Source organism: Scyliorhinus torazame, chromosome 2 (genome assembly GCF_047496885.1).
Source record: "Scyliorhinus torazame isolate Kashiwa2021f chromosome 2, sScyTor2.1, whole genome shotgun sequence".
In the NCBI taxonomy this organism is placed as follows: Eukaryota; Metazoa; Chordata; class Chondrichthyes; order Carcharhiniformes; family Scyliorhinidae; genus Scyliorhinus; species Scyliorhinus torazame.
In genome coordinates, this window is record NC_092708.1 from 338,188,147 (window position 1) to 338,476,504 (window position 288,358).

General features: G+C 52.2%; 1 long non-coding RNA gene across 1 annotated transcript; it reads left to right on the forward strand.

Moving 5' to 3' along the window:
* Window positions 1-5,193: 5,193 nt before the first annotated feature.
* LOC140407908 (uncharacterized) lies at window positions 5,194-225,842 on the forward strand. Its single transcript, XR_011939882.1, has 3 exons — window positions 5,194-5,305; window positions 189,002-189,091; window positions 225,209-225,842. It is a non-coding gene; the product is annotated as an uncharacterized lncRNA (long non-coding RNA).
* The last annotated feature ends 62,516 nt before the right edge of the window (window positions 225,843-288,358 follow it).

Below are 288,358 nucleotides of genomic sequence, written 5' to 3' on the forward strand. Positions count from 1 at the left end.
ATGGCCTCCTTCTGCACTGTATGTCCTATGTTCTATGGGACATACAGTGCAGAAGGTAGATACCGCAAACTGCCGGCTCAAAGTGGAGAGGATCTCCAAGAAGATTATGCATATAGACACTGACATTAAGTTTCTACAAAGATGCAAGAAAGCAGACAAGATCCCGAAAGGACTACACATCACAAACCCACTCAATTCAACCTACAACACAGACTACGCTGAGAGACTCTGCCTTCGCACCTCTCTCACACTCCTCAACCATCTCGTACACCAGCTCTACAGCAGACGCCGCAACCTGGAAACCAAGATAGAGTCCATATTCTCAACTTGCGCTCAGAACACAGCAGACCAGCTGCGGGACACCAACAAGCAGACAAGACAACAGTACTATGCCACCTATGTGCACACCAAGAACAGGAAGCCTGAGGAACTCCGCATCACCACCAGCAGCAACCAAGCCTCCCCGGTACCACAGTAGAAAATAATACCGGGAAATCCATTGCCAACTTGTCAGACTACACCCTTCAACAAGACGAAATACAAGTCCTTTCTAAGGGAAGCAAGAGATGAAATTGCAGAGCCGTTGGCAATGATCTTTTCGTCCTTACTGTCAACAGGGGTGGTACCAGGGGATTGGAGAGTGGCGAATGTCGTGCCCCTGTTCAAAAAAGGGACTAGGGATAACCCTGGGAATTACAGGCCATTTAGTCTTACTTCGGTGGTAGGCAAAGTAATGGAAAGGGTACTGAAGGATAGGATTTCTGAGCATCTGGAAAGACACTGCTTGATTAGGGATAGTCAGCACGGATTTGTGAGGGGTAGGTCTTGCCTTACAAGTCTTATTGAATTCTTTGAGGAGGTGACCAAGCATGTGGATGAAGGTAATGCAGTGGATGTAGTGTACATGGATTTTAGTAAGGCATTTGATAAGGTTCCCCATGGTAGGCTTATGCAGAAAGTAAGGAGGCATGGGATAGTGGGAAATTTGGCCAGTTGGATAACGAACTGGCTAACCGATAGAAGTCAGAGAGTGGTGGTGGATGGCAAATATTCAGCCTGGATCCCAGTTACCAGTGGCGTACCGCAGGGATCAGTTCTGGGTCCTCTGCTGTTTATGATTTTCATTAATGACTTGGATGAGGGCGTTGAAGGGTGGGTCAGTAAATTTGCAGACGATACGAAGATTGGTGGAGTTGTGGATAGCAAGGAGGGCTGTTGTCGGCTGCAAAGAGACATAGATAGGATGCAGAGCTGGGCTGAGAAGTGGCAGATGGAGTTTAACCCTGAAAAGTGTGAGGTTGTCCATTTTGGAAGGACAAATATGAATGCGGAATACAGGGTTAACGGTAGAGTTCTTGGCAATGTGGAGGAGCAGAGAGATCTTGGGGTCTATGTTCATACATCTTTGAAAGTTGCCACTCAAGTGGATAGAGCTGTGAAGAAGGCCTATGGTGTGCTCGCATTCATTAACAGAGGGATTGAATTTAAGAGCCGTGAGGTGATGATGCAGCTGTACAAAACTTTGGTAAGGCCACATTTGGAGTACTGTGTACAGTTCTGGTCGTCTCATTTTAGGAAGGATGTGGAAGCTTTGGAAAAGGTGCAAAGAAGATTTACCAGGATGTTGCCTGGAATGGAGAGTAGGTCTTACGAGGAAAGGTTGAGGGTGCTAGGCCTTTTCTCATTAGAACGGAGAAGGATGAGGGGCAACTTGATCGAGGTTTATAAGATGATCAGGGGAATAGATAGAGTAGACAGTCAGAGACTTTTTCCCCGGGTGGAACAAACCATTACAAGGGGACATAAATTTAAGGTGAATGGTGGAAGATATAGGGGGGATGTCAGAGGTAGGTTCTTTACCCAGAGAGTAGTGGGGGCATGGAATGCACTGCCTGTGGAAGTAGTTGAGTCGGAAACATTAGGGACTTTCAAGCAGCTATTGGATAGGTACATGGATTACGGTAAAATGATATAGTGTAGATTTATTTGTTCTTAAGGGCAGCACGGTAGCATTGTGGATAGCACAATTGCTTCACAGCTCCAGGGTCTCAGGTTCGATTCCGGCTTGGGTCACTGTCTGTGCGGAGTCTGCGCGTCCTCCCCGTGTCTGCGTGGGTTTCCTCCGGGTGCTCCGGTTTCCTCCCACAGTCCAAAGATGTGCAGGTTAGGTGAATTGGCCAATGATAAATTGCCCTTAATGTCCAAAATTACCCTTGGTGTTGGGTGGAGGTGTTGAGTTTGGGTAGGGTGCTCTTTCCAAGAGCCGGTGCAGACTCAAAGGGCCGAATGGCCTCCTTCTGCACTGTAAATTCAATGATAATCTACAATTAATCTAAGACAAAGGTTCGGCACAACATCGTGGGCCGAAGGGCTGTTCTGTGCTGTATTTTCTATGTTCTATGTTCCTCAGCAGAGGGCACAGTTTCTGCACCACCACCAAAATGGACCCCATCAGTCTCGCGGCAGACACAGAGGAATTCATCAGGCAAATAAGGCTCAGGGAGTTCTTCCACAGACCGCAAGAGGCTGAAGGCGAACCAATGAGACAACCAATGAACCGGAACAGCAGACCGAGAGACCTGCAGTGCAGCAACCAAAGAGGAAAGAGTCAAATTTGACCCCTCCAGAAGGCCGCTACCCTAGATTCGACATGTATGCTCAAGCCATCAGGAGTCGCGTCAATGCCAGATTCAAGTCGTATTCACAAGACAGCCCCGAACGTCACCCAAGCACAACGCAACACAATCCACGCTCTCAAGACCAACTGCAACATTGTCATCAAACCAGCAGACAAAGGAGGGGCCACCGTCATACTGAACAGAACGGACTACTGCAAAGAGGTACACCGACAACTCAACAACCAGGAACACTACAGACAGTTACCCGGGTCTGACCACCGAACATACCCGCCAGACTGATCAAGACCTTGGATCCAGACCTTCCGAGCACCCTCCGTGCTCTCATCCCATGTGCTCCCCACGTTGGAGATCTCTACTGCCTCCCAAAAATACACAAGGCCAACACTTTAAGTCGTCCTATCATATCAGGCAATGGGGATCCTGTGTGAGAACCTCTCGGGCTACATCGAGGGGATCTTGAAACCCATTGTCCAAGGAACCCCCAGCTTCTGTCACAACACTACGGACCTCTTACAGAAACGCATTACCCATGGGCCAGTTGAACCAGGAACATACCTCGTCACAATGGACGTCTCGGCACTCTACACTAGCAGCCCCCATGACGACGGCATTGCTGTAACATTTCAGTACTCAACACCGACAACTGCCGATCTCCAGTCGCAATTCTGCAACTCATCCGCTTCATCCTGAATCACAACATCTTCACCTTCGACAACAAGTTGTTCATTCACACACACGGAACAGCCTTGGGGACCAAATGTGCACCTCAATACGCCAACATCTTCATGCACATGTTCAGACAAGTACTCTTCACTGCACAGGACCTTCAACCGACGCGATACACCAGATACATCATGACATTTTTTTCCTTTGGACCTACGGCAAAGAATGACTGAAACAACTGCACAATAACATCAATAAGTTCCACCCCACCATCAGACTCACCATGGACTACTCGCCAGAATCGGTTGCATTCGTGGACACGCGCATCTCCATCAAGGATGGTCACCTCAGCACTTCGCTTTACCGCAAGTCCACGGATAACCTCACGATGCTCCACTTCTCCAGCTTCCACCCTAAACACATTAAAGAAGCCATACCCTATAGACAAGCCCTCTGTATACACAGGATCTGCCCTGACGAGGAGGAACATAACCGACATCTGCAGACTCTGAAAGACGCCCTCATATGAACGGGATATGGCGCTCGACTCATCAATCGACAGTTCCAAAGCGCTACAGCAAAAATTACACCAAGCTCTTCAGAAGACAAACATGGTATACAATCGGCAGAGTACCCTTCTTCGTCCAGTACTTCCCCGGAGCAGAGAAACTATGACATCTTCTTTGGAGCCTTCAACACGTCATCGATGCAGGTGAACACCTTGCCGAGGCCATCCCCACACCCCCACTACTTGCCTTAAAACAACCGCGCAACCTCAAACAGACCATTGCAGCAAACTACCCAGTCTTCAGAACAGTGACCATGGCACCACACAACCCTGCCATGCAACCTCTGCAAGATGTGCCATATCATCCACATGGATACCACCATTACACATGAGAACATCACCCATCAGGTATGCGGTACATACTTGTGCGACTCGGCCAACGCTGTCTACCTCATACGCTGCAGGAAAGGATGTCCCGAGGCATGGTCCATTTGCGCGACCAAGCAGACGCTGTGACAATGGATGAACGGACATCGTGCGACAATCACTAGGCAGCAATGTTCCTTCCAGTTGGGGAACACTTAAGCAGTCAAGGGCATTCAGCCTCTGATCTTCGGGTAAGCGTTCTCCAAGGTGGCCTTCAGGATGCATGACAACGCAGGATTGCTGAGCAGGAACTGATAGCCAAGTTCTGCGTTGGCCGAGTCGCACAAGTATGTAAACCTACCTCTTCACTCACCCAATGAAGGAGCTACACTCTGAAAGCTAGTGATTACAAACAAACCTGTTGGACTTTAACCTGGTGTTGTAAGACTTCTTTCTGTGCCCACCCCAGTCCAACGGCATCTCCACATCATGGCGAACACAACAAGACACAGGATGAGTGCAGCACTAACACAAGACAACAGTGAATGAGTGCAGCACTAACAACACTAAAGAAATTCAACACCATCAAAGAAATAGGAGCCTGTGTGATTGGCACCCCATTCCCCACTTTCAACATTCACTCCCGCCACCATAGGTTCACCAGTGTGTACAAGAGGGCATTGTAGCAACTCATTCAATGTTTCTTTGCGAGTACGTTCCAGACCTGCAACCTCTACCACCAAGGCTAACAGGGGCAGCAGGCACCTGTTAATAGCACTGCCTCCACATCACACACCATCCTGACTTGGAGATATATCACCATCCCTTCAATGGTTGAGGACTCAGCCCACGGCCGCCTTGGTGGGGGGCGGGGGATCAAGTACCAGGGGGGGGGGCTTATGGGCGGCCGGGGCGGTGATCAGGCAGGTTAAATGGAGCGGCGCGGGGCTGATCATTGGGACCTTCTTTGCTGTTCCAGGTCCGCTGGCTGAGTCCGCCATTGTGTTCGGCTCGGCTGATGGAGGCCGTCGCCGGGCTCATGCACGGACTCAGCACCGGAAAGTGCGGGGGCCCGTATCCGCAGCTAAAGCTGCGAGAAGCACTCCGGGGCCCTGCCAGCCCCCTGCAGGTAGGTGAACCAGTCGTAATTTTTTTAAGGAAAGTCTAGCGTGGGGACATAGCCCCATTTTTGGAGAATCCAGCCCCAGGCTTCCCAGTGACCCCCACAACTTGTAAATGAATAAAAACAATCCACACGCAGCAATGGAATTTCAGTTTCTACCTAATAGGCACTAAACTGGAGAAAAAGGAGGGCAGAAATGTACTCAGCCATTATTCAGTCTGGAAAGACTATGGCTTACTGAAATGGATGGCAAACATAAGGGAACTAAATTTGGATATCCTGTGCGAAAGATCGATGAACTTTTGGGACTTAATAGGAGCCCACAAATATCCTGAGTGAATGCACATACAGAGATACAGGACTCCCCACTGCTCACTGCACAGACACGGCAGGCTTTGCTAGGCAAGCCCAAACTGCACCCGACAGAATACCATATTCATTATGTAAATTATATCTATTGCACCCACAGGACCGCCTTCAAAATAACATGTCAAAATGAGGCCGCTTGTCATTTTAGCTGGAGATCAATAGGATGGACAGTTTACTCCATCTGGTTAGTGATGTTGGTGGAAGTTGAATTGGGTTGCATGGATGGACCTCATTAACATTCAATGGGGTAGCTGCTGACACTAATCACACCTCTGATTGACGGTCAACTGAATGGGAGGGTGGAAAATCGAGAATGCCCGACAATCAAGATGGGCCTACCACCACACTTAAAGTGAAAGGTCAGGGCAGCACGGTGATGCAGTGGGTTAGCTCTACTGCCTCACGGTGCCGAGGTCCCACGTTCGATCCCGGCTCTGGGTCACTGTCCGTGTGGAGTTTGCACATTCTCCACGTGTTTGCGTGGGTTTCGCCCCCACAACCCAAAGATGTGCTGTCTAGGTGGATTGGCCACGCTAAATTGCCCTTTAACTGGAAAAAAATGAATTGGGTATTCTAAATTTATATTTTTTTAAAGTGAAAGGTCGAGAAATGGAGTCGCAATTTTGGGAATCAGGGAAATTTATACAGCATTCCCAACAGCAAGAAATTGAAATATCGGAAGCTTTAAATACTCAAAACACAAGCGGTTGCAGAATTTATTTGTGACTGCTTGTAGCAAAGGATCGTTTTAATTGTAAAAGCAAATCAGTGCAGATGCTGGAATCTGAAACACAAACAGAAACTACTGGATAATCTCTGCAGGTCTGACAGCATCTGCGGAGAGAGAAGGGAGCCCCTTGTCTCTGTCTCTCCACAGATACTGTTCGACCTGCTGAGATTGTCTAGCTATTATCGCTTTAATTATTACTGGTGTTGTAGCTGCCCAAGCTGTACTAGACAAGGATTCTGGAGGTGCAAATGTAGTTACAGATAAAATGGAGCTGGGTTCCTGACAAGGTGATCTGATCCATCTCCATTTGAGGTCTAACAAAAAAATTGATTATGTAGATCTTCAGCGGAAAATCGACCATACTTCACTTCATGTTTTTGATCCTACCATCAACCTCCTTATATCTAAAAATGGGACAATAGTGAGGTGTAAATTGCCATCAATATTTCCAAATGACTGAGGAGCAAGGACACATTGGACTGACAAACCCTTCTGGCAAATACAATATGTAGTTACAAAGCAAATAAAATTCTTACCATGATTCTTACCACAATTAATTGTGCCAACTATACAGAGTATAATCACTTTGAACTTCTCTTTTCCTGAAAACTGCAGAAAGTTACAGCTTTATCTTGTCAATAGCTGTTGACAATGGCACTGAGACCATCGGGGGTCTGGCAGGGGATAGTGCAGGGGGTGGGCAGGTGGAGCAGAGGGTCTTGCTATACGCCGGTGATTTACTGCTATATATTTCAGACCCGCTGGGGGAGAATTGGAGAGATAATGGGGATATTAGAGGAATTTGGCCGTTTTTCGGAATATGGGCAAGAGTGAGGTCTTTGCAATTCAGGCGAGGGGACAGGAGAAGAAATTGGGGGAGATGTCGTTCAAGGTGGTGGGAGGCAGCTTTCGGTATTTGGGTATCCAGGTGGCATGGGTGTGGGAGCAGCTGCACAAACTGAATCTGGGTCGGATGGTAGAACAGATGACGGGGGACTTTCAGAGGTGGGATGCGCTCCCGCTGTCATTGGCAGGGCAGGTACAGGCATTTTATAAATTATTATTGGGCGGCAAATATAGCGATGGCCAGGAAGTGGGTAGTGGGGGAGCGGTCGGTTTGGGAGCAGGTGGAGGCGGCCTCATGTAAGAACATGAGTTTGGGGGCACTGTTAACGGCACCTCTACAATTCTCGCTGGCTCGGTACTCCACAAGGCTGGTAGTAGTGGCAGCCCTGAGTGTGTGGGGCAGTGGCGGCAGCATATGGGGCTGGAAGGGGTGTCGGTGTGGGCGCAGATATGTGGGAATCATGGTTCGCTCCAGATGGGCTGGATGGGGGATTCCGGAGGTGGCAGCCGGTTGGGATTGAGAGATTTGGAGATCTTTCTACCGATGAGGGCTTCCCGGGCTTGAAGGAGGAGTTTGAGTTGCCAGGTGGAAATGGGTTCCGGTATCTGCAAGTGAGGGACTTTGTGCGGAGGAAAGTTTTGACCTTCCCGCATCTGCCACCCCAGGGTCGACAGGATAGGGTGGTGTAGTGTCATGTGAGAGTACCTTTAAGAAATGGGTGTATATTACTGCAGTGATGTCAGAGAGGGGGTGGAGCTGGGCTGTCTGTCAGCTTCTCACTTTCGTTTTAGGCTGTTTGCTGCAGGGTGTGATTTTGTTTCGTTTTCAGAGCTGGATAGCTGCAGTCACAGCCAGAGGTCTATTAGAGTCTTTCTCCGTAATCTAAAGACTGTAAATCGATCCTGGTGATTTAAAACTAATAACAGTAGTGACTTTAACTTGATGTGCTCCTGGTAAAAGGTGTTTTAAGTTTTATGGATATTAAAAGGAAAGCTTAAAGGATTAATTAGTGTTGTATTCTTTGGGGGTTGTATTTGAATTAATGGTTGCTAAGATGTTCACTGTATGTTTTAAAAAGGTTAACTTGAGTTCATAGAATAAACATTGTTATGCTTTAAAAAATATGTTTCCATTTCTGCTGTACCACACCTGTAGAGTGGGCCGTGTGCTCCCCATACCACAATCTATTAAAAGTTGTGGGTCAGGTGAACTCCATGATACACTTTGGGGTTCTCTAAACCCTGGCCCATAACAAATTGGGGGCTCGAGGGCGATAAAAGCCTATCTATTGGATTGGTTTAGTGAACTTAAAGACACTGAGGTGTGGTTGCTTTTCAGGTGTGGTATTCTAGTTTAAGTAGGGAGTGTGTTGTGGATAATGGCTCTTTCAGAGGCTCTGAAGTTTTCGGGGGTGGCGACGGTCACACACAGTACCTTAAGGACAGAGACTGAAAGCAGACTGTTAGATTTGGCAAAAACATTGCAGTTAACATTACCTGACAAAATGCAAAAAGATGAGGTAATTATGGCGGTGGCTAAGCATTTAAACTTGCCTGAGATAGAGTCTGACTCATTGGAAATGGCAAAGATCCAGTTACAAATTAAATAAATGGAACATGAGAAAAAATTAAAGCAGCTTGAATACGAAAGAGAGAGGGGAAAAAGAAAAAGAAAGAGGGAAAGAGGAAAAAGAGAGAGAAGAAAGGAAAACAGAAACAATAGTCCTAGCAAAACAAAAAGAAAGGGAAAGGGAGATACAGATCAGGGAAAAAGATAAAGAGAGTTTGAACTTCAGAAAATGGCCATGAAACATGACCGTCAGTTAAAATTGGCAGACGTAAAGGGAAACGTACAGTTGGATGATAGTGATGAGGATAGTGAGAAAGAGCGTCATAGTTGAAGGCTTGGTGGGGATCTATTTAAGTATGTCCAAGCATTGCCAAGGTTTGACGAGAACGAGGTAGTAGTCTTTTCATTTCATTTGGGAACGTGGCTAAACAAATGAAATGGCCACAGGACATGTGGGTATTACTGATTCAAACAAAGCTGATAGGTAGGGGTAGTGAAGTGTTTGCATCACTACCGGAGGAGGTATCTAGGACGTATGAGAAGGTGAAAATATCCATCTTAGGTGCATACGAACTAGTGCCTGAAGCCTACAGACAAAGGTTTAGAAATTTAAGGAAAGAAGTTGGTCAAACATACACGGGGTTTGAAAGGATCAAACAGAGTAATTTTGGTAGGTGGATAAGGGCTTTGAAAATAGACCAAACGTATGAAGCTCTCAGAGAAATTATACTTTTGGAGGAGTTTAAAAATTCAATACCTGATGTAGTGCATGTGGAAGAACAGAGGGTTAAAACTGTGATGTTGGCAGCAGAAATGGCAGATGATTATGAATTTGTTCATAAATCAAAGCTTGGTTTCCGACATCAGTTTCAGGCTGTGAGGGATAGAAACTGGGGACATGAGAAATACTCACGTGGTAAAGGTAAAGGTGATCTGATGGGAGATAATAAGGAGAGTGTACTTCAGATTTAAAAAGAAATCCAGGAGGGTGGAAAAGAAATGAAAAGTTTCAAATGTTTTCACTATAATAAACTAGGCCATGTAAAGTCACAGTGTTGGTGGTTGAAGAAAAGCACTGGGAAGGCTGATGTGGTAAAATGGGATAAGACAGTGGGGTTTGTTAAAGTGGTAAAGGAAAGCCCAAGTGAACCGGAGGAGGCGCAAAAGATTGTACAGCCTGATCAAGAGGTGATTGATAAGAAGGTGTCAGATCTCTTTAAAGAATTTACTTGTGAGGGTAAAGTTTACTCATGTGTATCAGGAGGAGCAGGTAAAGAAGTCACAATTTTAAGAGATACGGGAGCTAGTCAATCTTTAATGGTAAGAGATGAGGAGTTATGTAGTTTGGGAAGAATTTGCCAGAAAAGGTGGTAATATGTGGAATTCAGGGTGAGAGGAGTAGTGTTACATTATATAAGGTAAGGTTGGAAAGTCCAGTGAAGAGTGGTGAAGTGGTAGTAGGCGTAATAGAGAAACTATCTTGTCCAGGAATACAGTTAATCTTGGGTAATGATATAGCTGGATCTCAGGTGGGAGTGATGCCTACTGTGGTTGATAAGCCAGTGGAAAATCAGACAACTGAAGTGTTGAAGGACGAATATCCTGGGATTTTTCCGGATTGTGTAGTAACAAGGTCGCAAAGTCACAGGTTAAGACAAGAGGAGAAATCAAAGAGTGAAGATGACGTTGAAGTGCAATTATCAGAAACAATTTTTGATCAGATGATTGAAAAAGAACAAGAACAGGTGGAGGATGAGGCGGATATTTTTAGTTCAGGAAAATTGGCGGAGTTACAACAAAAAAATATAGAAATAAAACGGATGTACTAGAAAGCATACACAGAAAAGGAATCTGAGTGTATACCAGAGTGTTATTACAGTAAAAGTGATGTCTTGATGAAAAAATTGAGACCTTTACATATGCAGGCAGATGAAAACTGGGCAGAAGTTCATTAAGTAGTATTGCCGGTAGGGTACAGAAAGGAGGTGTAGCGAGTTGCCATGAGGTTCCAGTGGGAGGTCATTTGGGAATAAGGAAAACTCAAGCTAAAATTCAAAAACATTTTTAATGGTCTGGACTACATAAAAGATGTAGTTAAATTTTGTCAATCATGTCACACATGTCAAGTGATAGGGAAACCTCAAGCAGTGATAAAACCAGTGCCCTTAATACCCATTCCAACATTTTTTTACAAGGGTCCTAATTGATTGCGTAGGGCCGCTTCCTAAAACAAAAAGTGGGAATCAATATCTTTTGACTATAATGGATGTGTCTACTAGGTTTCCAGAGGCCATTCCAGTACGTAATATTACAGCTAAAAAGATTGTGGAGGAGTTACTTAAATTCTTTACTAGATATGGACTACCCACAGAAATACAATCGGATCAAGGATCAAATTTTACCTCAAGGTTATTCAAAGAAGTTATGGATAGTTTAGGAATAAAACAATTTAAATCAACTGCGTACCACCCAGAATCGCAGGGAGCGTGAGAAAGGTGGCATCAGACATTAAAGACAATGTTGAGGGCTTATTGTCAAGATTATCCAGAGGATTGGGATAAAGGAATTCCATTCGTACTGTTTGCAATTAGGGATGCACCTAATGAGTTAACCAAATTTAGTCCTTTTGACCTAATTTTTGGTCATGAGGTAAGAGGACCACTTAAATTGATTAAAGAAAAATTGGTGAGTGAGAAATCAGAAATTAGATTATTGAATTATGTGTCAAATTTTAGGGAAAGATTAAATAGAGCAGGTGAATTGGCTAGACAACATTTAAAAGTTGCACGAAATGTGATGAAACGGGTAGCGGACAAGAAATCCAAACTTCATAGTTTTGCCTGTGGAGATAAAGTTTTAGTGTTGTTACCAGTGGTAGGTGAACCTTTAAAAATTAGGTTTTGTGGACCTTATCGGATTGAAAGGAAATTAAGTGAGATGAATTATGTGGTAAAAACACCAGATAGAAGGAAGACTCACTGAGTGTGTCATGTGAATATGCTTAAAAGATACTTTGAAAGGGAAGGAGAGAAAAAGGAGGTTTTAATGATTCTAACTCAAAGTGACGAACCAAATCCAGATTACTGTGAATTTGACATACCTCAAATTAAATTGGAAACGAGGATGTTCTTAAAAATTGGGATAAATTGTTGAGTTACCTTCCAGAGGAAAAACGGACTGACCTGAAAGAGATATTGATATCACATGGGCATATTTGTGGAGATAAATTGGGAAGTACTAAAATGGCTAGACATGATGTAGATGTGGGAAATGCTGTTCCAATCAAACAACATCCATACAGACTTAACCCTTTAAAATTGGCTCATGTTAATAAAGAGATTGAGAGTATGCTTAAAAATGGCATAATTGAAGTGGGTTGCAGCCAATGGAGCTCACCCATAGTGATGGTACCAAAACCAGATGGTACCCAACGGTTGTGTGTGGACTATAGAAAGATTAATGCAGTTACAAGAACGGACTCTTATCCTATCCCACGTTTGGAGGATTGCATTGAGAAAGTGGAACAATCAGCTTTTATTTCCAAACTGGATTTACTGAAAGGTTACTGGCAGATACGGTTATACGAAAGGGTGAAGGAGATTTCAGTTTTTGTGACTCCAGATGGTATATACCAATTCAAAGTTATGCCATTTGGCATGAAAAACGCACCAGCCACATTTCAACGGTTAACTAACGAAGTTGTTTCAGGATTACCCATATTGTGCGGTATACATCGGCAATCTGGTAATTTTCAGCCAGACATGGACAGAACATTTGAAATATTTGATGGAGTTATTCGATTGACTTCAGGAGGCGGGTTTGGTGATAAACCGAGCCAAACGTGAATTTGGAAAAGCCCAAGTCACTTTCCTTGAGGAGTTTCCGATACCCTCAAGACGAAGGGAAATAATGCGATTTCTTGGCATGAGTGGATTTGATCGAACATTTGTGCAAAGGTTTTGCAGTGTGATTGCCCCACTGATGGACTTGCTGAAGAAACATCGAAAATTTCAGTGGACAGCAGACTTTCAACAGGCATTTGACCAGCTGAAGGCTGTGATAACCAATGCTCCTGTGTTGGAGAATCACAAGGGACTCTGTGATCAGATTGAACTAAAGTATCTTACTTTAAAGAGACATGCCGAGGCGTAGAGAAATGGATGGATCGTGCCGAGACCTTTCTGTTCAAAGAGACTGTCAACCGAGAAGAGTTTCAGTTGGAGGCAGAAAGAAAAATGGACTATATTATTATACCTGTTTGCGTGTGTTGATTTTTGAAACGATAAAGTATATTTACTGTATGCATTTCTTAAAGGATGGTGATAAGGTGAAAAATGAAACCATCGTGAAGTTGATGGTTTATTTTTTTTCTTGGAGGGGGGGCAAGTGTCATCTGAGAGTACCTTTAAGAAATAGGTGTTTATAAATGGGTGTGTATTTAAATATCTGTAGTGAGAGCACCTTTAAGAAATGGGTGTTTATTACTGCAGTGATGTCAGAGAGGGGGTAGAGCTGGGCTGTCTGTCAGCTTTTTACTTTTGTTTTAGGCTATTTGCTGCAGCGTGTGTTTTAGTTTCGTTTTCAGAGCTGGATAGCTGCAGTCACAGCCAGAAGGACTATTAGAGTCTCTCTCTGTAATCTAAAGACTGTAAATCGATCATGGTGATTTAAAACTAATAACAGTAGTGACTTTAACTTGATGTGCTTCTGGTAAAAGGTGTTTTAAGTCTTATGGATGTTAAAAGGAAAGCTTAAAGGATTACTTAGTGTTGTATTCTTTGGGGGTTGTATTTGAATTAATGGTTGCTAAGATGTTCACTGTATGTTTTAAAAAGGTTAACTTGAGTTCATAGAATAAACATTGTTTTGCTTTAAAATATACTTTTCCATTTCTGCTGTACCACACCTGTAGAGTGGGTCGTGTGCTCCCCGTACCACAATCTATTAAAAGTTGTGGGTCAGGTGAACTCCATGATACACTTTGGGGTTCTCTAAACCCTGGCCCATAACAGTAAGGAGTGGAGCAGGGGAAGATTTCAGAGATCTACAAGGAACTGATGGAGTGGGAGGGAGCCCCAATTGGGGAGGTGAAGAGAAAGTGGGAAGAAGAACTGGATGGGGAATTTGGGGTCAGATTATGGGAGGAAGCCCTGTGGCATGTTAATGCATCGTGTGCCAGGCTCAGCCTGATACAATTCAAGGTGGGCCACAGGGCGCACATGATGGTGGCCCGGATGAGCAGGTTCTTTGAGGGTGTGGAGGATAGGTGTGGGTGCTGTGCGGGGGATCCTGCGAACCATGTCCATATGTTTTGGGCATGTACGAGGCTGAGGGGTTTGTGGCAGGGGTTTGCTGACGTCATGTCAAAAGTATTAAAAGTGAGGGTGGTCCCGAATCCAGAGGTGGCGATCTTTGATGTGTCGGAAGACCCGGGAGCCCAGGGGGTGTGAGAGGCTGATGTCCTGGCCTTTGCCTCCCTGGTAGCCCAGAGACGGATCCTACTAGGATGGAGGGACTCGGAACCCCCGAAGTCGGGGACATGGGTTAGTGACATGGCGGGCTTTCTCAGACTTGAGAAAATCAAATCCACCTTGAGGGCATCGCTGCAGGGGTTGGTCCGGAGGTGGCAGCCGTTCATCGATTTCTTCGAGAAAAATTAAGTTGTCAGCAGGGGGGGGGGGGGGGGGGGGAGGCATGGGGGGTTGAGTAAGGTCAGGAAAACCAGTAAAGGGGGGTTGGGGAAGGAGGTCCTATTTGTGTAAGCCATTGGGGTTTGTTACTGGGCGGGGTGGGGGGGGGGGGCAGTGTTGGTTATATTGTTTTGTTCTTGTCGATGCCTGATGGTTAAAATTGTTAAAATTATAAATACCTCAATAAAATATTTTCTAAAAGAAAAACTATATCTTGTCAAATTTAGAATAGCTGATTGGAAGGAATATTTGTCATTCCGGACATGACTGTAAACTATGAGTTATTCCGAATATTTTGACAAATTAAATTCTTAAATTTCAAAGTTTGACAGTTACAAATGAAGCAGCTTCCATGGGTCGAATGGCTGTCAGGGGCACAGTTCAGGCATGTGTTGGTATTATACCATTTGACATTCACTGCTATAATTGGCACTGCAGGGCAGCACGGTGGCGCAGTGGATAGCCCTGCTGCCTCACGGCGCTGAGGTTCCAGGTTCGATCCCGGCTCTGGGTTACTGTCTGTGTGGAGTTTGCACATTCTCCCCATGTTTGCGTGGGTTTCGCCCTCACAACCCAAAGATTTGCAGGGTAGGTGGATTGGCCACGCTAAATTGCCCCTTAGTTGGAAAAAATGAATTGGGCACTCTAAATTTTTTATTTTTTTTAATTTAAAAAAAAAATAATTGGTACTGCTGCCTCACAGTGCCAGGGGCCCGGGTTCAATACTGACCTTGGGTCACTGTGTGGAGTCTGCACATTCGACAGATTCTCCTCGTGCCTGCGTGGGTTTCCTCTGGGTGCTACGGTTTCCTCCCAAAGTCCAAAGAGTTGCAGGTAAGGTGGATTGGTCATGCTAAGTTGCCTTAGGGTCCAAAGATGTGTAGGGTATAGGGCAGGGAAGTGGGCCTAGGTAGGGTGCTCTTTCAGAGGGTCGATGCAGACCCGATGGGTCAAATGACCTCTTTCTGCACTGTAGGAATTCTATGATCCTATGGAAAAGGTAGAATTTACAAGACTGATTAATTACAAATGTTATGATTTGCTATGAGATTTCAATAATATTGCATAAATGCTGCTCTTCATATTCCTCAGGAGTTGAGCCAAGAATGATCGGTAATATCGAACAATGCCCCCGAACCACAGACTTGGCACTTTAAGCATTTCTCTCCTGAAAGCCATGCCTGCAAAAGCAAACTTCAGTTCAGTTACTGAACACAGTGCACCACAGAAGTATTTATTTCCCCAAGCAAAATAACAGCAGTGTGGTGAGTCATTAACAACATTTTAATTGGCTTTACTAAGTCAGTGCCAATTTAGCACCAGAGCGTTAGTGCAAACAAATACAGTTTTGACAGTGCATGAGGCAGGAAATGGCAGTAGCAAACACCGGTACTGATTTCTCCCCAGCTTTCTTCCCCTTCCAACAACAATCTCCAACTGCGAGCAATTGGATCTACACACCAAGTAACAAGTCAATGAAAAGCAGGTTGGCTGCACATTGCTGTGAACATGGCAGCATAATTTTGGAGTCAAAGCTCAGTCTGCACTAAATTAAAGCAGTGTGATAACCCCCAGGAGTGCCAGTTCACATTATTTGACACCTTGCGCAATATAATTCCATCTAAAATTAAAACTTAAAAGCGTTCAGAATGTTTGGCTGTTTTATGGACTTGCTACAAAGTTTTCTCCAATATTTGGAAATTTGGGCAAATTGGATCCAGAATTGTCTGAGTGGCAGGAAGCAGAGGGTGATGGTCGAGGGGCGTTTTTCTGGCTGGAAGCCTGTGTCCAGTGGGGTCCTGCAGGGATCAGTGTTGGGGCCTTTGCTGTTTGTGGTTTATATAAATGACTTAGATATGAATGTAGATGGGTTGATCAGTAAGTTTGCAGATGATACAAAAATTGGTGAGTTGGCAAATAATGAGGAGGATAGCCTTAGATTACAGGAGGATATCGATGGGCTGGCGAGATGAGTTGATCAGTGGCAAATGGAATTCAATCCGGATAAGCATGAGGTGATGCACTTGGACAGGACAAACAAGGCAAGGGAATATATGATAATAGGCAGGAGCCTGGGAAGCACCGAGGATCAGGGGGACCTTAAGGTAGAAGAGCAGGTAAATGAAGTGGTTAAGAAGAGTATTTTCCTTTAATAGGCAAGGCATAGTGTTTAAGAGCAGGGAGGTTATGCTGGAACTGTATAAAACGTTAGTTAGGCCACAGCTAGAATAGGGGGCGAGATTTTCCGACCTCCCGCCGGGTCAGAAAATCGCCAGGGGCTGGCGTGAAGCCCGCCCCCGCCGGTTGCCGAATTCTCCGGCACTGGATATTTGGCGGGGGCGGGAATCGCGGCGCGTCGGTTGGCGCGATTCTCCGGCCCGGATGGGCCGAAGCCCCGCTGCTAAAATGCCTGTCCCGCCGGCGTACATTAAACCACCTACCTTACCTTAGGCGGGCTCCGGGGTCCTGGGGGGGCGCGGGGCGATCTGGCCCCAGGGGGTGCCCCCACGGTGGCCTGGCCCGCGATCGGGGCCCACCGATCCGCGGGCGGGCCTGTGCCGTGGGGGCACTCTTTCCCTTCCGCCTTCGCCATGGTCTCCACCATGGCGGAGGCAGAAGAGACTCCCTCCACTGCGCATGCGCGGGAATGCTGTCAGCGGCCGCTAACGCTCCCGCGCATGCACCGCCCGGAGATGTCATTTCCGCGCCAGCTGGCGGGGCACCAAAGGCCTTTTCCGCCATCTGGCGGGGCAGAAATTCGTCCGGCGCCGACCTAGCCCCTTAAGGTTGGGGCTAGGCCCCCAAAGATGCAGAGCATTCCGCACCTTCGGGGCGGCGCGATGCCCGACTGATTTGCGCCCTTTTGGGCGCCAGTCGGCGGACATCGCGCCGATACCGGAGAATTTCGCCCATTGTGTGCAGTTCTGGGATCCACAGTACAGGAGTGATGTGATAGCACTGAAAAGGCTGCAGAGGAGATTTACCAGAATGTTGCCTGGGCTGGAGAGTTTTAGTTGTGAAGAGAGATTGGATTGACTGGGGTTGTTTTCCTTAGAGAAGAGGAGACTGATGGGGGACATGATTGAGATGTACAAAAATATGAGGGGCATAGATAGAGTAGATGGAAAGAAGCATTTCCGCTTGGTGGAGGCATCAATGACCAGCGGGCAAAGATTTAAGGTAAGGGGCAGGAGGTTTTGAGGGGATGTGAGGAAAAACATTTTCATCCAGAGGGTGATGGAAGTTTGGAACTCACTGCCTGAGAGGCTGGGGGAGGCAGAGACCCTCAGAACATTTAAGCAGTATTTAGATGTGCACTTGCGATACCAAGGGATACAAAGCTATGGGGCCAGTGCTGGAAAATGGGATTAGAATAGTTAGGTGGTTGTTTTTGACTGAAACAGGCGCAATGGGCCAAATGGCCTGTACTGTGCTGTAGACCTCCAGCACTCTGTGACTATTTGAGGAAGGTATGCATTTGTCATGTCCATGCAAATGAAGCATGTAAAACCTAACCAGCAATGTTTTACACAACTTGTACTGTGTATCATATTCTGCAGCTAACAAAGAACAATCACAGAACAAAGGGAAATGCATACAAAATTAACAAGACTGGAAATTAAAATACACTTGTTAAAAAAAAGGCATCAATTCTATATTTACCATTTTTTAAGAATACAGTTTATGATTATAAATTTTGCAGACAGTCACAGGTCAGAAATGTCCTCATACCACTACTCCAGCACTGTAACATCATAAAAACTGTAGCAAAAAAAAACATATTGCATCCACAAAAATGGATTCATCTCACTTCTGATAAAGTTATGCTGTGAACAGGGGCAACTTTGAGGAAATCAGCAGAAACAACACCAACATGTATATGGATAACATTTTTAATACAATAACACATTCCAAAATTCTCCACAGGAGTTTCATAAACAAGAAGCAAGACAACTAAGGCAACTCACCATCACCTTCTGAAGGACAACTAGGGAAGGGCAATACATGCTGGCCTAATCAGCGACACCCACGCCCCTTTTTAAATGAATATAAAAAAGGAGAGACTTAGGGAGTTAACTCTGAAGCTAAGGCCTTGTAAACACGCCCACCAATGGTGGAGCATTTAAAATCAGGGTTGCTTATAAGAGGCCAGAATGAGATGATTGCAGATATTCCAGAGGTTTAGCAGAAATTACAGAGTTCTGGGTTGTTGGTGAGGCCAAAGAGGGATTTGAAAGCATGGATGGGAATTTTTCAATCGAGCAGTTGCTTAACTGGGGCCAGTGTGGAGCACAGGGGTGGTAAGTGAATGGGAGTCGGTAGAAGAAAGGACACAGGCAGCAGAGTTTTGGATTCCCTCAAATGAACAAAGATAAGATTGTAGGAGGCTAGTCGCGTGTGTATTGGGTGGTAACAAAGGCATGAATGAGGCTTTCGGCAACAGATCAGCTGATGGAGTCAGATGATGTTACTGAGGAGCAAATAGGAGAAGAAAAAGGTGCAGCCAAAAAATAAAATAACTCTGACTATAGGGGACCTTCCTCGAACTTAGCAAGGACAGAATTAACCTTACCACCCACACCCTCCACTCCCCCACCCACCTCCCCCCCTCCCCCAGCTCTCCTCATCCTCCCCCCAAGGATAAAATCAGGATAAAGAAACTGTGCACACATCCTGAAATCAAAATTCAGCTTAACACAATAAAACCTTATTAAATCCGGAAAAACATGGTGCAGGGCATTGTAATGATCTGTAGACATGTAACCAATAGGTAATCAGAACCAGACACAACCAATGGGTAATCAAAACACCCAGCGGTGGCATCACCACAAGAGGGCATCACACGACCACTATAAAAGACAAGACACACAGGTCCTCACCCCCTTCCACTGGCAGAAACCTAGAGAGCAAGACGTGTGTAGCAAGTATCACTGTCATACCACCACATGTGGTTTAGAGTAAGTTCATATAGCTAGTCGAGTTAACTGTGTTAATAGAGTCAGAGCAGTAGAGTATAGAACTCATTTAGAAGCTTTGTTAATTGCTCAATAAATACGTTCAACTTACCTCGAAGTCTGGAGTGTTCTTCAACAGAGCCTACAGCAAGTAGCGGCTTATGTTACTCAAAGTAACATAACAACACAGACAACATGCCCAAAATAGTTACCACCCGCAAACAGAAACATTGACAACATAAACAGACAATAACATGATTATCAGGGAGTAAAGTCCAGAATAACAACTGAGGCACGAGGCAGTCATCAGGATAAAGACCACTACACTGGTGCACGAAGAAAGTAGACATCAAGGATAAAGCAGGATCTGAAATGGGAAGCACTCTCCGGGATCTTGCAAGGATTCCAATGACTGGAACATGAACCGCATTACTTCCAACATATCGAGTCGACCAAGCCCAAGTGGTCAACTACCCAGGCCCCAGCAGGGGGGATGACCAGGATTGCTCAGGCAACCTGAACCCATCTCGATCAACAACAGGAACAGGACCACACAAAACCAGAGGTTGAAAGGCCAATCCAACCCGAAGCCTCAGAGATGGGATTAAATGTTCTCCATCGAATTTAAGTGCCCATCCGCCAGATCAAGATTTCCGAAACATGGCAGCCTGTTCGCAAACTCGGCTGGGAACTTCTCCACCACCTCACCGGAGATACCAGACACAACGGGGCTCTTCACCGGTTCCCCTTCATCCTAACCCTAACCCCCCACGATGGATGACTGGCCATGTAACAGGAACTCAACCGTGCAGAGGTGGGTTTCCACCAAAGACAGTGCTCTCCCTGCAACAAAAACCTTCTTGTGCGCCACCACAGATGTTTCGCAACTCTTGAAATTGTTTTTTAACATTCTGCAACGCAGAGCCAAGACCATCAGACCGTTCACCTTCAATGCAAGCAACAATCATCCGTCAGTGCGCACCATACTGTCTGGGCAGGATACTTCCCAAATGCAGCTGTGCTACCAAAGACATGGCCCCATTTTAAGTCACTCCAACCACCGGGAATCAATGAGGATTAAAACATATTGCCTTGACTCAAAAGTGCTGAAACATCGACCAACAATTCTTGGTGCATGATATATGCCATGTAATCCAAAAAAAGACAGAAAAGAGGAATGCACAAAGATAAAAACAAAGATTGAAAGATTAGCAGGGCCCGAGCTCGTGAAAATGCAGCCACTCCCACGCTCACATCATGTGATATCCCCCCCACAATTTTCTTCTATTTAATTTATCTGTATGTTTGCTAACAGCAGTAAGCAATTCAGTTTGGGAACAGGCAGAGGCAGTGTTGGTCTCGATGTGGACTGCAATTTATTGAGTATACTAACTAAAGTAAATTAAAGTTAGATGAGTTGACATTTAAGCAGAGAAAATACAAACTTTATTGTTCACTGTGTGGAATTTGTGAGGGAAAACAAAGCTGGAAGAGTTGCCTAGTTTGAAGCCAGAGGAAGGAATCTACAGTGAACCTCACTGAGCCTTGTGGCAGAAAACATCCAGCTTGAATAATTAGCTTGGAAAGAGCTGTAAAGAAGCTGTGAGAGCAGACGGCGGAAAATCAATCTTTGTATGTCCAAAGCCTGGACAAGGAACTGAAGAGTACCTTACAGTTGTGAGGGCTTTAAAGAAAATTGGAGGGTAGCTTAGTTAAAAGCTGATGGGAAAACCCCAAAAACCTTGTATTTTGGAAACATCTGGAATGCTGAGGAGAATTAAATTAAATTCTGGAGATGAGCCTACCTTTGGGTTGGTCCAGGAAAGTGAATGAATGTTCAAGATTTGCATAATGTATAAAGGAACTCTTGGGGAAGAGTGAAAAGTAGAATTGAGTTCAGAGCATAAATAGTTCCAAATAATGGTGTTTTTAATAGTGCTTGCTTTGTTTAATTTTTCTGTACAATAAAGTTTGTTTTTCTTTCAGAAAATGTGAAATCTTCTAGTGTAGTTCTGTCGGATAGTTGCTGGGTGTTAGGATTTCTTTATTAAATGTTAATGCTTCCTAACGAACCTGCGAATAGTGGGCTTGCCTGAAGGAGTGGAAGGTGTGAGTGCCATCTCAAAGATGCTGGCAGGGCTGGTGGCGGAAGGGGAGCTAGATAAAGTCCCTGAAGTGGACCGATCACACAGGTCCCTGAGGCAGAAGCCTAGAGCTGGGGAGCCGCTGTGGGCGGTGATCGCGAGACTCCACAGATTTGTGGAGAAAGAGAAGATTTTGTGTTGGGCCAGGGAGAAGCGTGCCTGCGAGTGGGAAGGGAACAAGATCTGAATTTATCAGGACATCAGAGTCTAGTTGGCGAAGCAGCGGACAGGGTTCAACAAGGCCAAGGCGGTGCTGTCCCGGCGGTAGATCGGGGTTTGAGTACTCTACCCGGCGAAATTCTGGGTGACGTTCGGAGGCCGGGAGTATTATTTTGAGACCGCAGAATTGGCCGAAGACTTCATGAAGGATCATAAACTGGAACTGAGGGAGAACTGAGTGGACAATGCTTGGGAACCGGGGTGCTAGCACTTCGTAATCGTTGGGAACATGTTCAAAGTGGGGGTAGGGATTAGGGGATTTTCATCCACTCCGGTTCGGAGGTGGTCCTTTTCTTGGTTTGGTGTATACCGTTGGGATTGTAAGGGACAGGTAGGGGTGAAAAGTGTATCTGGGGATGGATATTCCCATCCCTCCTTCCTGTTTTATGGGACTTTTTGTATTTAGCATTTGTTTGTTTGCTTTTGAGGGAGGCTGCCTGGGATTCAGAAGAAGTCTTTGTTTGGGTGCGGGAAGGTAAAGTCAGCAGGGAGCCTTCTTCCTTGAGTTAAGGAGTTGGGGAGGGGAAGTCATTGGGAGGTGCCTTTGGGCAGGGGCTGTCACGCTAGCAGGCAATGCTGAAGAACGGAAGTGAGGTGGTCAGGGAGAAGGCCGAGAGGGATGGCCAGGGGAGAAGGGGGGGTGATGGGGGGGAGAGGGAAGGGGAGGGGGGGAGGTTGTTGCTACGTGACGGGGGGGTGAGAGATGACTGGTCAGGGGCAGAGAAGGGGGCTCTCTGGGATGGGCTAGGTATAGGGTGGAATTAAAGTGGTGGGAGTTAAGTGGGGAAGGTGATGGACAGTAGAGGGGATTGGAGGCATAAGCCTCCAGTGAGGTTGGTAATGTGGAAAGTCCAGGGACTGAATGGGCCGGTTAAAAGGTCGCGGGTGTTCGCGCACCTCAGGAGCTTGAAAGCGGGGTGGTCTTTCTGCAGGAGACGCACCTCCGTGTGAAGGTTAAGGAAAGGGTGGGTCGGGCAAGTTTTCCACTTGGGATTTGATTTGAAATCGAGGGGAGTGGCAATTTTAATGAGCAAAAAAAATGGATTTGTGAGTGCAAAGGAGGTGAGGGATCCGGGTGGGAGATGTATGATTGTGAGTGGGTGAGTGGGGTATTGGAAGGGGCTGGTGGTGTTGGTAAATGTGTACGCCCCAAATTGGGATGATGTGGGTTTTATGAGGGGGTTGCTGGCAGCGATCCCGGATTTGGCCACGCACCAGTTGATCATGGGAGGAGATTTTAATTGTGTCCTAGAGCTGAGGGTGGATAGATCGAGCCCCAGGTCGATGTGTAGGGTACGAATGGCAAGGGAGCTGGGAGGGTTTATGGAGAGGATGGGTATGGTGGATCCATGGCACTTTCAGAACCCACGGGGAAGGGAGTATTCCTTCTTTTCACAGGTCTATAAGGTGTATTCGCGGATTGATTACTTTGTAGTGAGTGGGGAGATTTTGGTTGGGGTGGAGGGGGCAGAGTATGCGGGGATAGCTATCTCGGACCATGTGTCCCACTGGCTGGAGATTTAGTTTAGATTGGGACGAGAGCAGAGGCCGGGCTGGAGGTTTGACTCGGGGTTGTTGGCAGATGAAGGTTTTTGTGATATGGTGCGGGCGGCGATTAAGGAGTATGTGGAGTTGAATCAAAAGGGGGAGATGTCGGCGGCCATTTTCTGGGAAGCACTGAAGGCAGTTGTCCGGGGGGGACATTATTTTGTTTAAGGCTCATGCGGATAGGGAAAGGAGGGAGGAACATGATTGTCTAGTGAGCGAGATAGTGGAGGTGGATAGGGAATATTCGAATGTGGAGAGATTGGCGAGGAGGAAAAAGTTGCAGGGGCAGTTTAAGAGGTTGACAACGGGAAGGGCGGTAGGGCAACTGCTAAGGGCAAGAGGAGTTCAATATGAGAATGGGGAGAAGGTGAGCCGCATGCTGGCGCACTAGCTGTGGAGGCAGGCCGCGTCCAGGGAAATATTGAAGATATGGACGGGGCTGGGGATGTGGTGTCAGAGCCGGGGAAGATAAACAAGGCGTTTAGGGAGTATACCAGGGACTTTATGAGGCAGACCAGGGGGGAGAAGAGAGGGACATGGGGCGGTTTCTGGATGAGCTGGAATTTCCCCAGGTGGAGGAAGCAAAGAGGCAGGCGTTGGAGGAGCCCCTGGGGCTGAGGGAGGTGCTGGATAGTATAAGGGGTATGAAGTCAGGGTAGGCCCCAGGGCCGGATGGGTACCCGGTGGAATTTTATAAGGAATTTGTGACAGACCTGGCACCACACTGTTGGGGGCATTTAATGAAGCACTGGAGAAGGGGGAGCTGTCAGAGATGATGATGCAGGCAGTACATAAGAACATAAGAACTAGGAGCAGGAGTAGGCCATCTGGCCCCTCGAGCCTGCTCCACCATTCAATGAGATCATGGCTGATCTTTTGTGGACTCAGCTCCACTTTCTGGCCCGAACACCATAACCCTTAATCCCTTTATTCTTCAAAAAACTATCTATCTTTATCTTAAAAACATTTAATGAAGGAGCCTCTACTGCTTCACTGGGCAAGGAATTCCATAGATTCATAACCCTTTGGGTGAAGAAGTTCCTCCTAAACTCAGTCCTAAATCTACTTCCCCTTATTTTGACGCTATGCCCCCTAGTTCTGCTTTCACCCGCCAGTGGAAACAACCTGCCCGCATCTATCCTATCTATTCCCTTCATAATCTTATATGTTTCTATAAGATCCCCCCTCATCCTTCTAAATTCCAACGAGTACAGTCCCAGTCTACTCAACCTCTCCTCGTAATCCAACCCCTTCAGGTCTGGGATTAACCTAGTGAATCTCCTCTGCACACCCTCCAGTGCCAGTACGTCCTTTCTCAAGTAAGGAGACCAAAACTGAACACAATACTCCAGGTGTGGCCTCACTAGTAAGGCTCCATAAGTAATCACGCTAATTCCAAAAAAGGGGAAGGACCCGATGGAATGTGGGTCATATAGGCCCTTATCACTATTGAACACGCATGCAAAAGTATTGGTTAAGTTGTTGGCGGGGATTGTGGAGGATTGTGTCCCGGGGGTGGTTGCAAAAGATCAAACAGACTTTGTGAAGGGTAGGCAGCTTGCGAGTAATATATGACGGGTATTGAATGTAGTGATGAATTCGTCGGGGGCTCTGGTACCGGAGGTGGTGGTGTCCATGGATGCGGAGAAGGCATTTGATCAGGTGGAAAGGCGGTACTTGTTTGAGGTTTTGGGAAGGTTTGTCTTTGGGCCGAGATTTGTGGGGCATGGGTACAGTTGCTGTTTGTCGCACCAAGGGCGAGGTTGAGGATGAATGATATGAGTTCGCGAAGCTTTGACTTACACAGGGGTACGAGGCAGGGGTGCCCGCTGTTGCCATTGCTGTTTGCGCTGGCCATAGAGCCATTGGCGATGGCTCTCAGGGAGTCGGTGGAGGTCGGCGGAGTGGCAGGGGATTATGAGAGGACAGAGGGAGTATCAGGTGTCACTCTATGCCGATGACCTGTTGCTATATGTTTTGGATCCGCTGGAGAGTATGGGAAGGATTATGGGCCTGCTGGGGAGGTTTGGAGGGTTCTCGGGGTATAAACTGAATGTAGGGAAAAGCGAGGTTTTCTCGGTGAATGAGCTGGGACGGCGGGCTAATTTAGGGGGGATGCCATTTACGGTAGCGAGGGATAGGTTTAGTTATTTGGGGATTCAGGTAGCGAGGGAATAAACGGGGCTCCATAAGTGGAACTTAACAAAGCTGGTGGAGGAAGCTAGGGAAGATCTTAAGAGGTGGGATACACTTCAGTTGACGTTGGTAGGGAGGGTCCAAGTGGTGAAAATGAATATTCTGCCGAGGTTCTTGTTTATTTTTCAGCCTCTCCTGATCTTTATACCAAAGGCCTTTTTTCGGAAATTGGTGGATGGATAGTGTATACAGGAGGTGGAGCAAAGTGGGGCTGGTCAAGGTGAGGGATCTGTATTTGGAGGAAGGGTTTGCCAGTCTGGAGAAGCTAAGGGGGAGGGTAGAGCTGCCGAGATGGAGTGAGTTCAGGTATCTGCAGGTTAGGGACTGCGCAAAATGTCTGGAGGGGGATCCCTAGGTTGCCGGGATACACCCTGCTGGAGCGACTGCTGCTTCCGGATGTGGAAAGGAAGGGAAGAATTGGGGATATATCCAAGTGGATGGGGGAGCAGGGAGGCGAGCGGGTGGTAAAGATCAAAGAGAGGATGGGAAGGGGAGTTGGGAGGGGAGATCAATTGGGGAGTTTGGAGTAAGGCACTGCAAACGGGAGCTCCTCCTGTGCAAGGGTGAGCCTGATACTGTTTAAGGTGGTGCACAGGGTGCATATGACTCAGGCGAGAATGAGTGGGTTCTTTCAGGGGGTAAAAGATGAGTGTGAGAGGTGTGGGCAGGGTCCAGCGCATAACGTGCACATGTTTTGGGGTTGCAAAATATTGGGAAGATTCTGGGCGGGAGTGTTTGCAGTCTTAGCCAGGATAGTGGAGGAGGAGGTGGACCCGGACCCTTTGGTGGTGAAATTTCGGGTTTCAGAGAAGCCGGAGCTCATGGGGAGGAGGAAAGCCGATGTTGTCTTCTTCGCCTCTCTGATTGCACGGCGGTGAATTTTACTGGCGTGGCGGTCAGCATCGCCACCGGGGGTAGCGGTTTGGTTGGGTAACCTGAGTGACGTCCTGTGGTTGGAGAAGATAAAATATGAGTTAAGGGGCTGTGGTGGTATGTATTAGGGGTCATGTGGGACTGTGAAGCCGTGATGCTATTGGCTGACAGATCCCGGGTCCTGGTTGGCTGTTGACTCCTGGCTCCGCCCTGAAGGCGGAGTATAAGAACCCGAGCTTCTCCCCGCCGCTTCATTCTGTTGCTGAACTGCTGGGGACAAGTCTCGCTTAATAAAGCCTCATCGACTTCATCTCTACTCGTCTCTCTCGTAAGTCATTGTGCGCTACAATTTATTAAGCGAGCTTAAAGGACTATGGAGCTCCGGATCGCCCCGGAATGCCTGCGGATCAGCCCCCACGCAGCGAACTCGGCAGCAGTATTTAAACACTGGCAAGCATGTTTTGAAGGCTACCTCCGAACAGCCCCCGGCCGGATCACAGAAGACCAGAAAATGCAGGTCCTGCATTCGAGGGTAAGCCCGGAAATTTACCCTCTCATAGAAGACGCAGAGGATTTCCCGACGGTGCTCGCATCACTGAAGAGCATCTACGTTCGCCCCGTGAACCAGGTCTACGCGCGCTACCAACTCGCAACGAGACGGCAAAGTCCCGGAGAATCGCTAGACGAATTCTACGCCGCGCTGCTAATTTTGGGACGGGGTTGCAGCTGCCCGCCGGTGAACACGATCGAACACACGGACATGCTAATTCGCGATGCGTTTGTGGCAGGTATGAACTCTCCCCAAATCCGCCAAAGACTTTTAGAAAGAGAGTCACTAGGACTCTCAGAGGCACGGGCCATTGCAGCTTCCCTAGATGTGGCCTCGCAAAACGCCCGCGCCTACGGCCCCGACCGCGCGGCTCCGTGGACCCCCGTCGCGACAAACCACCCCCCCCTCCCTCACAGGCTTGCGCGGTTAAAGTGCCCGACTATCCCGGGGGGGCCCACTGCTATTTCTGTGGGCAAGCGAAAAACCCCCGGCAGCTCTGCCCGGCCCGCGCAGCTATTTGCAAAAGCTGCGGCAAGAAGGGCCATTACGCGGCGGTGTGCCGGTCCCGGGGGGTCGCCGCAATCCCCGGAGAAGAACGAGCCCAGCGCATCCCAAACGCTCCCCAACCCCCCCCAGCGCCCCATGTGTGACCCGCGGGCGCTGCCATTTTGGGTCCCGGGCACCACGAGGGGAGGATGGGCGCCGCCATCTTGTGACCCCCCAGCCACGTGCGACTCATGGGGGCGGCCATTTTGTCCACCCCCGACCACGTGAGATCCATGGGGGCGGCCATTTTGTCCACCCCCGGCCGCGTGCGATTCATGGACGCCGCCATCTTGGATGACAACAAAGGACCCCAGCATCGATGGCTCCACGGGGTCCGAAGAAGACGCCGAGACACTACGCCCACGACTGGCTTCGGTGACTCTGGATTAATCACGGCCCCGGACGCTCCAGACGACAACAACAACGGTGCTAATCAACGGACACGAGACATCATGCTTGATCGACTCCGGGAGCACCGAAAGTTTCATTCACCCAGACACGGTAAGACGCTGTTTTCTGACCATCCATCCAAGTACGCAAAAGATTTCCCTAGCTGCAGGATCCCACTCCGTAGAGATCAAAGGGTTCTGCATCGCGAACCTAACGGTGCAAGGGAGGGAGTTTAAAAACTACAGGCTCTACGTCCTTCCCCAACTCTGCGCGCCCACATTACTGGGATTAGATTTCCAGTGTAACCTGCAGAGCCTAACGTTTCAATTCGGCGGCCCAATACCCCCACTCACTATCTGCGGCCTCGCAACTCTCAAGGTTGAACCGCCGTCCTTGTTTGCAAACCTCACCCCGGATTGCAACCCCGTCGCCACTAGGAGCAGACGGTACAGCGCCCAGGACCGGATATTTATTCGGTCTGAAGTCCAGCGGTTGCTGAAGGAAGGCATAATCCAGGCCAGCAATAGTCCCTGGAGAGCCCAGGTGGTAGTAATAAAGACCGGGGAGAAGCAAAGGATGGTCATAGACTATAGCCAGACCATCAATAGGTACACACAGCTAGATGCGTACCCTCTCCCCCGCATATCCGACATTGTAAATCGGATTGCCCAGTATAAGGTTTTCTCCACCGTGGACCTCAAGTCCGCCTACCACCAGCTCCCCATCCGCCCAGGTGACCGCAAGTACACAGCCTTCGAGGCAGACGGGCGTCTATACCACTTCCTAAGGGTCCCATTTGGTGTCACGAACGGGGTCTCGGTCTTCCAACGGGAGATGGACCAAATGGTTGACCAGCACGGGTTGCAGGCCACGTTCCCGTATCTCGACAACGTAACCATCTGCGGCCATGATCAGCAGGACCACGACGCCAACCTCCAAAAATTCCTCCAGACCGCTAACGCCTTGAACCTCACATACAACGAGGAAAAGTGCGTTTTTAGCACAAACCGGTTGGCCATCCTGGGATACGTAGTGCGCAATGGGATAATAGGCCCCGACCCCGAACGCATGCGCCCCCTTATGGAATTTCCCCTCCCCCACTGCTCCAAAGCCCTGAAACGTTGCCTGGGGTTCTTTTCATATTACGCCCAGTGGGTCCCCCAGTATGCAGACAAGGCCCGCCCGCTAATACAGTCCACTACCTTCCCCCTGTCGACAGAGGCTCGCCAGGCCTTCAGCCGCATCAAAGCGGATATCGCAAAGGCCACGATGCGCGCCATCGACGAGTCCCTCCCCTTCCAGGTCGAGAGCGACGCATCCGACGTATCTCTGGCGGTCACCCTTAACCAAGCGGGCAGACCCGTGGCCTTTTTCTCCCGAACCCTCCACGCCTCAGAAATCCGCCACTCCTCAGTGGAAAAGGAAGCCCAAGCCATAGTGGAAGCTGTGCGACATTGGAGGCATTACCTGGCCGGCAGGAGATTCACTCTCCTCACCGACCAACGGTCGGTAGCCTTCATGTTCGATAATGCACAGCGGGGCAAAATTTAAAATGACAAGATCTTAAGGTGGAGGATCAAGCTCTCCACCTTCAACTACGAGATCTTGTACCGTCCCGGAAAGCTGAACGAGCCGTCCGATGCCCTGTCTCCAAGCCCTCCATGAGGACCTCTGCCACCCGGGGGTCACTTGGTTCTACCATTTCATAAAGTCCCGCAACCTCCCCTACTCTGTGGAGGAGGTCCGTACAGTCACCAGGAACTGCCACATCTGCGCGGAGTGCAAACCGCACTTTTTCAGGCCGGATAGAGCGCGCCTGATCAAGGCTTCCCGCCCCTTTGAACGCCTCAGTCTGGATTTCAAAGGGCCCCTCCCCTCCACCGACCGCAACGCATACTTCCTGAACCTGGTGGACGAGTACTCCCGTTTCCCCTTCGCCATCCCCTGCCCCGAAATGACAGCGGCCACAGTCATTAAAGCCCTTGGCACCATATTCACACTGTTCGGTTGCCCCGCATATATCCATAGCGACAGGGGGTCCTCCTTCATGAGTGACGAGCTGCGCCAGTTCCTGCTCAGCAAGGGCATAGCCTCGAGCAGCTACAACCCCCGGGGGAACGGGCAAGTAGAGAGGGAGAACGGCACGGTCTTGAAGACCGTCCTACTGGCCCTACGGTCCAGGGATCTCCCAGTTTCCCGGTGGCAGGAGGTCCTCCCGGACGCTCTCCACTCCATCCGGTCGCTGCTGTGTACCACCACTAACCAGACGCCTCATGAGCGCCTCCTTGTCTTCCCCAGGAAGTCCTACTCCGGAACGTCGCTGCCGACCTGGCTGGCAGCCCCAGGACCCATCTTGCTCCGGAAACATGTGCGGGCGCACAAATCGGACCCGTTGGTCGAGAGGGTTCACCTTCTCCACGCGGACCCGCAGTACGCCTACGTGGCGTACCCCGACGGCCGACAGGACACGGTCTCCCTGCGAGACCTGCCGGCCGCCGGAAACACACACACCCCCCCGACACCGATCATCCCCTCCCTACCACTGGCGCACCCCGTGACCGCCCCCTTCCCGGGAGGATCGGTCCTCCTTCCGTGCCCGCCCAGGAGTGAAACAGGAACGAACACCGAAACGCTCCCAGAGACAACAATGCCTGAACAGCACCTGCACCACCACCGGGGCTGAGGCGATCGACGAGGAAGACCAGACCGCCCGCTCGACTCGTGGCATCGGCGTGAGACCAAGAATGTTGTTAGATTGTAAAAAAAAAAATGTTTTCTCTTACTAATATTGTAAATAGTTTCACAAACTTTGTACATAGCCCAGTGTAGGGCTAAAACTGTTGTAACATGCCCAAAATTGTCCTCCCAGGACCAGCCTTGTAAACCCCTACCACCATGCGAACCGCCACCCCGCCGGGTTCCTTTTGGTTGGAGAAGATAAAATATGAGTTAAGGGGCTGTGGTGGTATGTATTAGGGGTCATGTGGGACTGTGAAGCCGTGATGCTATTGGCTGACAGATCCCGGGTCCTGGTTGGCTGTTGACTCCTGGCTCCGCCCTGAAGGCGGAGTATAAGAACCCGAGCTTCTCCCCGCCGCTTCATTCTGTTGCTGAACTGCTGGGGACAAGTCTCGCTTCATAAAGCCTCATCGACTTCATCTCTACTCGTCTCTCTCGTAAGTCATTGTGCGCTACAGGGGCTCTGCAGAGGGTTTGACAAAAGGTGGGGGATGTTTGTGACCGTGTGTGAGGAGCTGTTCGTCGCAGGGGGTGGTTGGGGGGGGAGGCTGAAAAAGGGCGAAAAATTTGTACAGACTGTACAGTTGATTCCCGGGAAGTATATTTCCCGGGATGTTTATGTGTTGTAACCTGTTTTGATACATGTTGGTAATAATATACATTTTTTAAAAAGTTAATGCTCCCTAACAGGAACACAATAATCCAACTTGGTAGATAAGAAAAGTTGTAGTTCCACCCAGTTGGACAACAGTGGTTGACATTGAAGGAGGATGTTCTGATAAGCCCTGACAAAGGTTGCAGGCTGGTCGACAAGGATGAGGAGAGATAGTTTAACTTTGTTACAGTGACATAGGGGTGCATTTGTGACTTTAATCAGAGCCGTTTCAATACTGTTGCAGGATGGAAACCTAATTGGAGAAATACAAACATGGTGTTCAGGAAAGGTGTGCACAGATTTGGGAGCCTACAACATGTTCAAGCAGTTTGTAGAGTAGAGAGAGTGTGGAAATGGGCCATAGTTCGCAAGGCCAGTGGGGTCAAGTTCTGTCTTTGAAGAAGGGAGAGAATTGTTCACAATATCTGGTAATACAGGAACAGGAAGGGATGTTGGCTGGTTCGAGTGTCCCTTTATTGTTTGAAAATATGACTGTTAAACTTTCAACTGACTGGACATTTTGAAATTTGGAATGAGACAGAATAAACTGCATAATAATGCAAGGCCATCTTCCGAGGTGAAGGTGGAAACAAAATCTTCAGAGACCTATCCAAACTCATCACTGTCTGAAGAAGAGACATGAAAATACAAAGTGCTGGATATTGAAATAATGGCTGCCACAGACTGAACCATCCAAAACGTCTTGGAAATACACAATGGGTGAAGTATAACAGGCCAGGCTGCAAACGCTGCAGAGAGATTGCAAGTGACACAGGGAATGTGAAGAACGTTTTCAGCAGAGGAAACAGACTGAAAAGCTACGCTCTCTCCTTCCCTCTCTTTTGGAAAAAGCGTGTGTCATCCGGTTTGAGAAGTCACCGGTGAGAAATATACCAGCGAACTGAGATCTAATACTAATTGCACCATGTTTTACGTCTGACTGCATCCATGAGTCCAGCTAATCCAAATCAGCCACAACAGTTTGAAAATCTAAGGGCGGGATTCTCCGGCCCCGCCCGCCCGGCGACCAGAAATTCCCGCCTGAGGTCAGTGGGCCTTTACATGGTCTGCATGCCGCTCGCGCTGATCTAGCAGTGGGCAGGTTGGAAGAATCAAGCCCTATGCCTCAAGGACAATCGAAGGACATTTTATTTTAACTTTTTTTGATTGGACTCTAACTTCACTTATGTCTGACACCTATACATGTGTGGGCTGGAATGCTGCATAAGGGCCAAATGCTTGATTTTGTGTTTTTATTAGTTAATAATAACCCTTTACCGTCACAAGTATGAAGTTACTGTGGAAAGCCCTAGTCGCCACATTCCGGTACCTATTTTTTCCAGGTTTAGTGGTTAATGCATTTGCTTTTTCTTCAACTCATGAAGAACTTGTTTGATTGGCTACTCATTGCTCACAGTTTAAATAGTTAAAGGCATTTGTATTTGGAAAAGGCATATCCTGGTAAAGAAAATACACTGAAACTTTTGTTATTTCCAACCGAGGAGGGAGGGGGCCAATTCTCTCCTCGCCAGGTCATAACATAAGTGGGGGGCTCGTATCCAGAATGTGTTCCCACGCACTGAGGAGGGAAAGTAAATTGTCCCTTCAAAAACAATTTAAAAACTGCAAAAGGTTTTCTTGGGTCTGTAGTACTGAAGATCTACTGAAGTCCACATTCAATGTCAGTGCTTTTATAGAACAAGATGAGGTAACCACCAAGAAGTTAATGCCACTGTCCTCAGATGAATTAAAAGATGTAGCCAGGCACTTGGAGTGGAGTTCAGTCCGAAACCCAGAAAAGGATAGATTTTAAGGCTGCTGGTGAAACATTTGTCGGTGGAAATTGAAGACACTGAGGCGGATAAATTAGTGGGGGAAAAACTAAGACAGGAGCAGCGAAAATTGGAACTGGAATTTGAGGAGAGGGAAAAATGGAAAGGCAGGAATTGAAGCAGGGGAGAGAATTCCACAGATGACAGTGAGAAAGGGAGATAAGACTATGTTGGTTGTGTAGGGAGATAGAGGCAGTCAAAGCAGGGTGCAGAATAATACTCCCGAAAGATCAGGGAGAGCTTAGAGAGGCTGACAAGGCTGTAGAAAGCCAGCGGAAATCTGTAAGAGTACAGGGACCGAGAGGGATTGGAACATACCACGGGGACGATAGAACCTGTGAGCTTTGGAGGAGCTAGGGAAGGGCTACTGGGACTTAAAAAGGCCTGGACTAGGCCCACTCAAATTAAAATGGGTCAGGATGGAATCCATCGGAGTTGCAGTAGCTAAGGAACGGCCATTTTAAATTTAAAGGGCCGAAGCCAGCTCAGCAGCTGTAAAACAAAAGGGTCAAAACTAAAACTGAGGAAGTTAAAAGGGCTAAAGCCAGGATGGCAGGAGTGAAAGAGGCCCATGAAGGTGAAAATGTTAAAAAAGGTGAAGGAAGAGAGCCAGTGATCGATTTAACAGACACCTTCATGGTAGATTTAAATAGGGGCCAGGAAATTCCCAAAATAAACCAAGAAATAGTAAGGGTAATGCCTCAGTCAGCTGAATAGCCACAGCAGGAACTGAACATCCACTTAGGAACAATTGTTGCAGGGGGCACGGAAGAGTGAGGGAAATCCCCATTCTCGAAACAAAAGAGGGAGAAAGGAGAAGCTACCCAAAAGCAGACAATGCTTGTGGAAATCACAAGGCCAACAGCAGTGAAACGCATGCAGGGTTAACCACTGCTCAACAAAATGAAACAGACCGAGTGCGGGATTCTCCAACCCCGCGGCAGAGTGTCCACGCCGTCGCATTTTACGGCGGTGTGAACGGGCCGCTTCCAGGACTAATTCTGGCCCCTACGGGTTCCAGCACGGCGCTGGAGTGGTTCACGCCACTCAAGCTGCTGATACCTGCGCGAACTGTGCGCCGCGGTATCCGCGCATGCGCAGTTACGCCAACACCAATGCACACATGCGCAGTGGCCCCGATGCAACTTGGCACAGGACTACAGGGGCCGGTGCGTAGGAAAGAAAGCCCCCAGCCAGAGAGGCCGGCTGGGCAATCGGTGGGCCCCGATCGTGGGCCAGGCCACATCGGAGGCCCCCCCCACCACGGGGTCGGACCCCCCCCCCCCACAGGCCGCCACCTGACCTATCTTCTTTAAAAGTTTCTTTAAATAGGGCCCAGGAAATTCTCCGCTGAGGTCCCGTCGGCCCAGAGCAGGTTCGAACGGCGCTGGCAGGACTCAGCTCTTTTCTTACTCGGCCCATCCAGGCTGGAGAATCGGCCGGCCGGCTGCGTAGAGCGGCCCGCGACTGGCGTCGCGCCAACCACGTCAGCGCCAATGGCCCCTATTCTCTGCTCTGCGGAGAATCGCGTGCCGGCGTTGGGACGGCGTGGACCGTTCGTGGGGATTCTCCGGCCCGGCCCAGGGCTGGGAGAATCCCGCCCCGAGTTTTAAAATTCAATACAAGTGCAGTGCTGGACCTCAGGACAACAGGAGTAAAATAAGTCCATGAAGGGCCTGAACGTGTTGGACGAAGGAAGAGAGCCAGTGATCGGTGTAGCAGACACTTTCATGGTAGATTTAAATGGGGGCCAGGGGATTTCCCAAATAAACTAAAAAGAGTGAGAGTGATGACTCAGTCAGCTGAATAGCCACACGACAACCAGAATTCCTACAGTCGGCAAAAGTCCAATGTCAGCCCACTAACCGCCTAGAAATTAGACTTGTAAGAGTGCCTGAGTTGGAGTTAACGAGTTACAGGTTTTTGAGGTGGACAGCAAGATGTTAAAGGCTGAACTGAGCTAATCCGGCCAGCAATCCGGAAAATCTGCATGTTAAAAGCTTCTGTGCTAAGCAGCATGAAGGCAGGGTGAAGCACACAATACCCAGAACAGGGGTATTTCAAGAGCAGCTTGGTTGTTACCAGCAATCTGTGAGCTAACAGCCAGGCAAACCAACCAAACCCCTTACACGATACTTAATCTAGGGTCATAGCAAGGGACAGATGCAGAATCACTGACAAAATTATCTGTCATGCATACCACAAAAAAAAGTGCAACTTCAGAACCCTGATGACAGCCTAACCCTTTCAAATGAAGGCAGGTTTTGTTTGTAACCAAGCACCTGAAAGCAAAAACCGCTGAAAGAACACGATATCCAGGGCCTAACACAGTTCGGAATAATCTGGCTATTAAGACCATGTAGAGCAGACTGGTTGTGATCCGAGTAAAAGAGTGATTGTGTTTTTTCTTGGTTTTTTTATACCTTGTGATTAACTGAGAGTGAATCTCATTTTATTTGTTGTGATGCAGAGGTGTTACGGGGCTATGCCCTTCAAATTTTCAACTGTCTGGAAATTTTGCAGCTTTGAATGTGACAGGGCCAACTACTTAAAAATGCAAGGCCACCTTCCAAGGTGAAGGTGATAGAGCAAACAACCCTCTGAGATCTATCGAAATCCATCACTGAATAAAGAAGAGACATTTAAATGCAAAGCGATAGATATTGAAACAATGGCTGCCACAGACTGAACCACCCAAAGCCTCTTTGAAATACACAATGGGTGAAGTACAACAGGCCAGGCTGCAGACACTGCAGAGATTGCAAGTGACACAAGGAATGTGAAGAAAGTTTTCAGCAGAGGAAACAGGCTGAGGAGCTGCGCTCTCTCCTTCCCTCTCCTTTGGAAAAAGTGTGTGTCACCCGGTTCGAGAAGCCAACTATCAGAAGCCTAGCTGCAAAACCAAGATCTCGCAATAATTGCAACATGTTCTACGTCTGAACGCACGCATGAAACCAATGAATCCAAATCAGCAACAACATTTAAAAATCCACGCTTCGAGAACAACCAAAGAACACTTAATCATTGTGACCAACTGAAAAGGTTGAAAGAGATGAACCAGTTCACTCCTTCTCACCTCGTCAGAACATCAGTTTACAGGGAACAGGGTCAAGGAAACTGGAGACGAATATCATGGATTAGATGAGTTCAGGAAAGACATTAGGAGAGTTGGGAGAGAAACTAAAGAAGAATGTGAGTTCAGGGTTAGGGTGAGGGCGTTTCAGAGGAACTTTGGCCTGGTGGCAAGGTGGTGGGATCAGTTCTATTGGTGAGATTGCAGTCCATGTCTGCATCGAGCATGTCTCTGCTGTGTGCTTTGTCAAGGCCAACCAATTTTAAATGTATTTCATCAATACTGGCAGCTAGCATGAAAAGACTTCAGGTTGTTCTCCCATTACTAGATTTCCCCTAGATTCTGCCTTTGATTGGCTATACCCATCAGGACACTGCCCACTGAACCTGCCACCTTAATGAACAGGAAAGACAAATTGCCCATAAATGTTCACCAGCTGAGTGATCACCACCAGTGCAGCATACAGCTCTGTGCCTTTGGCCCTAGCCTGTGCAATGATGTCTACATGCTCCACTTTCTCCAATTCCCACCATTTTCTGGCAGCAAATCGGATCAGAGCTTTGAGTTAAGGGGTTCGCCATTTACACCTACTTCTCAACACCTTGCTGGAAACCTTTGCCACCTAGTGACTGGAAATGCAACTTGAGCCACAAAACCCCCAGGGACCCCATCAAGAAAATCATTGGCCAACTCGATGTTCAATGTCGGGATCCCAATTTGAATGCATTTAAATGTTTATATCAGGCCTTTGTGCCTGATAATCTCCCCCTCCTGTGGTGTTGGGTGCTCTGGTGCACAGATGAGCCAACACAGTTGTATGTGGTACAACTCTATTTTATTATAACTCTTATAATACAGTTCGTTCTGGATACTCTGCACGTGCTGTCTCCCTGAGTGTGTTTGGCAATAGATGTGTCCTGGTTCTCCTCTGCAGGTAATACTGACCACCGGGGTCGTGTCTGTGCTTTTATATCTTTCTGTCATTGGTTGTGGTGTTGTGTGTTCTGATTTGTCTGTTGGTGTGTCTATCATGATGTGTGTGTTTGAATATCATGACACCTCCCTCCCTCGTTAAATTGTCCATTCACGTCAGTGTGAGGGCATGCTGGTGGGAATTACGGCAGGTCTTCCAGAGCACGTATTTGGCGAACAGAACCCACCAGAGGACTTCAGGTCAGTGCCTCGCACGGGTAGGGGGGGGGGGGGGGGTGCGGGTGGAGGTTCATGCCTGAGCACTGCAGGGATAGGTGCCTTTGGGGTTGGCGGCTTCCTTGCCGTTTTTCCCATCTACTGCGCCGCTGCCGATTTTGGGGGAAATTCCACCCGATAACTTTCCTGTGTAACAATAGTAGCAATCAGAGCCTTCATAGCAAGAAGACTTTTCACCATCAGCTGAGGAACTGAGGAAGACCCCAACAGAAACCAGTAGTGAAAAGGCAGCAGTACCAACTGCAGCCAGAGATCTTTGGCAGCAGTTGATCGACTCACGGTTTGGCCAACCCACTCTTTCTCCCACCCAATCACCACGACAGATATTAACATCCCTCAGTGCAATTTGGATCAGCAAGCATTGGAATACATAATGTGTAACACTGCAGGCTCGGTGGCTGTGATAGAACTACTTTCAAGGTAAGGTCACAATTTCCAACCATGTGGTTTATTGTTTTATAAATTTAGAGTACCCAATTCTTTTTTTTCCAATTGAGGGGCAATTCAACGTGGCCAATCCACCTACCCTGCACATCTTTTTGGGTTGTGGGGGTGAGACCCACGCAGACACAGGGAGAATGTGCAAACCTCACACGGACAGTGATCCGGGGCCGGGATCGAACCCGGTTCCTCGGCACCGTGAGGCAGCAGTGCTAACCATGTGACTATTTAATGGGTGATGTAACTGCAAATAAATAACATTACCATCCATATGTTAGCCCTGGTGCTTTGGTAAGTGATAGTAGCCTCATGTGGCTTGGAGATGGGCAGCTGCTGGTACCGAGATGATAATCTCTCGTGTGCCTTAGGAGCTCGGATACAGGGTGTGTAGCTGTGGACTCTCATCGCAGTTGCTGCTGGGGCAGCCTGGACCAGCTAATTTTCTAGCATTTGGGTCGGCATTGGTTAATGGACTGGTGGGGGAACAGACATGGTGTTATGCTGAGACAGCACAATATATGCCACTCTCACTGCGCCACATGCTGCTGCCATGGAGCTGTGCCTCACCATTCCTACTATACCTGTGGTAGAATAGACTAGAGGAGGCCTCTGATACAATTGAAGCCCCTGTCAGTGCATTCTCCCAGCAAAGGCAGTGGTGATAGCATGCCACACACTGAATGGCATCGGTTTGAGATTTGATCAAAGCTGAAAGAGCTGGTGATGTAGACTCCTGGTGAGAGGATTTGCTGTGAGCCCATGGAGATAATCACATGCTCCATGGCCAGCTGCAAGGTGTAGATGCCGATGCAAGAAAATAGCTTTGGTGTGAAATGTGAAAGCAATTAGCAGAGCCGTGAAATGCTTTCCAGTTGCGATCAGATAAAAGCAGAATGTGGTTTGTATCTGTTGTGAGGACAACAGCAGTAAGTTGTGTATCTAATTAGATTGGGAAGAGGATATTGAGCAGTTTCACCTCATGTTTAGAGAAAAAGCATATATGGGACAGGTAAGGAAAGTGTTCAGAGTGCTCAGGGTGGGGTGGGGTGGGGGCAGGGGTGCTGGTGAGACTGATGTGACAGCGCCTAAGCAGAGAAGCAGAGATCGGAAGACATCATTCTCGCCCTTGCTCTCCCGGTAAGATTGTTGAAGAACTTGTGATACCGATCCCAGGAGCTGGGAGTTATTGTCCAGGCGCTGACACTCTCAGGCCTGTTCTCATCTGAGGGGAAGAGGGTCTACCATGTGCTCACATCTATTTAACGCAAGTCTCCAACACCAAATCAATAACTATAGGTGCTCGTGACTCAGACACGGTGCACTGCAGGTTTCATTGCAGCAACTCAAGGACAGCAGATTCATAGTAACGCCACCACCTGCAAGTTCCCCTCCAAGCCGCACGCCATCCTGACTTGGAAATATATCGCTGTTCCTTCGCTGTCACTGGGTCAAATTGCTGAAATTCTTTCCTAGAACTCCTACAGTGCAGAAGGAGGTCATTCGGCCAATGGAGTCTGCACTGACCCTCTGAAAGAGCCCCTCGCCCAGGCCCATTCCCCCGCCCCATTCCGATAACCCCACCTAACCTTTGGACACTAAAGGGCAATTTGGCATGGCCAATCACCTAATCTGCATATTTTTGGGACTGTGGGAGGAAACCGGAGCACGCGGAGGAAAGCCATGCAGAAACGAGGAGAGCATACAAACTCCACACAGTCACCCGAGGTTGGAATCGAACCCAGATCCCTGGCGCTGTGAGGCCAGTGATGCTCACATCCCATGAATGAATGAATGAATGAATGAATGAAAAAAACGTGGATTCCAAAATCTCTTCCTAGCAGTGAAAATTAAAGAGTGAAAAGATGACTCATTTTAAATGGTGCATCCACTCTTTAAACTGATGTTAGGCCTGCCAGAAATCTCAACGTGTTTCGCTGTACAACTCCAGAAGTGACACATGTGGCCGGTCAATGAAACTTAACTAAAGCCCCCCCCCCCCCCCCCTCCCCCCGCCACTGTTGATGACAGTGTACAGACAGCCTGAGTGCCTGTTCGACCTCCTCACCACCTGCCAAATGTATCCTGTGTCTTTTTTAAATTTCATACTTTCATAAAAAATTGAGGAATGTTGTTTAGGAGGATATATTTAAAAGGCTGGTTAATACTGTTCCAAGCTTAACAAATTGACAGTCTCTTTCTGGTCTACTTTGTTTACTTTGTGATAGTAATTAATTAAATGTGTTTGGTTTCCATATCCTTTTCCTGTAGTCTCTGAACTGTCATTATTTGATAATTCCCTAACAACTCAAATATTTTAGAATCGTATAATAAAATTAGCAGCAATTCCTTAAACATAATGCTGTATAAGCTTGTGAACGTATTTTAGCTTTTCGAAAAATCAGTGTTACCCAACTTCTCTGAGTAATGGTGCAATTAATCTTGTGGTTTTGCACCCCTACTGTACAATTTCCCAATTCCACATCAATTACGCACTCTTCTGAATTTATGATGTTTTGAACCAGTCAGATGCATTCCTGAGATCTTAGCAGGGGCGGTAGTTGAGGAATGCAATCAGATTCTCAACCATTTAAGGAAAGGAAAAAGACAACTCCAGGCCTCACTGCTGACTGCTATCTAATGACTTGTACAGAAATCGAGGGAAGACAGGAATCAATTTTGTGGTCAAGCCCTCTGTGGTTGAGTCCTCTTTGGCAATCCCTTGGAGCCAGGATGCGGCTTGCCACTGAGTTCGAGTGGAGGAAGAAGGGAGACAGGGAGAATAAGAAAGGAGAAAGAGGCTGAAGGAGAGAGGGGTGAAGTCAGAGCAAGGTAAAGGAGGTCGAAAAGGGAAAGTAAAAGGCGAAGGGAGAAACAGCATTTGACGTCGGCTCTCAGGCGTTAGCCAGGTTTTCAGTCCGTAATCGATGAAGGGTTGTGCGCCTCTCTGAGCTGCCTTTTTGCTTTCAATTCTTCAGCCTTTGCCACCTGCCCTTGGCGGCATGGAAGCACAGTGGTTAACACTGTTTCTTCACAGCGCCAGGGTCCCAGGTTCGATTCCCAGCTTGGGTCGCTGTCTGTGCGGAGTCTACACGTTCTCCTCGTGTCTGCTTATGTTTTCTCCGGCTGCTCCCGTTTCCTCCCACAAGTCCCGAAAGACGTGCTGTTAGGTAATTTAGACATTCTGAATTCTCCCTCAGTGTACCCGAACAGGTGCCAGAATGTGGCGACTAGGGGCTTTTCACAGTAACTTCATTGCAGTGTTAATGTAAGCCTACTTGTGACAATAATAATAATAATTATTATTATTCAAAATAAGCTAAACCTTGGTAAAGCAGAGCTCACCACCGTGGGCGAACCAGTGCACTCTCCTCCCAGCTACGAGGTCAAAGACAATCTTCTTCAAGTAGGCTTTCAGGGTACCTTTGAGAGGTCTCCATGAGCCACCTTGTGATCTTTGACCAGCACAAGCTGGAAGGAGAGAGTACACTTCGGAACGTGATTAAGTGTTCGACATTCTGATGTAGTTGCTTGTCCAATGCAGTTGCCATGCCAGCAAGGTCACCTCCATTGGATTGGAGAAAGCCCGGTTTTGGCTGGAGGAGGACCTTTGCTTTGTTCTATCAGCATTCAGATACAGTCCTGGGCTTGACACATTTCTTTCTAAAAGATCAAGGGTGGTCTTTAGGTCTTCTTCTGTATGTGTGTCAGGATAACGCAGCCATTGCATATTGGAGCTCTATTACAGTCAAGCAAGAGACCCTTGGCTGGATTCTCTGATTTTGAGGCTATGTCCGGAGCATGTGTCTATTCTTATGACCAAACAGTCAGCGCTGCCCCCGCACTGATGCTCCGCTGGATGGGGGCTAGCAGCCGCGCCACGTAAAGCCGGCTTTACCTGCAGATACGGACGGAGAATTGGCAGGTCGGTGACCTGCGGCGGCCGTGCCTTACAACATGGCGCCAGCCGCGCGCGGACTCGGCCTGCCAGATAGTGCCCCCCTGTAACCCCTTGCCATTGCAGACCACCCCCGCCACCAGTCTTCCCAGCCTCTGCCGAAGCCCTCCCAAGCCAGTGGAATGGCTCCCACCCACCGACTGTGGCGGCGCTGGACACAGTCCATAGCCGCCACGCGAGGTTGATGAAATTTCAGACCACCAGTGATCCACACCGTCGGGAAGTCGGGACATCGGGGACGGAGCATCGGGGGATGGCCTTCAGGTGATGGCCTGAGGCCGCCCAATGGCGTGCAGTGTACTCAGCGATGACGCCATTTTGGAGAAAATGGAGCATCCAAAAAACTGTGCCGCCCCCAATTTTGGTGTCAAAAGGGATTCCCCGGCCAATTGTGGCGGCAATCGAAAAATTCCGCCCTCAGGTTTTCACTTTCAACCTTTGGATGTTGAAAAGATTCCTGTCAAACCTGTGCTCGGACTGGACCCCGAAAACGATCTGATCCCAGATCATGGAATCAGTCGTCGAGTCATACATGACTGCGTTAGGATGCGGAGATGGGTCAAGAAGGACAGGAAAGGTTCATCCTTACCCTGAAGCCTCTGTTAGAAGATGTACCGTTCAAAGCTCTCATTCACCTCAATGTCGCAGTGGCTGTCGAATTTCAGTTGAACTGTCTTGCACCTTGTCTTGTCTTCGCCATCGGCAAACGTAAGCGAGTTATAGATGTGGATGGCGTGATCCCCCGCAGTCGACAGGAACAGCGCAATCTTTCTGGCATCTGATTCTGCCTCGTAGTCGGAGACCTCAATGTACAGGAGGAACTTTTGTGTGAAGACTTTCCAGTTGGCGCCGAGGTTGCCGGAGATCCGGAGTTGCGGAGGAGGCTGGATGTTTTCCATGCCGTTGGATGGCTGCTTGCTGGTCATTGCAGATGCACTCGAGGTAGGTTCGTTAGGATTAATAGCACTCTGGTACCATGATGTGTTAAGTAAGTTGGTTCAAAGTTGACTGCAACTGGATGCAGTGAAACTAGAAACAGGCTTCTGACACAGGAGATGGTCCAACACTGTTTTATTGAACTTCCTGATTGCTGTACATAGTCTGCTGTGAGTTGACACTCTATCAATCTAACTGATAACCTCCTACTGGCTTGACCAGACTAGCTCTCTACCTCATGGTGATAGTGCTCACTGGCTTGTGCACTCTTACTATCTCAGTAGCTGTGTCCTGTAGAGAGAGGGAGTGTCTTAATGCCCTGTGTGCTTTATAGTGGTGGTGTCCTGTCTGGTGATTGGTTGTTATGCGTCGTGTGTGTTCATTGGTTAACCTGTGTGTCAATCACTGCCTGTCTGCATCTCATTATATACATGAGTGGTTATTATGACAGTGGGTAGTGGGCGGGAAGTGGCTGTGATCTCCAGAAAAGGTAAGGGAAGAGATGTGGGGCGGATTATCCGTCGGCTGCTGCTGCAATCGGTAAATACAATTTGGCAGAGATTTGGTTTTGACTCCAAAATCGTGACGGGCGCTGGTTTCGTGCCAAACAGCAATTCTCTGGTGCTTCGACAGCGGCGTCAATGCATTCCAGAACGCTCGTACAGTAAACGCTGCGGCATGTCATTAATGGGCCTGACCTGGTTTTCTCCGGGTCCTCGGCTTTCACGGGGCGTATTCCCCATGGCGAGTTTCACTTATGCTTTTACAAATTGTGAAACCGGTGCTGTGGCTGGTGAGGGAGAGAGAGGGGGCACGATTAGTGTCCAACATCGCCAGAGTTTGCTGACAGCCATGCTACTGGCCGAGAGGGGGCTTCTGACAGGACCGGGGGGAGTAGCGGGAGGTGGCCAGGGTTGTGGGGTCGGGGTGGTCGGGCATGGAGCACCATTGCTGCAGACTGCAAAGCAGCCGTGCAGCTGTGTTAGCTGCTGACTGCCCGCTGTGAACTTAGTGCCACAGGTTGTATGGGTGACCCCCAGGGCACCCCCCTTGGTACCCTCTGACCCCAGCCGAACCATCAGCGGAATGGGCGATTCCAGCGCAACCAGTGCTTTTTATTTGGCGGAGATGGTGTGTGTGGGGAGTGTATTATGTATATGTGGCTGCAGCTCGTTAGCCTGCTGAGTGTCAATCATGGACTCGGCAAATTCCGCACCATTCCTTGGTGGAATCGATTGTGTTCCACGTGGCCCTGGTGCGAACCTCTCAATGGTCACTGAATCAGTGCAGGTGTGACACCAGTTTTGCTGTCATGGAAGTCCATGAATCCTGCTCGGCGTCAACACTTAGTCCCAGGGACGGAGAATCCCGCCCATGAAACATGTAGGGTCAGAGAATCCCCGGGGGGCAGCGTGAATCCCGCCCCGCCACTCCGACGCCGGCTGCCAAATTCAGGCGGGAGCGGGGATCATGCCACGCCGGTCGGGGGCCATTGGCAGCGGCCCCCCCGGCAATTCTCCAGGCCCAGATGGGCCGAGCGGCCGTCGGTTTCTGGCCAGACCCATCGGCGTGGATTGGACATGGTCCCACACGATGGGACGTGGCAGTTAGGTTGGCTGAAGCGGTCCTCGGGGGGCGCGAGGGTTCGAACCCCGGTGGGGGGCCCCTCGATGGCCTGGCCCACGATCGGGGCCCACCGATCTGCGGGCGGGCCTGTGCCGTGGGGGCACTTCTTCCTTCCGCGCCGGCCCCTGTAGGACTCCGCCATGGCCGGCGCGGAGAAGACACCCCCCCCTGTGCATGCGGCAGAATACGCCGGCCGGTCTGCGCATGCGCTGAACCACGGCGGCGGTTCTGCGTATGCGCTAGCTCTCGCAGTCCTTTCGGCGCCGGCTGTTGCGGCGCCAACCCCTCCGGCGCCGGCCTAGCCCCCGGACGTGTGGAGAATGCCGCAACTTCCGGTCGGCCCGACGCCGGAGTGGTTCGTGCTGTTTTTTACGCCGGCGCGGGCTATCGTGCCTATTCGGGAGAATCCGGCCTGTATTGTCCTTGCCAGCAATGCACAGATACCAATAAAGAATTTTTTAAAATGTGTGAGGAAAGTGTTTCCATGGCATCTCGTGGTAGAAAAGGAAAAAAGAGACCAGTTGGGGTTGGCCAAATCTTTCCCAGTGGTGATGCAAAGCCTCTTCAGCTTCCTAATCCTCTCCCTGCTGACCTTCACTTGGCCCTTGGCCAAGATCCGTTGCTCACTTAGGCTGAAGTTAAAATTGCTTCTATTATATTATCGGACTCTATGTGAAGTAGGATACCACCAACTTTGGGCAGATAGCTTAGCAACCAATGTAAATGCTCACTTAAAAATTGGAAATGGAGCATAAGCATAAAGAACTCAGGGCATTTTAAGCATCCACCCGCACTGCTCCCATCAGTGGGTAGGGTTAAAATCCCCCCCAGTTTCTGACATTGATATTTTCTCCATAGAAACTGATTCAGGTTCTTTCAAAATAGCACTGATTATTGTTGTAACATGAGGGAGACTTGTTTTCCAAATTTCCACTTTCACAGAGAGGTTTGTTTTGGTAAATAAAGATTTCTGCTTTGATGTGGCAGTTTTCTAAAGGGCTCTGTTTAAATGTGAATCCTTTGAATAATAAACAGTCATTGCTGCTTTCAAACTGCACATATTTTAGACCATAAAACACCAAAAATTTCGAACCCTCATCTGTTGCCCCTGCATCTTACAAAAGTACAAATTGAATAATTATAACAGTAAAATTTTTCTGAATTTCAATATTCAATTAAATGATAAAGTGTTGCTGTAAACCTCAAAGGATCTTCCTGATGGACTCTTAATTAACTAAATATGTTTAATGTTAATATTTCTCCAAAGTAAAGAGCATTCAGAAATTATCTTTTTCTCTTCAAAGTAATCCAATACAAACTCAGAACAAACAATTCATTTGAGGTCTTTTTATTTAATCACAGTGGATTTTAGAATGTAATTATCGACCTTCATTTTGGACTATCAGTTCTTGTAAATTCAGCCAATAGCAAATACTGCCTCAAACATACGCTGCTCCCATAATTAAATGCTTCTAACTTTTCAAAAGTCTATGTGGTTGCACAAATAAATTTAGCCTAAGATATAAAAATACATTTTAACATGCGAAAGAGGTGGCATATTGGCACAGTGGTTAGCACTGCTGCCTCACAGCGGCAGGTACAACTTAATCTCTGCAATGACTGGGATGCTCCTGTGCGGCTCGGTGGCGCAGTGGTTAGCACTGCTGCCTCATAGCACTGAGGACCCAGGTTTGTTCCCGGCCCCGGGGTCTGTCCGTTTGGAGTTTGCCCATTCTCCACATGTCTGCACGGGTCTCACTCCCACAGCCCAAAGATGTGCAGGATAAGTGGATTGGCCACACTAAATTGCCCCTTAATTGGAAACGAAATACTTCGGTACTCAAAATGTTTTTATTTTTAAAGTGGGATGCACCTTTTAAGCGCCCTCCCAGCACTTGTCCCAAGTTCAGTCAGGAGAATGGCTGGCAGAAAGACAGCAGCACCATTCACAGATAGAGTCCTCATCAACTTTCTGGATGGGGCCGAAGAGAAACTTGACATCCTGTACCCGCAATCAGGCAGACACCAGCTAGCAAGGTCAGCAATCCCGCCTGGGAGGCTGGGGCCGTGATAATGAATGGCAGTCAGGAGCTCAGCAGTGTCATGCCGCCCCTTCCCATTATCCCCTCTGTAGCTCCCCTGCCCCTCATCTCCCTGTTATCACTCACCTTACACGCATGTCAGACTTCATTACCATCTGGTCTGGCACAACTCCTGCCTACACGCTCCCCATCAGTCTTATTGCAGGACAAACTTGAGCACAACTGGCGTGAGCGTGCACAGCCTGCTGGAGTCAAAACCTTAACTCCTGTAGCCCGATGGGTATTCGTAAATACACCAACAAAGTGAAGACACCAGCAAAGCCTGATGGTTAAAAGGGCCGAATGGCGGTCTGCAGTGAAGAACGGGATGTGCAGCCAGGAACTAGTTAGACAGTGGCTCTTACTATGCCTTGGACAGACAAGTGATTAAACGCAGACCCCTGTGTGTCGTACTCCTGAGAGAACTACGACCCCTGAGAGAGCCACGACTCCTGAGCATTTGTGCCCTAAAAGACTGTGATTGATCAGTGCTGCCCTGTGAGTACATGATTGGAAGCATGAGCAAGATCAGTACAAAGAGGAGAGACAAAGGTGCTTCTGGAGCGATAACCTGCAAGAATAAACATTGTAAGAAGCAGAGCCCTGGGCCGGGACATCGCAATACACCAAGGGAACTGATCACTTTACCTCATAACGAATGGTATTTAGGTCAAAGCTGTGAGTTTTGATACCTTTTGTAGAACAGATATTTAATACTGTGTGTTACACAGCTTCTGATAACCTTTATGTTCTCAAACTCTAGGGGTAACTTGGTAAGGTATGTGGTGATATGCATCATTGTAAATACCCAAGGCGTTAATGTAAATACACTACAACTAAGTAAACACTGGAGGGAGCACCAGAGACATCATGACATGCAGGCATACAGCTAATGAACACTTAGAATAGGACACAACCAATGAGCAGTCAAGACACCTAGAGGTGACACTACCACAAGGGGCATTACACAACCCATATAAAAGGACAGGGCACGCATGCTCTGTCTCATTCCACAGGTTACACTTAGAGAGTAGGACAGGGGCAAATCAGAAGCATCACACCCACCACGTGGCTTAGAGCAGACTAGTTAGTTAGACTGAGTTACTATAGCAAGATTAGCAGGAGAGTCAAACTCATAGAGAACTGTGCTAATGGTTCAATAAATCATATTGAACTTACTTCAAAGTCTGGAGTATCTTTTGGTCAAAGCTGCATCAAGTTGCAGCCTGTGTTATCCCAGAGTACATAACACATCATGGTACCAGTAGTGCCTGTTGAATCTATATAGTTCAACTCAGCAAGATCTGTGACTACCAGCAACAGCACCCAGGCAAGATGATTGAGATTCCGGTTCGTCAGCAGCTCTGGTACCACGACAATCTCAGTGCCAACTGGCATGCATTCAAGCAGAGATTTGAGATTTACATGGTTGCATCCAACCTAGATGGCGTGGCCGATGCTGAGAAGATAGATCTTCTACTCACCATTGCGGGTGAAAGTACAACAGAAACCTTCAACTCCTTCAAGTACTCCAAAGGGCAGGACAAGAGAGACTTCCAGACAGTCCTGGACAAATTTGAAAACTACTGCGAGGTGGACGCAACAGAAATCGGTAAAACTGGCACCTATACTCACCACGAGGCAAAGGTAGGCTTGCAGCAGAGGCAAATGGCAATTTTGATTGGCAGCCATCTTGCGCAAGGAGCCGCACATGCGCAGTACCCGAGAAGACGCAAACCGACGGAACAGTGTTTTGCGCATGCGCGAGAAGCCGTGCATGCTCAGTTACGAAAAGAGCGCACAGTAAAGAAAAAGCAATTTGCGCATGCGCAATCCATTCCAGCGTCATGACGTCAGAGGCCCCGGACCACGCCTACTTAAAGGGGAAATGTCCGAAAATAGTGGGGAAAAAAATTTAAAGCCAGAAAACACAATTCTTTCACCTGGGACGACAGCACAATGCCTGAACTTCGACCAGTAGCTGAATGTAACCTCCGCAGAACCCTGCAACAAGCGGTTAGCACCGCCCTAAGAGATGATTTAGTCCTTGAAGACTACGACACAGACGATGATTTCATCATTGGACGTGGTGACCTCAGTACCAAATCCGAACCACAACGAGATGTGTTGTACATTGAAGCATTCAACACAGTCATGGACGGGTTCTTCGGATTTGAGGATCCTCAGCCCAGCATAGACGACATCCCGACCCACGAGTACAGGATTCTGCTGCGGCCTGACGCCAAGAGACAGAGAGCGGTACAAGCCCACAGAGAGCGGCCTGATGTCAAGAGAGTGGTTCACGCACCATGAAGAGTCCCTGACTCCACACAGAAAGCGATGAAAGACTCCACAGCGAGACCACTGCACAACTCCGTTGAGAGCGCACAGATCGACTCCACAGCGAGACCACTGCATGACTCCACACAGGGGACGATGCCAGACTCCACAGAGAGAGCAGTGCAAGCCTCCACAGCGAGCCTGTTGACAGACTCCACGATGGAAGCAACGCAAGATTCCAGAGCGCAGCCCTTGCATGAACAAGACCATGACGTTCTAGCAACCTTATCTGAGCAACCAGCAGCAGACGATGCAAGTCTGCCACGCTCAAGTGCACAGCAAGACAACTATGACAGTCTACCACGCTCACGTGAACAACAAAAAGACTATGACAGTCTACCCAGATTATTTGAGCTACCAGAGTAAGACTCTGACAGTCTACCCAGCTCATATAACCGACAAGAAGGCACTGAAGGTCTGCCCACTGTATGTGCGACAAGTGACAAATGCTTCACAATTCCCATACAAGATGTGCGACATCTCAGCGAGACTGACAGATCTCAGCTAGTATGTACAGAGGCACATGACAATCAAAGTGAGGCTACTAGTGACTCCAGTGACACCACGTTAATTCAAACCTCATCTACTCGAGCCTCTCCACAAGAACCTGAAATGACTCCAGACGGGGAGCATCAAGAAACCAAAGGTGATTCAGGTGAACAAGAAAGGGCTCCAGACGGGGAGCATCGACAAGCCAAAGATGATTCAAGTGAACCGGACATGACTCCAGATGGGGAGCGCAGAGGAATCAGAGACGGCACGCTCACTGAAACAGCAGGTGCCAAAAAAAACACTGACACAAGTCCCTTTGTGAAGGACTCGAATTCTCCACTAGGAATGGTCATTGAGCGCAACAAACACGACAACAAAACATACAAAAACAACACCGACAACAACAAGAAGCATACCAAAGGCACCAACGTCAACAACAAGCATGACAAAAACAACAATAATGGAACAACAACTGATACGACATGGTACAAATCTGCAAATGCAGGACATTGTGACAGCACAGCTCAAGACAATGGCAAGTGTGCAGACATACCATGGCATGATAATGCATCTTACAAATTCACATTTGCTCCACTACAAACAAGCAGACCAGCTTTCAAGGCAGCTGACATATGGCATCAATACCGCAAACACAGACACCAGTCCAGGTCAGACAGGAAAGATGACATCAAGAATCGCTACCACAAGCATCGGAAAAAAAAGAGTCCAAATCAGACAACTAAGGGATTTGACCATTTGAAGACCTCCTGATGACTTCTTGGTTACGTAGACACCAGGACACTGACGGCGTTCACAAGGGAACGACAACATCAACATCGACACTTCCATAACAGCACAAGAAAGCCACTCGACCATGTAAATTCATGAACTTTGGACTCATAACTATTATTTGGTATTGCATAATCCTCCATGCCATCATATAACTATTCTTTGATCTTGTATAGCCATCACCGTCATCATGACTTGTACATGACATCACTTATCTACCTATTTTGTTCAATTTTCTTTAACAAAGTACAGAAAATATATAACATGAAAAAAGGGGGGAAGTGGTTATATGCATCACTGTAAATACACAAGGGGGTAATGTAAATACACTACAACTAAGTAAACACTAGAGGGAGCACCAGAGACATCATGACATGCAGACATACAGCTGATGAACACTTAGAATAGGACTCAACCAATGAGCAGTCAAGACACCCAGAGGTGACACTACCACAAGGGGGCATTACACAACCCTTATAAAAGGACAGGGCACACATGCTCTGTCTCTTTCCACAGGCTACACTTAGAGAGTAGGACAGGGGCAAATCAGAAGCATCACACCCACCACGTGGCTTAGAGCAGACTGGTTAGTTAGACTGAGTTACTGTAGCAAGATTAGCAAGAGAGTCGAACCCATAGAAAACTGTGCTAATGGTTCAATAAATCACATTGAACTTACTTCAAAGTCTGGAGTATCTTTTAGTCAAAGCTTCATCGAGTTGCAGCATGTGTTATCCCAGAGTACATAACACATCAAGGTACAATAAAGGAGATTGTTGTACGATAATTTGAGAGCCTTGCCTGTAATGCTAGTTGACCCAAGTTTGATGTGCAATGCCCTCATTGAGGAGAGAGGCCATGAGAGGCAAGGAGAAGGACCACACCTGTGCAGAGGGTGAGAACGGTGCAGATGGCTGGATAAGCCATCGCGCAAGCCTCACGTGAGTTAACTTCTTTCTATCAGTTTGCCCCTGTCCTGAACTAATGCCATCTCACTTCCCTTGCAGGTCAATAAGCAGACCAGCCTCATGGCCCTTGGACACGTCAAACCAGAGCAGCTCTGAGGGAGACGCACTCGGAGTTGAGCATTGGAGAGGTGTCACAGCTGTCACTCGCACCCTCCACCATCACAGATACTCACACCTCGGTGAGATTAACCACGAGGCAGGCTTCTGGATCACTCACTGGCGAGCACCTCCCAGCCACAGCAGGCAGGTGCAACCCAGGGATCCAGCACTCGGAGGAATGCCAGAGCACAGGACACTGCTGAGCCCCAGTCAGATGACATGCCCCTGGGCTCAGTCGTCCCTCAGCTACAGGAGCGACAAAGGCAGAGCCGCAAGAATCGGGAAGGTATGACAGCATCACTCCTTGCACTGCAAGGCTGACTGGAAGATTCACATTGCCTTCTGTCCAAGGAGTGGTGCCGTCATACCGAAGGCAACACGGTGAGGGTGGCTCCCCCAATGGAGACCTATGTTCAGGATGTGCATTCCATGGCAGGGTATGTCCACTCCATGGTTCAGCTCTTGTACTCCATTTCGGAGGATATGAGCTGCATAGTGCAGGATATCAACTGCATGGTGTAGACACTTATGGGAATCGATGAGTGTCAGCGCCAGAGGACTTCTGGATTTCACTCCAACTTCTCCTCTATCCCATGGAGGAGCCCAGGAGCCCCAGACACCCACAGGGAAGAGGATTTGCTGGTTCACAGCTTGAGGTCTTCCACCCTGGGCATGTCCAGCCGATCTGACTCCCCCCCCCTCCATGTGACCAACACACCTCCAATCCCGCACACCGAGGAGGGCAGCACTACAACACCCGTGCAGCCTGAAAGTAGGCCTCGATCTTCAAAGTCCTGGCCATCCAGAGGATGCCCACCAAGGTCATCTCAGGCAACAGGGCTTGGATGTCAGTCGGCCGCCTCATCCTCGGCCGTGGATTCTGGGAATACACCTCGACATAGTGGGAGGGTGAGAAAGACAAAGGAAGGATAGGCAAAGAGTGGGCACCGGGGAACTTAGGCATGAGTGAAGACAAGTCACAAATGTTGGAACCATCAAATGTAATAAAGGTCACGTTGATCACCCATAAAGTACCTCCCTGCTCTCATGTCAATGTGTTACGCTCTGGCAACCCTGCACAACAATGGCACATCCTCCATCCATCTGAGAGGATGGAAGCTCAGTGGTTCTCCCCTCTCCCACTGTGGCAGAGAGCTGAGAGCATCTGAGAATGTAGCTGTCATGGACATTCCCCAGGAAATAAGCACACACCTGCACTATGTGCATTGTGTGGTCACACACAATCTGCACATGGAGGGAATGGAATCCCATGTTATGGCTAATGAGCTGAGTTACCCTTGTGCCTTGCAACACCTGTGTTACTTCTCTGTTACAGCGAGGTTTGTGTAAGTCATGGAGTTCAATGCTTGGGGCTTACCTCCCAAAGGGTTAACTATTGGGTGCCAATCAGTGTCACAGTCATGCATTGCAATCCTGACTCAATTGGCATAATTGACTAGTTAAGGATGTGCCAGGGATCTGATTAGGGAATTAACGTATCCCCTGGAGCAGGTGAGGCTCACCTGGTCCATGTCAAGGCTGCACTTTTCAGTCAGTTTCATCCTTAGATTTCAATCTCCTTCACCAAACTTTCATCGGATGCGGATCAAATGATCCTCCCAACTTAAGCAGCCAGCCACCCATTATTACATCCCTGAGAGCCTGTCATCCATGACCAGAGGCATTTGACATCCACACAGCCCTGACGCACATGGCAGCTTGAGGATGGGGGATCAATGTGACAGTACTCGTCGTCCCCTGTGCGTCAGGGTCCTCTTGCCCTCATGGAGTACTCACCACCACATGTCAGAGTCCCCCACACTGCCCATGCAGTCTGGCTTTCCATAGGACCCCACCCAGGGACCTCACAGTCGGGCCCCCTGTGTTGATCCTGTGATTGTAAATGCCTCCATCTGCCACTCCAGAAGGGCAATCTCTCTGAGGGAAGATTGCTTAAACCCCAGCAATGGGGGCACAAGAAATGCTAACTCCTCACCAGGCGCCAGATCCCTTGGAGACCTAGAGGCCCACAACAATGAAACAATGAGGGCCTGCTGAGGCATGTGCACATCAAATCCCCTACAACTCCTCAATGCCAAGACTCAATGCCAGCCTCCCAACTCCGATAGTCACTTAGCTGGCTCCCCCACTTCCTCTCCAGCACCCCCTGACCATTAGACGCCCTGGAGGGTAATGTTGACCTGAGCACTCACCTCTGATATCCTCAGGGATCTTGCTGTGAATATTTTCACTGCCATGTTTCCTTCTATACAAAAGAAAATTACTTCATTATCATATAATTTACAGTGCAGAAGGAGGCCATTCGGCCCATCGAGTCTGCACCGGCTCTTGGAAAGAGCACCCTACCCAAGGTCAACACCTCCACCCTATCCCCATAACTCGGTAACCCCACCCAACACTAAGGACAATTTTGGACACTAAGGGCAATTTATCATGGCCAATCCACCTTACCTGCACATCTTGGACAGTGGGAGGAAACCGGAGCACCCGGAGGAAACCCACGCACACACGGGGAGGATGTGCAGACTGCGCACATCCCCAAGCCAGAATCAAACCTGGGACCCTGGAGCTGTGAAGCAATTGTGCTATCCACAATGCTACCGTGCTGCAAAGCTGCAAAGTGCTTTGGGATTCCTGATGTGAATGGTACAATATTAATTAAAGTCATTTTCTTTCTTTTACCTTTGAAATAAGTAAGAAATAAATTGATTTGTGCATCATAAATTAAATCTCATTTGATTTGAACAAGAAAACTAAATTTGGCAAAATACGACAAAGGCTTCATTTTAAGTATGCACATGTATGTATGTTGAGGGCTGGTACACTTTCTGGACCTAAATAAATGTTGGGCTTTTGCACCTCCTGACTGTAATATCATAATTGGAACTGGAGACAACCATTGTGACTTCTTTCTCTCAGTAAATATAAAAAGAACCACAACAAAGTAGGAAGAGTTTTTTCCATTTCTCATTTTGTCCACTAGCCCACCATTTCACATTGGTACAGCTGTTTGCTTCGATCAAGTAAATCAACCCTTTCATGAATGAACTTTTATCCGTCACTGCCTGTAGGATCAATCAGAAATATGAAAATCAGACATTATCCTCAGGCGTGAAAGAACACAACCCTCCTGACGTTATGCAACCCACACTCTGCCGGCAGCCCTTTCATCCCTGGGTCAGTATATTGTAGGTTTGAATATAAGTGCACAGTCTAGGATGACGTGTCTGTAGAGTGCCGGGGAAATGGTTTAGCACAGGGCTAAATCGCTGGCTTTTAAAGCAGACCACGGCGGGCCAGCAGCACGGTTCAATTCCCGTACCAGGCGCCGGAATGTGGCGACCAGGGACTTTTCACAGTAACTTAATTTGAAGCCTACTTGTGACAATAAGCGATTTTCATTTTCATTTCATTTTCAAATGCTGCGCTGTTTGCCGTGCTGGCCTTTGGACTGGGGTCCTGTCTGCAAGTTCAGACTGACATAAAACATCCTGAGACACCGTATAAAAAGAACAGCGACTTCCTTCAACCAATACAGTGCCACCTGAGCTGGTTATTTAATTCACTCCTTTTGTGGGGAAACTGCTACTCCAGAGTGGTGAGCATATTTTCCAACATGAGAAAAAACAATGAACTCCAAAACGTCATTCATTGGGAGAAGCAGTTGGAGATGTTTCACTGGAATATGGCTGATACGTCAGTATGATCATTTCACTGACTCATTTGTGCAAAGGTTTCACAAGTGCCACCAGCATTCTTGAGTTTGCCTGAATCTCTCAGCCAATCTGATGGTACCCTGACCCTATGTTTATTCAGGTGTACATCCCCAACACAAATCATTCGATAGTTTTTTAAAAAGCCATTATTTAATAATAAAATAATAATCTTTGTTAATGTCACAAGTAGGCTTACATAACACTGCAATGACGTTACTGTGAAAATTCCCTAGACGTCACACTCTGGCCGGCGCCTGTTCGGGTACACTAAGGGGAAATTCTGAATGTTCAATTCATCTAACAAGCATGTCTTTGGGACTTGTGGGAGGAAACCGGATCACTCGGAGGAAACCCATGTAAACGCGGGCGGAACATGCAGACTCCGCACAGACAGTGACGGTGGTAAACACCACTGGTCACAGACTACGTGTATTACGGTACTGCCACTGTACTACAGTTAACACAGTAAATCCCAGCCTGCTGACTCCTCCCTGCAGGTGCTGTATAAAAGTGTACGCTCTCCTGCGCTGCCTCCGTTCTGGTTCCAGCTGCAGGAGGCTCAACATCTAGTGCAATAAAACCTCAATAGTTCACCATTTTGTCTCGTGGTCACTGATGGTACATCAATTTATTGCATTAGAATTTTAGAGATGAACTCCTTAATCAAGCCAGATCGCCTGGAGCTGAACCCTCACGCAGCCGACGCCACAGCCACCTTCGCGCACTGGCTAGCCTGCTTTGAAGGATACCTTGGAGCATCCACAGAAGCCCTCTCAGACCCGCAGAAGCTCCAGATCCTCTACTCGCGGGTGAGCCCACAAGTTTTCTCCCTCATTCGGGACGTGCCCACCTTCACGGAAGCAATGGTGCGAAAAGGACAGTACACCAGGACTGTGAATCAGGTGTTCGCCAGGCACCTCCTGGCCACAAGACGGCAACTCCCGGGGGAGTCTCAGGACGATTTCTTGCGTGCTCTGCGGATACTTGGTAGGAACTGTAATTGCCAGGCAGTGTCGGCAGTCCAACACAGAGAACTGCTGATCAGAGATGCCTATGTCACGGACATTAAGTCCAATTACGTTCGCCAGTGGTTATTGGAAGGGGGTACGCTTGACCTTACAGAAGCTGTGCAGCTCGCTAACTCCCTATAAGTGGCCTCTCGCAATCTAGAGTCCTTCACCTCCGACCGCACGGCACCCTCGTGGGTATCATGGACCCCACCATCTTCCCACCCGGGTACACCGCAAGCCTGCGCCGCGCGGCAGCCAGCCAATTCCGGAGGCCCCAAATGCTATTTTTATGGCCAGAACAAGCACCCCAGACAACGCTGCCCAGCATGGAACGCGACCTGCAACGGGTGTGGCAAGAAGGGCCACTTCGTCTCCGTTTGCCAGACCCGATCGGTCGCTGCCATTTCCAGGCCCAGCGTCGCTACACCCCCCACGTGCGATCCAGGGACGCTGCCATCTTCGCCGCCGCCCGCTACGGCCCGTGGGTGCTGCCATCTTGGACGTCATCCGCCATGTGCGCCCCGTGGGCGCCGCCATCTTTGGCGCCATCTTGGACCGCGCCTCAGGACCCCTACTCGCCTGGCCGTTCGCGGCCCGCCAATACCTCCGCCACCGCCGATCAGCCCAACAACTCCCAACATCTTCCGCCGCTCACCTCCATCACCCTCGATCAGTCTCAGCCCCGCGACCGCTACGACGAATGTAAGGATTAACGGGCATGAGACGACCTGCCTCTTCGACTCCGGGAGCACAGAGATTTTCATCCACCCTGCTACGGTAAGGCGCTGCTCCCTCCCGGTCCTCCCCGTCACCCAGAAAATCTCCCTGGCCTTCGGATCCCATTCCGTACACATCCGGGGGTACTGCGTCACGGCCCTCTCCGTACAGGGCGTAGAGTACAGCAACTTCAGACTCTACGTCCTCCCCCACCTCTGCGCTGCCCTGGTACTAGGTCTCGATTTTCAGTGCCACCTCCAAAGCCTTACTCTGAAGTTCGGCGAACTCCTGCACCCCCTCACCATCTGCGGCCTCACGATCCTTAATGTCGATCCGTCCTCACTTTTCGCAAACCTCACCCCGGACTGTCAGCCCGTCGCCACGAGGAGCAGACAGTGCAGCGCACAGGACAGCACCTTTATCAGGTCGAAAGTCCAACGACTTCTGCGGGAGGGGGTCATTGAGGCCAGTAACAACCCCTGGAGAGCTCAAGTGATGGTAGTTAAGACTAGGGAGGAGCACCGGATGGTCATCGACTACAGCCAGACCATCAACCGGTACACGCAGCTCGATGCGTACCCCCTCCCCCGCATATCTAACATGGTCAATCAGATTGCACAGTATTGAGTCTTCACCACAGTTGACTTGAAGTCCGCATACCACCAGCTCCCCATCCGCCCCGAGGACCGCCACTACACTGCCTTCGAGACAGATGGCCACCTCTATCACTTCCTCAGGGTTCCCTTCGGCGTCACCAATGGGGTCTCGGTCTTCCAGTGAGAGATGGACCAAATGGTTGACCAGTACGGGCTGCGGGCCACGTTCCCGTACCTAGATAACGTCACCATCTGCGGCCACGACCAGCAGGATCACGACGCGAATCTCCAGAAATTCCTCCATACCGCCAAAATCCTTAACCTCACCTACAATAAGGAGAAATGCATTTTCAGCACCACCCGCTTAGCCATTCTTGGCTATGTTGTGGAAAATGGAGTCCTAGGGCCCGACCCTGACCGCATGCGCCCCCTCCTGGAACTCCCTCTTCCCCACAGCCCCAAGGCCCTGAAACGATGCCTGGGGTTCTTCTCATATTACGCCCAGTGGGTCCTGAATTATGCGGACAAGGCCCGCCCACTCATCAAGTCCACAGTTTTCCCCTGACGGCTGAGGCCCGCCGGGTCTTCAACCACATCAAGGTGGACATCGCCAAAGCCACGATGTACGCAGTCAACGAGACCCTCCCCTTTCAGTGCATCGGACGTGGCTCTGGCCGCCACCCTCAACCAGGCGGGCAGACCCGTGGCTTTCTTTTCCCGCACCCTCCATGCCTCCGAAATCCGGCACTCCTCTGTCGAAAAGGAGGCCCAAGCCATTGCGGAAGCTGTGCGACATTGGCGGTATTACCTGGCCGGCAGGAGATTCACTCTCCTCACTGACCAACGGTCGGTTGCCTTCATGTTTAGTAATACACAGCGGGGCAAGATCAAGAACGACAAGATCTTGAGGTGGAGGATCGAGCTCTCCACCTATAACAACGAGATCTTGTTTTGCCCGGGGAAGCTCAATGAGCCCCCAGATGCCCTGTCCCGCGGTACATGTGCCAGCGCACAAGTGGACTGACTCCGGGCTCTCCACAATGACCTCTGCCACCCGGGGGTCACCCGGTTCTTCCATTTTATCAAGGCCCACAACCTGTCCTACTCCATCGAGGAGGTCAGGACCGTAACCAGAGACTGCCAAGTCTGCGCAGAGTGCAAGCCGCACTTCTACCGGCCAGATAGAGTGCACCTGGTGAAGGCCTCCCGCCCCTTTGAATGCTTCAGCATGGACTTCAAAGGGCCCGTCCCCTCCACTGACCGCAACGTGTACTTTCTCAATATAATTGATGAGTACTCCCGTTTCCCATTCGCCATCCCATGCCCCGACATGACGTCTACCACGGTCATCAAGGCCCTACACAGCATCTTCACCTTGTTCGGTTTCCCGACCTACATCCATAGCGATCGGGGATCCTCCTTCATGAGTGATGAGCTGCGTCAGTTCCTGCTCAGAAAGGGCATCGCCTCGAGCAGGACGACCAGCTACAACCCCTGGGGAAACGGGCAGGTGGAGAGGGAGAACGCAACGGTCGGGAAGGCTGTCCTGCTGGCCCTTCGGTCTAGGAATCTCCCAGTCTCCCACTGGCAGGAGGTCCGCACCGATGCGCTCCACTCAATCTGGTCGCTCCTGTGCACTGCTACTAATGAAACCCCTCACGAACGTGTGTTTGCCTTCCCTAGGAAGTCCACCTCCGGTGACTCGCTCCCCACCTGGCTGACAGTTCCTGGGCCCGTCCTCCTCCGGAAGCATGCGAGGAGTCATAAATTGGATCCCCTTGTCGAAAAAGTCATCCTCCTCCATGCAAATCCACAATATGCCTATGTGGCACACCATGACGGGCGACAGGGCACAGTCTCCCTCCGGGACTTGGCACCCACTGGGTCCCCACCCACAACCACCACCAGCCCCGACCCGGTACCGTCCCACCCCCTTCGGTTGCCTTCCCCGCCCCTGCGCCGTTCACCCTCCCACCAGCGACCCTCGCCGCAGCCCCCACCCCAGCAGCAACCGTCCCCTCACCGGATCCACTACTGGGTGAAGAAGGAGAGGACAACACGCTCCTGGAGTCACAGGTACCCATATCGGTGCCCACACCACAACCAGGACTGAGGCGGAGGGTCACAGCTCCCGACAGACTCAATCTGTAACTTTGTTTTTCACCCCCGCTGGACTTATTTCAAATAGGGGGTAAATGTGGTAAACACCACTGGTCACGTGTATTACGGTCCTGCCACTGTACTACAGTTAACACATTAAATTCCAGCCCGCTGGCTCCTCCCAGCAGGCGCTGTATAAAAGTGTACGCTCTCCTGCGCTGCCTCCGTTCTGGTTCCAGCTGCAGGAGGCTCAACATCTAGTGCAATAAAGCCTTAATAGTTTCACCATTTCGTCTCGTAGTCATTGATGGTACATCAGTGACCAAAGCGGGAATCAAACCCAGGTCCCTGGCACTATGAAGCAACAGTGCTAACCACTGTGCTACCATGTCGGTTTATCACATCTCTTGGGATATTCAAATGTGCTGCTTAGCCAATCTACTGCTTTTGAACAGTAGCTATTGTTGTGTAAGTTAATTCAGAAGCTAACGTACATACAGCAAAGCTCCATCGACAGTTAATGAAATGAATAACCAGTTTCTGCTGGTATTGATTGGACGAAGCACGTTGACCAGGATACCGAGAGCTCTGCCCCTTTTCAAATAGCAATATTCGTTAGTCTGCATCCACATAAATGAGAAGGAAGGGCCTTGGTTTAATATCTCACCGGAAAGATAGACTGCGGGATTCTCCTTCAGCGGGATCCTCCGCTTCGCCGGCAGTGCACCCACGCTCGCGGGTTTCCCGGCGACATGGGGTGGCCACAATGGGAAACCCCATTGGCAGGCTGCGGGAACGGAGAATCCCGCTGCCGGCGGGGACGTGCCGCGTGGGAAAACAGGGCTGGCGGGACGGAGAATCCCGCCCTGAACCTCCTACAATGCAACACTTCCTAATGTGTCAGCCAAAACTAGGTGCTGCAGACCTGGACATGTCCTGAACATGCAACCTTTTAACTCTTATCCATGAGTGCTGTCAACCGAACCGAGGTGACAAGTAGCACAGAGCAGCACATGAGTGCCAAGGCTAACTGCAGCACACCATGTGTTGCTAACTTCAGCTAACTCCCTTGTTTGCATGGCTTAGTCCTGTGGTACTAAACTACATGCAGTCATTGGGCGCGATTTAATAGCCAAGTTATGATTAAGCAAGAGCATGACCAGGCCGTTTGATTGTAGGAGTTGCCAAAACTGGGTGCCATCAGTTTGCGATCTAACCAGCCTGCTCTCGTTGGCAAGATCAGGAACTCGCCATGGCGTGGCGAGAATCCAATAATCACCACTTACAGCCAATCTCCATAGAATAAAGGGGAGCGACCACCTATCTAATGACCTCCCATGATCTAACGGCCTCCCCAGCAAGTGAGGTCACCCATGCCCCGATTAGTACATCTTTTTAAAAACGTGCAGCTGGCGGAAGGGCTGCTGTGGGGATTGAGGAGGTGAGTAACTATGGTAAACCATGTTATTACATTATATGTATTGTATTGTATTGTGCATGCTTATGCATGCCTGTGTTGTCCAGGCTGGCTCCGCCTGTGGCTCCTCCCCTCGGGCTTATGTATAAAAGTGGCAAGTCTCCGCCTCCGACCCAGTTCGGGTCCAGAGGCAGGAGGCTTGCTGTTTAGTTATTAAAGCCTCAGTTACGTTCATCACTCGTCGTGTGTTAATACACTAAACTCCTAAAGATGAACTCATCACTCAAGCCTGATCGCTTGGAGCTGGACCCACAGGCAGCCGACTCTACAGAAACGTTTGAACACTGGCTAAGCTGCTTCGAGGTGTACCTTGCATCCTTCAACGAAGACCTCATAGACCTCCAGAAGAAGCAGGTCCTTCACGCACGGGTGAGCCCAAGAATCTTTCCCCTCATCAGGGACGCCCCCTCGTACGCGGAGGCAATAACGCTGCTAAAAGGACAATACGTGAAATCCGTTAACTAGGTATATGCTAGGCACCTCCTCGCCACGAGACGGCAAGGCCCTGGGGAATCACTCGCAGAATTCCTGTGTGCCTTGTGCATCGTCTGCTGGAACTGTGACTGCCGGGCGATATCAGCTACCCAGCACGCAGAGCTGCTGATCAGGGACGCTTATGTCGCAGGCGTAAATCAAACCACCTTTCAATCGGCGTCAACCTGTGCTCAAGGTTTACGCCAACCAGCGTGGAGGTGGGTGACGGCCTGGGGGGTTGGCCGCTGGAGAGGCGATGGCGTGGCCGCAGTCTGAATGTGTGGGGGAGAGGTGTGTGTCGGGTTTTGTGTGTGTGTGTGCGCGGCGGGGGGGGGGGGGGGGGGGGCGGTGGTTAGAGTGGGCTGGGCTCCGGGGGAGTGCCGGGAGGGGGGGGGGGTGCGCCGGGGAGGAGGATGGAGTCCGTGCCGGGGAGGGGGATGGTGGGGGGGGGAACGTGCCGGGGAGGAGGATGGGGTCCGTGCCGGGTGGGGGATGGGGGGACGGGGTCCGTGCCGGGGAGGAGGATGGGGTCCGTGCCGGGGAGGGGGATGGGGGGACGGGGTCCGTGCCAGGGAGGAGGATGGGGCGGGGGTCCGTGCCGGGGAGGCGGGTGGGGTCCGTGCCAGGGAGGAGGATGGGGGGGGTGGGGTCCGTGCCAGGGAGGAGGATGGGGTCCGTGCCGGGGAGGGGGTGGGGTCCGTGCCGGGGAGGGGGATGGGGTCCGTGCCGGGGAGGGGGTTGGGGGGTGGGGTCCGTGCCGGGGAGGAGGATGGGGTCCGTGCCAGGGAGGGCGATGGGGGGGGGGCCGTGCCGGGGAGGAGGATGGGGTCCGTGCCGGGGAGGGGGATGGGGGGGGGGGGTCCGTGCCGGGGAGGGGGATGGGTTCTGCGCCGGGGAGGAGGATGGGGTCCGTGCCGGGGAGGGGGATGGGGTCCGTGCCGGGGAGGGGGATGGGGGGGGGGGGTCCGTGCCGGGGAGGGGGATGGGTTCCGTGCCGGGGAGGGGGATGGGTTCCGTGCCGGGGAGGAGGATGGGGTCCGTGCCGGGGAGGGGGATGGGGGGGGGGGGGGGAGGTCCGTGCCGGGGAGGGGGAATGGGGTCCGTGCCGGGGAGGGGGATGGGGGGACGGGGTCCGTGCCGGGGAGGGATGTGGGGGGCAAGTGAGTTGGTCCACCCGGCCAGGTGCCAGCCTCCAACAGTCGGACCCATGCGGTCCATGCCACCTGGCTGGTGGGAGGAGGGGGTATGGGCAATGATGACATGCCGTCGTTTCCCCCCCCCCTCCCCCTCCCCCCCAGGCAGTCATGTTTTCCGATCAGCCAGCGATGTTGGCCACCGTGGTGTCAGCCGCTAATGTCCATGTTGCCGTGGATGAGGAGGAGGAGGAGGAGGAGGAGGAGGAGCGTGCCAGAGAGGTGGCGCAGGCTGCCGCAGAGGTGCAGGCGGCAGCCGACCAGGCTGGAGGGACACCTGACCGACAGGACGAGGAGGGGGAGGAGGACGTCGCGGCCCCACAGCAACGGAGGCACCCGAGGGCGCCCCGTGTGTACCGGCCCTGGCAGTCATACCAGGACCTCACGGACCGAGAATGCAGGAGGGGACTCCGGATGAGCCGGGAAACCGTGGCACACATCTGCCACCTGCTGGCGCACCTGTCACTGCGTGGCACTGGCGGGGGACACCCTCTCCCCGTGTCCGTCAAGGTTACGGTGGCCCTGAACTTTTATGCAACGGGGTCATTCCAGGCACCGAGTGGGGACCTGTCCGGCATATCGCAGACATCGGTGCACCGGTGCATCCGGGCAGTGACAGACGCCCTATATGCCATGGCGCACCGCTACATCCGCTCCCCTGTGGACCGGGCCAGCCATGATGCCCGGGCCGTGGGCTTCTCTGCCGTGGCCGGGTTCCCCGTGGTCCAGGGCGCGATTGATGGGATGCACGTCGCCGTGCGGCCACCTGCAGATAACAGGGCCGTGTTCACCAATAGGAAGGGGACCTATTCGATGAACATACAGGTGGTCTGCGACCACCGCATGATGATCCTGCACGTCTGCGCCCGTTACCCGGGCATTGTACACGACTCATACGTGTTGTCGCGGTCATACATCACCGGCATGTACGAGTGACGCCATCGCCGGCTGAGGGGCTGGTTGCTGGGCGACAGGGTCTACCCATTGCGATCGTGGCTGATGACGCCTATACGGAGGCCACGCAATGAGGCGGAGAACCGCTACAGTGATGCCCATGTAGCGACAAGGGGAGTGATAGAGGGCGTGCTGAAGATGCGTTTCAGGTGCCTGGACCTCTCTGGGGACGCCCTCCAGTATCGGTCAGATAGGGTCAGCCACATCATTGTGGTGTGCTGTGTCCTGCACAATATAGCCCAGCAGGGGGGCGATGTGCCGCAGGCAGAGGGCGGAGTGGAGGAGCAGCAGGAAGAGGCGCAGTCCTCCCCAGATGAGGGGGGTGGGGGCAATGGTCAGGGCAGACGGGCTAGACACGGGCGGGTGGCTGTCCACTGTTACCGGCTGGGCCAGCGGGCACGGGACAGGCTGATAGCCTCCCGCTTCTCTGACTAGATGGGCGTGGGAATCGGGTAGTATGGCCACAGACCGCACACCATGGCAACAGCCGACCACCCACACCCCCCCACCCATCCACCCACCCAGCACCCTCACCCCCCTCCCCAACCCTACCCACCCCACCCGCATGCACACCACCCCCCCATTGCCGATCCACCTGCGGCACAACGGCCGGGCTCACACAGTTGCGGGTGGACGCGTGTCTATTGCAGGCTATGGAGGATGATGACAACCCGCCCTGCGATGAGCTCCTGGCTCCACATCGTTGGACTATGTCTGACCCATGGCCACAGTACCACCATCCACCCGGACCATCCCTGCATGCGGCTGTGACACTGCAGCGCACGGTCCCGTCCTCTGCCCGGGGGGATGTTGATGGCGGCCCAGGGGAAGGGGGCAGACTCACCTGGGGCTGAGCTAAGACCACCCCTCACACACACTTGCGCTCAACGTACATGACACCCCCGCACGCTTTGGACAGAGCACAAAGGCAGCTTCTGTAGGTGTAACATTGACTTGAAAAACGAAAGGAGTTCATGCACGTGCCCTAGCCCCTAAAACTCATTTGTGCCCTGCACCCGTGCCAACTTACTCAGTGTCTAATTGTTTGGCCTTACGGACCCTATGACTACGTCTACGTGGTTCCCCAGACGGTACAGCAGAACTGGAGGTGGACTCCTGTGATTCCTGCCCTCTGACATGGGATCCCTTTGGCGGCCGTTTCCTGGGGCGTCCTGGCCTAGATGGGCCAGGCTGCGGCCCGGGCGACTGGGATGGCGAGCTGCCAGCCTGTCCTGCCCGTTGCCCACCCGATGCACCTGGGACGGAAGGGGGGGAGTCCGAGGTGTCGCGGTGTACCGGGACCTCCCCTACAGAGGGAGCCGGGACGGACCACAGCACCTCCTCCTCCCTCGGGGTGCCCGATGGCCCCCAGGCCTCTTCATGGGTGGGGGATGCGAACGGACTGGCCATCCGACGCCCCCCCGACATCTGGCGCTGCCAGTCCTGGAGGCCCGTGCTGGTATCGACAGGGGTCTGCAGGTTTGCAGCCATGGAGCTCAGGGGATTGGCAAACCCTGTATGTGACTGTGCGACGCCGGCTCGCACATGGCCACTGGCGCCGATGCCCTCAGCGATGGCCTGCAGAGACTGGGCCATGGCCTGCTGAGACTGGGCCATGGCCTGCAGAGACTGGGTTGTGGCGTTGAGCGCCTCTGCCATCTGCCGCTGGCGCTGGCTCATGGCCTCCTGTGAGAGGGTAGCCATGATCTGGGCCACAGACGCCGCCTGCACGGAATGCCCCAGGCCTCGCAAACCGTTCCCCATGTCTGACACCGTCGCACCCATTGCCTCCACCGCGGACGCCACCCGTGCGGTGTCGGCCTGGGTGGCACGCATGACCGGCACCACTCCCAGCTCCTGGATGCGGGTGGACTCCTCCACCTGCGACTGCAGCCGCCGCAAGCCGGCCGTCACCCTCTTCGCTCATCTCCGGGTCGGTGGTTGCATCGGATCTATGTGTGGGTGTGGTAACTCCAGGAACCCGGGATCCATTTGGGTGGCAGATGTTCGCTTGGGCTGGGCTGCCCTCCGACCGCCCGGCCCCTCTGCTGCTCCTACCTCCACCTGCTGTACCGGGACGGCTGTGTTGTGCGCACCAGTGAGTGTACCAGATGCCTCATCACTAAAGTGCCCAACCGAGGTCAGCATCTCTGCGATGGTGGAGGGTGTTGGTGACAGCAGTGGCGTTGTGTCATGCGCATCGTCCCACTCTGAGTCCATGGCACTTTGGGGTGGCAGTTCGTCTCCGCCCATCCAATCTGTGTCACTGTCCGGTATTTCAGTTTCCTGGGTAGTGGTGTCCTGGGTAGGGGTGTCGTGGGGAGTGGTGTCCTGGGTAGTGGCTTCGTGGCTCGGCTGTGACGGGGGCCTGTGGCTGCCCCTCTCGTCGCTGGGTGGCACACGCCTGCGTCGTCGCACCCGCACGAGACGGGGGCGTCGTCTCCCTGTTGCTCCAGGTCTCTCCATCTCCAGTGGTCTACGAGGGTCATCGTGCGGGCGTCGCATGCCAGAGAGTCCGGGTCTCTCCGTCTCCCGTGGCCTCCGAGGGGCATCATGCGGGCGGTCTGCATCTGCGGGGATGGGTGCCTCGACGTTTGCTCCTGCGATACACAATGAAGCATGCATGGTTAGACACAGGCAGTGATCAGGTGATATGGGGGAGGGGGATATGGGGGAGGGGGATATGGGGACGGTCTGTCGGTAGCTCACTTGCTGGTGGGCCCCCGACCTCTGCATCAGAAACCTCCCGGTCCTCAGGTCCGCCAGCCAGTTCCAGGGCCCTTCCCTCATGTTCGGTCAGTGGCCTCTCATCAGCGGGGCCTCCTCCAGTCCTCACATGCTCCCTGGTGTTGTGTGCGCGTTTCTCCTATGGGGGGGGGGGGTTGGCAGGGGTAAAAGGCAACAGTGTTAGACAGGTATATGAATGCACGCCATCGGTTGCGCGTGCATTGCAGAGGTTAAGGTTACGGCTGGATTCACTTGGGGAAATGGGGGAAGGCGGATATGGGGGAGGGGGGATATGGGGGATATGGGGAGGGGGATATGGGGGATATGGGGGAGGGGGATATGGGGAGGGGGATATGGGGGATATGGGGAGGGGGGATATGGGGGAGGGGGGATATGGGGAGGGGGATATGGGGGAGGGGGGATATGGGGGAGGGGGAATATGGGGGATATGGGGGAGGGGGGATATGGGGGAGGGGGATATGGGGGAGGGGGGTATGGGGGATATGGGGAGGGGGAATATGGGGGATATGGGGGAGGGGGATATGGGGGAGGGGGGATATGGGGGAGGGGGATATGGGGGATATGGATATCGAGCAGGGGGGGAGGCTCACCCTGGCTGCTCTGACGAGGTCGTTCACCTTCTTGTGGCACTGGGTGCCTGTCCGTGGTGTCAGGGCCACAGCGGTGACGGCCTCTGCCACCTCCCTCCACAGACGCCGGCTGTGGCGTGGGGCAACTCTGCGGCCGTGCCCGGGACACAGGGCCTCCCTCCTCTTCTCCACTGCGTCCAGGAGCGCCTCAATGTCACGAGACTGGAACCTCGGGGCTGAACGGCGGACGGCCATCCGGTCGGGTGTTCTGGTCGGGTGGGGGAGCAGCGCGTCCTTAAAGAGCCGTCACGCCATGGGGCATGTATGACGCCGCACGGCGTGAACCACGTGAGCCAGCGCGGATAGCGTCACGTCGCTGCTAGCCCATTCTGGGCCGGAGACTTTGCGACGTTTTTCGTGGCGTGATGCAGGTGGGATTTGCGCCGTTTTTGCCCCAGATGTTTCTTCAGGAGAAGGTGAAAGGGAGCCAACGTTATCGCACGGCTCGAGAGAAACTTTCCGTGATAAGGAAATAACGAAGTTTCACAGCGTCTGTCGGGGTGGTGGCCTGCTGGATGGCGAGCACCTTCTCCACACAGGGTGCAAACCTTCGCAGTTCACCTGATAGCTAATATAGACCAGCTCTCTCGCATGAAATTCGCACTTCACTCGTTGTAAGCGGACACCAGCCTCAGAGAACCGCTTTAACAGAACCTCCAGGTTGTCAAAGTGTTCTTGCTCAGAGGCTCCGTAAGGCCAGCACGTCATCTAAATAACCAGCCACACGTGGTAGCCCTCGCAGCATGTTCTCCATTATGCACTGGAAAATAGCACAGGCAGAGGACACTCTGAAAGGCAGCTGCGTATACTCGTACAGGCCCCTGCGCGCATCGATGGTGACATGTTTTCAGAAGGCAGGATCCAAAACAAGCTGAAAAAATGCGTGGCCCATATCGAGCTTTGTGAACAAATGTCCACCTGCAGGCAGGCTTCGCGTAGAGATCCTGTATGTGGGACGTAGGGTAGTGGTCCGACAGGGAAGCCGTGTTTACCATCAATTTGTATTCCCTGCAGAAACAAACTGTCCGGCTTCATTACTGGTACCACCGGCGCTGCCCAATCAGTGAACCGGACAGCCTTATGATACCCAAGGACTCCAACCGACTGAGCTCTGTCTCCACCTTTTGCAGCAAGGCAGAGGGAACTGGGCATGCCCGGAAATACCGTGGTGGGACTTCTGGGTTGACCTGTGTGCGGGCTACGGACCCTTTTATCGTCCCCAGTCCGGGTCGAAACACTTTGGGGTATTTTCCTAACACCTCGCCCAAACCACTAGAACCCATCTGGAAGATGTGCTGCCAGTGCAGCTGTCGATGGCACCACCAGTCATGGCCCAACAGGCTGGGTCCATGGCCCTTTACCACAATAAGCAGAAGGCCAACCAACTGGTGCCCATAAACCACCGGGGTGTTTATGGTACCTGCAATATCTAATGATCTAGCACATCTAAATAGAAAGTACGGGCCTTGGGCTGGCATGTGCCTCTGCCGGGGCGTCTGGACCACTGGTTTACTCACGGCCTGCATTCACGCCTGGGTTGGTGACCACAAGCCCCACATCAACCTGGCTCCCCGTCTGCGGACTCTGGGGAATTCTCCTGTCAGGAAGAAACTTTCTTCAGCCACCAGATCGGGTCTTTATGGTGTTCAGTCCAGAGCAAGGCGGTGGTTTGGGAAGGAGCCCCTCTGTGGGAGGGTAATGCCCTACGGCCCCTCTATGGAAGGGGAATGGCCTGTTTCAAGGTCAGGGAAGGCTCGGCTAGCAGTTTCTTCTGCGAGCCGCATTGTTCATGCTGCAAACCAAGCGGTTTCAAATCGGGCGCCGCCATATTCACAGAATTCTGTGATTTTACGTAATCTCGACAAAAACTCAGTGACGGACTCACCCGTGTTCCATTCAGTGGTATTAAACCGGTACCGTTGTATGGATGGGACCGGGTTAAAATGTTGCCCCACTAAAGTGCCCCATTAAACTTTCATCGAAAGTTTCAGTGTCTGGGGCCTCTGGCTATATAAGGCTCCGTACCACTCCGAATGAATGCACGCAATAGGCTCTTAGCCAGATGACCACCTGGTTGTCGTTCTCTGCGATATTATTGGCCTGGAAAAAGTGACGCATCCTCTGTGAGTATTGATTCCAATCTTTCAGGCTAGCATCAAACGCATTCAAACACCTGAAAAGAGTCATAATTGAAGAAAATTTCCAAACTGTGTCCAAGAGGTATGGGGAGGTGGCTCAGCAATGTCACTAGCTAGCCAGTTTTTACCCTCATCGCCAGTTTAGTAAGGGAAATGAAGAGTCCACACAGAATAGGTCAAAACAAAAATCTTCCTTTATTAAACAATAACTATTATTTCCAGCTCAAGTAGTTCCCTACTGGGTCTTCTCTAGTCGGTGCCTTACTGGCTGACTCTATTTATACAAAGTCAAGTATTGTTAATTGTCCCCCGCCCCCTAATCGGGGAAGTTCGTATTCTGCAAGCTTCACGGGGTAGTTAATCATCCCTACCTCGTAAGACCCATGCGGGTTAAAATAACCAAGTTGGGAATTTGATTTTTCAAGCGAGACTACCTCTGCCAGAGTTTATATTCAGCATCCATAGAGAAGGTGGTATCTTCACGGTTAGCTTTTCACTGGGCTTTCTTATCTTCAGGAGGTTTTTGCCAAGTAAGGAAGCCAATTTGACAATCTTTCAAAGTAGCTTTTAAACAGTCTTTCTATCAGTTTTGTTGACTACCAAGAAATCTGACCAGGTACCGGGTGCCAGGTGCAGAGTGTTGCCTTGTCCAGACGGTGTTATATGAGCGCTCCCAGTGTTTCTGGGTTCCGCACTAAAAGGTGGGCATACGAGTCAGCAATCAGAAAGACAATGGTGTGTAGCTTTAGAAAACACCGATACAAATCACAACATTAGTGAAATCTATCCTCACACAGTAACAAAATAGTATTTTCTACCAAACTATGAGTGAAGGATTATCTTCTAAATACAGACAAGATTTGCTCGAGATTGGATATAGCTTTTCTGCGATTCTTTACGTTTTTATGGTTCCTTCTTTTTCTCAAAGTGCAACTTTACATGGGCCCAAACCAATCTTTTGCAGTAAGCTGTGTCTTTGCAGGACAGGTTGTATGGACCAGAGTATTCTCCAGCCTGCTCTCATTCTTTTCTTTACACAACTTTCTTTGCAACAGCCTATAGTCACTGTTACTCAGTGTGTGGGCAGGTCCTACAGATGGGGTTGACCGAGGGAAGTGTGCGTCTGCTGGGAGCGTAGCAGCAGCGTGATGTGGGTCCTGGGTGTGACACACAGGTTGTGACAACCTGCCCGGGCGCAGGATGGATGGGGGCAGGGGAGCGGTGGGCAGGCAGAGCTTGGAGACAGCTGGGGGTCCTGTGGAGTGGGCTAGCTGTGTGATTGGTGAAGCCTCTACCCTGAGAGGGGCAGTGTGCCAGGGAGGGTGTTAAAGGCCCCGGCACCTGTGACCTTTGTTTGTGGTGAGCTCTGCCATTCCCCTGCTTCCCCTGTGGTGGGGCTGGGCTCCTGATGAGTGAACTGAGGAGCGGCAGCACCTGGTGTGTCACTGATTGAGCTTGGCCACTCCCATCCCATTGATGGGTCAGCTGGGGTCTGAGGGTTTCCAGAGGGGTGGTCTGGGTGAACTCGCGAATGACCAGAGGCTCTGTGAACCCTTTAGGACACAGTGAACAGTCAGCAGAGTGAGCAGCCAGGGGACTGTAACTTGCACCATATGGGTGCGTTTAAAACTAACACTGCAGCAATGGAAGCCTGAGCCGGATGCACACTTCCCTCGCTCTATCCTGATCCCAAGGGGGACACCACTGTCAGCAAGTCGCTCCCCGCTACTCTCTCCGGCCCTGGGAGCCACTGCCCCCAGCATGCGCCACAATTTATAACAGTTTTTCAAATTTGGCTCACCTTCTCTCTCTCCCTAGCCATGGCACCCAGTCCCCACTTGTAAATACCTGCAGCAAATTGCACTCGCGTGACCTCCACTTGAGAGGGTCAGAGCATCACCGAGGCCCAGAGCAGACTAGGCCAAACCCGCTAATCACATTTAAATGTGGGCAGCATGGTAGCACAGTGGTTAGCACAATTGCTTCACAGCTCCAGGGTCCCAGGTTCGATTCCGGCTTGCGTCACTGTCTGTGCGGAGTCTGCACGTTCTCCCAGTGTCTGCGTGGGTTTCCTCCAGGTGCTCCGGTTTCCTCCCACAGTCCAAAGATGTGCAGGTTAGGTGGGTTGGCCATGATAAATTGCCCTCAGTGTCCAAAATTGCCCTTAGTGTTGGGTGGGGTTACTGGGTTATGGGGATAGGGTGGAGGTGTGGACCTTGGATAGGGTGCTCTATCCAAGAGCCTGTGCAGACCCGATGGGCCGAATAGCCTCCTTCTGCACTGTAAATTCTATGACTTCTATGAAATCTATAAATGAATGTAAATGCTGGTTTTGCATGCTGCCACCGGTGGGGGTGCAAACCTCGTTATCGCCATCAACAAGGACATGGCGTCTGATTTGGCTCCGAGCATGGACCTCAATTTTGCCAGGGCGTCCGATTCTCCGCCCGATTGCGGTTCGCATTTGCGGCATCGCGAGGTGGAGAATTTAGCCCTTAATCTCCCAAATGGAGAATTTCATCCAAAGTTGAGGACCCCCAGGAGAATTCCTTCCTGGCTGTATACCAATGTGCCACCACCACCTCTGCTGGGCCTGTCCTGCTGGTGGGACAGGACATACCCACGAATGGTGATAGTGGTGTCTGGGACATTATCTGTAAGGTATGATTCTCTGAGCATCGCCTAATTTTGGCACAAGTCCCCAGATGTTAGTGAGATGAATTTTGCAAGGTCGACAGTGCTATGTCTTCTGTTGTCGTTTCCGGTGCCTGGCTCGATGCCGGGTGACTCCTCTGGTTTCATTCTGGGCAGCACGGTAGCCTTGTGGATAGCACAATTGCTTCACAGCTCCAGGGTCCCAGGTTCGATTCCAGCTTGGGTCACTGTCTGTGCGGAGTCTGCACATCCTCCCCGTGTGTGCGTGGGTTTTCTCCGGGTGCTCCGGTTTCCTCCCACAGTCCAAAGATGTGCAGGTTAGGTGGATTGGCCATGATAAATTGCCCTTAGTGTCCAAAATTGCCCTTAGTGTTGGGTGGGGTTACTGGGTTATGGGGATAAGGTGGCGGTGTTGACCTTGGGTGGGGTGCTCTTTCCAAGAGCCGGTGCAGACTCGATGGGCCGAATGGCCTCCTTCTGCCCTGTAAATTCTATGATTCTATGATTCCTTTTTGTTTCCGTTGTCACGGTTGAGTACAATTGAGTGGCTTATTAGGCCATTTCAGTGGGCATTAACCAAATTGCTGTGGGTCTGGAGTCACATGTAGGTCAGACCTGGCAAGGATAGCAGGTTTCTTTCGCTGGGAGGGTGGGGTTGCCATGCAAGGAAAATGATAAGTAAACCCCTGCAGAGTTGCTTGCAGGCTCACATCGGCGGTCCTTCATTTAAAGGCACTCGGTGCTTGAATGAGGGATCTGACACCAGGAAGGGTGGGTGCACTGAGAACTTCCTCTCCTCCAGCCTATGCTGCGGACTCCCTCCCACCCCTCCACCACCCCAATATAAGTCACCAGTGGCCTGGGTGGACTTCATACGGGCAGCAGCCACCGTTTCCCCCTGGGTGCTGTCGTTCAATAGAGCTGCCAGCCTCTGATTGGCTGGCAGCTTTCAGAGGGCGGAACTGCAGCAAGCGGAGTCCATGATCCCAGGGAAGACCCATCATGTCCAGTTGAGCTCCTGGGTGGAACTTAATATGGCGAACCTTCCCTAAACGAGGCAATGTGTGCTCTTGTTGCTTTTCCAACTGCATTAGGCCCCCATTGCTTCCATTAACATTTCCTTATTCGTTAAGTCAAGTGTAAATTGTAAGATACCTGAATTTTTGTGCTTGAAGGGTGTTACTACCTCTCGTGTACTTGAGGGAAGGATATATTTCCATGATCAGTCACCTTCTACAAATATTGACTTGGTTTTCTGAGCAACAAAGATAATTTACCATTTGTCCATGAGCTGTTCAGTTCACCACATCCATTTGAAATGATTAAGTTGCGATTTGTCCTTCAGGTAGAGAGTTTACTATTCTGGTGAGTGTGATATCATCAACACAGAGGTTGTTCCTCTTCATCACATGTAGCAGGCGGTCAAAACAGGAAACGGTGTTGTGGGAATTCCTCCCTGAGGGATATCTGCGTTGTTGCTATTAGAAGTATTTATGTCTTTCAGGGAAGTTGTACATCTGGTTCTGCGGCTTGCCACCAAAGGTCAGATTTTCAATGAAGCTGGGATGTACTTAAAACATTAAACACTATTGTTCCCATTTCCTGCTGAGAATTGAGAGAATCACTCTATGTTTTGGACCTTGACACTGGAAAAGTTATCTCAACAAATTTGTTCTGAACCCAAATAACCTGAGAGCAGGTTGATGCGCTTGTTGTAACTTTTCATTTATAATCATTTTTATGGAGCCAATTCATGTCTTTGTTGCCCACCAAAATTGAACATAAACCAGGGTGAACCAACCGTCACACATTTTAAGGGTTTGTCCCTCATTTTGACTGCTTGTGCTGTATCGGTTATTTCGAGGTCACCACACAATTCTCCCCTCCAACCCCATCCACTGTTATGGACACCAGTGCCTCCCCTGTCCATCGAACTGTCCCTTATTTTATTCCAGAAGCGTTGGTTACTTGGCACACGCTGAGCATTGGAGCAGTGAACTGGGCAGAAATGAATGAATACCCTCTGATTTCCAGCATGTTAACACCAGCAGAATTTCTGGTTGGTTGGGATGGGAGGCATTTGCTCCAGTCCGAAGCATGTGCAAGCTTTTCCAGCCTATGAGAATGGGGACAGGGATATCCCACATTCAGCTTCTCTGCACAGGGACAAAAATTGGCAGTAAATCTCAGGGGTGGAAATTGCAAAATTGTGTGGGAGGGTTATGAAATGAAAATCGCTTATTGTCACAAGTAGGCTTAAAGAAAAATGAAGTTACTGTGAAAAGCCCCTAGTCGCCACATTCCGGTGCCTGTTCAGGAGGCTGGTACCGGAATTGAACCGTGCTGCTAGCCTGCCTTGGTCTGCTTTCAAAGCCAGCGATTTAGCCCTATACCTTGATGCAGTTTATCTGATTTTCTGTCTATTTGTTTAAATAGATTAAAATCAACATATTATTCTCCCTGGCCAATTTTCCTACATGCTCAACACCGTTGCACTGCTGCTTCACTGGGCAGCATGGTAGCACAGTGGTTAGCACTGTTGCTTCACAGTGCCAGGGTCCCAGGTTCGATTCCTGGCTTGGGTCACTGTCTATGTGGAGTCTGCACATTCTCCCTGTGTCTGCGTGGGTTTCCTTCGGGTGCTCCAGTTTCCTCCCACAAGTCCCGAAAGACGTGCTGTTAGGTAATTTGGACATTCTGAATTCTCCCTCTGTGTACCCGAACAGGCACCAGAATGTGGCGACAAGGGGCTTTTCACAGTAACTTCATTGCTGTGTTAATGTAAGCCTACTTGCGACAATAAAGTAAGATAAAAGTAAGATAATCACGGCGCTGAGGACCCAGGTTCGCTCCTGGCCCCGGGTCACTGTCCGTGTGGAGTTTGCACATTCTCCTCGTGGCTCGAACCCCCACAACCCAAAAAGATGTGCATGATAAGTGAATTGGCCACACTAAATTGCCCCTTAATTGGAAAAAAATAATTGGGTACTCTAAATGTATTTTTAAAAAGATAAAGAGAGAGCTAAGACGAGCAAGGAGGGGACATGAGAAGTATTTGGCAGGAAGGATCAAGGAAAACCCAAAAGCTTTCTATAGGTATGTCAGGAATAAGCGAATGACTAGGGAAAGAGTAGGACCAGTCAAGGACAGGGATGGGAAATTGTGTGTGGAGTCTGAAGAGATAGGCGAGATACTAAATGAATATTTTTCGTCAGTATTCACTCAGGAAAAAGATAATGTTGTGGAGGAGAATGCTGAGCCCCAGGCTAATAGAATAGATGGCATTGAGGTACGTAGGGAAGAGGTGTTGGCAATTCTGGACAGGCTGAAAATAGATAAGTCCCCGGGACCTGATGGGATTTATCCTAGGATTCTCTGGGAGGCCAGGGAAGAGATTGCTGGGCCTTTGGCTTTGATTTTTATGTCATCATTGGCTACAGGAATAGTGCCAGAGGACTGGAGGACAGCAAATGTGGTCCCTTTGTTCAAAAAGGGGAGCAGAGACAACCCCGGCAACTATAGACCAGTGAGCCTCACGTCTGTAGTGGGTAAAGTCTTGGAGGGGATTATAAGAGACAAGATTTATAATCATCTAGATAGGAATAATATGATCAGGGATAGTCAGCATGGCTTTGTGAAGGGTAGGTCATGCCTCACAAACCTTATTGAGTTCTTTGAGAAGGTGACTGAACAGGTAGATGAGGGTAGAGCAGTTGATGTGGTGTATATGGTTTTCAGCAAAGCGTTTGATAAGGTTCCCCACGGTAGGCTATTGCAAAAAATACGGAGGCTGGGGATTGAGGGTGATTTAGAGATGTGGATCAGAAATTGGCTAGCTGAAAGAAGACAGAGGGTGGTGGTTGATGGGAAATGTTCAGAATGGAGTACAGTCACAAGTGGAGTACCACAAGGATCTGTTCTGGGGCCGTTGCTGTTTGTCATTTTTATCAATGACCTAGAGGAAGGCGCAGAAGGGTGGGTGAGTAAATTTGCAGACGATACTAAAGTCGGTGGTGTTGTCGATAGTGTGGAAGGATGTAGCAGGTTACAGAGGGATATAGATAAGCTGCAGAGCTGGGCTGAGAGGTGGCAAATGGAGTTTAATGTAGAGAAATGTGAGGTGATTCACTTTGGAAGGAATAACAGGAATGCGGAATATTTGGCTAATGGTAAAGTCCTTGAAAGTGTGGATGAGCAGAGGGATCTAGGTGTCCATGTACATAGATCCCTGAAAGTTGCCACCCAGGTTGATAGGGTTGTGAAGAAGGCCTATGGAGTGTTGGCCTTTATTGGTAGAGGGATTGAGTTCCGGAGTCGGGAGGTCATGTTGCAGCTGTACAGAACTCTGGTACGGCCGCATTTGGAGTATTGCGTACAGTTCTGGTCACCGCATTATAGGAAGGACGTGGAGGCTTTGGAGCGGGTGCAGAGGAGATTTACCAGGATGTTGCCTGGTATGGAGGGAAAATCTTATGAGGAAAGGCTGACGGACTTGAGGTTGTTTTCGTTGGAGAGAAGAAGGTTAAGAGGAGACTTAATAGAGGCATACAAAATGATCAGGGGGTTGGATAGGGTGGACAGTGAGAGCCTTCTCCCGCGGATGGATATGGCTGGCACGAGGGGACATAACTTTAAACTGAGGGGTAATAGATATAGGACAGAGGTCAGAGGTAGGTTCTTTACGCAAAGAGTAGTGAGGCCGTGGAATGCCCTACCTGCTACAGTAGTGAACTCGCCAACATTGAGGGCATTTAAAAGTTTATTGGATAAACATATGGATGATAATGGCATAGTGTAGGTTAGATGGCTTTTGTTTCGGTGCAACATCGTGGGCCGAAGGGCCTGTACTGCGCTGTATTGTTCTATGTTCTATGTTCTATGTTCTATAGCACCTCCAGCAGAGCAGCACTCCCTCAGTGCTGCACTGGAGAGTCAGCTTTCTTAGCATCATGGATTTCTGTGTGTCAGACAACTCATGAAGGAGCCCTTTTAAAGGGCACAGAACGGAAAGGTAGGTGAATTTTATTTGGATGATTTCCCCACTGTTTTTGTTATTTTTTTGCTCTCATATGTCTCTTTTCTCTCAGCGTTATTCCTGGCGTTAGTATGTCCCCCGGGGAAATTCAACAATATCAAATGTTCATAAACAGAGTGGAACGTAGGGAGAAGCCAGGCTGGGGGTTGCACTGTCTGAGATGCATGTTGTACCCTTTCCCAATCTGCACCTGGGTGAAGTTATCTCATTTTGACAGAAGTTATCTCATTTTGACAGAAACATTGTTGGTGTCGCGGCGGTGGGGGGGGGGGGGGGGGGGGGGGGGCTCCTCTTTTCAAAGTTAACTGAGCCAGAAAGTCCCCAGTGGTCTCAATCAGATTTGCAAAATATGTCAAACAATTTTGCAGGATGGGGATCTTCAGGAGCACCCCTAGCTGTAATATCTGGTTATGTTTTACATGGTACTTCATGAAAGAAAGCTTGATCAAAAATTGGCCACATTGGCAAAAAGTGTCACCAACTAATTCTGCATACCCTGGCAGTTTATTTGGAAAAGGCTGGGCGGAGGGGTGTGTGGTGGGGGGGGGGGGTTCTTTTCGGAATCTGGACTAACAAAAAACCAATTGCAGAGCTGACCAGCCTACTACATGGCTGCTGTGGCTACCTGGCAGCATTGGGTTGGCAGGAGAAGGGATAATAATGGTCAGCTTGACACGGCAATTGGCTGCAGCTTCTTGCAGTTGTGCTGCAGGGTTAATCTATGGGGGTAACACCAAGGGATGTTACAAAATGCAAATGTCCTATCAAGCACTTCCTGCAGCACCATATCACTTCAGTGGTAAAACACTGGGATGTTCCATTGTTTAACTCCAGAATCGTGATTGCACTGAACGTTAGCTTTCCATTCATTTTTTGCCTGCCGCGTCTTAAATCTTTGTCTCTTTAGCTTTGGCAGAGGCTGTGAAGTGATTTACCTTTTCCAACACTAGTCCACTGCCCGGGCTGAATTTTGTTTGGAGGCCGCAGGTCCCAGCGGCAGCACCAGAAGCGAGTACCTCAGCCACTCGAGATTCATAAGGCCAGAAAAAAGCAGTCACGTGGTGACCAGCCAATTAATTAACTGGAAGTGCCAGATCTGGCCCGTTGCAGAACTGAGGCAGGCAACTAGGAACCAGTGGGGATGTCAGTTGACCTAAAGAGTGGTGAAGCTGAGCTAAGATGCTGACTGGGCTCGGCTGTAACCATGGCAGAAGGAAGAAACCGGGTGGGTCGACGTCTTCGCAGATTCTGCTCCGGGCTGTAGAGAAAGCCGGGAGTTAGTCCACCCAAGAGAGGGGAAGAAGAGAGCAGTCTGTCTGAGCAAGCCTAGATGGAGATTGCAGAATAGGTCAACAGCCAAAGGGTCATCCATTCCCGTGCCCAAGGGTCACCCTCCCACCTGCCCCACCCCCATCCCCCGAACATGGGTGCAGAGCTGTAAATGTCAATGGCCTCCCTCACTTCACCAAGGCGAGTTTTCCATTCTCTATATTGCTTTCCTCTTTGGGCCTTGCATGTGGCAATGCAATAGGGTAAGTCAGGTGAGGAGGGAGTGAACATAAGAACATGATAAATAGGTGCAGGAGCACACCATAGGGCACATTGTACATGGTCCGCCATTCAATACAATCATGGCTGATTCAGCTTCAACTCCATTATCCCATCTGCTTCTCTATATCTCTTGATTCCTTGAGAGAATCTGTCTATATAAGCCTAAAATATATTCAACACGATCCTCTAGGGTACAGAATCCCAAAGATTCACAAACTTTTAAGTGAAGAAATTTCACCTCATCACGATCCCAAATGATCACCCCCTTTTCCTGAGACTGTGCCCGTGATCTTGAATCCCCAGCCAACCCCTGTCAATCCCCTTCATAATCTTGAATGTTTCAATCACTTCTTTTTCTTCTAAACTGGAGAGAATATAGAGTGACCATCCAGTCAATGACAGCACGGTAGCACAGTGGTTAGCACAGTTGCTTCACAGCTCCAGGGTCCCAGGTTCGATTCCCGGATTGGGTCTGTGCAGAGTCTGCAAGTTCTCCCCGTGTCTGAGTGCGTTTCCTCCGGGTGCTCCGGCTTCCCCCCACAGTCCAAAGATGTGCAGGTTAGATGGATTAGCCATGATAAATTGCCCTTAGTGTCCAAAAAGGTTGGGTGGGGTTACTGGGTTACGGGGATAGGGTGGGCTTAAGTGAGGTGCTCTTTCCAAGGGCCGGTGCAGACTTGATGAGCCGAATGGCCTCCTTCTGCAACATAAATTCTATGAAGAGGGTTAAGCCACAACAAATCCTTTCTGATGCATGGCTACATCTCAGCAAGAGGCACCCAGCTATTTTGGTGACCCTTACAACATCACTTGAGAGTGGACACATACGGAAGGCATTCATGAGCCCCCATTAAGGGCCAATGGCTGTTATAATAAGAGGGCCTCCCACATAGAGGGTTAATGCAGTGCTGAGTATAGTACCACCTGCATAATGGTGTAAGAGAGCACATCTGACAAATGGCAAGTGAATGAAATGTATAACTCAACCACTAGAGGGAGCTAGATGTACAAGTATATAAGACATTGATGCTAAACCTTATGGGTGAGAGGTTGAGGAGAAGGCTAGAGAACAGACTGAAGGAAAGATAGTGTGAGTGAGAGCAGATCATAGTTAATGTTACAGTGTAGATTAGTAGTAGATAAGTGTAGATTATATGTTTATTATCAACTGTGTATTATCTCGGAGTAAGTGTTGAAACCAAATTAGTAGTGTTAATAAATGTATCGCTTTGTTCAATTTAAAGCTATTTTGTGGTCTTTGTGAACAGTACGCCAACCATCCTAAATTTAGCAACACAGAGAACACCACAGTGACATCATAAATTTCAGCAACTTCTTAAAGCAGAACATAGTTTTTTTTTAAATAACCATGGATCTGAATTCAATACTCCCACTTCAATTTGGACTAATTCAAGACCCAGGTCAATCAAATAACTGGGTACTTTGGAGGAAAAGCTTCCAAAATTGCAGAATCAAATTAGGTTTAGACGAAACGTCAGAAGCAGAGCAGGTTAACACACCACTTTACTCGGTAGGTCCGATTGCAGATGACATAATTGCAAGACAGGGAATCAATTAAGTATCTGCTAAATTTGAAGATGCACTAAAATCATTTGACATTTATTTTAATCTAAGAAGCATTAACCTACTCAAAAGAGCTAAATTTAACAAACGAGTCCAGACCTCAGGAGACCTATTGATTAATGCATTAATGATCTGTACAGGATGATAGAACGTTGTAAATACAGAGACTTTAAATTTGAATTCATCAGAGACAGAAAAGTGGTATGAGTAACAGATGATGCACTCTCGGACCTCATGCAAGCAAAGAAAGCAAAGGGTGGCACGGTAGCACAGTGGTTGGCACAACTGCCTCACGACGCCAGAGGTCCGGGTTCAATTCCAGCCTTGGGTGACTGTCTGTGCGGAGTCTGCACGTTCTCCCTGTGTCTGTGTGGGCTTCCTCCGGGCGCTCTGGTTTCCTCCCACAGTCCAAAGATGTGCATGTTAGATGGACTGGCCATTTTAAGTTGCCCCTTAATGTTCAAAAGATGTGTAGGTTAGGGTAAGGGGTTAGGGAGGGGAAGCAGGCATGGCTGGAGTGCTCTTTCAGAGGGTTGGTGCAGACTCCATGGACCAAATGGCCTCTTTCTGCGCTATAGGGATTCTAGGATTCTAAGATTTAACCCTGGTAAAGGCAATCCAGATGGTGTTACGGTACCCAGAGCAGACCCCAATTTATATTAGGAAACTGGATGTAACCCCAACAATTTTTAAATTTGTGATCTATGAGGAAAGGATACTTCACCCTCAGGAGAATTGACAACGAGGGGTCTTTTATATTAAACCAAATGCTGTTATTAACATAGGATTAACCCCATTAACATCAAAGAAAAAACAGTTTTTCAATTAAGTTAACCAGTTCTTACAAAAAAAATACAGAAAGGTCATTGAGCTTACTTTCCCATCTACTCCTAAACTTTCAATTTCGCAAACTCCAAACACACAGGTCAAATGCCACATATTAATAAAGTTGACGGGCGGCACGGTGGCGCAGTGATTAGCACTGCGGCCTCACGGCGCTAAGGACCCGGGTTCGATCCCAGACCCGGTCACTATCCATGTGGAGTTTGCACATTCTCCCCGTGTCTGCCTGGGTCTCACCCCCACAAAACCCAAAGATGTGCAGGTTAGGTGGATTGGCCATGCTAAATTGCCCGTTAATTGGGAAAAAAAGAATTGGGTACTTTAAATTTAAAAAAAACATTAATACAGTTGACCACATTTTACAGCACCCCTCCACCCCCATCCCCAACCACCTGTCCCCTCCCATCCACTGACCCTCCTCTTAGAGGTCCAGTAAGATTCTGGACAAGGCTATCTGAGTGGTATTGTAAATAATTATATGAATGTCTTTACATTGGAGAATCGAATGCCATTATCCATTGGCCGTTTAAATTCAGATTTTTCTCTCACCTTGGTGGCTTCACTTCCACTCCTGCAGAGCTGGCTTTTCAGGCAAGGCCTATGAGGCAATATGCCAGACAGAAGCTTATGTCTGTATGCACGAGCATGGAGTTCATGTTGATTTCAGCACATAAAATCTGCATAATTGCCTTTGATATGCATCTATAATTGGCAAAATCTGAACCGCAACATTGGATTTATGAGCAGTGAAACTGGATGTGATTTTGTTGCCAAAATCATGAGTGCTCTCTGGCCCCTTTGTCAGCTTATATCTTCCACACATAACACTGTCTTTAATTCATATTAAGAGATTCCAAGGGAAATGCAGCTAAACATAGAACAGTCCTTTCAGTCATCCTGCGAGTAGTGCATTTATTTTGACTCTTTCATACATACGCTGTAATTATTTAAAATTAATAAAACACTAAATCGCATTGAGGGCTGAGCAAGTGGCAACTTCTGATGTAGGGTCGTGCCTCGCCTCCTTTTATACGTTGACTATGTGTGGGATAGTAGAGGCCTTGCCTCCAACAGAAAATGCAAGTATCTCCGTCGTGGAGTCAGCAGCTGGCAAACCCAAGCTGTGAAATTGTGAGTACACATCCATTGCAGCAGAGGTCATGGAATTTCAACCCTGCTCTGTCCATAACATGCTGATCACCCGGGGTGTAGAGTAACTGTGAGGAAAGCTATCATTGATGTTCATGTAATGTTATGAACCACAGCCAAAGTCACCACAATCTTGAGATTAGATTATAGTTTTTAAATGGGCTCCTTCCTCCCCAATAATTCATATAATGTCACAGACGGACTATATCTGCTCTCTTTCTATCCGCAATCATGTTTTGTATGGAACAGGGGAGTCTTTTCTTAGTCTTGGAAGGTGCATTCCAATTAAATAATTTGGCAGCAAGCTTTCACAAATTTAAAATAATGAAGGTTATTTATTCTCACACACTAACCCTGAATTAATACAATGTCACACATATCACACACACATACGCATGCACATACACACACACACAGATTTGATGCAGATAAAGAGAGTGCACTTTTAAAGATTAAACATAATTCAGTCTCTGATTTACAACTTCTGGCCTCCCACATGGCAGGCCTGTGGTTATTTGAATGAATTTGATGATTTAAAGTTCAAGTGACGGTCTTGTTAAGCGAAGGGTTCACAGCGGGTTAGGAAGTTTCTTATAGCTTAATACCTAGGAGGTTGGTTCTCAGGTGAATTTTGAAACTGAAGCAAGTTAAGTACTTTAGCTGCTTGATGACTTTCAGATTCTGTTTCTTAAGATGACTGATGACTGATGGTTCTGATGGACCTGCTGGGTCAGGTCTAAACCTAACAAGTATTCTGTCCCTTTCATGGGGCATCCGGTCATGAGGGTGTGTGGGTGTAACCTGTGGAGGTGGAAACAGTGTTACGCAAAAACATCAGCGCAAAGGGGAGGACTGAGTCCCAAGTGGTGTTGTTCTGCTGGACCATTTTTCGGAGGGTGGTTTTTAGGGTCCGATTCATGCGCTCCACTATACCACTCGACTGTGGGTGGTACGCAATGGGAAATTTTTGGGTTATGCCAAATATCGTGAGGACGTTCTGCATGACCCGTCCCGTAAAGTGGGAACCTTGGTCCGATTCAATACTGCGGGGGAGTCCCCACCTTGTAAAGATGTGGTGGGTTAGGATCTTGGCTGTGGTTTTCGCGGTGTTGGTGCGGGCTGGAAATGCTTCCACCCACTTGGTGAAGGTGTCTATGACCACCAGAACATATTTATAGCCATTCCTGCAAGGGGACAATGGACCTGTAAAATCAATCTGGAGGTTCGTCCAGGGGCCGTTAACAGGTCGGGTGTGGCTGAGTTGGGCCTTTTTGGCATATCTATCTGGGTTGTTCTGTGCGCAGATGAGGCAATTCTCAATGTAATGGGATACATCTTCCTTGAGATTTGGCCACCAACAAAGCTGTTTGAGGTGGGCTGTGGTGGGATCGATTCCCTGGTGTCCATGACCATCATGGAATAAACAGATTAATTGGTTCCTATCCTGCTCAGGAACTACATAAAGGGTGTCCTTTAACACCACACTGTCATGTGTGGTCAGTGTATTTCTGAACCTCTTGTAGGAGGCTGGAAACTTCCCTTTCGCAATCTCAGTGAGAGTGCTATCCTGCTTCTGGGCCTCTACTAGATCCTCGATCCGAGTCTGCGTGACCTGAACTGCACTCACTGGCGCACTCACTGGCGTGCTTTTGGGGGGCTTCCAAAAGTACCCATGCCTGGATCCTGCCTTAGCCAGTGCGTCGGCTTTTACATTTCCAGGGGGGGAGGAACGATGGTGGCTGCGGACTTTTATAATGCCAAAAGTCCTGTCCTTGGCTTTTTGCAAAATATGGCGGAGTAATGGGGCTGAGGGGAGGCGTTTCCCATCTGCGGAAACAAATCCTCTTGTTTCCCAGAGGGGCAGAAATTCGGTGAGGCTGTTGCAGACGTTTAGGCTGTCTGAATATATGTCTGCTGGGCTGGGGAAGGAATCTGGGTGCTCTACAATGTAGGCGATGGCCGCAAGCTCTGCTGCCTGCGCGCCTAAGTGTCCGGGTAATTTTAATGCGATTTCCTCGAGGGCGCGTCCCTGCGCGTCCTCCACATAAATTCCACAACCTGTTATGCGTTGCCCATCTAAGACTGTGGAAGATCCATCCACATAAATCTTAATGGGGTCACACGTGTCCGGGTGAGGGGGGCTCTGAGATGGAGTGGCTAATTTTCTGGAGGGTGTTTTAGCTATAAAAGGACCTGTATTATGGTGGGCCGAGATGATTTCACACTCATGGGGTGTTCCGGGGTACTGTAGATTGTCCGCTAAGTATGTGTGTGTTTTGGTCCGTTTTACTGTGATGTCCCATCCCTGCAAGAGAAGGGTCCACCTAGCAGCGCGTATTTGGCTGACGGTACCGTCTTTAAGTCGTCCGTCCAGTTAAAGTTGGGTGGGGGTGTGCTCGGTCAAAATGGTGATGGGGTTCAGTCCGGTAATGTATGAAAAGTACTGGACTGCCCAGAAAACTGCGAGCAGGTGTCTCTCACGGGCTGAAAATCCCTGCTCCACAGCATCTAAAATTCGGGAGGCATAAGCCACGGGTCTTAACTGGTCGTGCCGTTCCTGCAGGAGCACGGCTGAAAGGGTGCGGTCTGTGGTCGCTACCTCTAGGGCGTACGGGGCAAGCGGGTCTGGAACTTGTAGTGCGGGGGCGGCTATGAGCGCCTGTTTTAATGATTCCACAGCATCCGTATGCTACGGAAGCCATTCCCAGGGGGCTCCTTTCTTTCGGAGGTCTGAGAGGGGCGCTGCTTTGCTGGCGAAACCGTCAATGTGGTTTCGGCAGTAGCCAACCAGTCCTAAAAACGACCGGAGGGCTGAAACGTTTTGGGGAAGGGGCAATTTAGCGATCGAGTCAATTCTTTTGTGCTCGATCTCGCGTTTGCCATGTGTGATAATAGTACCCAAATATACCACTTTCTCTTCCAATATCTGGGCCTTTTTGGGGTTGACTTTACAGCCAATGGAATGTAACAATTCCAGGAGTTCAGACAGAAGCTCAATGTGCTCTTCCTTTGTGTCTGTCTGCAGTAGTAGATCATCTACATACTGTAGCAGACATTCGGAGCGAGAAACTTTTGCTAGTCCATTTGCCAGCTGTTGGTGGAAAATGGAGGGGGAGTTGTGGAAGCCTTGTGGCAGGCATGTCCATGTGTACTGCTGCGCTCTGAAGGTGAAGACAAATTTATACTGGCACGCCTTTGCCAATGGAATGGACCAGAATCCATTACTGACGTCCAAAACCGTGAAATATCGGGCATGGAGTCCCTGTTTGAGCATGGTCTCGGGACTTGTTGCTATGGTGGGGGCTGCTGCGGGGGTGACTTTATTGAGTTCACGATAATCTATGGTCAAGCGCCATGATCCGTCGGGCTTCCTTACTGGTCAAATCGGGGCATTATTAGTTGAGGCTACCGATCTTAGGACGCCCTGCTCTAATAAGCTCTCTATAACCTTTAGGATTTATCCCTCTGCTTGTAGGGGAAATCCGTACTGTTTCTGGGGTCTAGGGTCAGGTCCTATTATTTGCACGGAGCCAGTCATCCGTCCACAGTTGTGCTTGTGGGTCGCGAATGCTGCCCTGTTCTTTTGCAGGACTGCCCTAACCTGTCTGTCCGTGCTGAGTGTGGTGGGGTTGAACCAAAACTCGCCTACTGCGCTAATTTTGTTTGTGTAGTCCCCTATGGTGAGTGTTGCGGGGGCTCTAGCGGATTTCGCCATCTTCCAGACACACTGGTTGACTGGATCGAAAGAGAGGTGGTGGGAATTCATGAAGTCGATTCCCAAAATGTGTTCTGCTGTTTGGGGCAGGTCGACTAAAACCACGGGGTGTTTTGTGCTAATGGTTCCGATTTGGATGGGTACAGGGGCTGTGATATGTCCCTGCTGTGAGTGGCCTGTGAAGCCGCTGAGGGTGATAGTGGCTGTAGTGGGCCACATGTCCTTACCAAGGGTGGAGGAATTTAAGGTGGTGCGGGACCCTCCTGTGTCCCAGAGAAACTCGATAGGCTGTCCCCGAATTTTCGCTGCGACTACGGGTCGTCCTGACTTATCCCAAAGGGTATCGCAGACCCAACTGGGGGAGCCTGTACACCGTCAGTCCGTTCCGGTCAAGTCCGTCTGATCCGAACGGGCGCTAACGCTATGGATGGGCTCTGTCTTTTTCTTACTTTTTTCAGACTGAGCCTGTCTGTTGGGCTCTCGGTGGCTTTTTAGGGGCATTGCACTCTTTTGCAAAATGTCCCAAATGTCCGCAATTGTAACATTCTTGCGGTTTTGCTGGGGGGGCTGCTCTTTCCCTCATTTACCCAGGCGGGGTTGTGAGGAGTGGTTCTTACTGCCTGCATGTCTGCGGCGGCTTGCTTCTCCTCGGGGGTTTTAGCGGCGGGTCGATTGTGAACAGACTGCTCCCAAACGCGGGACAATCTTTTAACCACCCACTTCTCGTTATGAGCCTCCTCCGAGGGATCATAACTATTACAGGCATTCTGTCCTGCCTCTGTGGCATGGGAGATAAGGGTGCGGGTCCATTTGGCCATATTGTCTGGGGACAAATGGGCACGGTCTACGCCTCCGAAAACGGCTTCAAAGTGAATCCACAAGCGTCCTGCGAACGCTGTGGGTGTTCAGGCTTCTTCTGTCTGCACTTATTTAGGCCATCTACGGGGTCACCCCGGTTATACCCGATCGCATCCAGGATCGCGGTATGCATTTCTGCAAGGGTGCCTCCTCCTACGTTCTGTGGGTCAGGAAGGGCTGCTGCTACCGATGGGTCTAAGCTTAGAACCATGAGCTTTACCTGCTCTTTCTCATCCAGGCCGTACAAGGTCGCCTGGTGTTTGACGGTGGCAAAGAAATGGTGTGGGTCTGAAGCGGGGAGTAACGGTGTGATTTTCGCACACGCGTCCCGTAATTGGGTCACTGTGAGGGGGGTGGAATATAGGAATTTCGCCTCGTCTGATGTGGCTGTGCGGTGGGTTGTTACAGGGTTCATGGGAGCCTGAACTATCTGCTGTGTGGGGGGTGGGGGTGCTTTCCTCCTTTGGGGCTTTCCCTGCGCACATGTTCCCTGAACATATCTCTGCGCTGTCTCCTGCAATTCTTCCCAATCAGGGCCGTCTTCCTGTTCTAAACTTTCCCCAAAGGTTTCTTGGAATCCCTTTTGGACAGAAAGCAGTGATTGCAGGTCTGCAATTTGCTTCCGGCACTTTGCATGGTCTATGGTACTCTGTCTTTGTTCTGTGGTTGCAGCGTGGAGCGCTCTCAAGGCTGCCTTGAGATCACTACATTGCTTCTGTAGCGTCTCCACCTGCTTCTCTGTCTCTTTCTTTACCAGGACTGCACGCTGCGTGTCCTGATGAGCCTTCTCATACTGGGACTGGAAACTACTCAAATGCGCCAGACATGACTGGTGACCCCATTTGGCGTCAGCCACCTCTTCGTCCTTTGCTGCTAATTTCCGCCTTAATTCCAGATTCTCTTTCTCCACCTCGCATACATCGACTTTACTCATACGATGTATGCCCTCTACTTCTTTGCGGAGCATCCTGACGACCTCCTCTGTGCCTCGCAATTGTGCCAGACAGGACACAATTGCCATCAGCTTGTGCGCTTTTTCTAAGTTCCATTTATGGATCTCACTCATGTTCTCCCACCAAGTATGCCCTATACTTCCGGGACCTGAGTCGTCATTACTGCAGAAATCATCCCACATGGGCCATCCTTTGCCCTTGAGATATTTCCGAATCGCCTCCTCCCAAGTGGGGCACTGTCCCACTCTACTGCTGCTGGTCACTGCGACTGCAAATTCTTCGGGATTCATGAGGCGTTGCATTGCCTGTATGGCCATCTCTCCTATCTGCTTGCTTCGGTCGAATTTGGAACAGGGGGCTAAGGTGGTGTCGTAGGTGCGGGTACGGCTTGCGCTAATTTCTGAAAATACAGACTTCCGACAGTTTTGACGCAACAAAATCTATCAGTTTTACCTTATAACCCTGTTAGTTATGCATGCATACACACACTTTCGAATTATGAATTATTAATCAGAACCGCTTGAACACTTGTGGTTTTTTTTTTGTTTGTTTCCAATTGGAATCTATTCAAATTTCTTGGGTTCTCCCGGAGTGGTTTTCCACTTGTAGATCGGGTCCCACCAGAGTCGTCAATTTGTTGCTCTTATTAGCCTTAGTTTTATTAGCTCTAATTCTGTCACCTTTGCTCACGAGTCGCCAGGTATCTTTCTGATACCGCCACGTGGTTCAAGCTCTAGTTATGATTAATAAGACAGCACACCGCTTAGTAAGAGTAAAATCAACGGTCATTTATTATATACAGCAATAAATACAGCAATAAATACAATAATCCTACTTTCTAGACTACTACCTACCACTACTGGCCAATACTTAACTTTTGAGAATGGCCCACCAGGTCAGGGAAACGAATGGCTTATCGAATTGGTTCTGGCCTGCGGGATTCAAAGGCTGATACAGGTCGATGGCTAGGAGTCTCTATCGGGTAGCGATCGCTGGAGTCAAACTTACGGTTGCTGGTCGATGGTTCTTGCGAAGGTTGCGAGCAGGAGAAGAAGGGAGAGAAGGGTCGATTTGAACTTGGCCCCTATCTTTTATAGTTACCGGGGCTTCCCGCCTCTCGGGGCGGACCTTGACCCTGGTCCCAAGTGATTGGACTTGTTCCCAATCACTGGGTTCGATATGCTCCAATAATGGGGCGATTCCTTGATCGGGGGGTGGTCGTTCACCTTTCTTTGTCTCGGCCACTGCTGGCGCCGAGAGGTCTGGATCGGCATTCAATTGCTAATATGTTGCAATTGTTCCCGGGGATAGCCGATTAAACTGCAGATGTCTGGGTTGATGTGCTGCTAATGGTCGCAGGTATCGATCTGGGCCGACTTCCCCAGAGCCGAATACGCTGTTCTGTCTGCAACTGTCCGTTTGTGCCCTGTTGGCTGCTTTTCCCATCAGCCTTTTCGGTTAGCCATTTTACATTGGGTTTTGGTCAAATTAATCGGGAATCAGCCATTTTAGGTGGCTACACTAGGTTGGAGGTCGACTACACTGCCAAGAGCCTCGGCGTGGCTGGGTGACTTGATGGAGTTCTTGCACCTAGAGAAGGTCAAGTTTACCGTGACAGGGTCGGTGGAAGGGTTTTACCGTAGATGGCAGCCATTTATAATTTACTTTAAAGAGTTGATCATTGTTAGCTGTTAGGGGGATAGGTTGGTGGGGGGGGGGGGTTAGTGGTGAGGTGAGAGTGTTGTAAGGGGAAGGGGGGGTTCTTACTGTTTGGTTGTTATTCTATGTTGTATGCTTCGTATAAAAGTGGTCACACTTAATATGGTGTGATAGCAGAGTTATATTTGTACCCCATGTCACGTGGCCATAACATGCAGTTGTAATGTGAAGTGACCCAGAGCTCATGGACGCGATTCTCCGCTCCCGCGACTAAGTGCCCGCGCCGTCGTGAACGCCGTCGAGTTTCACGACGGCCCGAAACAGCCCCGATCGCCATCGATTCAGGGCCCGCGAATGGGCTAGCAGCGGGGCCGCGAGGAACTCGGGGGGCGTTTCACGAAAGCAGCGTCGTAAGCGCGCGATGCCCGAATGACGCGGCGCTGCGCCATAAATGGCACGATCCGCGCACGGAAGGACCCAGGAGGAGGAGAAGGAGGAGAGATGGCTGAGCCCCGACGAGCCGCACCGAGGTTCCGGGACATGGATATGGACCCCCTCCTCGATGAGGTTAAAAGCCGAAGGGCCACCCTCTGAGCAAGACGTTGGCATCGCCAGCTGTCCAGCACGGTGAGGCGCGGTTGGCGTGAAGTTGGCACCGCTGTGAGTGCTGTGGGGCACACCCCCCGGTCCGGGGAGCAGTGTCGGAAGAAGCTGCACGACCTCACTCGGGCTGCCAGGGTAAGTGCCATGAGGGTGCCCCCGGGTCACAACCAACGCCCCCCCCTCACCCTCGGGCATGAGGGGGGAAGTGGGGTGGGGGGGTGCGGGGGTTCGGGGGGGGGGGGTTCAGGGTGCACAACGTTGTACTCGACTCACATAAGCACCGGGACCCCCCCGACGGAGAGATGCCATGACGTGGCTCCAACTGTCTCCCCACCCAGCATTAATATAGCCTATATCTGCACGCCCTGATGATACCCGCCTAATTCTGATGCTTTATCCAACCCCCCCACCCCAGGACAAGACAGCTCACAACCAACGTGAGCGAATGAGAACCGGAGGGGGTTCTCCTGTGCTGCACCCCCTAAATGTTCACGAGCAGAGGGCCCTGGACCTCGCTGGGGGATCAGCCACCCGGGAGGTCGCGACATGCCAGGTCGGAGACGCAGAAGCAAGTGAGACAACCCTGCATGTCCTAACCCCCCCCACCCCCCAGCCCGTCATCGCCCCCCCTCACACTCTGGCCACTGCACCCTCGATCCCCTCCCCCCTCACACTCATGCCACTGCACCCTCGATCCCCTCCCCCCTCACACTCTGGCCACTGCACCCTCGATCCCCTCCCCCCTCACACTCATGCCACTGCACACTCGATCCCCTCCCCCCTCACACTCTGGCCACTGCACCCTCGATCCCCTCCCCCCCCCTCACACACTGCCCCCACCACCACCATACACCCGGCCCAGCGTGTCTAACGAACCCCGTATCGTTGTGTTCCCAAGGGCCAGCCGCCGTACGTCCAGGGTCATCTCGGCCAAGACACCGCCGACCATCTCCAACCTCAAGCGCACCCAGGGATGCACGGCAGAGGGTGGCAGTCGGTCGGACAGGGGGGCCATCCTCTCAGTGTGGGACGCTGGACGGGGACGCACATACGGCGGACAGAGGCAATACTGAGGGGCACAGGACGGACAGAGACAATACTGAGGGGCACAGAGAACGGCCACACAGTCCACGGATTCACCTGGAGGGCAACATGACATGGGCCGCATGCACCTTGCGCCGGGCCATTAGGGTGACCAGTAGACACCAGACTTCCTAACGGACGATGACCTCGAGCTAGCGGCACTGCTGTCTCCCACACCATCCACCATCGCAGAGGCACTCACCTCGGTTGGGACTGTGCCATCGCCTGCTGGGATCGGGCCATGGCATGGTGAGACCCAGGTTGAGGCTCCGGGGTCACGGTCTGGTGCGCACCACACAGCCGAGCAGGTACAGCAGGTGGAGTTTGGAGCAGCCGAGGGGCTGGACGGTCGTAGGGCAGCCCAGGCCCAGCAAACAGCTGCCGCCCAGATGGTTCCCGGGTTCCTGGATGTACTTGACCCACCTGGACAACCGATGCATGTGGACACCGAGGGACTGAATAACGGGATGAGGGCCATCTTCCAGGACCTGCACACGCAGTTGGAGGAGTCCATTCGCGTCCAGGAGCAGGGAGTGGTGCCGCTCATCACAGCCACCCAGGCCGACACCGCACGGGTGGCGTCCGCGGTGGAGGCAATGGGTGAAGCGGTTTCGGCCATTGGTCAGGTTCTGCAAGGCGCTGGGCTTCACATGCACGCGTCATCCATGGCCCAGGAGAGGGCTGCCCTCTCACAGGCAGCCATCTCACAGAGCCAACAGGACATTGCCGCCGCTCTCCGGGCCCTGGCAGAGTCTCACCATGCCATGGCCCGGTCCCAGCAGGCCATGGCCCAGTCCCAGCAGTCAGTCGCGGAGAGCATAGACCGCCTGGCGCATGTGATGGATGGTGTAGCGCACTCACAGGTTGAGGTAACACAGTCCCTGGCAGGAATGTCGCACTCCCTGGGCTCCGTCTCTGCGAACATTCGGACCGTGGTCGATACCGCTGCAGGCCTCCAGGACTGGCTGCGCCAGGTGTCGGTGGTGCGACGGGGCCTGTCTCCGATCGCACCTCCGTCCCACAGTGAGTCCCGGGGGCCACCGGGCTCCCCGAGGGAGGAGGAGGTTCTGGGGCCCGTCCCGGTATCTCCAGCAAGGGGCGTCCCTGAACACACGGCCTCCCCCCGTTCTGTCCCTGGTGCATCTGGTGGGCAGCGGGCAGGACAGGGTGGCACCACGCCATCCAGCACACCCACCGAGCAGCCTGGACCATCGAAGCCAGGCCACCACAGGAAACGCGTGCCGACGGGCAGCCATGTCACAGGGCGTGATTCTCAGCAGTCCACCTCCACTCCTGCTGTACCATCTGGGGAGACACCTAGACGTAGTGGTAGGGCCCGTAAGGCAAAGAAGTTAGGCACATAATAAGTTGGCACGGGTGCAGGGCACAGGTTAGTTGTAGGGGGTAGGGCATCTGTATGTGAATGTCACAGATAAACTCACTGTTGCACTTAACTTGTAAGACTCTGTGCCATGTCCGGTGCCAGGGGGCTGGTGAGGGTGACCGAGTGGCGCTGGGGTTAACGAGCAGTTCAGCGTCGGTGCCGGATGTGCTGTCCCTTTCCCCCCTGCCTCCCAAAATAGGACACCGTAGTCCTCGGCACTCCGACGCCAGCTACCCCACACGGGCACGTGATGAAATGTCCGTGACGAAGGCTGTGACCACCGGAGTGGATGGTTCCGCTATAGCCATGAGTCAGACCTTGGTTGGCGAATCTCAGCACACAACTCATCGCAGAGCAGGCTGTCATCATTCAACATGGCACTGATCACACCCGCTTACCCAATCATCAATGTTGTGCAATCCCGTAGTGCCGCAGTGGTACGATGATGTGGAATTAGTGCCGTGTACGCAGTGCGGGGGTGCGGGGGGCTGGTGGTGGGTACAGTGTGGTGTCCGTGTGCAGGACTGATGGTGCAAGTGGAAATGTTCAGCGAATCCCTCCCCCACGGTGCGTGAACCGTGCGGCCACCAACGCGTCGTATGCCCGCTGTCCTCGACGGTGCCGTCGTGCAGCCTCCTGGATGGACCAGCACCCGGGCAGTGTCTGTGTCCTGCACCCCTCCCCCCACCCTGATGCACGCCATCCTCCTCCTCGTCCTCCTCCCCTTTGTTTGCGTTAGCTCCGGTGCCGTCGGGTTCTCCCTCCGACTCCTCCACCAGGGCATCTCCCTCTGCATGGCAATGTTGTGCAGCGCACAGAAGATCAAAACTATATGACTGACCCTGTCGGGCCGGTACTACAGGGCCCCTCCAGGCATCTGAATCGCATCTTCAGCAGGCCGAAGCACCGCTCCACCACACCCCTGGTTGCTGCATGGGCCTCGTTGTATAGGCTCTCCGCGTTAGTCTGAGGCCTCCGTATTGGCGTCATCAGCCATGACCTCAACGGATAGCCCTTGTCGCCCAGTAACCAGCCCCTCAGCCAGGGGGGGAATCCATCGAACATTGCGGGGATGAACGACTGTGCCAGAATGTAGGCGTCATGCACACTCCCAGGGTACCTTGCACACACGTGCATGATCTTCATGTGGGGGTTGCACACCACCTGAATGTTCATGGAGTATGCGCCCTTCTTGTTCATGAACAGTTCCCTGTTGTCTGCAGATGGGCGCATGGGACGTGCACACCATCGATGACACCCTGGACCATCGGCATCCTGGCCACCTTGGCGAATCCACGTGCCCGTGCTTCCTGCGGTCCTCGGGGAATTTAATGTACCTGTCCGCGATGGCGTACAGGGCGTCGGTCATGGCCCTGATGCACCTGTGGACCGATGCCTGTGAGATCCGGGATAGGTCCCCGCTCGGCGCCTGTAAGGAACCGGTAGCGTAAAAGATTAGGGCCACCGTCACCTTGACGGAGACTGGTATCGCGTGTCCTCCTCCCATTCCACGTGGTGCGATGTGCGCCCCGAGTTGGCATATATGTGCAACCGTCTCCCTGCTAAACCGTAGTCTCCTCCTGCATGTAATGTCCGGTAGGGCCTCGAACGACATTCTGTCACGGTACACCCTCGGCCTTGCTGGACGCCTGTGGCGCCCTGGCACCACCATCAGTGGCTCCTCCTCCTCCTCCTCCCCCCCCCCCAAGCACTTCGATATCAGTGCCCGCTTCCTGTGCATTCCTCGCCGTCGCGGGGTCAATGTTCCCCATTGGATACCCCTGGACATTCTGGCCCTGAGCGCCTGCGGCCTGCGCAGCGACGACGGGCCACTCCGCGGCCATCCCCTCTGCTGCAGCAGCAACTGCTGTATCTGCAGCCACTGTGGGCCGCCTGAGTCTACGCTGCCGGATGGCCACCTGCAGAGCGTGGCAGGGTCCAACCACGGCAGTGAACATCGCTGTCTGGTTGGCATACATGGCAACCTGCAGGAGGGTGGTGGGGGGCAGAGAAACGACATGTTTCTCTGCCCCCCCCCCCCCCATCCCCCCCGTTGACCGCAGCGTTCTCGGGGAAGCCGACCCGGTCTGCACGAGCTCCGGAACAGTCCGCTCACCTCCTCACTGCTCAACGTCAGCCAGTCGTGCTGGTTGACGACTTTATTTACCAGGTGTGAACGGCGACGGCGTGAACTAGGGTCACGCTGTCGGGACTTCGGCCCGTCCGGGCCGGAGAATAGCGGGTGTAGCGAAGAATGGCCATTTTGGGTGTCTCGGGCGATTCTCCGGCCTGCGCCGCGCAGAACTCGACGGGGCCGATCTCGCCGCTTGGGTGAATCGCGGGAGGGCGTCGGACCGACATCGCACGGAAAAATGGCGCGGCAGGCGATTCTCCCAACCGGCGCGGCATCGGATAATCGCGCCCATTATGTTTATGATCCATTTGGGTCAAACTTCTGTTTGTATATCTCCGAAATTATCACCTGAAACATCATGATTCCAATCAAGCCTGTGTGCTGCATTGGTGTCAGACTGATCACTGCAGGTTCAGAGATGTCCAGGGTATCACACTATTGGGTGGGAGTGAACCCTTGGAGTGGGTGAGTGTTATGTGTCTGGCATGATGGTATTGCCCACTGGCACTGCTAGAAGGAAGGTCATGCCAGCCTATCTAAAGAAACATTGAATGAGCGAGAACCCTGGTGTCCCGGCCCCTAGAGGTTCCTCGTTGCTTCCTCATCGTCCCTGCCCTCTGGCTGCCTGACAGCAGCATCGGAGCCCTCGCCTGTGACCACGTCAGTGGTTGGAGCTGCTGTATCATCATCCTCCTGCTCAAGAGCCTCCCCCCTGGAGAAAGCGGGATTGTGAAGAGTGCAGCAGATGGTCCTTTACACCACCGCCCTTGTGGATACATGGCTGCGGTTTTATCCCTCCTCTGCGTCTGTCCTTGGTCACCTGACAGGCATCAGAAGCCATCTTTTCAGTGGGTAGCCCTTGTTGTCACTGGTGGGTAACCCGTCCAGATGAGCTGGAGCAGCGAAGAGCTGGGCACCTGTGAGTGACACAGAATGCATGAATCATGGGAGCTGTGCAGGATCTAGTGCACACCTGGAGGATCTGGGTCCTGTGGTCACACACAATCTGGATGTTCATTGAGTGAAAGCCCTTCCTGTTCACAAAGACTGCCGGCTACCTCGCTGGCACGTTGATGGCCACACCCTGACCGCTCCTTGGATGCGGGGGAACCCAGCAATAGCTGTGAAACCTTTCGCCCACTCAGCCTGGCTGACCTGGCCTGTCCCGAAATGGATGAATCTGCTCACATGCCTGAACTGTGCGTCAGTTACCAGCTTAGCACAGCTGTATGTAGCTGACTGTGACACTCCGCAAGGATTACCTACAGCTTTCTGGAAAGATCAGGAGGCATAAAGGTTTAGTGCCACCGTGATCTTCAGAGCAACATGCATTGGGTGTCCCTCCACATGACTGGAGACTATCTCAAGACCAATCATCTGGCAGATGCTCGTGACTGCTTCCCTTCCTTCCTGCGACACTGACCTTTGTCAAGTCCAAGTAGTTGGATCACTGCCTGTACATCCTGGCGGCTGGGAAGTGGCAACTTCTCCGGCGGCAGATCGCGGGCCCTCCATGATGGTCCTGATCACCCCGTGCATGGACCTATGCCCCAGGGGGGTGTCGGCGACCACCTTGCCTCCTAAATCTTTGTTCCCACTCCTCCTCAGAGGAGGTGCTCCCACCGAGTATACAATACCCATCAACATGTTGGTTAATGGGGCTCATCGTGCACAAAGGGTGACAGAGGGACGCAAACCGTGGCTATCAGCTAACAGAAAACTGCTTGGAACTCAACGCTCTGATGTATCCAACACACAAAACACACTTTGCACAGCAACTCACCCCTACAAACACCAGCTCACCCCTACAGACACCACCTCACCCCTACAGACACCACCTCACCCCGAAAAACACCACCTCACCCCTACAGACACCACCTCACCCCTACAAACACCACCTCACCCCTACAAACACCACCTCACCCCTACAAACACCACCTCACCCCCAAAAACACCACCTCACCCCCAAAAACACCACCTCACCCCCAAAAACACCACCTCACCCCGAAAAACACCACCTCACCCCTACAGACACCACCTCACCCCTACAAACACCACCTCACCCCGACAAACACCACCTCACCCCTACAAACACCACCTCACCCCTACAAACACCACCTCACCCCTACAAACACCACCTCACCCCGACAAACACCACCTCACCCCTACAAACACCACCTCACCCCGACAAACACAACCTCAACCCGACAAACACCACCTCACCCCGACAGACACCACCTCACCCCGACAAACACAACCTCACCCCGACAAACACCACCTCACCCGGACAAACACCACCTCACCCGGACAAACACCACCTCACCCGGACAAACACCACCTTACCCGGACAAACACCACCTCACCCCGACAGACACCATCTCACCCCTACAAACACCACCTCACCCCTACAAACACCACCTCACCCCTACAGAAACCACCTCACCCCTACACACACCACCTCACCCCTACAGACACCACCTCACCCCTACAGACACCACCTCACCCCGACAAACACCACCTCGCCCCGACAAACATCCCCTCACCCTGACAAAGACCACCTCACACCTACAAAAACCACCTCACCCCTACAGACACCACCTCACCCCTACAGACACCACCTCACCCCTACAGACACCACCTCACCCCGACAAACACCACCTCACCCCTACAAACACCACCTCACCCCTACAGACACCGCCTCACCCCTACAGACACCACCTCGCCCCGACAAACACCACCTCGCCCCGACAAACACCACCTCCCCCGACAAACACCACCTCACCCCGACAAACACCACCTGACCCCGACAAACACCACCTCACACCGACAAACGCCACCTCACCCCGACAAACGCCACCTCACCCCTACAAACGCCACCTCACCCCTACAGACACCACCTCACCCCTACAAACACCACCTCACCCCGACAAACACCACCTCACCCCGACAAACACCACCTCACACCTACAGACACCACCTCACCCCTACAGACACCACCTCACCCCTACAGACACCACCTCACCCCTACAGACACCACCTCACCCCTACAAACACCACCTCACCCCTACAAACACCACCTCACCCCTACAAACACCACCTCACCCCTACAAACACCACCTCACCCCTATAGACACCACCTCACCCCTACAGACACCACCTCACCCCTACAAACACCACCTCGCCCCGACAAACACCACCTCGCCCCGAAAAACACCACCTCACCCCGGCAAACACCACCTCACCCCGGCAAACACCACCACACCCCGGCAAACACCACCTCACCCCGGCAAACACCACCTCACCCCTACAAACACCACCTCACCCCGACAAACACAACCTCACCCCGACAAACACAACCTCACCCCGAGAAACACCATCTCACCCCTACAAACACCACCTCACCCCGAGAAACACCATCTCACCCCTACAAACACCACCTCACCCCGACAAACACAACATCACCCCGACAAACACCACCTCACCCCGACAGACACCACCTCACCCCTACAAACACCACCTCACCCCTACAAACACCACCTCACCCCTACAAACACCACCTCACCCCGACAAACACCACCTCACCCCGACAGACACCACCTCACCCCGACAGACACCACCTCACCCCGACAGACACCATCTCACCCCTACAAACACCACCTCACCCGGACAAACACCACCTCACACCTACAGACACCACCTCACCCCTACAGACACCACCTCACCCCAACAAACACCACCTCACCCCTACAGACACCACCTCACCCCTACAGACACCACCTCACCCCGACAGACACCACCTCACCCCGACAGACACCACCTCACCCCGACAGACACCACCTCACCCCTACAAACACCACCTCACCCCTACAGACACCACCTCACCCCTACACACACCACCTCACCCCGACAAACACCACATCATCCCTACAGACACCACCTGACCACTACAAACACCACCTCACCCCGACAAACACCACCTCACCCCTACAAACACCACCTCACCCCGACAAACACCACCTCACCCCGACAGACACCACCTCACCCCGACAGACACCGCCTCACCCCTACAAACACCACCTCACCCCTACAAACACCACCTCACCCCGACAAACACCACCTCACCCCTACAAACACCACATCATCCCTACAGACACCACCTGACCACTACAAACACCATCTCACCCCTACAAACACCACCTCACCCCGAGAAACACCATCTCACCCCTACAAACACCACCTCACCCCGACAAACACAACATCACCCCGACAAACACCACCTCACCCCGACAGACACCACCTCACCCCTACAAACACCACCTCACCCCTACAAACACCACCTCACCCCTACAAACACCACCTCACCCCGACAAACACCACCTCACCCCGACAAACACCACCTCACCCCGACAGACACCACCTCACCCCGACAGACACCACCTCACCCCGACAGACACCACCTCACCCCGACAGACACCATCTCACCCCTACAAACACCACCTCACCCGGACAAACACCACCTCACACCTACAAACACCACCTCACCCCTACAGACACCACCTCACCCCTACAGACACCACCTCACCCCAACAAACACCACCTCACCCCTACAGACACCACCTCACCCCTACAGACACCACCTCACCCCTACAAACACCACCTCACCCCTACAGACACCACCTCACCCCTACAGACACCACCTCACCCCTACACACACCACCTCACCCCGACAAACACCACCTCACCCCGACAAACACCACCTCACCCCTAGAAACACCACCTCACCCCGACAAACACCACCTCACCCCTACAAACACCACCTCACCCCGACAAACACCACCTCACCCCTACACACACCACCTCACCCCGATAAACACCACCTCACCCCGACAAACACCGCCTCACCCCTACAAACACCACCTCACCCCTACAAACACCACCACCTCACCCCGACAAACACCACCTCACCCCTACAAACACCACCTCACACCTACAAACACCACCTCACCACTACAAACACCACCTCACCCCGACAAACACCACCTCACCCCTACACACACCACCTCACCCCGACAAACACCACCTCTCCCCGACAAACACCACCTCACCCCGACAAACACCACCTCATCCCTACAGACACCACCTGACCCCGACAAACACCACCTCACCCCTACAAACACCACCTCACCCCGGCAAACACCACCTCACCCCGGCAAACACCACCTCACCCCGGCAAACACCACCTCACCCCGGCAAACACCACCTCACCCCGACAAACACCACCTCACCCCGACAAACACAACCTCACCCCGAGAAACACCATCTCACCCCTACAAACACCACCTCACCCCGAGAAACACCATCTCACCCCTACAAACACCACCTCACCCCGACAAACACAACCTCACCCCGACAAACACCACCTCACCCCTACAAACACCACCTCACCCCTACAAACACCACCTCATCCCGACAAACACCACCTCATCCCGACAAACACCACCTCACCCCGACAGACACCACCTCACCCCGACAGACACCACCTCACCCCTACAGACACCATCTCACCCCTACAAACACCACCTCACCCGGACAAACACCACCTCACACCTACAAACACCACCTCACCCCTACAGACACCACCTCACCCCTACAGACACCACCTCACCTCAACAAACACCACCTCACCCCTACAGACACCACCTCACCCCTACAGACACCACCTCACCCCTACACACACCACCTCACCCCGACAAACACCACCTCACCCCGACAAACACCACCTCACCCCTACAAACACCACCTCACCCCGACAAACACCACCTCACCCCGACAAACACCGCCTCACCCCGACAAACACCGCCTCACCCCTACAAACACCACCTCACCCCTACAAACACCACCTCACCCCGACAAACACCACCTCATCCCTACAAACACCACATCATCCCTACAGACACCAGCTGACCACTACAAACACCACCTCACCCCGACAAACACCACCTCACCCCTACAAACACCAGCTCACCCTGACACACACCACCTCACCCCTACAAACACCACCTCACCCCGACAAACACCACCTCACCCCTACACACACCACCTCACCCCGACAAACACCACCTCACCCTGACAAACACGACATCATCCCTACAGACACCACCTGACCCCTACAAACACCACCTGACCCCTACAAACACCACCTCACCCCTACAAACACCACCTCACCCTGACACACACCACCTCACCCCTACAAACACCACCTCACCCCTACAAACACCCCCACCCCCGGCAAACACCACCTCACCCCTACAAACACCACCTCACCCCTACAAACACCACCTCACCCCTACAAACACCACCTCACCCCGACAAACACCCCCTCACCCCTACAAACACCACCTCACCCCGATAAACACCACCTCATCCCGACAAACACCACCTCACCTCTACAAACACAACCTCACCCCGACAAACAACACCTCACCCCTACAAACACCACCTCACCCCTACAAACACCACCTCACCCCTACAAACACCACCTCACCCCGACAAACACCACCTCACCCCTACACACACCACCTCACCCCGAGAAACACCACCTCACCCCGACAAACACCACCTCACCCCTACACACACGACCTCACCCCGACAAACACCACCTCACCCCGACAAACACCACCTCACCCCTACAAACACCACCTCACCTCTACAAACACCACCTCACCTCTACTAACACCACCTCACCTCTACTAACACCACCTCACCCCTATGTAGCGCACAAAGACTCCCGAGAGACGAATAGAGGTGAAGTCGATGAGGCTTTTTTAAGCGTGACTCGTTCCCCGCAGTTCAGCAACAGACTGGAGCTGCGGGGAGAATTCCTGTTTATTATACTCCGCCTTCAGGGCGGAGCTAGAGATCAACAGCCAACCAGGACCCGGGATCTGTCAGCCAATGACATCACGGCTTCACAGTCCCACATGACCCCTAATGCATACTACCACATTCACCCCTTGTTAAAAATGAACCCGGCGGGGTGGTGCTTCGCATGGTGGTAGGGGTTTACAAGGCTGGTCCTTGGAGGAAAAAAACTTTTGCATGTCATTACAGTGCCCTACACTGGGCTTTGTACAGGGTTTTTTTGTTTTGAACTATTTACAGTATTCGTAAGAGAGAAAAGGGAAAAAAAAACATTCTTGTTAAAGTCCACAACATTCTAGTGTTACACCGATGCCACGAGTCGGGCGGGCGGTCTGGTCGTCCTTGTCGATCGCCTCAGCCCCGGTGGTGGTGCTTGTTCCAGTGTTGTCACCTCCGGGAGCTTTACGGTTTCTGCTTCAGCTTCACTTCTGGTCGGACCTGGGAGGACCGATCCTCCCGGGAAGGGGGCTGTCGCGGGGTGCGCCGGTGGCAGGGAGGGGGTGATTGCTGTCGAGGGGGTTTGTGTGTTGCCGGCGGGCACCAGATCTCGCAGGGAGACCGTTTCCTGTCGGCCGTCGGGGTACTCCACGTAGGCGTACTGCGGGTTCGCGTGGAGGAGGTGAACCCTCTCGACCAACGGGTCTGACTTGTGCGCCCGCACATGTTTCCGGAGCAAGATGGCTCCTGGGGCCGCCAGCCAGGTCGGCAGCGACATTCCAGAGGAGGACTTCCTGGGGAAGACAAGGAGGCGCTCATGAGGCGTTTGGTTAGTGGTGGTACACAGTAGCGACCGGATGGAGTGGAGGGCGTCAGGGAGGACCTCCTGCCACCGTGAAACTGGGAGATCCCTGGACCGTAGGGCCAGTAGGACGGTCTTCCAGACCGTGCCGTTCTCCCTCTCTACTTGCCCGTTCCCCGGGGGTTGTAGCTGGTCGTCCTGCTCGAGGCTATACCCTTGCTGAGCAGGAACTGGCGCAGCTCGTCACTCATGAAGGAGGACCCCCTGTCGCTATGGACGTATGCGGGGCAACCGAACAGTGTGAATATGGTGCTAAGGGCTTTAATGACTGTGGCCGCTGTCATGTCAGGGCAGGGGATGGCGAAGGGGAAACGGGAGTACTCGTCCACCACGTTCAGGAAGTATGTGTTGCGGTCGGTGGAGGGGAGGGGCCCTTTGAAATCCAGACTGAGGCGTTCAAAGGGACGGGAAGCCTTGATCAAGTGCGCACTATCCGGCCTGAAAAAATGCGGTTTGCACTCTGCGCAGATGTGGCAGTTCCTTGTGACTGTACGGACCTCCTCCACGGAGTAGGGGAGGTTGCGGGACTTTATAAAATGGTAGAACCGAGTGACCCCCGGGTGGCAGAGGTCCTCGTGGAGGGTTTGGAGACGGTTAATTTGTGCGTTGGTACATGTGCCGCGGGATAGGGCATTGGACGGCTCGTTCAGCTTTCCGGGACGGTACAAGATCTCATAGTTGAAGGTGGAGAGCTCGATCCTCCACCTTAAGATCTTGTCATTTTTAATTTTGCCCCGCTGTGCATTATCGAACATGAAAGCTACCGACCGTTGGTCAGTGAGGAGAGTGAATCTCCTGCCGGCCAGGTAATGCCTCCAATGTCTCACAGCTTCCACTATGGCTTGGGCTTCCTTTTCCACTGAGGAGTGGCGGATTTCTGAGGCGTGGAGGGTTTGGGAGAAAAAGGCCACGGGTCTGCCCGCTTGGTTAAGGGTGGCCGCTAGAGCTACATCGGAGGCGTCGCTCTCCACCTGGAAGAGGAGGGACTCGTTGATGGCGCGCATCGTGGCCTTTGCGATATCCGCTTTGATGCGGCTGAAGGCCTGGCAAGCCTCTGTCGACAGAGGGAAGGTCGTGGTCTGTATTTGGGGGCGGGCCTTGTCTGCGTACTGGGGGACCCACTAGGCGTAATATGAAAAGAACCCCAGGCAGCGTTTTAGGGCTTTTGAGCAGTGAGGGAGGGGAAATTCCAAGAGGGGGCGCATACGTTCGGGGTCGGGGCCTATTATCCCATTGCGCACTACATATCCCAAGATGGCTAGCCGGTTTGTGCTAAAAACGCACTTGTCCTCGTTGTATGTGAGGTTCAAGGCTTTAGCGGTCTGGAGGAATTTGTGGAGATTGGCGTCGTGGTCCTGCTGATCGTGGCCGCGGATGGTTACGTTGTCGAGATACGGGAACGTGGCCTACAACCCGTGTTGATCAACCATTCGGTCCATCTCCCGTTGGAAGACCGAGACCCCGTTTGTGACGCCAAATGGGACCCTTAGGAAGTGGTATAATCGCCCGTCTGCCTCGAAGGCTGTGTACTTGCGGTCACTTGGGCGGATGGGGAGCTGATGGTAGGCGGACTTGAGGTCCATGGTGGAGAAGACCTTATATTGGGCAATCCGATTGACCATGTCGGATATGCAGGGGAGAGGGTACGCATCTAGCTGTGTGTACCTGTTGATGGTCTGGCTATAGTCTATGACCATCCTTTGCTTCTCCCCTGTCTTTACTACTACCACCTGTGCTCTCCAGGGACTATTGCTGGCCTGGATTATGCCTTCCTTCAGTAGCCGCTGGACTTCGGACCGAATAAATGTCCGGTCCTGGGCGCTGTACCGTCTGCTCCTAGTGGCGACGGATTTGCAATCCGGGGTGAGGTTTGCAAACAAGGATGGGGGCTCAACCTTGAGGGTTGCGAGGCCACAGATAGTGAGTGGGGGTATTGGGCCGCCGAATTGGAAAGTTAGGCTCTGCAGATTGCACTGGAAGTCTAATCCCAGTAATGTGGGCGCGCAGAGTTGGGGAAGGACGTGGAGCCTGTAGTTTTTAAACTCCCTCCCTTGCACCGTTAGGGTCACTATGCAGAAGCCTGTGATCTGTACGGAGTGGGATCCTGCAGCTAGGGAAATCTTTTGCGCACTGGGACGGATGGTCAAAAAACAGCGTCTTACCGTGTCGGGGTGGATGAAGCTTTCTGTGCTCCTGGAGTCGACCAGGCATGGTGTCTCGTGTCCGTTGATCAGCACCGTTGTTGTCGTCGTCTGGAGCGTCCGGGGCCGTGCTTGGTCCAGCGTCATTGAGGCCAGACGTGGTCGTAGTGCTTCAGCGTCTTCCTCGAACCCCGTGGAGCTGTCGATGCTGGGGTCCATTGTTGCCGTCCAAGATGGCGGCGGGGGTGAACAAAATGGCCACCCCCATGCATCGCACATGGCTGGGGGGGTCACAAGATGGCGGCGGGGGTGGACAAAATGGCCACCCCCATGCGTCGCGCAGGGCTGGGGGGTCCCAAGATGGCGGCGCCCCTCCTCCCCTCGTGGTGGCCGGGACCCAAAATGGCAGCGCCTGCGAGTTGCACATGGGGCGCTGGGGGGGTTGGGGAGCGTTTGGAACGCGCAGGACTCCTTCTTCTCCGGGGACAGCGGCGACCCCCCGGGTCCGGCACACAGCCGCGAAATGGCCCTTTTTCCCACATCTCTTGCAAATCGCTGCGCGGGCCGGGCAGCGCTGCCGGGGGTGTTTCGCCTGGCCGCAGAAATAGAAGCTGGCTCCCCCTGGGACGACTTGGCGTCTGAACCGCGCAAGCCTTGGGGGGGGGGGGGGGGGGGGTTGTCGCGACGGGGGTCCACGGAGTCCAAGGGGCTGCCACGCGGTCGGGGCCGTAGGCGCGGGCGTTTCGCGCGGCCACATCTAGTGAGGCTGCAAGGGCCCGTGCCTCTGAGAGTCCTAGCGACTCTTTTTCAAAAAGTCTTTGGCGGATTTGGGGAGAGCTCATACCAGCCACAAACGCATGCGAATTAACATGTCCGTGTGTTCAATCGCGTTTACCGGCGGGCAGCTGCAGGCCCGTCCCAAAATTAGCAGCGCGGCGTAGAATTCGTCTAGCGATTCTCCAGGACTTTGCCGTCTCGTTGCGAGTTGGTAGCGTGCGTAGATCTGGTTCACTGGGCGAACATAGATGCTCTTTAGTGCTGCGAACGCCGTCTGGAAATCCTCTGCGTCTTCTATGAGAGGGTAAATTTCCGAGCTTACCCTCGAGTGCAGGACCTGTAGTTTCTGGTCTTCTGTGAACCGGCCGGGGGCCGTTCGGAGGTAGGCTTCGAAACAAGTCTGCCAGTGTTTAAAAACTGCTGCTGAGTTCACTGCGTGGGGGCTGATCCTCAGCCATTCCGGGACGATCCTGAGCTCCATAGTCCTTTAAGCACGCTGAATAAATTGTAGCGCACAAAGACTCCCGAGAGACGAATGGAGGTGAAGTCGATGAGGCTTTATTAAGCGTGACTCGTTCCCCGCAGTTCAGCAACAGACTGGAGCTGCGGGGAGAATTCCTGGTTATTATACTCCGCCTTCAGGGCGGAGCTAGAGATCAACAGCCAACCAGGACCCGGGATCTGTCAGCCAATGACATCACGGCTTCACAGTCCCACATGACCCCTAATGGATACTACAACACCCTACAAACACTACCTCACCCCGAAAAACACCATCTCACCCCTACAAACACCACCTCACCCCTACAAACACCACCTCACCTCTACAAACACCACCTCACCCCTACAAACACCACGGCACCCCTACAAACACCACCTCACCTCTACAAACACCACCTCGCACCTACAAACACCACCTCACCACTACAAACACCACCTCACCCCTACAAACACCCCCTCACCCCTACAGACATCATCTCACCCAGACAAACACCACCTCACCCCGACAAACACCACCTCACCCCTACAAACACCACCTCACCCCGACAAACACCACCTCACCCCGACAAACACCACCTCACCCCGACAAACACCACCTCACCTTTACAAACACCACCTCACCTTTACAAACACCACCTCACCCATACAAATAGCACCTCACCCCTACAAACACCACCTCACCCCGACAAACACGACCTCACCCCGACAAACACCACCTCACCCCTACAAACACCACCTCACCCCTACAAACACCACCTCACCCCGACAAACACCCCCTCACCCCTACAAACACCACCCCTACAAACACCATCTCACCCCTACAAACACCACCTCACCCCTACAAACACCACCTCACCCCTAAAAACACCACCTCACCCCGACACGCACCACCTCACCCCTACAAACACCACCTCACCCCGACAAACAGTACCTCACCCCGACAAACACCACCTCAACCCGACAAACACCCCCTCACCCCTACAAACACCACCTCACCCCTACAAACACCACCTCACCTCTACAAACACCACCTCACCCCAACAAACACCACCTCACCCCAACAAACACCCCCTCACCCCTACAAACACCACCTCACCCCTACAAACACCACCTCACCCCTACAAACACCACCTCACCCCTACAAACACCACCTCGCCCCTACAAACACCACCTCACGCCGACAAACACCACCTCACCCCTACAAACACCACCTCACCCCTACAAACACCACCTCACCCCTACAAACACCACCTCACCCCTACAAACACCACCTCACCCCTACAAACACCACCTTACCCTGACAAACACCACCTCACCCCTACAAACACCACCTCACTCGGACATACACCACCTCAACCGGACAAACACCACCTCACCCCTATAAACACCACCTCACCCCGACAAACACGACCTCACCCCTACAAACACCACCGCACCCCTACAAACACCACCTCACCCCTACAAACACTACCCCTACAAACACCACCTCACCCCTACAAACACCACCTCACCCCGACAAACACCACCTCACCCCTACAAACACCCCCTCACCAATACAAACACCACCTCACCCCTACAAACACTACCTCACCCATACACACACCACCTCACCCCTACAAACACCACGTCACCCCGACAAACACCACCTCACCCCTACAAACACCACCTCACCCCGACAAACACCACCTCACCCCTACAAACAACACCTCACCACGACAAACACCACCTCACCCCTACAAACACCACCTCACCCCTACAAACACCACCTCACGCCGACAAACAGCACCTCACCCCTACAAACACCACCTCACCCCTACAAAAACCACCTCACCCCTACACACACCACCTCACCCCTACAAACACCACCTCACCCCTACAAACACCACCTCACCCCTACAAATATCACCTCACCCCGACAAACACCACCTCACCCCTACAAACACCACCTCACCCCTACAAACACCACCTCACCCCGACAAACACCACCTCACCCCTACAAACACCACCTCACCCGGACAAACACCACCTCAACCGGACAAACACCACCTCACCTCTATAAACACCACCTCACCCCGACAAACACGACCTCACCCCTACAAACACCACCTCACCCCTACAAACACCACCTCACCCCTACAAACACCACCTCACCCCTACAAACACCACCCCTACAAACACCACCTCACCCCAACAAACACCACCTCACCCCGACAAACACCACCTCACCCCTACAAACACCCCCTCACAACTACAAACACCACCTCACCCCTACAAACACCACCTAACCCCTACAAACACCCCCTCACCCCTACACACACCACCTCACCCCTACAAACACCACCTCACCCCGACAAACACCACCTCATCCCTACAGACACCACCTCACCCCGACAAACACCACCTCACCCCGACAAACACCACCTCACCCCGACAAACACCACCTCACCCCTACAAACACCACCTCACCCCTACAAACACCACCTCACCCCGACAAACACCACCTCACCCCGACGAACACCACCTCACCCCGACGAACACCACCTCACCCCTACAAACACCACGTTACCCCGACAAACACCACGTTACCCCGACAAACACCACCTCACCCCTACAAACACCACCTCACCCCGACAAACACCACCTCACCCCTACAAACACCACCTCACCCCGACAAACACCACCTCACCCCGATAAACACCACCTCACCCCTACAAACACCACCTCACCCCGACAAACACCACCTCACCCCTATAAACACCACCTCACTCCTACAAACACCACCTCACCCCGACAGACACCACCTCACCCCTACAAACAGCACCCCTACAAACACCACCTCACCCCTACAAACACCACCTCACCCCTACAAACACTACCTCACCCCGAAAAACACCACCTCACCCCTACAAACTCCCCCTCACCCCTACAAACACCACCTCACACCTACAAACACCACCTCACCCCGACAAACACCACCTCACCCCGACAAACACCACCTCACCCCGACAAACACCACCTCACCCCTACAAACACCACCTCACCCCTACAAACACCACCTCACCCCTACAAACACCACCTCACCCCTACAAACACCACCTCACCCGGACAAACACCACCTCAACCGGACAAACACCACCTCACCCCTATAAACACCACCTCACCCCGACAAACACGACCTCACCCCTACAAACACCACCCCTACAAACACCACCTCACCCCGACAAACACCACCTCACCCCGACAAACACCACCTCACCCCGACAAACACCACCTCACCCCGACAAACACCACCTCACCCCGACAAACACCACCTCACCCCTACAAACACCCCCTCACCACTATAAACACCATCTCACACCTACAAACACCACCTCACCCCTACAAACACCACCTCACCCCTACACACACCACCTCACCCCGACAAACACCACCTCACCACTATAAACACCATCTCACACCTACAAACACCACCTCACCCCTACACACACCACCTCACCCCGACAAACACCACCTCACCCCGACAAACACCCCCTCACCACTATAAACACCATCTCACACCTACAAACACCACCTCACCCCTACAAACACCACCTCACCCCTACAAACACCACCTCACCCCTACACACACCACCTCACCCCTACAAACACCACCTCACCCCGACAAACACCACCTCATCCCTACAGACACCACCTCACCCCGACAAACACCACCTCACCCCGACAAACACCACCTCACCCCGACAAACACCACCTCACCCCGACAAACACCACCTCACCCCGACAAACACCACCTCACCCCTACACACACCACCTCACCCCTACAAACACCACCTCACCCCGACAAACACCACCTCACCCCGACAAACACCACCTCACCCCTACACACACCACCTCACCCCTACAAACACCACCTCACCCCGACTAACACCACCTCACCCCTACAAACACCACCTCACCCCTACAAACACCACCTCACCCCAACAAACACCACCTCACCCCAACAAACACCACCTCACCCCTACAAACATCACCTCACCCCTACAAACACCACCTCACGCCGACAAACACCACCTCACCCCGACAAACACCACCTCACCCCTACAAACACCACCTCACCCCTACAAACACCACCTCACCCCTACAAACACCACCTTACCCGGACAAACACCACCTCACCCCTACAAACACCACCTCACCCCTACAAACACCACCTCACCCCTACAAACACCACCTCACCCCTACAACCACCACCTCACCCGGATAAACACCACCTCAACCGGACAAACACCACCTCACCCCTATAAACACAACCTCACCCCGACAAACACGACCTCACCCCTACAAACACCACCTCACCCCTACAAACACCACCTCACCCCTACAAACACCACCCCTACAAACACCACCTCACCCCTACAAACACCACCTCACCCCGACAAACACCACCTCACCCCTACAAACACCCCCTCACCACTACAAACACCACCTCACCCCTACAGACACCACCTCACCCCTACAAACACCCCCCCCACCCCTACACACACCACCTCACCCCTACAATCACCACCTCACCCCGACAAACACCACCTCATCCCTACAGACACCACCTCAGCCCGACAAACACCACCTCACCCCGACAAACACCACCTCACCCCTACAAACACCCCCTCACCACTACAAACACCACCTCACCCCTACAGACACCACCTCACCCCTACAGACACCACCTCACCCCTACAAACACCACCTCACCCCTACAAACACCCCCTCACCCCTACAAACACCACCGCACCCCTACAAACACCACGTCACCCCGACAAACACCACCTCACCCCTATAAACACCACCTCACCCCTACAAACACCACCTCACCCCGACAGACACCACCTCACCCCTACAAACACCACCTCACCCCTACAAACATCCTCACCCCGACAAACACCACCTCACCCCGACAAACACCACCTCACCCCGACAAACACCACCTCACCCCGACAGACACCCCCTCACCCCTACAAACACCACCTCACCCCTACAAACACCCCCTCACCCCTACAAACACCACCTCACACCGACAAACACCACCTCACCCCGACAAACACCACCTCACTCTGACAAACACCACCTCACCCCAACAAACACCACCTCACCCCTACAAACACCACCTCACCCCTACAAACACCACCTCACCCCGACAAACACCACCTCAGCCTGACAAACACCACCTCACCCCTACGAACACCTCCTCACCCCTACAAACACCACCTCACCCCGACAAACACCACCTCACCCCTACAAACACCACCTCACCCGGACAAACACCACCTCAACCGGACAAACACCACCTCACCCCTATAAACACCACCTCACCCCGACAAACACGACCTCACCCCGACAAACACCACCTCACCCCGACAAACACCACCTCACCCCGACAAACACCACCTCACCCCGACAGACACCCCCTCACCCCTACAAACACCACCTCACCCCTACAAACACCCCCTCACCCCTACAAACACCACCTCACCCCGACAAACACCACCTCACTCTGACAAACACCACCTCACCCCAACAAACACCACCTCACCCCTACAAACACCACCTCACCCCGACAAACACCACCTCAGCCTGACAAACACCACCTCACCCCTACGAACACCTCCTCACCCCTACAAACACCACCTCACCCCGACAAACACCACCTCACCCCTACAAACACCACCTCACCCGGACAAACACCACCTCAACCGGACAAACACCACCTCACCCCTATAAACACCACCTCACCCCGACAAACACGACCTCACCCCTACAAACACCACCTCACCCCTACAAACACCACCTCACCCCTACAAACACCACCCCTACAAACACCACCTCACCCCTACAAACACCACCTCACCCCGACAAACACCACCTCACCCCTACAAACACCCCTCACCACTACAAACACCACCTCACCCCTACAAACACCCCCTCACCCCTACACACACCACCTCACCCCTACAAACACCACCTCACCCCGACAAACACCACCTCAGCCCTACAGACACCACCTCAGCCCGACAAACACCACCTCACCCCGACAAACACCACCTCACCCCGACAAACACCACCTAACCCCAACAAACACCACCTCACCCCTACGAACACCACCTCACCCCGACAAACACCACGTCACCCCGACAAACACCACCTCACTCCTACAAACACAACCTCACCCCGACAAACACCACCTCACCCCTACAAACACCACCTCACCCTGACAAAGACCACCTCACCCCTATAAACACCACCTCACCCCTACAAACACCACCTCACCCCGACAAACACCACCTCACCCCTATAAACACCACCACACCTCTACAAACACCACCTCACCCCGACAGACACCACCTCACCCCTACAAACACCACCTCACCCCGACAAACACCACGTCACCCCGACAAACACCACCTCACTCCTACAAACACAACCTCACCCCGACAAACACCACCTCACCCCTACAAACACCACCTCACCCTGACAAAGACCACCTCACCCCTATAAACACCACCTCACCCCTACAAACACCACCTCACCCCGACAAACACCACCTCACCCCTATAAACACCACCACACCTCTACAAACACCACCTCACCCCGACAGACACCACCTCACCCCTACAAACACCACCTCACCCCTACAAACACCACCTCACCCCTACAAACACCACCTCACCCCTACAAACACCACCTCACCCCTACAAACACCACCTCACCCCGACAAACACCACCTCACCCCGACAAACACCACCTCACCCCAACAGACACCACCTCACCCCTACACACACCACCTCACCCCTACAAACACCACCTCACCCCGACAAACACCACCTCATCCCTACAGACACCACCTCAGCCCGACAAACACCGCCTCACCCCGACAAACACCACCTCACCCCTACAAACACCACCTCACCCCTACAAACACCACCTCACCACTACAAACACCACCTCACCCCTACAAACACCACCTCACCCCTACAAACACCACCTCACCCCTACAAACACCACCTCACCCCGACAAACACCACCTCACCCCGACAAACACCACCTCACCCCTACAAACACCACCTCACCCCTACAAACACCACCTCACCCGTACAAACACCACCTCACCCCGACAAACACCACCTCACCCCTACAAACACGACCTCACCCCTACAAACACCACCTCACCCCGACAAACACCACCTCAACCGGACAAACACCACCTCACCCCTATAAACACCACCTCACCCCGACAAACGCGACCTCACCCCTACAAACACCACCTCACCCCTACAAACACCATCTCACCCCTACAAACACCACCCCTACAAACACCATCTCACCCCTACAAACACCACCTCACCCCGACAAACACCACCTCACCCCTACAAACACCCCCTCACCACTACAAACACCACCTCACCCCTACAAACACCACCTCACCCCTACAAACACCCCCTCACCCCTACACACACCACCTCACCCCTACAAACACCACCTCACCCCGACAAACACCACCTCATCCCTACAGCCACCACCTCACCCCGACAAACACCACCTCACCTCAACAAACACCACCTCACCCCTACAAACACCACCTCACCCCTACAAACACCACCTCACCCCGACAAACATAATCTCACCCCTACAAACACCACCTCGCCCCGACAAACACAACCTCACCCCGAGAAACACCATCTCACCCCTACAAAAACCACCTCACCCCGACAAACACCACCTCACCCCTACAAACACCACCTCGCCCCGACAAACACCACCTCACCCCGACAAACACCACCTCACCCCGACAAACACCACCTCACCCCGACAGACTCCACCTCACCCCTACAAACACCACCTCACCCCTACAAACACCACCTCACCCCGACAAACACCACCTCACCCCGACAGACACCACCTCACCCCGACAGACACCACCTCACCCCGACAGACACCACCTCACCCCGACAGACACCACCTCACCCCTACAAACACCACTTCACCCCGGCAAACACCACCTCACCCCTACAAACACCACCTCACCCCTACAAACACCACTTCACCCCTACAAACACCACCTCACCCCGACAAACACCCCCTCACCCCTACAAACACCACCTCACCCCGATAAACACCACCTCATCCCGACAAACACCACCTCACCTCTACAAACACAACCTCACCCCGACAAACAACACCTCACCCCTACAAACACCACCTCACCCCTACAAACACCACCTCACCCCGACAAACACCACCTCACCCCTACACACACCACCTCACCCCGAGAAACACCACCTCACCCCGACAAACACCACCTCACCCCGACAAACACCACCTCACCCCTACACACACGACCTCACCCCGACAAACACCACCTCACCTCTACAAACACCACCTCACCTCTACTAACACCACCTCACCCCTATGTAGCGCACAAAGACTCCCGAGAGACGAATAGAGGTGAAGTCGATGAGGCTTTTTTAAGCGTGACTCGTTCCCCGCAGTTCAGCAACAGACTGGAGCTGCGGGGAGAATTCCTGGTTATTATACTCCGCCTTCAGGGCGGAGCTAGAGATCAACAGCCAACCAGGACCCGGGATCTGTCAGCCAATGACATCACGGCTTCACAGTCCCACATGACCCCTAATGCATACTACCACATTCACCCCTTGTTAAAAATGAACCCGGCGGGGTGGTGCTTCGCATGGTGGTAGGGGTTTACAAGGCTGGTCCTGGGAGGAAAAAAACTTTTGCATGTCATTACAGTGCCCTACACTGGGCTTTGTACAGGGTTTTTTTGTTTTGAACTATTTACAGTATTCGTAAGAGAGAAAAGGGAAAAAAAAACATTCTTGTTAAAGTCCACAACATTCTAGTGTTACACCGATGCCACGAGTCGGGCGGGCGGTCTGGTCGTCCTTGTCGATCGCCTCAGCCCCGGTGGTGGTGGTGCTTGTTCCAGTGTTGTCACCTCCGGGAGCTTTACGGTTTCTGCTTCAGCTTCACTTCTGGTCGGACCTGGGAGGACCGATCCTCCCGGGAAGGGGGCTGTCGCGGGGTGCGCCGGTGGCAGGGAGGGGGTGATTGCTGTCGAGGGGGTTTGTGTGTTGCCGGCGGGCACCAGATCTCGCAGGGAGACCGTTTCCTGTCGGCCGTCGGGGTACTCCACGTAGGCGTACTGCGGGTTCGCGTGGAGGAGGTGAACCCTCTCGACCAACGGGTCTGACTTGTGCGCCCGCACATGTTTCCGGAGCAAGATGGCTCCTGGGGCCGCCAGCCAGGTCGGCAGCGACATTCCAGAGGAGGACTTCCTGGGGAAGACAAGGAGGCGCTCATGAGGCGTTTGGTTAGTGGTGGTACACAGTAGCGACCGGATGGAGTGGAGGGCGTCAGGGAGGACCTCCTGCCACCGTGAAACTGGGAGATCCCTGGACCGTAGGGCCAGTAGGACGGTCTTCCAGACCGTGCCGTTCTCCCTCTCTACTTGCCCGTTCCCCGGGGGTTGTAGCTGGTCGTCCTGCTCGAGGCTATACCCTTGCTGAGCAGGAACTGGCGCAGCTCGTCACTCATGAAGGAGGACCCCCTGTCGCTATGGACGTATGCGGGGCAACCGAACAGTGTGAATATGGTGCTAAGGGCTTTAATGACTGTGGCCGCTGTCATGTCAGGGCAGGGGATGGCGAAGGGGAAACGGGAGTACTCGTCCACCACGTTCAGGAAGTATGTGTTGCGGTCGGTGGAGGGGAGGGGCCCTTTGAAATCCAGACTGAGGCGTTCAAAGGGACGGGAAGCCTTGATCAAGTGCGCACTATCCGGCCTGAAAAAATGCGGTTTGCACTCTGCGCAGATGTGGCAGTTCCTTGTGACTGTACGGACCTCCTCCATGGAGTAGGGGAGGTTGCGGGACTTTATAAAAAGGTAGAACCGAGTGACCCCCGGGTGGCAGAGGTCCTCGTGGAGGGTTTGGAGACGGTTAATTTGTGCGTTGGCACATGTGCCGCGGGATAGGGCATCGGACGGCTCGTTCAGCTTTCCGGGACGGTACAAGATCTCATAGTTGAAGGTGGAGAGCTCGATCCTCCACCTTAAGATCTTGTCATTTTTAATTTTGCCCCGCTGTACATTATCGAACATGAAAGCTACCGACCATTGGTCAGTGAGGAGAGTGAATCTCCTGCCGGCCAGGTAATGCCTCCAATGTCGCACAGCTTCCACTATGGCTTGGGCTTCCTTTTCCACTGAGGAGTGGCGGATTACTGAGGCGTGGAGGGTTCGGGAGAAAAAGGCCACGGGTCTGCCCGCTTGGTTAAGGGTGGCCGCTAGAGCTACATCGGAGGCGTCGCTCTCGACCTGGAAGGGGAGGGACTCGTTGATGGCGCGCATCGTGGCCTTTGCGATATCCGCTTTGATGCGGCTGAAGGCCTGGCAAGCCTCTGTCGACAGAGGGAAGGTCGTGGTCTGTATTTGGGGGCGGGCCTTGTCTGCGTACTGGGGGACCCACTGGGCGTAATATGAAAAGAACCCCAGGCAGCGTTTTAGGGCTTTTGAGCAGTGAGGGAGGGGAAATTCCAAGAGGGGGCGCATACGTTCGGGGTCGGGGCCTATTATCCCATTGCGCACTACATATCCCAAGATGGCTAGCCGGTTTGTGCTAAAAACGCACTTGTCCTCGTTGTATGTGAGGTTCAAGGCTTTAGCGGTCTGGAGGAATTTGTGGAGATTGGCGTCGTGGTCCTGCTGATCGTGGCCGCGGATGGTTACGTTGTCGAGATACGGGAACGTGGCCTGCAACCCGTGTTGATCAACCATTCGGTCCATCTCCCGTTGGAAGACCGAGACCCCGTTTGTGACGCCAAATGGGACCCTTAGGAAGTGGTATAATCGCCCGTCTGCCTCGAAGGCTGTGTACTTGCGGTCACTTGGGCGGATGGGGAGCTGATGGTAGGCGGACTTGAGGTCCATGGTGGAGAAGACCTTATATTGGGCAATCCGATTGACCATGTCGGATATGCAGAGGAGAGGGTACGCATCTAGCTGTGTGTACCTGTTGATGGTCTGGCTATAGTCTATGACCATCCTTTGCTTCTCCCCTGTCTTTACTACTACCACCTGTGCTCCCCAGGGACTATTGCTGGCCTGGATTATGCCTTCCTTCAGTAGCCGCTGGACTTCGGACCGAATAAATGTCCGGTCCTGGGCGCTGTACCGTCTGCTCCTAGTGGTGACGGATTTGCAATCCGGGGTGAGGTTTGCAAACAAGGATGGGGGCTCAACCTTGAGGGTTGCGAGGCCACAGATAGTGAGTGGGGGTATTGGGCCGCCGAATTGGAAAGTTAGGCTCTGCAGATTGCACTGGAAGTCTAATCCCAGTAATGTGGGCGCGCAGAGTTGGAGAAGGACGTAGAGCCTGTAGTTTTTAAACTCCCTCCCTTGCACCGTTAGGGTCACTATGCAGAAGCCTGTGATCTGTACGGAGTGGGATCCTGCAGCTAGGGAAATCTTTTGCGCACTGGGACGGATGGTCAAAAAACAGCGTCTTACCGTGTCGGGGTGGATGAAGCTTTCTGTGCTCCTGGAGTCGACCAGGCATGGTGTCTCGTGTCCGTTGATCAGCACCGTTGTTGTCGTCGTCTGGAGCGTCCGGGGCCGTGCTTGGTCCAGCGTCATTGAGGCCAGACGTGGTCGTAGTGCTTCAGCGTCTTCCTCGAACCCCGTGGAGCCGTCGATGCTGGGGTCCATTGTTGCCGTCCAAGATGGCGGTGGGGGTGAACAAAATGGCCACCCCCATGCATCGCACATGGCTGGGGGGGTTACAAGATGGCGGCGGGGGTGGACAAAATGGCCGCCCCCATGCGTCGCGCAGGGCTGGGGGGTCCCAAGATGGCGGCGCCCCTCCACCCCTCGTGGTGGCCGGGACCCAAAATGGCGGCGCCTGCGGGTCGCACATGGGGCGCTGGGGGGGTTGGGGAGCGTTTGGAACGCGCAGGACTCCTTCTTCTCCGGGGACAGCGGCGACCCCCCGGGTCCGGCACACAGCCGTGAAATGGCCCTTTTTCCCGCATCTCTTGCAAATCGCTGCGCGGGCCGGGCAGCGCTGCCGGGGGTGTTTCGCCTGGCCGCAGAAATAGAAGCTGGCTCCCCCTGGGACGACTTGGCGTCTGAACCGCGCAAGCCTTGGGGGGGCGGGGTTGTCGCGACGGGGGTCCACGGAGTCCAAGGGGCTGCCGCGCGGTCGGGGCCGTAGGCGCGGGCGTTTCGCGCGGCCACATCTAGTGAGGCTGCAAGGGCCCGTGCCTCAGAGTCCTAGAGACTCTTTTTCTAAAAGTCTTTGGCGGATTTGGGGAGAGCTCATACCAGCCACAAACGCATGCGAATTAACATGTCCGTGTGTTCAATCGCGTTTACCGGCGGGCAGCTGCAGGCCCGTCCCAAAATTAGCAGCGCGGCGTAGAATTCGTCTAGCGATTCTCCAGGACTTTGCCGTCTCGTTGCGAGTTGGTAGCGTGCGTAGATCTGGTTCACTGGGGGAACATAGATGCTCTTTAGTGCTGCGAACGCCGTCTGGAAATCCTCTGCGTCTTCTATGAGAGGGTAAATTTCCGGGCTTACCCTCGAGTGCAGGACCTGTAGTTTCTGGTCTTCTGTGAACCGGCCGGGGGCCGTTCGGAGGTAGGCTTCGAAACAAGTCTGCCAGTGTTTAAAAACTGCTGCTGAGTTCACGGCGTGGGGGCTGATCCTCAGCCATTCCGGGACGATCCTGAGCTCCATAGTCCTTTAAGCACGCTGAATAAATTGTAGCGCACAAAGACTCCCGAGAGACGAATAGAGGTGAAGTCGATGAGGCTTTATTAAGCGTGACTCGTTCCCCGCAGTTCAGCAACAGACTGGAGCTGCGGGGAGAATTCCCGGTTATTATACTCCGCCCTCAGGGCGGAGCTAGAGATCAACAGCCAACCAGGACCCGGGATCTGTCAGCCAATGACATCACGGCTTCACAGTCCCACATGACCCCTAATGGATACTACAACACCCTACAAACACCACCTCACCCCTAAAAACACCATCTCACCCCTACAAACACCACCTCACCCCTACAAACACCACCTCACCTCTACAAACACCACTTCACCCCTACAAACACCACGGCACCCCTACAAACACCACCTCGCCCCTACAAACACCACCTCACCCCTACAAACACCACCTCACCCCTACAAACACCCCCTCACCCCTACAGACATCATCTCACCCCGACAAACACCACCTCACCCCGACAAACACCACCTCACCCCTACAAACACCACCTCACCCCGACAAACACCACCTCACCCCGACAAACACCACCTCACCTTAACAAACACCACCTCACCCATACAAATAGCACCTCACCCCTACAAACACCACCTCACCCCGACAAACACCACCTCACCCCGACAAACACCACCGCACCCCTACAAAAACCACCTCACCCCTACAAACACCACCTCACCCCGACAAACACCCCCTCACCCCTACAAACACCACCCCTACAAACACCATCTCACCCCTACAAACACCACCTCACCCCTACAAACACCACCTCACCCCTACAAACACCACCTCACCCCGACACGCACCACCTCACCCCTACAAACACCACCTCACCCCGACAAACAGTACCTCACCCCGACAAACACCACCTCACCCCGACAAACACCCCCTCACCCCTACAAACACCATCTCACCCCTACAAACACCACCTCACCCCTACAAACACCACCTCACCCCGACAAACACCCCCTCACCCCTACAAACACCACCTCACCCCTACAAACACCACCTCACCCCTACAAACACCACCTCACCCCTACAAACACCACCTCACCCGGACAAACACCACCTCACCCCTACAAACACCACCTAACCCCTACAAACACCCCCTCACCCCGACACACACCACCTCACCCCTACAAACACCACCTCACCCCGACAAACACCACCTCATCCCTACAGACACCACCTCACCCCGACAAACACCACCTCACCCCGACAAACACCACCTCACCCCGACAAACACCATCTCACCCCGACAAACTCCACCTCACCCCAACAAACACCACCTCACCCCTACAAACACCACCTCACCCCGACAAACACCACCTCACCCCGACAAACACCACCTCACCCCTACAAACACCACCTCACCCCGACAAACACCACCTCACCCCTACAAACACCACCTCACCCCGACAAACACCACCTCACCCCTATAAACACCACCTCACCCCTACAAACACCACCTCACCCCGACAAACACCACCTCACCCCTACAAACACCACCTCACCCCTACAAACACCACCTCACCCCGACAGACACCACCTCACCCCTACAAACACCACTCCTACAAACACCACCTCACCCCTACAAACACCACCTCACCCCTACAAACACTACCTCACCCCGACAAACACCACCTCACCCCTACAAACACCCCCTCACCCCTACAAACACCACCTCAGCCCGACAAACTCCACCTCACCACTACAAACACCACCTTACCCCTACAAACACCACCTCACACCTACAAACACCACCTCACCCCTACAAACACCACCTCACCTCGACAAACACCACCTTACCCCGACAAACACCACCTCACCCCTACAAACACCACCTCACCCCTACAAACACCACCTCACTCCGACAAACACCACCTCACCTCTACAAACGCCACCTCACCCGGACAAACACCACCTCACCCGGACAAACACCACCTCACCCCTATAAACACCACCTCACCCCGACAAACACGGCCTCACCCCTACAAACACCACCTCACCCCTACAAACACCACCTCACCCCTACAAACACCACCCCTACAAACACCACCTCACCCCGACAAACACCACCTCACCCCGACAAACACCACCTCACCCCTACAAACACCCCCTCACCACTGTAAACACCATCTCAGACCTACAAACACCACCTCACCCCTACAAACACCACCTCACCCCTACACACACCACCTCACCCCTACAAACACGACCTCACCCCGACAAACACCACCTCACCCCTACAAACACCACCTCACCCCTACAAACACCACCTCACCCCGACAAACACCACCTCACCCCTACAAACACCACCTCACCCCGACAAACACCACCTCACCCCGACAAACACCACCTCACCCCGACAAACACCACCTCACCCCGACAAACACCACCTCTCCCCTCCGAACACCACCTCACCCCTACAAACACCACGTCACCCCGACAAACACCACCTCTCCCCTCCGAACACCACCTCACCCCTACAAACACCACCTCACCCCTACAAACACCACCTCACCCCTACAATCACCACGTCACCCATAAAAACACCACCTCACCCCGACAATCACCACGTCACCCATAAAAACACCACCTCACCCCGACAAACACCACCTCACCCCTATAAGCACCACCTCACCCCTACAAACACCACCTCACCCCTCCAAACACCACCTCACGCCGACAAACACCACCTCACCCCTACAAACACCCCCTCACCCCTACAAACACCACCTCACCCCTCCAAACACCACCTCACGCCGACAAACACCCCCTCACCCCTACAAACACCCCCTCACCCCTACAAACACCCCCTCACCCCTACAAACACCCCCTCACCCCTACAAACACCACCTCACCCCTACAAACACCACCTCACCCGTCAAACACCACCTCACCCCTACAAACACCACCTCACCCTGACAAACACCACCTCACCCCGACAAACACCACCTCACCCCGACAAACACCACCTCACCCCTACACACACCACCTCACCCCGACAAACACCCCCTCAGCCCTACAAACACCACCTCACCCCGACAAACACCACCTCACCCCGACAAACACCACCTCACCCCTACACACACCACCTCACCCCGACAAACACCCCCTCACCCCGACAAACACCACCTCACCCCTACACACACCACCTCACCCCGACAAACTCCACCTCACCCCTACAAACACCACCTCACCCCGACAAACACGACCTCACCCCTATAAACACCCCCTCAGCCCTACACACACCACCTCACCCCTACACACACCACCTCACCCCGACAAACACCCCCTCACCCCGACAAACACCACCTCACCCCTACACACACCACCTCACCCCGACAAACTCCACCTCACCCCTACAAACACCACCTCACCCCGACAAACACGACCTCACCCCTATAAACACCCCCTCAGCCCTACACACACCACCTCACCCCTACACACACCACCTCACCCCTACACACACCACCTCACCCCGACAAACTCCACCTCACCCCTACAAACACCCCCTCACCCCTACAAACACCACCTCACCCCGACAAACACCTCCTCACCCCTACAAACACCACCTCACCCCGACAAACACCACCTCACCCCTACACGCACCACCTCACCCCGACAAACACCACCTCACCCCTACAAACACCACCTCACCCCTACAAACACCACCTCACCATGACAAACACCACCTCACCCCTACAAACACCACCTCACCCCTACAAACACCACCTCACCCCTACAAACACCCCCTCACCCCGACAAACACCTAACTCCTCTGCCGTAGGAGGCAGCAGGGGTCTTTTAATCTACTCTAGCGATAAAAATGATGAATACTGGTTGGGCTGCCTGCCCATCTTGCACTTGTGATGAGCTTAATATCACACAGGCAGTGTTAAATTCCAGTTGATTGGGATTTTCCTCCCCTTAATCCCGCCTCTAATTATCGACATATGTGCACTCGATCCGAGGCTGCGCCCGCCTCACAAAATACCACGCGAGTGCGCGATGACATCAGGAGGCACACCCAGTATCATCACACGCTATTTAACGAACCTTTGGGTCAGGCCCGCGCCCGCCTGGGAGAGGTAAAATTCTACCCATAGGACAGCATATTACAATGATGCCCCAGTAGCTTTCCTTTCGCTTGAGGATACAAGGACAGTACTAAACATTTCACTTAAACAGTGTTGCATGAATAGAACAAAAGTCTTCTTGATACAGGGCTGTCAGGATACAAAGTACCACATGATGGCAGTCTATACTATCGCTTATATACTAAATGCTTAGACACTTCAAAAGATTTAAACAGTGACTGTGAACCTCCAATCTCCAATGGTTGCACCCCAGAGGTATCCCCAATATGATCTGGGGTCCCCTTGGACGTCCTGACACTCTAACTACATGGGAATTCCTCGAGAACACCCCAGTCCACCTGAGTACACCCCCGGCCCAGTAACCGCCCCCTCCAATCATGCAACTATCCACCTCGAACGTCCCCTGTCCTCCCATGCCACGACTTACCCTACCGTCCACACTCACTTACCAGCCACCCTACCTCTTCACCCACTTAACTTCTTTCCATAGTTTTTCAGGTGGCTTTGTGACCTTTAAAATTGTTGACATACGGGAGCCAGTTGCGCCAAAAGGGGGCTTGGCTTGGCTTGGCTTCCCACAACGAGAATCCAAGAACAGGTAGGCTCCATATTTCTGAGGAGGCCCAGTTCAGAGGTCTGGATAAGAAATGCAGAGTTCTGGTGGAAGGCTAGTAAATAGGACAACAGTGGCAATCCGATAGTGATTGCTACACCTCGGAAGATTCAGCCTAATATTATCTAATTATTCACTGTGGTTGCAAAGTTAACACTTAGAAAATAAATATTGGATGGGATTTTGTTCCCTCATTTGCCGTGAGCATAAACGGAGATGGGATGCAAACAATCGGCAAAAACGCGATTTGCGGCGATGGGATTTCCTGGACAGATTGCCCCCACCCCCTGCTAATGACGTAACGGGGTTCCCGCCAATGTAACGTCAGTAACCCCATTTTATTACATAACATCATTAAATGGGCAGCACGGTAGCACAGTGGTTAGCACTGTTGTTTCACAGCTCCAGAGTCCCAGGTTCGATTCCCCGTTGGGTCACTATCTGTGCGGAGTCTGCACGTTCTCCCCGTGTTTGCGTGGATTTCCTCCGGGTGCTCCGGTTTCCTCCCATAAGTCCCAAAAGATCTGCTGCTAGGTAATTTGGACATTCTGAATTCTCCCTCTGTGTACCCGAACAGGCGCCGGAATGTGGCGACTAGGGGCTTTTCACAGTAACTTAATTGCAGTGCTAATGTAAGCCTACTTGTGACAATAAAGATTATTATATTATATGGGCCCATCCACAACGATCCTCCCTCAACGCTGGGAAGTCAGTCCACGGTGGCTTGGCGTCACGTCAGAGTGATTCATGGCAGCTTTTTGAAAACGGAGAACTGGTGAGCTCACCTCCGAGGTGAGTTTCCTGAAAATGTCAATTACTATACACAATAAAAAATGATCTTGATGTTAGGATACCGGACAAACCCCCAATTCTGTTGGGATCCCGAAGAAGAACCCAATCATTATCAATTTGTAAAACCATCAGGCAATATTACTGCACCACAGGAGCGATAACACTGACCAATAGGTATATGTTAAAACAACCTTTAATTTAATCACAGAATTAACCACATTATCAACAAAGAAATAGCTTTACAGTTACCAGTTACAACAGTTCTTAAGTAAAAGAAGAACCTTAACTTACTTCCTAAACTATGTTCCAATTAAGCAAGCCAGTATATATTAAATACCACTCATGAATAAAGTTAACCAAGGTTTAATTGTTTTTCTCTGTGCAGAATCTTTGGAGAGAGAACCTTTCGGGATCAAACTGTTCATATTAGAGCTCTAGGACCGACTGACTCTTCTAATAGACCTGGCTCCTCCCATTAACTAGATGTGATGCTTGGTGTGCCACTGGGATCAGCACTGGGGCCACAACTTTGCCGATGTCACAAAGATGATTAGGAAAATAAACTGTGAAGGGAGTGTAGGGGGCTTTTGTAGATAGATTAAGTGAATGGGCAAAATTCTGGCAAATGGAGTATGATGGCAGCAAATGTGAAATTGTCCATTTTGACAGGAAGACTAAAACAAAGTATCTAAATGATGAGGGATTGCGGAGTTCTGAGGTGCAGAGGGATCTGGGTGTCCTCGTTCATGAAACATAAAAGCTGGTATACAGGTACAACAAGTAATTAGGAAAGCTAATGGAATGTTATTGTTTATCGTGAGGGGAATTGAATACAAAAACAAGGAGATTATACTTCAGCTGTACAGGGCATTGGTGAGACCATACCTTGCGTATTGTGTACAATACTGCTCTTATTAAAGAAAAGATGTAGATGCATTACAAACAGTTCAGAGAAGATCTACTAGACAAATACCTGGAATGGGTGGGTTGTCTTATGAGGAAAGGTTGGAGAGGCTAGGTTTGTATCCACTAGAGTTTAGAAGAATGAGAATCAACTAGATTGAAACCTTTCAGATCCTGAGAGATATTGACTGGGTGGATGTGGAGAGGATGTTTCCTCTTGTCAGAGAATCTGGAGCTAGGGGTCACTGTTTGTAAATAAGGGGTCACTCATTTAAGACAGAGATTAGGAGAATTTTTTTCTGTGAGGGTCATGCATCTCTGGAACTCTCTTCCACAAAAAGCAGTGGAAGCAGACTCTTTGAATATTTTGAAGCAGAGCTAGATAGATTCTTGATTAACAAGGGGGAGAAAGGTTACTGGGGAAGGCAGGAATGTAGGATTGAGATTACAATCGGAATAATCATTGAATAGCGGAGCAGGCTCGAGGAGCTTTTGGGAGAGTACAGCTTCAACCGAGAGTCTTTTGGTGCTAATATGGAGTGGGTAGAGATGTTTTTCACTGCGAATGATAGCCTCAATAATCCCAAAAATCCAGCTGTTAGCCAGGAAGTGGGGGAGAGGAAAAGGGTGATCTTTCTGACTGAAACGGGTCCAGAGTTATGTGAAACATTGAAGAATTTACTCACCAGAGTAAAGTCAAAAGACACGCCGCTGTCAAACGTTTTGTGTAAGCTTGTACAGCGCTATACCCCAGACTTTTTGAGATTCAGAAAGCTACAGTTTAGAACCAGGAATCAGTTGCCCAAGGAGGAAATTGGAGACTTTATCGTGGCTTTGAAGAAATTGTAATTTTAGAGAATTTCAAGAGAGAGCATTACGGGACAGATTTGTGTGCGGTTCAGAAAACATTGCCAAAGTTAACTTTGGACATATTTCACCAAACAGTATTGTCCATGGAGATGGCATAAGGTGACACGAGAGAGGTTAGGGTTAATAATTGTCAATCATTTGCTGAAGTAAATAACTTGCAGCTTGAGGCACGATCAATTGCACAAAGACTTGAGTTGGGTACAACTGAGGCTTTATTGCTCTAAGATGTGTGGCCTCCCACAGCAGCTGGCGAAATGGCTGCAGCATGGAGGACACACATATTTATACTCCGCCTACTGGGCGGAGCCAGCAGGCAGGGACTACTAACGAAACTGTAGCACAGGTCCTACTATACATCACCTAATAGAGGTGCAACAGTGGTTTACCACATTCACCCCCTGTTAAAATTGAGTCCGGCGGTGGTAGTGGAGAACTATGTACAACAAATGGTTTTCTTTTTACATTTACATTTACAATCCTTGACAGAGAGAGAAAAAAAATGTCTTTTGAAGTCCAATGGACCAGTTAGAGGTTTAACCGGTCCGGGGCCTTGATGTGCCGCTGGGAGCGACGTAGTGGTGGCGGAGATGCCGATGCTGGTCTGATGTCCGGTGCCTCCGGGAGCGTGCCAAAATCCTCTTCATCCTCGGGCGTGGGCAGGGGAAGGACGGATGGTCCCAGGGGGGGGTTGCTGCTGGTAGTGCCGGGGGAGGGTAGATTAGTGCTGGACGGGGGAGGGGGGAGGCGGTGGAACCTGCTGGTGCCAGGACCCTGAGGGAGACAGTATCCTGGCGGCCATCGGGGTACGGCACATAGGCATACTGGGGGTTTGCATGGTGCAATTGCACCCTTTCCACCAACGGGTTCGCCTTGTGGAGTCAGATGGGCCTACGGAGCAGGACGGGTCCTGGAGCTGCGAGCCGTCGGGAGCGATACCCCAGATGTGGACTTCCTGGGGAAGGCCAAAAGATGTTCATGGGGTGTGTTGTTAGTGGCGGTGCACAGTACTGACCGAATGGAGTGTAGTGCATCAGGGAGGACCTCCTGCCAACGGGAGGCCGGGAGGTTCCTGGACCGTAGGGCCAGTTGGACGGCCCTCCATACCGTCCCATTCTCCCTCTCTACCTGTCCGTTTCCCCGGGGGTTGTAGCTTGTCGTTCTGCTGGAGGCGATACCCCTTCTGAGCAGGTACTGACGCAGCTCATCGCTCATAAAGGAAGATCCCCTGTCACTGTGGATGTAGGCGGCGAAACCGAACAGAGCAAAGATTGTGTTGAAGGCTTTGATAACGGTGGCAGATGTCAACTCGGGGCATGGGATGGTGAAGGGGAATCTGGAGTACTCATCCACCACACTGAGAAAATACGTGTTACGGCCGGTGGAGGGGAGGGGCCCTTTGAAATCCACGCTGAGGCGTTCAAAGGGTCGAGAGGCCTTCACCAGGCGCGCACGGTCCGGCCAGTAGAAGTGCGGCTTACACTCCACACAGACCTGGCAGTCCCTGGTCATTGTCCGTACTTCCTCGACGGAGTAGGGCAAATTGCGGGCCTTTATGAAATGGTACAACCGTGTGACGCCTGGGTGACAAAGGCTGTCGTGCAGGGTCCGGAGTCGGTCTATTTGTGCGCTGGCACGTGTACCTCGGGATAGGGCGTCTGGGGGCTCGTTGAGCTTATCGGGGCGGATACAAAATCTCGTAATTGTAGGTGGACAGCTCGATCCTCCACCTCAAGATTTTATCATTCTTGATCTTGCTCCGCTGTGTGTTATTGAACATGAAGGTTACCGACCATTGGTCAGTGAGGAGAGTGAATCTCCTGCCGGCCAGGTAATGTCTCCAATGCAGCACAGCTTCAACGATAGCTTGGGCCTCTTTCTCGACGGATGAGTGCCGAATTTCTGAGGCATGAAGGGTGCGGGAGAAGAATGCCACGGGTCTGCCTGCCTGGTTGATGGTGGCGGCCAGGGCGACGTCTGATGCGTCGCTCTCTACTTGAAAGGGCAGCATCTCGTCTACTGCGTGCATCCCGGCCTTGGCGATATCGGCTCTGATATGGACGAAGGCCTGTTGTGCCTCGGCCGTCAGGGGAAAATGGGTTGACTGTATGAGTGGGCAGGCCTTGTCCACATAGTTTGGGACCCACTGAGCGTAGTACGAAAAGAACCCCAGGCAGCATCTCAGGGCCTTGGGGCAGTGGGGGAGGGCGAGCTCCATGAGGGGGCGCATGCGGTCGGGATCGGGCCCCGGAACTCCGTTCTGGATCACATAGCCGAGGATGGTTAAGCGGGTCGTGCTAAACACACACTTCTCCTTGTTGTAGGTGAGGTTTAGGAGAGTGGCGGTGTGGAGAAATTTGGCAAGGTTGGCATCGTGGTCCTGCTGATCATGGCCGCAGATGGTGACGTTGTCTAGGTACGGAAAGGTGGCCCGCAAACCATACCGGTCAACCATTCGGTCCATCTCCCTTTGGAAGACCCCGTTGGTGACGCCGAAGGGAACCCTAAGGAAGTGATAGAGGCGGCTGTCTGCCTCGAAGGCAGTGTACGGACGGTCCGATTTACGAATGGGGAGCTGGTGGTAGGCAGATTTGAGATCTACAGTTGAGAAGACCCGGTACTGTGCAATCCGATTGACCATATCAGATATGCGTGGGAGGGGGTACGCGTCGAGCTGTGTATACCGATTGATGGTCTGGCTGTAGTCCACGACCATTCTGTGTTTCTCCCCAGTTTTAACGACTACCACTTGGGCTCTCCAGGGGCTGTTGCTGGCCTCGATGATGCCTTCCCGAAGCAGCCGCTGGAACTCGGACCTGATGAAGGTCCTGTCCTGGTTGCTGTACCATCTGCTCCTGGTGGCGACGGGTTTGCAATCCGAGGTTAGATTTGCGAAGAGGGAAGGCGGATTGACCTTTAGGGTCACAAGGCCGCACACAGTGAGGGGTGGTAGGGGCCTGTCGAATTTGAGGGTTAGGCTCTGGAGGTTACACTGGAAATCCAGGCCGAGTAGTAGGGCAGCGCAGAGGTTAGGGAGGACGTAGAGGCGGAAGCCGCTGTATTCTACGCCCTGGACCGTGAGTGTGACCGTGCAGTACCCCCGGATTGCCACGGAATGGGATCCGGAGGCCAGGGAGATTCTTTGATTGACGGAGTGTACCGCGAGGGAGTAGCGCCTTACCGTATCCGGGTGGATGAAGCTCTCGGTGCTCCCGGAGTCCAGCAGGTAATAGGTCACGTGTCCGTTGACTTTCACGCTGGTCGATGCGGTGGCCAGGTTGTACGGACGAGACTGGTCGATGGTCACTGAGGCGAGTCGTGGTCGGTCGTCGCTGGTGTAGGATGACGGGGAGCCCGGGGGGCCCTGGTCCTGGAATGCTGGCGGTGTTCATGTGCTGTGGGGGTGACAAGATGGTGGCACCTGAAGATCTCGAGGAGGACAAAATGGCGGCTGAAGATCTAGAGGAGTACAAAATGGCGGCTCTACCGGTGAGTTCCTCACTGCTATCTAACAGCACTTCGGGCAGGATTTAACTAAATGGGAACAAAGTACCATAGGGAGCACATTTAGCCAAGTGTTTCCCGATGCTCGCAGTGCAGAGAAACACATTGCTAGAAAACGGCACTCACGTTAGACAGGGGTCCTCAGCGGGGAATGCGCGGCCAAGGCCGCATACAGCCCCCATTTTGTGCACTGAGGAGCTCCGTTCGCCATTTCTAAATGGAGTGCCAATCTCTGGAGCCCTTGAAGCGACCGCCGTACCCCCCAAGCCCCAACACACTAGGGGAGGGATCCTCCGGATCCCACGCATCCCCTTAACACCCACGCAGGGCACCCCCGACTGGATCGCCAACCTGGCACCCTGGCTGTGCCCCACCAGCTGGCAGTGCCACCGAGGCACCTTGGCAGTGCCAACCTGGCACCCTGGCTGTGCCCCACCTGCTGGCAGTCCCACCTAGGCACCTTGGCAGTGCCAGGCTGGCCGCTGCTGGTTTGCCCCAGTCTTTCTTTTCTTCGGTTTCCTTGACCTTTTTCCCTTGTTGTCTCTTCCTTGTTGTCTTCCTTTCGGAGGGCCTTCGGACTTCAGGGAGGGATGTAATAACATGGGACACATCCTGTTGGAGATGATTGTTTCCCTGTGCTCTTTGGTGCTGCATTCCACCCTGACCGCCTGAGCTAGTCGTACAGATAGGAAGACTTTATAACAGGGTCAGTAAATTGAATGGAAAAGAAAGCAAAGTTTTCCATTACATATTGAAAATGGCCAAATACAAAAAGATCTTTGATTACTGTCAATGCAGGAAATCCCTCCCACCCCATTCCACCTCCAGAACAATCATCACACTCCCAAACCACTAGAACAAAAAACAAAGTGTTATAGTAAACTTTTAACTAAATAAAGTCATGAATCATATCCTACGTTCATCATTATAAACAAGATGAGCAGCAAATATTCCGTCTTAGATGACATCTGTTGACTCGCCAACCGTGTTAATAGGGCACACCCCCGACATATGAGCTAATATGCCGTTGGAAATTTGCTTGTTCTAACCATGTAGTAAGAGCTCGAATGCAAACATTCGCTCAGAACCTCGGTTGCCATTAATTTTGAGCACATTAAATGTCCTATGCAGGTATTCAACACATGATACCCAAAAACAAAACTACAAACTCAGTAAGCCCGTGAATAATTAAGTATGTGCCGCTGAAGGAAAGGGTCTGCCTCGTCTGGTGCATAAAATAAATGATCTTTTCCATTGAACGTGATGTGGAAACAGGTACGGTGCATCAGCCCGACGCAAATGCCTTTCTTGTATAGCGTGGACGTGATGTTGTTAAATGCTGCTTGCCTCCTTGCCAGGTCTGCACTCATGTCTCAGTAGATCCTGATCGAGTGGCCCTGGTAAGTAAAATCTCGGTGCTCCTTTGCCCATCGAAAAACAAGCTCCTTATCCCTGTAGTGATGGAACTGAACCACAATAGCTCGCGGGGGGTCAGCAGGGTGAGGTTTCGGCCCGAAGGGTGTGGTGGGCTCGGTCTAGCTCCAAATCCTAAAACTGTTAATTCCAATTACATTACCCAATAACTTATTGTGCAAAACCTTGAACAAGATCCAGCTAACTTCAATTCAGGGCAAAATATCTATTCACCTGTTTCCTGTGGGCACTGTTAAAATGACCACATTCACTTGTTAGATTTACTGGTTGCGTTTCCCTCTGGTGCCACTTGATGGCACTCTAATAGAATTCCCAATGTGAATGCGATCAAGGTCGGCCATGGCTCTCTATCACATCAGCAGGTGGCGCTCTCAACCCTCTGCATCTCACAATTTGTCGACACAGCAAGTACAGTCAATTTCACTTTTCAGATTTATATTTTCATTACTTATTTGGAAGATAACAAATTCTTCACTGTATCCTAACTATGTTGCGGGGAGGGTGGGTGAGTTCCTTTTTATCTGACTGAGGTAACCGTGCGGCATTAAATAATCAGTCAACAATCTGACTGGAAGATAGCTGCTTCAGGGCAAATCCTTGCCCTTGAGTTATTTCCTTTATAAGCTGAGGTGGGTATGGCAGACAGTCTCTGTGTAAAGAGGCAGTTGTGTAAACCACTAACCACAAGGCTGTGAGGAAGCTTCTCAGTTTCAGCAGTTCATACTGGACATACACGGCCTAGATGCTTCTAAACTCTGTAAATCGATGGGTTTAAAATTAGTTTAAAAAATCTCGCCCCTAATATCCATTTTGTGAATCCATGTTGGCAAGTCTATAATAACACAGATATTCCCTAAGCTCACTCTTTATATGGGCTGGAGGTAAGATTAATGGGTTTATGTCAATTTTATCCCTATTTTTGCATACTGACCCGCTTTCAATTGAATAATAGACTCCACCACTTATACCGTCCATGCTTACCATGGACAGTCACCTGTTACAGGGATTTCACGCAAAGCATTTATCAGTACCATTGCCATTAAGTAAAAAAAAACGGCTTCCAACACGTTAAGTACTGTGACTATTTGGGGCTGTGTGTGTCTGGTTAACAGTGGGTGCTGACAATGCTCACTCATTCCGTGTCTGTACAAAATCGCAGATTAGAGAACGAGATGCCGCACTGCGATTGCTCCAATTAGTGAGCCGATCAGGGAGTAACAGCAGGAATGGTATTGAAATCCAGTCAGTCATTTGTTGCCTTCTCATTTCCCCCCTCACTCTCTTGGTCACCCTAATAGATGATGATGATGCACTGTATCTAGAACAGACTTCAGATCAATCCTGTGACAAACAGACTGGAATCTGTCACTGAATCATCAAGAAGCAGAAAACGCTGTTAGATCTACCCAGGGACACTTCCATGTGCAGTGAGGAGACTTTGTAAATGACGGGTGTCATGATATGCAGACATGCACAAAATGAGATACAGACAGGCAGCTAATGAACACAGAGAACAGGACATAACCAATCAGCAGGCAGATCACTTGGGGGTGGTTTCCCACTATAAAAGACACGAGGCACTCACACTTCTTCTCTTTCCACTGGGGACATCTACAGAGTGAGTCAGGGTGTATATATCACATAACACCTCCAGCACGTGGCTGAACACGACAACCAGGACTGTTCTTGATGGTACAGTACTTTCAATGAACCTATTGTGATTTGACTATCCACTCTTAGAGTGAGCTAATCACATTGACACCAAGCACTCACTGCAAGTGGAACTTCCCAGGGTTCATCAGAGATGCCGTGGACGGCACGGTGGCACAGTGGTTAGCACTGCTGCCTGACAGCTTCACAGTCCCGGGTTCAATTCCGGCCTCGGGTGTCTGTCTGTGTGAAGTTTGCACTTTTTCTCCATGTCTGCATGGGTTTCCTCCGGGTGCTCCGGTTTCCACCCACAGTCCAAAGATGTGCAGGTTGGGTGGATTGGCCATGCTAAAATTGCCCCTTAGTGTCTAGAAGGTTAGGTGGGTTTACTGGGTTACGGGGATAGAGTGGGCTTAAGTAGGGTGCTTTTACCAAGGGCCGGTGCAGACTTGATGGGCCAAATGGCCTCCTTCTGCACTGTAGATTCTATGATTCTACACTTCACAAATGTCCTTTTCAGCCTCTTTCTGACCTAACTCCCGACTGCTCCTAGAGATTTGTTTGCATATTTTTCATTTATTCACAGAATGGAGGCATCGCTGTCTAGGCCAACCCTTACTGCCCATTCCTAATTGCCTTTGAGAAGATGGTGGCGAGCCTGTCGCCTTGAACCTCTGCAGTCCATGTGGTGTATGTCGGTATACCCACAGTGCTGTGAGGGAGAGGTTCCAGGATTTTGACCCAGTAATTGTAATAAAAGGAGCTAACAGAGTTGGCATTGTGTGCAATGTCAATGTATGTCTGCAGCACAGAGATTCTCTACTTTCCAATAATTCTCCAGAAACTGAGAAGTGTGGCCTGGTTCAATTTTGACAACATAACAGTTCTAGTTAGACATTTTCCAGCATATCCTTAAATTAGAGAAAAAATAATAATTTTCACCAACCATCCAGACTGCCTCGTTTTGATGGACTGAAAATCAAAAGCAAATATTGTTGTATCATTCGACTAACAGTACAAAAAAAATAGATTGCCAAAGCACGTAGATTTAATCCAAGACCAGCAGAGGTTTATATAATAGACCTTCACTGTGCAAGGTTTGGCCCTAGACTAGGCAAAGGCCCGTGAAGTAGCCTTTATGTCACGCATGTCATAAGAGATTGCAAACATCTACAATAATATCCCTCCCCGTTTACTTCTAAGGCCCAACACAACTAATAACTAGGAGTTTAACATTATCATTTACATCTATATACTATTGCAGGCATCATATTATTCCATTGAAATGACACAGTCAATAAGATAGACAATAATCAGGTGGGCGTCTATTTCTCGCTGGTTTCTTGCACACTTCCGGGACCTTGTCATTGTTTTTTTTATAAATTTAGAGTACCCAATTATTTTTTCCCATCAAGGGGCAATTTAACATGGTCAATCCACCTTCCTGCACATCTTTGAGTTGTGGGGATGAAACCCATGCACACATGGGGAGAATGTGCGAACTCTATACGGACAGTGACCCAGGGTCGGGATCGAACCTGGGTCCTCAGCGCCGTAGGCATCAATGCTAACCACTGTGCCACCGTGCTGCCCCGGACCTTGTCATTGTTGACCTTAGATGTATTATCAGGTTCTCCAATTGTTATCTCTACCCTGGAAGGCATAACAATCTATTTTTCCAAGATAAGACTACTAGTAGCAGGTACTTCTGGTGCAATCTCTTCTTCTGCAAAGGAACGAGAAGTTACACAGTATGATTTAACAGAGACCGTTACCTTTTGAGGTAGTTCTGACACTGGCACACAAATACGTGTTGACAATAATTGATCCACAAGGCATCTCTACACAAGTTCATCTGTCATTTGGATCATGTAGGATATTGGACCAGTCTGAGCCAATGCCATCGCAGGGACCCACCTCTCACTAGTGGTGTAGCTGCATGCTATCACTTGTTTGTCTTGTTGAAAGGAGCGTTTCCTTGAATTACTTTCTCAACTCAGGGTCTGTGACTGTTGGTTTCGCTCTACTATGGCAGATGTTTAATCTGGCAAGAGTAAATCAAATGTAGTCATCAGCTGCCTTTTCATCAATAGCAAAGCTGGTGAACTTTGTGTAGTTGCATGTGTCAAAATCCGGTTTGATGCTAAAAACTTGTTCACATGGCAATGAAGTGAACCTTGGTCCTTGGAAGCTTTCATGCAAGCTTCAAGGACTGGACAAACCTTTCAGCTAAACCATTCATGAATGGGTAGTAAGGTGATGACTTAATATGTTGAACTCCATACACCTTTAAGTAGTCTTCAAACTGTTGAGCTGTAAAGTATGGCCCATTGTCACCCACGATCTGCTCTGGTCCGAATCTTGCAAAGATCTTGTCGAGTTTACCAATGGTTTGTTCTGCAGTGGTTGACTTCATTAGGATCACCTCAGGTGAGTGTGTGTCTACAACAACCATGAACATGTGCCCCTCGAATGGACCAGCAAGGTCAATGTGTCGATGCTGCCAAGGCATTTTCGGCCACTCCCATGGATGCAATGGGGACAACAGCGGAGCGTTCCTTACCTGCACACATGACTGGCACAGCCCTGCTTTTTGTTCTATTTGGGCATCAATCCCTGATCACCAAAAGTAGCTTTGTGCTATTTCCTCCATTCACACAATGCATAGGTGTCCGTAATGTAGTCGTTCCAATACAATTTGTCGCTAATTTTGAGGAGTAATTACTCTCACCACCACTACAATCCCCCTATCCGCCCTGTGCTGTTAATTCGAGTCTCCTGGAAATGTATGGTTTCAATTCAGGAGGATTTCCTGCTTACCTCCCCTTTAACACCATTGCCAGTACATTCCCATTCCACAGGATCATTTCTGGTAGGTCTTTGGACTTGAGCTGCGGTCACTGGAACATTCTCGATCTGAATACAATAAAAAATATTATTGCAACTTGGTGGTATTTGGCCAGCTGGTAAAGCTAAGAGTAATAACGCATGCGAATTGGCATTATCTTCGCATTGACAGTATTTGATTTCGTACAAATGTGCAGATAGTATTAACGACCATCGTTGGAGCCTACTTGCAGCCAATGAAGGAATATCTTTGTGAGGCCCACAAATAGCTGTTCAGGGCCTGTCAGCAATGTGAAGTGATGACCATAAAGTTATTGGTGAAGTTTCCGTACAACCAAATATGATACTCAGTGCCTCCTTCTCTAACTGAGCGTAGTTAGATTCTGCACTTGTTAGTGCACGAGATCCAAATGCTATTGGTCCTTCTTCCCCTGAAGGTAGTATATGTGACATCACAACTCCAGCACCGAATGGTAAAGCATCACAGGCAAGTTGTAATGGTAACTGGGGTTGAAATGTACCAACACCGCTGACTTTTTCAGTGCTTCTTTTGCAGATTGATGTGCTTTTTCGCATTCTCGTGTCCATTGCCATGCCTGCTTTGTGCACAGTAAGAAGTCTTACAACACCAGGTTAAAGTCCAACAGGTTTGTTTCGATTCACTAGCTTTCAGAGCACTGCTCCTTCCTCAGGTGAATGAAGAGGTGAGTTCCAGAAACACATATATAGACAAAGTCAAAAATGCAAGACGATACTTTGAATGCGAGTCTTTGCAGGTAATTCAGTCTTTACAGGTCCAGACGGAGCCACTGGAGAGAGGGATAATCACAGGTTAAAGAGGTGTGAATTGTCTCAAGCCAGGACAGTTGGTTGGATTTTGCAAGCCCAGGACAGATAGTGGGGGGTGAATGTAATGTGACATGAATCCAAGGTCCCGGTTGAGGCTGTACTCGTGTGCGGAATTTGGCTATACGTTTCTGCAAAGCGATTCTGCGTTGTCGCGCGTCCTGAAAGCCACCTTGTAGAATGCTTACCCAAAGATCAGAGGGTGAATGCCCTTGACTGTTGAAGTGTTCCCCGACTGGGAGGGAACATTCATGCCTGGCGATTGTTGCGCGATGTCCGTTCATCTGTTGTCACAGCGTCTGCATGGTCTCGCCAATGTATCACGCTTCGGGACATTCTTTCCTGCAGCGTATGAGGTAGACAACGATGGCAGAGTTGCACGAGTACATACCACATACCTGGTGGGTGGTGGTCTCACATGTAATGGTGGTATCCATGTCGATGATCTGGCACTTCTTGCTGAGATTGCCAAGGCAGGGTTGTGTGGTGTCGTGGTCGCTGTTCTGAAGGCTGGGTAGTTTGCTGCAAACAATGGTTTGTTTGAGGTTGCGCGGTTGTTTCTAGGCAAGTAGTGGGGATGACCTTGGCTAGATGTTCGTCTTCATCGATGATATGTTGAAGGCTGCGAAGAAGATGTCGTAATTTCTCCGCTCCGGGGAAGTACTGGACGACGAAGAGTACTCTGTCGGTTGTGTCCCGTGTTTGTCTTCTGAGGAGGTCGGTACGGCATATCCCGTTCGTACGAGGGCATCTTTCAGCATCTGTAGATGTCTGTTAGGCTCCTCCTCGCTGAGCAGAATCGCTGAGCAGAAATTTATAGCCAAGGTCCGTACACATGAGTACGGCCTTAACCGGGAACTTGGATTCATGTTGCATTTCATTCACCCCCCACCACCTGGCCTGGGCTTGTGAAATCCTACCAACTGTCCTAGCTTGAGACAATTCACACCTCTTTAATCTGTGATTATCCTTCTCTCCAGTGGCTCCGTCTGGACTTGAAGACTTAATTACCTGCAAAGACTCGCATTCAAAGTATTGAAATGCATTTTTGACTTTGCCTATATATATATATATATGTTTCTGGAACCTACCTCTTCATTCACCAAAAGCTCGTGAATCGAAACAAACCTGTTGGACTTTAACCTGGTGTTGTAAGACTTCTTACTGTGCTCACCCCAGTCCAACGCCGGCATCTCCACATTATGCTTCATGCACAACAATGTATGTAAGGGTTTCAATAGGGTTGCCAAATTCTGGACATATTTTCCATAGTAGTTGATTAACTCTAGGAATGCCATAGATTGAGTAACGTTCGTTGGCCTTGGAGCCTCCATAATAGTTTCCATTTTTTTAGGTGCCTTATGTCCCTTACGGCCAATTACATGACCAAGGTATTGGGCACAATGCAGCACATTAAAACTAAGTCCACTTTAGGGCACGTTTGGCCGGGTGTTACTTGGCCTCTGCAGTTCAGAGAAGCACCCTGCTATTCAACGGCACTTTGCTGTTTTCTTTGGCTTCATGGAGTTTCTCCCTGTCGAGGCCGCACTTAGAGTTCGCCAGCTGGAACAGCTGCTCGCAGATCGGGGCACCATTTTGATCCGTAGCCCCGATCTTTCCCTCCTTTCAGAGCCCCGGCTTTCTGGGTCCCCCTTCACTTCCCCACCATCCCAAGACCTCAGAAACACCCTCACCCTCCTACAATTGGCAAGGCCCCCCTCAGGCCCAATTCCTGGCAGTGCCAACTTGTCACCCAGGCACTCTGACACTGCTAGCCTGGCACCCTGGTAATGTCACTGGAACCCTGGCACTGCCACCCAGGCAGACTGACAGTGCCAGAGTAGCATTGCCAGGGTGTCAGGCTAGTAGAGCCACGATGCCAGCGTGCCGGGGGAGTGCCAGGGTACCACCCTGCCCTGTCACTGACCATCCAGGCATCTCCAATGACGTGCGACACCCCGAGGCGCCGTTACGCCTGGTTGTCTGGACCAGTCCTAAAGGGGGGCCTGGCGAGGCCTCGCAGTGGGGTAATTGAGTTCTGGGCACCGGGTGAATCTGGCGTCTGGGTATTTAAATGAACCATTAGGCACATTTAAATATGCAGATCTGGATCTCGCCCAGTGAGGGCAAGATCCAGAACAAGCCAGGCAGAATGAGTCAGGTGACTTGTGACCAAAAACATTTTTTTTTCTTTTGATCACATCCTCATCGCCAGCTTTCTTTTTGTAAACTATTGTATCTTTAGGCTAACAGAACAAATAAAATAGATTGCCGAAGCACATAGGTTTAACCCAAGATCAACAGAGGTTTATTGAATGGATCTTCACCGTACAAGACAAGGCGAAAGTCTACAAAATAGCTGATGTTGCCACACATGTCACGTGACTCCATTCTTAAAGAGACATTGCACACAACTACAATAGACCATATATATAAAAATCACTGGCTTACGGGTGGGTTTGCCCATCTGTCCATTATTATTTGTCTGCTTTCTAGCTGTCGCAGAATTTTTCAGTGGTCTGTTGTGGCTTTTGATGGCACCACAAACATCTGTTAATCTATGATCGTGCTACATTTTATTAATTTCTAGGCTTCATTTCCTCCAGACACAATTGACATCTTAGCTTTTAATGAGAGGAACATTATTCATGCAAGTTGCAAATATTCCGAATTAACAAGATGTAAACTGAAGTATTCATTCAAAATTGCAATTAAGTTTGTTAATGTGAATAAAAACTGAACTTGTAACGAAGGTCACCTCTGCATATAATATGTTTCTTCTTGCAGGTAGTCTCAATGTCAAACTATCCTTACACAAAATAAACATTCTCTATGCTATCTCTTGTGTAGTGATCACTGTATGTGCATGTACACAAGGGGTTAATGAGTAATCGGTAGCACCACATGATCACTAGAGGGCCGGACCAACGGGTGTATAAAAGGCAGCCACATTGGGTCTTGGGCTCTCTCTCTTTCTCGGGTGCACTGTGATCAGGGCAATATCAGAATAATTCAGATAGTTAGTGGAGTTACATATAGTCACTGTTGTTAGATCTTGTTAACCTTATCACTAGTATCAAAGTTAAAATAAAGAACTCATGCACTTGTTGTTATAGTTACTCAATAAACCTTTGTTGTTACTGGACGAGTTTGAGTCTTCTTCATCGAGATTCAGAAGACTGCACCATCAACCAAGGATTGAGTAGCACGAGTTACCTACCACACAGGTAACAAAACATGGTACCAGGCGTGTTGGCTTTAAAAGAACTAATTTGATAAGTTTACACAAAAAGAGAAGAAAAAATTCGGATATATATTCGACCAAGGAAGTCTTCGCAGCTCTCGGACCTCTCGGGCAAGAAAAAACACCGGTAAGACGGACTCACTTCCAGCACCACAGCAACTCAGAACCTCTGATAATCTCTAGTATAATTGGAGGGGTCAATTACTAGGGGGCATAGGCTTAAGGTGAGAGGGGCAAGGATTAGAGTAGATGTACGAGGCAAGTTTTTTAAGCAGAGGGTAGTGGGTGCCTGGAACTCGCTACCGGAGGAGGTGGTGGAAGCAGGGACGATAGTGACATTTAAGGGGCATCTTGACAAATACATGAATAGGATGGGAATAGAGGGATACGGACCCCGGAAGTGTAGAAGATTGTAGTTTAGTCGGGCAGCATGGTCGGCACGGGCTTGGAGGGCCGAAGGGCCTGTTCCTGTGCTGTACATTTCTTTGTTCTTTTGTTTTGAAAATATTCCTTCAACAATTTAATCTATTTATGGAAATTAAGGACATGACCGCTGCGCCAGATTCTAAATAAATTGCCTACCTCTTATCTGCGGCAGGGAAACAGGCCATTGATATATATAATTAATTTAGAGGACAAGGACAAACTGGACATAATTATAAAAAATTCGACAACCACTGCAAATCTGAGGTTAATGAGACATTTGAACGCTTTAAATACACCAGGCGGCAACAAAAACAAGGAGAATCATTCAGCAGTTTTGTCACTGACTTAAAGCTGATGGCCCAATCCTACAATTATGACAGCCTCCGTGACTCCCTCATCAAAGACCAAATTGTCAGTGGCATCTCTGATGAAGGACTCAGAAAGTCTCTCCTGAAACACAGAAACCTAACCCTTGAAATGGCCATTCAAAAATGCTCTGCTCATGAAATTACTGAAGCACGGTATAAACAATTTACTCACCGGGACCAAGGTCTCCACCACGAGGTTGGATCCATCAAAATGGTGGCCCACGCATCTAGAAGGCGTTCCTCCACCGGCAATCCCGCACGCGCGAACCGGGACGTGTCCCACACATATGCACAGTTCGCCCAAAGATTGCAACTGGATGACAAACTACTGCGCATGCACAAGCGTGGCGGGACAGTGTGATGACGTGTCTTCACAGCGGACACGCCCATTTAAAAGGGCAATGTCCGGCTTTCGGCAAACAGTGCCTGAGGTGTGGAAGATACAACCACTATGCCTCTAAATATAGAGCTGTCCTACACGTGTCTTCCACAGGACAGAATCTGAGGCCCTGCGACATTAGGAATGTTGCATCAATGGAACACAAACCAACCTACGGTGATTACTTATCAGAAAATGATGACGGTTCAATCAACTGAGGAACCTTACATAACAGTCACCACACCTCATCTGAAATGCCCGAAAGTAAGCAACAAGAGATTTAAAGTTACAAAACACAAGGTTTTTTGCTCCAACGATAGAACGAAGCTCGAGCCTCCACCCACAGTGAAACATTACCGCCGCACCATCCTGGAACAAGCAGTTTGCAACACCCAAAGAGGAGAGCACAATGACAAATCCAGAGCAAAAGATTTGTTCATTGACGATGACTACTCAGGAGATGAGTTCCTCATTGGACAAATAGAGCACCATGACACATCCATAGCAAGAAGAGATGATTTGCTCGCTGACGAATGCTACTCAGCCATGGATGAGTTCACCAGATCTGATGATCATTGCAGCAGCAACATGGGTGCCAAGTTCAATATGATTCTCATGGTAGAGGAATCTAGTACCATGACGACATGGCAGATCGTCGATACAAAGGATGACAGCCACATGTCAAATATCCAAGAAGAAGGTTATGCTACGCAGAGAGCACAGATCGACTCCACAGAGGGAGTGATATCAGCCTCCACAGCGAGCTCATTGACAGACTCCAGAATGGATGCAATTAAAGACTCCGAAGCGACAACCGTGCACGAGGAAGACTATGAAGGCCTATCTGCCTTATATGAGCAACCAGCAGCAGACTATGAAAGTCTACCCAGCTCATGTAACCAACAAGAAGACATTGAATGTCTACCCACTGTATGTAAAAACAGTGACAAAGTGATCACACTCGACATACAGAGTGTGCAGGATCACAGCGAGACTGACAGCTCTCAGCTCGTCTGCACAGAAGCAGAGTATGTCTATTCTTGGGTCCAGTGAGACCACGTCATTTGAAATCTTGAAGATTTTGACTCCAAAAGAGGAACATAAAGAGATCACAGATAACTCGCATGTACCGGAAATGTCTCCAGAAGAGGAGCACCAAGGAAGCAGAGAAGAGCAATTAAATCCACCACAAATGACTAGTGTCACCAACATCAATGGATCATCAGGGACGAGATTCTCCGACCCCCCACCGGGTCGGAGAATCGGCGGGGGCTGGCGTGAATCCCGCCCCCGCCGGTTGCCGAATTCTCCGGCACCGGATATTCGGCGGGGGCGGGAATCGCTCCGTGCCGGTTGGCGCCCACCCCCCCCCCCCCCCCCCCCCCCCGCGATTCTCCGGCCCGGATGGGCCAAAGTCCCGCTGCTAAAATGCCTGTCCCGCCGGCGTAGATTAAACCACCTACCTTACCGGTGGGACAAGGCGGCGCGGGCGGGCTCCGGGGTCCTGGGGGAGGCGCGGGGCGATCTGGCACCGGGGGGTGCCCCCACGGTGGCCTGGCCCGCGATCGGGGCCCACCGATCCGCGGGCTGGCATGTGCCGTGGGGGCACTCTTTTCCTTCCGCCTTCGCCATGGCCTCCACCATGGCGGAGGCGGAAGAGACTCCCTCCACTGCGCATTCGCGGGAATGCCGTCAGCGGCCGCTAACGCTCACGCGCATGCGCCGCCCGGAGATGTCATTTCCGCGCCAGCTGGGGGGGCACCAAAGGCCTTTTCCGCCAGCTGGCGGGGCGGAAATCCGTCCGGCGCGGGCCTAGCCCCTTAAGGGTGGGGCTCGGCCCCCAAGATGCGAAGCATTCCGCACCTTTGGGGCGGCGCGATGCCCGACTGATTTGCGCCGTTTTTGGCACCAGTCGGCGGACATCGCAGCGATACCGGAGAATTTCGCCCCAGATCATTCTCACAATTCTCAAAAAAAAATGCTCAACGACACATCGACTACCAAAAAGGGGACTGACGCAAACGCCTTTGAGTATGACTTGAATAATACACATGGTACAGTCAGTGAGCAAAACTGTAACAGCAACAACAAGACCAACAAAGGTATCAACAAAGACAGAAGCCACAAAAACAACAACAATGAAACAATGACCTGTACATCATATCACAACTCCACACATAAAGGACAATGTACCAGCACAGTTCAAAACAGTGGTAAGACTACAAACATTACATTACATGACAACAAATCTCTTGATTTCATATCTGCACCTCAGCAAGCAACTAACACAGCTTTCAAGAATGAGGACGTACAGAATCAATACTGCAAGCACAAAAAAAAAAGAGTCCGGGCTGACAATGAGCTGCTTTGACCATTCGAACACCTCATGATGACTTGCTGGTGTTGCTCTGTTTAGCTGGTTATAAATATGGCGGTCAATATGGTCGCCTTCCTTAATCCTAATTATATTTACTTTCAGAGTCGCCAGGTATCTCTCGATACCGCCACAAGGTTCAAACCCGAATACCGATCATGCACAACAGTACTACAAACTAAACTATCTCTAACACTAACTTAACTTCGGGTGCCCACTTAGTCAGAGGAACAATGGCCGTTGTTCGGATCTGAGGCTGTTGGGGTCGAAGAGATACAGGAGAACAGCTAAGGTCATCCGTCTGGTAGTGAGCATTGTCCTTGAACTTACTTGCTTCTGATGATGCTGGTGGATGGGTCGCTCCTCTTTGAGAGCCAAGTCCAAGAGAGCGAATCTCTCATGGGGGTTCCTTCTTATACTTGGAGGGGCCTTGCACGCTTTTAGGCGGGCCTTAAATTGGGCAGCTTTTCGATCATTGTTATCGATCTTAACCAATAAAAATGGTGGGTGCCCTGATGGCTGGGTGTTTCTCAGGTGGCCGTTGGCCTTGCTTTGTTTGTGTCTTTCTGACGCAGGGATGTCTGTAACAGTATCAGCTATCTGAGTGTTAGTCCTTTGTTCCTCGGAGATGGTCCATCAATATGCTAATCGACCCAGAGTTTCGATTCCGTCTGGTAACTGCTTCCCAAATATACATTCAGGCACTGTGCCTTCTTGCTGTCTAGCATTGTCCACATTTCCCTACATACTTTGTGAGCGTCCATTTTGTGTTCTGGAAGTGGCCATCCCAGATGGCGACAAAGCCCTCCTTGTGACCCTCAACGCGAAGCGTGAAGGATCATATTACTACATCTTCTTTGTTCTCTGCCTAAGTCAAGCACCCGCAATCAAGGACAGGTTCTATTCTATTCTGTCCTATGAATTGGAACTTTACCTAAATTGTTTTATATACACACATTATTATAAAATACTACGGGGCGCTATGATATTCAGGCATGCATTACAATTAAACACAGGAACCTCTAACTATTCTTATCTAAACTATCCTTAGTCACTTAAAAGAATTTACAACAGTATAAACTACACAGTAGCAGCAAAACAGGTCTCTGTAGCTTGGCAGTCAAGTACAGAGTTTTACATCTTTTTATTAGAACAAACAAACAAAAAAATGTCGATGCACTTTAATTCACTTAAAGAGAGTGGGCGGTTTGCTGAAGTCCGAAAATAGGGGGTCTGAATGTATATACCGGAGTGCGGGAGGCTTTCCTTCGCCATTTCCTAGGTCTCAGTGTCTGGATGAAACTACAGAGTATTGCCATGGCTAACAGTGCTTTTACAATGTGGGACAGGGAATACCAGGTGATGAACTTGCCACAGCAGGTTGGTGTATCAGTTGCTGTCTCTGGGTGTAGTGTATGGCAGGGATGGGAAACATTCACGGCCTGTGAGGTAGGGGTCAGGGGGGTCGCATCCACATGCAACTGTAGGGATCCCGCGAAGATCCAAATGTAGACCATAATGTCTGTCTTCATGTTCTCTTCTTCCTTCCGTGGTCTTCCTGTGGCTTCTGTGGTTCTGGATTCCTGTGGACACAAGCATAATATCAGCTATTATCTTGCTTAAGATCTCGTATGTCTGTCTGTCTGTCCTTTTATTACCAATTACCCATTATAATTGGTCACCATCTGTGACTCCCTCATTTTTTTTTAAACCAAATATTTTGGGACAAGACATCCGAGAAGAAAATACTGTCACAGCGCGAGCAGTCTCGCAGCCTGTGCGATCGATGCGGTGAGTGTACCATCTCAATGTTTGAGGATGTAAATAGCATATGGAGAGCAACCTAAGGGTCGCTGGAAAACAAACAAATGAGTTTTGAACCAAAAGTTCGGAATGGGGTGCGTATGGGCCGCGGCGGGGAAAGAATGGGTGGAATCCCCGGGTAGGACGGTGGCCAGTGCCGTATGTGCAGTACCCGAGCATAGCTGACCAGATGGGGGTCCTCAGGCATGGCGGGGCCAGTGCTGTTTCTCCACTGCCTGAGCGACCGGACAAGAACGGAAAGAATTTGTGTTCGCTGTGGATGTTGCCTCTTGTGATTACCTTCGAATCAGAAGAGTAACTATGATCGGTTGTCTGCCGACAAACTAGTTCCTTTAACTGCCAGTGGGCGTTAAAAGAGTGGTGGCGTGGGTCCATGAAAACTTTAAGTGAACAAACAACATTCAACATGTACAGTAACAAACATTTAAAGCAACAAACTAACATAACAAAAATGTGCCGGTTCCATCAGAAAGGACACCGTAAATCTCCATTGGTTCCTTTTTACCATCATCTGGACACCTCATTGCTCTATAGCGAACAGAGTCGCAAAGGGGTTCGTCTGGTGGGAGTCAGACTCTAAGTCATCATCTTCTCCCGGTTGCCATACTCGTGACTGGAGTAGTTGTGCCAAAGCTGCCTGGGGCAAATTGGGGTTAATCTCATCATTCCGGATGAATCTGTACGAATTGTCTCGGTGCCAGTGTTTCGTGTCGAGGTTGGAGGTGGTGGGGGGCAATCCATAGTCGTCGGGGTGGTGGGTCTGGATCAGGGGCTTTAATGTACGTGGTCTCAAAGGGGTCGCTGGAATCTTGTTCGGAGTCGCTGGGAGTGGGGCCTGGTGCAGGGGTGTAATCGTGTTGCGGTGCTATGGGGCTGTTACTATCGCTGTCGCTGTCGCTGTTGCTGCTGGTTGAATGAAGGGAGAGGCCTCTGGGGGTGGAGTCGAAGTAGTGTCTGAGGATGGGCTGGACTGGTTGGGGGAGGGTAGGAATAGGTTGTCTGTGGGTGCGGCGTGTTCATCTGCTGCTGCAAGTGAGATGTGGTGTAAATGGTTGTTCTGTGTGCCATAAGCCGTAAGGTGGTTTATGTGAAACCATGCCATTGGGATAAGTCATTTTATATTCGGAGGGGCTGACTTTATCAGAAATGGAGTACGGTCCTGCAAATTTAGGGGAGAGGAATGAGCTGGGGTTGTATAGAGATAGCATGACCTGCTGCCCTACTACAAATTCTGTGGCGTGTACTGTTTTGTCGAAGCAAACTTTACTTTGCTTCTTCCGTGTCCCAAGCCTAACAGCTGCTGCGAGCTGGGCTGCTTTTACATTGGCGATAATCTGCTGAACTGCTTTCTCATGGGTGAGGATGGTGACTGTGGGGCTGGCCAAATCGAGTCCTAACAAATATTCTGTCCCCTTCATGGGTCATCCGGTCATGAGGTTGTGGGTGGTGTATCCTGTCAATGTGGATACCGTGTTCCTTATGAACATTAGTGAAAAGGGGAGAACTATGTCCCAGGTGCTATTGTGCTGTTGCACCATTTTCCTTAGGGTTGCTTTGAGAGTCCTATTCATTCTCTCAACTATTCCGCTTGATTGGGGGTGATATGCAAAGTGGAATTTTTGTTTGATTACGAAAATTGTGAGGACGTTTTCATCACATCGTCGTGTAAAATGTGAGCCTTGGTCGGACTCTATGCTACGGGGAAGACCCCATCTTGTAAAGATGTGCTGAGTGAGGATCTTGGCTGTCGCATTAGCCGTGTTCGTTTTGTGAAGGTGTCGATGACCACCAACACATACTTAAAACCATTCTTGCCTGTATAATCAATCTGCAAATTCGTCCAGGGGCCATTAACGGGGCGGGTGTGACTAAGCTGACCTTTCCTTGCATATCTGTCCGGATTGTTCTGGGCGCAGATTAAACAGTTTTCAATGTAGTGCGTTACATTGGATTTTAAATCAGGCCACAGGAGAGAGGTCTGAGGTGGGCGAGGTTTGCTTCTATGCTTTGATGTCCATGGTTGTCATGGAATTGACAAATAATTTGGTTTCTGAACTGAGTGGGGACCACATAAATACCTTCTTTTAAAATTATACCGTCATGTGTCGTCAACGTGTTCTTGTATTTATCGTAGGGGGCTGGGGAGTTGCCTTTTAAAACTTCCCTGAGCTGTTCATCTTCTTTTTGGGCCTGTGCTAATTCCTGAATGTTGGTCTGTTGACCTGAACCGCGTGTACTGGGGCACTCTCGGGAGGATTCGAAAAGTGCCCGTGTCGGAACCTACCTTTGCTAGGGCGTCTGCCTTAACGTTACCAGGGGGAGAAGAACGATGGTGGCTACGAACTTTAATAATACCATATTTCCGATCTTTAGCTGTCCTTAGAATATGCTGGAGTAATGGGGCTGAGGGTAGGGGTTTTCCATCTGCGGAAACAAAACCTCTAGATTCCCACAGGGGAAGGAATTCTGTTAAACTATTACAGACATATAGACTGTCAGAATATATGTCGGCTGGGGTCGGGAACGAGTTGGGGTGCTGAACAATATATGCTACGGCTGCTAGTTCTGCTGCCTGTGAGCCTAAATGTCCGGGCAATTTTAAAGATATCTCCTCTAACGCGCGTCCCTGCGCGTCCTCTACATATATACCGCAACCGGTAATCCTTTTACCGTTCAAAACTGTGGAGAAGCCATCCACATAAATCTTTAGGGGTGCGCCTATGTCTGTGGGCTGGGGTCTCTGGGGTTGAGTACCTGGTTTCGGGGGAGCTGATTTTGGTACAAAGGGTCCTGTGTTGTGTTTGGTGGAGATGATTTCACATTCATGTGGGGTGCCGGCAGAGTGTAAATTGTCTGCGAGGAAAGTGTGTGTTTTTGTCCTCTTCATTGTTATGTCCCATCCCTGTAAGAGAAGAGTCCATCGGACAGCACGAATTTGGCTGACTGTGCCGTCCTTTATTCTACCATCCAGAAGTTGTGTTGGGGTGTGCTCAGTTAAAATGGTGATGGGGTTGAGTCCTGTTATGTAGGCAAAGTATTGAACTGCCCAAAAAACTGCGAGCAGGTGCCTTTCGCAGGCAGAAAATCCTTGCTCGCCTGGATCAAGTACTCATGAGGCGTATGCTACGGGGCCTAAACGATCGTGTCTTTCTTGGAGGAGCACGGCCGAAAGAGTTCGGTCGGTGGTTGCAACTTCAATTGCATATGGGGAGAGTGGATCTGGGACCTATAATGCGAGGGCTGTGCTGAGGGCTCTTTTTAATGTATACATGGCATCCGCGTGCTGTGGAAGCCATTCTCATGGTGCTTGCTTCTTTAGGAGTTCGGAGAGGGGCGCTGCCTTTGTGGCAAAACCGTCGATGTGATCCTACAGTAGCCAGCCAGTCCTAGAAATGACCGGAGGGGTGTGACATTATGGGGCAAGGATAATTTGACAATGGAGTTGATGCGTTTCTGCTCGATCTCGCGTTTGCCATGGGTGATCACTGTTCCTAAATAAATTACTTTTTCTTGCAGAATCTAGGCCTTTTTGGGTTCACTTTACATCCAATTTGTTGAAGGAGTCCTAATAGTTCGGCGACAAGCAAAATGTGCTCTCCTTTAGTGTCCGTCTGTAGTAGCAAGTCATCTACATACTGGACAAGGCAATCGGGTTGGGAAAATTTTGCTAGTCCATTCGCCAGCTGTCGGTGGAAAATGGAGGGGGAGTTGTGGAAGCCTTGTGGAAGGCACGTCCACATGTATTGCTGTCCCTGGAAGGTGAAAGCAAATATATATTGGCACGCTTTATCCAATGGAATGGACCAAAAGCCATTGCTAATGTCCAAAACCAAAAATGTTTTTGACTGGAGTCCCTGTTTTAGTGTTGTCTCAGGACTCGTGGCTACGGTGGGGGCTGCTACTGGGGTTACTTTGTTTAGTTCTCTATAATCGATGGTCAGTCGCCATGATCCATCGGGTATCCTGACGGGCCAAATTGGGGCATTGTTTGTTGAGGCTACTGAATGGAGTGCGCCTTGGTCAAGCAGACTCAGGATAACGTTTGAGAATTCTCCCTCTGCTTCTTGGGGAAAACTGTACTGCTTTTGGGGTTTGGGGTCGGGACCTGTAATGTTTACTAAGTCAGCGATCTTGCTACAGTCGTGCTTGTGCTGGGCAAAAGCTGCTTTGTGTCGCTGCAAAACGTCTCTAACCTCTCTGTCCTGACGAATGGATCGAGGGTAGAACCAGAAGCCTCCTACTGCGCAGTCTCTAACTGAGAGCGTGGCGGGGGCTCATTTACGGGGTTGAACGATAGATTGTGGGAGCTCATAGAATCTATACCTAAAATGTGTTTGGCTGTCTGGGGTAGATCGACTAGAACTACGGGGTGTTTGGTTTTAATGTTCCCTATCTGAATCGCTACAGGGGCTGTGATGTGTCCCTGCTGCAAGTGCCCTGTAAAACCGTTGAGAGTAATGGTGTTTGTGGTGGGCCATGTGTCTCGTTGAAACATTGTGGAGGAGTTGAGCGTGGTGCGGGACACTCCTGTGTCCCAAAGAAATTCTACGGGGTGTCCCCAGACTGTTCCTGCCACTACCGGTCTTCCAGACCTGTCCCAAAGGGTGTCGCAGACCCAAGTTGGGGAGTCCGAACACCGTCAATCAGTGCCGTTCATATCTGCATTCTCGGAACGGGCGCTAATACTATAGATTGGCTTTGCCCTATTCTTATTTAGGGTGCCTGTCTGCTGGTTGCGCTGCTGCTTCTGGGGCGCGTTGCACTCTCGTGCGTAGTGTCCTAATTGTCCGCAATTGTAACATTCTTGGGATTTAGGCTGCTGTGGGCTATTTCTTCCCTCATTTACCCATGCGGGGTTCTAATGTGTCCTAACTGGATGCATGTTAGCATTTGCCTGCTCTTCCTCTGCTTTACCGTAAGCTGATTTTCCCTGAACGGACTGTTCCCAAGCTCGGGACAATCTCTTTAGTACCCATTTCTCATTGTGGGCCTCGTCTGAAGGGTCGTAATTTGCGCAGGCTCTCTGTCCTGCTTCTGTCGCGTGAGAGACTAGGATTCAAGTCCATTTGACCATATTGTCTGGGGTCAAATGGGCGCGGGCTAACTCTCCAAATACCGCTGTGAAATGAACCCACAGGCGTCCAGCAAATGCTGTGGGGTGCTCTGTCTTTTTCTGCCTACATTTATTTAGGCCTTCTACGGGGTCTCCTTTGTTGTAGCCGATTGCATCTAGGATCGCTGCATGCATTTCTTGGAGGGTGCCTCCTCCTACATTCTGTGGGTCGGGAAGGGCTGCCACGACTGAGGGGCCGAGGCTCAAAACTGTGAGTTTCACTTCTTCCTTTTCATCCAGGCCGTACATGGTCGTCTGCTGTTTGACTCTTGCGAAATAATGGTGGGGGTCTGATGTGGGTTGGAACGGTGTTATCTTATCGCACACGTCCCTTAATTGAGTGACGGTTAATGGGGTGGTGTACAGAAAATCTGGGTCTCCGTTTGTTGTGGCCCTGCGCTGTGTGGTGACAGGGTTCATAGGGTTGTGTTCTGCCTGTGCAGTCGGGGGTGGGGATGCTTTCCTTTTCTGTGGTTTGTCCTGAGTGCATGTGCTATGTACATATCTATGGCAATCTCATTTAACTCCTGCCAATCGGGGCCATTTTCTTGGTCTAACTGGGGTCCAAACGTGTTCTGGAATCCATTTTGTACAGAAAGTAGAGATTGCAGGTCTGCAATTTGCTTTCGGCATTTGGTGTGATCTACCGAGCTCTGCCTTTGTTCCGTCTTGGAACTGTGGAGTGCTCGTAGGGCTGCTTTTAAATCGTCACATTGTTTCTGTAACTGCTCGACTTGGTGTTCTGTTTCTTCTCTTACCAACACCGCGCGTTGTGTGTCTTGGTAGGCCTTATCATATTGCGACTGAAAGCTACTTAAATGGGCGAGACAAGATTGGTGTGCCCGTTTGACATCCGCCATCTCCTTGTCCTTCGCCGCTAACTGCTCTCTCAGTTCCCTGTTAACTTTCTCGTACTCACTCACGTCTCCCTCACTATTCTTATCTCTCTCTTCAATCTCTCTGCGGAGCGTCCTCATGACATCCTCTGTGCCTCGCAATTGTGCCAAGCAGGACACGATTGCCATCGGCTTACGAGCTTTCCCTAAACTCTTCTTATGGATCTCTGTCAGGTTCTCCCACCAAGTATGCCCTATACCTCTGGGACCTGTTTCATCATTCGCACAGGATTCACTCCAAAGGGGCCATCCTTTCCCTTTGAGATATTTTCTAATTTCCTCTTCCCATACGGGACACTGTCCTACTCTACTGGTCACTGCGACCTCAAATTCCTGGGGGTTCATAAGGCGTTCCATTGCCTTCATTGCCATTTCTACTGCTATCTCTGGGTTTCTACCGAATTTGGAACAGGGGGGAATAAAGTGGTGATGTAAACACGGGTACGGCTTATGCTATTTTCCGGCCTACAAAACTCCCGACAGTTTTACGCAACAAAATCTATCAAGTTTACCTTATATCCCTTGTTAGTACGCATGCAAATAACACACTTCCGAATCTTGGAGGTTTGATCGGTATTGGTCTTACGCTTGTGATTTTTCTTTTTCCAATTGGATTTCTAATTCAAATTTGGGTTCTCTCGGAGTGACAAAGCCACTTCTAGGTCAAGTCCCGTCAGATGTCGCCAGTAATGTTGCTCTGTTTATCTGGTTATAAATATGGTGGTCAATATGGTCGCCTTCCTTAATACTAATTATGTTTACTTTCAGAGTTGCCAGGTATCTCTCGATACCGCCACAAGGTTCAAACCCGAATACCGATCAAAGAGCCAATACACCAGTTAGTTAGTTCAAAGTCAATACTATTTATTTACACACACAGTAATATCTACTCATGCACAACAGTACTACAAACTAAACTATCTCTAACGCTAACACCTATACTTAACTTCGGGTGCCCACTCAGTCAGAGGAACAATGGTCGTTGTTCGGATCTGAGGCTGTTGGGGTCGAAGAGATACAGGAGAACAGCTAAGGTCATCCGTCTGGTAGTGAGCGTTGACCTTGAACTTACTTGCTTCTGGTGATGCTGGTGGATGGGTCTCTCCGCTTTGAGAGCCAAGTCCAAGAGAGCGAATCTCCCGTGGGGTTCCTTCTTACACTTGGAGGCGCTTTGCGTGCTTTTAGGCAGGCCTTAAACTTGGTCCCAATTAATGGGGCAGCTTTTCGATCATTGTTATCGATCTTAACCAATAAAAGGGGTGGGTGCCCTGATGGCTGGGTGTGTCTTAGGTGGCCGTTGGCCTTGCTTTGTTTGTGTCTTTCTGGCACCGGGATGTATGTAACAGTATCAGCTATCTGAGTGTTAGTCCTTTTGTTTCTCGGAGATGGGCCATCAATATGCTAATCGAACCAGAGTTTCGATTCCGTCTGGTAACTGCTTCCCATATATACATTCAGGCTCTGTGCCTGCTTGCTGTCTAGCATTGTCCACATTTCCCTACATTTTTTGTGAGCGTCCATTTTGTGTTCTGGAAGTGGCCATCCCAGATGGCTACACTGGTCACTTACACACATGAACACTGACGATGTTCACAACAAAATGACAACATCAACATTGCCACCTCGACGACAGACGAAGAAAGCAACCCAACTGATCAAATTCATAAAGTTTGGAGTCACAAATTTTCTTGTGAATGTTATGGGCCAGGGATTAGAGAACCCCAAAGTGTATCATGGAGTTCACCTGACCCACAACTTTTAATAGATTGTGCTATGGGGAGCATACGGCCCACTCTACAGGTGTGGTACAGCAGAAATGGAAAAGTATTTTTTAAAAGCAAAACAATGTTTATTCTATGAACGCAAGATTACCTTTTTAAAACATACAGTGAACATTTTAGCAACCATTAATTCAAATACAACCCCAAAGAATACAACACTAAGTAATCCTTTAAGCTTTCCTTTTAACATCCATACGACTTAAAACACCTTTTACCAGAAGCACTTCAGTTTAAAGTCACTCCTGTTATTAGTTTTAAATCACCAGGATTGATTTACAGTCTTTAGATTACAGAGAGAGATCCATACACCTTCTGGCTGTGACTGCAGCTATCCAGCTCTGAACACGAAACTAAAACACACCCTGCAGCCTGCTCAAAACCGAAAGTAAAAAGCTGAGAGACAGCCCAGCTCCACCCACTCTCTGACATCACTGCAGTAGTAAACACCCATTTCTTAAAGGTACTCTCACTCCAGATATTTATATACACACCCATTTATAAACGCCCATTTCTTAAGGGTACTCTCACTACAGATATTTATATACACACTCATTTCTTAAAGGTACTCTCACATGACATTAAGATTAGACTCTTTAAACATTGATTGGCTTTGTACAGTCATCATTACCATCACAGATTGTACACAGCTTTATTTGTCTTACCTGTCTCCAGTTAACTGCATTCATTATGTTTGTTCAATTTTCTTTACAGCATACAGAAAATATGTAACACAAGAAAGAGGGGGGATGTAGTGATCTCTGTATGTGCATGTACACAAGGGGTTAATGGGTAATCAGTAGCACCACATGATCACTAGAGGGCCGGACCAACGGGTGTATAAAAGGCAGCCACATTGGGTCTTGGTCTCTCTCTCTCTCTCTCCAGACACAATTGACATTTTAGCTTTTAATGAGAGGAACATTATTCATGCAAGTTGCAAATATTCCGAATTAACAAGATGTAAACTGAAGTATTCATTCAAAATTGCAATTAAGTTTGTTAATGTGAATAAAAACTGAACTTGTAACGAAGGTCACCTCTGCATATAATATGTTTCTTCTTGCAGGTAGTCACAATGTCAAACTATCCTTACACAAAATAAACATTCTCTATGCTATCTCTTGTGTAGTGATCTCTGTATGTGCATGTACACAAGGGGTTAATGAGTAATCGGTAGCACCACATGATCACTAGAGGGCCGGACCAATGGGGGTATAAAAGGCAGCCACATTGGGTCTTGGGCTCTCTCTCTTTCTCGGGTGCACTGTGATCAGGGCAATATCAGAATAATTCAGATAGTTAGTGGAGTTACATATAGTCACTGTTGTTAGATCTTGTTAACCTTATCACTAGTATCAAAGTTAAAATAAAGAACTCATGCACTTGTTGTTATAGTTACTCAATAAACCTTTGTTGTTAGTGGACGAGTTTGAGTCTTCTTCATTGAGATTCAGAAGACCTCACCATCAACCAAGGATTGAGTAGCACGAGTTACCTACCACACAGGTAACAAGACACCTTGAATACACCTAATCATCCTATAATGCACCATTGTGGCTTTTCTGTTTTCAACCAAAGCTTTGTGATCTTCTGACTGATGTTTTCATTTACTTTCAATCAGCGAGACAATGCTGTTGAAGATCTATACTGAGATTACCTAAGATCCCCATGCTTAAGGTATTTTTACCTATTGCAGAGGGAAATGTCGGCCCAACAAAGTTGCAAGTTGGCCTGGGTTCAAATCTAGGTGCTAAAAATGGAAAGACATGAACATGACCCACTACACTACACAAGTGCCCAATACTTACTGATGTAAGTGCTTTTATAAAAACATGCGCCTTGGATGGCAGCACAGTGTGCATTATGTGCAAGATGTGCAGAGAAATGTAACATTATCTTCAGAGGCTTGAAATCTTCACCAAGCCTAAACTTGAAGTTTGGCCTGGTGCTGTTTTGAAATCAGAAGAAATTCTATGATCATCTCTGATGAAATCAAAAATTCTACAAATATCTGTTGTTTGACCTAGTGTTTGTATTCAGAGAAAGTCAGCAAACATTTTGCCAGGCAACGGATGAACATCAATTATTCTACTGCTAGTTTACTAAATCGAGCCATCATGGTTAAATCTGCCCACATTTTTTTCAAATTCCTAAAGTAATCTGTGAAAAGCGATTTAAAAAAAAAAAAATCTGAGAACAATCAGAGGAGTTCTGGTCTTATAGTCTTTGAAAAACGTTGTCAATAATTGAACATATGATGCAAAATCCCACATAGTTGTCTTGCAATAAATTTAAATGTCAACCTATGAAGGTCAAGATACAAATGCCGGTTTGGAACATCCAGCACTCCAAATGTCATTCCCTATTGTAATAACTGGAGAGGTCTCAGAAACTTTCATTAACTGTTCTTGTTTAGAAACAAGACACACTTGTTCAGTTATCTCCCTCACTTGACTTTCTGGGAAATGTTTTACAATTTTGCTTTCTGATCCTTCTACGTTCAAACAATACTTACCATGCACACCGAGACCCTTCTGAATTTTTCAGAATAATGGCTAATTTAGTTCAATTACAATCTGTGGAGGATAAAGATTAAATGCGTTATGACTTTAACAGAGCTTAGCGTGTTGGGGTGTGTTAGCACTCAGAGCAACATGCTGGCCAAATGCAAAAAACACTCACACACATGAGATATGCAGCTTCTTAAAGTGCCTTTAATACGGGAAAGTCGATAATGATTTGCGCTTCTGGCACTCAGTGCTTTACTGAGTGGTGGATAGCAGGAGGGTAAAATGGAGAAAAGGTTAGAAGATGGTGGCACGGTAGCACAGTGGGGACGGCGTGGCAGCACAGTGCAAAGAGGGTTAGCACTGTTGCTTCACAGCTCCAGGGTCCCATGTTCGATTTCCGGCTTGGGTCTCTGTCTGTGCGAAGTCTGCACGTTCTCCCCGTGTGTGCGTGGGTTTCCTCCGGGTGCTCCGGTTTCCTCCCACAATCCAAAGATGTGGAGGTTAGGTGGATTGGCCGTGCTAAATTGTCCTTAGTGTTCAAAAAGATTAGGTGGGGTTGCTGGGTTATGGGGATAGGGTGGAGGTGTTGGCTTGGGTCGGGTGCTCTTTCCAAGGGCCGTTACAGACTCGATGGGCCGAATGGCCTCCTTCGGCACTGTAAATTCTATGATTCTATGGTTTTATGGCAAAAAGGGGACAAATGAATCAGCTTTAGGAAGTTGATAGGAATGTGAATAGGCAGAGAGTCTGAAGGAAGAAGTTCCACAGGCATGGCAATATTTGAGCCTTTGGCCAGAATCACAGCAACAAGACAAAGCGGGAGGAAATCACGGAGTTAGGGAAAGTTTTTTTTTTAATTATAAATTTAGAGTACCCAATTCATTTTTTCCAATTAAGGGGCAATTTAGCGTGGCCAATCCACCTAGCCTGCACATTTTTGGGTTGTGGGGGCGAAACCCACGCAAACACGGGGAGAATGTGCAAACTCCACACGGACAGTGACCCAGAGCCGGGATCGAACATATTATTAGGTTTATTTTTCTAGTTCCTTTTTGCTGATTATGAAACAAAGCTGACAGCCCAAATAAAAAAAGTAACTGAAACTACAATTGGAATGGACAGACAGAAAAGTGTTCATGGTAAATTAGTAATTAAAAAGAAATCATAGAGCACAGAAAACTATCAAAGAAAGTAAGTGTTAATATAATAGAGCCAATCCTCACAATGTACAATGTAATAATCTTTATTAGTGACACAATTAGGCTTACATTAATAATGCAATGAAGTTACTGTGAAAATCCTCTAACCACCACACTACGGCACCTGTTCGGGTACACTGAGGGAGAATTCAGAATGTCCAATTCATCTAACAAGCACGTCTTTCAGGACTTGTGGGATGAAACCGGAGCACCCAGAGGAAACCCATGCAGACACGGGGAGAATGTGCAGACTCCACACAGACAGTGATCCAAGCCGGGAATCGAACCTGGGACCTTGGCATTGTGAAGCAATAGTTCTAATCACTGTGTTACCGTATGTAAGGGCTCTTCCTGTTGAATCTCTTATTTCCCATTTCTTTTACTTTCTGGTTAACATTTTAGATCCATGGATATTTAATGGACATATACCTTTAAGTCGAGCATAGGAAGTGAGGAGCTCAAAAGTTGCAGAATAGAACACTGTGCTATTGGAGATTTAGCTTTTGAACAGCAGAACTCAGACTTTCTGGCACCCGAGAGATCGGAGGGATTCAGTTCGATTGGCTGGCTAGTGGCCAATAAACTGGCCAAAAGTTATATTCTGCCCTGTGACAGGTGGTGATTGGGTTCTATCCATGTGGGATGGTTTTCATAGAACCCAGGAAGGGACAGTCAGGTACTGGACACTGAAAGAAGAAGCTGTGAGGTGCTCTCTCTCTCTCTCTCTCTGTTTCTCCTGAAATGCTGCCTACCTGCTGTTTTCAGAACCTGCAGAAAAGTTTGAGACCTGGATGAAGCTACAGTGAAAACCACTACAGACTTCAAGCAAAAAGCTCCAACTAAGGTCTAGACTGAAGAAAGGTGTACTGGAAGACATCCATTTTCACTTTTCGTATTATTTTTTTCTTTACACCCCTCTTTCCCCTCTGTGTGTTTCTGTCTTGTGCATGTGTAGATGGTGGGGTAAGTTAAAGGTGGGTGATTAGGAACTAGATAATAGTTTACCAGTTGTATTTTCTGCATATTTAATTTTAGGTATTGTTATTAATAAAAATTAATTGTGTTTAAATTTACAAACCTGGGGCGAAATTCTCCGGTATCGGCGCGATGTCCGCCGACTGGCGCCCAAAATGGCGCAAATCAGTCGGGCATCGCGCCGCCCCAAAGGTGCGGAATGCTCCGCATCTTTGGGGGCCGAGCCCCAACCTTAAGGGGCTAGGCCCGTGCCGGACGAATTTCCGCCCCGCCAACTGGCGGAAAAGGCCTTTGGTGCCCCGCCAGCTAGCACGAAAATGACATCTCCGGGCGGCGCATGCGCGGGAGCGTTAGCGGCCGCTGACGGCATTCCCGCGCATGCGCAGTGGAGGGAGTCTCTTCCGCCTCCGCCATGGTGGAGACCGTGGCGAAGGCGGAAGGGAAAGAGTGCCCCCACGGCACAGGCCCGCCCACGGATCGGTGGGCCCCGATCGCGGGCCAGGCCACCGTGGGGGCACACCCCGGGGCCAGATCGCCCCGCGCCCCCCCCAGGACCCCGGAGCCCGCCTGCGCCGCCTTGTCCCACTGGTAAAGTAGGTGGTTTAATCTATGCCGGTGGGACAGGCATTTTAGCGGCGGGACTTTGGCCCATCCGGGCTGGAGAATCGCGGGGAGGGGGCCGCCAACCGGCACGGCGCGATTCCCGCCCCCGCCGCATATCCGGTGCCGGAGAATTCGGCAACCGGCAGGGGCGGGATTCACGCCAGCCCCCGGCGATTCTCCGACCCGGCGGGGGTCGGAGAATCTCGCCCCTGGTGACGGTAGTTATTGGGCAGCCATGGGTCAAAGATTTTGGTTATTTTCTATGAATGAATTGCTAATTTCAATTGTGTTGTGACTCTGGGTCAAGTGGGGGTGGAATTGACCACCCACTAACCCAGGGTGTCGGGGCAATAACTATTGCTTCATGTACTTATTTTACTGAATACTGTTTATACTTGAGGAGTAATAGACAATCTCGTGTAAAGATCTTCAGGCTTCCTGCCTCTGAAGTCAAACTCGCTCTGGTGCAAACCAAATCATTGATAGAAAGATAGACGAGTGCACCATTGAAGGCAGCTGCTCAGCTCCTCATGTTTCCGCACATCAACACGTGACGTCAAGGCTACCATCTCACTGGTATGTTCTGCGTTCCAGCCAAACCCATCCTCAAATATGGCAACATGGTACCAAGAAGGAGTGGCAGATAAACATCCCAGTTCAAGCTTAAAAGTTGTTGAGAGAAGGGGGTTATGTGATGTGAGCATGGGAGCGGCTGTATTTTCACGAGTTCTGGCGCAGCTCACCTGTTAATCCTTTTTTTATCTGAATGCACAACCCATAATTATTTGTTCCCTGTGTATGTCCCGCGCTATATTCCTGGAAGATTCTGGCTAGATTTTGGCAACGAGGAGTCATGTTTAGTCGAAAGATCCTTGATTGATTGGGGTGGTCAGTGGCGGCCAATGTGAGGCCCCAGCTTGCAGTGGCCGTTTTGCTGGTGAGCGAGCCTGAGCTTCAGCGACGCTGTCAACATCAAATTGATGGCTGCCAATGTGAGTGAAGTTGTTGACGACAATCACGGCTCCATGGCGCATTGATGAACTGCAAGATATCCTTCAGAGAATGGATAAAGCAGAGAAGAGAATCTTGTCAGTCGATAGGACAATCTCCATGGTGGGGCCTCACCTTCAGTCCTTGCAAATCCTGTTGCATGGTATATCGAATATCCTGATCGATTCCGGATTTACCTAGCGTGTGTTTTTCTTTCTTTTAAATGCTGCAATCCTTGTATTTACTAGGAGGGAGTACATCTTAGGTACCCTTCACTTTGTTTATAGAGACGGTGAGTAGCGCCACAGCAGTGGGGTGGCAAGGTGCACTCTTGTGGAGGTAGTTGATATGGCCTTATAAGTCTTCATTGTGGACGACGAAAGCCCCCAGCTAGGATCTTTAGTCTGATGTTTTTCTTTTGTATTTTTGTTATGTTGGGACAAGGGAATCCTTGCTTATCTCCAATGAATAGATCTGAAAGGGCAGATCATGTATGCTAGAGAAGATTGGGTCCCTTTTGATTCTCCTTTGTTGTTAGTGTCTCTGGTGTGATTGGAGTAGGGGGAAATAGGTAATGGTGCATATCCAGGTGTGGTCAGTTATTCCTTGATTGACTAGTCTTTCTGGGGTTGGTCCTCAGTATTTATTTGGCTGCATGGGTAGTAGCAATGATCGCTTGATTGTATTTACCCAGGCCGGGTGGAAGGTACGATGGGTGGTGGAGTAGATGACCCTGCCCCTAGTTATCCCCTTTCTGGGACTCCTGGTCTGCTCCCCTTCTTGCGATAGGCTTCTTCTGGGAGGTAGTTATTTGTTGGTTTTCAGGCCTGAGTTTGAGTCTGAGTCTTTGGATCAGCACTGTTGGAGTATTCTTTGGTCGGAGGGTGGGCTGGATGGGGGAGTGAAGTACCATCCCCCCAAGTGGTCTTATATAGAGACTTCCAGGTTGCCCTCATTCTTGAGGCTTGGGAAGTTGGGGAGGCAGTGTCGGTCTCTTGTGTCGCTGCGCTGTTCAGTCCCTGGTATCCTTTTTGTGTAGGTGGGCGGGGGGGAGGCAGTGCCCCCCCCCCCGCCGATTCTCCAGCCCGCAATGGGCCGAGTGGCCAGCCGTTTTCGGCCAGTCCCACCGGCGTATATTACACCAGGTATTTGCCAGCGGGACCTGGCTGCGCGGGCGGCCTCCGGGGTCCTTGGGGGGGATCTGGCCCCGGGAGGTGCCCCCACGGTGGTCTGGCCCGTGATCGGGGCCCACCGATCCGCGGGCGGGCCTGTGCCGTGGGGGCACTCTATTCTTCCGTGTCGGCCGCTGTGGTCCTCCGCGATGGCCGACACAGAGATGAAGCCCCCCAGCGCACGCTGACACTCCCGCGCATGTGCCAACTCATGCCGGCTGGCGGAGGCCCTTCGGCACTGGGACGCGTGGCGCCAAGCCCCTTCCCCGCCGGCTGGCCCGGCGCAACCCACTCCGGCGCCGGCCTAGCCCCTGAAGGTGCGGAGGGTTCCGCACCTTTGGGGCGGCCCGACACTGGAGTGGTTCACGCCACTCCGTCCCGCCGGAGTTGCTCGCCCCGCCGATTCCCGCAAAACCCCGCCCAAGGTCTTTGTGAATTTATTCTCCATTTTTTTCCGTTATTTTGCGGTTAAAGAATTGTTGACTGGCTCCTACAAAGTTACAGGTAGATATTTATCTGAGCAAAATGCGTTATAATGTGCTCGTCTTGCCTCTGGTATGACGAGCTGGAGGAGATGTGTCTCGGTGTGCGCCCGAACAGGGCATGAAATTCGTATCCTACATCTTTTTGGCTGAGTGAGTATTTGCCACATGTGAACGTGTGTGCCAGTTTGCCATGTTTTGATGGCTTCATTCTCTTTTCCCTCTGATAGACATCAATGCAGACGAGACGCTGAGAAGCAGTGAACCGATGCTTTAATAAACAAAATATGTGCCGACCTGTAGCTCCTCCCACACTGCAGGGCTGCCCCAGATCAACAGGCTTTATACCCCCACAGCTGGGCGGAGCCACAGGCGGAGCCAACAGCAGGAGCCAATAATAACATTCCAACAGTACAACAGCAACAACCAATAACAGAACAGCAATAACAATAAGTATATACAACAGTGGAGATAGCGATAGTAATAGAACAGTAGAACAGTAGTGAACATATACAACAGCCTTACGCAGCCATACGTGGCTCACGACATTCACCCCCCGTTAAAAATAAAAGTCCGGCGGGGGTGAAAGGGACTCACAAGTTCAGTCTCACAGGAGGAAGAATTGTTCGCTGTGAACGCCTCAGCTCCGGCTCCGACGTGGACACTGGCGTCAAAACCTTCGGCTCTGGGAGCACATCGTCCGCACAAAAGGGTCCCAGATAGGGTGACAACGCAGAGGCAGGATTAAAGGACCCTGCGGGAGATGTTGGTGAAAGTGTAGGTGGGGAAGTGGGCGGGGAGGTGGCTGGGAGGGGCACGGTGATAATGGGCGCGGGGGTACCCACGGGAGCCAGGTCCCGGAAGGAGACTGTGTCCTGTTGTCCATCGCGGTGTGCCACATACGGGTACTGAGGGTTTGCGTGGAGAAGCTGAACCCGCTCGACCAGGGGATCGGCCTTATGGCTCCTCGCGTGTTTCCGTAAGAGGATCGGCCCAGGTTTCGTTAACCAGTCCGGGAGCGAGACCTCGGAGATCGACGTCCTGGGAAAGATAAATAGACGGTTGTGAGGGGTCTCGTTTGTGGCAGTACACAGAAGCGACTGGATGGAGTGGAGTGCGTCAGGGAGGATCTCTTGCCAGTGGGAGACTGGGAGACCTCTAGACCGTAGGGCTAGAAGGACGGCCTTCCAGACCGTAGCATTCTCCTTCTCCACCTGCCCGTTCCCCCAGGGATTGTAGCTGGTAGTCCTGTTCGAGGCGATGCCCTTACTGAGCAGGTACTGACGCAGCTCCTCACTCATAAAAGAGGAGCCCCGATCGCTATGTATATAGGCGGTGAAACCAAACAGGGAGAAAATGCTGCGCAGGGCCTTGATGACAGTGGCAGAGGCCATATCAGGACAAGGGATTGCAAACGGGAAGCGGGAGTACTCATCAACAATGTTGAGAAAGTACACATTACGGCCAGTGGAGGGGAGTGGCCCTTTGAAGTCCATGCTGAGGCGTTCAAAAGGGCGGGAGGCCTTCACCAGGTGAGCCTTGTCCGGCCAATAGAAGTGCGGCTTGCACTCTGCACAGATTTGGCAATCCCTGGTCACAGCCATGACATCCTCGGTGGAGTAGGGCAGGTTGCGGGTCTTGACGAAGTGAAGAAGCCGGGTGACCCCCGGGTGACAGAGGTCGTTGTGGATGGCCTGCAACCGGTCTGTTTGCGCCCTGGCGCATATACCGCGGGACAGGGCAACTGGGGGCTCGTTGAGCTTCCCAGGGCGATACAAGATGTCGTAGTTATAGGTGGAGAGTTCGATTCTCCACCGCAAAATCTTGTCGTTCTTAATCTTGCCCCGCTGCGTGTTATTCAACATGAAGGCAACTGACCGTTGGTCTGTGAGGAGAGTGAATCTGCTGCCGGCCAGGTAATGCCTCCAATGCCGCACAGCTTCCACAATGGCTTGTGCCTCCTTCTCGACAGAGGAGTGTCGAATCGCGGAGGCATGGAGGGTACGGGAAAAAAAGGCGACAGGCCTTCCTGCCTGGTTGAGGGTAGCGGCCAGGGCAAAGTCAGACACATCGCTTTCCACCTGGAATGGAAGGGATTCATCCACAGCGTGCCTCGTGGCCTTGGCAATGTCGGCTCTGATGCGGTTGAAAGCCAAGCGGGCCTCAGCCGTCAGGGGAAAAATGGTGGACTTAATGAGTGGACGGGCCCTGTCCGCGTAGTTGGGGACCCACTGGGCATAATACGAGAAAAACCCCAGGCATCGTTTCAGGGCCTTGGGGCAGTGGGGAAGGGGGAGCTGGAGAAGGGGGCGCATACGGTTGGGGTCGGGCCCTAGGACACCGTTTTCCACGACATAACCGAGGATGGCTAGCCGGGTTGTGCGGAAAACGCATTTCTCCTTATTGTAGGTTAAATTAAGGAGTCAGGCGGAGCGGAGGAATTTGCCTAGGTTCGCGTCATGGTCCTGCAGGTCATGGCCGCAGATGGTGACATTATCCAAGTACGGGAACGTGGCCAGCAGCCCGTACTGGTCCACCATTCGGTCCATTGTTCGTTGGAAGACCGAAACCCCGTTGGTGACGCCGAAAGGGACCCTGAGGAAATGGAAGAGGGGGCCATCTGCCTCGAAGGCTGCGTACTGGCGGTCTTCCGGCCGGATAGGGAGCTGGTGGTACGTGGACTACCGTAGAGAAGACTCGTTACTTCGCAATCTGATTGACCATATCAGATATGCGTGGGAGGGGGTACGCATCAAGCTGCGTGTACCGGTTGATCGTCTGACTGTATTCGACTACCATCCGGTTCTTTTCCCCGGTCCTGACGATCACCACTTGCGTTCTTCAGGGGCTGTTGCTGGCCTCGATCCCTTCCTCTAGGAGCGCTGAACCACTGACCTGATGAAGGTCCTGTCCTGAGCACTGTACCGTCTGATCCGGGTGGCGACGGGCTTACAGTCTGGGGTGAGGTTCGCGAAGAGCGAGGGAGGGGCGACCTTCAGGGTCGCGAGGCTACAGATCGTGAGAGGGGGCAGGAGTCCCCCGAATTTTAGTGTTAGGCTTCTGAGGTTGCACTGGAAATCTAACCCGAGCAGGAGGGGAGCGCAGAAAAGAGGGAAGACGTAGAGCTTAAAGTTAGTTTACTCTACGCCTTTTATTGACAGGTTTGCGACGCAATACCCCCGGACCTGTACGGAGTGCGAACCGGACGAGAGGGATATAGTCTGCGAAACGGGGAGGATCTGGAGGGCGCAGCGCCTTACCATATCAGGGTGGACAAAACTATCTGTGCTCCCGAAGTCGAAGAGGCAGGACGCCTCCTGCCCGTTGAGTTTGACAGCCATCATCGAATTTCGCAGATGTTAAGGCCGGGACTGGTCGAGCTGGACTGAGCTGAGGTAATGCGAAAGACTATCTGTGGCAGCAGCATGATCACAAAATTGCGGAGTCGACGATGTCGGCCAAGATGGCGGCACCCACAGGTCGCACATGGCGGGCCGCATGAGGGACGACGACCAAGATGGAGTCTTCCACGGGTCGCACGAGGCGGATGACGCATCGGAAGGGGGCGGTCCCGGCAGGCACGATGCCACGTTGTGGGGTCTGTGAGCCTCAGGCCAACAGGCTTTTGATTTTGGGGCCTTAGAGCGGCTCAGATATACCTTCGCAAAATGACCTTTCTTGCTGCACTCATTGCACACAGCCCTGCGTGCTGGGCAGCGCTGCCGGGGATGCTGGTCCTGCCCACAGAAATAACAGCAAGGTCCCCCGGAGCTGGCCGGCAGCCGTGCAGTGCAGGAGTGAGGTACGCCTGGGTCGGGTGATGACTTCGCCTCTGATGTCCTCGAGGATGCCGCGTGGTCGGACGGGAAGGCCTTGAGGCTCTAGAAAACCACTTCTCATGAGGTAGCCAGCTTCACTGTCGCCTCAAATTCGAGAGCCCCTTTCTCGAGGAGGCGCTGCCAGATATAGGTGGACCGAACTCCAGCCACATAAGTGTCCCGAATCATTAGCTCCGAATGCTCCGATGCAGAGACCGCCCGGCAGTTACAACTGCGGGCAACTACCCTCAACTCACGAAGATACTCCGCAAGCGACTCACCCTGGTGCTGACGCCGTGTGGTGAGGAGGTGTCGGGCGAGGACCTTGTTGACCGGCCTCACAAACTGTTCCTTGAGTACATCTACAGCCTCCGTATACAAGCCCGCATCTCGGATTAACTGGAACATCCGGTGGCTCACCCGGGCGTTGAGGAGACGTTGCTTGCGTGCCGGGGAAACCGCAGCAGTCGAGGATTCGAGGTAGACCTCAAAGCAGCTGCGCCAATGCTCAATGGGAGCCGGCGCTTCAGCGGCCTGTGGGTCCAGTTCGAGACATTCAGGTTTGAGGACAGCATCCATTATCAAAATTTTAGTTTATTAAATTGATAGACATCAATTCAGACGAGGCGCTGAGAAGCAGTGAACCGATGCTTTAATAAACTAAATATGTGCCGACCTGTAGCCCTTCCCACACTGCAGGGCTGACCCAGGTCAACAGGCTTTATACCCCCACAGCTGGGCGGAGCCACAGGCGGAGCCAACAGCAGCACCAAGAATAACATTCCAACAGTACAACAGCAACAACCAATAACATAACAGCAATAACAATAAGTATATACAACAGTGGAGATAACGATAGTAATAGAACAGTAGAACAATAGTGAACGTATATACAACAGCCTTACGTAGCCATACGTGGCTCACCACACCCTCATTCTCCAGTTTATCGGTTCATTGTTAACCAGGTTTAATGATTAGGCGGAACCAACTATGTTGTTCTGCCTTTTTCTGTATTCCCGACGGCGTGGAACTAACCTGCTATTGCCGGTCGGGATGCTCGCGTGGCGGCTGCGGACTCAGTCCGCGGCCGCCCTGGTGGGGGGCGGGGAGATCGGACACCGGGGGGGACTTTATAGGTGGCCGGGGGTTAGATCCGCGTGGTCAGATGATCGGGCGAGTGGCCGACCGGGGAGGTCTAACTTTTGCGCCTGGCTCCGCAGTCTGAGTCCGCCATGGAGCTCGGCGCGGCCGCTGGAGGCCACCGCCGTGCGCATGCGCGGACTCCTAATTGGAAGTGTGGGGCCCATATCCGCAGCTAAAGCTGCGAGATTTACTCCGGGTCCCAGCTAGCCCCCTGCAGGGCTCAGAATTAGCTGATCGCTTTTGCAGGAATCTCTGGAGTAAAACGCCAGCATTTTTATGGTGGCGTGGGGAAATAGTCCCATTTTGGGACCGGTGAGGGGCTAGCAAAGGCAGTGGATAAAATTCACTCCTCCCTCGCCAAAAACAGCCGGAGAATGGCCGGGTCCGTGGCCGCGCATGCAGTCGCACCGTACAACATGGAGCCGGCCATACACGGAGCGGACCTGCCAAATACTGTTCCACAGGACAACCCCTGGACACCCCCTGGACACCCCCACCAGTCCCCCCAGCCCTCGCGGAAGTCCCCCTGGCTAGCAGCATGGCTCCCAGCTGACTGTGGCAGCGCTGGGCACAGTCCGCGGCCGCCACACCGGGTTCCCAACTGCTCAGACCACATGCTTCCCGCGCGGTCGGGATCTCGGTCCATCGGGAGCGGAGCATCGGGGGAGGGCCTTCCGAAGATGCGGCAATGCCGTTCCAACAGTGTGCGGCGCACGGCGCGATGACGGAGAGGGGGGGAGAAATGAAAACTATCGTCAAACCAGCGCCACCCCTGATTTGGCCGTCGGAAGGAATTCTCTGTCCGATCGCCGATTACGATATCGGCGTCGCGCAACGGAGAATCTCGCCCTTGGTGTTTATGAATCACCAGGTCCAATAAAATGAAGCCAATCCTCAACATGATTTGCACCAACTTTGGACAAGTGACGTGACTTTGTGTACAAAGCGTTGTCAGCTTTGTACATATTGAACTGAAGTTGAATTTCCCTTCCACCCCCCACTCCCCGCCCACACTCCAACCCCCATGTCTTCCCCTCCTCACCACCCTTGCTCCCTGCTATTGTTCCACATTTGTATGGAAGAAGCACATTATATGGTTATGATTCAGAAAATAAAATCCTAATTTATGAATATTGATTCAGTACTACATCTATGCATATTTCAAACAATAAATTCAATCATCTCAAGAATCACACTGCATTGACATTATCATTCTTTTTATGGAGTTAGATTTCATACGCTTATATAGTAGGTCACAGTGGCAGCACAATCACAGCAGCTCAACTGGGGCAGCTTGGTGACATCCTTGCTAATATTAGAAAATGGAAATCATGAGCATATTAGCTTTCATAATAGTTAGCAATAAAATGGTACATTACAGTTAAACCCTGGTATTTCATGCGATTCAGCCTAACTTTCTTGTTTTGGAATACGTTTTTCTTAAATTGCAGGTAAAAAAAAGTAGACCACCTGAGATGCGATTCTAAATCAAGGAGATTTCTTTTCAGCTCCTGACTCCCTTCATTTCCGCTGTTCTCATGAAAGGTGCTGAAGACTAGTCATTTTCGATGAAGAGCAACAGTTATAATCACACCATATTCAAATTAAATCATGAAATATATATTTTGCTGTTAATTATTAGAACCGAATGCCAGTGGGCATGATCAATATGATACGTTATTATCCTGTTTAGAAGTGTCATGCTGCTCAGCTGTTGAATGGGTAACCAGCTGCTCGTTAATTTTAATGGAAGCTGAGGATAATGGGAGATGTGCTTAACCAAAAAAAAAATACATCAATGTTTAAACAAATAATTAATCAACCTTCCAAAATCGCACAATTTGTCAAAACTCTCAAGCACGATTGAACATCATTTAACATGTCTGGATATTTCAAAAAATATATAAAAAGAGAATTTCTGAGGCAAATCTATTGCAACAATATTGTACTTTTCTTCAAGAGTGGAGTTCCCAGCAGAAGCAGATTAATTTGTTCTTTCAAGAGACAAGTGGTTTGGATTTGGAATATATACCTGACATTGTGGTAGGTAAAGATTCAATAGCCTTCGAAAGAGAATTGGATAAATACTTGAAGGAGAGAGAATTGCAAGGGCATGGGGAAAGAGTGAGGGAATGGGGCTATCTGGATTTCTCTTCAAAAGAGCAATGGGCTGAATGGCCTATTCCTGTGTTGCATTACTCACTGATTTTAAATCCTTTGACGTGCCATGTCACACTGCTGTGATTGATTGGCTGAAGTTATTGAAGCTCAGAGATGAATATCAACTGTTTCAGATTCATATGGAAAATAAATTTAGATCTAAATCAGGGCTGTTGGCTGGATGAATAGTATATTGTTGATTTAAAAAACAAATTTTATTTTTTGTCTTATCCTCAGCATCAGCGTCATTAAAAATTTCATCCAGATAAATTGCACAGAGAGTCCTGGTCTTGTCGACCCCTTATGGGCCCTTGACCTGCTGAGGTGTGAATTCTCTATTTATTCCATCGTGCATTTAAGTTATTTCCATATTTCAACTCCTGTGGCTTCTTATTCTGCAGTCCTGTACTAATATTGATTTGAGGCTTCGCATCTTGGTTTAAGTGCTGAGCGATCAAATGGATGGAAGCAAGTAATGTCCTGCGGGATATCCAATTTTACCCTTCGTGGAGCAGGAAACTAGGTTGCCTTTCATACAATAAAATCTTGGGAGGGGGGACGTAAGAGCAGCAGTCTCCCGAGTTTACATTGCAAGCTGTGCAGCCAAATTCCCCATGTAAAATGGTTCCCAAAGGATAGACATGCTAAAGCGTCGTCAGCACAAATTAGTCACTCTGCTGATGTCCTGACAGAACATTGTGTTGACCAGCTCATGAAGATTGCACTGCTGCTGGGGCAGCAGCTTTACTGGTTGCAGTTAGACCCATGGTAATAGCTAAGACCAATTGAGCAAAAAATGACTCTTCTTGGCTGCTGTTGAGGCAGTTTCAACTTTTATGTAACTACCCGTCATGGTATACTTGGCAGTGGATGCCAACAGCTGAATATTGTGGGTTCAATGGCCAGAAAAATCACTTTTTCTTATTATTTGTTTATGGCTAGTGAAAACACCACCTTAATTGCAATGTAACCATGATGGATTTCAAGCATCCTGCGCTACTGACTTTGCAACACTTGCCAAAATATCAGCCTGCTTGTACATGTCACACAATGACATCCTGACATAACAGGGGAGATTCTCCCAAAAGGGAACAAAGTCCCATAGCGAGCACGTTTCACCACCTCATAATCCGTGCTTCCAGGTGTTCGCGCTGCCAAGAAGTACATGGCTATTCATTGCAACTCGCCTTATATAAGGGGCCTGAACGGGGAACATGAGGCCAAGTCCGCACTTAGCTCCATTTTGTACACTGGGAGCTCTGCTTGTCCGAACTCCCCCGTGTAGCGAAAGATCGAGATGCCATTTAAAAATGGTGTCCCAATACCCGAAGCCCTTAAAGCAATCCTTGACCCCCCGTCACCCCCCCCCCCTTCCCGTCACCCCTATATCAAACTCACTAGAGGAGGGACCCAGCATTCCCACCCCACAATACCTAAATAGGGCATCCTGGCCCGATCCTGTGCACACAGAAAATGCCAGCTTGGCACATTGGCAGTGCCAACCTGGCAGTGCCCATGTCAACTAGCAATGCCACCAGGTTGGCAACCAGGTGGCACTGCCAGGGTGCCTAGGTTGCACCAGCAGTGCCAAGACACTGCCTTGCCCACATGGCATGCAGCTGGATGCCTCCGATCCCCTGGGAGACACCCCCCCACAACTGCCGTTCATTCTGGTCCCTGTTTGTGGGGACCAGTATTGAACAGCGCTCACCTGAGGTCTCTGAGGTGAAGGAGATGAGAAGACGAGCTGCCTTTCCAGCGCAGAGCGACCATTGGATCGCACCCAATCAGTTGACATCACATGCTGAATTTTCAGCCCCCGATTATGGCGGGCACAGAGGCAGATGACACAAATGTTCACATCACTGGTGGCCAGCATGCCAGTCTTGTGATCTCGGTCAAGGCCAAGAACCCACCAATATGCCTGTGTCTACACGGTAGAGTATGCGCTTGTACGATGTGACAGTCCTGGCTCTGTTGTCTCGGTTTCTTATGTTGGCCCCCGGTGCGACAATAGGATTGGGGCATTCCCTCTCTATGACAAACGTGTAGGATACGGGAAAAAAAGAGATCATAAGAATTAGACTTTGACAGCAGGACCCTCTGCATTGCTGAGGCATCCCAACACCGCTGTGTCTTTGGCATGCTGTTAGAGATGAGTGCACTCCATCCCCTTTGATATCAATATCTTTTCACTCTCTCCTCCAGAGGTGTCCATCTCGTCCCTCGACTTCCCTGGCAGTGATCATGGCAAGTTCCCTCCTCCTTCTGTGAGAGCCTGCTTCCTGACATTAAAATGCCCCTTCCTCCTGTAAGGAGAAAAGAGAGAGAAAGAGATATACTTCCTAATATTCATGCTAAATTTGCCTTTCGCAACCTGAACCAATTGCCCTTGACTATCTACAAGTATTGTTTTGGGAGTTTAATTTATCAATCTTGGTCAGTGCCTCTATGTATTTATAAGGTCTACTTTGAGACATCTCTTTTCATGCCAGTAAATCCCTAATTTATCACATTATTCATAATAGTTTTTATCTCTGACACAGGGGATCTATACTACTGGATTCTCTGTCGTACATATAAAATTTGGATGTCCCCTTTATGTTATATTGACCAAAACTGCATATAGTATTGCATAGGCACTACAATTTAATCACGCTCTCTCAGGATTTGAAGTCAACTAATATGGCAATACAACCTATCACTTTGTCTATTATCACCTCAGACTGTTTAAACATAGTGAGCAATAAACAAACATCTCTGGGTATCTTCCAACTGCCCATGCAGTGCCTATGTTTCTCCTGTTTTTACTCTTAATATTCAAACTTGGAGTGACTTTCTCCATTTTAACCCAGAAATGCTCAGACTAATTGTGGCGTATTACTTCCAATCTGGATGAAATTAATTCACTCAGCACCGACCAGGGATTGAACCGAGAACGTTCTTGCGTTATATAGCTCAGCCACTCCCTATCATGGCCAACTGAACGCCACTGGATTTCTATCCTCTAGTGTATTGAATGTCTGGAACTGATATTTCCTAATGTTCGAATCTCCCGTCTTCAGGCTATGTAGGAAGTGGTCCAATGTGCTCTCAGTCAGACATGTTACATATTCTGGTCCTTGAGTCTCTCAATGACACCGTACTTGTATACAGATATCAAGATTTAAAAGTATATTAACACCAAAAAAGTTACTCTCTATGCACTTTGCATGTCCTTTCGAGCTCAGGATTTTCAGTAAATTCTTGATTGTATACTTCATTCATTTTTCATTTCCCTGGGCAAAAATTAATTCGATAAATTGAGAACTCAATGGATAACACATTTTTCCCCTTGTTGCGTCTCTTGCTTTTAGAGTGGTCAAAACCAAGCCACCCTTCATTGTTGACTTGAAACATGGGCCTGTCACGACTTGCAGCCTTTGATTTGGACGCGGCAATTAAAGTGAGAGAGGAATTTGCCTGAGGATTAATTCTCAGCTGTATGACGCTGGAGATTTCTTGCTGTTCCGGTGGCCAGAGAGTCATTGGAGAATTAGTTTTCATACAAGTCGATGCCTCAGAAATGGGGAGTGGACTGATGGCCTGGAGGTTCTCAGCCTTCTGCCTATCTTTGTGGTAAAAAATGCAGTTAATGAGAACAATTCTGTGGTGAATAGATGAAAGGTGGTTAAACTGGGTGAAAGTAGGCGACACTTTTGGGTTGATAATTACAGAAACTGGATTTTTTCCCCCCATTTTTCTTTAACATTTATAATTACAAATCTGGAAATGTATTATTTCAGGTGGGATAAATGTTAAGCTATCCCAGGAGTTTTACTGTGAAATTCAAGAATATCTATTGCAAAATAGCCATATAAAAGGCAATTACAGTGGAATTCAAGGAATTTCATTACAATGGAAACTCAACTGTATAGTTTAAGAAAGGTAGCCAAAGAATTAAACTAAAGAAAAAAATAAACTTTAAAATACTTACAATAATGTGTCCTCCATAAAACTATGTCAGCACCAGAAATGTGTTCTGCTGGGATAATGACTTCAGAATCTCCTGTTAGGCATAAATAACACGTAACATTCGCACCACAGAAGTGGCAGGTAATGACCTTTCCAACAGGAGAGAATCAAACCATCGCCCCTTGACGTTCAGTGGCATTATCATTACTGAATCCACACTATCAACTTCCTGGGGGTTACCATTGATCAGAAACTGATCAGCACATAGCACAAGTGGATAGCACTGTGGCTTCACAGTGCCAGGGTCCCAGGTTCGATTCCCTGTTGGGTCACTGTCTGTGCGGAGTCTGCACGTTCTCCCCGTGTCTGCGTGGGTTTCCTCCGGATGCTCCGGTTTCCTCCCACAGTCCAAAGACGTGCAGGTTAGGTGGATTGGCCATGATAAATTGCCCTTAGTGACCAAAAAGGTTAGGAGGGGTTATTGGGTCCGGGGATAGGGTGGAAGTGAAGCCTTAAGTGGGTCGGTGCAAACTCGATGGGCCGAATGGCCTCCTTCTGCACTGTATGTTCTTGAACTGGACTAGCCATATAAATACTGTGGCTACAAGAGCAGGTCGGAAGCTCGGAATTGTGCAGTGAGTGATTCACCTCCTGACTCCACAAAGCCTGTCCATCATCTAAAAGGCACTAGATAAGAGTGTAATGGAATATTCTACTTGCCTGGATTAGTGCAGCCCAACACCACTAAAGAAGCTCAACACCATCCAGGTTAAAGAAGACCATTTGTTTGGCGCCCCATCCACAACCTTGAACATTCACTCCCTCGTCCACCGATGCACAGTGGCAGCAGTGTGTATCATCTACAAGATGCAGAGCAGGAACTCTACAAGGCTCTTTCAGCGGCACTCTCTAACCCCATGACCTCTATGACCTAGAAGGACAAGAGCAGCAGATGTGTGGGAACGCCACCACCTGCAAGTTCCCCTCCAAGCTTCACGTCATCCTGACTTGGGCACTGTGGTGATATGCCTGTGAATATTATTATACATAGTTAGCAATGCAACCTCCAACAGCTGGTGGCGTCAGACATTGGTCACGTGATGTGAGGTACTCGCCGGTTGGTAGTCAGCCGTACAACAGGACAGTTGCACATTGGGTAGTTCCAGGAGAGTTCACAGAACTCAAATAGTAACCTAGTCTGTATAGTATTCTGTTGGTTATCTTTCACGTATTAATCAATAAATCATCATTCTAGTTAAGTAACCAGATATTCGGTATACACTATTGTCACAGAACGCAACAGAAGTCTATCGCCATTCCTTCACTGTCACTGGGTCAAAAGCCTGGAGCCCCTTTTCCAGCACCACTGAGAGTGTGCCTACAGCACATGCACTGCAAGGGTTCAAGAAGGCAGCTCATTATCACTTTCTAAAAGGAAATTAAGGGAAGGTAATAAATGCTGGTCCATCCAACAATGCCCACAATCTTTGGAAGAATAAATTTTTAAAAACTCGTGGTATGTGCACCAAGAGAGGCACATACTGCAGGTAATGAGGGGGGTTGACAATTCACAGGGAGAAGAAGTCAGGTCCTGTCGGGGTTCTAAAGGCAGCAGAAATGCTAAAAAGACAGAAAATAAGATTTTTATATTGATGAATAGTGGTAAATGTGTAACTTAACCCTGCCAGAGTCTGGGATTTGCATAGTGATGATCTTGATATTCCCACTCCCTATCACTGTGTTTGTGCTCCTCAGGGATAACAACATTACCTAAAGTAGTACACTAATCACCTCTACAGTCAATCTTGATAATAGTTGGACTTGCGGTGGCGACATGTACGGAGGAGTCGCACACGAGGTGGCTCCCACCAGGGTACCGGATTTTTGGCCTTTTTTGCCCAGTTTATAGGGAAACTTTTGCATAAAATCTCATATGATTGATGGTATATGGTGCTCACATAAGAGAAATTCCAAAAAAGACCAAGGCAAAGAAGATTCTTGGAGAAAGTTGTTGGAGATAATAGCTGAGGCTCCTCTCGTGACTCCGGCAATTGCAATGATGGCCGACGCGCTGGCCAGCGTGTTAGCGGTGGCATTTGAGAAGCAATGGAGGTTGTGTATCTTTGTAAGTCAATAGAGGATGCTCTGGCTCCTATTCGGTCAAAGTTAGAAAAAACTCACAAACCTTATTGAGTTCTTTGAGAAGGTGACCAAACAGGTGGATGAGGGTAAAGCAGTTGATGTGGTGTATATGGATTTCAGTAAAGCGTTTGATAAGGTTCCCCACGGTAGGCTACTGCAGAAAATACAGAGGTATGGGGTTCAGGGAGATTTAGCAGTTTGGATCAGAAATTGGCTAGCTGGAAGAAGACAAAGGGTGGTGGTTGTTGGGAAATGTTCAGACTGGAGTCTAGTTACTAGTGGTGTACCACAAGGATCTGTTTTGGGGCCACTGCTGTTTGTGATTTTTATAAATGACCTGGAGGAGGGCGTAGAAGGATGGGTGAGTAAATTTGCAGATGACACTAAAGTCGGTGGAGTTGTGGACAGTGCGGAAGGATGTTACAAGTTACAGAGGGACATAGATAAGCTGCAGCGCTGGGTGAGAGGTGGCAAATGGAGTTTAATGCAGAAAAGTGTGAGGTGATTCATTTTGGAAGGAATAACAGGAAGACAGAGTACTGGGCTAAAGGTAAGATTCTTGGCAATGTGGATGAGCAGAGATATCTCGGTGTCCATGTACATAGATCCCTGAAAGTTGCCACCCAGGTTGAGAGGGTTGTTAAGAAGGCGTATGGTGTGTTAGCTTTTATTGGTAGAGGGATTGTGTTTCGGAGCCATGAGTCATGTTTCAGCTGTACAAAACTCTGGTGCGGCTGCATCTGGAGTATTGCGTGCAATTCTGGTCGCCGCATTATAGGAAGGATGTGGAAGCATTGGAAAGGGTGCAGAGGAGATTTCCCAGAATGTTGCCTGGTATGGAGGGAAGATCTTATGAGGAAAGGCTGAGGGACTTGAGGCTGTTTTCATTAGAGAGAAGAAGGTTAAGAGGTGACTTAATTGAGGCATACAAGATGATCAGAGGATTGTATAGGGTGGACAGTGAGAGCCTTTTTCTTCGGATGGTGATGTCTAGCATGAGGGACATAGCTTTAAATTGAAGGGAGTTAGATATAGGACAGATGTCAGAGGTAGGTTCTTTACTCAGAGAGTAGTAAGGGCGTGGAATGCCCTGCCTGCAACAGTAGTGGACTCACCAACACTAAGGGCATTCAAATGGTCATTGGATAGACATATGGATGATAAGGGAATAGTGTAGATGGGCTTTAGAGTGGTTTCATAGGTCGGCGCAACATCGAGGGCCGAAGGGCCTGTACTGCGCTGTAATGTTCTATGTTCTATGTTCTAAAACCTGCAAAATGGTAAAAACGCATGGTGCGGTGATTAAGGGCATGGAGACAGCTCGTTCGAAACACAGTGACTAAATTGCCTCACTGGAGGCTTAGATCTCCCTGATGGCCAGTGCAAATAAAGCACTGAGAACTAAGGAGATCTACCATGATCTGGAGAACCGCTCTTGGAGGCAGAATGTCAGAATTGTGGGGTTGCCGAAAGTATGGAAAGCCCAAATCCCACGGAATACTTTTCTGGGATGTTTGGGAAGATGTTGGGTGAGGGTGGATTCATGTCCCCTCCCGAGCTGGATCGTGACCATTTGACACTCCGGCAGAAGCCCCGATCCAACAAAACCACCATGGGCTGTTATTGTGCGGTTCCACACCTTCCAGGAGTAGGAACAGACCCTGAAATGGGCTAAGCAGCATCGGGAATATAAGTGGGAAGGCCATGCCATCAGGTTCCACCAGGATGTTGGAGCGGAACTGGCAGAGGATTGGGCAGCGTTTAACAAGGCCAAAGCCACCTTGTGTAAGAGTGGAGTTCGGTTTTGGGGTGATGTAGGGCTCCAAGTGACTAATTTTGATATACCGGAGGATGCGGATGCATTTATTAAAAAACATGGGCTCTGTTTGCATTGATTGTGCTTTTGCAAGGTTTTTGGTTGTTGGGTGGGCAAATGGATATGGAGAGTTGTTGGGTTCCTTATCCATAAATGTTTGCATTTCTTTGTTCTTGGGGTGACTGTTTCATATGTTGGATGTTGGTGGAGGACTTAATGTTACGAGGAATGTTGTTCTTGTAGTATGGTTGTTCCGGGGAATATATAGCTCCCGGTTGGAATATGATGTTTGAAGGGGTTTTGTTCTGCTTTGTGTCTTCGGTCTGGGCATTAATGCCTTTTTCACCCTGGGTGGGGCCACACTGCTAGTGGAAGAGTTAACTAGCTAATGGGAGTGAAGTGGTGGGCTCAGCTGCAGCTCATTATACTAGTTTGGTTTGGGATAATGTGCTTAGTGTTTTGTTTTGTTTAGGATTAAGGTTAGTTGAGAGGGGGTATTGTTTGTTTCATTGTCATTGGTATGTACATTAGGGTGTGGTATTGTTTAAGGGCGGGGTGATGGGGGAAGGGGGAGCAGGGTTAGCTTGCTGCCTGTGACAAACATCTCTCTTCGTTTTGTCTTGTTGGTGGGTTTGGCGGCCATCTTGGGTGGGCCTTGTGCCTGTGCTCTCCATCAGTGGTTGAATAACCTCTCCTGGTGGAAATGGCTGACTCTGGGTCAAGAGGGGGTGGGAGGCGCCTAATTTGGATGGCTACCTGGAATGTAAGGGGGTTGGGTGGCCCAGTGAAAAGGGCGAGAGTATTCGCTCTCCTGAAAAGTTTGAGTGCTGATGTGGTGTTTTTTTGCAGGTAATGGACCAGACCAGATTGCAGAAGGGGTGGGTGATCAGGTACTGTATTCGGGCTTCAAAGGTAGGGCCTGGGGAACGCCGATTTTGATTAATAAACATTTTCAGCTGCCAAGATCGTGGCGGAACCTAATGGTAGATATGTGATGGTCGGTGGGTCTTTTGCGGGCACTTTGGTGGTTCTGGTCAATGTCTATGTGCCAAACTGGGAAGATAAGGGGTTTATTAGGACGTCGTGGTCCTGCATTCCTGACTTGGACTTGCATCAACTAATCTTTAACTGTGTTCGGGATCCGAAGCTGGATCGATCTATGTCCAAATCGTTGGCTTCATCGGGGATGGCAAAGGCTTTGTTGGCTTTTATTGAGCAGTAGTAGGGGGCAGATCTATGGTGTTTTTTGCACCCGAGGGATGGGGAATTTTCTTTTTTCCCCATGTCCATAGGTTTACTCACGGATTTACTTTTTTCTGGTGGGTAGGTCTCTTCTTCCCTGGGTGAAGAGAGCAGGGTATTCGGCTAGTGTAATTTCGGACCATGCTCCACACTTTGTGGACTTGGTCCAAGAGTCAGGTCCCTTTTCACGCCTGCCTTAGAGATTGGTCACAGCATTGTTAGCAGACAAAGGATTTTGCAAACGTATATCCTCCATTGAGAATTATATCAAATTTAACAAGATCATAATAACCTTTATTGTCACAAGTAGGCTCTCATTAATGAAATTAAGTTACTGTGAAAAGCCCCTAGTCGCCACATTCCGGCACATTCCGGTGTTCGGGTACACTGAGGGAGAATTCAGAATGTCCAATTCACCTAACAGCATGGGCGGAATTCCCCCCCCCCCCAACGCCGGGTGGGAGAATCGCCCGGGCGCCGCGCAAGTCCCGCCACGCCGCCCCGACGCCCGCACGCGATTCTCCCACCCCCCCCCCACCCAAACCGCCGCGGCGCGAATCACGGCTGGCCGCTGGGAGAATCGCCGCTTGCCGTTGATAATGAGCGAGCGTCGATTCTCCGGCCCGTATGGGCCGAGCGGCCTGCCCAACACGACAGGTTCCCGCCGGCGCCATCCACACCTGGTCGCTGCCGACGGGAACAGCGCGGGAACACTGGGGGGGGGGGGGGCAGCCTGTGGGGGGGAGAGGGGGGTTCCTGCACCGGGGGGGGTGGCTCAATAGGGGTCTGGCCCGTAATCAGTGCCCACCGATCGGCGGGCCAACCTCTCTGAAGGAGGACCTCCTTTCCTCCGCTGCCCCGCAAGATCGATCCGCCATCTTCTTGCTGGGCAGCCGTGGGGAGGACGGCAACCGTGCACGCGTGAGTTGGCACCGCCCAATCCGTGCATGCGCGGGTGATGTCATTTTCGCGGCTCCGGTCGCGTCATATACGCGGCGCCGCATTTACGCGGCTCCAAGGCCCAGCGCGCGAAAATGACGCGGCGCCGCTCCTAGCCCCCCGGGGGCGGGAGAATAGGGGGCTGGGAACGGCCTCCGACTCCGGAGTGAAACACTCTGGTTTTCACTGTGGCGTCGGGACTTAATCTCCCGATGGGAGAATTACGCCCCATGTCTTTCGGGACTTGTGGGAGAAAACCGGAGCACCCGGACGAAACCCACGCATAGACAGGGAGAATGTGCAGACTCCGCACATACATTGACCAAAGCCGGGAATGGAACCTGGGACCCTGGCGTTGTGAAGCAACAGTGCTACCCACTGTGCTACCATGCTGCCCACCACTGAGCATGTCTATCTCTACGCTATGGGGAGCTCTCAAGGTGGTTATTGGGAGGGGAGATAATTTCCTCTAAAGCATATATGGAAAGGACTGCGAGGGTGGAGTGACAGAGGCTGGTGGACTCCATCCTGGAGGTTGACCATCAGTTCTCACTTGCAAGTTGCATCTGAGCAGGAAAAAGTTGCAGACGCAATCAACAGGTAAGGCAGCGAGGTAGCTGCGGCGCTCAATGGAGTTATTTAATGAATACAGGGAGAAGGCCAGTTATCTTTTAACTTATCAGCTAAGGCAGCAGACTTGAGTGGCTGTTTGGTTTCCACCCCGCCTAAAGTCAACGTGACTTTCAAAGCATTTCAAAGGGTTCTTTATAGATCAGAGCCCCCGAAGAAGTGTTTGGTCATGGGGGAGTTTTTGGTGGATTGTTCTTCCCATTTGTGGAGAGAGAAAGGCAGGAGAAGGACGAATCCCCGTTGAATCCTGAGGAGCTTTTTAAAGGTATTGAGTTAATGCAGATAGGTAAAGCTCCTGGCCCTGATGGACTCCCCATTGAGTTCAACAAAAGGGGGTCAGTTGATTCCGTTAATATTGGACATATTCAATGATTTCTTGTCTTATGGGTCGTTGCCCCTTACAGTTACACAGGCTTCTATTTCTTTGAACCAGAAGAAGGACAAGGACAAGGTCGTAGTGACCCATATCGCTTTTGAATTTGCACTGCTATTGAAGCCCTGCCCCCCATAGGTGATCTCAGAAGGACATACAGGGCGGGATTCTCCAGTCCCCCGCCGAAGTGGCCGCGCCATCGTGAACGCCGTCGAGGTTCACGACAGCACGAAACGGCCCCGATCCCAACTGATTCAGGCCCTGACAATGGGCCAGGATGGGGGCCGCGTCATCTACACGCGCCAGGCCTTGTCGCCCGCGTAAAGGCGGCGCCGCATAGATGACGCGGCCGGCACCGCATAACGGGCGTCATCCGCGCATGCGTGGTTGCCGTCCTCTCTAAGACCCCCCCGCAAGAAGATGTCTGACGGATCTTGCGGGGCCGCGGAAGGAAGGATGTCCTCCTTCAGAGAGGACGGCCCGACGATCGGTGGGCACCGATCGCGGGCCACCCCACATTTGAGGTACCCCCCGGTACAGGATCCCCCCTCGCCCCCCCGCAGGCCGCCCCCCCCCCCCCCCCCCAGCGTTCACGCACCGTTCACAACGGCAGCGACCAGGTGTGGACGGCGCCGGGGGGAACCCGCCGTTTTGGCCTGGCCACTCGGCCCATCCGGGCCTGAGAATAGCGGGGGTGCCGGAGAATCGCCATTTTGGGTGTCTCCGGCAATTCTCCGGCCTGCGGCCCGCGAAACTCGACTGGGCCATTCCCGCCGCTTGGGAGAATCGCGGGAGGGCGTCGGACCGGCGTCCCGGGAAATTTTGGCAGCCCAGGCGATTCTCCCAACCGCCGCGGGAGTGGAGAATCTCGCCCCCAGGCTTTTTAAAGGGTCGGCCAGCATACACCAGCTGTTAAATATCGTTCTTTCCTCCTCTCCTGTGCCGAAACCAAAGGTGATTGTATCCATAGATGCCAAAAAGGCGTTTGATAGGGTGGAGTAAGGATATCACTTTGATAACCTTGGGAGGTTTGGTTTGGGGCAAACATTCATATCTTGGGTTCGGTTACTGTATAGGGCCCCACACAGCTAATGTCTACAGTAATGCTTTGAGCTCGGGGTATTTTTTGTTGAACAGGAGTACGAGACAGGGATGTCCACTGTCTACGCTTCTATTTGCTTTAGCAATTGAAACATTGGCTATGGCGTTGAGATCTTCTGATAGGTGGCAGCGGATAAGTTGGGGAGGGAGGGAGCATTGGGTATTCTTGTATGCAGACAATTTGCTTCTTTATATTATGGATCCAGTCTCCATTATAGATGAGATAATGAAGCTACTTAGGAATTTTGGCTCCTTTTCCAGGTATGAATTTAATCTGGATAAGAGCGAACACTTTCCAGTTAATCCCTCGGGCAGGGGAGCCAATCTGGACATGTTACGTTTTCGCCTTGCCAGATCAAGCTTTCGTTTTCTGGGTATCCGGGTGGCCCATGATTGGGCGTCGCATCATAAATAAAATTATACTAGTCTGGTGAATGAGGTCAAATCTGACTTGCAAAAGTAGGATTACCTCCCCTGACCTTGGTGGGTAGGGTTCAGAATATTAAAATGTATGTCTTCCCAAGGTTTCTTTTTCTTATCACGTGTCTCCCCACTTTTCTCCCTAAATCAATTTTTGTTAGAGTTCTTTTTAAATATTATAATTCTCCTCCTTTTTCACATTTTCTCCCAAATTTACACCCACTAACAATAAACAATAAGCAGTAACGGATATAATGTAAATTCCCATATCAACAACAACAATCCCATCCTCCCACCAAACCCCAAACAGTAGCCCGCATGTTAACATAAACAAATAACAAAAAGAAATCAGGAATCACCCATAGTCACCATTAACACATGCAGTCCCCTTCCCCCAACTCTCCCAACACCCCCCTACTGTTCGATGTTATCCAATTCTTGAAAGTGCATAATGAATAACGCCCATGAATTGTAGAACCCCACCATCCTTCCCCTCAGTTCAAACTTAACCTTCTCAAGAGTCAAGAATTCCAGCAGGTCCCCCCGCCATGCCAGGTCACAGGGTGGAGAGGTTGCTCCCCATCCCAACAGGATCCACCTTCGGGCAATCAATGAGGCGAAGGCTACAACATCTGCCTCCGCACCCGTTTCCAACCCCGGCTGGTCCGACACCCCGAATATGGCCACCCGGGGGCCCGGGTCCAGTTTCACGTGCACCACTTTAGAGATTACCCTAAAAACCTCCTTCCAGTAATCCTCCAGCTTTGGACAGGACCAAAACATATGAATGGGATTTGCGCCCCCCCCCACCCCTCCCCCAGCAATGTTCACACACATCTTCTACCCCCTCAAAGAGCTGGCTCATCCTTGCCCTAGTGAGGTGTACTCTATACACCACCTTCAGCTCTTCAGCTGTATCAGCCCCTCCCTCGAGCACGAGGTGAAGGCGTTCACTCTCTGGAGCACCTCACACCAGAACCCGTCTTCCATACCGGCTCCCAACTCAACTCTTCCTCCCACTTTGCTTTGCTCCCTTCCAGTGGTGCCTTCTCCTCTTCCAAAATAGCCCCGTAAACCGCCGACACTACCCCCTTCTCCAGTCCCCCTGTCGTCAGCACCTGCTCCAGCAATGTGGAGGCCGGCTCCACCGGGAAGCTCTGTATCTCCTTCCTGGCAAAATCTCGAACCTGCATGTATCTAAACATTTCCCCCTGCTCCAGCCCATACTTCGCTTCCAGCTCCTTCAATCCTGCAAACCGATCCCCAAGAAACAAATCTTTTAGTGTCTTAATCCCCTTCTCCTCCCATTTCCGAACATTTCCGTCCCACTTCCCTGGCTCAAATCTGTGGTTCCCCCGAATCGGCATTTCCCTTGACCCTGCCCCCAACCCGAAGTGTTGGCGAAACTGCCTCATTTTTGTTAGAGTTAACAAATTAGTGTCTTCTTTTATTTGTGCGAGCAAGACCCAAACGTTATGTGGGGCATTTCTCAAGAGGCGTAGACATCGGGTGGCTTAGCTTTACCAAATTTGTTATTTTATTATTGGGCTGCCAATATTGAGAGAGTGCTTTGGTGGTTTCGCAACCCAATTTCCATAAGGGGGCAAATGGAGGTGAGTTCTTGTAGGGGCTCTAGTTTGGTGTCTTAGTAACTGCATCGGTTCTGTTCTCTCCTGCTCGATTTTCTTCTGTGGTGGTGGTGTCCTCCCTAAGAATCCGGAAGCAATTCAGACAACATTTTAAATTTAGCTCCATGTCATTGTTGGCCCCTATCTGTGGTAATCGTCTCTGTGCCGGCAGGCTTGGACTCGACGTTTTAGTCATGGGAGTGGAAGGGTCTGGAGTGGTTTGAGGAATTGATCCTATTAGCGGAGTTGGTTCCGTTGGATGAGGTGAAGATAAAGTGGGAGGATGAATTGTGTCCTATTCTGGATGAGGAGCTGTGGAATGAGGCTCTTTGCAGGGCGAACTCCACGTCCTCCTGTGTGCGGCTCAGTTTCATCCAGCTCAAGGTGGCACATAGGGCTCATCTGACCATGGCGGAGATGAGTATTTTTTTGGGGGGTGGGTGACAGCTGTGAGAGCTGTTCTCGGGGGCTGGCTAAACATACTCATACCTTCTGGTCGTGTCTCAAGTTGTTAAGAGTTTCAATCTCCTTCTTTAACACCATGTCAAAGATTCTGAGCATCCAACATCCAGCTTGTCTGCTGGTGGCCATCTTCTGGGTATTTGACTCGCCAGCGCTGCAGAAGGGGGAGAAGGCGAATGTCCTGGCCTTTGTATCGTTGATAGCCCGGAGGCGAGTTCTGCTTGGGTGGAGGTCTCCTACTCCGCCCAGTATCTCGGCCTCTTTGGGTGACCTCATGGAATTTTTACATTTGGAGAAGGTCAAATTCATAATTGGGGGGTCGGTAGAGGGGTTCTACCTGAGATGAACAGCCATTAATTTCCTTTGTCAAAACCTTAGCCCCCGTCAATTGTTTGGGGGGTTTAGTTTATTGATGAGGGGTGAGGTTTGGATGTATTCTTTATTGTTGACCATATTATTTTTCTATTGTAACCTGAAACATCCATTTTATATTATATTGTTATAAATGAAAATCTTTTCAATAGAAATATATATTTTTAAAATCTTGATAATAGTTTGTAAGAGGGCAACAATGTTGTGCCAGGGCCGGGATTCGCCGCTATCTGGTGGGGCGGGCCGTACCGGCGCCGAGGAGTGGCGTGAACCACTCCGGCGTCGGGCTGCCCAGAAGGTGCGGAATCCTCCGCACCTTCAGGGGCTTGGCCGGCTCCAGCGGGGTTGGCGCGGCTCCAACCGGCGACGATGGGCCTCCGCTGGCCGGCGCCAGTTGGCGCATGTGTGGGAGCGCCAGCAAGTTCTGGCGTGATCCCAGCTCATGCGCAGGGGGATTCTTCTCCGCGCCAGCAATGGCGGACCGTTACAGCGGCCGGCGAGAAGGGAAAGAGTGCCCCCACGGCCCCCTGGGGCCAGATCCCCCCGCTCCCCCCCCCGAGGACTCCACAGGCCGCCCGCAGAGCCAGGTCCCACCGGTAAGGACCTTGTTTGATTTACGCCGGCGGGACTGGCCGAAAACGGGTGGCCGCTCGGCCTATCGCGGAGCGGAGAATCGGCGGGGGGGGCCACTGCCAACGGCCCCCGACCGGCGCGCGCGATTCCCGCCCCCGCAGGAAAATCCGGCAGCCGGCGTCGGGGCGGCAGGGCGGGATTCATGCAGCCCCACCCCCCGGCGATTCTCCGGCCCAGCAGGGGGTCGGAGAATCCCGCCCCAAGTGTTTTGGTTTTGAAATGTAACCAGTCGGATTGACACATCTGGATTTCTGTCTTCATGGGACTCACCAGTTGGATGTTAAAACAATAGACTGACTATTCCTCAGTTCTCAAGAGCATATAGAGATTTCAAAATAGTCAGTTGAGTCATGTGACCTTTATTCGCCACAGTGGCTTCAAAAGGTATGTTTATCCATCGCCCGGAATTGACTTTGATATCAGGGCTGATAATGTCCCGGTCATTAGTTGTTGAAAGTGTTACCATCACTGCAGAGGTCCTGATGTTTGGTAAGTCATTGCCTCAGCAGATCTACTGACTCTACAATCAAGGTGAGATTATCAGATGCAAATAACGTCCCTTTTGAAATGGGCCTGGTCAGTCCCAGGTGTGATATGAGTCTGTTAGCAGCTCTGTAGTCCTAACGAGTTCTGATGGACAAGTCACCTGGTATTTTGTGGTTACAAGGAGTCTCTATAATGTTGGGTGAGGCTCCAGAAGCTGAGAAAGTAATTAATTTGTTCTTGAAACTCCTGGTGATTGTTTTCAGACAAAGGGCTAACCCTGTGGTCAGGTAACTTGCAGCAGCCATCTTTTTAGTTCAGCAGGAAGTCCATGTTTAAAAATAGAAATAAGGACAAAGTTTTGAATTTACGGTGTTGAGGTTCTTCTCATGTCATAGGAACCCAACATATAGCAGAATAATCACGAACAGCTGCAGTCTGAAAAAAATTGGAACAGAGCTTATGATCTGAAATATTTCAACTCAACGTTGAGTATGGAAGGCTGTAAAATCCTAATCAAAATTTAAGGTGCTGTTTCTCCAGCTTGTTTCTTGCGCCTCTTTTTGTTACTCTTTTGTTATTTAATCTTTTCTGCCTTCCACTCTGTAATAATATACACATCAGTATATGATGGTGCAGGGACACACACTGACTGACACAATGCAAGACCAATCAACACACACAACACAGCAGCCAATCACCAGTTAGGGCACGGTCACTATAAAGACAGAGGGCACTAGTTTTCCCGCTCATTCAGGATGCAGCCTCTAAGAGAGACAGAGCCCGCAGTCAGTAGCACAAACATCCACCATGTGCTGGCAGTATAGGCTGGTCAGGTTAGGCATAGGTCTTCAGCCAATCTAACATAGTGACCCACAGTGCAGGTATGTTTAACAGCTCTTAGTTAAATAAAATAGAGTTGTACTATTACAAGTGTTTGTAGCCTGTCTATGTTACTGCTAAGGTAAACGCAGTCTCCACAGATCCAGAGTATCCAACACATCACACCCTGTCACAGAACTTCCTGTTTCTTCTTTCCCCCTATTCACTTCCTTAAAACCTGTTACGTCTCTTAACTTTTTCCAGTTCTGAGGAAAGGTCATCAACCTGAAATGTTAACTTTGCTTCTGGGCACGATCTCACCAAAGAAAGAGACCGTTCTGGGCGGGATTAGTGGGGTCATCCCTGGTGCTGGTAGCGCCGGAACCACCGCTCTATCTAACGGCACTCTGTTTTATTTACAGGCCTCAGCGGGGAATGCCCACCGAGGCTGCACTCAGTCACATTTCCTGCACTGAGGAGCTCCACTCACTTGAGTTCACTTAACTCTGCAAGTCTGGGTCCCGCCCATTGTGGGCAGAATCCAGATCGCAGTGTTGCGCGAGATCACGTTAGATTTCGAGAGGTGTAACGACCGTCACATCCTCTGTTTCTGCAGATCTTGCCTGGCCTGCCAACTGTTCCCAGCATTTTCTGTATATAGTAAACAAATATGGAGATTGTGTTCAGCCTGTCCTCATTGTGTGGCAGATGGCTGGGATAAAAGAGGAGCTGAAGAATCCTACGTTGGACACCATGAACTAGGCTTCATAGACTGAGTTTATTAACAGCAAGTCTTTATTAAAACCTACGTTCAGATATACAGTAGAGAAGACAACAGGTATGGATCTGACTCAATCCTAGGTCTTTACACATCTCTAACCATTTCTAGACTGCCCTGGCTCTGGGTAATGTGCTTTCTTACATCACTGTGAGGTAGATACTGCAGGGACCCACATTAACCTTGTAAGTACTAAACCCTACTACTTCACCTACCCCTAAGTCTTTATCCCATGAATGTAGAGTTACTTTAGTTTACTTTGAGTCTTACATTGTTGTAATACATGTGCGTTTACTTTATTATTATAACCTTAATGCTATTATCACATTGTTATTAATATAATATTAACACAAACAATATTCTCCCCACCCAATCTCCCTCCTTCAAGTCCTTGATGTTGGAAGTTCAGGTGGTCTGGAGGCCTTATAACCCTTTCACATCTCATTCACCGTTCTAACGGGAGAGTGGTAGTTCTGGTTGTTGTTGTTGGCTTGAAAGGTGAACTGGCATCGGGGTATGGTTTCATCCATTTCTTCCATTGCTTGATGGTAAACCACACCCAGTTAGTCTGATTGATTTGGTGATGAATGGCTGATGTTGCTCATGATTATTTCTTGCAGGGTGGACAAAAATGGTATTTGTCCCCTTGGTGGTGCCTTTTCTTCTTCTTTCTCCATTTGGGCTTTTGGGCTGTTCTCTGAGGCTGAGGAAGGGCATTCCTGTGGCAAGAGAAAGATTGAGTAGCATGTTCACCTCTGTGCTTTGCTCTTGGTGGTATGAGACTGACATGAGGTTCCAGCATCCCTTGTGGTTCTGGAACACTGGCTGGACATGTGTGTGCAGTGGTTGGTGTGTCTACCAACTGAACCATCATCGTGATTGGAGGCAGTGGTTCCTCAGACTGTTGTTCCTTCTCTGGTACCACTTACACTGGAGGTGCAATAGTAATCTTGTGTGCAGTAGGTTGGTCTGAGCATTGGGGACTTTCCGGGATCTGGAATGATGTTGGACACCCTGCTCCACAAAATGGCAAAATGGGACGACATATTGCATGAGAAATCTGAGTCTGAATACTCTTTTAGTGTTTGAGGACTCAGGGTCGTGTTATTCTGGCTGTCTAATGACAGTGGTAATCTTGACATCTTCTGCCATCTGGAGGAGATTTAGGGCTATTTGACAAAGGTGAGAAATTTTCATATTTTAAAGTTTGTATGGAGTATTTTTGCTGTGATTACAAAGGGGGAGAATCAATGATTTTTTGCAGGGGCGGTGCAACCTTTTGTGACAAGACACAAGAATGTGGTGTGCTTTTGGATTGCAGGTGGCCTAGTTAATGGGACGGGGCCAGGTTTGGGAGTTGCTTCTGGAACACCAAGCTGGACAGATAGGGTTCAGTTTGCTCTTAAAAGACTCTCTCTCTGGAAAGCCATGTACCAACGTAAACAAGTGGAAACCCTTGTTATTAACTTTTTTTCACGAGTGGAATTTTAATGTACATGGGTTTGATTAATTGGAAAATATATATCTATATAGAGTTAGGATAGAAAACAAGCAAAACGTTGTAACTGTTAAATGTAAGTTAATCCTTTGTTCCTATTGTGTTTAATTCTGTGTTTAGATTAAAATTTGTTTGACCATAATAGCTGTCTGCTGGTCAGTGCTGTCACTCCTGTGGTGCCATAACACTGCTTCACAGTTTTCCTCAGTAAAAAGTTGGGATCTGGTCTGGAACCATTAGAATTGGGGGCTCTTTTGGTGAGATTTAAAAAGTAGAATTCCTTGTTTGCCTTGGGATTAGTGAATCTAAAGACAGCGAGTGTGGGGAACTGTTGTTTTCAGGTGTTGATACTCTGTCAGTTTAATAGCGAGTGTCTCGTAAAATGGCTCTTTCAGCGGCTAAGATTTTCCTGGGTGTGGAAGAAATAACCTGGGGCGGGGCACAAACAGTGACCCAAGCCGGAATCGAACCTGGGACCCTGGAGCTGTGAAGCAATTGTGCTATCAACAATGCTACCGTGCTGCCCCCACAAATTCAGTGTTGGTGACTTACGAAAACTACTGGGAAGATAGACACTTTAAAACAGGATAAGCCAGTGGGGTTTATTAAAAGAAACCATGGTTGCAGCTGAAGAGGTGCAAAAGTGTTTACAGCCTGCTCAGAGGTTGGTTGATAAGCAGTTGTCAAATATTTTTTTTTAATTTTATTTGTCAGGGTACGGTTCATTCATGTGTACAAGGTAGAGTAAGTAAGGAGGTTAAAATCTTCGGGGATACGGGACCAAGTCAATCTTTAATGGTGAGAGATAAGGAGATGTGTAATTCAGAAGGAGTATTGCCAGTAAAGGTGGTAATATGGGGAATTAATGGTGAAGTGAGTAGCATAAGGTAAGGTTAAAGAGTCCGGTGAAAAGTGGTGGTAGGAGCAATCGAGAAATTATCCTTTTCATGGGTGCAGTTTATCCTGGGTAATGATACAGCTGGATCACCAGGTAGGAGTGATGCCTACTGTGGTTGAGAAGCCAGTGGAAAGTCAAACAGCTGTGGTGTTGCCAGAAGTATTTCCTGGGGTGTTTCCACCTGGTCAGTGTTATCACTCCTGTGGTGCAATGACATTTCCTCGCAAGTTTCCAAAGTAAAAAGTTGGGTTCTGGTCTAGACACATAACACTATGTAGGCACCCCTGCTCATAAGAGAGAAAGGATGATTCCAAACAATGCACATCAGTTCAAAGATCTCTTTGCTGCTGCACGTTGTATTATCTCCACTGATCAGTTTTTCCTCAGCAGAGTACAATTCCTCTGGGATACCTTCCAAGGTCACACTCTGTGCTTGTGCTTCTGTCAACTGTTTTTTGAAAGATTTCACACTCTTTAGAGAGAACTTCTACCTTCACTTGCCATTGCATGTTCTCGATTTTCATCTCTTCGTATAAATTTGGGGAATGTAATGTCTTTCCAAAGTTCCTTCCAAATGTGCAACTGTTTCCTTCAGCACTGCAGTCTCATTCTAATACCTCTTGAATTTCTCCCGGAATAGTGAACATTCCTGAGCCTTCTCCGAAAACTGAGTCGTTAGTTCATTCTGAGTGGCATTAAATTCATTTTGTCTCGCTATGTAATGTTCCCGAGGGTAAAACTCAGACCTGAGTGAGCCCTGCGGTATGTAAAGGTCCTTCAACAGGTTTTCCTTTTTGCTGCAAACCTCTAGTACTTTCTTAAGTTTTCTTGCAATTTAGTAAAGTCTCACTGAGTTTGTTCTGCTGTTCTGCCATTCTGCTGCTCATGGTATTCTTTATTCTGTTGTGTTGCCGCAAGGTATTGGATTGTTTTTGAATCTGATCCTAGAGGACAGTTAGCTGCTCTTTCAAATGTTTATTGTCTTGTTCAGCTTTTGTCTTCTGAATCTGTGTCAGTGTATAGCTTTGTCATTGCTGATAGCTCCAACGCTGCTTTTTCTGAAGTAGCATTCACCATCTTTTCCAGATCTTCGTGTTTTCTAGGGGTATCTACTAGTTCATCAAAGAATCTTTCAAGGCAATGAGCTCTGTGAGTGCCTTTCTTATCTGCTGTTGGGCCGGACTACACTTAAGATTGAGTTTGTCCAACTCAGCTTTGATGCAAAAATTTCCTAAGTAAATCTCTGCTTTTACTTGGTACACCCGGCAGAGAGATTTGTCCTTGTCTTTCGTTACCAGCCCCGGTACAGTTCTGGAGAAGTGTCCACGTCTTCAAAAAGGAAATCATCTGGGACTTCTGCCTTGGATCCCCATAAAGATATCACTGGAGCTTCTGGAAAGTTCTTTTTCTCTCCAGCACCCTCATGTGATTTGTTCAAGTGTTGTCTTTTGCCTTTCCATCATTTTGCTTGGTGTTTCCTGTGCCTCATTTTTAGCTCTGAACTCTCCTTAGCTAGAAGATTAAAATATTCATCAAAGGCTGTTAGCAGTTCCCTGAGGATGGTTGTGGATTCATCAATGTCTTGTATCAGGGCAACATCAATTGCAAGATCACCAAACCAGTAAAATAAAGCATTAATCTGGTGTTCCTCTGATTTTTTTCTGCAGCGCCTGACATCAAGAAATGTGAAAAACTGCTTTACGAGGATTCCAAATGTCCCGTTGGATATGGCCCTTGGCTTGGTCCAAACCAATCTGGTAAATCGGATTTGTGGTCCATTTTAAAGAGTTTAAAAGTGTGGATAAAACTTTAAGAGATTACAGGCTTCCAAGTTGTCTTTGTTATTCACTGCCCATCAATCGGTCTTCCTCTGCTTGACAGTTTTTGCAGGACTTTCCAAAATGGTGGTGGTGCGCTTCCTCCTGAAGAAGAAGGGTCCGCAATGGCTGAGTGGGTCAGCTGTCTGCCGAAATAATTTAATCTGTGGTATAGTGTTTTGAGTCTGGATGCATAGAAAAGAACTGCAGGCTTGATGTTGATCGCAAGGTACCCAAGATAGACAAAATGAACTATTATTTTTTTTCTTTTTCTTTGCCAAACCCGGGAGCCACTTGTTCAGACTGGGAGTCAGAATTCCCGATGGGTTTCTTCCGAACGGCACTTCTGACTGAATGAAGGAAAAGGAGTTTCTCAGGACTGGCTGGCCTGGAATGTTTTAAAATTATCTCGCCCTTGCAGGCTGTGAGCTCTGCTAGCTGGAGTTGGACCTCCAGGGGAAATTCAAGGGAGACTTATGCTGGAGTAAAACTTCTACCATTTTGCTTTCAGGTTCTTTTCTCTCTGGAGCTTATTCTTTCTGGTGAATTTTCTCCATGTCTGTAGCTTCAGTTGGGACATTGTTTCAGTTCAGAATCTTTTGAAGGTGTTGTTTTTCTTAGTTTTTAATAATAATAATAATAATAATCGCTTATTGTTGCAAGTAGGCTCCAATGAAGTTACTGTGAAAAGCCCCTAGTCGCCACATTCTGGCCCCTGTTCGGGGAGGCCGGTACAGGAATTGAACCCGCGCTGCTGGCCTTGTTCTGCATCACAAGCCAGCTGTTTAGCCCACTGTGCTGAACCCGTCCCTTTTCTTCATTCTTCTGAGGATTTGCAGCATCCAGATACTGCCACCATGACAAACCCTGCAGTTCAATGGTTAAATTGTCTCAAGGATTTAAAGATCTTTCTATAGATGCCCTATTGACACTGGCTGTAGAAGTCAAAGTAAGTACTAACTGTGGAACACTTTGGTTTCTTGTATCCATAATTGTGTAATACAAATAAGGCATATATAGGATTGAATTAAGAACATGTAACTGTTTATCTGTTGGCATTGGGTCATATCTGTGTGCCTGACGCCAAACCTTAAAAAAAAATTTTAGAGTACCCAATTCATTTTTTCCAATTAAGGGGCAATTTAGTGTGTTCAATTCACCTACTTTGCACATCTTTGGGTTGTGGGAGTGAAACCCCCGCAAACACGGGCAGAATGTGCAAACTCCACATAGACAGTGACCCAGAGCCGGGATCGAACCTGGGACCTCGGTGCCGTGAGACTGCAGTGCTACCACTGCGCCACCGTGCTGCCCCTCCTGACGCCAAACCTAAGACTTCACACAGCGTAATTCATTGTAAACATTAAACTAAGTTCTCTTACCATCACATAGCATTTATGAAATATTTTCAATTCACACCAAGACAGCCGATTGTGCAGATGAAGAGATGGTTGGCAGCTCGGAAAGAAATTGTGACTGTGAGTACCAGAGTCCAAGATCATTTGGACAACATAGGTTCAAATTCCTGATAAACACACACAATATCATAGAGGAAATATTACAGGGCTGTTCAGCACAGAAATCATGGTGTGCAGGCTGACTCACTGAGGTGCGAGCCAGAATTTTCATGTGCCAATGGCAGCTTGAGAGGGAAAGATTAAATGAACCGCAAGAGAGGCAATAATGTCAGACCGTAAAATAGCACAAGCAGAGAGAGAGAGAGAGAGAGCAGTGAGGCACCATAAACAGCAGTCAACAGCCTACTTATTTAATCTGCCTAAGTCTCCTTGAAGCCTCTTTGCATCCTCCTCACAACTCATATTCCCAGCAGTTTGTGTCGCCAGCTTGGGAATATAACATTCAGTTTCCACATCCAAATCATTGATATAGTTTGTGAACAGCTGAAGCCCAATCACTGATCTTTGCAGCACTCCACTCGTCACATCCTGCCAACCTGAGAATGATCCATTTATCCTGTTCTCTGTTTTCCCTCCATTAACCAATTCTCACTCCATGCCAGTATATTACACCGAAGCTCTAGTTTTGCTTACTACACTCCTGTTTGGGACCTTTTCGAAAGCCTTTTGCAAATCATTTTACCCCACAGCCATTGGTTTTCCCTTATCTATCCTGCTTGTGACATCCTCAAAAAAATCTTAACAGGTTTGCCAAACATGATTTCCCTCCCAAAGAACCATATTGATTCTGTCCAATCTCACCATTATTTTCCAAGTGTCCAGTTAGCACCTCATTTTGAATTAATTCATGCATTTTCCCTACTACTACTAGCTCTTAGTATTTTTTATTTGGGCATCGTTGTCTGGGCCAGCATTTATTGCCCATCCCTAATTGCCCTTGAACTGAGTGGCTTGCTAGGCAATTTCAATGGGGGGCAGTTAAGAGTCACCCACATTGATAAGGGCTGGCTTAGCTCAGTGGGCGAGACATCTGGTTTGTAGTGAAGAACAAGGTCAGCAAGCGCGGGTTCAATTCCTGTACCAGCTGAGAATTCTGAATGCCCCTCTGTGTACCTGAACAGGCGCCGGAATGTGGCAACTTCATTGCAGTGTTAATGTAAGTCTACTTATGACAATAAAAAGATTATTATTGTTATGTGGGTCTGGAGTCACATGTAGGTCAGACCGGGTAAGGACAGCAGGGGCGAAATTCTACGGAAACGGCGCGATGTCCGCCGACTGGCGCCCAAAACGGCGCAAATCAGTCGGGCATCGCGCCGCCCCAAAGGTGCGGAATGCTCCGCATCTTTGGGGGCCGAGCTCCAACCTTAAGGGGCTAGGTCGGCGCCGGACGAATGTCCGCCCCACCAGCTGGCGGAAAAGGCCCCAGATTTCCTTCCCTGAAGGACATTAGTGAACCAGATAGGTTTTTACGACAATCAACAATGGTTTTGTTGGTCATCACTAGACCTTTAATTCCAGATTATTATGGAATTCAAACTTCACCATACGCCATGGTGGAATACAAACAGGGACCCCAGAGCATTACCCTGGATTTCTGGATTACTAGTGCAGTGACAATACCACTACGTCACCACCTCCTCAGTTCATTGTTTTCTCTCTCCTTTCTTTTGGAAACAATGTTTGCTACATTTGCTACCATCTAATCTTTCAAAGTTTATCAAATATTGAAAGTTGGTCACCAATTGATCCACTAGGCAGAATTTTCCAGTTCCTGCTCAGAGTAGCATCAATGGCACCAAAATTTGAACAAAGATTTTGGTGAAAGCAGTATCAAAAGAAGCTTGCCATGTGACCTGCCAGGAAAGTTCTGGAACTGTGCTCCCTCTACTGTGAGTAACACATAAAGTAACAATTATTTGAGAGCCAGAGGAGTTTTGCAACACCCCTGACAAAACTCAGAAAAGAACAGGCTTAGCTCAGGATTACCTTGTTTGAACGGAAATAAAAATAAGCAAGATAGTGCTCAAAACATCATGGCACAATTGTGCTTACTCAAGCCTTCCCAAAGTAAAATGGCGGGGGCTTTTGGCACCATGGTACCACATGATAAAAGCACCGATCGATGGAGCTCGTACACTGAAAGATTCAAATACTTTGTCCAGGCAAACAGCATATAGTAATCCTGACTTTCCTAGCAAGATGGGGAGGAACATTTTCAAACTCCTGTGAAGTCTGGTGCAAACAAAAACCAGGCTCGCAACCCTGAGATTGCGGAAATATTACAGGAGCCCTTCTCATCTAAACCTTTGGTCATTGTTGAGAGGTTCAGATGGTAAATCAATCACACAGTTTGTACCTACTTTGAAGACATTAGCTGAATACTGTGAATTTGGAGATGTCTTGAACGACACCATTAGAGAGAGACTTGAGTACAAGTTAAGAACAAATAACAAAAGAAAAGTACAGCACAGGAACAGGCCGTTCGGCCCTCCAAGCCTGCGCCGACCATGCTGCCCATCTAAATTAAAATCTTCTACACATCCGGGGTTCGTATCCCTCTATTCCCATCCTATTCATGTATTTGTCAAGATGCCCCTTAAATGTCACGATCGTCCCTTCTTCCACCACCTCCTCCGGCAGCGTGTTCCAGGCACCCACTACTCTCTGTGTAAAAAAACCTGCCTCGTACATCTCGTCTAAACCTTGCCTCTCACACCTCAAACCTATGCCTCCTAGTAATTGACCCCTCTATCCTGGGAAAAAGTCTCGGACTATCCACTCTGTCCACTACATAATTTTGTAGACCTCTATCAGGTCGCTCCTCAACCTCCGTCGTTCCAGTGAGAACAAACCGAGTTTGTTCAACCTCTCCTCATAGCTAATGCCCTCCATACCAGGCAACATCCTGGTAAATCTCTTCTGCACCCTCTCAAAACCTCCACATCCTTCTGGAAGTATGGCGACCAGAATTGAACACTATACTCCAAGTGTGGCCTAACTAAGGTTCTATACAGCTGCAACATGACTTGCCAATTTTTATACTCAATGCCCCGGCCAATGAAGGCAAGCATGCCATATGCCTTCTTGACTACCTTCTCCATGTGTGTTGCCCCTTTCAGTGACCTGTGGACCTGTACACCTAGATCTCTCGGACTGTCAATACTCTTGAGGGTTCTACCATTCACTGTATATTCCCTACCTGTATTAGACCTTCCAAAATGCATTACCTCACATTTGTCCAGATTAAACTCCATCTGCCATCTCTCCACCCAAGTTTCCAAATGATCTAAATCCTGCTGTATCCTCTGACAGTCCTCATTGCTATCCACCAACCTTTGTGTGGTCTGCAAACTTACTAATCAGACCAGTAAAATTTTCCTCCATATCATTTATATATACTATGAACAGCAAAGGTCCCAGCACTGATCCCTGCAGGACACCACTAGTCACAGCCCTCCAATCAGAAAAGCACCCTTCCATTGCTTCTCTCCAGCGAAGCTATCCAGCAAAGGCTGTTAACAGAAAGCAACTTGAACCTGAAGAAGGTTTTAGAAGTACGATCTCTATGTAACTAGCAGCTAAGGAAGCGCAATAATTAAGCTTGAGCACTAAAGTCTATGAGATATCGGCTGAAACCTAAACACAGTCACAGGGTCAAAATTGCCATTGATGTGCAAAAACTGGGCACATTGCTGGAGTAAAAATGCAAAATGCAAGAATTGTGGTAAAAAGGTGGACATTAAACATGCATGTTGGAGAAAGAAACAACAAGTTTCAAACAAGAATTATAAAAAGCAAGAACTAAATGCATCAAATGAAAAATCGAAGAGAGGGAAGAGTATCCACGTGAAAAATGTGAAGCTAAACAGACAGCCTGCAGACTTGTCCCTGCATGTAGTTAAAGATAACTATCCAGCGCTAATTGGCAGAACCTAGCTGCAGAGAATCAAGCTAAACTGGGCCGAAGCACGTCTACTGAAGAAACATGCCATAGTCTTTAATGTAAAGCTGGGAAGTATGACAGAGATCTCAGTCAAGCTAAAGATTGAAGATGAAAGCCAAGCAAGACGCTTAAAGGACAGGGCAGTGCTATTTGCCATCAGGCCGTAGGTCGAGGCAGAATTAGAGAGGCTGGTGAAGACGGGGATCCTCAAACCCGTTAATGTTAGTGATTTGACAACGCCGATCGTACCCGTGATGAAGAAAGATGGTTTGGTATGAATATGTGGTGATTTTAAGGTCACTATGAATACAGTTCAGTGAACAGAGCAGTAGCCTCTGTCTTTAATTGATGATTTATTCGCTGGGTTGGCTGGTTGCCAGCATTTGAGTAAAGTTGACCTTAGCTAAGCTTGGACGGGATTTTCCATTACCTGACTCCAAAATCGTAATCGGCGATCGGGCGGAGAATCGATTCCAACGCCGGAATCGGGGCCGGCGCCGGTTTGGCGCCAGTTTGCGATTCTCCGCCCCCATAAACTGGCGCCGCGTGCAGTCGCAATGCTGTTGGCGTCTCAACGGCCGGCCCACTTGCGATGCTCTGCCACCGATGTGCCGAGTTTCCGACGGCGCGGGACACATGTGGTCGGAGCCGGCGTGCCGGCTGTGGGCTGTGTCCAGCATCGCCACACTCGGCCGGGGGGGTGTCTGCCAGGAGTGGTGACGTGGGGCCGTGAAAACTTTTGAGTTTACGTACAACACTTAACGTTAACACTAACGAACAAATATACAATGAAAATGGTGCAGGTTCCGTCAGAAAGGACACCGTATTTCTCCATCGGTTCCTTTTTTCTCCATCATCTGGACATCTCACTGCTCAATAGCGAACAGGGTCGCAAAGGGATTTGTTTGGTGGGAGTCAGACGCTAAGTCATCATCTTCTCCCGGCTGCCAAACTGTTGATTGTAGTAACCGTGCTAAAGCTGCTTGGGGCGAATTGGGGTCCATCTCATCATTCCGGATGAGCCTGAACGAATTGTCTCGGTGCCAGAATCGTGTGTCGAGGTTGGAGCTACTCGGTTTTAATCCGTAATCGTCGGGCGGTGGGTCTGGGTCAGGGGCTTTGATGTATGTAATCTCAAAGGGGTCAGTGGAATCATGCTCGGATTCGCTGGGAGTGGGTCCTGGTGTAGGGGTGTAGTCGTAACATGGTGCGCCGTGGCTATCGTCATCGTGATCGCTATCACTGTTGCTGTCGCTGCTGGTTGAAGGAAGGGAGAGGCGGAGTCGTGCCTCTGGGGGTGGAGTTGAAGCCGTGTCTGAGGGCGGGCTGGAGTGGTTGGGGGAGGGTAGGAATACGTCATCTGTGGGCGGGGCGTGATCGTCTGCTGCTGCGAGCAGGATGTGGTGTGTGTGGCTATTCTGCGAGCCATAAACCTTGAGCTGGTTTATATGAAACCACGCAGACTTACCATTGGGATAGGTTATTTTGTATACCGAAGGGCTGACTTTGTCCGAAATGGAGTACAGTCTGGAAAATTTGGGGGAAAGGAATGAACTGGGGGTGTATAGGGAAAGCATGACTTGTTGCCCTACTGTAAACTCAGTGGCATGTACTGTATTGTCGAAACAAGCCTTGCTCTGTTTCTTCCTGGTTCCAAGTCTCACAGCTGCTGCAAGTTAGAACATAGAACATTACAGCGCAGTACAGACCCTTCGGCCCTCAATGTTGCGCCAACGTGTGAAACCACTCTTAAGCATCATCTACACTATTCCCTTATCATCCATATATCTATCCAATGACCATTTGAATGCCCTTAGTGTTAGCGAGTCCTCTACTGTTGCAGGCAGGGCATTCCACGCCCTTACTACTCTCTGAGTAAAGAACCTACCTCTGACATCTGTCTTATATCTATCTCCCCTCAACTTAAAGCTATGTCCCCTCGTGCTAGACATCACCATTCGAGGAAGAAGGCTCTCACTGTCCACCCTATCCAATCCTCTGATCATCTTGTATGCCTCGATTAAGTCACCTCTTAACCTTCTTCTCTCTAATGAAAACAGCCTCAAGTCCCTCAGCCTTTCCTCATAAGATCTTCCCTCCATACCAGGCAACATTCTGGGAAATCTCCTCTGCACCCTTTCCAATGCTTCCACATCCTTCCTATAATGCGGCGACCAGAATTGCACGCAATACTCCAAATGCGGCCGCACCAGAGCTTTGTACAGCTGCAACATGACATCATGGCTCCGAAACTCAATCCCTCTACCAATAAAAGCTAACACACCGTACGCTTTCTTAACAACCCTCTCAACCTGGGTGGCAACTTTCAGGGATCTATGTACATGGACACCGAGATCTCTCTGCTCATCCACGCTGCCAAGAATCTTACCATGAGCCCAGTACTCTGTCTTCCTGTTATTCCTTCCAAAATGAATCACCTCACACTTTTCTGCATTAAACTCCATTTGCCACCTCTCAGCCCAGCGCTGTCCCTCTGTAACTTGTAACATCCTTCCGCACTGTCCACAACTCCATCGACTTTAGTGTCATCTGCAAATTTACTCACCCATCCTTCTATGCCCTCCTCCAGGTCATTTATAAAAATCACAAACAGCAGTGGCCCCAAAACAGATCCTTGTGGTATACCACTAGTAACTGGACTCCAGTCTGAACATTTCCCAACAACCACCACCCTTTGCCTTCTTCCAGCTAGCCAATTTCTGATCCAAATTGCTAAATCTCCCTGAATCCCATGACTCCGTATTTTCTGCAGTAGCCTACCATGGGGAACCTTATGTGGTGTATATGGATTTACTGAAATCCATAGACACCACATCAACTGCTTTACCCTCATCCACCTGTTTGGTCACCTTCTCAAAGAACTCAATAAGGTTTGTGAGGCACGACCTACCCTTCACGAAACCGTGTTGACTATGTCTAATCAAATTATTCCTTTCCAGATGATTATACACCCTATCTCTTATGAACCTTTCCAAGATTTTGACCACAACAGAAGTAAGGCTCACTGGTCTATAGTTACCGGGGTTGTCTCTTCTCCCCTTCTTGAACAAGGGGACAGCATTTGCTATCCTCCAGTCTTCTGGCACTATTCCTGTAGACAAAGATGACTTAAAGGTCAAAGCCAAAGGCTCAGCAATCTCCTCCCTAGCTTCCCAGAGAATCCTAGGATAAATCCCATCCGGCCAAGGGGACTTATCTATTTTCACACTTTCCAGAACTGCTAACACCTCCTCCTTATGAACCTCAAGCCCTTCTAGTCTAATAGCCTGAATCTCAGTATTCTCCTCGACAACATTGTCTTTTTCCTGTGTGAATACTGATGAAAAATATTCATTTAGCACCTCTCCTATCTCCTCGGACTCCAAGCACAACTTCCCACTGTCCTTGACTGGCCCTACTCTTACCCTAGTCATTCGTTTAATCCTGACATATCTATAGAAAGCTTTAGGGTTATCTTTGATCCTACCTGCCAAAGATTTCTCATGTCCCCTCCTGGCTCTTCTTAGCTCTCTCTTTAGGTCCTTCCTAGCTAACTTGTAACTCTCGAGCTCCCTAACTGAACCTTCATGTCTCATCTTTATATAAGCCTCCTTCTTCCTCTTGACAAATGTTTTGACTGCTTTAGTAAACCACAGTTCCCTTGCTCGACCACTTCCTCCCTGCCTGACAGGTACATACTTATCAAGGACACGCAGTAGCTGTTCCTTGAACAAGCGCCACATTTCCATTGTGCCCATCCCCTGCAGTTTTCCTCTCCATCCGATGCATCCTAGGTCTTGCCTCATCGCATCATAATTGCCTTTCCCCCAGATATAACTCTTGCCCTGCGGTATATACCTATCCCTTTCCATCACTAAAGTAAACGTAATCGAATTGTGGGCACTATCACCAAAGTGCTCACCTACCTCCAAATCGAACACCTGTCCTGGTTCATTATCCAGTACCAAATCCAATATGGTCTCGCCTCTCATTGGCCTATCTACATACTGTGTCAGTAAACCCTCCAGCACACATTGGACAAAAACAGACCCATCTAAAGTACTCGAACTATAGCGTTTCCAGTCAATATTTGGGAAGTTAAAGTCCCCCATAACAACTACCCTGTTGCTTGCGCTCCTATCCAGAATCATCTTTGCAATCCTTTCCTCTACATCTCTGGAACTTTTCGGAGGCCTATAGAAAACCCCTAACAGGGTGACCTCTCCTTTCCTGTTTCTAACCTCAGCCCATACTACCTCAGTAGACGAGTCCTCATCAAACGTCCCCATCAAAAGGTGGGCTGCCTTTATGTTCTCTAACAATTGTTGAACCGCATTTTCATGCGTGAGGGCTGTGACTGCGGGGCTGGCCAAATCCAGTCCTAATAAATACTACAGTGCCTTTCATGGGGCGTCCGGTCATCAGGGTGTGGGAGGTGTATCCTGTGGACGTGGATACCGTGTTTCTTAAAAACATTAAAGGAAATGGGAGAACTGAATCCCAGGTGCTGTTATTCTGCTGAACCATTTTCCTGAGAGTGGCTTTTAATGTCCTGTTCATCCTCTCTACAATACCACTCGACTGGGGTGGTATGCAATATGAAACTTTTGTCGAATGCCGAAAATCGTGAGGACGTTTTTCATTACACGTCCTGTAAAATGGGAGCCTTGATCGGACTCTATACTGCGGGGGTGTCCCCATCTTGTAAAGATGTGGTGTGTTAATATTTTAGCCATTGTCTTGGCCGTATTAGTTCTTGATGGAAAAGCTTCCACCCATTTTGTGACGGTGTCCATGACCACCAACACATACTTGTAACCATTTCTGCACGGGGGTAGGGGTCCTATATAATCTATCTGGAGATTTGTCCAGGGTCCATTAACGGGGCGGGTATGACTAAGTTGAGCCTTTTTAGCATATCTGTCCGGATTGTTCTGAGCACAGATTAAGCAATTGTCTATGTAGTGCGTTACATCGGTTTTTAAATCAAGCCACCAACAGAGCGGTCTGAGGTGGGCTAGGGTGGGTTCAATTCCTTGGTGTCCATGATTGTCATGGAACTGACAAATGATCTGGTTCCTGTCCTGGCTGGGAACTATATAAATGCGATCCTTCAAAATCACACCGTCGTGTGTGGTGATTGCGTTTTTGTATTTATCATACGGGGCTGGGAAGGTTCCCTTTAAAACTTCCCTGGGTTTCTCGTTCTCTTTCTGGGCCTTCGCTAAATCCTGAATATTGGTCTGTGAGACCTGAACTGCGTGTACTGGGGTGCTTTCAGGGGGTTGCAAAAATAACCATGCCTGGAGCCTGCCTTCGCTGGGGCGTCTGCTTTAACGTTACCAGGGGGGGGAAGAACGGTGATGACTGCGAACCTTAATAATTCCGTATTTCCTATCCTTCGTTGTCTTTAAGATATGGCGGAGTAATGGGGCTGAAGGTAGGGGTTTACCGTCCTCTCATTTCCCACAGGGAAGGAATTCTGTCAAACTATTACATACATACAAGCTGTCTGAATAGATGTCTGCTGGGGTCGGGAACGAGTCGGGGTGGTCTACAATATAAGCAATTGCTATTAGCTCTGCTGCCTGCATGCCTAAGTGTCCTGGCAACTTTAATGAAATCTCATCTAGGGTGCGTCCCTGCGCGTCCTCTACGTAAATTCTGCAACTGGTAATTCTCTTTCCATTTAACACTGTGGAGGAGCCATTCACAAAAATCTTCAGGGGTGCGCAGGTGTCTGTGGGCTGGTGTCTCTGGGGTGTACTACCTGTTTTTCTGGGAGACATTTTAGGAATAAATGGGCCTGTGTTCTGTTTAGTGGTGATCTCACATTCGTGAGGGGTGCCTGCATACTGCAAATTATCGGCAAGGAAGGTGTGGGTCTTGGTTCATTTTACTGTGATGTCCGTCCCTGTAAAAGAAGGGTCCAACGGGCTGCGCGGATTTGGCTGACTGTGCCACCTTTAAGTCGGTCGTCTAACAATAGCTGTGTTGGGGTGTGTTCAGTGAGAATGGTGATGGGGCTGAATCCTGTAATGTAGGCGAAGTATTGTACTGCCCAAAAAACTGCGAGCAGGTGCCTTTCACAGGTAGAAAATCCTTGCTCCACAGGGTCTAACACGAGTGAGGTGTATGCTACGGGGCGTAACTGGTCGTGGTGTTCCTGGAGGAGCACGGCCGAAAGGGTTCGGTCGGTGCTTCCAACTTCGATTGCGTAGGGGGAAAGTGGATCTGGGACCTGTAGTGCGGGGGCTGTGCTGAGGGCTCGCTTTAAAGCGTCCACGGCATCCGTATGCTGTGGAAGTCATTCCCAAGGTGCCTGCTTCTTGAGAAGTTCGGAAAGGGGCGCTGCTTTAGTGGTGAAACCGTCAATATGGTTTCGGCAGTAGCCACCAGTCCTAAAAATGACCGGAGGGCTGAGACATTGTGCGGAAGGGGCAATTTGACGATCGAGTCGATTCTCTTGTGCTCGATCTCGCGTTTACCAGGAGTGATCACTGTTCCCAAGTAAATCACTTTCTCTTTCAAAATCTGGGCCTTCTTGGGGTTGACTTTACAACCAAATTCTTTTAGGAGTGCTGGGAGTTCATCGAGAAGCGAAATGTGCTCTCCCTTTGTGTCTGTCTGTAGTAACAAGTCGTCTCCATACTGGACCAAACAATCGGGGTGGGAAATCTTTGCTAATCCATTTGCCAGCTGTCGGTGGAAAATGGAGGGGGAGTTGTGGAAGCCTTGTGGAAGGCACGCCCACGTGTACTGTTGCCCTTGGAATGTAAAGGCAAACTTGTACTGGCACGCTTTAGCCAATGGAATGGACCAAAAGCCGTTACTGATGTCCAAAACCGAAAAAGATTTTGACTGGAGTCCCTGTTTGAGCATGGTCTCGGAACTCGTGGATAAGGTGGGGGCTTCTGCTGGGGTTACTTTGTTCAGTTCCCGGTAATCAATGGTCAGTCGCCATGATCCATCCGGTTTCCTGACGGGCCAAATTGGTGCGTTGTTTGTGGCGGCTACTGATCTGAGTATGCCTTGATCCAACAAACTCTCTATTGCTTTGGAGATTTCTCCCTCTGCTTCCTGGGGAAATCCATACTGCTTCTGGGGTTCGGGGTCGGGACCTGTAATGTTCACAAAGCCAGTCAAATTGCCACAGTCGTGCTTGTGCTGTGCAAATGCTGCTTTATGCTTTATGACTGCCCTAACCTGTTTGTCTGCACTAATGGCTCGAGGGTCGAACCAGAAGTCTCCTACTGAGCTAATCCTGTTTACATACTCTCCTACTGTGAGCGTGGCGGGGGCTCGTGCTGCCTTTGCCATTTTCCAAACACACTTGTTAACTGGGTAAAAAGAAAGGTTATGGGAGCTCATGAAATCGATCCCAAGGATATGTTCTGCTGTCTGGGGCAGATCAACTAAAACTACGGGGTGCTTAGTTGTGATGTTCCCTATTTGTATCGCTACAGGGGCTGTGATGTGTCCCTGTTGTAAATAGCCTGTAAAGCGGCTGAGTGTGATGGTGTCTGTTGTGGGCCACGTGTCTCGCTGAAACATCGTAGAGGAATTGAGTGTGGTGCGGGACCCTCCTGTGTCCCAAAGAAGTTCTATGGGTTGTCCCCGAACTTTGCCTGCCACTACCGGTCTATCAGACTTGTTCCAAAGGGTGTCGCAGACCCAAGTTGGGGAGCCCGAACACCGTCAGTTGGTGCCATTCACGTCTGCATTCTCTGAACGGGCGCTAACGCTATGGATCGACTTTGCCCTATTCTTGTTTAGGGTGCCTGTCTGTTGGTTTCTCTGCTGCTTTTGGGGCGCGTTGCACTCTCGTGCAAAGTGTCCTAGCTGTCCACATTTGTAACATTCTTGAGCTTTGGGCTGGGTTGGGCTGTTCCTGCCCTCATTTACCCATGCGGGGTTCTGGTGTGCTTTAACTGGGTTCATCTCTGCCTGCTCTTCATCGGGTGTTATAAATGCGGTTTTGCCTGCAATTGATTGCTCCCAAGTGCAGGACACTCTCTTCAAAACCCATTTTTCATTGTGGGCCTCATCTGAGGGGGTCATAATTTGCGCAAGCTTTTCGTCCTGCGTCTATGGCCTGGGAGACTAGAATTCGGGTCCATTTGGCCATATTATCTGGGGACAAATGGGCGCGGGCTAACTCTCCAAAAACTGCTGTGAAATGAATCCACAAGCGTCCAGCAAATGCTGTGGAGTGCTCTGTTTTCTTTTGCCTACACTTATTTAGGCCTTCTACAGGGTCTCCTCTGTTAAAGCCGATCGTATCAAGTATCGCTGTGTGCATCTCTTGGAGTGTGCCTCCTCCTACATTCTGTGGGCCGGGAAGGGCTGCCATAACTGAAGGGTCGAGGCTCAGAACTGTGAGTTTCACTTGCTCCTTTTCGTCCAGGCCGTACATGGTTGCCTGTTGTTTGACTTTCACGAAAAATTGATGGGGGTCTGATGTGGGAAGGAACGGTGTAATTTTTCCACATGTGTCCCGTAATTGGGTCACGGTGAACGGGGGATGTATAAAGGAAATCTGCTTCTCCTTCTGCTGTGGCCCTGCGGTGTGTGGTTACAGGGTTCATGGGGGTGTGTTCTACCTGTTCGGTTGATGGTTGGGGCATTTTCCTTTTCTGGGGGTTTTCCTGCATATATGTCCCATGTACGTATCTATGGGCAGTCTCGCTCAATTCCTGCCAGTCGGGGCCATTTTCCTGATCTAATTGGGGTTTGAATGTACTTTGAAATCCATTTTGAACGGAAAGCAGAGATTGCAATTCTGCAATTTGCTTCCGGCACTTTGCGTGGTTTATGGAGCTCTGCCTTTGTTCCGTCGTGGAAGTATGGAGTGCTCATAGGGCTGCTTTCAGATCATTGCACTATTTCTGCAATTTCTCTACTTGCTGTTCTGTCTCTTGTCTTACCAAGACCGCACGTTGCGTGTCCTGGTAGGCCTTATCAGACTGCGTCTGAAAACTGTTCAAATGCATGAGACAAGACTGATGTGCCCTCTTGGCATCATCCATCTCTCTGTCCCTTGCTGCTAACTGCTCTTTTAAATCTCTATTCCCCTTCTCTATCTCGCTCACATCTCCCTCACTATTTCTGTCTCTCTCCTCAATCTCTCTACAGAGCATCCTAACGACCTCCTCTGTACCTCACAATTGTGCCAAACAGGACACGATTGCCATCGGCTTGCGAGCTTTCCATAAGCTCTTCTTGTGGATCTCTGACAGGTATCCCACCAAGTATGTCCTATACTCCCGGGACCTGTTTCGGCATTGGCGCAGAATTCACTCCAAAGGGGCCATCCTTTCCCTTTGAGATATTTCCTGATCTCATCTTCCAAACGGGACACTGTCCTACTCTACTGGTCGCTGCGACCTCAAATTCCTGGGGATTCATAAGGCGTTCCATTGCCATTTTCTCTCTCTAGGTTCTCTATTGAATTTGGAACAGGGAGTGATAAAGTGGTGATGTAAACACGGGTACGGCTTACGCTAATATGCGGCCTACAAAACTCCCGACAGTTGTACGCAACAAAATCTCTCAGGTTTACCTTATATCCCTGTTAGTACGCATGCATTAACACACTTCCGAATCTCAGAGGCTTGATCAGTACTGTTCTTACGCTTGTGGTTTTTCTGTTTCCAATTGGACTTCTAATTCAAAGGTTGTGGCTTTGAGTCCCACCAGAGTCACCAGTAAATGTTGCTCTCTTTGGTGTTGTCTCTTAATTTGGCTCTGTTTAATTACGTTTGCTCAAGAGTCGCCAGGTATCTTTCGACACCGCCACAAGGTTCAGAACCGAATACTGATCAAAGACTCGATACACCAGTTAGTAAGTTCAAAAGCAATGCTCATTTATTTGCACACAGTCAAATCTACTCATGCATAAACTCTACAAACTAAACTATCACTATTACTAAAGGCTATACTTAGCTTCGGGTGCCCACTCAGTCAGAGGAAAAATGGCCGTTGCTCGGTTCTGAGGCTGCTGGGTTGAGTTGTTTACAAGGTAGCACCTAGGAGCATCTATCTCGTAGCGTGTGTTGACGTGAAACTTACTTGGTCTGGCGTAGCTGCTAGGCTGGTCTCTCTTCGCTGAGAGCCAAGGCCAAAGAAGAAAGATTCTCTCTTGGGGAATACTTTTAATACCCGAAAGGGCTTCGCGTGCTTTTGGGCGGGCCTTGAACTTGGCCTCAATTAATTGGGCCTTTCCCAATCATTCTTATCGATCTTCCTCCAATAGAGGGGTGGGTTCCCTGGTTGCTGGGCGTGTCCTAGATGGCCGTTGGTTTGCTTTGTTTGAGTCTCCTCTGGCGCCAGGCTGTCTGCCTTAACATTGTTCATCTAAATGTTTCCCTTTTGTCCCCGGAGATGGCTCATTAGTATGTAGATGGCTTGCAGTTTCTGTCCTGTCTGAGAGCCAAGGCTTTAATCAACAGACAGACCTTGCACCTGCTTGCTTTTCAGTATTGTCCAATTTTCCCTGCATTCTTTGCAAGTGTCCATTTTGTAATCGGGACGTGGCCATCCCAGATGGCTACAGCACGTAATCTCCAGAACGGAGAATCCAGCCCCTTATCCACAGATAAATGTCGATCCAGATTCACAACAATATTTGACAATCCTGATCCACAAAGGGCTATTCAGACATAAAAGACTTCCATTTGGCATCACGTCCTCACCTGGGTTATTCCAGCATGCTATGGATCAAATTCTCAATGGGCTAGAAGGGGTCCAATGCTACTAGGATGATATCTTACTTATGGGAAAGAATGAAGAAAGGCATCTTCAAAATTTAGATGCTACACTAGAAGATTATGGAGTATGGAAGAATAAATGTGAATTCTTCCAATCTTCTATCGAATACATAGAGTACGTTATAGGTGCAAAGGGACTTCACAAGTCACCTTCAAAAATGAAAGCCATTACTGAAGCCTCTGTATCTCAAAACATAAATCAATTTCACCCATTTTGGGGCTTATTAAACTATTATGTAAGGTTTTTCCCTAATCTAGCAACTATTCTCAAGCCTTGACTGACACAACTTATTGTGTCACAACAGGAAATGGAAACGGGTGGATCATTGTGAGAAGGCCTTCATACAAGCTAAAGAGGCACAACTAAAGTCAGAAGCCCTGGCACACTTTGATCGAAGTTACCCTTGAAATTGCTTTGCGACGGATCACTTTATGGGTTGGGAGCAGTGGTTTCTTACTTAATGCCCAATGGTGAAGAGAAGCCATTGCAGCAAGATCCTTGAACAAAGCGGAAATGAACTATGCACAGATGGAGAAGGAAGCTCTCAGCATAATTTTCAGAATCAAATGTCTTACCAATACCTACATGGAAGGAAATCTACTTTACTGACGGATCATCGATCACTGACAATGATACTCGGGCCACACGCCGGTATTTCATTTCTGGCAGTGAGCCGGATGCAAAGATAGACATTGCTTTTGCCAGCACATACATATCTGATAAAATATCATCCATCAAATCTCCATGGGTACGCTGTTGGTCTCTCTGGATTACTTTTACCTAACGAACCGTGAATGAATAGTGCGAGTGGTAATATTTTCTATTTCAAAGAGGTCGATAAAACTCCTGTAACCCCAGGACAAGTTAAGAATCATTACAGAAATAATCTGCCACTGTTAGAAGTTATGGACATGGTACTTTGTGGCAGGACCATGGGAGCAAACCCAGAATTGAAGCCATACGTTACTTAAAGACTCAAACTATCCATACAGGCCGGTGGTCTCCTCTGGGGAATGAGAACCATCATTTTGCCATTGTTAAGGGAACAAGTCCTAAACCAACTTCATGAAGGTTATTGTGGGATAGTAAGGATGAAGGAGATAGCCAGAAGCTATTTTTGGTGACCCGGGCTCGATAACAAATTTGAGGAGAAGGCGGGCAAGTGTTCGACTTGTGCAAAGTTTCGAAACCTGCCACCACTTGCACCAATACACCCAGGGGAATGGTCAGAAGGGCCATGGTAAAGTGTTCAGATAAATTAGTCTGAACCATTTGAAGGACAAATGTTTTTCATTGTGGTTGACGAGCACTCAAAATAGCCTTAAGGTTCCATTTATGAAGACCTGAGTTTGACGAGAGAACAAAAGCCAGGGTGAGATTTTTGCAAGATTCGGCTACCCTGAATAATTTGTGAGCGACATTGGGCATTTTGCAAGAATTCACAAATTATCTGAAGGAGAATGAAATCTAACACATTCAATCTGCTCCTTATCATCCTGCCACAAATGGATTTGTTTGAAGCATCCATTGAAGGTAACTTTGTGTGCAAGGATCATTGTCTAAATGACTCAGCCAATTCCTAATGACATACAGGAATACAACATATTCGACAACCCAAGTTCTCCAGCATTACTCATGGTAAAACATCAGTTACGCACAGCGTTAGATCTGTTGAAGCCGTCTTAAGACAAGAAAGATTGTTGTGAGGAAGCAGCAAAGTCAGGTTTTGCGACATGAGAGCAGGGATAAACGCCATATTTTTCAGAAAGGTTGAGAGGTATTGGCAAGGAGCTATGCTACCTGTGGAAAGTGGATACCTGCCTTCACCTTGGCACAGAGAGGACTGGTCTCCTACACTGCTTGTTTGTAGCTTCATGTTCTGCAAGCATATCCTTTAAAAATACCACAGCCAGGTGCTATCAGCCATGTCCCTCTCCCCTTGGGAGCTATATTTACCTGTGCACCCCTAACAGTTTCCCTTCACTTGGTTCCCATTTTTAAAAACTTGTGTAAACCTCGCCAACGTAATGTCCCAATGAGGGGTGAACATAAGGCGGGAAAACCCCTTCAGGAACTTTGCACCGTCACTGGCAGGAGGGCGGGGAGCTTCGGAAAATTAGATCTCGCTGGCAAGATTCTCGTTTTCCGACTCTCACGATATTTTGCACCCACATCGTCGTTTGCACTCGCGGTGAATGCAGATGCAAAATCGCAGCAACTATTTCTATAGCCAGCTCTTTCAACACTCTGCAGTGTGTACTTTCAGGTTCAGGGGATTTATCAACTTTCCGTCCCATTAACTTCTCCAGCACTACTTTTTTACTAATTCTAATTTCTTTCAGTTCCTCAATCTCACAGGTCCCTTGACTCTCCAATATTCCATAAAGGTTTCTTGTATGTTCCTCTCTGACACAAGTATTTGTTTAGTTTCTCTGCCATTTCCTTATTACCGATTATAAATTCTCCATTCTCTGCCTGTAATGGGCTATTTTTGTATTTACTTACCTTTTCCTGTTTAAATAACTTTAGAAGCTTTTACAGTGCTTTTACATGTTCCTCACTAGCTTACATTCATATTCTATTTTCTCTTTCTTTTTCAGCTTCTTGGTCCCCATATGCTTATTTCTAGAATGTTCCCAATCCTCAGGCTTAGTATTTTTTATGTTAACTTTTTATGTCTCTTCCTTTGATCTAATAGAAGCTTACAGTTTTCTTGTTAGCCATAGTTGGATCACTTTTCCTGCTGTTTCTTTGTGCCTTGAAGGAATGTAGATGTCTTGCAATCCATTCTTTAACTCTTTAAATGCCAGCAATTGCCGCTCTACCATCATACCATTTAATCTAGTTCGCCAATTTCCATCAGCCAAATTGCCCCTCATACCTTCATAGTTTCCTTTGTTTAGATTAAGAAGTTTATTTTTGGATTAAACTACATGACTTACAAGCTTCATGTGAAATTCCAAGATATTATGGTCACTCTTCCCTGAAGGCACCTTTACAATGAGATTATTAATTAGCACATTCTCATGCAAAATACTAGATCTAAAATAGCCCATTCTTTAGCTTTTTCTTGAACATACTGTTCTGGAAAAGCATTGTGTATATATTCCAAGAATTTGTCATCCTCAGTATTAGTGCTAATTAGGTTTACCCAGTCTATATGTAGATTGAAGTCTCCCATGATAGGGCAACACGGTGATGCAGTGGTTCGCACAGCTGTCTCACGGCGCCAAGGTCCCAGGTTCGATCCTGGCTCTGGGTCACTGTCCGTGTGGAGTTTGCACTCTCCCCGTGTTTGTGTGGGTTTCGCCCCCACAACCCAAAGATGTGCAGGGTAGGTGGGTTGGCCACACTAAATTGCCCTTAATTGAAAAAAAATGAATTGGGTACTCTAAATTTATACAAAATAAAAAGAAGTCTCCCATGATTACTGTTTAACCTTGTTACATGCACCTCTAATTTTGTGATTTATAGCATGCCCTGCTTTACCACTACTAATTGGTGGGCTATAAACAGCCCCTAACAAAGCTTGCTGCCCCTTGCTATTTCTTAGCTCTACACAAACTGATTCTACATCTTGATCTTCCAATCTAAGGTCCTCTCTCACTAATGTACTGATTACATCCTTTATTAACATAGTAACGCCACCTCATTATCCTTTTTGCCTATCCTTCCTAAATGTTGAATAACCTTGAACATGTCTCCATAATAGAAATTTGATATTACTTGTTTACTTCTATTTGTGCCATCAATTAACCTAACTTGTTGCAAATGCTTTCAGGTAGAGTCTGATCCTGTCCTATTATTCTTGCAATCTTCAGCCTTAACTGCTGGTGTTCCCTTGTGTCTGTACACCCTGTCCCTTCCTGACAAACCTTGATAACCATTTCCCTTATTGCTATGCTGCTTACATTGTCCTCTTTCCTCAGTTTATTACATTCATCACCCCCATTATTTAGTTTAAAGTCCTCTTGATTGCCCTAGTTATACAGCTGGCCCCAACATGGTTGAGGTGAAGACCATCCCAGTGGTACTGCTCTCACTTTCCCCACTACTGATTTCAGTGCCCTGGGAATCTAAACTCAGTTCTCCCACAACAATCTTTGAGCAACAAATTTAGCTCTCTAACCTTCTTTAAGATGCGTCAATTTGCTTGTGGCTCAGGCAATAACCCATAGATTACTACCTGTGAGGTTCTGCCTTTTAATTTAGCCCCAGCTGCTCATACACTCGAAACAAAACCCCCTTCCTAGTTCTACCTGTCATTGGTGTCCATATGGACTACAACCACTGGATTCCCCCCCCCCCTCTCCTACTATAAGTTCCTCTCCAGCCCAGAGCAGATGTCGTGAACACTGGCACTGGGCAGGCAACATAGCCTTCTGGATTTTCGCTCTTGGCTGCCGAGAACTGTGTCTATCCCCCTCACTATTCTGTTCCCTACTACCATACATTTCTGTTAGGTCCCCCCCCCCCCCCCCCACTTGAATGGCTTCCTGTACACGGTGCAATGGTTAGTTTTCTCATCCCACTCTCATCCAGGCTATAAGCAGCCGATCCTGGTGGATAATTGCAGGAGTTTCAGCTCCTCCAATTCTACCTTCTAGATCCCCTTACCTGCCTCACTTGCAGTCAGAATCTCTTATTTATAAGTTAGTTAAGAAAAATGTAATTAATTTACACACAATTGAGATGACAGAGCAGGGGATATGTTGCGGCTGCAGTATGTGGGCTTGTTGGAGACTGGTGTGATCCAAAGCAACCAAACCTGCAGTAAATGTCAGTGGTTCAAGGAGCTGCGGCTCAGAGTCGATGATCCTGAGGCCAAGCTACAAACACTATGATGCATCAGGGAGGGGGAAAGTTACCTCGACACTTCACTCCAAAAGGTAGTCACACCTCTTAGGATAGGGTCATCTGATTTGGGCCGTGGTCAGGGACAGGTGGGTGAGAATATGAGTGAGGCAGATAGGGGGGTCGAAAAGGTAAAAGTAAAAATGCCTCGGCCTTTGCAACAGGTTTGGGGTTCTTTCAGCTTGTAGAGAATGGAGGCTTCAGGATGGATAAGTTACTGACCAATACAGCATGGTATAGGAAATCATTCAAGTGGAGGGAGATGTAAGAATGTTGTGATTATTCAGGACGGGGAGATATGGATGCAGTTCTCTGCAGCCAAGAGCAAGAATCCAGAGGATTGTGTCCTGGGCTCAGGACATCTGCTCGGGACTGAAGAGGAACTTATGGGTGGGAGGGGCAGGATCAAGTTGGTGTGGTCCACTTAAATACTAATGACATAACTAGGACTAGGAAAGAGGTTCTGCTTTGGGCATATGAGCAGATTGGGACTAAATTAAAAAGCAGAGCTTCAAAAATAATCGGTGTGAATTTTGCACTTGGTGTGGGAGTGCAGTTGGCAGGCTCAGGGGCGGATGTGATATCTGCTCCTACCCATGATCGGCTCCCGACCCCGATTTCACACTGGCTGGTCAATCACGGCCAACCAATGTGAAACACGCACTGATTTGACTCAATGTTGCCTGTGGGGGTGGGAGAAGTGTGAGCACCTGGTCCAATGGGTTTCCTGTGGGGAGGGGGGTGGATTTAAAGTGGACAGGAAGCCCCCTGGAGACTGCCAAGAATTGGTCAGGAGGCTTAGGGATCTGTATGCGAATCTGTCAACACCCAAAATAATTTTTGTCTGTCTGAGCAGTAATTGTAGATGGACTCGGGGCCCGCAAACTCAATAGGATCAATTCAAAGGGTTAGTTTATTTACTCGAAACACAGGAAGGAGAGTCACAAAGTAGCCTGCACACTTAGAGGGCTGGAGAAAAGAAAGTTTTACAGTACAGAGAAAATAAATATTGGTTCATGTGAGTTCCAGAGTCCAGAATCAAAGTGCAATGAAGGGTTTGACTGGCTGAAAACCGATGGTGTAGAATTCATACTTCGGTGGTGTTGACTTCAAAAGATGAGGGCCGGGATTCTCCGCCAACCGGCGCCGAAGGGCCTCCACCAGCCGGCGCGAGTTGGCGCATGTGTGGGAACACCAGCGTGTTCTGGCATGACCCCAGCACCTGCGCACGGGGTTCTTCTCCGCGCTGGCCATGGCAGACCGTTACAGCGGCCGGCGCGGAGGGGAAGAGTGCCCCCATGTCCGCAGGCCGCCCGCAGAGCCAGGTCCCGCCAGTAAGGACCTTGTTAATTTACGCCGGCGGGACTGGCCGAAAATGGGCAGCCATTCGGCCCATCGTGGAGCGGAGAGTCGTCGGGGGGAGGGGCCACTGCCAACAGCCCCCAACTGGCGCAACGCGATTCCCGCCCCCGCCGAAAAACCGTCGCCGGAGAATCCGGCAGCTGGCGTCGGGGCGGCGGGGCGGGATTCTCCGGCCTGACGGGGGGGTCGGACAATCCCGCCCGAGATGTGCATGCAGAGATGAATCAGTCTCGTAGGCAGTCGACAGAATTTTCTGCGTGGATGCTAGTCAGATGCTGAAGGGCAGACAGATCAATACAATTTAGCAAAGCAATAATACTTGTTCCATGTGCCAGAGGTCTGGGCCGCATGATCCCACCTCATCCAGGTTTTCAACAAGGGATGTGTATCCACTGTTTGAAATTTGGCTAGGTTTTAAAGACTGCTAAACCTCCCAACATTATTAGTTAGAAGAAGTGCTTAAGGGGCTGTTTGTTTTACCAGATCCTCTGTCTTCTGTTGGCAAGCCTGGGTTATCAAATGCAAATGGCCTTTGTATATCTTTGAAGTTCAGTTGTGCCATCCCCAGCTAGTCATTAGTGGCTCCTCAGAGATAACGAGGTGGGGATTTTCCTGAAACTGCAAAGTGCCTTCTTTTGTTCTGGGGTCACGGACAGACATAGGTTCACCCATTTTACGTACCTTGTTCACCAAGGTCCAGTTTCAAAAATTAGAATTAACAATGAGTATATATATATATTATTTTTTAAAAATACAGTCTGAGGTTTTAGTTTATCACAATATCAATGTTTTGGATGAAGAGACTGAATGTATGGTAGCTAAATTTGTAAATTGGAATGTAAATCGTCAAGAGGAAATGGTCTACAAAAGGGCAACAGTTAAGGTAAGTGAATGGACATACAGATGGAGTATCGTGTGGGAAAATGTGAACTTGTGCACTTCGGCAGGAAGAATTGAAAAGCAGGATATGATTTAAATGGTAAGAGATTGCAAAACCCAATTATGTTAATGGCCATGGAGTTGGGCAGGAAAGGTTTGGCCGTGAGACAGAGATTCCTTGTTTGTCCAGAGAGCAAAACCCGTGCATACCTGTTGAATTGTCAGCTGACGGCAGCTTTGACCACTGAAAAGTTCCCCCTGCCATGTGATCGTTTAAGTTTTGATCGCATGGAAACCAGCAAAGAGCAAGAGAGCAGAAATGGTGCCCACTTCCTCTTTCACTGTCGGTAACTGCATGCCACAATGAAAATTCCACTCGTTAATGTTTTATGGCATTGTGATATCACAATATTTTTATAAACAATTATCATATAGTTGAACAACTCCACCTTATCTCTTTTAAAACGCAAATTTAAAATTTAACTTCAGGAACAATCCTACTTCATTAGTGGACCTCAATGTTGAAGATCAAAACATTAAGGAACTCAACTCTCCCAGTATTTCCCAGTTTCTTGATTGTCACCCATTCCCTCTGCAGAGCCGAGACCGCTGCAAAGTGCCTGAGAACTTTAGCTCCACCCACAAACGACATAACCTGACCAAGCTGAATTCTAATTCACTCCACCGGGGATCCCCTTAATCCAAACAAAATTGCATTAGCCCAATTCTTTTACGTTGGCATATTTGCTCCCCTAGCTACCAAATCCTTTGTTGTCTTTTAAACTATGATTCTTTTAAAACATGACTACAGCAGCCAAATACTAATTCAGGCTTTTAACCCTTTCTGCACCAAACACCTATAATAAGATACACATGAAGTTCCTACATTCATCACAGGCACCACATCGGAGACTATACTGGTTGCCTGGCCCAGATTCTTTCTGGATCAGTATGTCCTGATATACAGCTTTCTCCTCTGTGGCTTCTGCATTGTCCAGCTGCTGGACACATTCTCAACCTGTTGCCGAGTCACTGTTGTAATGTAGGAAATGCGGCAGCGGTGAAGGCTCCAGAAAAAGCAAAGGTATAATGACTGCATAATCTGTTTTAGTGATGTTGGCTGACAGATAGATATTATCCAGGACACTGGAGAGAACTGCCCTGCTGTTCTTCAAATACTGACGGGTCTGTTTATGTGAGAGCCTTGATTTAGTATCTCATCGGTAGGACGGCACCTCCAACAGTGCAGCATTCATTCCCTCAGTAGTGCATTGAAGCTTCAGTCTAGACTTTGTGCAAGGAGTGGGAATGAATGCACAGCCTACTGACTCAGCATGAGAGTGCTATTCCTCAGCCATTGCTGATGGATCAGGAGACACTACACAATCTATGGAGAACTACAGTTCTACAAAGTGGGGGGAACTATATTTCATGTGCAATGAGCAATGATGGGCCTTAGCACACATGTAATGAAATAGAAGTGAATGGACTGCACAACCAGCTTTGTCCAATTATTCAAGCTACTGTCAGTGCACAGAAAGGGGAAAATGGAAATATCAGCCAATGGTTTGCATTTGAGCATGGACTAGAATTTAAAAAACAGCACGGGTATTACCCAATTTTGGTCTATAAAGCGAGTCCTGCCAGGGTGCCCAGGTGGCACTGCTGACCTGGCAGGGACACTGCCAACCTGGCAGGGACACTGCCAGGCTGCCAGGTTGGCAATACCAAGGTGCCCGGGTGACACCTTGCCTGTGCTGGGGATCGGGGCCGGGGGTGCCTTATGTGGTGGGGTGCAGGGCTCGAGGACCTGTAAATCAATGAGTTGGGGTGTTGGGGGGGGGGGGGGGGGGGTCCGGAGATCACAATGGGGGGGTGGGGGTCTAGAGATCGGGGCGTCATTTCTTCCTGCACTGGTGAGCGGAGCCCATTAGTGCAGGAAATGGGACGAAGTGCAGCCTTGGCGGAACATTCCTTGCCGAGGCCCAAAAATGAAACAGAGTCCCATTTGATAGCGGGGTCGTTCTCGGTGCTGCTGGTGCCGGGAAACACCTGGCTAAACGTGCCTGACACGGGACTCTGTTTCATATGAGTTAAATCACACCCATTAACTCTGGTTCCAGGGCGGCATGTGGTGCAGTGGATAGCACTGGGACTGCGGCGCTGAGGACCTGGGTTCGAATCCCGGCCCTGGGTCACTGTCTGTGTGGAGTTTGCACATTCTCCCCATGTCTGCATGGGTTTCACCCCCACAACCCAAAGATGTGCAGGTTAGGTGGATTGGCCACATAAATTGCCCATTAATTGGAAAAAAATAATTGGGTACTCAAAATTTATTTTTTTTAAAAATTACAAAATTTAAAAAAACTCTGGTTCCCTCTCCACAGGTGCCGCCGCCGCCATCTGAATTCATCCAGCATTTCCCGTTTTTATTTCAAATTTCCATCATCTGCAGTGTTTTGCTTTTATTATAGAATAATTTAATTAGTCGTTTCTGTTTGGAATATAATGACCATATAATAACACTAATGCACTATTTCAACTAACTTTAAGACATGGTATGCTTGTTCTAAAACCTTCAACGTTATGGACGTCAAACTGATAGGCCTGTTTTTGTCAGATTATCCTTCTCCCCTTGTTCAAAAAAGGGGAACGTTTTTTAAAAATTTGTTCCTGGGGCGTGAGTGTCACTGGCAAGGCCAGCATTTATGACCCGTCCCTAATTTCCTTTGATGCAGTGGTGCAGTGATAAAGATGGCAATTACATGTCAGTCAGTTTAACGTTCATGGTGAGGAAGCATATAGAAATAATAATCCTGATAAAATCAACTGTCACTTGGACAAGTCTTACTTCTCATAAGACAATGGTTTGCGCTGCGGTGGTCAACTCTTTGTGAAGCATCACCTGGCATGGCCCAGGAACACCGCTCTGGCATTGTAGCCTCTACCACATTTGCTGCAGTGGAATACAGTCGGTTGAGAAGGTCCATGGTTCACTGGCCTCTGTTTTCTCTGAGCCCTATCCTTGGCCAGCTGAGCTTTATGCTTCTGCTTACCACTTTCAATGCCCTCTCAAACGGTCAGCCTCCAGAAGTCATGGCCGTCAGAGACTGTCTCCAAGTTGGCAGTATCAACATCTGCCATCGTTATATAAAGGTTTGTTTGGTGTTTCCCTAAGGAGACTTGTATATTAAACCATAAACCATTTATTGTTAACCCATACCTCTATTCATATCCCTGGTACTGCAATGCATGGGTACTGCCTCCATGATGGTTCCTTCCAGACTCTACTGCACCAGTTTATCATCATGTGGCCCTTTACATCATACCGTGGGATTGTACTGTTTTCCAGTCCCACATTAATCGTTGCTCTGCCAAACATCTATATCCTTCAATGGCATGCTGCTATTGCTTAAAATCATATACTACATCCCCCTTTCTTTAAAACAATTTCCTCCTTCCAATGGAGTATAACTACTTCCCTTTTTAAATAAATTTAGAGTACCTAATTCTTTTATTCCAATTAAGGGGCAATTTAGCATGGCCAATTCACCTACTCTGCATATCTTTTTGGGTTGTGGGTGAGACCCGCACAAACACAGAGAGAATGTGCAAACTCCACATGGTCAGTTACCCGGGATGGGATTGAACGTGGGTCCTCAGAACTGTGAGACAGCAGTGCTAACTACTGCACCAACGTGCTGCCCTGAGTATAACTATATACAATACAATCTCCACTTTACTTTTTACCCCTTCTCCCCAGGCCTCAGGTCTCTGGCATTCGGATGATGCGGGGTTGGTGAAGAGAGCGTTGGGTGCCATCCCGGATCTGGGTGGCCATGAGTTGATAGTGGGGGGGGGATTGGAACACAGTGCTGGAGCCGAGGGTCGACAGGTCCCAGCTGCGCTCGCTGACTCAGACGGAGGGGGTGAAAGCGTTGGCACGGTTCATGAAGGAGCTTGGGATGGGGTTGACACGTGGAGATTTATACACCCGAGGGATTGGAAGTATTTGTTTTTCTCCCGGTGTACAAGGTGTTTTCAAGGATTGACTTCTTTGTGGTGGGAAAGGCGCTGCTGGAAGGAGTTATCAGGGCAAAGTACTTGGCAATTGTGATCCTGGATCACACTTCGCATTTAATTGACATGGTATTGGAGAAGGGGGCAACCCAGATGCCAAGGTGGAGGGTAGATGTGGGATTGTTGGCGAATCGGAGCTTCGGTGACAAGGTGAGAAGATGACTGAGGAGTATGTGGGGTCCAATTGCACAGGGGAGGTTTCACAGTCAGTGGTTTGGGAGGCTCTGAAGGTGGTGGTGGGGGGGAGGTGATCTTGTTTAAGGTCAAGGTGGATATGGTGGAGAGGGAGGAAAATCAAGGACCGATGTAAGAGATTTTGGAGGTGGATGGGAGGTAAGTGGGGGACCCGGACACGCTGGCAAACAGGAAGGAGTTGCAGGCAAGGTTTGACCTATTGTCGATGGTGAGCGTGTGCACAAATAGTATGAATTCAGGGTACTTTGCATTGCAACGGGGTACGAGGCAGGAATACCCCATGCCCCCCCCCCCTTCTCTTTGCATTGGCTATAGAGCCCTTGGCCATTGCGCTGAGGAGTTTGGGGTTGTGGAAGAGGATAGTGAGATGGGTGGAGCATAGTGTGTCCTTATAGGCAGATAACTTGTTGTATATTTCGGAGCCGAGCTCTTTGGTGGGGCGCATAATGGGGTTGCTTCAGAGATTTGGGACATTTTCAGGGAACAAATTTAATCTAGGGAAAAGTGAGCACCTTATGGTCTCCCCCCGGGGGTGAGGGGGTGGAGTGGGGGGGGGGGGGGGTCATTTCATCTGGTAGCATCCCACTTTAGGTATTTGGGGTGCAGGTTGCCCGGGATTGGGCAGGACTCCAGAAGTTCCATTTCACTAGCTTGGTGGGGAGGGTGAAGGCTGACTTGTTGAGTTGGGAAAATCTCCCTCTGTCGTTGGCGGGCCGGGTACAGGCAGTAAAGATGAATGTTTTGCCGGATTCTTGTTCTTGTTTCAGTGCCTGCTGGTCTTTTTGCCTCAGTCTTTTTTTAGGGGGGTGGACAAGCTGATATCCTTGTTTGTTTGGGCGGGAAGGTGGACAGGATTAGGAAGGTGATACCGCAGAGGGGAAGGCAGGCAGGGGGGCTCGGCCGCCCATATTTGATGTATTACTATTGGGCAGCAAATGTAGAGAAGATTCAAGGATGGAATAAGGAGGTGGGGCTTTGTGCATGAGGAAGGAGGCGGGCTCCTGCAGGGGGTCGGCGTTGCGGGTGCTGGCAACGGCGCCACTTCTGATGGTCCCGGGACGTATTCGATGAGTCCAAAGGTGGTGGTCATGTTGAAGATCTGGAGGTAGTTAAGCCAGCATTTTAGGATGGCAGCTGGGTCGGGGGGGATGCTGATTAGGGGGAATCATGGGTTCGAGCCGGGGAGGATGGATGCAAGGTTCCGGGATGGGAAGAGAGGGGGATCAAGGGAATGAAGGATTTATTTCTGGGAGGGTGATTTGCGAGTTTGGAGGAGCTGGGCGAGAATTTTGGGCTGGTGCCAGGCGAAAGTTTCAGGTATATGTAAGTGCGGGACTTTGCAAGGCAGGTCTTCCTGACCTCTTCCCGATAACGCCTGCCCCCCTCACTGCTGGAGGCAGTGCTGTAAGCAGGGGGGGGCCGTTTGAGAGGGGGTCATCTTGCCGATTCACGGGAGGATTTGGAGAAGGATGGGGTGGCCATGGAGGCAACATGAAGGCAACCGACCGTTGGTCAGTGAGGAGAGTGAATTGCCTGCCGGCCAGGCAATGCCTTCAATGTCTCACAGCTTCTACGATGGCTTGGGCTTCCTTTTCGACGGAGGAGTGTCGAATTTTGGAGGCATGGAGGGTACGGGCGAAGAAAGCCATGGGCCTGCCCGCCTGGTCGAGGATAGCGGCCAGAGCAAAGTCCGACGCATCGCTCTCCACCTGGAATGGGATGGACTCGTCCACAGCGTGCATCGCGGCTTTGGCAATATCTGCCTTGATGCGGTTGAAGGCCAGTCGGGTCTCAGCCGTCAGGGGAAAAATGGTGGATTTGATAAGTGGACGGGCCTTGTCTGCATAATTGGGGACCCACTGGGCATAGTAAGAGAAGAACCCCAGGCATCTCTTCAGGGCCTTGGGGCAGTGGGGGAAGGGGAGTTCCAGGAGGAGATGCATGCGGTCGGGGTCGGGCCCTCGGACTCCGTGTTCCACGACGTAGCCGAGGATGGCTAGGCGGGTTGTGCGGAAAACGCATTTTTCTTTATTATAGGTGAGGTCCAGGAGTCTAGCAGTGTGTAGCAAGTACCGGAGGTTCTCGGCATGGTCCTGTTGGTCATGGCCGCAGATGGTGACATTGCCTAAGTACGGGAACGTGGCCCGCAGCCTGTACTGGTCAACCATTCGGTCCATTTTTCTTGGGAAGATCAAAACCCCATTGGTGACGCCGAAGGGAACCCTAAGGAAGTGGTAGAGGCGGCCATCTGCCTCGAAGGCAGTGTATTGGCGGTCCTCCAGACGGATAGGGAGCTGGTGGTACGCGGACTTCAAGTCAACTGTGGAGAAGACTCGATACTGCGCAATCTGGTTGACCATGTCAGATATGCGAGGGCGGGGCTACGCATCGAGCTACGTGTACCGGTTGATGATCTGGCTGTAGTCGATGACCATCCAGAGCTTCTCCCCAATCTTGACGACCACCACTTAGGCTCTCCAGGGGCTGTTACTAGCTTCAATGATCCCTCTCGCAGGAGTCGCTGGACCTCCGACCTGATAAAGGCCCTGTCCCTGGGCACTGTATCGTCTGCTCCTGGTAGCGACGGGCTTACAGTCCGAGGTGAGATTTGCGAAGAGCGAGGGTGGGGCGACCTTAAGGGTCGCAAGGCAGTGAGGGGGGGGGGGGGGGGGCGGGGGTCCACCGAACTTTAAAGTAAGGCTTTGGAGGTAGCACTGGAAGTCAAGCCCCAGTAATAGGGTAGCGCAGAGATGGGGAAGGACGTAGAGTTTGAAGTTGGCGTACTCTACGCCTTGTACAGTAAGGGTCGTGACACAGTACCCCCGGCGGCCAGCGTACGGTCGGGTGATCTGGGCTCCCGGGAGGCTGCGGAGTGGTCCCAAGATGGCGGCCCCCATGAGTCGCGCGTGGTGGGAGGCATCGGCGATGGCGTCCAAGATGGCGGCCCCCATGGGTCACGTGTGGCGGTTTGAGGATGCGTTAAAGATGGCGGCCCCCATGGGTCGCACGTGGCGGCCGAAATTGAAGATGGCGGTGAAGATGGCTGTGCCCACAGGTCGCACATGGCGGGTGGCGCGGCAGCTGGGGGCGGCCCCAACAGGCAGCAGGCAACACTGCTGGGCCTAGAAGTTTTAGGGGGAGATCGGGCCTGGCAGGCTTTTGCAAAGTGGCCTTTCTTTCCACAGCCGTTGCAAGTTGCGTTCCATGCAGGGCAGCGTTGTCTGGGGTGATTACCCTGGCCGCAAACGTAGCACCTCGGACCTCTGGCGTTGGTGGGCCGCTGTGCGACACTGGCTTGCGTCGCACCCGGGTCGGTTGATGGCTGCGCCCACGAGGGTGCCGCGCGGTCGGAGGTGTAGGCGGTCGGAGGTGTAGGCCTCCATGTTCTGGGAGGCCACCTCCAGCGAGTTGGAGAGTTGCACTGTCTCTGGGAGGTCGAGTATATCCCCTTCTAGTAATCGCTGGCAGATATAGTTTGATTTCATGCCTGCGACATAAGCGTCTCTGATCAGCAGCTCCGCGTGCTGGGTAGTCGATATCGCCTGGCAATCACAGTTCCGGCAGAGTACACGCAATGCACGCAGGAATTCTGCAAGTGATTCCCCAGGGCGTTGCCGTCTCGTGGCAAGGAGGTGCCTAGCATGAAGTCGTTAACGGACTTCACATATTGTCCCTTCAGCAGCATTATTGCCTCCGCGTACAAAGGGGCATCCCTGATGAGAAGAAAGACTCTTGGGCTCACCCGTACGTGGGGGATCTGCTTCTTCTGGAGGTCTGTGAAGTCTTCGGTGAAGGATCTGAGGTACGCTTCAAAGCAGCTTAGCCAGTGCTCGAATGTTTATGTGGCGCCGGCTGCCTGTGGGTCCAGCTGCAGGCAATCAGGCTTCAGTGATGAGTTCATCTTAGAAGTTTAGTGTATCAAATTGATATGCCATCAATAAACACATGGCGAGTGAGGAACGTAACTGAGGCTTTAATACACTAAACAGCAAGCCTCCTGGCATCTGGTCCCGAACTGGGTCGGAGGCGGAGACTAGCCACCTTTATACATGAGCTCGAGGGGAGGAGCCACAGGCGGAGCCAGCCGGGACAAGCACAGGCATATAACAACACAATACAATGCAATACAGTGGTTTACCACAGAAGTCTAGGCTCCCAAACTTTCTTTCACTGGCCACATCTCTTGAGAGGGAAATGAAACTTCTGCCCATCCCAGAGATGTATCTCTGACTCTGGGCCATGATTTTGTCATTGTTGTCAGTCAAATGATCGAAGTAGACTCCATGGTTTCTGCAAGAAAGTCTTGTCAGGTGGGGTTTACTATACTATTTGTCCCAGGGATGGCAGAACGTGTTTGGTCTCCCACCCATGTAAAAGTGGACCCACACTAGCGCAGTCATATTAGCATATATGCCTAGCTGCTCACAAGATTTGTACTTCTGATCAAGTAGCAAGATCTTAAATCATCTAGATTTATTTCTGAAAATCTGCCCCCAGCATTAAATGGTAAAGATATTCAGCCTGTTGCACCTTACCCCTTCCTACCACATTCACCACATAACCTCAAACGTGATAACCATTTCTCCGGAAGTACTGACAGGATCCTTTCTTAGCTTCTTAAATTTTTGACTGCATTTTCAGTAGCAGCAAGAGTAAGTCGCCACTCATTGGAAATGATGGATATAATAACGATTTCGTACATTGGCTACTCCCCTACATGGGTGCGACGGTGTCAGACATGGGGAACGGTTTGCGAGGCCTGGGGCTTTCCGTGCAGGCGGCGTCTGTGGCCCAGGACATGGCTGCCCTCTCACAGGAGGCCATGAGCCAGTGCCAGATGGCAAAGGCGCTCAACGCCATAGCCCAGTCTCTGCAGGCCATAGCCCAGTCTCTGCAGTCCATGGCCCAGCCTCAGCAGGCCATGGCCCAGTCTCAGCAGGCCATAGCCCAGTCTCTGCAGGCCATCGCTGAGGGCATCGGCGCCATTGCCCATGTGCTAGCCGGCGTCGCACAGTCACAGACAGGGTTTGCCAATCCCCTGGGCTCCATGGCTGCAAACCTGCAGACCCCTGTCGATACCAGCACGGGCTTCCAGGACTGGCAGCACCAGATGTCGGGGGGGGTGTCGGATGGCCAGTCCGTTCGCATCCCCCACCCATGTAGAGGCCTGGGGGCCATCGGGCACCCCGAGGGAGGAGGAGGTGCTGTGGTCCGTCCCGGGTCCCCCTGTAGAGGAGGTCCGGGAACACCGTGACACCTCGGACTCCCCCCTTCCATCCCAGGTGCATCGGATGGGCAACGGGCAGGACAGGCTGGCAGCTCGCCATCCCGGTCGCCCGGGCCGCAGCCTGGCCCATCTAGGCCAGGACGCCCCAGGAAACGGCCGCCAAAGGGATCCCATGTCAGAGGGCAGGAATCACAGGAGTCCACCTCCAGTTCTGCTGTACCGTCTGGGGAACCACGTAGACGTAGTCAAAGGGCCCGTAAGGCCAAACAATTAGACACTGAGTAAGTTGGCACGGGTGCAGGGCACAGATGAGTTTTAGGGGCTAGGGCACGTGCATGAACTCCTTTGGTTATTAAAGTCAATGTTACACCTACAGAAGCTGCCTTTGTGCTCTGTCCAAAGCATGTGGGGGTGTCATGTACGCATCTTCAGCACGCCAAAGCACCTCTCTATCACTCCCCTTGTCGTTACATGGGCATCATTGTAGCGGTTCTCCGCCTCATTGCGTGGCCTCCGTATAGGCGTCATCAGCCACGATCGCAATGGGTAGCCCCTGTCGCCCAGCAACCAGCCCCTCAGCCGGGGATGGCGTCCCTCGTACATGCCGGTGATGGATGACCGCGACAACACGTATGAGTCGTGTACACTGCCCGGGTAACGGGCGCAGACGTGCAGGATCATCATGCGGTGGTCACAGACCACCTGTATGTTCATCGAATAGGTCCCCTTCCTATTGGTGAACACGGCCCTGTTATCTGCAGGTGGCCGCACGGCGACGTGCGTCCCATCGATCGCGCCCTGGACCATGGGGAACCCGGCCACGGCAGAGAAGCCCACGGCCCGGGCATCTTGGCTGGCCCGGTCCACAGGGAAGCGGATGCAGCGGTGCGCCATGGCATATAGGGCGTCTGTCACTGCCCGGATGCACCGATGCACCAATGTCTGCGATATGCCGGACAGGTCCCCACTCGGTGCCTGGAATGACCCCGTTGCATAAAAGTTCAGGGCCACCGTAACCTTGACGGACACGGGGAGAGGGTGTCGCCCGCCAGTGCCACGCGGTGACAGGTGTGCCATCAGGTGGCAGATGTGTGCCACGGTTTCCCGCCTCATCCGGAGTCTCCTCCTGCATTCCCGGTCCGTGAGGTCCTGGTATGACTGCCGGGGCCGGTACACACGGGGCGCCCTCGGGTGCCTCCGTTGCCGTGGGGCCGCGACGTCCTCCTCCCCCTCCTCGTCCTGTCGGTCAGGTGTCCCTCCAGCCTGGGCGGCTGCCGCCTGCTCCTCTGCGGCAGCCTGCACCGCCTCTCTGGCACGCTCCTCCTCCTCCTCCTCATCCAGGGCAACATAGACATTAGCGGCTGCCGCCACGGCGGCCAACATCGCAGGATGATCGGAAAACATGACGGCCTGGTTGGGGGTGGGGGGAACGACCGCATGTCATCATTGCCCATACCCCCTCCTCCCCCCAGCCAGGTGGCATGGACCGCATGGGTCCAACTGTTGGAGGCGGGCACCTGGCCAGGTGGACCAACACACTTGCCCTCGCACCCTCCCTCCCCGGCACGGACCCCCCATCCTCCTCCCCGGCATGGGCCCCCCATCCTCCTCCCCGGCACGGACCCCCCCCCCCCGGCACGGACCCCCCACATCCTCCTCCCCGGCACGGAGCCCCCCCCCCATCCTCCTCCCCGGCACGGACCCCCCATCCTCCTCCCCGGCACGGACCCCCCATCCTCCTCCCCGGCACAGACCCCCCCATCCTCCTCCCCGGCACGGGCCCCCCATCCTCCTCCCCGGCACGGACCCCCCCCCCCATCCCCGGTCCCCATCCTCCTCCCCGGCACGGACCCCCCCCCCCCCTCCCCGGCACGGACCCCATCCTCCTCCCCGGCATGGACCCCATCCTCCTCCCCGGCACAGACCCCCCATCCCGGCACTCCCCCGGAGCCCAGCCCACTCTAACCACCACCCCACCCCCCGCCGCACACACACACACACAACCCTAGACACACCTCTCCCCACACATTCAGACTGCGGCCACGCCATCGCCTGCCCAGCGGCCAACCCCCCAGGCCGTCACTCACCTCCACGCTGGTCGGCGTGAACCTGGAGCACAGGTTGATGCCGATTAAAAGGTTTGATTTACGTCGATGTGACCCGTCATCACGTCGACGGGACTTCGGCCCATCCGGACGGGAGAATATCGGCAGGCCCAAAATCGGCTGCCTTGCGCCCACCCGTGCTATTCTCCGACGTCTGCGGCGCCATTAACGCCCCGCCGACTTTTCTCCCTACGGAGACTTCGGCAACCGGCGGGGGCAGGATTCACGGCTAAAAACGGCCAATCTCCGACCCGCTGGGGGTTCGGAGAATGACGCCCCTGTTCATTGATTCCTCCTTGTCATCCATTAAGCAGCTATGTCAGTAATTTGGCATCACAAGACAATCTTTTTTTTCAGTATTTGCAGCTGAGACTTTATCCTGAACAAGACTCCTCTGCATCTCGACTCAATTTTCCCAGTGGACGGGCAGCACGGTGGCGCAGTGGATAGCACTGCTGCCTCACGGCGCCGAGGTCCCAGGTTCGATCCCGGCTCTGGGTCACTGTCCGTGTGGAGTTTGCACATTCTCCCCGTGTCTGCGTGGGTTTCTGCGTGGGTTTCGCCCCCACAATCCAAAGATGTGCAGAGTAGGTGGATTGGTCACGCTAAATTGACCCTTAATTGGAAAAAATGAACTGGGTACTCTAAATTAAAAAAAAAAAAATCCCAGTGGAAAGAATCCTAAATTCCATGGAGCCTAAACAATTGATGAAAGCATTCTATGTTTTGAACTCCAGGGCCTGCATTACCATGCTGAGTGCTCTGCAGGCATGGGAAAAGGACTTAGATTGGTGAGGAACCTCAAGATTGATGAGGAAACATAGGGTACCATATGGGACTATCCCATTAAAACTTTGGTTTTCAATAAGATGAAGGAGACCCCGTTCAAGATACTACACTGTATTCACTTTATGCCTTGTTTCGACACAGGTTTGATCCTGCTTTATCCACAGTGTGCCTAAAGTGCCAGGTAGTCGAGGCCAATTATATATAGTGTCTATGGGCCTGTGCTAAGATTCAATTCTATTGCTCAGGTGTGGTTAGGAAACTGGAGTGGGTTTTGGGAGAGCCTTAAAGTTTAATTCTGCATTTCTGATTCTGGGTCTCTCGGCTGGGAGAATCATGAATTCTAAATAAAAAGCTATATGTTATTCTGACCTATGCTGCTCATAGGAATATTCTATCACCCTGGATTAGTGACAAATATCTTTGCGGTACTAGGAACAGGCTGACAAGAGCCATCGGCCCAGAGCAGAAGCTGCCAAATGCAGCCCTGGCTGGAATCGATACTGCAAGAGCACTCAAACCAACACATCAACTCATTATCGTTATATGGACTTTGTGATTATCCACTCACGTTTCCACAAAAGAACAAGACTATGCTGTGAATAGGTAATGGACTTTCAGACACAGGTGATCAACTTTGATGCAGGACAAACAAAGAGGCCATCAGACTCCATAATGGGCTAATAGCTGGTCAGATACGAATGTTTCAGAGGACAATGGATCTTGATTGAATCACCCTGACTGAATAGCAGTATCCTTTTTATTCCCATTAACGAGTTTAAGTCTGGATGGGACAATAGAACTCAGGCCAGGTGTGGATATATACCTATGACTCAATGCTAGCAGATCTGGTCTAAAGAAGGAACATCGGAACAGACCTTCAGCGATAACCTGGGAGCCCTCAGGCACAACCATTGCAAGAAGGTACCCTGTGTTCCGGGCTCAGATAAGATATCTACATCGAGTGATTGTAGCCTGGCCAGCCTCCTTCACAAATTATGGGTAGTACCTAGAGCTCAGCTATGAGTCTGAGTCATACTTTGCGTGAAGGAGAGGATTGTGAATAAAATTGGATTAAACTATGAACCTGTGTTTGTCCTTTGTTCGTCTCGCAAATAAGTGGACCTGGTAACACGTTTTAGTAATAAACTGGTCGAAGTGTCTGATAATTTACAGACAACATCCCTCTATCCAAAACTAGCATAGGCTGAATGCACCCCCATGGAATCTTTGACATCTGTCCTCCACTTTAAATCCAATGCATAAAGTATGGGACCCCTATCTTAAATTTATAAGCTCCACTTTGGCTGACTTGCTTTTGCTAGGCTTTCCATGAGCAAGTTCACCTTATTTTCTCAAGTTGTTAGTCTAAATCGCTATACTTTGGGGTTTGTGACCAGTATTGTTAAACTTCTGTATTAATTTGATCTTGCCTTCTTTTCCCCACTCACTGTGCTATTTCGTTGATGGATTGATCCAGCATTTAAACCAGGGGCACTGGTTCCTCAACTGACCTGTTCCGAATCTACTGTACTGCTTTGCTAATCTTTATGCGAACAGCAATTCTTGCTCTGTCTATACCCATTTTGCATTCATTCTTGTTGCATATTTTGTTTTAAAAAAGGGGTTAAAACTTAAAACAAATGTTTGTGGAACAACGGACATGATTTTCATTGCTCAGCAACTTCAAGAGAAATGCCAGGAGTAAATTCAACCACTCTACATGGCCTTCGTCGATCTGACCAAAGCTTTTGACTCAGTCAATCGGGAGGTGCTATGGAAGGCACCGGCCGGCTGTCCAGAGAAATTCATCAACATCCTCCGACTCCTCCACGACAAGATGTCGGCGACAGACCTCACCGACAGAATAAGACAGAAACTTTTGATACATTCATATTATTCTGGGGTAACATTCCCATTCCCGTTACTCTGAGGACACATTCCCATTGCTCTGTGGATACGTTCCCGTTGTTCTAGTGACACATTCCCAATCCTGCTGCTCAGGGAACACATTTGTATTTCTGCTCCTCCAGGGACACATTCCTATTCCCGCTGCTCCGGCACAACATTCCCACTCCCGCTGCTCTGGGCAACATTCCCACTCCCGCTGCTCTGGGGACAACATTCCCACTCCTGCTGCTCCGGGGACAACATTCCCACTCCTGCTGCTCCGGTGACAACATTCCCACTTCCGCTGCTCCGGGGACAACATCCCCAATCCCGCTGCACTGCGGAAAACATTCCTACTCCTGCTGCCCCTGGGTCAACATTCCCACTCACGCTGCTCCGGGGACAACATTCCCAATTCCACTGCTCCAGGGACAACATACCCACTCCTGCTGCTCCGGGGTCAACATTCCCACTCCCGCTGCTCCGATGACAACATCCCCACTCCCGCTGCTCCGGGGACAACATCCCCAATCCCGCTGCTCTGCGGAAAACATTCCTACTCCTGCTGCTCCGGGGTCAACATTCCCACTCCTGCTGCTCCGGTGACAACATGCCCACTTCCGCTCCTCCGGGGTTAACGTTCCCATTCCCGCTGCTCTGGGGACAATATCCCCAATCCCGCTGCTCTGTGGACAACATGCCTACTCCTGCTGCTCACGGGGACAAGATTCCCAATCCGGCTGCTCTGGGGATAACATTCCCTCTCCCGCTCCTCTGTGGACAACATTCTCAATCACGCTGCTCCGGGGACAACTTTTCCACTCCTGCTGCTCCGAGGACAACATTCCCAATCCGGTTGCTCTGGTGAAAACATTCCCAAACCAGCTGCTCCGGGGCCAACTTTCCCACTTCCGCTGCTCCGAGATAACATTCCCACTCCCGATGCTCCAGGGATAACATTCCCACTCCCGCTGCTCCGGGGACAACATTCCCAATCCCGCTGCTCCGGGGATAACATCCCCACTCCCGCTGCTCCCGGGACAACATTCGCACTCCCGCTGCTTCGGGGACAACATTCCCTACCCGCTGCTCTGGTGGATAAGATGCCCAATCCCGTTCCTCCGGGGACATCACTTCCACTCCCACTGCTCCGGGAACAACATTCCCAGTCCCCCTGCGCCAGGAACAGCATTCCCAATCCCACTGCTCCGGGACAACATTCCCACTCCCGCTGCTCCGGGGGACAACATTCCCAATCCTGCTGCTCCGGGGTACAACATTCTCATTCCCGCTGCTCCAGGACAACATTCCCACTCCCGTTGCCATGGGCAACATTCCCACTCACGCTGCTCCAGGGACAACATTCCCACTCCCTCTGCTCCAGGGACAACATGTCCACTCCCGCTGCTCCGGGGACAATGTTCCCACTCCTGCTGCTCCGGTGACAACATTCCCACTTCCGCTCCTCCGGGGTTAACGTTCCCATTCCCGCTGCTCTGGGGACAACATCCCCAATCCCACTGCTCTGTGGACAACATGCCTACTCCCGCTGCTCCGGGGTCAACATTCCCACTCCCTCTGCTCTGGTGACAACATTCCCACTTCTGCTGCTCCGGGGACAACATCCCCAATCCCGCTGCACTGCGGAAAACATTTATACTCCTGCTGCTCCGGGGTGACCATTCCCACTCACGCTGCTCCGGGGACAACATTCCCACTCCGGCTGCTCCAGGGACAACATACCCACTCCCACTGCTCCGGGGTCAACATTCCCACTCCCGCTGCTCCGATGACAATATCCCCACTCCCACTGCTCCGGGGTCAACATCCCCAATCCTGCTGCTCTGCGGAAAACATTCCTACTCCTGCTGCTCCGGGGTCAACATTCCCACTCCCGCTGCTCCGGTGACAACATTCCTACTTCCGTTGCTCCGGGGATAACATCCCCACTCCCGCCGCTCCGGGGACACATCCCCAATCCCACTGCTCTGCGGAAAACATTCCTACTGCTGCTGCTCCGGGGACAACATTCCCAATCTGGCTGCTCTGGGGATAACGTTCCCACTCCCGCTGCTCCGGGGACAATATTCGCAGTCCCGCTGCTTCGGGGACAACATTCAAAGTCCCGCTGTTCTGGGAACAACATTCCCAATCCCGCTGCTCCAGCGACAACATTCCCACTCGCGCTGCTCCGGGGACAACATGCCCACTCCCGCTGCTCCGGGGACAATGTTCCCACTCCTGCTGCTCCGGTGACAACATTCCCACTTCCGCTCCTCCGGGGTTAACGTTCCCATTCCCGCTGCTCTGGGGACAACATCCCCAATCCCGCTGCTCTGTGGACAACATGCCTACTCCCGCTGCTCCGGGGTCAACATTCCCACTCCCTCTGCTCTGGTGACAACATTCCCACTTCTGCTGCTCCGGGGACAACATCCCCAATCCCGCTGCACTGCGGAAAACATTTATACTCCTGCTGCTCCGGGGTGACCATTCCCACTCACGCTGCTCCGGGGACAACATTCCCACTCCGGCTGCTCCAGGGACAACATACCCACTCCCACTGCTCCGGGGTCAACATTCCCACTCCCGCTGCTCCGATGACAATATCCCCACTCCCACTGCTCCGGGGTCAACATCCCCAATCCTGCTGCTCTGCGGAAAACATTCCTACTCCTGCTGCTCCGGGGTCAACATTCCCACTCCCGCTGCTCCGGTGACAACATTCCTACTTCCGTTGCTCCGGGGATAACATCCCCACTCCCGCCGCTCCGGGGACAACATCCCCAATCCCACTGCTCTGCGGAAAACATTCCTACTGCTGCTGCTCCGGGGACAACATTCCCAATCTGGCTGCTCTGGGGATAACGTTCCCACTCCCGCTGCTCCGGGGACAATATTCGCAGTCCCGCTGCTTCGGGGACAACATTCAAAGTCCCGCTGTTCTGGGAACAACATTCCCAATCCCTCTGCTCCAGCGACAACATTCCCACTCGCGCTGCTCCGGGGACAACATGCCCACTCCCGCTGCTCCGGGGACAATGTTCCCACTCCTGCTGCTCCGGTGACAACATTCCCACTTCCGCTCCTCCGGGGTTAACGTTCCCATTCCCGCTGCTCTGGGGACAACATCCCCAATCCCGCTGCTCTGTGGACAACATGCCTACTCCCGCTGCTCCGGGGTCAACATTCCCACTCCCTCTGCTCTGGTGACAACATTCCCACTTCTGCTGCTCCGGGGACAACATCCCCAATCCCGCTGCACTGCGGAAAACATTTATACTCCTGCTGCTCCGGGGTGACCATTCCCACTCACGCTGCTCCGGGGACAACATTCCCACTCCGGCTGCTCCAGGGACAACATACCCACTCCCACTGCTCCGGGGTCAACATTCCCACTCCCGCTGCTCCGATGACAATATCCCCACTCCCGCTGCTCCGGGGTCAACATCCCCAATCCTGCTGCTCTGCGGAAAACATTCCTACTCCTGCTGCTCCGGGGTCAACATTCCCACTCCCGCTGCTCCGGTGACAACATTCCTACTTCCGTTGCTCCGGGGATAACATCCCCACTCCCGCCGCTCCGGGGACAACATCCCCAATCCCACTGCTCTGCGGAAAACATTCCTACTGCTGCTGCTCCGGGGACAACATTCCCAATCCGGCTGCTCTGGGGATAACGTTCCCACTCCCGCTGCTCCGGGGACAATATTCGCAGTCCCGCTGCTTCGGGGACAATATTCAAAGTCCCGCTGTTCTGGGAACAACATTCCCAATCCCTCTGCTCCAGCGACAACATTCCCACTCGCGCTGCTCCGGGGACCATATTCGCACTCCCGCTGCTCCGGGGACAATGTTCCCACTCCTGCTGCTCCGGTGACAACATTCCCACTTCCGCTCCTCCGGGGTTAACGTTCCCATTCCCGCTGCTCTGGGGACAACATCCCCAATCCCGCTGCTCTGTGGACAACATGCCTACTCCCGCTGCTCCGGGGTCAACATTCCCACTCCCTCTGCTCTGGTGACAACATTCCCACTTCTGCTGCTCCGGGGACAACATCCCCAATCCCGCTGCACTGCGGAAAACATTTATACTCCTGCTGCTCCGGGGTGACCATTCCCACTCACGCTGCTCCGGGGACAACATTCCCACTCCGGCTGCTCCAGGGACAACATACCCACTCCCACTGCTCCGGGGTCAACATTCCCACTCCCGCTGCTCCGATGACAATATCCCCACTCCCGCTGCTCCGGGGTCAACATCCCCAATCCTGCTGCTCTGCGGAAAACATTCCTACTCCTGCTGCTCCGGGGTCAACATTCCCACTCCCGCTGCTCCGGTGACAACATTCCTACTTCCGTTGCTCCGGGGATAACATCCCCACTCCCGCCGCTCCGGGGACAACATCCCCAATCCCACTGCTCTGCGGAAAACATTCCTACTGCTGCTGCTCCGGGGACAACATTCCCAATCCGGCTGCTCTGGGGATAACGTTCCCACTCCCGCTGCTCCGGGGACAATATTCGCAGTCCCGCTGCTTCGGGGACAATATTCAAAGTCACGCTGTTCTGGGAACAACATTCCCAATCCCTCTGCTCCAGCGACAACATTCCCACTCGCGCTGCTCCGGGGACCATATTCGCACTCCCGCTGCTTTGGGGACAACATTCAAAGTCCCGCTTCTCCGGTGGACAACATTCCCAATCCCGCTCGTCCAGGGACATCATTCCCACTCCTACAGCTCCGGGGACAACATTCCCAGTCCCCCTGCGCCAGGAACAACATTGCCAATCCCGCTGCCCGGGGGACAACTTTCCCACCCCCGCTACTCCGTGACAACATTCCCACTCCCGCTGTTCCTGGCAACATTCCCACTCCCGCTGCTCCGGGGACAACATTTCCACTCCTGCTGCTCCAGGGACAACATTACCACTCCCGCTGCTCCGGGGACAACATTCCCACTCCCGCTGCTCTGGTGAGAACATTCACACTTCCGCTGCTTCTGTGACAACGTTCCCACTTCCACTGCTCCAGGGACAACATTCCCAATCCCGCTACTCCGTGGACAACATTCCCAATCCCGCTGCTCCGGGGACAACATTCCCAGTCCCGCTGCTCCGGGGATACCATCCCCACTCCCACTGCTCTGGGGACAACATCCCCAATCCCACTGCTCTAGGGACAACATTCCCACTCTCCCTGCTCCGGGGACAACATTCCTACTGCTGCTGCTCCGGGGACAACATTCCCACTCCCACTGCTCTGGGGACAACATCCCCAATCCTGCTGCTCCAGGGACAACATTCCCACTCCCGCTGCTCAGGGGACAACATCCCCAATCTCGTTGTTGCAGAGACAGCATTCCCACTCTCGCTGCTCCGGGGACAACATTCCGATACACGCTGCTCCGGGCGCTACTTTCACAATCCCGCTGCTCTGGGGCAACATTCCCACTCCCGCTGCCGGGGTAACATTCCCACTCCCGCTGCCGGGCCACATTCCCATTCCCGCTGCTCTGGGGACAATATACGCAATCCCGCTGCTTCGGGGACAACATTCAAAGTCCCGCTGCTCCGAGGACAGCATTCCCACACCCGCTGCTCGGGTGGACAACATTCCCAATCCTGCTCATCCAGGGACATCATTCCCACTCCTACTGCTCCAGGGACAACATCCCCAATCCCACTGCTCTGTGGACAACATGCCTACTCCCGCTGCTCCGGGGTCAACATTCCCACTCCCTCTGCTCTGGTGACAACATTCCCACTTCTGCTGCTCCGGGGACAACATCCCCAATCCCGCTGCACTGCGGAAAACATTTATACTCCTGCTGCTCCGGGGTGACCATTCCCACTCACGCTGCTCCGGGGACAACATTCCCACTCCGGCTGCTCCAGGGACAACATACCCACTCCCACTGCTCCGGGGTCAACATTCCCACTCCCGCTGCTCCGATGACAATATCCCCACTCCCACTGCTCCGGGGTCAACATCCCCAATCCTGCTGCTCTGCGGAAAACATTCCTACTCCTGCTGCTCCGGGGTCAACATTCCCACTCCCGCTGCTCCGGTGACAACATTCCTACTTCCGTTGCTCCGGGGATAACATCCCCACTCCCGCCGCTCCGGGGACACATCCCCAATCCCACTGCTCTGCGGAAAACATTCCTACTGCTGCTGCTCCGGGGACAACATTCCCAATCTGGCTGCTCTGGGGATAACGTTCCCACTCCCGCTGCTCCGGGGACAATATTCGCAGTCCCGCTGCTTCGGGGACAACATTCAAAGTCCCGCTGTTCTGGGAACAACATTCCCAATCCCGCTGCTCCAGCGACAACATTCCCACTCGCGCTGCTCCGGGGACAACATGCCCACTCCCGCTGCTCCGGGGACAATGTTCCCACTCCTGCTGCTCCGGTGACAACATTCCCACTTCCGCTCCTCCGGGGTTAACGTTCCCATTCCCGCTGCTCTGGGGACAACATCCCCAATCCCGCTGCTCTGTGGACAACATGCCTACTCCCGCTGCTCCGGGGTCAACATTCCCACTCCCTCTGCTCTGGTGACAACATTCCCACTTCTGCTGCTCCGGGGACAACATCCCCAATCCCGCTGCACTGCGGAAAACATTTATACTCCTGCTGCTCCGGGGTGACCATTCCCACTCACGCTGCTCCGGGGACAACATTCCCACTCCGGCTGCTCCAGGGACAACATACCCACTCCCACTGCTCCGGGGTCAACATTCCCACTCCCGCTGCTCCGATGACAATATCCCCACTCCCACTGCTCCGGGGTCAACATCCCCAATCCTGCTGCTCTGCGGAAAACATTCCTACTCCTGCTGCTCCGGGGTCAACATTCCCACTCCCGCTGCTCCGGTGACAACATTCCTACTTCCGTTGCTCCGGGGATAACATCCCCACTCCCGCCGCTCCGGGGACAACATCCCCAATCCCACTGCTCTGCGGAAAACATTCCTACTGCTGCTGCTCCGGGGACAACATTCCCAATCTGGCTGCTCTGGGGATAACGTTCCCACTCCCGCTGCTCCGGGGACAATATTCGCAGTCCCGCTGCTTCGGGGACAACATTCAAAGTCCCGCTGTTCTGGGAACAACATTCCCAATCCCTCTGCTCCAGCGACAACATTCCCACTCGCGCTGCTCCGGGGACAACATGCCCACTCCCGCTGCTCCGGGGACAATGTTCCCACTCCTGCTGCTCCGGTGACAACATTCCCACTTCCGCTCCTCCGGGGTTAACGTTCCCATTCCCGCTGCTCTGGGGACAACATCCCCAATCCCGCTGCTCTGTGGACAACATGCCTACTCCCGCTGCTCCGGGGTCAACATTCCCACTCCCTCTGCTCTGGTGACAACATTCCCACTTCTGCTGCTCCGGGGACAACATCCCCAATCCCGCTGCACTGCGGAAAACATTTATACTCCTGCTGCTCCGGGGTGACCATTCCCACTCACGCTGCTCCGGGGACAACATTCCCACTCCGGCTGCTCCAGGGACAACATACCCACTCCCACTGCTCCGGGGTCAACATTCCCACTCCCGCTGCTCCGATGACAATATCCCCACTCCCGCTGCTCCGGGGTCAACATCCCCAATCCTGCTGCTCTGCGGAAAACATTCCTACTCCTGCTGCTCCGGGGTCAACATTCCCACTCCCGCTGCTCCGGTGACAACATTCCTACTTCCGTTGCTCCGGGGATAACATCCCCACTCCCGCCGCTCCGGGGACAACATCCCCAATCCCACTGCTCTGCGGAAAACATTCCTACTGCTGCTGCTCCGGGGACAACATTCCCAATCCGGCTGCTCTGGGGATAACGTTCCCACTCCCGCTGCTCCGGGGACAATATTCGCAGTCCCGCTGCTTCGGGGACAATATTCAAAGTCCCGCTGTTCTGGGAACAACATTCCCAATCCCTCTGCTCCAGCGACAACATTCCCACTCGCGCTGCTCCGGGGACCATATTCGCACTCCCGCTGCTCCGGGGACAATGTTCCCACTCCTGCTGCTCCGGTGACAACATTCCCACTTCCGCTCCTCCGGGGTTAACGTTCCCATTCCCGCTGCTCTGGGGACAACATCCCCAATCCCGCTGCTCTGTGGACAACATGCCTACTCCCGCTGCTCCGGGGTCAACATTCCCACTCCCTCTGCTCTGGTGACAACATTCCCACTTCTGCTGCTCCGGGGACAACATCCCCAATCCCGCTGCACTGCGGAAAACATTTATACTCCTGCTGCTCCGGGGTGACCATTCCCACTCACGCTGCTCCGGGGACAACATTCCCACTCCGGCTGCTCCAGGGACAACATACCCACTCCCACTGCTCCGGGGTCAACATTCCCACTCCCGCTGCTCCGATGACAATATCCCCACTCCCGCTGCTCCGGGGTCAACATCCCCAATCCTGCTGCTCTGCGGAAAACATTCCTACTCCTGCTGCTCCGGGGTCAACATTCCCACTCCCGCTGCTCCGGTGACAACATTCCTACTTCCGTTGCTCCGGGGATAACATCCCCACTCCCGCCGCTCCGGGGACAACATCCCCAATCCCACTGCTCTGCGGAAAACATTCCTACTGCTGCTGCTCCGGGGACAACATTCCCAATCCGGCTGCTCTGGGGATAACGTTCCCACTCCCGCTGCTCCGGGGACAATATTCGCAGTCCCGCTGCTTCGGGGACAATATTCAAAGTCACGCTGTTCTGGGAACAACATTCCCAATCCCTCTGCTCCAGCGACAACATTCCCACTCGCGCTGCTCCGGGGACCATATTCGCACTCCCGCTGCTTTGGGGACAACATTCAAAGTCCCGCTTCTCCGGTGGACAACATTCCCAATCCCGCTCGTCCAGGGACATCATTCCCACTCCTACAGCTCCGGGGACAACATTCCCAGTCCCCCTGCGCCAGGAACAACATTGCCAATCCCGCTGCCCGGGGGACAACTTTCCCACCCCCGCTACTCCGTGACAACATTCCCACTCCCGCTGTTCCTGGCAACATTCCCACTCCCGCTGCTCCGGGGACAACATTTCCACTCCTGCTGCTCCAGGGACAACATTACCACTCCCGCTGCTCCGGGGACAACATTCCCACTCCCGCTGCTCTGGTGAGAACATTCACACTTCCGCTGCTTCTGTGACAACGTTCCCACTTCCACTGCTCCGGGGACAACATTCCCAATCCCGCTACTCCGTGGACAACATTCCCAATCCCGCTGCTCCGGGGACAACATTCCCAGTCCCGCTGCTCCGGGGATACCATCCCCACTCCCACTGCTCTGGGGACAACATCCCCAATCCCACTGCTCTAGGGACAACATTCCCACTCTCCCTGCTCCGGGGACAACATTCCTACTGCTGCTGCTCCGGGGACAACATTCCCACTCCCACTGCTCTGGGGACAACATCCCCAATCCTGCTGCTCCAGGGACAACATTCCCACTCCCGCTGCTCAGGGGACAACATCCCCAATCTCGTTGTTGCAGAGACAGCATTCCCACTCTCGCTGCTCCGGGGACAACATTCCGATACACGCTGCTCCGGGCGCTACTTTCACAATCCCGCTGCTCTGGGGCAACATTCCCACTCCCGCTGCCGGGGTAACATTCCCACTCCCGCTGCCGGGCCACATTCCCATTCCCGCTGCTCTGGGGACAATATACGCAATCCCGCTGCTTCGGGGACAACATTCAAAGTCCCGCTGCTCCGAGGACAGCATTCCCACACCCGCTGCTCGGGTGGACAACATTCCCAATCCTGCTCATCCAGGGACATCATTCCCACTCCTACTGCTCCAGGGACAACATTCCCAGTCCCACTCCGCCAGGAACAACATTCTCAATCCTACTGCTCCGGGGACAACATTACCACTCCCGCTGCTCCGGGGACAACCTTCCCACTCCCGCTGCTCCGGTGAGAACATTCCCACTTCCGCTGCTCCTGTGACAACATTCCCACTTCCGCTGCTCCGGGGACAACATTCCCAATCCCGCTGCTCTGGGGACAACATTCCCAATCCTGCTGTGCCGGGGACAACATTCCCAATTCCGCTGCTGCCGGGTCAACATTCCCACTCCCGCAGCTCCGGGGACATAATTCCCAGACCCGTTGTTCTGGGGACAACATTCCCAGTCCCGCTGCTCCGGGGGACAACATTCCCACTCCTGCTGCTCAGGGGACAACATTCCCATCCCGCTGCTCCGGGGACAATATTACCACTCCCGCTGCTCTGGGGATAACATTCCCACTCCCGCTGCTCCAGTGAGAACATTCCCACATCCGCTGCTCTGGTGACAACATTCCCACTTCCGCTGCTCCGGGGACAACATTCCCAATCCCGTGCTCCGGGGACAACATTCCGAATCCTGCTGCGCCGGGGTCAACATTCCCAGTCCCACTGCGCCAGGGAAACATTCCCACTCCCGCTGCTCCAGGGCAACATTCCCACTCCCGCTGCTCCGGGGACAACATTATCAGTCCAGCTTCTCCGGGGACAACATTCCTAATCCCGCTGCTGCCGGGACAACATTCCCACTCCCGCTGCTCCGGGGACATCATTCGCAGACCCGCTGTTCTGGGGATAACATTCCCAGTCCTGCTGCTCCGGGGGACAACATTCCCACTCCTGCTGCTCAGAGGACAACATTCCCACTCCCGCTGCTCCAGGGACAATATTACCACTCCCGCTGCTCTGGGGATAACATTCCCACTCCCGCTGCTCCGGTGAGAACATTCCCACTTCCGCTGCTCCGATGACAACATTCCCACTTCCGCTGCTCCGGGGACAACATTCCCAATCCCGTGCTCCGGGGACAACAATCCCAATCCTGCTGCGCCGGGGACAACATTCCCAATCCCGCTGCTCCAGGGCAACATTCCCACTCCCGCTGCTCCGGCGACAACATTATCAGTCCAGCTTCTCCGGGGACAACATTCGTAATCTCGCTGCTCTGGGACAACATTCCCAATCCCGCTGCTCCAGCGACAACATTACCACTCACGCTGCTCCAGGGACAACATTCGCACTCCCACTGCTTCGGGGACAACATTCAAAGTCCCACTGCTCTGAGGACAACATTCCCAATCCCACTGTTCCGGGGACAACATTCCCTGTCCCGCTGCTCTGGGGACAACATTCCCAATCCCACTGCTCCGGGGGACAGCATTCCCATTCCCCCTGCTCCTGGGGACAACATCCTCATTCCCGCTGCTCCGGGACAACATTCCCACTCCCGCTGCTCTGGGCAACACTCCCACTCCCGCTGCTCCGGGGACAACATTCCCACTCCAGCTGCTCCGGGGACAACATTCCCACTCCTGCTGCTCTGGGGACAACATTCCCACTCCTGCTGCTCCGGGGACAACGTTCTTACTCCTGCTGCTCCGGTGACAACATTCCCACTTCCGCTGCTCCAGGGATAACGTTCCCATTCCCGCTGCTCCGGAGACAGCATTCTCAATCACGCTGCTCCGGGGACAACTTTTCCACTCCCGCTGCTCCGGATAAATTCCCAATCCGGTGGCTCTGGTGAAAACATTCCCAATCCAGCTGCTCCGGGGCCAACTTTCCCACTTCCGCTGCTCCGGGGATAACATTCCCACTCCCGATTCTCCGGGGATAACATTCCCACTCCCGCTGCTCTGGGGACAACATTCGCACTCCCGCTGCTTCGGGGACAACATTCAAAGTCCCGCTGCTCCGAGGACAACATTCCCATACCTGCTTCTCTGGTGGATAACATTCCCAATCCCGCTCCTCCGGGGACATCACTTCCACTCCCACTGCTCCGGAAACAACATTCCCAGTCCCCCTGCGTCAGGAACAACATTCGCAATCCCCCTGCTACGGGACAACATTCCCAGTCTTGCTGCTCCGGGGTACAACATTCTCATTCCCGCTGCTCCGGGACAAGATTCCCAATCCGGCTGCTCTGGGGATACCATTCCCTCTAGCGCTGCTCCGGGGACAACATTCTCAATCACGCTGCTCCGGGGACAACTTTTCCACTCCGGCTGCTCCGCGGACAACATTCCCAATCCGGTTGCTCTGGTGAAAACATTCCCAATCCAGCTGCTCCGGGGCCAACTTTCCCACTTCTGCTGCTCCGGGGATAACATTCCCACTCCCGATGCTCCGGGGATAACATTCCCACTACCGCTGCTCCGGGGACAACATTACCAATCCTGCTGCTCCGGGGATAACATTCCCAATCCTGCTCCTCCGGGGACATCACTTCCACTCCCACTGCTCCGGGAACAACATTCCCAGTCCCCCTGTGCCAGGAACAACATTCCCAACCCACAGCTCCTTGACAACATTCCCAGTCTTGCTGCTCTGGGGACAACATTCCCACTCCCGCTGCTCCGGGGGACAACATTCCCTATCCTGCTGCTCCGGGGTACAACATTCTCATTCCCGCTGCTCCGGGACAACATTCCCACTCCCGCTGCTCTGGGCAACATTCCCAATCACGCTGCTCCAGGGACAACATTCCCACTCCCGCTGCTCCAGCGACAACATGCCCACTCCTGCTGATCCTGGGTCAACATTCCCACTCCCGCTGCTCCGGTGACAACATTGCCACATCCGTTGCTCCGGGGACAGCATCCCCAATCCCGCTGCACTGCGGAAAACATTCCGACTCCAGCTGCTCCGGGGACAACATTCCCACTCCTGCTGCTCCAGGGACAACATACCCACTCCCGCTGCTCCGGGGTCAACATTCCAACTCCCGCTGCTCCGATGACAACATCCCCACTCCCGCTGCTCCGGGGACAACATCCCCAATCCCGCAGCTCTGCGGAAAACATTCCTATCCTGCTGCTCCGGGGTCAACATTCCCACTCCCGTTGCTCCGGTGACAACATTCCCACTTCCCTTGCTCCGGGGATAACATCCCCACTCCCGCTGCTCCGGGGACAACATCCCCAATCCCGCTGCTCTGCGGAAAACATTCCTACTGCTGCTGCTCCGGGGACAACATTCCCAATCCGGCTGCTCTGGGGATAACGTTTCCACACCCGCTGCTCCGGGGACAATATTCGCAGTCCCGCTGCTTCGGGGACAACATTCAAAGTCCCGCTTTTCTGGGAACAACATTCCCAATCCCGCTGCTCCAGCGACAACATTACAACTCCCGCTGCTCTGGGGACAACATTCCCACTCCCGCTGCTCCGGTGAGAACATCCTCACTTCCGCTGCTCCTGTGACAACGTTCCCACTTCCGCTGCTCCGACGACAACATTCCCAATCCCGCTACTCCGGGGACCACTTTCCCAATCCCGCTCCTGCCGGGACATCATTACCACTCCCGCTGCTTCGGGGACAACATTCCCACTCCCGCTGCTCCGGGGACAACATTCCAAATCCTGCTTCGCCGGGGACAACATTCCCAATCCCACTGTTGCCGGGCAACATTCCCACTCCCGCTGCACCGGGGACATCATTCGCAGACCCGCTGTTCTGGGGGACAACATTCCCACTCCTGCTGCTCAGGGGACAACATTCCCACTCCCGTTGCTCCGGGGACAATATTACCACTCCAGCTTCTCTGGGGATAACATTCCCACTCCCGCTGCTCCGCTGAGAACATTCCCACTTCTGCTACTCTGGTGACAGCATTCCCACGTCCGCTGCTCCGGGGACAACATTACCAATCCGGCTGCTCCAGGGACAACATTCCCAATCCTGCTGCGCCGGGGACAACATTCCCAATCCGGCTGCTCCAGGGACAACATTCCCACTCCCGCTGCTCCGGGGACATCATTCCCAGACCTGCTGTTCTGGGGACAACATTCCCAGTCCGGCTGCCCCGGGGGACAACATTCCCACTCCTGCTGCGCCGGGGACAACATTCCCAATCCCGCTGCTCCGGGGATAACATCACCACTACCACTGCTCCGGGGACAATATTACCACTCCCGCTGCTCTGGGGATAACATTCCCACTCCCGCTGCTCCGGTGAGAACATTCCCACTTCTATTGCTCCGGGGACAGCATTCCCAATCCTGCTGCGCCGGGGACAACATTCCCAATCCCGCTGCTGCCGGGACAACATTCCCAACCCCGCTGCTCCGGGGACATCATTCCCAGACCCGCTGTTCTGGGGACAACATTCCCAGTACGGCTGCTCCGGGGGACAACATTCCCACTCCTGCTGCGCCGGGGACAACATTCCCAATCCTGCTGCGCCGGGGACAACATTCCCAATCCCGCTGCTGCCGGGACAACATTCCCAACCCCGCTGCTCCGGGGACATCATTCCCAAACCCGCTGTTCTGGGGACAACATTCCCAGTACGGCTGCTCCGGGGGACAACATTCCCACTCCTGCTGCGCCGGGGACAACATTCCCAATCCCGCTGCTCCGGGGATAACATCACCACTCCCACTGCTCCGGGGACAACATCCCCAATCCCGCTGCTCTGGGGACATGATTCCCACTCTCGCTGCTCTGGGACAACATTGCTACTGCTGCTGCTCCGGGAACAACATTCACACTTTTGCTGCTCCGGGGACAACATTCACACTCCCGCTGCTCCGGGGACATCGTTCCCAGTCCCGCTGTTCCGGGAACATCATTCCCAATCCCGCTGCACCGGGGATAACATCCCCAGTCCCGCTGCTCCGGGGACAACATCCCCAATCCCACTGCTCTGGAGACAACATTCCCACTCTCGCTGTTCCGGCGACAACATTCCTACTGCTGCTGCTCCGAGGACAACATTCTCTCTTCCGCTGCTCCGGAGACAACATTCCCAATCCTTCTGCGCCAGGGACAACATTCCCACTCCCGCTGCTCCGGGGACATCAGTCCCAGACCCGCTGCTCCGGGTGACAGCATTCCCAGTCCCGCTGTTCCGGGGACATCATTCCCACTCCCGCTGCTCCGGGGGCCACATTCCCAGTCCCGCTGCTCCGGGATCATCATTCCCAGTCCCGCTGTTCCTGGGACATCTTTCCCACTCCCGCTGCTCCGGGGGCCAAAATTCCCAATCCTGCTGCTCCGGGGTCCAACATTCCCAACCCCGCTGCTCCAGGGACAACATTTCCAACCCCGCTGCTCCAGGGACAACATTCCCACTCCCGCTGCTCTGGGGACAACATTCCCACTCCCATTACTTCGGGGACATAATTCCCACTCCCGCTGCTCCGGGGACATTTCCCTCCCGCTGCTTTGGGGACAACATTCCCAGTCCCGCTGCTCCGGGGACAACATTCCCAGTCCCGCTGCTCCGGGGACAACATTTCCAAACACGCTGCTCCGAGGACAACATTCCCAATCCGGCTGCTCCGGGGCAACATTCCCAATCCTGCTGTTCCGTGACAACATTCCCACTCCCGCTCTTTCGGGTCAACATTCAAAGTCACGCTGCTCCGAGGACAACATTCCTACTCCCACTGCTACTGGGGACATTCCCAATCCCGCTCCTCCAGGGACAACATTCCCACTCCCGCTCCTCCGGGGACAACATTCCCAGTCCCGCTGCGCCGGCGACAACATTCCCTATCTCGCTGCTCCGGGGATAACATCCCCACTCCCGCTGCTCCGGGGACAACAGCCCCACTCCCGCTGCTCCGGGGACAACAGCCCCAATCCCGCTGCTCCGGGGACAACAGTCCCACTCTTGCTTCTCCGGGGACAACATTCCTACTCCCTCTGCTGCTGCTCCGGGGACAATATTCCCACTCCCGCTGCTCCGATGACATCATTCCCAGTCCCGCTGCTCCGTGGGACTGCAATCCCACTCCCGCTGTTCCGGGTGACAAAAGTCCCAATCCCGCTGCTCCTGGGGACAACATTCCCAATCCCACTGTTGCCGGGCAACATTCCCACTCCCGCTGCACCGGGGACATCATTCGCAGACCCGCTGTTCTGGGGGACAACATTCCAACTCCTGCTGCTCAGGGGACAACATTCCCACTCCCGTTGCTCCGGGGACAATATTACCACTCCAGCTTCTCTGGGGATAACATTCCCACTCCCGCTGCTCCGCTGAGAACATTCCCACTTCTGCTACTCTGGTGACAGCATTCCCACGTCCGCTGCTCCGGGGACAACATTACCAATCCGGCTGCTCCAGGGACAACATTCCCAATCCTGCTGCGCCGGGGACAACATTCCCAATCCGGCTGCTCCAGGGACAACATTCCCACTCCCGCTGCTCCGGGGACATCATTCCCAGACCTGCTGTTCTGGGGACAACATTCCCAGTCCGGCTGCCCCGGGGGACAACATTCCCACTCCTGCTGCGCCGGGGACAACATTCCCAATCCCGCTGCTCCGGGGATAACATCACCACTACCACTGCTCCGGGGACAATATTACCACTCCCGCTGCTCTGGGGATAACATTCCCACTCCCGCTGCTCCGGTGAGAACATTCCCACTTCTACTGCTCCGGGGACAGCATTCCCAATCCTGCTGTGCCGGGGACAACATTCCCAATCCCGCTGCTGCCGGGACAACATTCCCAACCCCGCTGCTCCGGGGACATCATTCCCAGACCCGCTGTTCTGGGGACAACATTCCCAGTACGGCTGCTCCGGGGGACAACATTCCCACTCCTGCTGCGCCGGGGACAACATTCCCAATCCTGCTGCGCCGGGGACAACATTCCCAATCCCGCTGCTGCCGGGACAACATTCCCAACCCCGCTGCTCCGGGGACATCATTCCCAAACCCGCTGTTCTGGGGACAACATTCCCAGTACGGCTGCTCCGGGGGACAACATTCCCACTCCTGCTGCGCCGGGGACAACATTCCCAATCCCGCTGCTCCGGGGATAACATCACCACTCCCACTGCTCCGGGGACAACATCCCCAATCCCGCTGCTCTGGGGACATGATTCCCACTCTCGCTGCTCTGGGACAACATTGCTACTGCTGCTGCTCCGGGAACAACATTCACACTTTTGCTGCTCCGGGGACAACATTCACAATCCCGCTGCTCCGGGGACATCGTTCCCAGTCCCGCTGTTCCGGGAACATCATTCCCAATCCCGCTGCACCGGGGATAACATCCCCAGTCCCGCTGCTCCGGGGACAACATCCCCAATCCCACTGCTCTGGAGACAACATTCCCACTCTCGCTGTTCCGGCGACAACATTCCTACTGCTGCTGCTCCGAGGACAACATTCTCTCTTCCGCTGCTCCGGAGACAACATTCCCAATCCTTCTGCGCCAGGGACAACATTCCCACTCCCGCTGCTCCGGGGACATCAGTCCCAGACCCGCTGCTCCGGGTGACAGCATTCCCAGTCCCGCTGTTCCGGGGGCATCATTCCCACTCCCGCTGCTCCGGGGGCCACATTCCCAGTCCTGCTGCTCCGGGATCATCATTCCTAGTCCCCCTGTTCTGGGACATCTTTCCCACTCCCGCTGCTCCGGGGGCCAAAATTCCCAATCCTGCTGCTCCGGGGTCCAACATTCCCAACCCCGCTGCTCCAGGGACAACATTTCCAACCCCGCTGCTCCAGGGACAACATTCCCACTCCCGCTGCTCTGGGGACAACATTCCCACTCCCATTACTTCGGGGACATAATTCCCACTCCCGCTGCTCCGGGGACATTTCCCTCCCGCTGCTTTGGGGACAACATTCCCAGTCCCGCTGCTCCGGGGACAACATTCCCAGTCCCGCTGCTCCGGGGACAACATTTCCAAACACGCTGCTCCGAGGACAACATTCCCAATCCGGCTGCTCCGGGGCAACATTCCCAATCCTGCTGTTCCGTGACAACATTCCCACTCCCGCTCTTTCGGGTCAACATTCAAAGTCACGCTGCTCCGAGGACAACATTCCTACTCCCACTACTACTGGGGACATTCCCAATCCCGCTCCTCCAGGGACAACATTCCCACTCCCGCTCCTCCGGGGACAACATTCCCAGTCCCGCTGCGCCGGCGACAACATTCCCTATCCCGCTGCTCCGGGGATAACATCCCCACTCCCGCTGCTCCGGGGACAACAGCCCCAATCCCGCTGCTCCGGGGACAACAGTCCCACTCTTGCTTCTCCGGGGACAACATTCCTACTCCCTCTGCTGCTGCTCCGGGGACAATATTCCCACTCCTGCTGCTCTGCGGAAAACATTCCTACTCCTGCTGCTCCGGGGTCAACATTCCCACTCCCGCTGCTCCGGTGACAACATTCCTACTTCCGTTGCTCCGGGGATAACATCCCCACTCCCGCCGCTCCGGGGACAACATCCCCAATCCCACTGCTCTGCGGAAAACATTCCTACTGCTGCTGCTCCGGGGACAACATTCCCAATCCGGCTGCTCTGGGGATAACGTTCCCACTCCCGCTGCTCCGGGGACAATATTCGCAGTCCCGCTGCTTCGGGGACAATATTCAAAGTCCCGCTGTTCTGGGAACAACATTCCCAATCCCTCTGCTCCAGCGACAACATTCCCACTCGCGCTGCTCCGGGGACCATATTCGCACTCCCGCTGCTCCGGGGACAATGTTCCCACTCCTGCTGCTCCGGTGACAACATTCCCACTTCCGCTCCTCCGGGGTTAACGTTCCCATTCCCGCTGCTCTGGGGACAACATCCCCAATCCCGCTGCTCTGTGGACAACATGCCTACTCCCGCTGCTCCGGGGTCAACATTCCCACTCCCTCTGCTCTGGTGACAACATTCCCACTTCTGCTGCTCCGGGGACAACATCCCCAATCCCGCTGCACTGCGGAAAACATTTATACTCCTGCTGCTCCGGGGTGACCATTCCCACTCACGCTGCTCCGGGGACAACATTCCCACTCCGGCTGCTCCAGGGACAACATACCCACTCCCACTGCTCCGGGGTCAACATTCCCACTCCCGCTGCTCCGATGACAATATCCCCACTCCCGCTGCTCCGGGGTCAACATCCCCAATCCTGCTGCTCTGCGGAAAACATTCCTACTCCTGCTGCTCCGGGGTCAACATTCCCACTCCCGCTGCTCCGGTGACAACATTCCTACTTCCGTTGCTCCGGGGATAACATCCCCACTCCCGCCGCTCCGGGGACAACATCCCCAATCCCACTGCTCTGCGGAAAACATTCCTACTGCTGCTGCTCCGGGGACAACATTCCCAATCCGGCTGCTCTGGGGATAACGTTCCCACTCCCGCTGCTCCGGGGACAATATTCGCAGTCCCGCTGCTTCGGGGACAATATTCAAAGTCACGCTGTTCTGGGAACAACATTCCCAATCCCTCTGCTCCAGCGACAACATTCCCACTCGCGCTGCTCCGGGGACCATATTCGCACTCCCGCTGCTTTGGGGACAACATTCAAAGTCCCGCTTCTCCGGTGGACAACATTCCCAATCCCGCTCGTCCAGGGACATCATTCCCACTCCTACAGCTCCGGGGACAACATTCCCAGTCCCCCTGCGCCAGGAACAACATTGCCAATCCCGCTGCCCGGGGGACAACTTTCCCACCCCCGCTACTCCGTGACAACATTCCCACTCCCGCTGTTCCTGGCAACATTCCCACTCCCGCTGCTCCGGGGACAACATTTCCACTCCTGCTGCTCCAGGGACAACATTACCACTCCCGCTGCTCCGGGGACAACATTCCCACTCCCGCTGCTCTGGTGAGAACATTCACACTTCCGCTGCTTCTGTGACAACGTTCCCACTTCCACTGCTCCAGGGACAACATTCCCAATCCCGCTACTCCGTGGACAACATTCCCAATCCCGCTGCTCCGGGGACAACATTCCCAGTCCCGCTGCTCCGGGGATACCATCCCCACTCCCACTGCTCTGGGGACAACATCCCCAATCCCACTGCTCTAGGGACAACATTCCCACTCTCCCTGCTCCGGGGACAACATTCCTACTGCTGCTGCTCCGGGGACAACATTCCCACTCCCACTGCTCTGGGGACAACATCCCCAATCCTGCTGCTCCAGGGACAACATTCCCACTCCCGCTGCTCAGGGGACAACATCCCCAATCTCGTTGTTGCAGAGACAGCATTCCCACTCTCGCTGCTCCGGGGACAACATTCCGATACACGCTGCTCCGGGCGCTACTTTCACAATCCCGCTGCTCTGGGGCAACATTCCCACTCCCGCTGCCGGGGTAACATTCCCACTCCCGCTGCCGGGCCACATTCCCATTCCCGCTGCTCTGGGGACAATATACGCAATCCCGCTGCTTCGGGGACAACATTCAAAGTCCCGCTGCTCCGAGGACAGCATTCCCACACCCGCTGCTCGGGTGGACAACATTCCCAATCCTGCTCATCCAGGGACATCATTCCCACTCCTACTGCTCCAGGGACAACATTCCCAGTCCCACTCCGCCAGGAACAACATTCTCAATCCTACTGCTCCGGGGACAACATTACCACTCCCGCTGCTCCGGGGACAACCTTCCCACTCCCGCTGCTCCGGTGAGAACATTCCCACTTCCGCTGCTCCTGTGACAACATTCCCACTTCCGCTGCTCCGGGGACAACATTCCCAATCCCGCTGCTCCGGGGACAACATTCCCAATCCTGCTGTGCCGGGGACAACATTCCCAATTCCGCTGCTGCCGGGTCAACATTCCCACTCCCGCAGCTCCGGGGACATAATTCCCAGACCCGTTGTTCTGGGGACAACATTCCCAGTCCCGCTGCTCCGGGGGACAACATTCCCACTCCTGCTGCTCAGGGGACAACATTCCCATCCCGCTGCTCCGGGGACAATATTACCACTCCCGCTGCTCTGGGGATAACATTCCCACTCCCGCTGCTCCAGTGAGAACATTCCCACATCCGCTGCTCTGGTGACAACATTCCCACTTCCGCTGCTCCGGGGACAACATTCCCAATCCCGTGCTCCGGGGACAACATTCCGAATCCTGCTGCGCCGGGGTCAACATTCCCAGTCCCACTGCGCCAGGGAAACATTCCCACTCCCGCTGCTCCAGGGCAACATTCCCACTCCCGCTGCTCCGGGGACAACATTATCAGTCCAGCTTCTCCGGGGACAACATTCCTAATCCCGCTGCTGCCAGGACAACATTCCCACTCCCGCTGCTCCGGGGACATCATTCGCAGACCCGCTGTTCTGGGGATAACATTCCCAGTCCTGCTGCTCCGGGGGACAACATTCCCACTCCTGCTGCTCAGAGGACAACATTCCCACTCCCGCTGCTCCAGGGACAATATTACCACTCCCGCTGCTCTGGGGATAACATTCCCACTCCCGCTGCTCCGGTGAGAACATTCCCACTTCCGCTGCTCCGATGACAACATTCCCACTTCCGCTGCTCCGGGGACAACATTCCCAATCCCGTGCTCCGGGGACAACAATCCCAATCCTGCTGCGCCGGGGACAACATTCCCAATCCCGCTGCTCCAGGGCAACATTCCCACTCCCGCTGCTCCGGCGACAACATTATCAGTCCAGCTTCTCCGGGGACAACATTCGTAATCTCGCTGCTCTGGGACAACATTCCCAATCCCGCTGCTCCAGCGACAACATTACCACTCACGCTGCTCCAGGGACAACATTCGCACTCCCACTGCTTCGGGGACAACATTCAAAGTCCCACTGCTCTGAGGACAACATTCCCAATCCCACTGTTCCGGGGACAACATTCCCTGTCCCGCTGCTCTGGGGACAACATTCCCAATCCCACTGCTCCGGGGGACAGCATTCCCATTCCCCCTGCTCCTGGGGACAACATCCTCATTCCCGCTGCTCCGGGACAACATTCCCACTCCCGCTGCTCTGGGCAACACTCCCACTCCCGCTGCTCCGGGGACAACATTCCCACTCCAGCTGCTCCGGGGACAACATTCCCACTCCTGCTGCTCTGGGGACAACATTCCCACTCCTGCTGCTCCGGGGACAACGTTCTTACTCCTGCTGCTCCGGTGACAACATTCCCACTTCCGCTGCTCCAGGGATAACGTTCCCATTCCCGCTGCTCCGGAGACAGCATTCTCAATCACGCTGCTCCGGGGACAACTTTTCCACTCCCGCTGCTCCGGATAAATTCCCAATCCGGTGGCTCTGGTGAAAACATTCCCAATCCAGCTGCTCCGGGGCCAACTTTCCCACTTCCGCTGCTCCGGGGATAACATTCCCACTCCCGATTCTCCGGGGATAACATTCCCACTCCCGCTGCTCTGGGGACAACATTCGCACTCCCGCTGCTTCGGGGACAACATTCAAAGTCCCGCTGCTCCGAGGACAACATTCCCATACCTGCTTCTCTGGTGGATAACATTCCCAATCCCGCTCCTCCGGGGACATCACTTCCACTCCCACTGCTCCGGAAACAACATTCCCAGTCCCCCTGCGTCAGGAACAACATTCGCAATCCCCCTGCTACGGGACAACATTCCCAGTCTTGCTGCTCCGGGGTACAACATTCTCATTCCCGCTGCTCCGGGACAAGATTCCCAATCCGGCTGCTCTGGGGATACCATTCCCTCTAGCGCTGCTCCGGGGACAACATTCTCAATCACGCTGCTCCGGGGACAACTTTTCCACTCCGGCTGCTCCGCGGACAACATTCCCAATCCGGTTGCTCTGGTGAAAACATTCCCAATCCAGCTGCTCCGGGGCCAACTTTCCCACTTCTGCTGCTCCGGGGATAACATTCCCACTCCCGATGCTCCGGGGATAACATTCCCACTACCGCTGCTCCGGGGACAACATTACCAATCCTGCTGCTCCGGGGATAACATTCCCAATCCTGCTCCTCCGGGGACATCACTTCCACTCCCACTGCTCCGGGAACAACATTCCCAGTCCCCCTGTGCCAGGAACAACATTCCCAACCCACAGCTCCTTGACAACATTCCCAGTCTTGCTGCTCTGGGGACAACATTCCCACTCCCGCTGCTCCGGGGGACAACATTCCCTATCCTGCTGCTCCGGGGTACAACATTCTCATTCCCGCTGCTCCGGGACAACATTCCCACTCCCGCTGCTCTGGGCAACATTCCCAATCACGCTGCTCCAGGGACAACATTCCCACTCCCGCTGCTCCAGCGACAACATGCCCACTCCTGCTGATCCTGGGTCAACATTCCCACTCCCGCTGCTCCGGTGACAACATTGCCACATCCGTTGCTCCGGGGACAGCATCCCCAATCCCGCTGCACTGCGGAAAACATTCCGACTCCAGCTGCTCCGGGGACAACATTCCCACTCCTGCTGCTCCAGGGACAACATACCCACTCCCGCTGCTCCGGGGTCAACATTCCAACTCCCGCTGCTCCGATGACAACATCCCCACTCCCGCTGCTCCGGGGACAACATCCCCAATCCCGCAGCTCTGCGGAAAACATTCCTATCCTGCTGCTCCGGGGTCAACATTCCCACTCCCGTTGCTCCGGTGACAACATTCCCACTTCCCTTGCTCCGGGGATAACATCCCCACTCCCGCTGCTCCGGGGACAACATCCCCAATCCCGCTGCTCTGCGGAAAACATTCCTACTGCTGCTGCTCCGGGGACAACATTCCCAATCCGGCTGCTCTGGGGATAACGTTTCCACACCCGCTGCTCCGGGGACAATATTCGCAGTCCCGCTGCTTCGGGGACAACATTCAAAGTCCCGCTTTTCTGGGAACAACATTCCCAATCCCGCTGCTCCAGCGACAACATTACAACTCCCGCTGCTCTGGGGACAACATTCCCACTCCCGCTGCTCCGGTGAGAACATCCTCACTTCCGCTGCTCCTGTGACAACGTTCCCACTTCCGCTGCTCCGACGACAACATTCCCAATCCCGCTACTCCGGGGACCACTTTCCCAATCCCGCTCCTGCCGGGACATCATTACCACTCCCGCTGCTTCGGGGACAACATTCCCACTCCCGCTGCTCCGGGGACAACATTCCAAATCCTGCTTCGCCGGGGACAACATTCCCAATCCCACTGTTGCCGGGCAACATTCCCACTCCCGCTGCACCGGGGACATCATTCGCAGACCCGCTGTTCTGGGGGACAACATTCCCACTCCTGCTGCTCAGGGGACAACATTCCCACTCCCGTTGCTCCGGGGACAATATTACCACTCCAGCTTCTCTGGGGATAACATTCCCACTCCCGCTGCTCCGCTGAGAACATTCCCACTTCTGCTACTCTGGTGACAGCATTCCCACGTCCGCTGCTCCGGGGACAACATTACCAATCCGGCTGCTCCAGGGACAACATTCCCAATCCTGCTGCGCCGGGGACAACATTCCCAATCCGGCTGCTCCAGGGACAACATTCCCACTCCCGCTGCTCCGGGGACATCATTCCCAGACCTGCTGTTCTGGGGACAACATTCCCAGTCCGGCTGCCCCGGGGGACAACATTCCCACTCCTGCTGCGCCGGGGACAACATTCCCAATCCCGCTGCTCCGGGGATAACATCACCACTACCACTGCTCCGGGGACAATATTACCACTCCCGCTGCTCTGGGGATAACATTCCCACTCCCGCTGCTCCGGTGAGAACATTCCCACTTCTATTGCTCCGGGGACAGCATTCCCAATCCTGCTGCGCCGGGGACAACATTCCCAATCCCGCTGCTGCCGGGACAACATTCCCAACCCCGCTGCTCCGGGGACATCATTCCCAGACCCGCTGTTCTGGGGACAACATTCCCAGTACGGCTGCTCCGGGGGACAACATTCCCACTCCTGCTGCGCCGGGGACAACATTCCCAATCCTGCTGCGCCGGGGACAACATTCCCAATCCCGCTGCTGCCGGGACAACATTCCCAACCCCGCTGCTCCGGGGACATCATTCCCAAACCCGCTGTTCTGGGGACAACATTCCCAGTACGGCTGCTCCGGGGGACAACATTCCCACTCCTGCTGCGCCGGGGACAACATTCCCAATCCCGCTGCTCCGGGGATAACATCACCACTCCCACTGCTCCGGGGACAACATCCCCAATCCCGCTGCTCTGGGGACATGATTCCCACTCTCGCTGCTCTGGGACAACATTGCTACTGCTGCTGCTCCGGGAACAACATTCACACTTTTGCTGCTCCGGGGACAACATTCACACTCCCGCTGCTCCGGGGACATCGTTCCCAGTCCCGCTGTTCCGGGAACATCATTCCCAATCCCGCTGCACCGGGGATAACATCCCCAGTCCCGCTGCTCCGGGGACAACATCCCCAATCCCACTGCTCTGGAGACAACATTCCCACTCTCGCTGTTCCGGCGACAACATTCCTACTGCTGCTGCTCCGAGGACAACATTCTCTCTTCCGCTGCTCCGGAGACAACATTCCCAATCCTTCTGCGCCAGGGACAACATTCCCACTCCCGCTGCTCCGGGGACATCAGTCCCAGACCCGCTGCTCCGGGTGACAGCATTCCCAGTCCCGCTGTTCCGGGGACATCATTCCCACTCCCGCTGCTCCGGGGGCCACATTCCCAGTCCCGCTGCTCCGGGATCATCATTCCCAGTCCCGCTGTTCCTGGGACATCTTTCCCACTCCCGCTGCTCCGGGGGCCAAAATTCCCAATCCTGCTGCTCCGGGGTCCAACATTCCCAACCCCGCTGCTCCAGGGACAACATTTCCAACCCCGCTGCTCCAGGGACAACATTCCCACTCCCGCTGCTCTGGGGACAACATTCCCACTCCCATTACTTCGGGGACATAATTCCCACTCCCGCTGCTCCGGGGACATTTCCCTCCCGCTGCTTTGGGGACAACATTCCCAGTCCCGCTGCTCCGGGGACAACATTCCCAGTCCCGCTGCTCCGGGGACAACATTTCCAAACACGCTGCTCCGAGGACAACATTCCCAATCCGGCTGCTCCGGGGCAACATTCCCAATCCTGCTGTTCCGTGACAACATTCCCACTCCCGCTCTTTCGGGTCAACATTCAAAGTCACGCTGCTCCGAGGACAACATTCCTACTCCCACTGCTACTGGGGACATTCCCAATCCCGCTCCTCCAGGGACAACATTCCCACTCCCGCTCCTCCGGGGACAACATTCCCAGTCCCGCTGCGCCGGCGACAACATTCCCTATCTCGCTGCTCCGGGGATAACATCCCCACTCCCGCTGCTCCGGGGACAACAGCCCCACTCCCGCTGCTCCGGGGACAACAGCCCCAATCCCGCTGCTCCGGGGACAACAGTCCCACTCTTGCTTCTCCGGGGACAACATTCCTACTCCCTCTGCTGCTGCTCCGGGGACAATATTCCCACTCCCGCTGCTCCGATGACATCATTCCCAGTCCCGCTGCTCCGTGGGACTGCAATCCCACTCCCGCTGTTCCGGGTGACAAAAGTCCCAATCCCGCTGCTCCTGGGGACAACATTCCCAATCCCACTGTTGCCGGGCAACATTCCCACTCCCGCTGCACCGGGGACATCATTCGCAGACCCGCTGTTCTGGGGGACAACATTCCAACTCCTGCTGCTCAGGGGACAACATTCCCACTCCCGTTGCTCCGGGGACAATATTACCACTCCAGCTTCTCTGGGGATAACATTCCCACTCCCGCTGCTCCGCTGAGAACATTCCCACTTCTGCTACTCTGGTGACAGCATTCCCACGTCCGCTGCTCCGGGGACAACATTACCAATCCGGCTGCTCCAGGGACAACATTCCCAATCCTGCTGCGCCGGGGACAACATTCCCAATCCGGCTGCTCCAGGGACAACATTCCCACTCCCGCTGCTCCGGGGACATCATTCCCAGACCTGCTGTTCTGGGGACAACATTCCCAGTCCGGCTGCCCCGGGGGACAACATTCCCACTCCTGCTGCGCCGGGGACAACATTCCCAATCCCGCTGCTCCGGGGATAACATCACCACTACCACTGCTCCGGGGACAATATTACCACTCCCGCTGCTCTGGGGATAACATTCCCACTCCCGCTGCTCCGGTGAGAACATTCCCACTTCTACTGCTCCGGGGACAGCATTCCCAATCCTGCTGCGCCGGGGACAACATTCCCAATCCCGCTGCTGCCGGGACAACATTCCCAACCCCGCTGCTCCGGGGACATCATTCCCAGACCCGCTGTTCTGGGGACAACATTCCCAGTACGGCTGCTCCGGGGGACAACATTCCCACTCCTGCTGCGCCGGGGACAACATTCCCAATCCTGCTGCGCCGGGGACAACATTCCCAATCCCGCTGCTGCCGGGACAACATTCCCAACCCCGCTGCTCCGGGGACATCATTCCCAAACCCGCTGTTCTGGGGACAACATTCCCAGTACGGCTGCTCCGGGGGACAACATTCCCACTCCTGCTGCGCCGGGGACAACATTCCCAATCCCGCTGCTCCGGGGATAACATCACCACTCCCACTGCTCCGGGGACAACATCCCCAATCCCGCTGCTCTGGGGACATGATTCCCACTCTCGCTGCTCTGGGACAACATTGCTACTGCTGCTGCTCCGGGAACAACATTCACACTTTTGCTGCTCCGGGGACAACATTCACAATCCCGCTGCTCCGGGGACATCGTTCCCAGTCCCGCTGTTCCGGGAACATCATTCCCAATCCCGCTGCACCGGGGATAACATCCCCAGTCCCGCTGCTCCGGGGACAACATCCCCAATCCCACTGCTCTGGAGACAACATTCCCACTCTCGCTGTTCCGGCGACAACATTCCTACTGCTGCTGCTCCGAGGACAACATTCTCTCTTCCGCTGCTCCGGAGACAACATTCCCAATCCTTCTGCGCCAGGGACAACATTCCCACTCCCGCTGCTCCGGGGACATCAGTCCCAGACCCGCTGCTCCGGGTGACAGCATTCCCAGTCCCGCTGTTCCGGGGACATCATTCCCACTCCCGCTGCTCCGGGGGCCACATTCCCAGTCCCGCTGCTCCGGGATCATCATTCCTAGTCCCCCTGTTCTGGGACATCTTTCCCACTCCCGCTGCTCCGGGGGCCAAAATTCCCAATCCTGCTGCTCCGGGGTCCAACATTCCCAACCCCGCTGCTCCAGGGACAACATTTCCAACCCCGCTGCTCCAGGGACAACATTCCCACTCCCGCTGCTCTGGGGACAACATTCCCACTCCCATTACTTCGGGGACATAATTCCCACTCCCGCTGCTCCGGGGACATTTCCCTCCCGCTGCTTTGGGGACAACATTCCCAGTCCCGCTGCTCCGGGGACAACATTCCCAGTCCCGCTGCTCCGGGGACAACATTTCCAAACACGCTGCTCCGAGGACAACATTCCCAATCCGGCTGCTCCGGGGCAACATTCCCAATCCTGCTGTTCCGTGACAACATTCCCACTCCCGCTCTTTCGGGTCAACATTCAAAGTCACGCTGCTCCGAGGACAACATTCCTACTCCCACTACTACTGGGGACATTCCCAATCCCGCTCCTCCAGGGACAACATTCCCACTCCCGCTCCTCCGGGGACAACATTCCCAGTCCCGCTGCGCCGGCGACAACATTCCCTATCCCGCTGCTCCGGGGATAACATCCCCACTCCCGCTGCTCCGGGGACAACAGCCCCAATCCCGCTGCTCCGGGGACAACAGTCCCACTCTTGCTTCTCCGGGGACAACATTCCTACTCCCTCTGCTGCTGCTCCGGGGACAATATTCCCACTCCCGCTGCTCCGATGACATCATTCCCAGTCCCGCTGCTCCGTGGGACTGCAATCCCACTCCCGCTGTTCCGGGTGACAAAAGTCCCAATCCCGCTGCTCCTGGGGACAACATTCCCAATCCCGCTGCTCCAGGGACAAAATTCACTCTCCCGCTGCTCCGGGGACAACATTACCACTCCCGCTGCTCCGGGGAACAACCTTGCCACTCCTGCTGCTCTGGAGACAACATTCCCATTCATGGAGCATTCACACTCCCGCTGTTCCGGGAGCCAACATTCCCAATCCCGGAGCATTCCTACAACCGCTGCTCCGGGGGGCAACATTACCAACCCCGCTGCTTCGGGGACAACATTCACACTCCCGCTGCTCCGGGGACAACAGCCCCAATCCCGCTGCTCCGGGGACAACAGTCCCACTCTTGCTTCTCCGGGGACAACATTCCTACTCCCTCTGCTGCTGCTCCGGGGACAATATTCCCACTCCCGCTGCTCCGATGACATCATTCCCAGTCCCGTGCTCCGTGGGACTGCAATCCCACTCCCGCTGTTCCGGGTGACAAAAGTTCCAATCCCGCTGCTCCTGGGGACAACATTCCCAATCCCGCTGCTCCAGGGACAAAATTCACTCTCCCGCTGCTCCGGGGACAACATTACCACTCCCGCTGCTCCGGGGAACAACCTTGCCACTCCTGCTGCTCCGGAGACAACATTCCCATTCATGGAGCATTCACACTCCCGCTGTTCCGGGAGCCAACATTCCCAATCCCGGAGCATTCCTACAACCGCTGCTCCGGGGGGCAACATTACCAACCCCGCTGCTTCGGGGACAACATTCACACTCCCGCTGCTCCGGGGACAACATTCCCAATGCTGTTGTGCTGGGGACAACATTCCCACTCCCGCTGCTCCGGGGGACAACATTCTCAATCCCGCTGCTCTGTGGACAACATTCCCACTCCTGTTGCTCTGGGGACATCATTCCCAGTCCCGCTGTTCCAGAGACAACATTCCCAATCCCGCTGCTCCGGGGACAACATTCCCAACCCCGCCGCTCCGGGTCAACATTCCCACTCCCGCTGCTCCGGGGGACAACATTCCTAATCCCGCTGCTCCGGGGGCAACATTCCCAATCCCGCCGCTCCGGGGACAACAATCCCACTCCCGCTGCTCCGGGGTCAACATTCCCAATCCCACTGCTCCAGGGGACAACATCCCCAGTCCTGCTGCTCCGGGTACAACATTCCCACACCCGCTGCTCCGGGTGACAACATTCCCAATCCCGCTGCTCCGGGGGACAGCATTCCCAATCCCGCTGCTCCGGGGACATCATTCCCAGACCCGCTGTTCTGGGGACAACATTCCCAGTCCCGCTGCTCCGGGGGACAACATTCCCACTCCTCCTGCTCGGGACAACATTCCCACTGCCGCTGCTCTGGGGACAACATTCCCAATCCCGCTGCTGCCGGGACAACATTCACACTCCCGCTGCTCCGGGGACATCATTCCCAGACCCGCTGTTCTGGGGACAACATTCCCAGTGCTGCTGCTCCGGGGGACAACATTCCCAATCCTGCTGCGCCGGGGACAACATTCCCAATCCCGCTGCTCCGGGGATAACATCACCACTACCACTGCTCCGGGGTCAATATTACCACTACCGCTGCTCTGGGGATAACATTCCCACTCCCGCTGCTCCGGTGAGAACATTCCCAGTCCTGCTGCTCCGGGTACAACATTCCCACACCCGCTGCTCCGGGTGACAACATTCCCAATCCCGCTGCTCCGGGGGACAACATTCCCAATCCCGCTGCTCCGGGGACATAATTCCCAGACCCGCTGTTCTGGGGACAACATTCCCAGTCCGGCTGCTCCGGGGGACAACATTCCCACTCCTGCTGCGTCGGGGACAACATTCCCAATCCCGCTGCTCCGGGGATAACATCACCACTCCCACTGCTCTGGGAACAACATTCCCACTCCCGCTGCTCTGGGGACATCATTCCCACTCTCGCTGCTCTGGGACAACATTGCTACTGCTGCTGCTCCGGGGACAACATTCACACTTTTGCTGCTCCGGGGACAACATTCCCACACCCGCTGCTCTGTGGACATCATTCCCAGTCCCGCTGTTCCGGGGATATCATTCCCAATCCCGCTGCACCGGGGATAACATCCCCAGTCCCGCTGCTCCAGGGACAACATCCCCAATCCCACTGCTCTGGCGACAACATTCCCACTCTCGCTGTTCCGGCGACAACATTCCTACTGCTGCTGCTCCGGGGACAACATTCTCTCTTCCGCTGCTCCGGTGACAACATTCCCAATCCTTCTGCGCCAGGGACAACATTCCCACTCCCGCTGCTCCGGGGGCCACATTCCCAGTCCTGCTGCTCCGGGATCATCATTCCCAGTCCCGCTGTTCCTGGGACATCTTTCCCACTCCCGCTGCTCCGGGGGCCAAAATTCCCAATCCTGCTGCTCCAGGGACAACATTCCCAACCCCGCTGCTCCAGGGACAACATTCCCACTCCCGCTGCTCTGGGGACAACATTCCCACTCCCATTACTTCGGGGACATCATTCCCGCTCCCGCTGCTCCGGGGACATTTCCCTCCCGCTGCTTCGGGGACAACATTCCCAGTCCCGCTGCTCCGGGGATAACATCACCACTCCCACTGCTCCGGGGACAACATCCCCAATCCCGCTGCTCTGGGGACATGATTCCCACTCTCGCTGCTCTGGGACAACATTGCTACTGCTGCTGCTCCGGGAACAACATTCACACTTTTGCTGCTCCGGTGACAACATTCACAATCCCGCTGCTCCGGGGACATCGTTCCCAGTCCCGCTGTTCCGGGAACATCATTCCCAATCCCGCTGCACCGGGGATAACATCCCCAGTCCCGCTGCTCCGGGGACAACATCCCCAATCCCACTGCTCTGGAGACAACATTCCCACTCTCGCTGTTCCGGCGACAACATTCCTACTGCTGCTGCTCCGAGGACAACATTCTCTCTTCCGCTGCTCCGGAGACAACATTCCCAATCCTTCTGCGCCAGGGACAACATTCCCACTCCCGCTGCTCCGGGGACATCAGTCCCAGACCCGCTGCTCCGGGTGACAGCATTCCCAGTCCCGCTGTTCCGGGGACATCATTCCCACTCCCGCTGCTCCGGGGGCCACATTCCCAGTCCCGCTGCTCCGGGATCATCATTCCTAGTCCCCCTGTTCTGGGACATCTTTCCCACTCCCGCTGCTCCGGGGGCCAAAATTCCCAATCCTGCTGCTCCGGGGTCCAACATTCCCAACCCCGCTGCTCCAGGGACAACATTTCCAACCCCGCTGCTCCAGGGACAACATTCCCACTCCCGCTGCTCTGGGGACAACATTCCCACTCCCATTACTTCGGGGACATAATTCCCACTCCCGCTGCTCCGGGGACATTTCCCTCCCGCTGCTTTGGGGACAACATTCCCAGTCCCGCTGCTCCGGGGACAACATTCCCAGTCCCGCTGCTCCGGGGACAACATTTCCAAACACGCTGCTCCGAGGACAACATTCCCAATCCGGCTGCTCCGGGGCAACATTCCCAATCCTGCTGTTCCGTGACAACATTCCCACTCCCGCTCTTTCGGGTCAACATTCAAAGTCACGCTGCTCCGAGGACAACATTCCTACTCCCACTACTACTGGGGACATTCCCAATCCCGCTCCTCCAGGGACAACATTCCCACTCCCGCTCCTCCGGGGACAACATTCCCAGTCCCGCTGCGCCGGCGACAACATTCCCTATCCCGCTGCTCCGGGGATAACATCCCCACTCCCGCTGCTCCGGGGACAACAGCCCCAATCCCGCTGCTCCGGGGACAACAGTCCCACTCTTGCTTCTCCGGGGACAACATTCCTACTCCCTCTGCTGCTGCTCCGGGGACAATATTCCCACTCCCGCTGCTCCGATGACATCATTCCCAGTCCCGCTGCTCCGTGGGACTGCAATCCCACTCCCGCTGTTCCGGGTGACAAAAGTCCCAATCCCGCTGCTCCTGGGGACAACATTCCCAATCCCGCTGCTCCAGGGACAAAATTCACTCTCCCGCTGCTCCGGGGACAACATTACCACTCCCGCTGCTCCGGGGAACAACCTTGCCACTCCTGCTGCTCTGGAGACAACATTCCCATTCATGGAGCATTCACACTCCCGCTGTTCCGGGAGCCAACATTCCCAATCCCGGAGCATTCCTACAACCGCTGCTCCGGGGGGCAACATTACCAACCCCGCTGCTTCGGGGACAACATTCACACTCCCGCTGCTCCGGGGACAACAGCCCCAATCCCGCTGCTCCGGGGACAACAGTCCCACTCTTGCTTCTCCGGGGACAACATTCCTACTCCCTCTGCTGCTGCTCCGGGGACAATATTCCCACTCCCGCTGCTCCGATGACATCATTCCCAGTCCCGTGCTCCGTGGGACTGCAATCCCACTCCCGCTGTTCCGGGTGACAAAAGTTCCAATCCCGCTGCTCCTGGGGACAACATTCCCAATCCCGCTGCTCCAGGGACAAAATTCACTCTCCCGCTGCTCCGGGGACAACATTACCACTCCCGCTGCTCCGGGGAACAACCTTGCCACTCCTGCTGCTCCGGAGACAACATTCCCATTCATGGAGCATTCACACTCCCGCTGTTCCGGGAGCCAACATTCCCAATCCCGGAGCATTCCTACAACCGCTGCTCCGGGGGGCAACATTACCAACCCCGCTGCTTCGGGGACAACATTCACACTCCCGCTGCTCCGGGGACAACATTCCCAATGCTGTTGTGCTGGGGACAACATTCCCACTCCCGCTGCTCCGGGGGACAACATTCTCAATCCCGCTGCTCTGTGGACAACATTCCCACTCCTGTTGCTCTGGGGACATCATTCCCAGTCCCGCTGTTCCAGAGACAACATTCCCAATCCCGCTGCTCCGGGGACAACATTCCCAACCCCGCCGCTCCGGGTCAACATTCCCACTCCCGCTGCTCCGGGGGACAACATTCCTAATCCCGCTGCTCCGGGGGCAACATTCCCAATCCCGCCGCTCCGGGGACAACAATCCCACTCCCGCTGCTCCGGGGTCAACATTCCCAATCCCACTGCTCCAGGGGACAACATCCCCAGTCCTGCTGCTCCGGGTACAACATTCCCACACCCGCTGCTCCGGGTGACAACATTCCCAATCCCGCTGCTCCGGGGGACAGCATTCCCAATCCCGCTGCTCCGGGGACATCATTCCCAGACCCGCTGTTCTGGGGACAACATTCCCAGTCCCGCTGCTCCGGGGGACAACATTCCCACTCCTCCTGCTCGGGACAACATTCCCACTGCCGCTGCTCTGGGGACAACATTCCCAATCCCGCTGCTGCCGGGACAACATTCACACTCCCGCTGCTCCGGGGACATCATTCCCAGACCCGCTGTTCTGGGGACAACATTCCCAGTGCTGCTGCTCCGGGGGACAACATTCCCAATCCTGCTGCGCCGGGGACAACATTCCCAATCCCGCTGCTCCGGGGATAACATCACCACTACCACTGCTCCGGGGTCAATATTACCACTACCGCTGCTCTGGGGATAACATTCCCACTCCCGCTGCTCCGGTGAGAACATTCCCAGTCCTGCTGCTCCGGGTACAACATTCCCACACCCGCTGCTCCGGGTGACAACATTCCCAATCCCGCTGCTCCGGGGGACAACATTCCCAATCCCGCTGCTCCGGGGACATAATTCCCAGACCCGCTGTTCTGGGGACAACATTCCCAGTCCGGCTGCTCCGGGGGACAACATTCCCACTCCTGCTGCGTCGGGGACAACATTCCCAATCCCGCTGCTCCGGGGATAACATCACCACTCCCACTGCTCTGGGAACAACATTCCCACTCCCGCTGCTCTGGGGACATCATTCCCACTCTCGCTGCTCTGGGACAACATTGCTACTGCTGCTGCTCCGGGGACAACATTCACACTTTTGCTGCTCCGGGGACAACATTCCCACACCCGCTGCTCTGTGGACATCATTCCCAGTCCCGCTGTTCCGGGGATATCATTCCCAATCCCGCTGCACCGGGGATAACATCCCCAGTCCCGCTGCTCCAGGGACAACATCCCCAATCCCACTGCTCTGGCGACAACATTCCCACTCTCGCTGTTCCGGCGACAACATTCCTACTGCTGCTGCTCCGGGGACAACATTCTCTCTTCCGCTGCTCCGGTGACAACATTCCCAATCCTTCTGCGCCAGGGACAACATTCCCACTCCCGCTGCTCCGGGGGCCACATTCCCAGTCCTGCTGCTCCGGGATCATCATTCCCAGTCCCGCTGTTCCTGGGACATCTTTCCCACTCCCGCTGCTCCGGGGGCCAAAATTCCCAATCCTGCTGCTCCAGGGACAACATTCCCAACCCCGCTGCTCCAGGGACAACATTCCCACTCCCGCTGCTCTGGGGACAACATTCCCACTCCCATTACTTCGGGGACATCATTCCCGCTCCCGCTGCTCCGGGGACATTTCCCTCCCGCTGCTTCGGGGACAACATTCCCAGTCCCGCTGCTCCGGGGACAACATTCCCAGTCCCGCTGCTCCGGGGACAACATTTCCACTCACGCTGCTCCTGGGACAACATTCCCATTCCGGCTGCTCCGGGGCAACATTCCCAATCCCGCTGTTCCGTGACAACATTCCCACTCCCGCTCTTTCGGGTCAACATTCAAAGTCACGCTGCTCCGAGGACAACATTCCTACTCCCACTGCTACTGGGGACAACATTCCCAATCCCGCTCCTCCAGGGACAACATTCCCACTCCCGCTGCTCCGGGGACAACATTCCCAGTCCCGCTGCGCCGGCGCAACATTCCCTATCCCGCTGCTCCGGGGATAACATCCCCACTCCCGCTGCTCCGGGGACAACAGCCCCAATCCCGCTGCTCTGCGGAAAACATTCCGACTGTGCTGCTCCGGGGACAACATTCCCAATCCGGCTGCTCTGGGGATAACGTTCCCACACCCGCTGCTCCGGTGACAATATTCGCAGTCCCGCTGCTTCGGGGACAACATTCAAAGTCCCGCTTTTCTGGGAACAACATTCCCAATCCCGCTGCTCCAGCGACAACATTACCACTCCCGCTGCTCTGGGGACAACATTCCCACTCCCGCTGCTCCGGTGAGAACATCCCCACTTCCGCTGCTCCTGTGACAACGTTCCCACTTCCGCTGCTCCGACGACAACATTCCCAATCCCGCTACTCCGGGGACCACTTTCCCAATCCCGCTCCTGCCGGGACATCATTACCACTCCCGCTGCTTCGGGGACAACATTCCCACTCCCGCTGCTCCGGGGACAACATTCCAAATCCTGCTTCGCCGGGGACAACATTCCCAATCCCACTGTTGCCGGGCAACATTCCCACTCCCGCTGCACCGGGGACATCATTCGCAGACCCGCTGTTCTGGGGGACAACATTCCCACTCCTGCTGCTCAGGGGACAACATTCCCACTCCCGTTGCTCCGGGGACAATATTACCACTCCAGCTTCTCTGGGGATAACATTCCCACTCCCGCTGCTCCGCTGAGAACATTCCCACTTCTGCTACTCTGGTGACAACATTCCCACGTCCGCTGCTCCGGGGACAACATTACCAATCCGGCTGCTCCAGGGACAACATTCCCAATCCTGCTGCGCCGGGGACAACATTCCCAATCCGGCTGCTCCAGGGACAACATTCCCACTCCCGCTGCTCCGGGGACATCATTCCCAGACCTGCTGTTCTGGGGACAACATTCCCAGTCCGGCTGCCCCGGGGGACAACATTCCCAATCCCGCTGCTCCGGGGATAACATCACCACTACCACTGCTCCGGGGACAATATTACCACTCCCGCTGCTCTGGGGATAACATTCCCACTCCCGCTGCTCCGGTGAGAACATTCCCACTTCTACTGCTCCGGGGACAGCATTCCCAATCCTGCTGCGCCGGGGACAACATTCCCAATCCCGCTGCTGCCGGGACAACATTCCCAACCCCGCTGCTCCGGGGACATCATTCCCAGACCCGCTGTTCTGGGGACAACATTCCCAGTACGGCTGCTCCGGGGGACAACATTCCCACTCCTGCTGCGCCGGGGACAACATTCCCAATCCTGCTGCGCCGGGGACAACATTCCCAATCCCGCTGTTCTGGGGACAACATTCCCAGTACGGCTGCTCCGGGGGACAACATTCCCACTCCTGCTGCGCCGGGGACAACATTCCCAATCCCGCTGCTCCGGGGATAACATCACCACTCCCACTGCTCCGGGGACAACATCCCCAATCCCGCTGCTCTGGGGACATGATTCCCACTCTCGCTGCTCTGGGACAACATTGCTACTGCTGCTGCTCCGGGAACAACATTCACACTTTTGCTGCTCCGGGGACAACATTCACACTCCCGCTGCTCCGGGGACATCGTTCCCAGTCCCGCTGTTCCGGGAACATCATTCCCAATCCCGCTGCACCGGGGATAACATCCCCAGTCCCGCTGCTCCGGGGACAACATCCCCAATCCCACTGCTCTGGAGACAACATTCCCACTCTCGCTGTTCCGGCGACAACATTCCTACTGCTGCTGCTCCGAGGACAACATTCTCTCTTCCGCTGCTCCGGAGACAACATTCCCAATCCTTCTGCGCCAGGGACAACATTCCCACTCCCGCTGCTCCGGGGACATCAGTCCCAGACCCGCTGCTCCGGGTGACAGCATTCCCAGTCCCGCTGTTCCGGGGACATCATTCCCACTCCCGCTGCTCCGGGGGCCACATTCCCAGTCCCGCTGCTCCGGGATCATCATTCCCAGTCCCGCTGTTCCTGGGACATCTTTCCCACTCCCGCTGCTCCGGGGGCCAAAATTCCCAATCCTGCTGCTCCGGGGTCCAACATTCCCAACCCCGCTGCTCCAGGGACAACATTTCCAACCCCGCTGCTCCAGGGACAACATTCCCACTCCCGCTGCTCTGGGGACAACATTCCCACTCCCATTACTTCGGGGACATAATTCCCACTCCCGCTGCTCCGGGGACATTTCCCTCCCGCTGCTTTGGGGACAACATTCCCAGTCCCGCTGCTCCGGGGACAACATTCCCAGTCCCGCTGCTCCGGGGACAACATTTCCAAACACGCTGCTCCGAGGACAACATTCCCAATCCGGCTGCTCCGGGGCAACATTCCCAATCCTGCTGTTCCGTGACAACATTCCCACTCCCGCTCTTTCGGGTCAACATTCAAAGTCACGCTGCTCCGAGGACAACATTCCTACTCCCACTGCTACTGGGGACATTCCCAATCCCGCTCCTCCAGGGACAACATTCCCACTCCCGCTCCTCCGGGGACAACATTCCCAGTCCCGCTGCGCCGGCGACAACATTCCCTATCCCGCTGCTCCGGGGATAACATCCCCACTCCCGCTGCTCCGGGGACAACAGCCCCAATCCCGCTGCTCCGGGGACAACAGTCCCACTCTTGCTTCTCCGGGGACAACATTCCTACTCCCTCTGCTGCTGCTCCGGGGACAATATTCCCACTCCCGCTGCTCCGATGACATCATTCCCAGTCCCGCTGCTCCGTGGGACTGCAATCCCACTCCCGTTGTTCCGGGTGACAAAAGTCCCAATCCCGCTGCTCCTGGGGACAACATTCCCAATCCCGCTGCTCCAGGGACAAAATTCACTCTCCCGCTGCTCCGGGGACAACATTACCACTCCCGCTGCTCCGGGGAACAACCTTGCCACTCCTGCTGCTCCGGAGACAACATTCCCATTCATGGAGCATTCACACTCCCGCTGTTCCGGGAGCCAACATTCCCAATCCCGGAGCATTCCTACAACCGCTGCTCCGGGGGGCAACATTACCAACCCCGCTGCTTCGGGGACAATATTCACACTCCCGCTGCTCCGGGGACAACAGCCCCAATCCCGCTGCTCCGGGGACAACAGTCCCACTCTTGCTTCTCCGGGGACAACATTCCTACTCCCTCTGCTGCTGCTCCGGGGACAATATTCCCACTCCCGCTGCTCCGTTGACATCATTCCCAGTCCCGTGCTCCGTGGGACTGCAATCCCACTCCCGCTGTTCCGGGTGACAAAAGTCCCAATCCCGCTGCTCCTTGGGACAACATTCCCAATCCCGCTGCTCCAGGGACAAAATTCACTCTCCCGCTGCTCCGGGGACAACATTACCACTCCCGCTGCTCCGGGGAACAACCTTGCCACTCCTGCTGCTCCGGAGAAAACATTCCCATTCATGGAGCATTCACACTCCCGCTGTTCCGGGAGCCAACATTCCCAATCCCGGAGCATTCCTACAACCGCTGCTCCGGGGGGCAACATTACCAACCCCGCTGCTTCGGGGACAACATTCACACTCCCGCTGCTCCGGGGACAACATTCCCAATGCTGTTGTGCTGGGGACAACATTCCCACTCCCGCTGCTCCGGGGGACAACATTCTCAATCCCGCTGCTCTGTGGACAACATTCCCACTCCTGTTGCTCTGGGGACATCATTCACAGTCCCGCTGTTCCAGAGACAACATTCCCAATCCCGCTGCTCCGGGGACAACATTCCCAACCCCGCCGCTCCGGGTCAACATTCCCACTCCCGCTGCTCCGGGGGACAACATTCCTAATCCCGCTGCTCCGGGGGCAACATTCCCAATCCCGCCGCTCCGGGGACAACAATCCCACTCCCGCTGCTCCGGGGTCAACATTCCCAATCCCACTGCTCCAGGGGACAACATCCCCAGTCCTGCTGCTCCGGGTACAACATTCCCACACCCGCTGCTCCGGGTGACAACATTCCCAATCCCGCTGCTCCGGGGGACAGCATTCCCAATCCCGCTGCTCCGGGGACATCATTCCCAGACCCGCTGTTCTGGGGACAACATTCCCAGTCCCGCTGCTCCGGGGGACAACATTCCCACTCCTCCTGCTCGGGACAACATTCCCACTGCCGCTGCTCTGGGGACAACATTCCCAATCCCGCTGCTGCCGGGACAACATTCACACTCCCGCTGCTCCGGGGACATCATTCCCAGACCCGCTGTTCTGGGGACAACATTCCCAGTGCTGCTGCTCCGGGGGACAACATTCCCAATCCTGCTGCGCCGGGGACAACATTCCCAATCCCGCTGCTCCGGGGATAACATCACCACTACCACTGCTCCGGGGTCAATATTACCACTACCGCTGCTCTGGGGATAACATTCCCACTCCCGCTGCTCCGGTGAGAACATTCCCAGTCCTGCTGCTCCGGGTACAACATTCCCACACCCGCTGCTCCGGGTGACAACATTCCCAATCCCGCTGCTCCGGGGGACAACATTCCCAATCCCGCTGCTCCGGGGACATAATTCCCAGACCCGCTGTTCTGGGGACAACATTCCCAGTCCGGCTGCTCCGGGGGACAACATTCCCACTCCTGCTGCGTCGGGGACAACATTCCCAATCCCGCTGCTCCGGGGATAACATCACCACTCCCACTGCTCTGGGAACAACATTCCCACTCCCGCTGCTCTGGGGACATCATTCCCACTCTCGCTGCTCTGGGACAACATTGCTACTGCTGCTGCTCCGGGGACAACATTCACACTTTTGCTGCTCCGGGGACAACATTCCCACACCCGCTGCTCTGTGGACATCATTCCCAGTCCCGCTGTTCCGGGGATATCATTCCCAATCCCGCTGCACCGGGGATAACATCCCCAGTCCCGCTGCTCCGGGGACAACATCCCCAATCCCACTGCTCTGGCGACAACATTCCCACTCTCGCTGTTCCGGCGACAACATTCCTACTGCTGCTGCTCCGGGGACAACATTCTCTCTTCCGCTGCTCCGGTGACAACATTCCCAATCCTTCTGCGCCAGGGACAACATTCCCACTCCCGCTGCTCCGGGGACATCAGTCCCAGACCCGCTGCTCCGGGTGACAGCATTCCCAGTCCCACTGTTCCGGGGACATCATTCCCACTCCCGCTGCTCCGGGGGCCACATTCCCAGTCCTGCTGCTCCGGGATCATCATTCCCAGTCCCGCTGTTCCTGGGACATCTTTCCCACTCCCGCTGCTCCGGGGGCCAAAATTCCCAATCCTGCTGTTCCAGGGACAACATTCCCAACCCCGCTGCTCCAGGGACAACATTCCCACTCCCGCTGCTCTGGGGACAACATTCCCACTCCCATTACTTCGGGGACATCATTCCCGCTCCCGCTGCTCCGGGGACATTTCCCTCCCGCTGCTTCGGGGACAACATTCCCAGTCCCGCTGCTCCGGGGACAACATTCCCAGTCCCGCTGCTCCGGGGACAACATTTCCACTCACGCTGCTCCTGGGACAACATTCCCATTCCGGCTACTCCGGGGCAACATTCCCAATCCCGCTGTTCCGTGACAACATTCCCACTCCCGCTCTTTCGGGTCAACATTCAAAGTCACGCTGCTCCGAGGACAACATTCCTACTCCCACTGCTACTGGGGACAACATTCCCAATCCCGCTCCTCCAGGGACAACATTCCCACTCCCGCTGCTCCGGGGACAACATTCCCAGTCCCGCTGCGCCGGCGCAACATTCCCTATCCCGCTGCTCCGGGGATAACATCCCCACTCCCGCTGCTCCGGGGACAACAGCCCCAATCCCGCTGCTCCGGGGACAACAGTCCCACTCTTGCTTCTCCGGGGACAACATCCCCAATCCTGCTGCTCTGCGGAAAATATTCCTATCCTGCTGCCCCGGGGTCAACATTCCCACTCCCGTTGCTCCGGTGACAACATTCCCACTTCCCTTGCTCCGGGGATAACATCCCCACTCCCGCTTCTCCGGGGACAACATCCCCAATCCCGCTGCTCTGCGGAAAACATTCCGACTGTGCTGCTCCGGGGACAACATTCCCAATCCGGCTGCTCTGGGGATAACGTTCCCACACCCGCTGCTCCGGTGACAATATTCGCAGTCCCGCTGCTTCGGGGACAACATTCAAAGTCCCGCTTTTCTGGGAACAACATTCCCAATCCCGCTGCTCCAGTGACAACATTACCACTCCCGCTGCTCTGGGGACAACATTCCCACTCCCGCTGCTCCGGTGAGAACATCCCCACTTCCGCTGCTCCTGTGACAACGTTCCCACTTCCGCTGCTCCGACGACAACATTCCCAATCCCGCTACTCCGGGGACCACTTTCCCAATCCCGCTCCTGCCGGGACATCATTACCACTCCCGCTGCTCTGGGGACAACATTCCCACTCCTGCTGCTCAGGGGACAACATTCCCACTCCCGCTGCTACAGGGACAATATTACCACTCCCGCTTCTCTGGGGATAACATTCCCACTCCCGCTGCTCCGCTGAGAACATTTCCACTTCTGCTGCTCCGGTGACAACATTCCCACATCCGCTGCTCCGCGGACAACATTCCCAATCCTGCTGCTCCAGGGACAACATTCCCAATCCTGCTGCGCCGGGGACAACATTCCCAATCCCGCTGCTGCCGGGACAACATTCCCACTCCCGCTGCTCCGGGTACACCATTCCCAGACCCGCTGTTCTGGGGACAACATTCCCAGTCCGGCTGCTCCGGGGGACAACATTCCCACTCCTGCTGCGCCGGGGACAACATTTCCAATCCCGCTGCTCCGGGGATAACATCACCACTACGACTGCTCCGGGGACAATATTACCACTTCCGCTGCTCTGGGGATAACATTCCCAATCCCGCTTCTCCGGGGACAACATTCCCAATCCTGCTGCGCCGGGGACAATATTCCCAATCCCGCTGCTGCCGGGACAACATTCCCAACCCCGCTGCTCCGGGGACATAATTCCCAGACCCGCTGTTCTGGGGACAACATTCCCAGTCCGGCTGCTCCGTGGGACAACATTCCCACTCCTGCTGCGCCGGGGACAACATTCCCAATCCCGCTGCTCCGGGGATAACATCACCACTCCCACTGCTCCGGGGACAACATCCCCAATCCCGCTGCTCTGGGGACATCATTCCCACTCTCGCTGCTCTGGGACAACATTGCTGCTGCTGCTGCTCCGGGGACAACATTCACACTTTTGCTGCTCCGGGGACAACATTCCCACTCCCGCTGCTCCGGGGACATCATTCCCAGTCCCGCTGTTCCGGGGCCATCATTCCCAATCCTGCTGCACCGGGGATAACAGTCCCAGTCCCACTGCTCCGGGGACAACATCCCCAATCCCACTGCTCTGGCGACAACATTCCCATTCTCGCTGTTCCGGCGACAACATTCCTACTGCTGCTCCTCCGGGGACAACATTCTCTCTTCCGCTGCTCCGGGGACAACATTCCCAATCCTTCTGCGCCAGGGACAACATTCCCACTCCCGCTGCTCCGGGGACATCAGTCACAGACCCGCTGCTCCGGGTGACAGCATTCCAAGTCCCGCTGTTCCGGGGACATCATTCCCACTCCCGCTGCGCCGGCGACAACATTCCCTATCCCGCTGCTCCGGGGATAACATCCCCACTCCCGCTGCTCCGGGGACAACAGCCCCAATCCCGCTGCTCCGGGGACAACAGTCCCACTCTTGCTTCTCCGGGGACAACATTCCTACTCCCTCTGCTGCTGCTCCGGGGACAATATTCCCACTCCCGCTGCTCCGATGACATCATTCCCAGTCCCGCTGCTCCGTGGGACTGCAATCCCACTCCCGTTGTTCCGGGTGACAAAAGTCCCAATCCCGCTGCTCCTGGGGACAACATTCCCAATCCCGCTGCTCCAGGGACAAAATTCACTCTCCCGCTGCTCCGGGGACAACATTACCACTCCCGCTGCTCCGGGGAACAACCTTGCCACTCCTGCTGCTCCGGAGACAACATTCCCATTCATGGAGCATTCACACTCCCGCTGTTCCGGGAGCCAACATTCCCAATCCCGGAGCATTCCTACAACCGCTTCTCCGGGGGGCAACATTACCAACCCCGCTGCTTCGGGGACAACATTCACACTCCCGCTGCTCCGGGGACAACAGCCCCAATCCCGCTGCTCCGGGGACAACAGTCCCACTCTTGCTTCTCCGGGGACAACATTCCTACTCCCTCTGCTGCTGCTCCGGGGACAATATTCCCACTCCCGCTGCTCCGTTGACATCATTCCCAGTCCCGTGCTCCGTGGGACTGCAATCCCACTCCCGCTGTTCCGGGTGACAAAAGTCCCAATCCCGCTGCTCCTTGGGACAACATTCCCAATCCCGCTGCTCCAGGGACAAAATTCACTCTCCCGCTGCTCCGGGGACAACATTACCACTCCCGCTGCTCCGGGGAACAACCTTGCCACTCCTGCTGCTCCGGAGAAAACATTCCCATTCATGGAGCATTCACACTCCCGCTGTTCCGGGAGCCAACATTCCCAATCCCGGAGCATTCCTACAACCGCTGCTCCGGGGGGCAACATTACCAACCCCGCTGCTTCGGGGACAACATTCACACTCCCGCTGCTCCGGGGACAACATTCCCAATGCTGTTGTGCTGGGGACAACATTCCCACTCCCGCTGCTCCGGGGGACAACATTCTCAATCCCGCTGCTCTGTGGACAACATTCCCACTCCTGTTGCTCTGGGGACATCATTCCCAGTCCCGCTGTTCCAGAGACAACATTCCCAATCCCGCTGCTCCGGGGACAACATTCCCAACCCCGCCGCTCCGGGTCAACATTCCCACTCCCGCTGCTCCGGGGGACAACATTCCTAATCCCGCTGCTCCGGGGGCAACATTCCCAATCCCGCCGCTCCGGGGACAACAATCCCACTCCCGCTGCTCCGGGGTCAACATTCCCAATCCCACTGCTCCAGGGGACAACATCCCCAGTCCTGCTGCTCCGGGTACAACATTCCCACACCCGCTGCTCCGGGTGACAACATTCCCAATCCCGCTGCTCCGGGGGACAGCATTCCCAATCCCGCTGCTCCGGGGACATCATTCCCAGACCCGCTGTTCTGGGGACAACATTCCCAGTCCCGCTGCTCCGGGGGACAACATTCCCACTCCTCCTGCTCGGGACAACATTCCCACTGCCGCTGCTCTGGGGACAACATTCCCAATCCCGCTGCTGCCGGGACAACATTCACACTCCCGCTGCTCCGGGGACATCATTCCCAGACCCGCTGTTCTGGGGACAACATTCCCAGTGCTGCTGCTCCGGGGGACAACATTCCCAATCCTGCTGCGCCGGGGACAACATTCCCAATCCCGCTGCTCCGGGGATAACATCACCACTACCACTGCTCCGGGGTCAATATTACCACTACCGCTGCTCTGGGGATAACATTCCCACTCCCGCTGCTCCGGTGAGAACATTCCCAGTCCTGCTGCTCCGGGTACAACATTCCCACACCCGCTGCTCCGGGTGACAACATTCCCAATCCCGCTGCTCCGGGGGACAACATTCCCAATCCCGCTGCTCCGGGGACATAATTCCCAGACCCGCTGTTCTGGGGACAACATTCCCAGTCCGGCTGCTCCGGGGGACAACATTCCCACTCCTGCTGCGTCGGGGACAACATTCCCAATCCCGCTGCTCCGGGGATAACATCACCACTCCCACTGCTCTGGGAACAACATTCCCACTCCCGCTGCTCTGGGGACATCATTCCCACTCTCGCTGCTCTGGGACAACATTGCTACTGCTGCTGCTCCGGGGACAACATTCACACTTTTGCTGCTCCGGGGACAACATTCCCACACCCGCTGCTCTGTGGACATCATTCCCAGTCCCGCTGTTCCGGGGATATCATTCCCAATCCCGCTGCACCGGGGATAACATCCCCAGTCCCGCTGCTCCGGGGACAACATCCCCAATCCCACTGCTCTGGCGACAACATTCCCACTCTCGCTGTTCCGGCGACAACATTCCTACTGCTGCTGCTCCGGGGACAACATTCTCTCTTCCGCTGCTCCGGTGACAACATTCCCAATCCTTCTGCGCCAGGGACAACATTCCCACTCCCGCTGCTCCGGGGACATCAGTCCCAGACCCGCTGCTCCGGGTGACAGCATTCCCAGTCCCACTGTTCCGGGGACATCATTCCCACTCCCGCTGCTCCGGGGGCCACATTCCCAGTCCTGCTGCTCCGGGATCATCATTCCCAGTCCCGCTGTTCCTGGGACATCTTTCCCACTCCCGCTGCTCCGGGGGCCAAAATTCCCAATCCTGCTGCTCCAGGGACAACATTCCCAACCCCGCTGCTCCAGGGACAACATTCCCACTCCCGCTGCTCTGGGGACAACATTCCCACTCCCATTACTTCGGGGACATCATTCCCGCTCCCGCTGCTCCGGGGACATTTCCCTCCCGCTGCTTCGGGGACAACATTCCCAGTCCCGCTGCTCCGGGGACAACATTCCCAGTCCCGCTGCTCCGGGGACAACATTTCCACTCACGCTGCTCCTGGGACAACATTCCCATTCCGGCTGCTCCGGGGCAACATTCCCAATCCCGCTGTTCCGTGACAACATTCCCACTCCCGCTCTTTCGGGTCAACATTCAAAGTCACGCTGCTCCGAGGACAACATTCCTACTCCCACTGCTACTGGGGACAACATTCCCAATCCCGCTCCTCCAGGGACAACATTCCCACTCCCGCTGCTCCGGGGACAACATTCCCAGTCCCGCTGCGCCGGCGCAACATTCCCTATCCCGCTGCTCCGGGGATAACATCCCCACTCCCGCTGCTCCGGGGACAACAGCCCCAATCCCGCTGCTCCGGGGACAACAGTCCCACTCTTGCTTCTCCGGGGACAACATCCCCAATCCTGCTGCTCTGCGGAAAATATTCCTATCCTGCTGCCCCGGGGTCAACATTCCCACTCCCGTTGCTCCGGTGACAACATTCCCACTTCCCTTGCTCCGGGGATAACATCCCCACTCCCGCTGCTCCGGGGACAACATCCCCAATCCCGCTGCTCTGCGGAAAACATTCCGACTGTGCTGCTCCGGGGACAACATTCCCAATCCGGCTGCTCTGGGGATAACGTTCCCACACCCGCTGCTCCGGTGACAATATTCGCAGTCCCGCTGCTTCGGGGACAACATTCAAAGTCCCGCTTTTCTGGGAACAACATTCCCAATCCCGCTGCTCCAGTGACAACATTACCACTCCCGCTGCTCTGGGGACAACATTCCCACTCCCGCTGCTCCGGTGAGAACATCCCCACTTCCGCTGCTCCTGTGACAACGTTCCCACTTCCGCTGCTCCGACGACAACATTCCCAATCCCGCTACTCCGGGGACCACTTTCCCAATCCCGCTCCTGCCGGGACATCATTACCACTCCCGCTGCTCTGGGGACAACATTCCCAATCCTGCTTCTCCGGGGACAACATTCCCAATCCTGCTGCACCGGGGACAACATTCCCAATCCCGCTGCTGCCGGGACAACATTCCCAACCCCGCTACTCCGGGGACATCATTCCCAGACCCGCTGTTCTGGGGACAACATTCCCACTCCTGCTGCGCCGGGGACAACATTCCCAATCCCGCTGCTCCGGGGATAACATCACCACTCCAACTGCTCCGGGGACAACATCCCCAATCCCGCTGCTCTGGGGACATCATTCCCACTCTCGCTGCTCTGGGACAACATTGCTACTGCTGCTGCTCCGGGGACAACATTCACACTTTTGCTGCTCCGGGGACAACATTCCCACTCCCGCTGCTCCGGGGACATCATTCCCAGTCCCGCTGTTTGGGGGCATCATTCCCAATCCTGCTGCACCGGGGATAACATCCCCAGTCCCGCTGCTGGGGGACAACATTCCCAATCCCGCTGCTCCGGGGATAACATCACCACTCCAACTGCTCCGGGGACAACATCCCCAATCCTGCTGCTCTGGGGACATCATTCCCACTCTCGCTGCTCTGGGACAACATTCCCACTTCCGCTGCTCCAGTGACAACATTCCCACTTCCGCTGCACCGGGGACAACATTCTCAATCCCGCTGCTTCGGGGACAACATTCCCAATCCCGCTGCTGCCGGGACAACATTCCCACTCCCGCTGCTCCGGGGACATCATTCCCAGATCGCTGTTCTGGGGACAACATTCCCAGTGCTGCTGCTCCGGGGGACAACATTCCTAATCCTGCTGCGCCGGGGACAACATTCCCAATCCCGCTGCTCCGGGGATAACATCACCACTAGTACTGCTCCGGGGACAATATTACCAGTACCGCTGCTCTGGGGATAACATTTCCACTCCCGCTGCTCCGATGAGAACATTCCCACTTCTGCTGCTCCGGTGACAACATTCCCACTTCCGCTGCTCCGGGGACAACATTCCCAGTCCTGCTTCTCCGGGTACAACATTCCCACACCCGCTGCTCCGGGGGACAACATTCCCACTCCTCCTGCTCTGGACAACATTCCCACCTCCGCTGCTCTGGGGACAACATTCCCACTCCCGCTGCACCAGTGAGAACATTCCCAATCCCGCTGCTGCCGGGACAACATTCCCACTCCCGCTGCTCCGGGAACATCATTCCCAGACCCGCTGTTCTGGGGACAACATTCCCAGTCCGGCTGCTCCGGGGAACAACATTCCCACTCCTGCTGCGCCGGGGACAACATTCCCAAACCCGCTGCTCCGGGGATAACATCACCACTACCACTGCTCCGGGGACAATATTACCACTCCCGCTGCTCTGGGGATAACATTCCCACTCCCGCTGCTCCGGTGAGAATATTCCCACTTCTGCTGCTCCGGTGACAACATTCCCACTTCCGCTGCTCCGGGGACAACATTCCCAATCCCGCTTCTCCGGAGACAACATTCCCAATCCTGTTGCACCGGGGACAACATTCCCAATCCCGCTGCTGCCGGGATAACATTCCCAACCCCGCTACTCCGGGGACATCATTCCCAGACCCGCTGTTCTGGGGACAACATTCCCAGTCCGGCTGCTCCGGGGGACAACATTCCCACTCCTGCTGCGCCGGGGACAACATTCCCAATCCCGCTGCTCCGGGGATAACATCACCACTCCAACTGCTCCGGGGACAACATCCCCAATCCCGCTGCTCTGGGGACATCATTCCCACTCTCGCTGCTCTGGGACAACATTGCTACTGCTGCTGCTCCGGGGACAACATTCACACTTTTGCTGCTCCGGGGACAACATTCCCACTCCCGCTGCTCCGGGGACATCATTCCCAGTCCCGCTGTTCGGGGGCATCATTCCCAATCCTGCTGCACCGGGGATAACATCCCCAGTCCCGCTGCTCCGGGGACAACATCCCCAATTCCACTGCTCTGGCGACAACATTGCCACTCTCGCTGTTCCTGGGACATCTTTCCCACTCCCGCTGATCTGGGACAACATTCCTACTGCTGCTGCTCCGGGGACAACATTCTCTCTTCCGCTGCTCCGGGGACAACATTCCCAATCCTTCTGCGCCAGGGACAACATTCCCACTCCCGCTGCTCCGGGAACATCAGTCCCAGACCCGCTGCTCCGGGTGGCAGCATTCCCAGTCCCGCTGTTCCGGGGACATCATTCCCACTCCCGCTGCTCCAGGGGCCACATTGCCAGTCCCGCTGCTCCGGGATCATCATTCCCAGACCCACTGTTCCTGGGACATCTTTCCCACTCCCGCAGCTCCGGGGGCCAAAATTCCCAATCCAGCTGCTCCTGGGGACAACATTCCCAATCCCGCTGCTCCAGGGACAAAATTCACTCTCCCGCTGCTCCGGGGACAACATTACCACTCCCGCTGCTCCGGGGAACAACCTTGCCACTCCTGCTGCTCCGGAGACAACATTCCCATTCATGGAGCATTCACACTCCCGCTGTTCCGGGAGCCAACATTCCCAATCCCGGAGCATTCCTACAACCGCTGCTCCGGGGGGCAACATTACCAACCCCGCTGCTTCGGGGACAATATTCACACTCCCGCTGCTCCGGGGACAACAGCCCCAATCCCGCTGCTCCGGGGACAACAGTCCCACTCTTGCTTCTCCGGGGACAACATTCCTACTCCCTCTGCTGCTGCTCCGGGGACAATATTCCCACTCCCGCTGCTCCGTTGACATCATTCCCAGTCCCGTGCTCCGTGGGACTGCAATCCCACTCCCGCTGTTCCGGGTGACAAAAGTCCCAATCCCGCTGCTCCTTGGGACAACATTCCCAATCCCGCTGCTCCAGGGACAAAATTCACTCTCCCGCTGCTCCGGGGACAACATTACCACTCCCGCTGCTCCGGGGAACAATCTTGCCACTCCTGCTGCTCCGGAGAAAACATTCCCATTCATGGAGCATTCACACTCCCGCTGTTCCGGGAGCCAACATTCCCAATCCCGGAGCATTCCTACAACCGCTGCTCCGGGGGGCAACATTACCAACCCCGCTGCTTCGGGGACAACATTCACACTCCCGCTGCTCCGGGGACAACATTCCCAATGCTGTTGTGCTGGGGACAACATTCCCACTCCCGCTGCTCCGGGGGACAACATTCTCAATCCCGCTGCTCTGTGGACAACATTCCCACTCCTGTTGCTCTGGGGACATCATTCCCAGTCCCGCTGTTCCAGAGACAACATTCCCAATCCCGCTGCTCCGGGGACAACATTCCCAACCCCGCCGCTCCGGGTCAACATTCCCACTCCCGCTGCTCCGGGGGACAATATTCCTAATCCCGCTGCTCCGGGGGCAACATTCCCAATCCCGCCGCTCCGGGGACAACAATCCCACTCCCGCTGCTCCGGGGTCAACATTCCCAATCCCACTGCTCCAGGGGACAACATCCCCAGTCCTGCTGCTCCGGGTACAACATTCCCACACCCGCTGCTCCGGGTGACAACATTCCCAATCCCGCTGCTCCGGGGGACAGCATTCCCAATCCCGCTGCTCCGGGGACATCATTCCCAGACCCGCTGTTCTGGGGACAACATTCCCAGTCCCGCTGCTCCGGGGGACAACATTCCCACTCCTCCTGCTCGGGACAACATTCCCACTGCCGCTGCTCTGGGGACAACATTCCCAATCCCGCTGCTGCCGGGACAACATTCACACTCCCGCTGCTCCGGGGACATCATTCCCAGACCCGCTGTTCTGGGGACAACATTCCCAGTGCTGCTGCTCCGGGGGACAACATTCCCAATCCTGCTGCGCCGGGGACAACATTCCCAATCCCGCTGCTCCGGGGATAACATCACCACTACCACTGCTCCGGGGTCAATATTACCACTACCGCTGCTCTGGGGATAACATTCCCACTCCCGCTGCTCCGGTGAGAACATTCCCAGTCCTGCTGCTCCGGGTACAACATTCCCACACCCGCTGCTCCGGGTGACAACATTCCCAATCCCGCTGCTCCGGGGGACAACATTCCCAATCCCGCTGCTCCGGGGACATAATTCCCAGACCCGCTGTTCTGGGGACAACATTCCCAGTCCGGCTGCTCCGGGGGACAACATTCCCACTCCTGCTGCGTCGGGGACAACATTCCCAATCCCGCTGCTCCGGGGATAACATCACCACTCCCACTGCTCTGGGAACAACATTCCCACTCCCGCTGCTCTGGGGACATCATTCCCACTCTCGCTGCTCTGGGACAACATTGCTACTGCTGCTGCTCCGGGGACAACATTCACACTTTTGCTGCTCCGGGGACAACATTCCCACACCCGCTGCTCTGTGGACATCATTCCCAGTCCCGCTGTTCCGGGGATATCATTCCCAATCCCGCTGCACCGGGGATAACATCCCCAGTCCCGCTGCTCCGGGGACAACATCCCCAATCCCACTGCTCTGGCGACAACATTCCCACTCTCGCTGTTCCGGCGACAACATTCCTACTGCTGCTGCTCCGGGGACAACATTCTCTCTTCCGCTGCTCCGGTGACAACATTCCCAATCCTTCTGCGCCAGGGACAACATTCCCACTCCCGCTGCTCCGGGGACATCAGTCCCAGACCCGCTGCTCCGGGTGACAGCATTCCCAGTCCCACTGTTCCGGGGACATCATTCCCACTCCCGCTGCTCCGGGGGCCACATTCCCAGTCCTGCTGCTCCGGGATCATCATTCCCAGTCCCGCTGTTCCTGGGACATCTTTCCCACTCCCGCTGCTCCGGGGGCCAAAATTCCCAATCCTGCTGCTCCAGGGACAACATTCCCAACCCCGCTGCTCCAGGGACAACATTCCCACTCCCGCTGCTCTGGGGACAACATTCCCACTCCCATTACTTCGGGGACATCATTCCCGCTCCCGCTGCTCCGGGGACATTTCCCTCCCGCTGCTTCGGGGACAACATTCCCAGTCCCGCTGCTCCGGGGACAACATTCCCAGTCCCGCTGCTCCGGGGACAACATTTCCACTCACGCTGCTCCTGGGACAACATTCCCATTCCGGCTGCTCCGGGGCAACATTCCCAATCCCGCTGTTCCGTGACAACATTCCCACTCCCGCTCTTTCGGGTCAACATTCAAAGTCACGCTGCTCCGAGGACAACATTCCTACTCCCACTGCTACTGGGGACAACATTCCCAATCCCGCTCCTCCAGGGACAACATTCCCACTCCCGCTGCTCCGGGGACAACATTCCCAGTCCCGCTGCGCCGGCGCAACATTCCCTATCCCGCTGCTCCGGGGATAACATCCCCACTCCCGCTGCTCCGGGGACAACAGCCCCAATCCCGCTGCTCCGGGGACAACAGTCCCACTCTTGCTTCTCCGGGGACAACATCCCCAATCCTGCTGCTCTGCGGAAAATATTCCTATCCTGCTGCCCCGGGGTCAACATTCCCACTCCCGTTGCTCCGGTGACAACATTCCCACTTCCCTTGCTCCGGGGATAACATCCCCACTCCCGCTGCTCCGGGGACAACATCCCCAATCCCGCTGCTCTGCGGAAAACATTCCGACTGTGCTGCTCCGGGGACAACATTCCCAATCCGGCTGCTCTGGGGATAACGTTCCCACACCCGCTGCTCCGGTGACAATATTCGCAGTCCCGCTGCTTCGGGGACAACATTCAAAGTCCCGCTTTTCTGGGAACAACATTCCCAATCCCGCTGCTCCAGTGACAACATTACCACTCCCGCTGCTCTGGGGACAACATTCCCACTCCCGCTGCTCCGGTGAGAACATCCCCACTTCCGCTGCTCCTGTGACAACGTTCCCACTTCCGCTGCTCCGACGACAACATTCCCAATCCCGCTACTCCGGGGACCACTTTCCCAATCCCGCTCCTGCCGGGACATCATTACCACTCCCGCTGCTCTGGGGACAACATTCCCAATCCCGCTTCTCCGGGGACAACATTCCCAATCCTGCTGCACCGGGGACAACATTCCCAATCCCGCTGCTGCTGGGACAACATTCCCAACCCCGCTACTCCGGGGACATCATTCCCAGACCCGCTGTTCTGGGGACAACATTCCCACTCCTGCTGCGCCGGGGACAACATTCCCAATCCCGCTGCTCCGGGGATAACATCACCACTCCAACTGCTCCGGGGACAACATCCCCAATCCCGCTGCTCTGGGGACATCATTCCCACTCTCGCTGCTCTGGGACAACATTGCTACTGCTGCTGCTCCGGGGACAATATTCACACTTTTGCTGCTCCGGGGACAACATTCCCACTCCCGCTGCTCCGGGGACATCATTCCCAGTCCCGCTGTTTGGGGGCATCATTCCCAATCCTGCTGCACCGGGGATAACATCCCCAGTCCCGCTGCTGGGGGACAACATTCCCAATCCCGCTGCTCCGGGGATAACATCACCACTCCAACTGCTCCGGGGACAACATCCCCAATCCCGCTGCTCTGGGGACATCATTCCCACTCTCGCTGCTCTGGGACAACATTCCCACTTCCGCTGCTCCAGTGACAACATTCCCACTTCCGCTGCACCGGGGACAACATTCTCAATCCCGCTGCTTCGGGGACAACATTCCCAATCCCGCTGCTGCCGGGACAACATTCCCACTCCCGCTGCTCCGGGGACATCATTCCCAGATCGCTGTTCTGGGGACAACATTCCCAGTGCTGCTGCTCCGGGGGACAACATTCCTAATCCTGCTGCGCCGGGGACAACATTCCCAATCCCGCTGCTCCGGGGATAACATCACCACTAGTACTGCTCCGGGGACAATATTACCAGTACCGCTGCTCTGGGGATAACATTTCCACTCCCGCTGCTCCGATGAGAACATTCCCACTTCTGCTGCTCCGGTGACAACATTCCCACTTCCGCTGCTCCGGGGACAACATTCCCAGTCCTGCTTCTCCGGGTACAACATTCCCACACCCGCTGCTCCGGGGGACAACATTCCCACTCCTCCTGCTCTGGACAACATTCCCACCTCCGCTGCTCTGGGGACAACATTCCCACTCCCGCTGCACCAGTGAGAACATTCCCACTTCCGCTGCGCCGGTGACAACATTCTCAATTCCGCTGCTTCGGGGACAACATTCCCAATCCCGCTGCTGCCGGGACAACATTCCCACTCCCGCTGCTCCGGGAACATCATTCCCAGACCCGCTGTTCTGGGGACAACATTCCCAGTCCGGCTGCTCCGGGGAACAACATTCCCACTCCTGCTGCGCCGGGGACAACATTCCCAAACCCGCTGCTCCGGGGATAACATCACCACTACCACTGCTCCGGGGACAATATTACCACTCCCGCTGCTCTGGGGATAACATTCCCACTCCCGCTGCTCCGGTGAGAATATTCCCACTTCTGCTGCTCCGGTGACAACATTCCCACTTCCGCTGCTCCGGGGACAACATTCCCAATCCCGCTTCTCCGGAGACAACATTCCCAATCCTGTTGCACCGGGGACAACATTCCCAATCCCGCTGCTGCCGGGATAACATTCCCAACCCCGCTACTCCGGGGACATCATTCCCAGACCCGCTGTTCTGGGGACAACATTCCCAGTCCGGCTGCTCCGGGGGACAACATTCCCACTCCTGCTGCGCCGGGGACAACATTCCCAATCCCGCTGCTCCGGGGATAACATCACCACTCCAACTGCTCCGGGGACAACATCCCCAATCCCGCTGCTCTGGGGACATCATTCCCACTCTCGCTGCTCTGGGACAACATTGCTACTGCTGCTGCTCCGGGGACAACATTCACACTTTTGCTGCTCCGGGGACAACATTCCCACTCCCGCTGCTCCGGGGACATCATTCCCAGTCCCGCTGTTCGGGGGCATCATTCCCAATCCTGCTGCACCGGGGATAACATCCCCAGTCCCGCTGCTCCGGGGACAACATCCCCAATTCCACTGCTCTGGCGACAACATTGCCACTCTCGCTGTTCCTGGGACATCTTTCCCACTCCCGCTGATCTGGGACAACATTCCTACTGCTGCTGCTCCGGGGACAACATTCTCTCTTCCGCTGCTCCGGGGACAACATTCCCAATCCTTCTGCGCCAGGGACAACATTCCCACTCCCGCTGCTCCGGGAACATCAGTCCCAGACCCGCTGCTCCGGGTGGCAGCATTCCCAGTCCCGCTGTTCCGGGGACATCATTCCCACTCCCGCTGCTCCAGGGGCCACATTGCCAGTCCCGCTGCTCCGGGATCATCATTCCCAGACCCACTGTTCCTGGGACATCTTTCCCACTCCCGCAGCTCCGGGGGCCAAAATTCCCAATCCAGCTGCTCCGGGGTTCAACATTCCCAACCCCGCTGCTCCAGGGACAACATTTCCACACCCGCTGCTCTTTGGACAACATTCCCACTCCCATTACTTCGGGGACATCATTCCCACTCCCGCTGCTCCGGGGACATTTCCCTCCCGCTGCTTCGGGGACAACATTCCCCGTCCCGCTGCTCCGGGGACAACATTTCCACTCACGCTGCTCTTGGGACAACATTCCCACTCCCATTACTTCGGGGACATCATTCCCACTCCCGCTGCTCCGGGGACAACATTCCCAGTCCCGTTGCGCCGGGGACAACATTCCCTATCCCGCTGCTCCGGGGATAACAATTCCACTCCCGCTGCTCCGGGGACAACAGCCCCAATCCCGCTGCTCCGGGGACAACAGTCCCACTCTTGCTTCTCCGGGGGCAACATTCCTACTCCCTCTGCTGCTGCTCCGGGGACAATATTCCCACTCCCGCTGCTCCGATTACATCATTCCCAGTCCTGCTGCTCCGTGGGACTGCAATCCCACTCCCGCTGTTCCGGGTGACAAAAGTCCCAATCCCGCTGCTCCTGGGGACAACATTCCCAATCACGCTGCTACAGGGACAAAATTCCCACTCCCGCTGCTCCGGGGACAACATTACCACTCCCGCTGCTCCGGGGAACAACCTTCCCACTCCTGCTGCTCCGGAGAGAACATTCCCATTCATGGTGCATTCACACTCCCGCTGTTCCGGGAGCCAACATTCCCAATCCCGCAGCATTCCTACAACCGCTGCTCCGGGGGACATTACCAACCCCGCTGCTTCGGGGACAACATTCATACTCCCGCTGCTCCGGGGACAACATTCCCAATGCTGTTGTGCCGGGTACAACATTCCCACTCCCGCTGCTCCGGGGGACATTCTCAATCCCGCTGCTCTGTGGACAACATTCCCACTCCTGTTGCTCTGGGGACATCATTCCCAGTCCCGCTGTTCCAGAGACAACATTCCCAATCCTGCTGCTCCGGGGGACATTCCCAATCCCGCCGCTCCGGGGACAACAATCCCACTCCCGCTGCTCCGGGGTCAACATTCCCAATCCCGCTGTTCCAGGGGACAACATTCCCAGTCCTGCTGCTCCGGGTACAACATTCCCACACCCGCTGCTCCGGGTGACAACATTCCCAATCCCGCTGCTCCGGGGGATAGCATTCCCAATCCCGCTGCTCCGGGGACATCATTCCCAGACCCGCTGTTCTGGGGACAACATTCCCAGTCCCGATGCTCCGGGGGACAACATTCCCACTCCTCCTGCTCGGGACAACATTCCCACTCCCGCTGCTCTGGGGACATTACCACTCCCGCTGCTACGGGGACAACATTCCCACTCCCGCTGCTCCAGTGAGAACATTCCCATTTCCGCTGCTCCGGTGACAACATTCCCACTTCCGCTGCTCCGGGGACAACATTCTCAATCCCGCTGCTTCGGGGACAACATTCCCAATCCCGCTGCTGCCGGGACAACATTCCCACTCCCGCTGCTCCGGGGACATCATTCCCAGACCCGCTGTTCTGGGGACAACATTCCCAGTGCTGCTGCTCCGGGGGACAACATTCCCACTCCCACTGCTACGGGGACATCATTACCACTCCCGCTGCTCCGGGGACAACATTCCCACTCCCGTTGCTCCGGGGACATCATTACCACTCCCGCTACTCCGGGGACAACATTCCCAATCCTGCTGCGCCGGGGACAACATTCCCAATCCCGCTGTTGCCGGGCAACATTCCCACTCCCGCTGCTCCGGGGACATCATTCGCAGACCCGCTGTTCTGGGGGGCAACATTCCCACTCCTGCTGCTCAGGGGACAACATTCCCACTCCCGCTGCTCCAGGGACAATATTACCACTCCCGCTGCTCAGGGGATAACATTCCCACTTCTGCTGCTCCGGTGACAACATTCCCACTTCCGCTGCTCCGGGGACAACATTCCCAATCCCGCTGCTCCGGGGACAACATTCCCAATCCTGCTGCGCCGGGGACAACATTTCCAATCCCGCTGCTGCCGGGACAACATTCCCACTCCCGCTGCCCCGGAGACATCTTTCCCAGACCCGCTGTTCTGGGGACAACATTCCCAGTCAGGCTGCTCCGGGGGACAACATTGCCACTCCTGCTGCGCCGGGGACAACATTCCCAATCCCGCTGCTCCGGGGACAACATCCCCAATCCCACTGCTCTGGCGACAACATTCCCACTCTCGCTGTTCCGGCGACAACATTCCTACTGCTGCTGCTCCGGTGACAACTTTCCCTCTTCCGCTGCTCCGGGGACAACATTCCCAAAGCTGCTGCGCCGGGGACAACATTCCCACTCTCGCTGCTCCGGGGACATCAGTCCCAGACCCGCTGCTCCGGGGGACAGCATTCCCAGTCCCGCTGTTCCAGGATCAACATTCCCAGTCCCGCTGTTCCTGGGACATCTTTCCCACTCCCGCTGCTCTGGGGGCCAAAATTCCCAATCCCGCTGCTCCGGGGTTCAACATTCCCAACCCCGCTGCTCCAGGGACATCATTCCCACTCCCCTGCTCCGGGGACCACATTCCCAGTCCCGCTGCTCCGGGATCAACATTCCCAGTCCCGCTGTTCCTGGGACATCTTTCCCACTCCCGCTGCTCTGGGGGCCAAAATTCCCAATCCCGCTGCTCCGGGGTTCAACATTCCCAACCCCGCTGCTCCAGGGACAACATTCCCAACACAGCTGCTCCAGGGACAACATTCCCACTCCCGCTGCTCTGTGGACAACATTCCCACTCCCATTGCTTCGGGGACATTATTCCCACTCCCGCTGCTCCGGGTCAACATTCCCAGTCCCGCTGCTCCGGGGACAACATTTCCACTCACGCTGCTCCGGGGACAACATTCCCACTCCGGCTGCTCCGGGGCAACATTCCCAATCCCGCTGTTCCGTGACAACATTCCCACTCCCGCTCTTTCGGGTCAACATTCAAAGTCACGCTGCCCCGAGGACAACATTCCTACTCCCACTGCTCCTGGGGACAACATTCCCAATCCCGCTCCTTCAGGGACAACATTCCCACTCCCGCTGCTCCGGGGACAACATTCCCAGTCCCGCTGCGCCGGGGACAACATTCCCTATCCCGTTGCTCCGGGGATAACATCCCCATTCCCGCTGCTCTGGGGACAACAGCCCCAATCCCGCTGCTCCGTGGACAACAGTCCCACTCTTGCTACTCCGGGGACAACATTCCTACTCCCTCTGCTGCTGCTCCGGGGACAACATTCCCAATACCGATGCTCCGGGGACCACAATGCCACTTCCGCTGCTCCGGGGACAACATTCCCCTCCTGCTGCTCCGGGGACAATATTCCCACTCCCGCTGCTCCGATGACATCATTCCCAGTCCCGCTGCTCCGGGGACAACATTCCCAATCCCGCTGCTCTGGGGACAACATTCCCAATCCCGCTGCTCCGGGGACAACATACCCACTCCCGTTGCTCCGGGGACATCATTACCACTCCCGCTACTCCGGGGACAACATTCCCAATCCTGCTGCGCCGGGGACAACATTCCCAATCCCGCTGTTGCCGGGCAACATTCCCACTCCCGCTGCTCCGGGGACATCATTCGCAGACCCGCTGTTCTGGGGGGCAACATTCCCACTCCTGCTGCTCAGGGGACAACATTCCCACTCCCGCTGCTCCAGGGACAATATTACCACTCCCGCTGCTCAGGGGATAACATTCCCACTTCTGCTGCTCCGGTGACAACATTCCCACTTCCGCTGCTCCGGGGACAACATTCCCAATCCCGCTGCTCCGGGGACAACATTCCCAATCCTGCTGCGCCGGGGACAACATTTCCAATCCCGCTGCTGCCGGGACAACATTCCCACTCCCGCTGCCCCGGAGACATCTTTCCCAGACCCGCTGTTCTGGGGACAACATTCCCAGTCAGGCTGCTCCGGGGGACAACATTGCCACTCCTGCTGCGCCGGGGACAACATTCCCAATCCCGCTGCTCCGGGGACAACATCCCCAATCCCACTGCTCTGGCGACAACATTCCCACTCTCGCTGTTCCGGCGACAACATTCCTACTGCTGCTGCTCCGGTGACAACTTTCCCTCTTCCGCTGCTCCGGGGACAACATTCCCAAAGCTGCTGCGCCGGGGACAACATTCCCACTCTCGCTGCTCCGGGGACATCAGTCCCAGACCCGCTGCTCCGGGGGACAGCATTCCCAGTCCCGCTGTTCCAGGATCAACATTCCCAGTCCCGCTGTTCCTGGGACATCTTTCCCACTCCCGCTGCTCTGGGGGCCAAAATTCCCAATCCCGCTGCTCCGGGGTTCAACATTCCCAACCCCGCTGCTCCAGGGACATCATTCCCACTCCCCTGCTCCGGGGACCACATTCCCAGTCCCGCTGCTCCGGGATCAACATTCCCAGTCCCGCTGTTCCTGGGACATCTTTCCCACTCCCGCTGCTCTGGGGGCCAAAATTCCCAATCCCGCTGCTCCGGGGTTCAACATTCCCAACCCCGCTGCTCCAGGGACAACATTCCCAACACAGCTGCTCCAGGGACAACATTCCCACTCCCGCTGCTCTGTGGACAACATTCCCACTCCCATTGCTTCGGGGACATTATTCCCACTCCCGCTGCTCCGGGTCAACATTCCCAGTCCCGCTGCTCCGGGGACAACATTTCCACTCACGCTGCTCCGGGGACAACATTCCCACTCCGGCTGCTCCGGGGCAACATTCCCAATCCCGCTGTTCCGTGACAACATTCCCACTCCCGCTCTTTCGGGTCAACATTCAAAGTCACGCTGCCCCGAGGACAACATTCCTACTCCCACTGCTCCTGGGGACAACATTCCCAATCCCGCTCCTTCAGGGACAACATTCCCACTCCCGCTGCTCCGGGGACAACATTCCCAGTCCCGCTGCGCCGGGGACAACATTCCCTATCCCGTTGCTCCGGGGATAACATCCCCATTCCCGCTGCTCTGGGGACAACAGCCCCAATCCCGCTGCTCCGTGGACAACAGTCCCACTCTTGCTACTCCGGGGACAACATTCCTACTCCCTCTGCTGCTGCTCCGGGGACAACATTCCCAATACCGATGCTCCGGGGACCACAATGCCACTTCCGCTGCTCCGGGGACAACATTCCCCTCCTGCTGCTCCGGGGACAATATTCCCACTCCCGCTGCTCCGATGACATCATTCCCAGTCCCGCTGCTCCGGGGACAACATTCCCAATCCCGCTGCTCTGGGGACAACATTCCCAATCCTGCTGCGCCGGGGACAACATTTCCAATCCCGCTGCTGCCGGGACAACATTCCCACTCCCACTGCTCCGGGGACATCTTTCCCAGACCCGCTGTTCTGGGGACAACATTCCCAGTCCGGCTGCTCCGGGGGACAACATTCCCACTCCTGCTGCGCCGGGGACAACATTCCCAATCCCGCTGCTCCGGGGATAACATCACCACTCTCACTGCTCCGGGGACAACATCCCCAATCCCGCTGCTCTGGGGACATCATTCCCACTCTCGCTGCTCTGGGACAACATTACTACTGCTGCTGCTCCGGGGACAACATTCCCACTTTTGCTGCTCCGGGGACAACATTCCCAATCCTGCTGCTCCGGGGACAACATTCCCAATCCTGCTGCGCCGGGGACAACAATCACACTCCCGCTGCTCCGGGGACATCATTCCCAGTCCCGCTGTTCCGGGGACCTCATTCCCAATCCCGCTGCACCGGGGATAACATCCCCAGTCCCGCTGCTCCGGGGACAACATCCCCAATCCCACTGCTCTGGCGACAACATTCCTACTGCTGCTGCTCCGGGGACAACTTTCCCTCTTCCGCTGCTCCGGGGACAACATTCCCAAACCTGCTGCGCCGGGGACAACATTCCCACTCCCGCTGCTCCGGGGACATCATTCCCACTCCCGCTGCTCCGGGGACCACATTCCCAGTCCCGCTGCTCCGGGATAAACATTCCCAGTCCCGCTGTTCCTGGGACATCTTTCCCACTCCCGCTGCTCTGGGGGCCAAAATTCCCAATCCCGCTGCTCCGGGGTTCAACATTCCCACTCCCGCTGCTCAGGGTCAACATTCCCAGTCCCGCTGCTCCGGGGACAACATTTCCACTCACGCTGCTCCGGGGACAACATTCCCACTCCGGCTGCTCCGGGGCAACATTCCCAATCCCGCTGTTCCGTGACAACATTCCCACACCCGCTCTTTCGGGTCAACATTCAAAGTCACGCTGCCCCGAGGACAACATTCCTACTCCCACTGCTCCTGGGGACAACATTCCCAATCCCGCTCCTTCAGGGACAACATTCCCACTCCCGCTGCTCCGGGGACAACGTTCCCAGTCCCGCTGCGCC